This window comes from Balaenoptera musculus, chromosome 17 (assembly GCF_009873245.2).
Source record: "Balaenoptera musculus isolate JJ_BM4_2016_0621 chromosome 17, mBalMus1.pri.v3, whole genome shotgun sequence".
Classification (NCBI taxonomy): Eukaryota; Metazoa; Chordata; class Mammalia; order Artiodactyla; family Balaenopteridae; genus Balaenoptera; species Balaenoptera musculus.
Window position 1 is genome coordinate 1,198,715 of NC_045801.1, and position 271,315 is coordinate 1,470,029.

The window sequence follows — 271,315 nt, forward strand, 5'->3', positions numbered from 1 at the left end:
TTTTGCTTTTATTTCTTTTGCTTTGGGAGACTGACTTAAGAAAACGTTGCTATGATTTATGTCAGAATGTTTTGCCTGTTTTCTTCTAGGAGTTTTATGTTGTCGTGTCTTATATGTCTTTAAGCCATTTTGAGTTTATTTTTGTGTATAGTGTGGGGGAGTGTTCTAACTTCATTGATTTACATGCAGCTGTCCCACTTTCCCAACGCCACTTGCTGAAGAGACTGTCTTTTCTACATTGTATATTTCTGCCTCCTTTGTCGAAGATTAATTGACGGTAGGTGTGTGGGTTTATTCCTGGGCTCTCTGTGCTGGTGATCCGTATGTCTGTTTTTGTGCCAATACCATGTTGTTTGATTACTGTAGCTTTTTAGTATTATCTGAAGTCTGGGAGGGTTATGCCTCTTGCTTTGTTCTTTTTCCTCAGGACTGCTTTGGCAATTCTGGTCTTTCATGGTTCCGTATAAATTTTAGGATTACTTATTCTAGTTCTGCGAAAAAACGTCATGGGTAATTTGATAGGGATCGCATTAAATCTGTAGATTGCTTTGGGTAGTATGGCCATTTTAACAATATTAATTTTTCCAATCCAAAAGCATGTCTTTCCATTTTAAATCACCTTCAGTTTCCTTTATCAATGTTTCATAGTTCTCAGCATATAAGTCTTTCACCTCCTTGGTCAGGTTTATTCCTAAGTTTTTTTTTTTTGATGCCATCTTAAAAGGGATTTTTTTTTTTTTTTTACTTTCCCTTTCCAATATGTCATTGTTAGTGTAAAGAAATGCAACAGGTTTCTGTATGTTGATATTGTATTCTGCTACCCTGCTGAATTTATCAGTTCTAGTAGTTTTTGTGTGGACTCTTTAGGGATTTCTATATACAGTTATCATGTCATCTGCATATAATGACAATTTTCTCTCTTCCCTTGTAATTTGGATACCTTTTATTTCTTTTTCTTGTCTGACTGCTGTGGCTAGGACTTCCAGTACTATCTGTTGAATAGAAATGGTGACAGTGGGCATCCTTGCCTTGTTCCAGATTTTAGTGGGAAGGTGTCTGATTTTTTTAAACAAACACTTCATGCATAACTATTCTCTTGCCTGCATTATCTGGCAATTTCAGTATCTGCAGTTTTTGTGGTTTTATATCTGTTCTTTGCTGATTTTGTTGACCCCCAGTCAATGAGACTCACCTTCCTATGTACTTGATGATTTCTGTAAGCTCATTGCTTTGATCTCATGATCAGGGACACTACAGGGTCTAAGTAGGGAAAGTTTTCCTCCAAAAAGAGCTACCTGGGAGGCACAAACCTGGGTCTTGGCTTAGCATGGGAGTGCCAGGCTTAGCTTTCCACCTTACCTTGGCCCAAGAGTCAGCAGCCCAATAGCTGTGGTGCCACTGAATGCACTCTGAGGGCAACTCTGCCCCTACAGGCTGCACAACCCTGTGGCCTAAGCTCACACCATAAAAGAAATAGGTGCCAACAAGAGCCCTAGAACTGAGCTACTATTTTGGAAGTCCCAGCCAGCTACAGGACCCAAATAATTCAGTCAGTAGTTAAAGTAGAGCAGACAGTTCCCACGAAGTGGCGCCAAACCACAGCTTGACTAGGACGGATTTGGGTGCTGCAGCTGGACCCCCAGGACTTGTGGCCAGGTGACTGCTCATATTTGTCTTAGTCATTACAGTAAACTTTCAATAACATGACCTCACTCAGATTGTTACAGCAGAGTTTTATGATATGTACAGAGTATCATCCCCAACAAAGACACCTCTCCCTTCCTATCTGGCAAATAGCATTTGTAGGTATCTATAACACTACTGTACTGTGATATGAAATATCAGATCATGAGCAGTGAGCTTACCTAGACCACTGTTTTACATACCCTTTTTGTCTAATCTCCCAGCTACGAATTGGAAGGTCCTATGGGTGAGCACATTTCTTATGCTCTTCACATTCCCCTAGTGTGCCCTGACCTTTGCTTTGTACACAACATTTAATCCATCTGCTCAGGAATCCCCTCCCCTGGGTGTTCACCCCAGTTTTCCCCTTGCCCCAGTCTTGTTTACTGCTCTCCTGTGTCACTAGTTTCCTCTATATACTTCTGTTATTGGACTTTTACCTACAAAGTCCTTGAATGCAGCCATCACAGTGGCTTTGTGTTTCCCACAACAGTGGCATAAGAGCCTGGACAGCTAAGTGCTTAGGAAATGTCTGTTGGAAGTACAAACATCTTAAACTTGCTTTATCTTATACTACCTTCCTGAGCCTGAGAAGAGTTCTGTATACTCCGAAATGGCGTGAAAACAAGTGAATCAGTACCTCCTCCTTCCGGCCAAGCCTGTGGTCTTTCCTCTATGCCTGTCTTTCATAAACTCCCCTGCATAGTTCATGTACTTATTTTTTTGTGGAGTGCACATCCTGTATCCGGGGCTGTGCTAAAATAATTCTAGCTACAGGGGCTCATACTTTGATAGAAAGACACAGACGTAAGCATATAGCTTTGATACAGGGTAGAAAGTGATTCTTGACTTTTCAAAAGAGCTATGAAACTGAAAAAAAAACAAAAAAACCCCCAAAACCTACTGATACATGGATAAACCTCAAAAAACATTAAGCAAAGGGAAAAAGACATAAAAGAGTATAAATTATATCACTATTTATATAACGTTCTAGAACAAGCAAAACTATAGTGACAGAAACGAGATCACTGGTTGCCTCTGAGGATAAAGGGCTGACTTGAAGGGGCATAAGGAGACTTTCTGGGGTGATGGAAATAGTCTACATCTTGAGAGTGTGGTGGGCGTAAAGGTCAAAGCACATTGTACTTGTTGAAACTCATAAAACGAAACACTTAAGATCTGTGCGTTCCACTGTATGTAAATTATACTTCAGGAAAAACCCAGTGCTGTGAAAATGAAATAAATTAACTTCCGAGGCACACGTTGCCATCACGTCTCCTTCCCCAAGGCTCCTCTTTCCCTTCTGGTGCTCCTGGCCAGGCGGCGGTAGACAAACTGCAGGCCTCCACGGGCAGGCTTGGAGACCACCAAGACAGTTTTATCCTCTTCCTGTGGGGTGAAGTACACAAAGCTGGGGGCATGGGCAAAAAGTGAAGGGCGTTGTACCCACACTCCAATCTTATTTACTCAATTTTCCACTCCACGTTCACCCCCCAACAGGCTCACTCCGTGCCGTGAACTCGCTGGTGCTGGATGAGATGAAAGCTCAGGCGGAAGGCCCTGCCACACCTGGCACAGTGGAAAGGCTTCTCCCCAGTGTGGATCCTCTGGTGCCGGAAGAAGCCCGACAGGGCCCTGAAGGCACGGCCGCACTCGCCACACTCGTAGGGCTTCTCCCCAGTGTGGATGCGCCGGTGCTCGCTGAGGAAGGAGCTGCGGCTGAAGGCGCGCCCACACTCCTGGCAGGCGTAGGGCTTCTCCCCGGTGTGGACCCGCTGGTGCTGAATGAGGTTGGAGCTCTGGCTGAAGGCTTTCCCACACTCTTTGCATTCGTAAGGATTCTCTCCGTGGTGAATTCTCTGGTGCCGGATGACGTTTGAGCTGTGGATGAAGGTTTTCCCGCACTCGCTGCATTCATACAGCCGCTCACCAGTGTGAATTCTCTGGTGCTTAATGGCGTCTGACCTCTGACTGAAGGACCTGCCACACTCAGCACATTCATAGGGCTTCTCTCCCGTGTGGATTCTCTGGTGTCTAATGAGGTTGAAGCTCTGGCTGAAGGCTTTCCCACACTCCTTACAAACGTAAGGCTTCTCCCCATTATGAATGCGCTGGTGCCTGACGACGTGGGAGCTGTGGATGAAGGCCTTCCCACAGTCGCTGCACTCGTAGGGTTTCTCCCCAGAGTGAATGCTCTGGTGTTTCACCACATCCGAATAGCATTTGAAGCTCCTGTCGCAAGTGCTGCATCGGTAAGGCTGTCCTTTCCAGTGGCTTCTCCTATTGGCCGTGGAGGCTGCATTCAGGGTGACCTCTGACCCGGACACACTGTCCTCATGGCCATTCTGCCCTCCAGTTTCCTCATAAACAACTGGTCCCCGAGGGGAATCTCTGGGCCTCTCTCCAGCTTCCTCATTCCCACAAGGGTCTGGAAACCGCAGTGCCTGGGGAGGCCCCCGTAACAGTCCTGGCACAGCCTGTCCACGGCGTCCCCCTTCTTCTAAGGTTGCCTGCCGTGGCATCAGCCCTGGGCTCTGAGCCCCTTTCTCAGCCACCGAAGCAGCGTAGCAGGAAGCCGGGCCACCACTCGGTGCCTGTGCTAGAAAAGCTGGAAAACAGGGGCAGAGATGCACAATGTAGAACTCTGCTAACGACACACAGATGGCACGGGAGAGCCACATGATGACAGTAAATGGTAAGACGCCAGTGGGCAGCAGACACCCATTATCCCGCCTGTCCTCCTCCTGCCCAGCTCTCCTCCCCGACTTCTAACGCCTGTGGTCACAGGAATGGACAAGGGACTGGGGGAGAGCTAATCAGCAGGCTTCCCTGTGACTCCAGAAAAGGCCCAAGCCTCTAACCTCAGTCTGCCTGGTCTCACGAGTAGGGGGAGACAGACCCCCAGGCTCTGGTGACCCCCTGGTATGGCCTCATGGCCTGGAATGCAGAGAGAAGTGGTTGGCAGCAGAGCAAGCACGTGTGGCCACGTTTGAAAACACTTCCAGTGTCACAGTGGGGAGGGGGCGCTCCTGGCACCTAGTGGGGAAAAGCTAGGGAGGCTGCTCAACATCCTGGAATGCACAGGCTGCCCCCAACAGGCACCTCCAGCCCAAAGTGCCCAGAAGTCTTCCCGGAAGGCAGAACCTGGGCTGCCAGACGTCCTAACCAAGAAGCTCAGTCCCCTGGCACAGATGCTGGTCACCACTCTGACACTGGGACCCCACCCTCAGCCTCACCGCCCTTCAGGCCGTACATCTCATAGTATATGCTCAGGCCAGCAACCCAGACAGGGTGCTTTCTCTTTATTCCTTTTCTGAATGGACTGTTTTTAGTAACCTGTTTTGCTCCACACTCTGTGTATGGTAGCATTTGCTAAAATTTAGCCCCAAGTTGTGAGACTGAAGAGTGCTGTCTGGGCCGGATCTGGTCAGGATTAGGGTCAGACAGGGGAGGGAGACGGTGGTCTGGAAGTACTGGGCCCGAAGGGTGGCTCCATGGCTGCGCCTCTGGGTCATCCCCAACTCACCCCCCAAGGGATGATGTGCAGGGACACAGGGTGGCTGAACCACCTGACACGGGGGTTCTGTGACTTCCCGGGAGAGCAGGTACACGTGTGTTTGGGGGAGCCACGGTCATGTTCTCCCCAAGCTCCCAGTGCTGAACCAGAACCTTAGGGTAGAGTATGATGGGGAAAAGCTTGAAATGGCATGTGTCTTTGCCAAGGGAAGATGGCCTGGTTGTTAGCACAGGTCATGTGACAATTCAACAACAGCAACAACAGGCAACTGAATACGAGCCCTCCCCCAAACGTGGCCTGAACTCTTCAGAACAGAGGGGCCTGGAGCCCAAGAAAGAGGTGGCCAGTGGGTGGGAGGCCAGCCAGATTCTCATCCACCACACACTTCCTGGTCACCAACCCTGAGCCTAGGCCAGTTGACACTGCTGGGCCCTGGTGAGACAAAGCCAAGAATTAATATTCTTGTTCCTCAAAGCTGGAGACATAACCCTCCCAGACTTCAGACAATACTGCAAAGCTACAGTAATCAAAACAGCATGGTACCTACCTAGGGAGACAAAACACCTGTATGCAGAAAACTATAAGACACTGATGAAAGAAATTAAAAATGATACAAACAGATAGAGAGATATACCATATTCTTGGATTGGAAGAATCAATACTGTGAAAATGACTATACTACCCAAAGCAATCTACAGATTGAATGCAATCCCTATCAAATTACCAATGGCATTTTTTACAGAACTAGAACAAAAAATCTTAAAATTTGTATGGAGACACAAAAGACCCCAAATAGCCAAAGCAGTCTTGAGGGAAAAAAACAGCTGGAGGAATCAGACTATACTACAAAGCTGCAATAATCAAGACAATATGGTACTGGCACAGAAACAGAAATATAGATCAGGATAGAAAGCCCAGAGATAAACCCACGCACCTGTGGTCAACTAATCTATGACAAAGGAGGCAAGGACATACAATGGAGAAAAGACAGTCTCTTCAATAAGTTGTGCTGGGAAAACTGGACAGCTACATGTAAAAGAATGAAAGTAGAACACTCTCTAACACCATACACAAAAATAAACTCAAAATGGATTAGAGATCTAAATATAAGACCAGACACTATAAGACTCTTAGAGGAAAACACAGGAAGAACACTCTTTGACATAAATCACAGCAAGATCTTTTTTGATCCACCTCCTGGAGTAATGGAAATAAAAACAAAGATAAACAAATGGGACCTAATGAAACTTACGAGTTTTTGCAAAGCAAAGGAAACTACAAACAAGACGAAAAGACAACTCTCAGAATGGGAGAAAATATTTGCAAATGAATCAACGGACAAAGGATTAATCTCCAAAATATATAAACAGCTCATGCAGCTCAATATTCAAAAAACAACCCAACCAAAAAATGGGCAGAAGACCTAAATAGACGTTTCTCCAAAGAAGAGATACAGATGGCCAAGAAGCACATGAAAAGCTGCTCAACATCGCTAATTATTAGAGAAATGCAAATCAAAACTACAATGAGGTATCACCTCTCACCAGTCTGAATGGCCATCATCAAAAAATCTACAAACAGTAAATGCTGGAGAGGGTGTGGAGAAAAGGGAACCCTTTTGCACTGTTGGTGGGAATGTAAATTGATACAGCCACTATGGAGAACAGTATGGATGGTCCTTAAAAAATTAAAAATAGAACTACCATATGACCCAGCAGTCCCACTACTGGGCATATACCCAGAGAAAACCATAATTCAAAAAGACACATGCACCCCAATGTTCATTGCAGCACTATTTACAATAGTCAGGTCATGGAAGCAACCTAAATGCCCATCGACAGACAAATGGATAAAGAAGATGTGGCACATATATACAATGGAATATTACTCAGCCATAAAAAGGAACGAAATTGGGTCATTTGTAGAGATGTGGATGGATCTAGAGACTGTCATACAGAGTGAAGTAAGTCAGAAAGAGAAAAACAAATATCGTATGTTAATGTGGAACCTAGAAACATGGTACAGATGAACCGGTTTGCAGGGCAGAAATAGAGACACAGATGCAGAGAACAAACGTATGGACCCAAGGGGGGAAAGCGGTGGGGGGTGGTGCGTGGAGGGTTGTGGGATGAATTGGGAGATTGGGATTGACATATATACACTAATATGTATAAAATGGATAATAAGACCCTGCAGTATCAAAAAATAAATAAAATTCAAAAAAAAAACCAAACCCCAGCATGGTATTTGCACAAAAACAGACATATGGATCAATGGAACAGAATAGACAGCCCAGAAATAAACACACACACCTATGGTCAATTAATCTTAGACAAAGGAGGCAAGAATATACAAGGGTGAAAAGACAGTCCCTTCAGCAAGTGGTGCTGGGAAAGCTGGAGAGCCACATATAAATCAATGAAGTTAGAACACTCCCTCCTCACACTATACACAAAAATAAACAAAATGGCTCAAAGACTTAAACGTAAGACAGGACACCATAAAACTCCTAGATGAGAACATAGGCAAAACGTTCTCTGACATAAATTGTAGCAATGTTTTCTTAGGTCAGTCTCCCAAAGCAAAAGAAATAAAAGCAAAAATAAACAAATGGGACCTAATCAAACTTAAAAGCTTTTGCACAGCAAAGGAAACCATAAACAAAAAGACAACCTATGTAATGGGAGAAAATATTCGCAAACATTGCGACTGACAAGGGCTTAATTTCCAAAATATACAAACAGCTTATCCAACTCAATAACAAAAAAAAACTCGATCAAAAAAATGGGCAGAAGACCTAAACAGACATTTTTCCAAAGACATACAGATGGCCAACAGGCACATGAAAAGATGCTCAACATTGCTAATTATTAGAGAAATGCAAATCAAAACTACAATGAGGTACCACCTCACACTGGTCAAAATGACCACCACCAAAAAGTCTGCAAATAATAACTGCTGGAGAGGGTGTGGAGAAAAGGGAACCCTCTTGCACTGTTGGTGGGAATGTAAATTGATACAGCCACTATGGAGAACAGTATGGAAGTTCCTTAAAAAACTAAAAATAGAACTACCATATGACCCAGCAATCCCACTCCTGGGCATATATCCAGAAAAAACTCTATTTTGAAAGGATACATGCACCCCAATGTTCATAGCGGCACTATTCACAGTAGCCAAGACAGGAAGCAATCTACATGTCCATCAATAGATGACTGGATAAAGAAGATATGGTATGTACGTATATATATGTGTATGTGTATATATATATATATAATGGAATACTATTCAGCCATAAAAAGAATGAAATAATGCCATTTGCAACAACATGCAGCAACAGATTATCTTATTAAGTGAAGTCAGTCAGACAAAAACAAATATCATATGATATCACTTATATGTGGAATCTAAAAAAATGATACAGGGACTTCCGTGCTGGCACAGTGGTTAAGAATCCGCCTGCCAAGGCAGGGGACACGGGTTCAAGCCCTGGTCCGGGAAGATCCCACATGCCATGGAGCAACTAAGCCCGTGTGCCACAACTACTGAGCCTGCGCTCTAGAGCCCGCGAGCCACAACTACTGAGCCCGCGTGCCACAACTATTGAAGCCCGCGTGCCTGGAGCCTGTGCTCCGAAACAAAGAGAAGCCACTGCAATGAGAAGCCCGCGCACTGCAACGAAGAGTAGCCCCTGCTTGCCGCAACCAGAGCAAAGCCTGCGTGCAGCAACGAAGACCCAATGCAGCCAAAATAATTTTAAAAATAAAATTTAAAAAAAATTAAAAAATGATACAAATGAACTTATTTACAAAACAGAAACAGACTCACACAGAAAACAAACTTATGTTTACCAAAGGGGAAAGGGATTGGAAGGAGGCATAGATTAGGAGTTTGGGACCAGCAGCTACGCACTGCTACATATAAAACAGGTAGACAGCAAGGTCCTACTGTATAGCACATGGAGCTATACTCATTACCTTGTAATAACCTATAATGGAAAAGAACACAAAAAAGAACATGTCCATATAACTGAATCACTTTGCTGTACCCTTGAAAGTAACACAACATTGTAAATCAACTATAATCTAAAAAATAAAATTCTTGTTCTCAGAGGTCTCCAGGTGGGGGGACCAGAGAAAGGAGAGAGCAGGGTGTAGAGTGTGTCCAGGAGAGCCAAGGAGGGAGGGGCTGAGGGAGCACAGCAGGCGCGGAGGTGGGGAGCTGTGATGGTTAGAAGCTGCCCAAGCCTAGTAACACCTCCAGGGTAGCAGCCAGGCAGATGGACTTGGGAGCCCCGATTCCTAAGCTGTCCCCACGTCCCTGATCCCAGGATGGCCCTCTGGGCCTGGCTGCTTCCCTCACCTGTGCATGTGTCCATCAGGGTAGCCCTCTCTGTGGCGTTCTGCGCACCCAGGCTGGGGCTCTGCTTGCTGCTTCCTGCAGAAACACCAGTAGTGGGACACCTGCCTGGGAGAAAGAGAAAGAAAGGGGAGAAAATGACGGAGAGGGGAGGTGAGGTCAGAGTACCTTCAGAGAAGGGAGGGTCAGAGCCTGCCCAGAGGGCCCTGAAGGAGCCACCTCACTATAAATCAAGGTCTGAATAAGCAGACATCCCAGAAACTAGTGCTCCACGGGACACCCTCTGGGAACTGTCTAGGCCATGCTGGCTCCCCGACCCCTGCCCCCCCAGCAGATCAGGAACAGAGACAGATGTGGCAGCACCTGTTACCTGCCCGCTGTGGTCTCAGCTCCACCAGGAACCAACCAGCACCTTTAGTCAGTCCTCGGATGTCTGGAAAAATTTCTATGTATTTACATTTTTTCTTGATAATGATAAAAGATCTGAATATAAATATATGAAACCAAAAAAGTAACGATCTGAGTGGCGCAATTTTGGAGTGAGGAATGCTTTTGCTAAGCTTGCCACCAAAGGTAAAGTGTGACAGATTTAACTACACAAGGATATTTACTGTCAAAAACAGAAAGAAAAAAAAAAACAAAAAACAAAAAACGGGAGGGATATTTGCAACACAAAGATTCATATCCTCAATATCTAAAACCCACTATATATACATCAAAAAGCACGAAAAACTAGTAAAATTTATGAACAGGTAACCAGCAGAAGAAAATAAACAAGTAGTTGGGACCTCCCTGGTGATCCAGTGGTTAAGAAACCGCCTTCCAGTGCAGGGGACACGGGTTCCATCCCTGATCGGGGAACTAAGATCCCACATGCCACGGAGCAGCTAAGCCCGAGCGCCACAACTACGGAGCCACACACTCTGGACCCCATGCGCCCGCAACTAGAAGAGCCCAGGTGCCACAACGAGGAGCTCGCGTACCTAAGCGGAAGTTCCCCCAAGCCACAACTGAGACCCGACGCAGCCTAAAATAAGTAAAATATTAAAAAAAAAAAAAAAAAAGGGTTAAAAACAGTGGCACCTTATGAGCATATAGACGATTAGGGGAAACTGGCACCTTCATACACCGCTGGAAGAAGAAAAAGTGCACTGGACGGCGGGTAATTCGATGATTTACAAAGGCCTTAAAAATCATACTGTGATTTCACTTCAGGGAACTGTCTGAGGCTGTCCCGGGGCCTTCACACTGGTCGTCACAATGGGCGGGGAAGGCTGTCCCCGGGGCCGTCACACGGCGGGGGTAGGGCCGCCCCCCGCTTCCGCTCTCCTCCCGGATGTGAGCCCTTTCGCAGGGAGAGCCCAGGACAGACAAGGGCCCCGTGCCCCGTAGGGACGGCCCGTCCTTGCGCCCATATTTCTGTTTCCCTCGCGGGCGCGGCCCAGCATCTGCCATCCCCTGCTCAGGCCCCGGTCCGCCGCCACTTACCCGGAGCCCCCGCCGCCCGCCGGAAGCGCCACCTCCCTCCCCCGGGCGGCTCGGGCACTTCCGGTGACGTTCTAGGGCGCCGGAGGACCTGCACTCAGCTGCCCTGGAGGCCGCAGGGGGGGGCGTGAGCTTGCCTTCGCGAGTTATGGGCGGATTCCCTAGCTTCGCGTGCAAGACCCTGGGTTGCTGTCCGGCCACCTTCACACCGACCGCTCCCGCCCCTGCAGGGCTTCACTCCCCGCACCTCTGGGACGCCTCCCGGGCCCCCGCCCTGGGCCGCGTGGCCTCCACCAGGTCCAGGCCTGAGGTCCGGGGAGTAAGCCTGGTTAGGTGACCTTGCTGACTGCGGAATGAGCGAATGCACGGACGGATGAAGTCAGCGCTCTTGGAGAAAGGGGGGAGCACCCCGGGGGAAGAAGCAGGCAGAACCGCAGGGACCGCTTCCCCATGGAGAAGATCCGCCGAGGGGAGGGCGCCCCGAGCCTGCCCGGCCTGGGCGCCAGAGCCTCACAGCGGCTGGTCCTCGGCAGGTGGATTCCCCTCCTAAGCCAGAGGCAGCGCAGAAATCCCCTTCTTCCCGCGCGTCCGGCCGCCGCGCCACATTCTCCGGGGTTCCCTCACCGCTGGTTTTCAATGACCACACACTTAAGGGCTTGAAGCATCATGCGTTTATGATCTCACGGCTTCCTTGGGTTGCACGAGTCCAGGCACAGCCTGGCCGGTCCAGAGCTGGGGTCTCTCCTAGGCTGCAGGCAAGGTGTTGGCCACGACTGGGGTCTCACGTGGCTGTGGGCAGGATTCAGTTCCCGAGGGCGGGAGTTCTTTGGGCTCCACACGTGACGTGGGGCTGCAGGCTTCCCACAGGAACGGCGGCCTTGGGGTCCTCTGCAGAGTGGGTGCTCTTGTGTTTAATCCCGGCTGAGAAACCTTCACAGTGTCTGCCTTAGACACGTGTCGTGGGGCCTAGGCGACGAATGTCTTGTCCCCAGCCCATCACTGAGTTGTCTCTCCGTGCTCTGGGCACTTTCCTGTAGATGACTCCTGTGGTCTCTCCTCAGCCACCTCATTCTAACCTGCTTCCAGAAACCCCACAGCCCAGAGAGCCCTTGAAATGACCCCCTGGTCCCTGACAATGTCCCTCCGCAAGATTCTCCTTCTATGGAAGTCTGCTGCTCTGGCACCCACCCCAGGTTCTTAGCCCAGACAGAAGCACGGGTGGAGACTGGCACCCTCACAGCTGGGCTGGGCCTTCGATGGTGGCCCAGTGCTTGGATGGCAGCAGGCCTTACCTCCATCGGCTTCCACCCACCTGTCCAGTGTCACCGCTTCCTCCAGCTCCCCCCAACTGTGAAACCGGTCACCGCCGCTCCCTGAACACACCAGGCTCATTCCCGCCTCCCTCTGAGCTTTGCCCATTCCCTTCCCTTTCCGCATCACTGGACTCAGGTCACACCTCTCCAGCTGGAATCCTGCAACCACGTGTCCTCTGGGCGTCACGTGGAGGGACATGGTGTCCACGGGCTCTTCACTGGCTAGTGATCATTTTGATCACACAGTTCTCTGGTTTTTTGACTGTGTGGGTACCATTTTCCGCCTTGCAACTAATAAACCACCTCGGGAGAAAAGAAAGGCTGAGGAACTGCTCCCCACTATAGATTCCTCAGGAGACGCAGTGACCACAGGCAGGCTAGGATCCCAGAATGGATGCTGGGTTGGAGGGAAAATGCCGCGAGCACGATGAGAAGCCTCGCTTTGCTGAGCATTGTATCAATGTCCGATTACCTGGATTTGGTACCTGCACTGTGGTTTTGTAAGAGAATATCGTTGAGTATAGGAAATACACACTAAAGGGTTATGGAACCAAGAGACATAATGGATGCAATCCATTCTAAAAAGATTCGGGGAAGAAAGAATTTGTATAGATATAAAAAATTAAAAGGTACATTTCTGCCATGGGGTGTGAACTAGTGTGATTTCTTTCTACTTTTCCCCACTTCCCAAATTTTCTACGCTATATTCTATTTATATAATAGGGAAAATGGGCTTTGTCAAAAGTTTTATCAAAAAGTGAAATCTTGGGCTTCCCTGGTGGCGCAGTGGTTGAGAATCTGCCTGCTAATGCAGGGGACACGGGTTCGAGCCCTGGTCTGGGAAGATCCCACATGCCACGGAGCGGCTGGGCCCGTGAGCCACAACTACTGAGCCTGCGCGTCTGGAGCCTGTGCCCCGCAACGGGAGGGGCCGCGATAGTGAAAGGCCGGCGCACCGCGATGAAGAGCGGTCCCCGCACCGCGATGAAGAGTGGCCCCCACTTGCCGCAACTAGAGAAAGCCCTCGCACGAACCGAAGACCCAGCACAAAATAAATAAAAATAAATAAATAAATAAAAAATAAATAAATAAAAAATAAAAGTAGCTAAAAGGAGGAGGAAATTATTAAAAAAAAAAAAAAAAAAAAAAGTGAAATCTTGACAAACAGCAGTCACTGAAGATCTTGTAAAACATGGAGAAAGCCTGTTTTGTTTTTAAGCCCCAAAGCAGATCATAAATTGCATACTGAGTTTGTTTTCTGATGGTGCAGATGAGGCCGACAACCACACCCCTGGACGCAGGCGGCGAATGGTTTTCTTCTCCACATGTTCCCACATGTCCCAGTTTCCTATCACGCACGTGTCGCTTCTACAACCAGGTGCCCGGAGGGAGCTTTCTTGTTCAGAGGCTACAACAATGGCTCCCTCATGGGACGTGCACTGGCTTTTCTTTTCCAACAGGTTCAGGGGTGCACCTGGGGGCCTGTGCCTTGCTTCTGCTCGGGACCCCTTCCTTCTGGGGAGTGCTCCTCTCCCTTTCTTCCCCTAGATCATTCTGGAACCCCCACCACCCGCTTCTCCAGGAGCTGGGGTGAGAGAGGGCTCTGTACTCTGCAGCCCGGGCTGAGATGGTGTCAGACCTGGGGAAGGCCGGTCAGCGGTTGGAGCCCGAGGCCACATGGGGCCTGCAGAGATGAGAGGCGGGGAGGGGACAGAGACCTCTCTGGCAGGCCAGAAAATCCACATTCCTGGGGCTCCTGAAGCAGCTCCTTAATCCCGCGTGCTGCCCGAGCCAGTGCTGAGGGGTTTCTGTCGCTTGCTTTGTTCATGGGTAGTGGGACCACTCAGCTTCCAGGACCAGGCCCTGGGCACTGGAGAGCTGGCCAGTGCCCAGAGGGGCGGACAGGCTTCAGTGGTGCCAGGGCTGGGCCGGCACGAGGTGGGGAGGGCTGAACTCAGGCTGGCCTGAGGCCCCAAGCGCGCACGTGGTCTGTCCCTCCACTAACAGCCCCAGGGGGACAGTGCAAATAGCACTCAGTCTGCCTGCTCCCAGCCACACCCTCCTTGGACAGCCCTGCACTGTGTTCATCACCTCTTCTGATATTAACCCCCAGAGAGAGACTGTGTTTCCAGAGGAAGGAGCTGGCACGTGGAGAAGGCAAGCACCACACCTCGCTCGGTCAAGCCCGACTGCGCGGTGCTGACAGATGGGCACCGAATCTCCCCGCTGGAAGCCAGAGGTCCCTGTTCACCCCTGTCAGCGGCTCTGCTCTGCCCGTCTTCCTCCATCCAGGGCCAACAAAACACGTGCCACTGGAATGCTGCTGGTCGCTGCGGGTGCAGAACAGAAAGGTGGACGAAGCCCGCCGGGTCTTCCCAGTTCCCTTTTACTGCCCAGAGCAGCTGGGGCCTACAGTCCTGCCACAATGTAGGGGGAGAGATGAGGGGCCGAGCACAGTGGACAGGCCTTCCAGCAGGCGGCTGGGCAGCAGCAGCAGGGCCAGGAGGGGAGGAACCAGGTAGTCTGGACCCCCAACAACAGCCTAAACAGTTACCTCTTTGGGACCAAAACCAGCCTCAGAACGCAAGAGCTGAAGCCAGAGCAGCCCTGAGCCTACTCAGTACGTGCAACCTGCAACCCGCAACCTTCCCACCGCTGGACTCCCCGCCATCCCCGGGGCCCCTCTGGATCCTCTCCCGCAATCCCGCCTAAACGGGGCTCCCCGCACCAGTCTCCTGCCAGCCCACCGTGTGTGCTGAGGCTTTTCACAGCAGAGGCATCAGTAAACGCTGAGTACCCGCCCACCACGCACTGCATTTATTTGTAAAAAATTATAAAAATCATAAAGCACACATAAAAATTAAAACATCTTAAAAAGATGATCTAGGGACTTCCCAGGTAGTCCGGTCGTTAAGACTCCACACTCCCAATGCAAGGGGCCTGGGTTCGATCCTTGGTCAGGTAACTAGATCCCGCATGCCGCAACTAAGAGCCTGCAAGCCGCAACTAAAGATCTGCGGTGCAGAAACTAAAAGATCCCCCACGAGGCAACTAAGATGCCGAGTGCTGCGACTAAGACCTGGAGCAGCCAAATAAGTAAATAAATAAATAAATATTAAAAAGCAAAAAGATGATCTAAAAACTAGAAGTAAGCTTGCCGACGCATCACAAGGGAAAACCTCCAGTATTCTGAGGGCTACTTTTAGCAAAAACAACACTCCGAAAACGCCAGCCCGACTTCCGCTCCTGAACCTTCTATCAAACAAGCCACCAGGCAGTACAGGGGTCTCACCTAGGCGAACGCGTCCGGAGCGCCACTGCGGCCACTTCCCACCAACGTTATACACATCCAGGTCTGTGCTCTACCCTGTTCTCACAGCCCTATAACCGCAGAGAAGACCAACTAAGCTCAACTAAGTTCGCAACCCAAAAGTCTTCAATGGTCACAGGCGCCCCCTGGCGGCGCCCCGCCCCTGGCGGCGCCCCGCCCCTGGCGGCGCCCCGCCCCTGGCGGCGCCCCGCCCCTGGCGGCGCCCCGCCCCTGGCGGCGCCCCGCCCCTGGCGGCGCCCCGCCCCTGGCGGCGCCCCGCCCCTGGCGGCGCCCCGCCCCTGGCGGCGCCCCGCCCCTGGCGGCGCCCCGCCCCTGGCGGCGCCCCGCCCCTGGCGGCGCCCCGCCCCTGGCGGCGCCCCGCCCCTGGCGGCGCCCCGCCCCTGCCGGCGCCCCGCCCCTGCCGGCGCCCCGCCCCTGCGGCGCCCCGCCCCTGCCGGCGCCCCGCCCCTGCCGGCGCCCCGCCCCTGCCGGCGCCCCGCCCCTGCCGGCGCCCCGCCCCTGCCGGCGCCCCGCCCCTGCGGCGCCCCGCCCCTGCCGGCGCCCCGCCCCTGCCGGCGCCCCGCCCCTGCCGGCGCCCCGCCCCTGCCGGCGCCCCGCCCCTGCCGGCGCCCCGCCCCTGCCGGCGCCCCGCCCCTGCCGGCGCCCCGCCCCTGCCGGCGCCCCGCCCCTGCCGGCGCCCCGCCCCTGCCGGCGCCCCGCCCCTGCCGGCGCCCCGCCCCTGCCGGCGCCCCGCCCCTGCCGGCGCCCCGCCCCTGCCGGCGCCCCGCCCCTGCCGGCGCCCCGCCCCTGCCGGCGCCCCGCCCCTGCCGGCGCCCCGCCCCTGCCGGCGCCCCGCCCCTGCCGGCGCCCCGCCCCTGCCGGCGCCCCGCCCCTGCCGGCGCCCCGCCCCTGCCGGCGCCCCGCCCCTGCCGGCGCCCCGCCCCTGCCGGCGCCCCGCCCCTGCCGGCGCCCCGCCCCTGCCGGCGCCCCGCCCCTGCCGGCGCCCCGCCCCTGCCGGCGCCCCGCCCCTGCCGGCGCCCCGCCCCTGCCGGCGCCCCGCCCCTGCCGGCGCCCCGCCCCTGCCGGCGCCCCGCCCCTGCCGGCGCCCCGCCCCTGCCGGCGCCCCGCCCCTGCCGGCGCCCCGCCCCTGCCGGCGCCCCGCCCCTGCCGGCGCCCCGCCCCTGCCGGCGCCCCGCCCCTGCCGGCGCCCCGCCCCTGCCGGCGCCCCGCCCCTGCCGGCGCCCCGCCCCTGCCGGCGCCCCGCCCCTGCCGGCGCCCCGCCCCTGCCGGCGCCCCGCCCCTGCCGGCGCCCCGCCCCTGCCGGCGCCCCGCCCCTGCCGGCGCCCCGCCCCTGCCGGCGCCCCGCCCCTGCCGGCGCCCCGCCCCTGCCGGCGCCCCGCCCCTGCCGGCGCCCCGCCCCTGCCGGCGCCCCGCCCCTGCCGGCGCCCCGCCCCTGCCGGCGCCCCGCCCCTGCCGGCGCCCCGCCCCTGCCGGCGCCCCGCCCCTGCCGGCGCCCCGCCCCTGCCGGCGCCCCGCCCCTGCCGGCGCCCCGCCCCTGCCGGCGCCCCGCCCCTGCCGGCGCCCCGCCCCTGCCGGCGCCCCGCCCCTGCCGGCGCCCCGCCCCTGCCGGCGCCCCGCGTCCATTTCTATGAAAGGGACAAGACTGTTTAGGGTCGGGGATAAGCCCGTAGTACAAGCCCGCAAATATTTCGTTCACTAGTAGGTCGTACATATGTTTTGGGCATATTAATCCTATTTTTTAAATAACCCTTAACATGCAAAGACCGTTGGTCGCCTGATGGCTGTACACAACCAGGCCCCAGTTGCTCTTCCCCAGCGCCTGAGCCCTCGTCTAGGCCTCGGTCAGGGCCGCCATTAGGGGGCCACGGGGCGCTCAGGCCCTACACTTCCCTGCATGTCTGTCAACAGCAAAGCCGCCAGGTCTCCCAAGAAGAGAAAGGGCGTGGCCGCCTTGCCTTGACCTTCTGTTCCGCCCGAGACCTGGACTCTGTTCGCACTTGTTTCACTGGGCGGCCCTGGGGTGGTGAGGTCTGGGGGAGGGTGCGGTCGAGGAGACGAGCGCCGGCATCTTAACTGGGGTGCAGGGACCATCTTCAGCGGGGGTCCGCGTGCTGCTCTCCCCGCGCCCCTAGCAGGGCGCGGCAGGCATCCGTAGCATCCACAGCGCCCTCCAGTGGAAGGTCGGCTTGGCGCGGCACAGGCCCCGGTGGACCCCTGCGGTCCCAATCAGCGGAAATGGTTCTCCCCGGTGAGGACGCGCTGGTGCCACAAGCAGCCCGACAGGGCCCTGAAGGCGCGGCCGCGCTCGCCGCACTGGTAGAGCTTCTCGCCGGTGTGGACCCTCTGGTGCTTCACCAGGTCCGACCTGTGGCGGAAAACCCTCCCGCACTTGCGACAGTAAGGAGGCTTCTCCCCGCTTGGAAGCTGCCACTGCTCCAGAACGTGGGCCCCTCATGGGGAGGCCTCGGGCCGCACGGCCCCGTGCAGTGCTGGGTCGCCCGTTGGGGCTCCCCACGCCTGCTGGATTCTGAGTGGCTCCTCCAGCTGGGGTCGCAGCTACCGGGGTTCCCTCCTGCGCGGTCTTCCTGGCGGGTCACCAGGCTGGCGGTGAGGCAGGCTTTGCTTCTGGGCTCATGGTCATGGTTCCTCTCTTCCTCGAGAACCGCCTGGTGCGCGCAGGCCTTGTGTGGCAGCCCTGCCTGCCCCTGTGAACCCTGATGGCTTCTGCATGGCCCGGCAGGTCCCTGGCCCTGTGGCCCGGGCCTTAGGACCTTTGTCCCCGGGACACCCTGCGGTTCTGCCCCAGAATCTGCTCCTCACTCTAAACTCCGTGCTCATGGTCTGAAACCAGAAAGGGAGGAAGCAAATGACACCAGACTGTGAACCAGAGCATGGAGAGACTTCGGCAAAGGCCGCATCATCTCATTTAAATCAGCGGGGCGGGAACAAAGAAATTAGGCCCTCTGTCTGGGATGGGGTTACGCAGGGATCAAGGTCAGGGAGCGGAAGGTGTTAGAAGGACACAAACTCCCAAAACACTATTAAAGAAAAAGAAATCTGGGAGCACTCCTAACCACTTCCAGTTTGGTGCTGCCTGATTCCAAACGATTTTTGCTCAAATAAACTTTTTTTTTATTTTAAATTTTTATTTATTTATTTATTTTTGGCTGTGTTGGGTCTTCGTTTCTGTGCGAGGGCTTTCTCTAGTTGCGGCGAGCGGGGTCCACTCTTCATCGCGGTGCGCGGGCCTCTCACTATCGCGGCCTCTCTTGTTGCGGAGCACAGGCTCCAGACGCGCAGGGTCAGTAGTTGTGGCTCACGGGCCCAGTTGCTCCGCGGCACGCGGGATCCTCCCAGACCAGGGCTCGAACCCGTGTCCCCTGCATTGGCAGGCAGACTCTCAACCACTGCGCCACCAGGGAAGCCCCAGCTCAAATAAACTCTTAAAGTTAAGACAAAATCACAAAAAAAGAAAAGAATTCTGCTAAAACCTGTCCTCCTTGAGGACTAGCCTTCAATTTCCCCTGAGATCTGGGGCCCGGTCCCTGGGGCAAGGCAGCAGGGCTGGGGGGAGGGCACTGGGAACAGCCCGAGGAGGCTGCACCCTGAATGACAGATGCCAAGGTCAGGACCTGTGGCCCAAGGGACAAAGACCAGGGCTCGAGAGGGGAGTACCATGTCCCTGGGTCCCCGCCTCCGGAAGAGGAGAGCCTGGCCCGGTACCCTCGGCAGGCAGAGTGGGTGACAGCGCTGCCATCGGTGAGATGAGGATTCGTGCTGATCCGTGGGGAGGTCCTGAGGCAAACACACCCCAGCTGTGCAGATGGGGCCGTGCCCAGAGCCAGATGCTCTCCCCAAGGGCACACTGGCCTGGACTTAGCAAGGTCCACCTGGACACTCCAGGATGAGCTTCTCTGAAAGGGAAACCCGGGCTTTCCCGGGATTTTCAAATCTTCCAGCGGACTCCCTTAAATAAGGAGTTGGGAGAAGCATGGTTTGGGAACCTCGCCTGTGGCCGTCCAGGCCCTGGGCCCAGCAGGCCGGGGGCGCCCTCCTCGCGCACGGACGGAGCTCGGGCGCCGGGGGTCGAGCCCGCCGGCCACGGTACCGAGAGCGGCGGGGGGCGCGGTGGCTGGTCGTGCGGACGGCGGGAGGGAAGGCCTGAGGGAGCCGGGCGCGACGCCGCGTCCCCCGCCGGCCCAGCTGCAGGGCCCAGCGACCAGCACCGCGGGGCCTCTCACCCACCGGCCCCCGGGCCCCGGCGGTAGCCGGAGCCGGAAGCGCGCGCCGCGCCCAGAGGGAGCCCCGCCCCGCGCCGCCGGCACTTCCGGGAGCTCTAGGAAGCTGGGGGGACCCTCTCGGGGGACCCGCGGGGGGACCCGCCCAGGGGAGCGGCCGGGGGGAGAGCTCCTGGGGAGGAGTCCCGGGGAGAGGCTCGGGGGACCCGGAGAGCCCCAGGGCCGTGGACCTGCGCCCGGAGGCGTGCGCGCGTCCCTGGAGCTGTCCGAGGTGCTGGGCTGCCCTGGCGATGGGGCCTCGGAGAAGTTGTCGGCGAGGCAGAGACCCTGGGAGGGAAAAAGCAAGGGGACTCGGCGTGTAGGGCCCGGAAGGCCGTAGGAAGGGCTCTGGGGAGGAATGACGCACGCTGGCTTGGACTGAGGTGAGAACATTCCCGTCCATTGCTAAGGCAAGTCCACAAACCCTGCGACCAGCTGAGGGAACTGAGTGCTTAGAAAAGAACCGCAGGGGGGAGGAGATGGACCCTGGCCCTGACCCAGCAGAGCCCTTCCCTGCGATGCTTCCCTTACCCTTCTAGTGGCTAGAAAATCCTGAGGGTTCTTCCTACGAGTGAGTGCAGCCAGGCTACGACTGGCCCAGAGGGCAGAGCTTGGCGCAGCTGGCGGTGAGAGGGCAGATCCTGGCGCGAGCCAGAGCTGTCCAGCACTTCAGCTTGCCTCTCCAGGTGGTGTCTGAGTGGGGCTTGGACCACTGCCTATGCAGATGCACCTGCTTTGAGGGACTAGATGAGACCAGAGGTTCCCAAGCCTGGCAGTGTCAACATCACTGGGGGTGTTGGAACTAAATCCGGATTCCCTGGCTCTACCCCAGGCCTACTGAATCTGTCTTCCCTGGTGTGGAGCCTGGGAATCTGTGTTTTTCAGCAAGCTCTGCCCCCAGGAGGAGCCTCTGATACTCATTCCTCAGGGGTCTGAGACCCCAGTCAGAGACCTCTGAAGAACAGTTTGTCTCACTTTCCCTAGTGGAGTTGGAAAAGTCCTGCCAGATTTGATTTAGCCCGCAGCCTTGGGTTTAAAAGATAAAGTCAGGGGATCTGACCATTGATACACTTGGGTGACTCCAGTGACTGTTTAACCATACAGCAGTGCACAGGCCACCATCGTGCTGCACACCGAGGACAGAGTTGGGTGTGACGTGCTGTGTGGAAAAGCAGCCTCCTAGATGGGGACATGTACAGCCCAGAGCAGGTGCTCAAAAAGGGTTTACTGAATGAATGGGATGGAAATAAATAAGCGTAATAAACTATCATGAGGGAGGATGTATATTTTCCAGGTGGGAAGTGGATGTTAACTTCTGCTTCTGGCCTGTGCTCTGCTGGTTCTTCACATAATGATCTCATTTAGTGCTCACAGAAACCTTGTGATGTATTCAATAGAATCACTATTGCCAACTTACCGATGCAGCTTAGAGAGGATACGGACCTTGCCCAGGTGGCATAGAAGTGAGTGGCAGAGCAGGGCTACAAAGTAGAGTGAAGGTCCTTAGAAGCTGGATGCTGGGAGAGCCTGCCTTCCTGCCCACCTGCTTTGGGGCACACGGCACAGAGCAGATGAGTCCATAGACCACGTCTTAGCTTCCACCTCTGGACCATCATTAATCTGGGGTCTCTCAAAGTCGGAAACCCTTGGGATACTGAGGTAGCCCAATATGGAATGTTGCATAGCAACTGAAAAAGACAAGCGCGTGGACAATACTGGTATTGAAAACGTGTGCAGAGGACCTTATGGTTCTGTTTGCCCATCCCAGCAACCTGCAGCCAGCCATGGGTGTGACCTTGAATCAGGCTGAATGACAATCTCTGGGCCCATCTCCCTGATTACAGCCCTTGGCCCAGGGATGGACAGTGGGTGGCATGAGACCCCAGCAGGACCCAGCAGAGCCCTTCCCTGCGATGCTTCCCTTACCCTTCTAGTGGCTAAAATAGACGCGAATGGGTCTGGGGCCGCTTTGAGCTCTGCTCTGCGTCACGGGGAGAGAGCACATCCAGATCAGGAGGAATGAGGCCAACCCTATGGCATTAAGTACAATCTTATCCTTGCTCGAGATGGTTAATTTTATGTGTCAACTGGACTGGGCCACAGGGTGTCCAGATATTTGATCAAACGTTATTCTGAGTGAGATCAACATCTGAGGCAGCAGACTGAGTAAAGCAGGTTCTCCCTAATGTGGGTGGGTCCCAGCCAATCAGCTGAAAGACTGAATAGGACAAAAAGACAAAGTAATATGGAACTCCTCCTGTCTGACTGTTGAGCTGGGGCGTCAGTCTCACTCTACCTTTGGACTTGGACTGAAACACTGGCTTTTCTTGGGTCCTGGGCCTGCCGGCTTTCAGACTGGACCTATGCCATCGGCGCTCCTGGGTCTCCAGCATCCTGACTGCAGGTCTCAGAACTTCTCAGCCTCCATAATCTCATGAGCCAATTCCTAAGAATACCTACCTACCTATCTACCTATCTCTCCAATTGAGTCTGTTTCTCTGGAGAGCCCTAATACATCTTTTTTTTTTTTCCTAATTAGAAAACAAATTTGGAGACTAATAACTTGTCCAACATTACACTTAAGTGTAGAGTTGGGCTTTAAGTTTCAAAGTCGATTCTCTTAACCATCATGCCACACTGCTTATATTCATGTAAAAATAAAAACCCTTGTATCCAACTGAAAAGCGTCCACATTTAGGCCCAGCTTTGTCGTTATTTCCTGACTCACAGGCACACGCAGCCCGCTCCACACTCTGCACAGAGCCCAAGATGGATTGTCAGCTCCTGGACCCTCTTCCCTGTGCGGGGCCCTGGGAGCTCCTCACAGGACCACCTTTCTTTAGGGCTCAAGCTCCTATAGGGCTTTTATTTACTTCTAGGGCCGAAAGCAGATACTGCCCCTACACAAGTGACCACTTCCTGGGCTCTGAAACGCACAGGGACCGCTTTCCTGGTGCCTCACTCCTTCTCCCTCAATGTTCTTTTACACTTGCCGTGGCCGGCCCTGGCCCCAGGTGGCTTTCTGCTGAGGCTGTCCATTAAGTGTTCCTGACCTGTCCCTGGTTGTCGACAGAGCCTTTCCAGGAGCCCCTTTTATGGGTTTTTGCTGTATGCCTGGTGGCGTGCAAAGGATTCTATAGCCATCCTCCCAATCACCCTATGTGGTGCCAAAAGACGGCTGTCCCTATTTCCAGAGGAGGAAACAGGCTCCGTGAGGGACAGTAAGTGCCTGGGCTGGCATCAGGGCAGGCAGACCCTAACCCTGGTCTCCCGGAGACCAGTGGTTCAGGGAAGAGTGTGAGGCTGGCTGGAGCCGAGGACATGGGCCTGGGTGGGAGGGAGAGCAGCCCATGGGGTTGGAGATAACAGGGTCAGCGGGAGGCGAGGGACAGTGGCCGCTGAGCTAGAGACACTCGCAACCAGGGCTGGATAGAGGCTCCGGAGCAGGCCGGGGCACAGAGCTGGAACTGGAGGATGACAATGGCGGGGGAGGCGGGGCGTGACGCCTGTGCCTGACACGAGGCAGGAGGACAGTGCAGAGACTCCGGGCTGTACCCACGTCCCAGGAGCGGTCAGGGGTCGAGAACTATAACGTCCTGTGCAGCCAGATACTGATAAACCTGGGCAGCCACAACGGGCAGAGAAGATGCCCTGAGGAGTCCTTGTCTGGGTCCTGCTGGGCGTTCCAGGTTCCCGGGAAGTGCTGAATGGATCAGATGGAACCCTCGAGAGAGAACCGGTCCCAAGCCAGCAAACGCAAATGCCATTCAGCCCATCTCAGTGGGCCCCACGCGACAAGGGAGGACACAGAGCCTTTGCTGAGAGTTTACCGCCTGGCACCGAGGAGCTGCAGCTGGGGGTGGTTGATTCCACGCTCCCCTTCTCTGGGCAGCCTTCCTAGCTTGCACGCCTGCTGCTCAGTGGCCTGGGAGCTCTCGCCCTGTCCCGTCACCGAGGGTCTGCCGGGCCACCTCCAGGACAGTCTAGGACAGTGTGGAGGACCGCTGGGCTCTGCTCTGGGGCTGCCCGCTAAGTCCGGTTGTGGTGCAGGTATCCAAGTCCAGCCTTGGTGCCGAGGCTGCAGGATGACCCTTCTGGAGCACAGGCTGAGCCGCCGCTCCCCGGAAAGCCCTGGGGGCTCTGCTCGCCCGCTCCGCGGCCTGGCTGCCCAAGATGGAAGCTTCACGATACCCAGTAGCCGCGTGGTATTAGGGACAGGGGACTGGGGAGAAGGCGGGTGTCCCTCGTCTTCCAGGGCGTCACAGTGCACCAGCAAAGACGACTCAAGGGTGTGTTCTGACCCTCGTGGGGGAGTCCAAAGCACTTGATGGCCTCAGGGCCCTGGGAGTGCAGCCTGGAGAGGCGGGGCAGCCCAACCACAGGGCTCTCCATTGGGGTCACTGGGAAAGAGGATGCGGAGGCGAGGCGGAGTTATACCCTGGAGAGGGGCCGGGCAACTCCTCCGTGTGTGGTGCAGGTGGGGGGGTCCCAAAGCTGTCCAGGAGGGAGCAGGCAGGCAGGCAGGCAGGCAGAAGGCGTCCCCACCCAGCTGGGCTCTCCCCTTTACCTCAGGGGCTGGAGAGCTACCGGGCAGTCATGGCAGATCTGAAGCCGGCTACAGCCAATGCCCAGCTGCAGTTGCCTAGACCTGTCAAGCGGGGAACCCCCTGGGGCCCCCGCTTCCTGGGGCTGGAGGCAGCTATGCAGGCTGGGCAGGGCCACCTTCCACTGAAGCCCGCTGGCCTCAGGCAGCCACCAGTAGGTACAGAGGCAGGGTGAGAAGGCAAACAGAGCAGATCCGAGGGCTTGCTGCAGAGAGAACATGCTACACACATTCTCCCAGATGCATGAGGGAACCAAACCACCAGAGACTACAGCCCAGGGTGACAGCGGGCAGCCCGGCCCCCCCACCCAATCTGGAAACCACCCATCCTGGGGTGCCTGACCCCACCCTGGCTATGGCTCTGGTAAGTCACGATGCCTGCAGGCCTCGGTCGCTAGGGCACACGGTGGGCTCTGCCTTAGGTCCCTCACTCCTCCACCGAGGAGCCCTCAGGGATGGGGGGCAGCCACGTGGCCTTCCTCCCGCGTCCATCAAGTACACAGACTTTATTCGGGACACGCACGAGACGCCGGTTGCGCCAACCAGGAGGCGCGAAGGCAGGAGCCCTCCGCGGGAACTCGCCTCGACCTCAGGCCGCTGACGCGCCCCCTGCGCCCGCTACTCTCGGTAGTGCACCCTCTGGTGCTGGATGAGCTGGGAGCTCTGGCCGAAGGCTTTGCCGCAGGCGCCGCAGGCGAAGGGCTTCTCGCCCGTGTGGGTCCGCAGGTGCCGGAAGAAGTGCGAGCGGCCGCGGAAGGCCTTGCCGCAGTCGGGGCACTCGTAGGGCTTCTCGCCCGTGTGGATGCGCTGGTGCTCGATGAGCACCGAGCTCCAGATGAAGGCCTTGCCGCACTGGCTGCAGGCGTACGGCTTCTCGCCCGTGTGCAGCCGCTGGTGGCGCACCAGGTTGGAGCTCTGGCTGAAGGCCTGGCCGCACTCGCCGCACTCGTACGGCTTCTCGCCGTTGTGGATGCGCAGGTGCTGCGTGAAGTGCGAGCTGTGGCTGAAGGCGCGGCCGCACTGGCCGCACTCGTAGGGCTTCTCGCCCGTGTGGATGCGGCGGTGCTGGACGAAGCCCGACCAGCCGCGGAAGCGCTTGCCGCACTCGGGGCAGGCGTACGGCTTCTCGCCCGTGTGGATGCGCTGGTGCTTCAGCAGCAGCGAGTTGTACTGGAAGCTCTTGCCGCAGGCCTCACACCTGTGCGGCTTCCCGCCCCGCGGGCCACCCCGCCGGGCCCCGAGGCCCGAGCCCCGGCCGAGGCTGCCCGCCAGCTCGGCGGCGCGCCCCGGGCCGCCCTCTGTCCCCGAGGCTCCCTGCAGCCCGAGCGGCCCACGCCAGGTGCCTCTCTTCTGGGCGCGGGGCCCGGGCCCCGGCCGCTCCAGGCTGCACTCCTGCCCAAAGCTGTCCCCACACTTGGGTCTACGGGGAAGGCTGCTCAGAAGGGTCCTGAGCACCCCCGGGTCCTGGTCCGCCTGGTCTTCAGGATTGTGCGGCTGGGGAGACGACGGGGCCTGCTCGCGCTCCAACTCGGGATCTGAAATGGGAAACGGGAGAGGCGGAGAGCGCTCAGCCGCCCACCAGGCTGTCCCTCCGCGGGGACCCCCGTCCCATGCCAGATGACAGGACCGGGGTGAGAGCACACAGGGTGCGTGTGCATGTGGAGGGGGGGAGGCCTGACAGGAGATTCGGACTCAGAGCCAAGCAGAAAAGCCCCTGATCCTGAGGACGCTGCCCACACGGCCCCGAAGCTGCTCCACGGACCCCCAGAGGACACCCCAAGGGCTGCTCTAGGGGAGAGAGGCGGGGGTGGGGTGGGGGGGGAGAGAAACGAGGAGCTGAGGGCCTGGATGAGCGAAGCCCCAGGGGAAGGGGATGGGACCAGAGCCCGACTTAGGGGACAAGTGGAGGCCGAGGGCAGTACACATGGGGGCCAGGACGACTCCCTGATTGCTGGCCAGTGGTGCCAAGTCAGACACTCTAGCCGGACAGGCAGGTGGATATGGGGGTCTGCGCTGCACTCACAGCCCAGAAAGTGTCAGCAACAAGACCGGGACTGAACGGGGGGAGGGGCTGTGGGGGACAGAAGTGAGCGCTGAGCCAGGGACAAGTGGGGCCCCGGGGCCTGGCAGCGGTGGTGGGCGGCCGCAGGTAAACGCGCTTCTGGGCAGGGCCCCGCAGCAGGTTCCGCTCGCTCACCTGGCCAGCAGGTGTCTCTGCCAGTCTGGAGCTCCTCCACGTCCCGGAGATCCTCCTCCTGTGGTGGCTGGGAGAGCACCTCAGGGCTGCAGCCGGGGAAGCCTGGGGGTCACAGTGGGGCTGGGGCTCATCTCCCCCTCCTCTAGAATGGGTCGTACCCCCCAACACACCTCCTTGCCCTCTGGAGGCTCGCTGAGTGGGACAGAACACATCTACCTGGGCCCTCGTCCTGGCTGTCAAGAGCTTATTTGTGTCCTCGACTGTGAGGGGAGTGAGGCCAGGCCTCCTGTGGGACACGGGGCACGGAAGGGACCCCGGACTCCCTGACGGCTGAGTGCGAGCAGGGTCCAGGGGCACCACACACCGCAAGGCTTGGACATCCTCCCCGACCAGTTGTCGGCTATTTCCACACCTGGACACCCCCAGATCCTGCCGGGGGGCAGAGCAAGGCTGGTGGCTCCATCCCTGCAGGTCCCTGGGGGTCCCCACCCAAACCAGCTTGCCCAGAACTCTGGAGACCATTTTCCTGGCGTGGGATCAAAGGCTCGGAGAGGGAGATAAGGTGACTGGCTCCTCTCACACAGGCCTGGCCATCGAGGCTGCTTTTTCTGCACCCCTCATCCCCTAAAGAAACACACTCCAAGGGACTGTCCTCTAGGAAGCCACTGCTCACACAGCTCGGCCCCCAGCCTCAAGCACTGCTGCCCGAGTCCCGACCCGGTGCCAGGGTGCCGGAGCCCCAGCACCCAGTGAGCTGCCTGCCCGCAGTGACGGTGCAGGGAGGCAAGTACCATGTTGATGGCCGTGGAGGTGAAGCTGGGCCTCGTGGTGGTGGTAGGCTCCAGGTGTCTCCGGTGACTCGAAAGTGACAGCGGACAGGACATGAGGGGGTTCCTGACCGTCCCCCAGGGCCGCCATCTTCCCCCAAGGCCTGCTGGAGGAGTGCACACCTGGGAGCCGGGGAGACGAAAACCACGGCGAGATGAGGGGGTCAGAGGGGTGTGCGGGGTGCGGCCGATCAGCCACAGGGGAGCTGGAGGCTCCCCCCCCGGGTGAGGGACTAAACGCCAAGAGGTAACCCGTGGGGCCCACAGTGCGAGGCCAGCGGGGCCCCTGGTGCGTTAGTTCCACCATGTGCACGGCACCAGCGCACCCACACGAACTGAACCCAAGCTCTCCTCCCAGCAATGCCTGCAATGTCCTCCCAACCCAAGGCCTTGCCCACGGAGAGAAGCAAGCTGGTTCTCCCAGAAAAACCTCCCCCATCACAGCTGGGGGCCGCTGGCCCTGGGGAGGGCAAAAAACTGAACCTTGCCTGCCAGAGCAGGAACGTCCTAGGTTAAATCTTAATGAGACATTTCCAGAGAGGAAAACCCCCCTCAGAGGCTGCAGGCTGGGACCCCTCACATCCCAGCCCCGCCCAGGGTGCTCCGAGCCTCCTTTGGGGTCAAAGATACTTTTCTTTAGTCTGGTTAGCAGGAATAGCTTGGTCTAAAATGAGGATTTTTCTTTCACACTTCCATGAGTAGGAGGCCTTATCTGGGAGTGAAAAGGGGCAGGGGAAGGACGAAAGGTAATGTACATCCAATAACGGTGCAGACAGTACCTGCTTCAAGGAAGCAGGGAGGCAGGCGCCACAGGGCTCCTCACCAGTGGGGGCCTCCTGGGTCAGCCCCGACAGACCTGAGCCCCTAATGATGGGAAGGATCACCCGCAGCCAGGTAAGTGGACACACGGTGGGGCTGCAGTCCTGACATCTGGGTATGCCACATCTTAAATATCTGGGAAAGGGCACGGTCACCCCTAGCCGGCCTGTCTGAGGGGAGGTGGCGGTCACAAAGGGACGCCAGTTCAAACGTCCACGCTGCTGCAACAGGCTGAAGGCGGAGGGGACACAAACGGTACCGGCCCAGGAGCAAACCCTCCTCCACCCCCCCTCCCAGCTTGGAGCCTGTGCGCCGCCGGAAAGAACCCGAACTCGGGGCGCTTGGCAGTGGAGAGCAGGGTGCCCCGGCTGAGTCCGGCCACGGACCTCGGGCCAGGGGCAGCTCTGAGCCTCTTTTCCATCTGCAAAGTGGGCATCACCACAGCTCCCGTCCCTGGGGTTCCGGGCGCTTGGGGAGGCGCCCCGCAAACGGACACCCGCGATCGTCAGGGGCCAGTGTGCCCCCTGCGTCCCGCCATCCGCGCCCCCCACGCCCGGCCGAGGCCAAGGTCGCGGCGGCTGCGGGGACAACGCGCGAGCGCGGGCTGGGCCAGGGTCCCCCGCAGCCGCCACCACCGCCGCCCGACGCCCACTCACCTTCCGAACGGGAGGTGGCTGCCCGCCCGCCTGCCGGCCGGAAGTGCTCCCGCGCCCCGCCCGCCCGGCCGCGCGCACTTCCGGGACGCTCTAGGTCCCCGGAGGACCGGTGCCTTGGTGACCTCGGGGGCGGTGGGCGGGGCGCCTCGGGAGCGGCGGGCGTGGGCCCTCGCCAAGCAGGGCCGCCCCACAGGTGTCCGACAGCGTGTCTGCGGCCTTTGACCACCGCAGCCGCGCCGAGAGCCTGGGGCCGGGAAGGTCCCTTCGCGTGCCGCGGACCCGCCTGCGCCCTCTCAGCCCAGAGCCCGGAGCCCGTCGAGGCCGGCCGCCCCTTGTTCGTCTGCGGAGCTCGCGGTCTCCGGTCCACACGCTTCCAGGGCAGCGCGCGTCTGGCACGCATCCCTCCTTGCGGAGCGAGGCTTGGCTCTCACACGTATTCTTTTAGCCCCTGGAATTCTCCCTTCCGCAATATGAAAAGTTCCACCCAAATCATCCTTGGAGAGATCTTTCTTTCCCCAGGATGGACGGCCATCATTTGCTGGGGAACTTGCTGAAGACATTCTTCCCCCCTTTTTTGGGGTGTCTCGAATACCCCCTAAACTGCCCTTTCATTGAAGTGTGCTCCCAAACTCTAGGGCCTGAGGGGTGTGTTACAGATGTTCCCAAAAGCTTTCCGTGGAATTCTTCCTGAAAACAGCTGGAGGAGGATTCCATGAACCTATCCACCAGGGATGGACGTCCAGCAGGGCTGCGTGCCCATGGCTACCCCTGAGCCTGGGCAGGTAGAGGACAGGAAGACAGCAAGGGCGGAGCCACAGCCCCAGGCCTGAGGATCTCATCAGGGAGGAAGAGACATCTGGTCCCAGGGCGGATGCCAAGGCAGCAGAAAAACTGGATGATCAGGGACGTGTGAAGGACCAAGTGTCTGGGGGGCGGCCGTGCTTGGTGGGTGGTGAGACCAAGACAAGAGCTGGGAAAGAGGCTGAAGCATGCCTGGGGCTGGAGAAAAGGTGCCTACACCTGGAGCAGCTGATTCCCACCAAAGACTAGAGGTGGAGATAGTGGAGCTACCTGCTCAACCTGCCCCGCTCCTGGTGGACCCCAGTCCTGTAGGTTCTGTAAGAGTTACCCCCGACCCCCTCTGCCTGACCTGGTACCAGGCCCTGGGCCACAGGCTGGGGTACAGTGTGGAACAGGACAAGTCCCTGCCTCAAAGGGCTAAGGAGGTGACATCAGAGAAGAAAGGGAGGGAGGAGGGCAAGCTAGTCACACAAAGGCTGGAGGTGAGAGCGTTTAAAGCAGAGGAGCATGTGCGAAGGTCCTGAGGCATCGTGGAGTGTCCCTGCGGATTTGGAAGACTAGGCAAGCTGGAGTGTGGTGAGCAAAGGGGGGACAGAACAAGCTGGACAGCGGGCTTGAAGCCAATTTGGAGCCTGGATTTCATTCTTCTTGCACCAGGAGCCACTCAGGTCCCGAGCAGGGGAGTGAGGAGTGCATTTAAGAACAGTTTGGGGCCGTGGGGAGGCAGGAGAGAAGGGGAGAGATGGGCTAGATGGAGAGGAGGCTCGGTGGGGGCCGTGTGGGCGGCAGAACTGACAGTACTCGCTGCCCCCTGGGCTGTGGGGCATGAGGACACCTCGGGGTTCAGGCAGGAGGGAGACGGGGAGATGGCAGGGGAGAGGAGGGGGGTTGTGATGGAAATGCACACAACCTAATTCTCCTTGGATGTGTCCTCCCCGATGGTGGACAGCGGTGGCCGTGGGCTGGACTTTCACCCTTTCTCTTCTTCAGTCTGTCCCGCTGGTTCAGTTTCAGAGGGATGGGGGCAGCCTTCTGTTTCCCATGAGGGTGGGGAGACCTCAGGGGTTCTAATTACTCCCGTGGAGACTTTTAGCCAATCACCCTTTTTCTTACCACCTCTGCCCCACTGTCAGGGTTACCCGGGCCCCCATCCCCAGGCCCTGCCAGCCTTCTCAGCCTGAATGTGCACCTTGTCAAGTGTGTAGGCTTCTGCCGAGAGCTGCTTCTCCTCATTTTCCAGCTTCTGAAACCTCCAGCCGACAGCGCTTACTCTTCTCTCTCCGGCCTCGTGAATCTTCTCTTTAGCCCTTCGCCTGAGTCACGGATCTAACTCGCGTCCCCACCCTCAGCATCCTGGGCTCTTTAGCCCTTCGCCTAAGCCACGGATCTAACTCGCGTCCCCACCCTCAGCATCCTGGGCTCTTTAGGACGCTGAGCAGCTTCCCTGCCCCCCGCAGCTGACAATAGCACCTCCCCTCAGTTGTGACAACCAAAAAAATGTCCCCAGGTGTTGCCAGTGTCCCCTCCTGAGGGCAGAATCGCCCCTCGTGAGAACATCTGCTCTAAGAGAGGCAAAGTGAGCAGGGGCACAGAGGGGAGGACTGACAGAGCACGTCAGAGCTCAGGACCTGAACGGGGTGCTTACAGGGTCTGGGGGCAGGCAAGGGCACGTCACACTGCAGGCATGAAGCAACGACAGGGCCTAACTTTGTTTCCCAGATAAAAATGTCCCCCTGCTTTTTGAAAGTTCGCTTTACACCATTTTGCCTTTACAAGAGACCTATGTTAGTACCTGTTTTCCGACAAATCCAAACAGGATTTTAGCTTTTTTTGAATAAAGCCAAAAAGTGAAAACGGCGCTCAGCATTTGTTCTGCAGCAGCTGCAACCGAGGCAGCGAGAGTGGCCCTGCCAAGCTCCTTTGGAACTACACTCAGCACCAAGCTGCCAGGGCTGCGAACCGTGTCTGGGGGTGTCTGCGCTTCCTCTCGATTTGTCTTGTGTGCCGTGAGCAACATGTGTCCTAACAAGGTAACTAAGTGCCTCTTCGCTTTATGCCATTTCGGCCTTGGAAGGTGTCACAGGAACGCTCTGCTTTTGGATAGCAGGGGAACCTGTATCTAGGCTCAGAGAGGCGGTGTCTATTGAGGGACACGGTATTTTGCTGCAGCAAGGGGTCATGCCCATCCTAAGTTAGCACATTCCTTTTCTTTTCTTTTTTTTAAAATTTTACTTATTTTATTTTTGGCTGCGTTGGGTCTTCGTTGCTGCGGGCGGGCTTTCTCTAGTTGCGGCGAGTGGGGGCTACTCTTCATTGCGGTGCACGGGCTTCCCATTGCGGTGGCTTCTCTTGTTGCGGAGCACGGGCTCTAGGCCCGCAGGCTTCAGCAGTTGTGGCTCACAGGCTTCAGTAGTTGTGCCTCTCGGGCTCTAGAACACAGGCTCAGTAGTTGTGGCGCACCGGCTTAGTTGCTCCGCGGCATGTGGGATCTTCCCGGACCAGGGCTCGAACCCGTGTCCCCTGCATTGGCAGGCGGATTCCTAACCACTGCGCCACCAGGGAAGCCCAGCACATTCCTTTTCTGATTTGTGTGTTGGTCTCTTACAAGTTTGGTTAAGATGAGGCGGCCCCCAAGAGACGCATCCAGAGGCAGTGACCAGCTGGGACTCTGGCTCTGCAGGCCTGGGCCAGACCCTGAGCTGGGAGATGGTCTCTCCCTTGAGGCAGTGGCACCTCCCTGGGGAATCTTGACTGTGGGGAGAGCAGCTGAATGCAGTGAACAGGTCAGAACAGATGTTTATTGTAGGAGAAAACAAGATCCAGAGGCAGCAGGACAAGGAAGCACTGACAGATGCCCAGGGCATCTAGGAAGAAACGTGGGGACCAGCGCAACACCCGTCTGGGTTAAGAGAACACCGCGTGAAAAGCAAGCCCCGGGAAAGCGAGGCGAGAACAAAAGAGAACATCTATCCCAAATGTAGACCACACTTGCTTTCCACGGACTGAAGGATGTGAAAATAAAGTAAAAGTTCAACAAATTTGACTAGTTGGAAAGTTGCATTTCTAGGACTAAAAATAACAGTCGGAAACACTAGACTGGGGAAAGCGTCTGCCCCAGCACAGGCCCAAGGCCACCAGCTGTGCATAGGCGTTTATAGCCCATGGCCACCTCGGTCCACCAGGGGAGCATGAGGAGACCAGCATCCCCAGTGCTGAAGCTCTCCCGGAAACAAACACGCAGTAACACCAAGAGGCAGGACACTAAAGGCAAACAGGACCAGAGTGCTGCGTGGGTGAGGCTGCAGGGACACAGGCCACGCGGGGCCGCAGGGAGCTCGCAGGTGTGTCGGGCGTACCTGACACCGGGGCCGCCCAGTGCCGGGATCGCTGTGGGCACTGGGGCCGGGGCGCCGGCAGCTCACCCCGAGGGACGGCTGTCCTCAGGCCTTGGAAACCCCCGTCCGTGGAGTCTGCAGCGTCAGCCTCGCCCTGTGGCCGGGCCTGGATCCTGCAGGGGCTCTGGTCAAGGGGGGGACCTCCGGCTCCCGGGTTCGCTGACAGGCGGCTGGAGTTTGAGCGGAAGCAGTGAACTCCGAACAGTGAACTCCGAGCTCGGGGCAGGGGTCCTTGAAGGCACCGGCTGCCTCTCAGAGCACAGCCCTGACCCCAGGCAGTGGATCCCGGGTCACTCCCGCCCTGTCCCCCGCCATTTCCCTCCTGGTCCCAACACTGCTTCCTTGGGCCTCGGAGACACCCGCTTTACCCCTCCATCTTTGCTCAGTGAAAACCCCACCCTCACCGTGACCTCTCTCTGTGCTGCTCCAGAGCAAATGCCCAAGTGCCCCAGCACCAGGGGCTTCCATTGCAAGCAGGGCGACTCGGAGCCCTGGCCTTGCCCCCAGGGCCCAGGCCAGCCCAGCGTCACTCTGCAGTGCGTCTTGGTGTCTAGCTCACCGGCAGAAGAAAGGAATGATCACATCTTGGTGCCCAAAACGGGGACAGACATGAGCGGCCATTAGAAATAAAGCCCAGGTGACATGCTGGTGCCCAGAGCCTCCCCAGGGGTGCAATGGACCTGGCGAGGGCGACCTGGGCCGAAGCCCATCAGCCCCGCCTGCTCTGTGGCCCGCACCGCCAGCTTCCCTCAGAGCACAGGATCTGGCACGAAGGACCACAGACGTCACGTCCCCGGGACATCCGCAGGTGTCCCCATGTCCGTTCAAGGTCCTCTGTGCCTTCGCTCTGACGCCAGGTCATGCCGTCCCAGCGCTCTCCGTGCTGGCCCCGGCAGCGGGGAGCCTGCGCGGTGACTCAGGTGCCCTGACGTGTTTCTGCGGTCGCTGCTTTAACAGTTCTCCTGTGTTCAGCGGCGAGGGGACACCCTGAAGGGCATTTGTCGGGACAAGCTCCGAAGCCAAGGAGGTTCTGACTTGGCCGGCAGCTGCTTCCACCTGGAGCCTGTCCTACAGCTGAGGGAGGGGAGCTGAGCGCCTCAGAACCTCCAGAAGGTTCCCTGCAGTTACGTGCCCTTTTCATCTCACTGCTTTCACAGGGCCTCTCAGCCGAAACACTTCCCTCCACCTCCACCTGACCTGATGGCAGGCACTGCCCGAGGGTGGAGTGTCTGCTGCCCGGCCACCTGCCCTGAGGTGACAATGCCTGCCCTGTAGTGACAGCCCTCCGCGCCCCGTGTCCCCGCACGCCCCTCCTGCTGCCTAGCATGTGGACCGCAGGGGTGTCCTTTCTCACCATGGCCTTTCTCTTCCCTTCCTTCTTGATCTCTGTTCCTCCCTGGAGTTCAGGAATGTGGAAGTTTTGCTAGTTTTGAGGTTCCTTTTTATGCATATTTCATCAGGAACTTCTTGCTTTGGGGCTGATCTGCTTTCACAACCGAAAAAGGAGAAATACCTTTTGAATAAATAAAGAAGCGCAATTATCACCTGGTTGATAATTGGGAAATTATCAACAGTTGGGAAATAGCCAACTGTGTGAATAAGGCCATGGCTCTGGGCACATGGACACGCGGACACTGGTATTTGGTGGGGATAACAGCCACGGGAGCTGGAGGAGAGCAAAGTGGGGAAGGGGGCACGGGCTGTGGCTCAACCCGTGTATCCCACCCTGGGTGGCAACAAGATTTCAAGGAAAGTGCTTCAAAACTTGGGACTTCCCTGGTGGCACAGTGGTTAAGAATCTGCCTGCCAATACAGGGGATACGGATTCAAGCCCTGGTCCGGGAAGATCCACGTGAATATTAACAGTGATGGCAGAAACTCTGTACTGCTCTTGTTTTCAAACAGAATGCCGTTTAACATTTAACCTTAAGGTTTAATTTGCTATAGATTTTTTTGTTCTTTGATTTTTATTTTATATTGGAGTATAGTTGATTTACAATATTGTGTTCATTTCAGGTGTACAGCAAAGTGATTCAGTTATACATACATATATGTGTGGGTATATATATATATTCTTTTTCAGTTTCTTTTCCCATATAGGTCATTACAGAGTACTGAGTAGAGTTCCTTGTGCTATACAGTATGTCCTTGTCAATTATCAATTTTTATATATAGTAGTGTGTATATGTTAATTCCAACCTCCTAATTTATTCCTCCCCCCCACCTTTCCCCTTTGGTAACCGTAAGTTTGTTTCCTAAGTCTGTGAGTCTATTTTTCCTTTGTACATAAGTTCATTTGTATCATTTTTTTTTAAGATTCCACAAATAAGTAATATCGTATGATACTTGTCTTTCTCTTTCTGACTTACTTCACTTAGTATGATAACCTCTAGGTCCATCCACGTTGCTGCAAATGGCATTATTTCACTCTTTTTTTATGGCTGAGTAATAGTCCATTGTATATATATACCACATCTCCTTTACCTATTCCTCTGTCAATGGACATTTAGGTTGCTTCCATGTCTTGGCTATTGTAAATAATGCTGCAATGAATACTGGGGTGCATGTATCTTTTGAAATTATGGTTTTCTCTGGATATATGCCCAAGAGTGGGATTGCTGGATCATATGGTAGCTCTATTTTTAGTTTTTTAAGGAGCCTCCATACTGTTCTCCATAGTGGCTGCACTAATTTACACTCCCACCAACAGTGTAGGAGGGTTCCCTTTTCTCCACACCCTCTCCAGCATTAATTATTTGTAGACTTTTTGATGATGGCCATTCTGACCAGTGTGAGGTGATACCTCAGTGTAGTTTTCATTTGCATTTCTCTAATAATTGGCAATGTTAAGCATTTTTCATTTGCTTTTTGGCCATCTGTATGTCTTCTTTGGATAAATGGCTATTTAGGTCTTCTGTCCATTTTTTTGATTGGGTTTTTTGATATTGAGCCACATGAGCTGTTTCTATATTTTGGAGATTAATTCCTTGTCAGTTGCATCGTTTGCAAATATTTTCTCCCATTCTGTGGGTTGTCTTTTTGTTTTGTTTATGGTTTCCTTTGCTGTGCAAAAGCTTCTAAGTTTGATTAGGTCCCATTTGTTTATTCTTGTTTTTATTTTCATTACTCTAGGTGGATGCAAAAACATCTTGCTGCAGTTTATGTCAAAGAGCATTCTGCCTATGTTTTCCTCTAAGAGTTTTAGAGTATCCGGTCTTACATTTAGGTCTTTAATCCATTTTGAGTTTATTTTTGTACATGGTGTTAGAAAATGTTCTAATTACACTCTTTTACATGTAGCTGTCCAGTTTTCCCAGAACCACTTATTGAAGGGACTGTCTTTTCTCCATTGTATGTTCTTGCCTCCTTTGCATTGATTAATTGACCATAGGTGCGTAGGTTTATCTCTAGGCTTTCTATTCTGTTCCATTGATCTATAAGTCTGTCTTTGTGCCAGTACCATACTGTTTTGAGGACTGTAGCTCTGTAGTATAGTCTGAAGTCAGGGAGCCTGATTCCTCCAGCTCTGTTTTTCTTTCTCAAGATTGTTTTGGCTATTCAGGGTCTTTTGTTTCCATACAACTTTTAAGGTTTTTTGTTCTAGATCTGCAAAAAATGCCATTGGTAATTTGATAGGGATTGCCTTGAATTTGTAGATTGCCTTGGGGAGTATAGTCATTTTCACAACATTGATTCTTCCAATCCAAGAACATGGTATATCTTTCCATCTGTTTGTGTCATCTTTGATTTCTTTCATCAGCATCTTGTAGTTTTCGGAGTACAGGTCTTTCACCTCCTTAGGTAGGTTTATTCCTAGGTATTTTATTCTTTTTGATATGGAGGCAAGTGGGACTGTTTCCTTAATTTCGCTTTCTGATCTTTTGTTGTTATAGAAATGCAACAGATTTCTGTGTATTAATTTTTTATCGTGCAACTTTACCGAATTCATTGAGTTCTAGCAGTTTTCTGGTGGCATCTTTAGGATTTTCATGTATAGTATCATGTCATCTGCAGACAGTGACAGTTTTACTTCTTCTTTTACAATTTGGATCCCTTTTATTTCTTTTTCTTCTCTGATTGCTGTGGCTAGGACTTCCAAAATTATGTTGAATAAAAGTAGCCAGCGTGGACATCCTATCTTGTTCCTGATCTTAGAGGCAATGCTTTCAGCTGCTCACCACTGAGTATGATGTTAGCTGTGGGTTTGTCATATATGGCCTCTATTATGTTGAGGTATGTTCCCTCTGTGCCCACTTTCTGGAGAGTTTTCTTTTTCTTTTTTTTATCATAAATGGGTGTTAAATATTATCAAAAGCTTTTTCTGAATCTATTGAGATGACCATATGGTTATTATTCTTCAGTTTGTTAATGTGGTGTATCACACTGATTGATTTGCGAATATTGAAAAATCCTTGCATCCCTGGGATAAATCCCACTTGATCATGGTGTATGACCCTTTTAATGTAGTGTTGGATTCGGTTTGCTAGTTATTTTGTTGAGGATTTTTGCATAATATCAGTGATATTGCCTGTAATTTTCTTTTTTAGTGGTATCTTTGTCTGGTTTTGGTATCAGGGTAATGGTGGCCTCGTAGAATGAATTTGGGAGTGTTCCTTTGTCTGCAATTTATGTCGTCTATGCATCTATGAATTTATGTCATCTATGAATGCAATCTGTCTGGTTAGAGGATTCTTCAGGCTATTTCCTCGAGTTGGCTTCAGTAACTCATCTTTCTTCTATAACCCACTTCATTTGAGTTCTCACATCTCTTGGTTCGACAGTTTATCCTTCTAATCTCTGATGTATCTGCCATTATCCTCCCCTTCTCACTCCTAATAGCTCCTTTGCTCCTTCCTTCTCTCTTTCTGGATCCCACTGCCAAGGAATGTCAATTTTCATAGTCCTGTCAGAGAACCAACTTTTATTAAAAATGCTCTCCATGGGGCTTCCCTGATGGCGCAGTGGTTTAGAATCTGCCTGCTAATGCAGGGGACACGGGTTTGAGCCCTGGTCTGGGAAGATCCCACATGCCACGGAGCAACTAGGCCCGTGAGCCACAACTACTGAGCCTGCGCGTCTGGAGCCTGTGCTCCGCAACAAGAGAGGCCGCGATAGTGAAGAGGCCCGCGCACCGCGATGAAGAGTGGCCCCCACTTGCCGCAACTAGAGGAAGCCCTCGCACAGAAACGAAGACCCAACACAGCCAAAAATAAATATAATAAATAAATAAATAAAAGATTACTATTAAAAAAAATGCTCTCCATGGTATCCATTCCCATTAGTTGTATTAATTTCTATAATTTATTTCCTCCATTCTACTTTGAGTTTATTCTGTTGGCCTTTTTTCACTTTTAAAGTTGGATGCTTAGCTTGTTGATTTTCAGCTCTTCTGCTGGTCACATAAGGCTACAAATTTCCGTTTGGCTTTAGTTGCACCAGAAGTTCTGGCAAGTTGTATTTTCATTATCATCCAGGTTTAAGTATTTTATAACTGTCATTACATTTTTTCTTCTCTCTTTTAAAAAATTTATTTTTTTTGGCTGTGTTGGGTCTTCGTTGCTGTGTGCGGGCTTTCTCTAGCTGCGGTGAGCGGGGGCTACTCTTTGTTGCAGTGCGCGGGCTTCTCATTGCGGTGGCTTCTCTTGTTGCAGAGCACAGGGGGCTTCAGTAGTTGTGGCGTGTGGGCTCAGTAGTTGTGGCTCATGGGCTCTAGAACGCAGGTTCAGCAGTTGTGGTGCACGGACTTAACTGCTCTGTGGCATGTGGGATCTTCCTGGACCAGGGCTTGAACCCGTGTCCCCTGCATTGGCAGGCGGATTCTTAACCACTGCGCCACCAGGGAAGCCCATGTTTTTCTTCTTTGACTCAGGCTACTTAGAAGGTTTTCTTTTTCGGGAATTTGAGTTTCATTTGAAGAGCAATAGCAAAAAAAAAACAAAAAACAAAAACAAACAAACAAAAACCCATCAAAATAGATTTATCTGAAAGATTTGGGTTCAGTGCTTGGTGGTGATGTGGTTTCATAATGGTTAACTCAGAAGAAATGGGAAATGAGCCCGTCTGTCTGCGCCAAAATGACAGGAGGCAAAAAAGACGGTGGACTGATTTTAGTTTGATTGTGTGATTTATTTTCTCATGTCTCTCTTGTTTTCCTGGTTGATTTCATTCTCTTGAGAGAGGGACTGACGGTTGTCTGCTTGCACAGCCACCTCTCATGCCTGTCCCCTCACTAAGGACACTAACACGTGACCAGAGCTGACAGTGGCTGAACTGGGGGTCAGCATGACACTGAGGTCACACACAGTCACTGACCAGGTTGAGCACTGTCAGTGCCTCCGAGTCACCTCTGAGGAACCATAGGCACAAGGAGGTGAAGGACGGGCCCAAGGTCCCACATCTCCAAGGCACGAGGATCGAGTCAGTAACCCCTGGCTTGAGAGACTACGCTCTTTGCCACCTGCTTCCTCTCTAGAAGACACCAGATTAGAATGCTTCTTCTATCAAATTGGCGAGATTAAGACCCATCTGCTGTCTGTGCACTGCTGGGGCACTTATGCAGCACAACCTGGGGGAAGGTATTTGCCAGAATGATCTCCCTGTCAGCTCATTTCTGGCAACTGGTCCTGTTGGCCCTAAATGTGGAAAAGATGTTTACTGCATTGTTTATAATGACCTAAACTGGAAACAGCCTACATGCCTTTGTTAGGAGACGGCTAAGTCAACTTTTAATTTAACGGATCATTATGCAGCCACAAAAAATGCTTCCCATTGGTATTAACGTGGAAACATAATAACATAGAAAACGATAATTTTTCTATAGTACATGTGATGTGTTGTAATTTATGGTACATTTATACAATATTTTATATATAACAATATATCCATCATGGTATATTATAAACCATAATAAATAAAAACCAAACCAAACCGAAGAAGATGCAGACACCCCTGGAACGTGTCACATACCCTTCATCTGGAACCGGCCAAACCCAGCCCACTGTCTGCTTCTGTAAGTAAAGCCTTATTGGCCGTTTCTGTGCTGTGACTGCTATTGCATGTCATGGCTGAGCTGAGTTGTGGCAGAGACCTTATGGCTACAAAGCCAAGAACAGTTATTATCTGTCCCTTAACAGAAATGTTTGTCAACCTGCCAATCTGCATTGTTGTTATTGCTTCTTTGCTCAGCCTTGGAGAGCAAACTGCAGATGTCATGACCCTGTGGCCCTTAAGACCTCAGCAGGCATCTTTCATGACAAGGACGTTGTCTGGGATGGCTGCAGGCCATCAAACCAGGGAGCTTTGACACTGATGTGCCCCCCCTCCCCTGTGGACAGTCTAGACCCAACGTTTGCCAAATGTCCCAGTGACCTCCTGTATAGCAACCTTTCCCCACCCACGATCACAGGTGTGTTTTCCCTAAGCCAGACCCCGGCACCTGTTTGAACAACTTTGCCTCATCACATCTCCAGTTCCGGGGCTGTGAGAGCAGGATCACAGGTCACACCTGGGGCCTGCCTGTCGGGGGAGGAGGAGGGCCTGCCGAGCTGTGAAGCGGAGGTGCCAGCTCAGGCAGAGCTGTTATAACGTCGTAGCTTTTAGAAAGAACAAGAGTAAGAATCTTAACCTGGAGGGATGTTTCCACTGGGAGCACTCTCTCCTGTCTCCTGATGGAGGAGCCCCCAAGACCAAGGCCATTATTAGTTTTCTGGGTCCAAAGAGCTGAAAATGTAGGTATCAACATTTTCCTGATAAAAAGCCCTATTACTTCCTGGATGACAGTCACCTCGCCCCTCTTATACTGTGCTGAAATTCTGGGACAAACCACACCCCCGCCCAGGAGAACGTGGAGGCCCATCCAGACCACTCTTGGAGGGAAGCCAAGGGCAGGCACAGCACGTGGATGTGAAGGGGGTAGGATGGAACCTGGGGGCCAAGCACAGAGAAGTGGAACTAACCTGAACGGAGAGCTGGCCCTGGGGGGCAGGCCCACCGTCTCGTGTCTGAAAGGCCGCACGGCAGGCAAAGGCTGCATCCAAGCTGCCGTCAACATCCCGGGGCCCCACATGGCCAGGGCAGGAAGCTCCCACAGTGGCAGCATTTAGTGTCCTGAGTGGTCCACCTGTTAAGTCAGGCTGCTCAGCTGGGATGATGGCTGATGCGGGAGGACACACAGAGAGCCCAGTTCCTGGGAGCAGGGGCCAAGTTCAAGGAATGGTTCTCCAGAGAGGAGGGAAGGCAGAGGACAAAGCACAGCACCGCCGCCACAGCCAGCCAAGGCGACAGTGGGGTCCCCAGTGCTCACTGCGGAAGCACTGCCATCCAGCTCAGGGCCACAGGCCTCCTGCCAGGCTGCACGGAGGTGGACTTGGGACCCAGTGGGCCAAGGGTCTGCAGCTCAGTCTTCAAAGGAGCCGGTGGGAGGGCCGAAGCCAGCATGGGAGTCACAGGCGGAGGCGGCAGTGGGAGGTGCTGGCCGTGCTCGGGTCTGAAGCCTGTTCCCTGGACGGCAGTTTGTACACTCGCCTCCCTGGTGCCACAGCTGCGAGGAGCTGCCTTGTTATCATGATGTCTTGCCCCGGAGATTCTCTAGACCAGAAAGGTCTCCGGCCACACTGGTGTTTGCTGACCTGGCTGGGGCGGTTTTGCTGGTGACGGCAGGACCCCCAGCCCGATCAGATGCCAGGGGAGGAGGACCCCCAGGCAGGCCTGCCAGGACAGTTCTCGCGGGCACAAAGCTCCGAGTCTGGATGGCTTCCCCACGCTCAGTGCTTCTTCCGTGGGTGACGTTTCCGATGGCGAATAAGACATGAGCTGTAGGCAAAGGTTTTCCCACATTCCTTACATTCGTACGGCTTCTCTCCAGTGTGGGTTTTCTGATGTTTTAGGAGATTCGAACCGCAGTTAAAGGCTTTGCCGCACTCACTGCATTTAAAGGGCTTTTCTCCGGTGTGAATCCTCCGGTGCTTGGTCACGTCGGAGCTGTGCCTGAATGTCTTCCCGCACTGGGCACACTGGAACGGCTTCTCTCCAGTGTGGACTCTCTGGTGGCGAACGTGATCCGTCTTGTGCTTAAAGACGCGCCCACATTCGCTGCATTCGTAGGGCTTCTTCCTCTGGAAGGGAGTGAACACAGGAACCCCCTCAAAGTCATCTTTAAACGAAGCACTGAAGGCCTCAAACATGTGTTCCTCGTCCTCACGACTCAGGCTGGGTTCCTTACTGTGCTTTTTGGCCAAAGTGGATCTCTGGTTTGGCTTCTTTTTCCTAGACGCTTTATCTTCCTTGGGAGAGTCCTTCTGCACACGTACTTCTTCCTCTGGGGTCTGTGCCTTCATTTTTTTGCCTGTGGGCTTTTCCATCCTTCTTGTCCCCAGGAGAGAGGAAGGACCACTGGAAGCCGGCAAGGGCCAAGGAGAATGACCAGCAGCAAAGTTCTCCAGCCTTACGAATTTCCTTGTAACTCCACTTCTTCAGAAAGGTCTTGCTTTAGACACAACACTGTATTTTTCCAAGCTGGTAACTGCAGTTCTGGAACAGAAACTCTGCAACAAAGAGAAGAGCACCAACAACCCTTCTGAGGCTGGAGAGAAACAAGACCATGAACATTAGATTAAACGAGTGTTTGGGAGGAACACAGCCGTGAGGTCTTTGAGCGCTGAGTTATGAAGGGACAGATGGGCAGGGAAGGGGTGGGGGAGGCATGGGAACACGACCCCCTTCCCTTTCCTGCTCACGTATCCCACCTGGACATCTAACGAGTCTCAGGCTGGACATGACCAAATAGAGCACTTATTTCCCAGAAACCCACCCCCGCCAACCTCACTGTTCCCAGTTTTCCTCATCTCAGTAGATGGCATCATCGTTTACTCAGTTGCTAACCAAGGAATTCTTTTTTTAAAAAAATTAATTAATTTATTTATTTTTGGCTGCGTTCGGTCTTCGTTGCTGCGTGCGGGCTTTCTCTAGTTGTGGCGAACGGGGCTACTCTTCGTTGTGGTGCATGGGCTTCTCACTGAAGTGGCTTCTCTTGTTGCGGAGCATGGGCTCTAAGTGCGCGGGCTTCAGTAGTTGTGGAATGCAGGCTCAGTAGTTGTGGCGCATGGGCTTCATTGCTCTGCGGCACGTGGGATCTTCCCGGACCAGGGCTCGAACCCGTGTCCCCTGCATTGGCAGGCAGATTCTTAATCACTGCGCCACCAGGGAAGTCCCAACCAAGGAATTCTTATTCCTCTGCCAGGGGCCGGTGTCTCCACACCTGCGTCCAGTAGGACTCATGTGTACCATGGACCAACGACTGCCGCATGGTCCCCAAATTGGAGTTTTCCCCGCCCTTTACTTCCTCCTTCTCCACTTCTTGTATTTGGGACCAGACAACGTGCTTTTGGAGTTACAGGCTGTGGGAGCCACATGTGACCCTCATGGAAGGTACCTCCCATCACCTGGAGCCTGGATTCTGAGCTGGATCAAACTTGCTCCCACCCTCACGCTGGCCCTCCCTTGGGTCCATCCTCCACAGAGCAGCCAGTGAACCCCCATCACATCTCTGCCCAAATCCCCACTGGCTCCCCTCACACTGCTGCCCCTGTGCTTCCCCACTCCCCCAGCCATCCTTAGGTTTGCCACACATTCCTTCCTGCCTCAGCGCCTGGCTGCTCCTAGAAACAGGTCCTGAGAGGAGGTGTTGGTGGTGCTGGCCCCTCACTCATTCAGAGCTCTGCTCTGAGGGCCCTTCTCAAGCAGTCCTCCCTGACCCCACTCCCTGGTTCCCTTACCCGGCTCCCATTCTCCTTGTGGCACTTAACTGGAGCCAACTCATCCACTGAAGGCCAAAACCCCAGGGAACCATCAACTACGATCTTGCTTGCATTGTCTAAAAAATCTGACATTCTCTGTCTCTAATCCCATCTAAAAGAATCCCAATTTCACCACGAATTCAAACAGGAATCGGTCGGTCCCAGTGATAGGTCAGGTCCAGGTGCTTGTAGAAGCATCACCAGCATGGCTCATGTTTCATTGGTTAAGAACCTTCATCTATTTCTTTTTCGTATTATTTCTGAGCTTCGTTGACCTGCCTCTTTCCTCAGTGCTAACTAGTGCAATTCCAGGATAAAGCCTTGACAAACTTCAGGCTCTTTAACCGCTAGCAAAAGAAATCCTCCTCAAGATTAGGAGAAAGCACTTTCCAAAGAAAGCAGATCGTGTTCTGAGTCCTCAAATCATCCCTGAGAAGACCTCCCACGGCCTGTGCTGGTTACCCGATCTACTGGGAGGTCCATATCCTGACAGGCTTGTCTCACCCTAAAATGTGGTGCTCTGGGTGATAATGTTCCAAGTGACATACATTTTGAGGTACAAATGCTTTGAATTCCCTTTAAGTTAAAGGGGGTACTTGGGCTTTCATCCACTCTCCCATGCATAGAGGCAACGCATAAAATGACTGGACAGGTTTCCCAACTTGACAAGAGTTTGAGAGTCTGGCTTCTTCTAAATGCAAATGTTTAGATACACCTGACTTGGTTTCAGGTAAACGTCCTTCTCTGAAGGCTCTGTTGGAGGGAGCTTCTGGGAGGAGGCTGCTCTCAGCATCAGGTGAGAGCCAGAACTGAGGGTGATGGAAGGCCACCTAGGCTGAGCGAAGCATGCACAAATACGGGAGCATCTCTGCTGGGGAGGTAGGCGGAACCAGGGCAGAGGCTCACGGCCCCAGTCAGCCAGGCTGGAGTTTGAGCTCAGGTGTAGTGTTAGTAGGAAACAGATGAAAACCAAGAACCAACAGGAAAGTGCCATCAACCCTCTAGCCCACGGCTCTCCAGGGAAGGTGTAAACTCAGCTTGGCTCTGTGCTGACCCACTTGATGGAGAGGGGTGGTCCTCGAACCCACTGAGCCTGATAGCTGCCGGCTGTGCTCCAAGAACTGTTCCCCCATCAGGACTCCTGTCACTCCACGTGTGGCTTGTCACTGATGCGGCAGTCTCCCGATGAGGCGAGGGCTCTTCAGGGCAAGGATCGTGTCTTTTTCATCCTTGAATCCCTAGTTACTTGGCTGTAGCCTGCACATACTGCTGCTCAGGAAACATTCTAGATAATCGTCTTGTCTGCCTAACTCAAGCTGGCAGGTGCTTAATGGCAGAGACTGGACGTACTCACTTCTCTAAGTCCCGTGCACACCAAGGAATAAAATATTTAATTATTAACAGCGGCGTAGACCTGAGGTCATTGTCTTGGTCTTTTCATATCACAGGCCTGTAGGCCTGGTGACTGCTACAGCCAGGCAGAAAACTCAATCCACCTTGCCAGAGCAGACGAGAACCCTGGCCTAAAGGCCGGGGTGCTGGTACCTGCTGTGCGACTTCAGTGTAGCTCCCTCACTCTCTGTGCCAGGCCTCTTGTAACATGAAGCTTTGGGTATCCCCCTGCAGCAGGACACTCCGCGGTAACCTCACTTGTCCTCAGAAGCCGGGGTCTCAGGGAGAGACTGGATTACTAGTGGTGGGAGATCCAAGGGCAAATATGCACCCAAGCAGTCTGTGGGCCCCGGGTCCGCCTGCGGGCCCGCAGCGGTGTCGAAGCCGAGGAGAGGGCGCCTGACAGAGCCTCGCCAGCCTTGGGCCCGGGGACTCCACCTCGATCCGCACGGAGCTGGTCTTCGAGCCTCGCCCTCCTCCCCGCGGCGCCCAGGAGCCGAGAGAGGAGTGCCGTTGCTCTGGGCGGGGGGCCCACGCGACGCCAGAGGGACCCAGTGAATTCCTGCATGGAGGTTGGGGCGGGCGCGCCCGTCGCAGCGTTCCCGGGCCGGGAGGGACGCCTCGTCTCCGAGCCCCGCCGCAGCCCAGCTACCCAGTGCCGGGAAGCTGCACAGTCGAGCAACCCCACCCATGCGCCGGCCGGAAGGGCCCGCCTCTGGGCCCGCCCCTTCCTGCGTCGCTCTAGGAGGCGAGGGCTCGGGCCTCTCTGTGGTGCTCCCGGGAGGGCTCCGCCCCTCAGCTGGTTTCCCATTTCAGGCGATCCCCGCTGGCCTGCCCGCCCTCTCGCCTTCGGTGCCCGCAGGAAGAGCCCGCTCCCAGCCGGCCGTTTCCGGTGCCGCTCTAGGTGGCGAGGCCCCAGCATCTCGGTGGTGCGCCACGGAGGACTCCGCCCCCGAGCCACCTCCTCCCGCTCTGCTGGGGTCCCACACGCCCCCTCACGCAGCCACCGCCCCGCATTAGCTGCACCTCAGTCACCTCTGCACCCGCTCCCTTACTCTTGTGCCCCCTTACTCCTGTGCTCCATCACTCACTTCAGCCCCCCTCGCTCTCCCCGCACCCCCTTCCTTCTTCTTGTGGCTCCCCCCACTCCCCCCAGCCCCCTCCCTCACTCGTGCCCTCTCCTCCAGCCACCTGTTTGAGTTTCTTAGAGGCAGCAGGCACGCTATGGCCTGCGTTCAGTTGCACTGGCCACTCCCTCTGCCTGGGACTCTTGTCCCCAGCTGTCTGGTTGGCTCACTCCCACTTCTGCCTGCTGAGAGCTCACCTCCTAGAGGGAACCCCTGACCACTGACTACCCTGTGTGTATTAGTTTCCTGGTTATCACAAGGTTACCAGCTTAAAACAATACGTGTTTGTTATAACACAGTTCCTGTGGGACAGCAGTCCAGCGAGTCTTAGGTGGTCCTCTGCTCAGTCTGTCAAGGCTGCGGTCATGGTGTCCGTGAGCTGTGTTCTCAGCTGGAGGCGAGACTGTGGAAGGATCTGCTTCCACACTCATGTGGTTGTTAGCAGGCTTCCTTTCCTGGTGGCTGTGTGACTGAGGGCCAGCTTTTTCTGGGCTGTTGGGAGGCTGACCTTAGGTCTTAGAGGCTGCCCACAGTTCCCTGCCATGTGGCCCTCTTCATGCTCCTTCAGGGTCAGTGGAGAGCCTCTGGCCCCGGTCTACTGGGGTGGAGTCTCATATGACCTAACGGTAGGAGCAGCCTTCTGTCACCCCTGCTGTAGTCCGCTGGCTAGGAGCACGTCCTGGGTGCTGCCTGCACTGTTGGGGGTCACATTCTGTAATACCACAGCATTCTGCCTCTTTCTCCACCTTCTGGCCCTCACCCTTCCCTGCATTTTTTTCATAGCAGATTCCACTTTCTAACATACTATGTAATTTCCTTATTATTGTGTTTATTATGTTCATCTTCCCTTCCCACGCCAGAAAATCAAGTCTTTGGGGGCGCACGGTTTTGCTTTTTCTGGTGGGGTCTCATGATGTGCAGTGCAACGAATGGGCACTTGACCCTGATGTCACCTAGATACAGCCTTCTCCCACGTATCTCTGTTTCTAGCCCCTGCTGTCCAGCTCTCTCCTGGACTTCACCCTTGCAGGAGCTTTAGGTACCTCGATTTCAAAATATTCAAGACCAAACTCAACTCTGCTTCCTTCTTTGTTGCTACTGTCAACTTCAGTAATATAATAATAGCCAGGTATTTTACCAGCAAAAGCAAGTTTATTTGGGAATAGCCAGAGGAATTGCAATTCAGGAAATGCAAGCTATGGTGGACCATAGGCAAATCTAGAAGGAAGGAAAAGGGGGGAGTTGGGAGGAGCTGGTCCCACAGCACAAGGGATGGGATGCTGGTCCCACACACGCCGGGCGTGAGAGCTCCCCCTACAGGCTTGAGAAGTCCCCTTACCTTGGCCCTCCAGCAACCTGCTGGCCACCCTCTTGCCACCGCTTGCCCTTCCATGAGACCCTAGCAAGTAGTGTACGTTTCTGCAAGGCCCGGGCTTCAGGCCCTGAGCTCTCCAGCACCTGGCATACCCTCCCGCCTTCCTGCACCTGACTGACCTGTCCTCCAAGACTCTGCTCAGTTCAGCCCTCAGTGTGTGCTTCTGTCCTACTTTTGCAACTTTATGTGGAGTTGTTCTGCTTGTGCGTCTGTCTCTACACATTACATACCACCTATGACTTGGATCAGCACCTGCCTTATTCACCTTTGTATCCCCAGGACCCCAAACACGGCCCAGCCCAGAGCTGGTGCAGAATCAATATTATTGAGTGACTGATGGCTGGACAGAGAGAATGCGACTGAGAAGAAGCAGCACAGCGGAAAGAAAGGCGTTCTCCTGTCTCTGAGGAGAGACACAAAGCTTGGCCTCCTGGTGGCCCTGGTGGCTCCCTCCAGCCCCCCTTTGGTGGCCGAGTTGGTCCACCAGGAGCTCCAGGTGATGCCAACAGCATTGGTGTGTAAGGTCTGGTCAGAGGCCATTTCCCCAGCCAGGAAGCCCTGCTGTCACCCAGACGGTCCCCCCCTTCACCACCAGCTGCCCTATAAATATGTACAGCAACATTGGGGGATGAGGGAGGAAGGGAGTCCTCTTTCCATGGGGGCAGCCTCTGTGAGGAGGAGAGCTGGGGGACTTGGAGTTTTTTCTGGGGCATCCTCTGCTCCAGGCCCCTGCCAAGTGCTCAGAATGCTCACCTTCCAGAATATCGGCTTCCTTCTCGGTGGGGCGCTGTAGCCCGGGCACCTGCATACAAGGCGCATGTGTTCTGATGTGGGGGTCATGGGTGGGGGGCCAACAGGGAGAAGAGAATTCTAGGACACGAAATGGCACATGGGAGGCAAGCTTGGCTCAGCAGGAAAGAGCTGTGCTCACCTAGATTGAATGTTATCCTAACTTGTACTGTCGCCGATACACAATCAGGGAGATTTCCCAGCTCCCTCTCTCCCACCTCCTCACATTTTAGAAGTTACGTTATTTCTACTTGGTCAGAAAATACATATAAAGTACGTTCTTCCACTCACTTTTTTTTTTGGCCACGCCACATGGCTTGCGGGATCTTAGTTCCCCAATCGGGGATTGAACCCGGGCCACAGCAGTGGAAGCGTGAAGTCTTAACCACTGGATGGCCAGGGAAGTTCCACCACTCACTTTTTTTTGATGTTAGACCCAAGGTCAGGGCATTAAATGATCACACCGTCCATCTTTTTTTGCTGAAGTTCCTGTCATCTCTTGGTTGGATGAAGCTTCTGGTACATCCCTCATGTTGGGCTCAAAGGTACAGGATCCCTGAGCTCCTGTAAGATCAGAGTGTGAGTGGATACACAACCCTTGGTTCACAGTTTCCTTTCTTGTTTTTTTTGAAACTTCTGCTCCATTGTCGCTTTGCTTACTGTTGTGGATTTTGAGAAATTTGATGCTGGTCCAATTCTTCTGCTCCTGGAAAGTATTTGACCTTTTTGCCTGGGAACCTTGACTTTTTCTTTATCGTCAAAATCTCACAGTTTTTGTAGGCAGTCTCAGACTTGGTCATTGTGGCTTATGTTTTCCTGGTACCTAGTGATCCCTTTCAAGATGTAGATTTAGGTCTTCTTTTATTTCCAGAAACTTTTCTTGGATTATAGTTTTAAGTCTTAGTTCTTTTCCATTGTTTTATTTTCTTCAGGAATTCCAGTTTTCCATACATTATCTCTTCTTTGCCTGTCTTCCATTTTGATCACTTTCTCTCTAACACTTCTTACTTCTTCATTTTTAAATTCTCTTTGTTATTTTCCTGCTTTCCTTATTAATTTCATTCAAATCTGTTCTCCCTTGTGCATCTTGTCATTCAGTCTTCATTTCTGATTGGTTATTGATTTTTCTTCTATGTTTTCCTGAGTTCCCTTATTTCTTCCTGCTTTTTGTTCATTTCTGTTCTGATTCAAGTTTTTTTCCCCCTTTGTTTCCATATCTCCAAATACTTGCAGATATTTGATTCAGTTTGGAGTTACAGTTTCCTTCTATTTTGCTATTGGTTATTTTGGGAATTTTCATGAGCTGAATTGTTTGATCCCCATTTTCTCTCCCTTTGCGTAGTGGTTTTAGAGAGATGGTGAGCTCACCCCTGCGTTTCTGTGTACAGAGGTATGGGTTGTTTTACAAGATTCCTAGCCCAAGAGGGACCTCTTGTGTCAATGTAAAAAAAAACATAGTTTCGTTACCTGATGCCTTTTGTTTGTGGAAGAGGGGTGTCAGTGGGGAAAGGATGTGTGATGTTTGATTTTTGAAAACTTTCTTTTGTCTCACAGGATCTTAAATAATTCCCCTTCTTGCTTCTTGTTTTACAGGTAACTCAAAGTTCGGATGTTTTCTGTCTTATAGTTACGCCCAGGGCATGAGTTTTCTGTCGTTTTATTTGTTCTTTATTGATATTTTGAAGGAAATGTTAGAAGATTCAGATTTATGCTGCTGCTATTACTTCAACTATGCAGAATTTCCTCAATACATATTTTTGAATGAACAATAATAGCTGATGTTTACTAAGAGTTTATTGAATGTTCTAAGCATTTTACTTGTGTTATCTCATCTAATCCTCACAGCAGCCCGATGATTTAGGTACTATAACATCTCCATGACATGGCTGAATAAATTGGGGAACAGAGAAGTCATACAATTTTCCAGAGGTCGTAGAGCTAGTGCATGCAGAGCCAAGCTTCTGACTCCAGAGCTTGCATTCTTAATCATCATACCACACACACACACACACACACACACACACACACGCACAATGACTGTCCTCAAGATATTGTTAAGTAAAAAGAAAGCAAGTTTTATTATAAAAGCAAACAATGGCTAAAACAAAACCTATATTCATGTATTTGTTTCTATACGTCCAGATGAGAATGGAGAAATGTATGGAGGCACACACACCAGTCTAGGGGCCAGCAAACTTTTTCTGTGAAGGGCCATCTAGTAAATATTTTAGGCTTTTCAGGCCAGATGGCTTCTGTTGTAGCTATTCAGTTTTGCCCTGGAAGTGTGAAATTAGCCATAGACAAAATGTAAACAAATAAGGTGGCTGTGTTTCAGTGCATCTTTATTTACAAAAACAGGTAGCTGGCCGGATTTGGCCTGCAGGATGTAGTTTGCTGCTCTATTAACTTTGGCTACCAGATGGGGTATATGGAGATGAGGCAAAATGAGAGGGAAGGTGAATGGAGAAATAAAGTTGTGCCGAAGTGGAAAAAAGACACACTATAATATTAAAATAGAGATGCAGAATTAACTGTGACGATTCAAAACTTAAGTAAGCATATGGATGCATGAAAACGTAATTTGATTAAGCAGTGGGGTTGTGGACATATTTGGTCTTAGATTCCTGTTGTTATTTTAATACTGCTGTGAAATTTAATGAACAGAAACATCATTTAAAATGGAGTCAGGAGGCCAGAACGGGGAGCTCTCACACCCTGTCACTCCACCTCAGTTGCAGACCCAACAGGAGGAAGGAAGATTTTCTCCCCGCCTGGCAACAGCTCAGCCAATGAAAAACCACTAAACTTCAAACTCCCAGTTTCCTCCAATGGACTCTGTTTAGAACAGCCCCTCCCAACTCCCCTTTGGTTATTTTGGGAATTTTCCCAACTCTGAGGCTGTGTTCTGTCCGTACAGCTTCTCTTTCATTGTAGCTGGTGGTTCACAAGCAGTCTGGAGCTGAGGGCTTTCCTGCGGCCGCCGCACTCAGCGGTTTCCTGCCCGAGGCTGTTCTGAGGTTGGGGCTTCACGAGGCTGCTCCTCTCCAGGACGCCTGCTCTGCAGGGCTGAGAGCCCACGTGCCACCGCCCCTGCCACGTACCCTGGGTTTCTTTCTGGGAGGATTATGAGGCTGAGTAAGGGGGCACCCCGAGGGGAGGTTTTTCCACGTTACTCCAGCATAGCCCCCGCCCCAGTTCTCCAACTCTGGGTGCCCAGAGCCACCCTGGTCCCATGGGTGAGGGCGGCTCTGGTCTGGTCAGCATCCTTGACACTGAAACACATTTCTGCATCCCCAAGTGGGCCTCCCCCCAACCCGCTCTCAGGCAGGAGCCCTTGATGTGTGCAGGCCTGACGTCTTCGAGTGACATCGCTGTGACTCCCCTCCCTTCCGGAGAGTTCCTGGTCGGACTGTGTGCCTAGGAGTCGGTGGTCTCGCTCAGCTCCCACTGCTGACCAGTCCCCGAGTCCATCGGCTTCTGCAAACCCCGGTGGTCATTGGAGGGCGCCGCTGGGTCTGTCCAAGGCCGAAGGCCGGGAATCTCTGTCCTCAGGAATGTCCTGCTTTGGGGTCACTGCTTCGTCCTCACCCAGTTCTCATGGTCGCGAACAAGGACAGGAAATGCGACCATGGCCATCTGCTTCCTGCGCTAAGAGAAAGGAAGTCCCAAAGAAAACACCATGTTAAAGGAGCTGGGGCGGGATGCCCAGGACTGCCCACTGGGACAGGACTCCCGCAGCCCCTCGTCCAGCTGGCAGCTCGGGTGAGCCCAGAAAAGAAGGGAACACAGCATTCTGCCTGAGCTTGCTGCCAGCGCCAGGGCTGGGTGGGGACACAGGGCCTGAGGGGATCCCAGGGGGTGCAGAAGGGGTCCCTCTGCCCACTGGGTTCATTTGTTCCCTTCTCAAGGGGGCCAGGGGGTGGGACAGGGGCAGGGGACCTGGAAGGGAGCAGGGCGAGTGGGTCCACCCAATGCTGGGAAGAGAGACGGAAGGCCTGCCTCCAAAGGCCAAAGTGCAGGGCCCAGAGGAACCCTCCCAACCCAAGGGACAGCAGCTCGGAGCTCAGAGCAGCCCCCCAGGGACAGCTCCGGGGTCAGAGCAGTGACCATGGCATTCACCCCTGGCGTTGGTGGTGCACCAGCGCCTGGCAGCCGGCACCCCGCCAGCCTCCACGGGGATGCCAGGAGACGGGCTCCGTGTTTCTGCAGTTTCGTGGGAGAGACAACTGAGCACAGAGAGGCCGAGCCTCTTGCCAAGGCCCCTCAGCCAGTTCAACCTGGAGGCCCGGCAGGCATCTCACGCCTGGTCCCCCACGTCACACTGGAAAAGCCGGGAAGCCTCAAGGGCGTCTGAGCTGCAGGGCAGAGCCCTTACCTCGGGCCACCAGGCTCCGGAAGTTTCCAGCATCAGGCTCTTGAGGGGGGCCCTCTGGGGGGCCGAGCGCCTGCACGTGCCCAGGGGGAAGGGCCTGCTCTGGAGGGTCCCGAGGCCTGAGCACCGAGGCCCAGAGGCTGGCCCACCGCCCGGGGCCCCTCCCGCTCCCGTGCCCTGGCCTCTGGGACAGCCGTGCCCCTCCTTGTCCACGGGCGGGCAGGCCGGGCGCCTGGAGGGGCCCCTCACGCCCCCTGCTCTCGTCCAGAAGGAGGCACCTCACAGAGCCGCTGCCGTCACCGGCTGGGCATCTGAGGAACCGCCGGGTCAGCGGGCGTCCTCTCCTGCCTGGCCAGTGCTGCTAGAGGCCCTTCAGCGCTGTGCCCACGGGAAGCCCACGTCCAGACTCCTAGGAGGACGAGCACCCTCACTGCTTTGGCGGCAGAAAGTTGTGCCAGGCTCGGTCACCCGCAAACGCCACAGGGTCCCCGAGGCGAGGGCAGCGTGCGGGCCGGGGTGAGGGGCTCCGGCGAGGCCCCCAGACGGCCATGTGGGGGGCCCTCAGTGGGGCGGGCGGGGGGGAGCTGCAGGCCGTGACAGCACAACCTCTGGAGGCGAGAGGCAGGCTCAAGGTCACCACAGGTGCGTGCCCTCTGCGGGGCGGGGACAGCCTGGGGCGGGTGTGCGGGCGGGCAGAGCCCTGCCTCTGTCGTGGGGGACACAGGCACCCTGAGGAGCAGAGGGGCCGAGTGCTGAGGAGGCCACCAGCCGTGCTCGTGAGGGCCACAGGCGGGCCCGGGGCTCGTGAGCCAGGCTCGGAGTTGTGAGCCGCGCTCCAGCCCTCCCCCGCCCACCGCGACCCGCCCTCCACCCCGTCTGCCTGCAGCTCCCCCGCCCCTCCTCCCCCATCTCCACCACCCTGGCGAGCACCTCCTTTAAATTCAGTTCAGGGCTGTTGCCCCCCTCTGGGCCCCCCGCAGAGCCCTGTCCCCCTTGCGATGGGCTGAACTGGTGTCCCCCAAATCCATATGCTGAAGTCCTAAGCGCATGACCTCAGAACGGGACTGTGTTTGGAGATGGGGTTTTTAGAGGCGATTTAGATACATGAGGTCACGAGGGTGGCCCCAAGCCAATCCGACTGGTGCCCTTATAAGAAGAGGAGGTCAGGACACAGACACGCACAGAGGACTGATTACAAGAATTGGGTCACGTGGTCCTGGAGGCCGAGGAGCCCCGCAACCTGCTCTCTGGAAGCGGGAGAACAGGAAAGTGGTGTATATTCCCTCTGAGTCCCAAGACCTGAGAACCAGGAGCGCCGGTGTCTGAGGGCAGGAGAGGATGGGCAGCCCAGCTCCAGAAGCGAGAGTGAGTTTGTCCTGCCTGCCTGTTTGTTCCCTCGGGGCCTTGGATGGACTGGGTGACGCCCACTCACCTGGGTGGCGGTCTTCCGTTCTCAGGCCCGCCATTCAGATGTCAAGCTCTTCTGGAGACACTCTCACAGAAACACCAGAAATAATGTTTTGCCAGCTACATGGGCATCCCTTGGCCCAGTCAAGTTGACCCATAAAACTGACCATCACAGCCTCCAAAAGGGACACAGCCCTGTGATACCTTCTGACCTCCAGAACCATAAGATAATTCATGTGTGTGGTTTTAAGCCACTGAGTTTGTGGTCATTTGTTTGGGTAGCCGTGGGGAACAGGGGCAGTGATCTAGATGGACATGCTCCCCGCCAGCCTCCTGGGAAGGCGCAGAGGGGCTGTGACAGGGCCCTGGCTGTGACTGTCCGCTGACACCTCACACTGGACTTGGCCTGGGGACCCAGCTGGGTCTTGGCCGCCATCTAGCCACTTCCAACCTCTGGCTCAGGCGCCCTGGAGCCACTGCCCGCCTGGCCTGTGGCCCCCCGGGAAGGTGGCTGCTGTCGGCGGGAAGCCCCCAGCTGGGTCCTGGACCTGCCACCACCAGCTGCGTGACCTTGCGCAGAAGTGTCACTTCCATCGGAGGGACTGTTGGGTGCCAGGACAGTGAGCTGGCTGGGCGGCGGGGAGGGGCGGTGTTCTGGGACGGGGTGCCCAGCAGGCACGTCAGGTCCCCGCCCACAGCTGGACCTGCCCGCTCAAGGCACCACTTGCTTCTTCCTGTGCCCTCGGGCAGGGGCAGGTTAAAGCCCCAGTGAGGGGTCAGGGCTGTGCTTTCTGCTCTCCAGGGCGGGAATCGGGGGCCCAGCTGCACGCAGGGCGCCCGGAGGCCCGAGAAGAGGCTGTCGCCAAAGCAGGAGCCCAGGGCAGGCCCTTCAGCCAGTGGCTTCAGACTGAGCCCGACCTGGCTCCCTCCTGCTGTCAAGGGCCGTGAAGGAGGTCAGCTCCAGAGGCGCACGGGGGGCGGGGGCGTCTGTGCACTCAGAGCTCTGGGGGCTTCAGGGCGGAGGGTTGAAGGGAATCCTGTGAACGCAGGTGATGGCGCCCAGTGTTTCTACAGCGGGTGGGTGCGGCTAACGAGGCTTCTTGTGATGGTAAAGGACTCGGGTGGGGCGTCTCCCATGAGCTTGCACACGAAGGTGGCACACAGGGGCGGGGCCATAAGGGTTGCCCTGACAACAGTAGCTCGTGTTTGCTGAGCGTTTACTCTCTGCCAGGCATGGGCTACAAGCAGCCCCCTCGGCGCTTCAGTCAATTCTCACTGCAGCCCTACAGGGAGGGGTCTCTTACTTTCCCACTTGGCAGATGAGGAAACCCAGCTGCAGACGAAGGGGCTCACCCGGGGCCTGGAGCTGGAGGGTGTGGGCCTAACATTTGAACCCAGGCAGTGTGACCCCCGAGCTCTGCTCTTATCTGCTATGCTTTTGTAGGGACTGTGTGTGCAGATGTGTGTGTCCATGAGTGTGTGTGCGAGTGGGAGTACATGTGAATATGTGCACATGCATGAGAGCGTGTGAAAATGCAAGAAACAGAGAAACCCAAAATAACTAGCTTCAAGATGGCAGAGGTTTATTTCCCTCCCAGGTAAACGGGTCCTGAGCTAGGCAGTGCAAGGCTGGTATAATGGGTCCAGGCCCCTTCCTCCATGCTGCCCTGCCATTCTCAGTGTGCCGCCTCATGGTGCAAGGTGGCTGCTGTGCTCCAGCCATCATTCCAGCCACCGGAAGGAGAAAGGAGAAGAGAAAGATATGCCATCTCTACCTAAAGGATTTGCCCCCCATCCCCAGCTAGGCCTTGAGGTTTCTATTAGTAAGGAAAGGGGAGAATGGAAAGTGGGAGACTACTCTGCCTGCTGGGATACTTGACAGGCAGGATAGAGTTCTGGGCTTCCCAGCCCAGGGGATGTTGAGCTGGTGGGGATCAGGGGTCCTCTAAGCCTTGTTCTGTACTGCTCTGATGGGGAAACTGAGGCCCAGGCCCAGGCCCAGGCCTCCTCCCTCCCACTCCAGGGCTCTGTCCTGTCACCAGTCAAGAAGGCCAAGTGCCCAGCAGCCAATGACACCAGCCTAGCCAGAGCAGACGCTGGGGAAGCTGAGGTTCTCCTACCTGGCCCCCTCCCACTGCTCCTCTCCTCTTCTCCTCAGAAGCCCAGAGGCCATGTCACCCCTCCCTGATGCTGGTGGCCTGAGCGCCCCGTTCACTGCCCCTATGCCCTCGGCACCCACCAGGCTGAGCGGTCGGCTGCAAAGTCCCATCTTGGCCACCCCTCCTGCCTCCCTCTCTTTTCTCTTCTTCTTCCAGCCCCTCATTAACTCCACCCCTAAACCCCAGCAGCCTCCCGGGGTGGCGGGGTCCTTCCTCCTATAGGCCAAGGAAGCCTTCCTCCCAAAGTCTCCTCCCCCAGATGGGCTGCCCATCACATGGATGGAGGTGTTTTGTTGGTGGAAGTTGGGGAGCAAATTGGGGTGGTCTCCCCCCTGGCACACGGAGAGTGTTTTCTCTGCCAGGGGCGGGAGCTGTGTGGACCCACCCTGTGAGCAGCTGAGGCCTGGACCTAAGGCCCACGTGCTGGCCATCCTGCCACACACAGGCAGGGAGAGGAGGCCAGGGTGCTAGATGGGGAAACGGAGGAAAGGCAGACGTGGCTGTGAGGAACCAGTGCTGGCCGGATCATTACAGACGCTTCCAGTTTATTCTCCAAAGCTGGGGTGGGGCAGGGGAGGGGAAGGGAGGGGAAGACAGTGGACAGAGTGCTGGCCAGCCAGGTGTAAGCCGGGCCGGGGGTGGGGATGGGACGCCCCCCACTCAGACCCCCACTGCCTGAAGGCCGGCGAGGAGGCTGAGCAGGAGGGTGGTGGCCGCGGTTGAGGGTCTACCCTGGGGGCCACCTGCCCCACTCCCCTGGGGGTCCTGCCAGGGCGGGATGTTGCATAGGCTGGCCTGGCAGCAGGATATGGTCGTCAGGGATCCGTCCACCGTCCTGCTGACGGGTTGACATGTGTCTGCACACCACCCCGAGTAGGTGGTCCGGGGACCTGACTCTGGGTGGGAAGGGGGTGGTGGAGAAGGTGCGTCACACTGTGTGGACGGGGCAGGGACGAGGCCCCTCACAGACGTGGGTGGTGGGCTCCTCCTGTCCGGCTGCCCCCGGGTGGCCTACTCACCAGTATTCCAGTGGGAGACGATGGTTTTGCACGTCTTGGGGAGGGCGCAGCTCTGCATCTGTTCGCAGCTCTCATCCCTGTGCAGAGTCTGGCAGGAGTAGCACCGCAGCCGCACTGGGAGGCCAGGCGGGCTCAGTCCCCAGAGCGCCCCGCTCACCCACGCCTCCCACCTCCCACCTCTTCACCTCCGACGTCTCTTCCCAATTCCTGTCCAACTCACCCATTCTCAGCTGGTCCCCACCAACCCTGCCCTGCTGGAGCCTCCCTGCGCCCCTGCCTCAGCACTGGCCCCCTTTCCTTCCCCTCACCCTGCCCCACCAGTGCCAGGATGCTCACGTCTTTCTGAACAGGACTCCACACCCAGGGCCTCTGACTCTCTGGTATCCCCATCCCGGGACTCTGCTGTGCTCCTGTCTGCTTGGTGAACTCCTGTTTAACCTCTCTGCCCCGACACCATTGTCCCTCCCAGGAATGGCTCCTTCTCTAGGCCTCCCTACTCTGGATGGCAGTTGAGGGTCACGGTCAGGGTGAGAGGTGAGGGTCTGCTGAGTGTCAGGGGCCCCTCCTCACCCCTTCCCCCACGAGGGAAGGGAAGCTCACAGGGGGAGGCCTTGGCCTGTCGTGTCCTCGCCGGCAGCCTCGCGGACCCTGGCCCTCGGTGGTACCCATGCCTGTGTTGGAAAAGGGGGACGAGTGCCCCACCTTGGGGTCGGGGTGGGCAGGTACCTGTGCCGCTGCTGCCTGCAGCCACGCTGGCCTCCTCATCCTCCTCGTCATCCTCGTCGTCATAGCCTTCGGGCCCAGAGTCCACGTCGTCATCCTCGACCTCCTGCGCCCGCCCTCTGCCTGGCCGCGCAGGGACGCCTGTAAACCTCCACTACCCGGGCACAGAGGACACATGCTCGGGGTCCAGTGCCACGCCCCCACCCCTCGATCCATCAGCCCCCTTCCCAGTCCCTCTGTCCTCCCTGCCGCCTCCCAAGCTGGTGAGGTCGCTGCCTGGGTCTCCGAGCCCTGGCCCTGCTTCCTTACCTGTGTGTAGCCTGGCATTGTCCTTATCGGCAACAGTAGGGGTTGTGCGCTGGCCCTGTACAGCAGCTGGCCCGTAGCCGTCAGGATGGCCTGTCCATTTCACAGAAGAGGAAGCTGAGGCTGGGAGAGGAGAGGGCACCCCAAAGCCTGCCTCTCTGAGAGGCTGAGCCGGGGTTGGGTGGGGAGGGAGCCCGCACCCCCAGGGCCTGGCTGGGCCGGGGCTGGAGGTTCAGGGAGCCGTGGGGACCCAGGACAGCCCCATCCACCTCCCTCTGGCCTCGGCCTCCAGCTGCACTGCCTCCTTCTTCCCAAGCCATGTCTTGCCCCCAGGCTGGACGATCCTGGGGGCCCTGTGCGCCTGGCCGGTGCTGTCCCCCTCGCTGCAGGCTCTCCCCTCGCCCCGAGTACCTTGCTGCCCGCACAGCAGGAGGGCCAGCAGGACAGCCGCCAGCACCTTCATCCTGTCGGGGCTGCCGCGCGTCTGCTCACTCGGGTCCTCGCTGGGCCTCTGGATTTGTGGGAAGTGGGACAAAGGACATTGCCGGGGGCTTCCCGGAGGCCCTGGACCCCCCAGCTCCAGCCTCAAACAATGGGCCTCACACTGGCCCCCAGGCCAGGCACTGGGCCAGGGATGGTCATTTCCCTCCCTGACTCCAGGGGCTGGGTGGGGGAGGGGAAGTCATTGTGGTTGGCCCCGGGGCGTCCCGTCCACCTGTGTGGCTCTGCCCTGGCCTTGAGGCCTCAGCCCAGTAGTGCGGGCCGGCCAGCCCACTGCCCCATGTCCGGACCCCAAGGACCCCGGCCCAGGCCACACAGCCCCGGGAGCCTGGCCTCACGGGCCCTCCAGCTGCAGACCACTCAGCCGTGAGTCATCATCGACATTCCAGGGGCCTCTTGTTAAGAGGATTTCAAAGGAAAGCACAATCGCAGTCCTCCCACTAGGCCTGCCTGTCACGCCAGCACTGCGCTCGCCTACTGGCCGCCGGCTGCCTTCCCCCCACCTCAGGGCCTCGTCCTGGCTGTTCCCTCTGCCTGGAATGCTGTTCCTGCCGACGTCCATGAGGCTGTCCCACCTGCACAGGTGTTACCTCCTCAGAGAAGCCTTCCCACCATCGCCTCACACCCTATCCGTCCTTTGCGTTTGGCCCCTGCCCTCCAGAGCTCCATGCCTGCCATCCAGGGTGGGGTGGAGGCCTCCTGGGGAGCCGCTGGGAGCCTGCCTTTTCCGGCCACTGCACTGTGTGTGGGCCTGGGCTGCCCCACTCTCCCGTTCCTCCCCTGCGGGCCGCAGACCGAGCACGGGGGCTGCTGAGAAGCCCCTTCCTGGAGGCCATGGGAAGGAGGGGGCGGGGGCAGGAGGCTAGATTGGGGCCTGGAGCCAGGGACGCGAGCCCGCCCACTGTTTGCCTGGCCCACTCCCTGAACTTGCCCAGCCTGAGTTTCCCCAGTGGGTGGAACATTCTCAGGGACCCCCTGCAGCAGAGGTTGAGAGCTGGCTCTGGGGTAAGACCGCCTGGGCCCAGTCCTCTTCTCCCTGGTTCTGTGGGCTTCAGTGCTCTCACAGTGGTCGTGGCCATCAGGAGCCAGTGCCCGCTGGCGTGTACGGCGGCTCCCGGCACAGTCCCCACAGGGCCGGCTGGGATGACATTTCTCCGAAGTCTCAGCCACCAGGCGTCATCGTCCCTCCCCCGTTCCTCTGGACCAGTGCACTCTCGCCTTCCAGCGGGCACTGGGCCGGCCTGGCCACCCTCAGCTTCTGCAGGAAGCTGCCTGGCCTCCGTGTTACCAGCTGCCCCCAGCCCTTCCCCGCCTGGAGGCCAAAATCACTCTCCAGCCAGGGTCTCACTCAGTCTGGTGCTCACGGCCCTGGATCTGCCCTCTTCATTCCTCAGGCCTGTGTCCACGGCCGCCCCACCCAGCTGCCCCCACAGACCCGGCTTCCTCCTGCAGGTGCTTTGATCTGGGGTCACAGGAGCTGCTCCCAGGAAGGGCTCCACAGGGGTTCTCAGAACTGTTAGGGAGCAGGGAGTCTTCACCCACCGCCTGTGCCCCCCAGACAGGCCCAGCTCCTCCTCGGCCGGGGTGCAGATAATACTAGCACATTTAATTCACTAAGTAAAACTAAATGTCATTTTACTTGTTCTCAACAACTCTAGGGCCGGGTAGTGTTACCATCACTGCTTTACCGGCAAGGAATTACTGCAGAGGTTCAGCTCCGCCCTGACTGCCCCCCCCACCTCCCCGCCCTCCCTGCCCCAGGCTGCACCTCACCCCTCCTCCCCCACAGCCAGGGGGTTGGGGGCTGGTCCCGCTCACGGACGCAGTCACGTGGCCAGGCCTGGCCAAGGCTGGTGGCCCACAGGAGTGCATGAGGCCCCCAGCCCTCAGGTCAGAGTGAGTGTGGGCCCCCCCCTCGCCCCCCCGCCCAGACATTCTGGCCTCGGACACGCCTGCTGGTGGCACTCTCTGACCCCAGGCTTCCGTGACAAGGGCCACCCCTGAAGACTTCCCCGGGTGGGGACATGGCTCCCTCAGAACCCAAGGGCCAGGGTTGAGGGCAGGTGGCCCTGTGGGCACCCGAGATCCACTTTAGAGCCTCTGCCCTTCTACGTCAGGGCTTTCTCCCTCAGCCTTGTGCACGCGCACCAGTGCTCTTCTTGGGCAGCCTGGGGCCCAGCTTCCTGCCTGCAGACCCCTGCCTGGTGTGGGCCCGGCCTTGCCTGCTCTGCCCTGCTCGGTCGGGCTGGCTCCCGTGAATGGCCCGTGGGCGCAGCTGGTGTGGGTCCCCTCCCTGCCAGGCCTGGCCTCCCTCTGGCCCAGTGAGTTGAGTGGGTCACCTTGTTCCTCCTGGCGACAGCAGCTTTGTCCTCAGACCTCGGTGCCGGCCGGGGAGAGGGCACACTGGCCGTCCACACCCCGTCCTGCCCGGGCAGAGGGGGAGGTGGTAGGGGCAGCGCATGAGCCCTGCTCTCTGGGGGGCGGCGTGGCCCCGGCCTGCGCTGTGAACCCACACTCTGGGCCTCTGGGGTCAGCAAGGTGAACCGGACCCAGACCTGGGGAGGGATGGACAACGCTTCTGATTGAGGGGTGGAGGTCTGGCGCTTGTGGGTGCGGGAACGGCGTCTGCCCTGCCTGGCAGCACGCAGCCACGGGCCAGTGGGGCCTTTGAGGGCAGATGTGGCTGCAGATGCGCTGGCCCTCCTGCCCCCCCCCTGCTCCGGGCTCCTTCCCACCCTCTCTGCAGCGAGCCGTCTCCACCGCTGGGAGCAGAGGGACGGCCTTCCTTCTTAGATCAGAGTCCAGACCGTCCTCCCGGTGGGCAGGGGGCCATGAGGCGTCTCTCGTGGGCTCTCTCTCTGCTTCTGATGGCCCCCCAGTGACTGGCCAGGCAGGCAGCTCCCAGGGACTGTTTTGAGGCACAGCCTCTTTCCTTCCTGAGATCCATAGCTGAGAAACAGGCAGGTGCACATGGGCCGGCCAGAGGCAGCAGGCTCCGGGTGGTCTCAGGGGGCCGACTCCCCTGTGCCCTGGGACCCCGTGACGAGACACATCAGGGTGTAAGGAGTCATCTGTTGATTCCAGGTCCCCATCCTCCATATGTTCAACCTGCCCCCGTCCCTCCTCCACACGTCCACACCCCAGGTTAATTTCCTCTAACCCTTGGACACTCTTGGCCCATCCACATTAACCTCGGAGAGTCTCACCTCCCCTTGCCCCCCAAGCCCCACCACGGATCCCTGGTGTCCGGCGCCAGCTGCGGGGCTGCCTGTGGTACCCCCCTCAGCCCACGGTGCCTGTCAGCACCCCATGCTCCTGCACCCTCAGATTACCCGCCCCGCCCCCACTTCTATGAGAAGCCAGGCCTCTGCGGGTGAGGGCCCCGAGGTTGCCACCCTGCCCACCCTGTGCCCAGCGTCACCCACCCTCTGGATGTCCCCTCTTCCAGCCTCCCCATCCCCGGCATCCTTCTCCTCTCCTGTCCCTTCAGCTCCCCTCTCTTCTGTCTCCTGGTTCTTCTTTCTTTTTCCTCCCATTTTTTTAAATTGGTAAAATACACATAATATAAAATTTGCCATTTTAACCATTTTTAAGTGTACAGTTCAGTGGCATTAAGGACATTCACATTGTTGTGCAGCCATCACCACCATCCATCTGCAAAACTGAAACTCTGTCCCCATTAAACACTCATTCCCCATCCCCCTCCCCTGCGTAAAGTCCTCGAGGTTCATCCATGTTGTAGCTCGTGTCAGAATTTCCCCCCTTTTAAAGGCCGAATAATATTCTGTTGTATGTAGAGACGACATTGTGTTTACCCTCCATCTGCCGCGGATTGCTGGGCCGCCACCGTGTTTTAGGCACTGCGAATAATGCCGCTGCGGACACGGGTGTGCAGACATCTTTTCCAGTCCTTGCTTCCAATTCCTCGGGGTCTGTGCCCAGAAGTGGGATTGCTGGATTGCATGGTGATTCTGTGTTTAATTTTTGGACTGGTTCCTCTCCTTCTGCATGTAAACACACTCAAGCGTCTCTCATTAAGAAAATAAAAACAAGTCCCTGAAAAGCCCCCCTTTTCCTTAATTCTCCACCCAAACTTCCTCCCATCTCCTTGCTTGTGCAGCTCTCGGACGGCGATGTGGGGCCATCTCCACGTGCCAGGAGCTGCGCTCTCGCCCACGGGTGACCCTCTAACACCACCACGGACCCCTGGCCTCCGCGCCGGCACGAGGGCCTGAGTACCCAGACCCGGGGTGGGGGGGGGGTGGGGGGAGGCTGCTCTGGCCCCGCCCACCGTCGGCCCCGCCCACCCCTGCCGAGGGCTGCAGGCCTTGGTGTTGGCGCCCCCTGGGGAGAATGCGCTGGCGAGGGGCACAGCCTGCACGGCATTCATTTCCTGGCAGTAGGGACCCACCTCCCCTGCACTGAGCTGTTACCGCTGAAAGTAGTTACGCAGGGATTCTCTGCAGCCGGAGGAAGGGATGAAGACGCTCTTCGTGTCCTGCATCGGGGAGCGGTTACGCGGGCCAGGCGGGGCTGCGTGGCAAGAGCGGGGATGGGGGTGCTGGGCACTCTGTGCAAAGACCTCACGTCTGCACTGCGCCCGCCCCGCGCTGCCCGCCCCGCAAGCTTGGACCTAGGACGCCGGGAAGAAAGGAAAGACGCTGATGGCTGAGCTCGGGACGGGGGTCTGCACTTGGCGGGGGGGGCGTCACTTAAGTCAAACTTGGCGGCAAGTTTGGGGCTGCGGCCCCGGGCGAGCAGGCGCCCCTCCCCGGGCCGTGGGCAGGGCCCTCAGGGGTCGCACGGGCCCTCCCGGCCGCAGCGCTTCTCCCGCACAGGGAGAGCAGTGGGACCCGCGTCCCGGGACGTCCCGCCTGGACTCCCGGCAGGTGTGGCGGCAGAACTTCAGGTATAAGGCTTTTGCCAGCAGTCCTGCTGGGGAAGGGGGTGGTGGGAGAGGGGCGAGGTGAGACCCCTGGGGGGAGTGGGGAGGAGGGGATGGGGGAGCCCATGGGGGGGCGTGTGGATGAGGAATCTGAGACTCAGGGATGGCCCGACTGGCCCAGGCCCTGAGCTTGGAGGGGTAGAGGCAGGGAGTGCAGCTGGGGTGCAGGGCCCTGCCCACTGCCTGAGGAGCTCGCTGAGTGGGAGGCTGTGGCTCCAGGATCCCGTGGGGCGGGGATGGGGCAGGGGATTCTGGGTGATGGGGGCCGGGACACAGAGAGCCCTGGGGAAGGTGGAACTCAGGCAGAGCTGCTTGCTCCCAGGGAGCTGGGGGTCCTGTTATGCAGCTGGGCCCCCTGAGCCGCAGGTGTGAGACTCCAGGGCCCAGACTTGGAAGCAGGCCTGGGACGGGAGGGGTCAGTCCCCTTGATCTCCAGCCCAGGTGAGATCCCGCCTCTGTGCTCGTGCTGGAGCTGCCTCCCTCCTGGACTGCTCCTCCTCATCCCCCCAGCCGGTGCCTCTTCTCATTCTGGGCTCACCAGGATCCCCGAGGAATTGGGGGTCTGGGATTCAAACCCAGGCTTGGCTCAAGACTCACATCTCAGTTTAGCGCAGGCACTGGGAGGGCGAAATGAGGAGCCGCAGGTGAAGGCTAGCAGGTGCTGGTCCGGCCGCCCCACAGGTTTCCGTCTGGGCACGTTTGGGGAGGGGCAGTTGAGAAACCTGGCCCCCCCCCATCTCTCCAGGCGCCTCCTGACCCTCCCTACGGTCCTGGCTAGTGAAACAAGGAGGTTCAGAGGGGCTCCCAGCTTGAGCTGGGCAGGCCTCTCCACCTCTCTGCCTTGTTTCTGCATGTGGGTGACGAGGCGGCCGCAGCCTCTTTCCATCTGCCGTTCAGATCGGATTAATGCACGCAAAACAGTTGACCCTGCACCGGAAGGCGCTGTCCTGCCACGGAGCAGGCCCGGCCTGGGTACAGGCACTGGTGAGCACCCTCAGACACAGGCCGGTCAGGACGGACTCCTACCCGCGGTGTCCCTCGTCCCCCTCCCTCAGAGCAGGGCAGCGGGGCCCGCCTCCTTGTAAAGGCAGGAGTGGGCGGGCCTGGGGGAGGCACCTTGTCACGCTGCTCAGAACCTGTGCTCCCACTCTCTGCTTCTAGATCCTTCTCCAGAGCCCTGCCAAGGCCGACTGGGAGGGAGAAATCCATCCTCTGAGTTTTTCAAATGGGCAAACACGTTGCAAGGAAGAATGTGCTCAGGGCCACTCTCAGAGCTGGAACCAGAACTTGACCAGGCCCACTGGGGTCCGAGGAGACCCCACCCCAATCAAGCAGTGAGGTGGGGGGCACCGTGCACCTCTCAGGGCAAGGGGTGGCCTCAAGGCAGAAAAGGGGCTGGTGCTGAGGACAGCAGTGACCACCCCTCCTCTGGGCTGGGGGAACCAGTGTCCAGCCCTCGGTGCTTCTCCACCCATCTGGGTGCAAGGGCAGCACCCACCACTGAAACGCCAGACCTCTTCCCTGTCGTGCTCTGTGGTTCCCCCAGCGGACGCGGGAGGGGGCTGCTTTGGCCAGAAGGCGGGCTCGGGAGGGCGGCATTCAGGACGCTCCTGGAATCCTCCAGGCGCTCTGTTTCCAGCTCCTGATCCATGTTCTAACCTCACTTGGAGCACCTGGTGGGTGAATCGGCTGTTGTAAAGCAGAACCTGCGTGAGCAGCTGCGCCCCTGCTGTTGGCTCGCTCAGCCCCCAGAAGCAGGAAGCCAGATCCCCGCAGCGAAACCCTGGCTCTCAGTCTGCGTCATGAGTCAGAGGTTTGGGACTCAGAACTTGCCGTTCTCCTTCTTCAAGCGTCCAGCGCGTGGAGAGCAGCCACCCCATCCGTGGTCCTCGGTTCCGCGTGCCCCTCGTGGTGGCGCTGCCTCCTCGGCCCCAGCCTCGCCTTCAGCGGGCTCTTCCTGCCAGGTGACCGCTCGGGATCACCGCTCTTCTTCTTTGACCCTCGTGTACCCGTAGGCTGCCGCAGTCTCCACGAGGCAGCTCAAGCATCTCAAGGCTGGGGTCAGGGTCGGTGGCGATCCCACAGAACCGCTTCCACCAGACACTGGATGCTGCAGCTCACGCCCCTGACCCGAGTGGGTGCCTGGCCACCCCAGCCCAGTCACTGCGACCAGGGGGGCCCGAGGCCCTGGTTCTGCAGTCGGAGTCCAGGGTAGACACATTTGTCCTCCCAGCAAGGTCTTGAAGGCCCTGCTGCCCTGCCGGCTGCAGACGGGGGTCACGGGGAGGGTTCTTCCCCTCTTAGTCTCCCAGGGCTGTGGAAACAGCACCACAGACGGACAGCAGCAACTTTATTGTCTCCCAGTTCTGAGGCTGGAAGTCTGAGATGAAGGCTTCGGCAGGGCTGGTTCCTCCTGAGGCCTGTCTCCCTGGCGTGAAGATGGCCGTCTTCTCCCTGTGTCCTTGTGTGTCCATCCCTCTGTGCGTGTATGTCTCAGTTTCTCCTTCTTATAAGGACACCAGTCACACTGGATTAGGGCCCACTCTCGTGACCTCACTTTAACCTGATTACATCTGCAAAGACTCTATTTCCAAATAAGGTCCCATTCTGGGGTTAGGGCTCCAACATCTTTTCTTTGGGGACACGGTTCAGTGCAGGAAGCCCCATGACTGCCGCGGTCCTCCCAGCCTCGGTGCAGGTACACTCCTACCTCTGTCCCCTCCGCATGGTCCCTGAGGCTGGGACGCGGCCCTGGAGAGTGAGGTGTCCAGGCAGCTGTGCAGAGCGAGGAGGCCTGTGGGTTGCGAGGGTGGGCTGTGGGCGACCCCGAAGCTTGTGCCCCAAACTAACAATAAGCCTTCCCCCTTCTCAGTGGCTGTTTTTCTGTCTCCTCCGTCCACTCCCCAAATAAAAGGTTCTGATCACCAGTTCAGATGTGTGTGTGGGGTGGGTTTCCCTATACTCTCAAGCAATTTCTAGACACCAGCTGGCTGTGTTACAATTCAGCTCAGTTCTGACTCTGTCCATCGGGGGTAGCATCAAATCCTACAGGTTAAGGGCTCAGTCCCACAAGACTGCACCTCCACACACTGCAGATGCCAGTCACAGGTCCCGGCTGTCACCTATGCTTCTGACTGACCATCTGCAGATGGGGGGTTCCCAGGGCCCCCGCCTTGGGTGTGATTAATTTACTAGAGTGGCTCACTGAACTCAGGGGAATATTCTACTTACTGGGTCACTGGTGTTGACCAAAAAAAACCTAATCAATAGTTGATCTAAGAGAGAAGTGGAAAATTTGAGCCAACCTGAGGGTGATAACCCGGGAGACGGCCTTTCAGAAAGTTCTGAGGTCCGTTCCAGGACTGTTAGAGGTCAAAGCACAGTTATATACGTTTTTGAGGCAAAAGGTTACACATCAAATGATGTATTATTGACAATTTACATGATCCAGATCTACTTGTACAAAGTAAGCAGGGGGCCATGGGTCATCGTGGCCCCTTACAAAACTAAGAAGGAAGGTTATCTCCTAAGGAGGTCTGGTTCATACAGATGCACAGCACACACTAAAGGTGGCGGAGGAGGCCCTAAAGGGCAAAGAAAAATTTTACGTTTAACTTTTTCTCATCTTGCCGTAAAATATGAATTTTATTTCATCACTGGTTTATTATAGGAACAGTTCCCTCAGAGCTACTGAGAGGCTGTCTCCTGGGCTATAGTCCTCAGCAAGTTCTTCGAATAAAACTTAAATTCACAGCTCTCATGTAGTGTGTTTTTCTTTAAGTCGACAAGAGGCATAGGGCGAGTATAAGGAAGGGCCCATAGCTTCCTGGGTCTCCCTGTGTACGCCACTCTCCTCAGATCTCCTCCAGTGTGGAAGCTCTCCCACCCCATCCTTTTAGGTTTTAATGGAGGCTTCATTACATAGACAAGATTGATTAAATCATTTGCCATTGGCGACTGACTCAACCTCCAGCCCCTCTCCCCTCCCTGGAGGTGGAGGTGGGCCTGAAAGTTTGAACCCTCCAATCACAGGGTTGGTTTCCCTGGCAACCAGCCCCATCCTTAGGTGACAGAAGGGCTTTTCAAAAGTCACCTCCTTAACATAACAAAAGACACATTCATCCCTCTCATCACTTAGGAAATTTGAAGGGTTTGGGGAGCTCTGTGCCAGGACTAAATATATATTTATTACAAATCACAATATCACAGCAGCTGACCATTGTGGACCACCAGGATTAAAGACAGGTGTCCTGCCTGGGGAAGCCCAGGAGCTGGTTCTGGTTCTGCCTGCGATCTCCAGGCTTTCCGCCCTGATTCCCGTCTCCACCGTCAGCTGGTGGTCATAATGTAGGCAGGTAGGGTAGGGGGTCCCTGGAGGAAGAGAACCAGATATAACTTTCTTGCCACAGTGGGGCAGGAGGTAGCGGCCCCAGGCTGAGCAGCTGGAGTTTGTCTCCTGTTGACACTTCAGATAAAGACAATGGCAAGAGCAGCGAGGAGCTGGGCCCTGTTTGCGTAAAAGATAAGGAGGCCACATTTTTCTCAATCTAGGGGTCAAGTAGACCTCCCAGACCACACATGTGCAGAAAAGTTCCTCGGGAGTCAGGGAAGAGAGGGGGCACCAGCCCATAATATGTCCTGCCAACCTCTCAGAGACCCTTGTGCTAGAATCCAGCTTGGCTAAATGATGCGTGTACACATCAGAGAAGGCCCTGATTCAGACCAAGTATGGGCATGAAGCAAGACGCAGCAAGATGATTGGCTAGAGGGATCCTGGAACACTGCCTCCTTGTAAGTGATTTAAACTACCCCTTTGGCACATGACTCTCTCTCTGATCACACTTGTTTGTTCTTTCACACGTACTTTGCTTCTAATAAACGCTTTACCTGCTTTGCTATGTCTGTCTCTTTGCTGAATTCTTTCTTCAAAGAAGACAAGAACCTAGGCCCTGCTTTAAGCCCGCTAGCCCTTTTGGTCTAGTGCTAGGATTCAGCGCTCTCACTGTCATGGCCCTGGATTTGATCCCCAGTCAGGAAACTAAGATCCTACTTCAAGCCACCGTACCCTGCAGCCCCTCAAGATCAATAAGAAAAGCCATTTTAGGCCTAAGCTATTTTGTGATCTAAGCAGGGCCACAGTGCTTGCCCTTGACCAGGCCAGGGATATAACCATAACAGAGACAATAAATCAGTCACCAAGACTCCCAGTTCTGCTTCAAATGTAAAGAATAGCCTGACACACATTCTTGAGCTACATTACAGGGTGTGAACCCTCTCGAACAATCAGCCACCAGACTAACTGGAGCCAGAGAACTGATGATGCTGACCTTTGCTGGCTGTTGTGACTTCAATCAACTAAGACCTGGCCTCTGCCAACCCAGGATGACTCTTGAATTCAATGACTCAACAGCACAAGAGTTTTTGCATCTCTTCACTCTGTAATCATCAGTTTTAGGAATAATGCCCCTCAAGCTCACAAGGTGGTTGCTGCAGTTCCAGACATCACATACTAGCATGACAACCCAGAGAAGGGGACTCATTTTTCATGCCATGATTTTGTTTGTTTTTAGTTATAACCAACATAGAGAAAAGTGCTCCAATCACAAATTCATGTTGATGAATTTTTACAAAGTGAAAATATCCATGTAATCAGCCTCTAGATCAGAAAACAGTTCACTAAGAACACCTCAGGAGGCCCTGTCATGTCCCCTTCAGTCACCCCCAAGGGTGAGCAGTATCCTGATGTCTGATGTCGTGGATTAGTAGCGCCTGTTTATATAATTGGAATCATATTCTTCCCTGTCTGGCTTCTTTTACTCAAGTAGGCTTCTGAGATTCATCTGTATTGTTGTGGTCGGGTATCATTTGCCTCTTTCAAGTGCTACACAGTATTGTGTCATGTGAATATACCACAAGTTATTTATCTACCCTACAGTGGATGAGCTTTGGATAATTTTCCGTTTTTGGCTGTTTCAAATAGTACTGCTATGAACAGTCTTGTATATGTCTTCTTGTTTCCTTCTTGAAAAGAATTGTGATATAATTTACATACGGCTAAGTATATAAACTTTAAGTGTACAGACTGATGAAATTAGAGATATATAACATATATGTAGCACATATATATGCAATGTAGCCACCACTCACACAAGATACAAAGCATTCCAGAAACCCAGAAGGCTCCCTTGTGCCCCTCCTGCCAGAATCTATCCCCTGAAGTTCATCACAAATTGTTTCTTTTTAAACCCTGTATAAACGGCATCAGCTCCTTTGTGTCCCACTTCTTCCATCCAGCCTTGTGCTGTGAATCAGCCACACAGCTGCATGTACTGGTAGCCCATCCACTCTCATTTGTGTGGCTGTGCTGTGTTCCATTGTACGGAAATACCAGGGCCGTTGCCTAGTCTACTGCTGGTGGCATTTGGCCAGTTTTGGCTTTTATGAAGGACACTTCATAAAAGTGGAACATATTTTCCACTGGACATACTTTACACATGTTTTGGTGTAAATAAGCCCTCATTTCCATTGGGCAGGTACCAGAGGTGGAATATATGTATGATTAGCTTCAGTCGGTATTGCCAAACATTTTCCCAAAGTGTTTCCTCCATTATTGCAAGAGGGTTCCGGTTGCTCCACAACCTTGCCAACACTTGGAATTGTCAGGTTTTAAAAATTTTAGCCCTTCTGGTGGGTGTGTAGTGGTGCTTCATTGTGTTTGTAACTTTCTGGGTGTGGAAATTGATGAATGGATTCTAAAATTTGTATGAGACCAACCATACATTAGAGACCTCTCGACTCTCCAGTTTTGTCCTTCCCGCCCTGCATAATTGCCAGAAACTCTGCTTGTTTCCTTTCCCCGTAGGAGTGGCCTCTCCCTTGACCAGAGCCAGATCCACAGGCTCCCGGCAGCCCCAAGACAGCGGGGGAGGTGGTGGTGAATTTTCTGGTCCAGCCTACAGGTTTCCCATCTCGGGAATTTTAGTCCCTCTTGCCCTTATTGCTTCTCCAGCTTTCTAGTGTCTTAAAAAATGGTTTCTGTGATTTATCCGACTTTTCTTGTCTTCCGTGGGAGCATGAACCTGCCACAAACGACTTTGTCCTCCTGAGAGCAGGGTCGGCCCAGTTTCTCCTTTAGGGTGAGGGACCTTTTCCATAAACCCTCCCTTCAGACATCCTCTTTGGCCAGAACTGCTTTCTAAGCCTTTGACTAAACTAATTACCAACCGATGTTTCACCCCACCTGGCTGACACTAGGAAGGATTTACCCCTGGGCAGAGGCCACCTTCACAGAAAGGTGCGCACCTGAACAAAATTTGGATTCTGTCCAGGAAAAGGGTGGATGGACATTAGGGAAGCAACGGGGCCCGGCGGCGTTCACGGTCACTGTGCAATCAGAATGGCTAGCCTTGCACAGCCTCCGCGGCTGGGTTAGGGGCGCAGATGTGGGCGAAGTGTCGGGAGAAATCGTCTGAGCATTTATGCAGCCTGACACTTTACCAAGGTTTCCACCTGCATCCTCTCACTTAGCCCACGTGCCGACCGCATGTACCAGGGATCCCATCTTTACCTGGGAAAACCAGGGGGAGCAGAGAGTTGCCCGAGGTCACACAGCTGGTGAGCAGCCCGGCTGGGACCCCGGTCCTTCTGTGTCTGTTTTATAAGATGCAAAATTTCTTTTGATAGCGGGACCCAGCAGGATGACACCGGGAGAAAGAAAGGCAGAACTCTGTAACTTACGGTGTGACCACACGGGGTTGCACCCAGGGGCGGGGTACTGCAGGCTGGGGTGGCGTGTGTGGCCTGCGGCGGGGGGTCAGCTGGAGCACTGGGCTTTTCCTCACTGCCTGGTACCCGGCCGTGGGGGAGGTTAGGGTGGGTGTACAGTGGCCTGGAGTGTGAGAGCTTTAAGGAAAGAGGTTGGGTGTGCACTTAAGTGGCTGCTCAAGAAGGGGAAATGACCGCCTCTAGCCAAGGCCTCCAAACCTGGTCAAGACAGTGCAGTAAAAACCATATTACGCTGACAATAATGATTGCTTTTGTAATAAGAAAAAAAAAACCCTCTAAAAATAAAAAGATATACAAGCAAAACAAAACAAACCTGTATTACAGCAGAGGTGGGACCTGAACCCAGGTCCTCCTATCCCCAAACTCCCATTTCCCCCTGTGACTGGTTCCAGCATCCCCTTTTGGGACTCCTAGATCCGGACTAACTTAAAGGAAGACAAATCTAGTTAGTGGCACACATTTGGGGAATTTAAAAAATCATTCTCATGCAGTCACTGAGCCATATGGGGACAGGGTCCACCCCCTCGCCACGTGCACATTACGGAAAATGCAAACATCTTATTATAAAACTTTCCAAATGTTCACAACAGTAGAGCCTTGTGATATTGTGATTGATAACAGGAAACATATTGGTCTTCACCTGGTCCTGGCACAAAGCTCCCCAAACTCTTGGAATTTCCTAAGTGACCAGAGTCTTAAAGGTGTTTCTTGTCATATTAATGAGGTGACTTTTGGAAAGCCCCTCGGTCACCTAAGGAGGGGGCTGGTTGCCAGGAGAACCAACTTTGTGGTTAGAGGATTCCAACTTTCAGTCCTACCCCCAGATGTCTGGGGAGGGGAGAGGGGCTGGAGGTTGAATCAATTGTCAATGGCGAATGATTTAATCAATCATGTCTATGTAATGAAGCCTCCATAAAAACCCAAAAGGATGGGGTGGGAGAGCTTGTGGGCTGGTGAACCCGACATACCGCCATGTCAGACCCCAAACTCCATGGGGACAGAAGCTCCTTAGTTTGGGACAGGTGACATCGTGGACTTAAAATTGGCATCTGAAGTGGGGACAGTCTTGTGGGACTGAGCCCTTAACCTGTGGGATCTGATGATATCCCTGGGTAGATGATGTCAGAATGGAGTTGATTTGTAGGCTCCCTGGCTGGTGTCAGGGGTCTCTTGGTGGTGTGCGGAACCCCCCATGCTGGAATTGGTGTCAGAATATTGAGTGTCCAGTGAACCCTGAGTCCCAGCACCCAACCTGTACAACCACACTTGGCTCTCCTCGCTCCACCCCTTCTGTCCTTTCTTGATGGAGTATTTAAAACCAACCCTAACCTTCATTTCACCCCTAATACCACAGCATGAATCTCTTAAATAGGATGTTTTCTTACATAATCACAAAGCCCTACCATACTTAGCAAAATGTAAAATAATCCCTTACTATTATCTAAATCCTGTTTGTGTTTATACTTCCCTGGTTGTGCATCTGTTTAGCTTCATGGAAACGTGGTGCTAACAAGGGCATCTGTGTTTGGCTGTGTGTCTCTCAGAGTTTCTGAAAGTCCGTCTTTATCTAAGACAACTGCCCCAGCTTTTGTTTTGTGTCATCACGTTGGTCTTTTAAGGACACCGGGTCAGTTTTCCTGCAGGATGTTCCACGTTCTAGATGTGGTGTCATCTGACTTACCGCCCTAGCTTCCGTATTTCCCAGACTGGAAGCCAAGGCTACAGGCCTGATTAGATCTGGGCTCCCTTTTCTGGGAAGGACATCTTACAGGAGTGCTTTCTCCCTTTGAATCTCATCCAGGGCATGTAAAGTCTGGTTGTCTCAGTCCGAGGGAGGCTTCGGTGAACCAGCAGCTTCAAGCATCTGATGATTTTACCGTATTCATGATCAATGGCCGACTTGCCCACCTGGGCCCTGAAAGCCGGCCCATCGCTGGAGCTCAGAACCAGCTGGAAGTTACACCCATCCCCTGCGGGGTCACTCGGGCTGTTGTTCCGGCTGCTTTCAGCTCAGCTTCTCCCTCTACCCGTCCTTCTTCTTGCCCCTGCCAAGCACTCCCCAGGGAATGTCCCCCATGCTCCTTGGTCTTGGAACCTGCTTCCAGGAGACCCACCCTGCTGCCCCACAGAAGTCAACTCTGCCCAGGTTTCTGTAATTTCCTTTTAATGTCGTTGTGAACTCATGGCTTTCATATATTCAGTGTGTTTTAATGAATTACAGTCATTATTTTTAAAATAAATTTATTTATTTTATTTATTTATTTTTGGCTGCGTTGGGTCTTCGTTGCTGCACGCAGGCTTTCTCTAGTTGTGGCGAGCGGGGGCTACTCTTCATTGCGGTGCGAGGACTTCTCATTGCGGTGCCTTCTCTTGTTGTGGAGCACGGGCTCTAGGTACGCGGGCTCAGTAGTTGTGGCTCGTGGGCTCTAGAGCACAGGCTCAGTAGTTGTGGCGCACGAGCTTAGATGCTCCGCGTCATGTGGGATCTTCCCAGACCAGGGATTGAACTCGTGTCCCCTGCATTGGCAGGAAGATTCTTAACCACTGCGCCACCAGGGAAGTCCCACAGTCATTATTTTTGATTCTTGAATGTCCCATCTGTAGTGGGCTGAATGGTGACCCTAAAATGATGTGCCCATGTCCCAATACCTGCAACCTGTGAGCATGACCTTATTTGGAAAAAGGGTCTTTGCAGGTGTAATTAGGTTAGGGATCTGTATATGAGACCCTCCTGGGGCAGACATCAGGGTCACAGCAATCAGGACAGTGTTGTTTCTGTTTTTGTTAGTCCTTTAGGGTCAGTCCTGTCAGTCCTGTAGGGTCTGCCTCATCTATTGGGGGTTCTAGCGCTCATCAGGTGTTATATATCTCTATTTGTGGTTCATCTGAGTCTGACGTTTGGTCATATTGGCCACAGGGCCTGGGGTCTGGGGTCCCTGGGGCTGGCCACGGATGAAACCTCCTGAGTGCATATATGAGAACAGACCCCCTAAGGGGCACCCAGGGCAGGGACACCCAGGAGTGTCCACGTGGGGTCAGCTTCCTGTGACTTGGGGTGTTTTTGTGTGCGGATGAGGCCGAGGGGCTCACCATTCGATGCACTGGTCTGGTTGGATCCCGGGGTGGGGGCCAGCTGCCTGCCCCTCCCGGACGATCTGAGTGTGAGCGGGAGAGGAGCGCTCTGCTGTCTGCCCAGCCCAGGCGGCGTCCCCGTCCCTGGGGCCTCGGAGCTCAGGATGGCCAGCGGGGCTGGAGGAGGGGCACCTTCCTCTCTCACAGCGCCTATCACACTCTGTACTGCTTTCCTGCAGCTGCTGCAACAAACCACTAACTTGGGGCTTAAAACAACCAAGAGGTTCCACGGGAGGGCCCTTCCTGCCCCTTCCAGCTTCTGGGGGCTTCAGGTGTCCCTGGCTGTGGCCTCATCCCTGCGGTCTCTGCCTCCATCACGTGGCCTCTCTCTGTGTCTGTCCCTGTTCTCTATCTTATAAGGACACCAGACATTGGAGATGGGCCCTGCCTTCCAAATCCAGGATGGCCTCATCTCGAGATCCTTAACTTAATCCCACCCTCAAAGACCCCTTCTCCAAACAGGGTCACCTTCACAGATGCTGGGGGTTAGGACGTGGACACCTTTTCTGGGGCCACCATTTAGCGCCCAGCGCTCAGCCTGTTGGCTTCTCCCCCTTATTCTGGGGGTCCTGGGGGGCCAGAGACTTTCTCTCTCCCCGAGTTCAGCAGCGCTTCAGGAAGTGTTTGCTGTGTGAATGAATGTCCCTGTCAACCCTTGGCTGGTCCTCTCCGTGAGGCAGGGTGGTCGGGTCACAGCCACACCCACAATCTTGGACGGCTTGGAGGGATTCTGATGGCGTCGGCCAAAATACAAGGCAGAAAACCCTGCAGCACAGCTCAGGTGTGACCCGAACCTTGCCCCTCTCCTGCCGGGGCCTGACCCAGAGGCCAGTCCCCTGCTTCTGTGCGCTTCGGAACTCCAGGTGCGCAGCAGCTGGTGAAGAACGCAAGCCTCTGACGCTGTCCGTGGTTCTGACCACCTGAAACGGCTCTGCTGTGGGGACAGCTGGCCACCAATCATCCCGACCCTGAGGAGAGCATGAGATGGGCCACGGCCACATAGTCACCCCAGGCTGTGGGTACTTGTCAGAGGGTCTCCGGGCAGGGTGAGATCCTGGCGCCGCTTGCCAGCATCTGGGCATCTGGGCCAGGTCAGGCTGGGAGGAGGGAGGTCAAGGCCAGCGGTCACCAGCTCCATGCGGGGGCTGTCCAGACTGAAAGGGCCAGGGCCACACATGGGCACATTCTGCTCTTTCTTCTGCTAATCATGACTGATTGTTATTCTTGTTTGCAAAAATCCTGATAGGGTGACACCATCCCACGTGCATTGGGAGGAAGGCAGAGTAGCTCAGAAACCAGGTTAGGGATCTCTGTCCCCCTGGCAACCAAGCCTAGCATGGGGAGAGCAGGGTCTTTGCTCCCTGAGGAGCAGGCACAGAACTGCACTCCCCAGCGCTGGCCCCAGACTCCTCGGACATTACTCTTTGGACATCTGGCTTCTGCCCCTGTCATGCCCAATCCAGCCCCTACTCACCTGCTACCTTTTGTTGCATAACAAATTACCCCCAAACTTAGGGGCTTAAAACAACACCGTTCATGCTCTCAAAGTGTCTGTGGGTCAGGAACCCAGGTGCTGGGACCTCGGGCTCACATTCTCTCACGAGGTTGTTGTCAAGCTGTCGGCTGGGGCTGTGATCTCATCTGAGGGCCCAACTGGGTGTATGTGTGGGTCCACTTCCAAGCTCCCTTGGGTGGTTGTTCGCAGGCCTCGGTCCCTCTTTACAGGGCTGCCTTCGAACACGGCAGCCGGCTCCCCCCAGGGTGAGCAATCTGAGAGAGCGGGAGGCAGAGCCCGCATCAGAAGCCACGGTCTTAATAATCCAACCTCAGAAGTGACATCCTGTCACCTGTGCCACACTGTTTTCACTACAAGTGAGTCCAGCCATGCTCAAGGAGAGGGGACAATTCTCTGGCGGTCCGGTGGTTAAAACTCCGCGTTCTCACTGCCGAGGCCCCAGGTTTGATCCCTGGTTGGGGAACTAAGATCCCACAAGCTGTGCGGAGTGGCAAAAAAAAAAAAAAAAAAAAAGGGATGCACCAGGACAAGAATACCAGGGGGTCACTGGGGGCTCTGAGAGCCTGCCCCACACACCACCAGTCCCAGATGTTGGGGTGGGCTGCCCTGCCTTAGGTCTGGCAGGGATCTTCCGAGTATCTGGACAGAACTTTGGCAGAGATTCCTAGTCCAGGAGTAAGCTGGCTGTGATCAGCAGGGACCCCCTCCCTGCCACCCAAGTGCCACCCACATCCACCCTATACCTGCACAGGGAGTCGGAATCCAGCTGACCAAAAGGGAGAGAGGCTGGCCTTGTGGCAGGGCACCCAGGATATCTGCCCTGCCTCCAGTCCCGTGGGGAGGGCCGTGTGCTAACTCTGAAATGCATGTGTCAGTTCTGACAAGGATGACTGGCTCTGGACTCTGCCCAGCCTCAAGGCTTGCCTGGCCCCAGAGCTTTTAGGACAAAAGCCAGCCCTTTTCTGTACTGCGGCCTGAGCCATCGCCACCACCCTCCTCCCCTCGCCCCTCCCCCAACACTGCTGCTCGCTCTTATCTTGGAGCGTGCCAGCCCTCCTCCTCCCAGCTCACGGGCTCCATCAGAGAGGGGTTGTCCACAGCCCCAGGGCTCTCCCTTTACCGCTCACCCCACTCTGTGGCCCCGTCAAGCTGCCCAGCTGTCCCCTGCTTGCCTTCCCTCTCGCTGGCACGCGCCTTGGGCCCGGTGCACGGTGAGCTCGCTCCCTGTGGGTCCCGTGTAGCCCTCACGCACTTTCACGTGGTTACTAGCAACACCCTCATTTTACAGACGAAGGAACTGAGGCTCACGGGGCATGCAGCATACCTGAAGCCACACACCAGGGGGTGGTCCCGGGCTGTCTGCATAAATATTTGTTGGACCAGAGCAGGCAGATGAGGGCCTTGAATGCCCAGACCAGGATTCGGGACCCGCCCTCTTGAGTGTGGGCGTGGCTGAAGGCAGCAGTCCCTGGGGCTGCGGCTGCTGGTGGGGTCGTCACGGGTGCTCCGGGGAGGAGAATAGCCTTGAACAATCGAGACCGTGATGGGGCTGGGGGGCGCAGGGCCCAAAGGCTGTGAACAGGGCCCTGTGCTAGCACCTGCCACCCGTATTCCCTCCCTCCCTCTCTGCGTCTTTGTGCCGTGTCGTTTCCTTTCGCAGTAAACGTTCTTCTTCCGAGAAATTCCAAGGGGATCTCAGCCAAGCCGAGGGGGAAGGGATCCTGCCCACGCCTGGGGAGGGGGAGGTAGAGGTGGAGGGAGCGCCCGGGAACGGGCGGAGGGAGCCCGAGCCGGAGAGGGCGGGCGGGCGCGCGCTGGCGAGCGGGGCGCCGGCTGGCCGGGGGGGCCCAGGACGGCCCGGGACGGTGACCCGGCGCTGGCCCTGAGCCCCAGACGCCCCGGTCCGAGAGTCTCCAGCCTCCCCCGCCCCCCGCGCGGCCCCCGCCCCGGCTCCGCCCCGCCCCTCGCGCGGGGTCCGTGTCTGCGGCTGCGTTCCCCGAAACACACGGCTGCACCCGGGTTCCCATCCACAGGGAGACCGAAGGGCACCTCTCCCCGCGCCGCCCGCGCTGCCCGGAGCCCCGGAGTCGCGACACCCCAGGGATGTGAGTGCGCCCCGACCTGAGGCCCGCGCTCCACGCTTAGATCCGCGGTGAGAGCTGAGGCTCGCACGGGGAGACGAGGGGAGGAGGCGAGGCGCCGGGTTCCCGGCCCCCCGCCCGGGGTGGGGTGGGGGCGAAGCGCTCGCCCTTCCCCCCATTGGCAGGTACTGTCCACTCGCATCTTGTCCTGCCCTTTCCCCTCCGGACGCACCTATCGCTCCCCAGGGATAAGACGCGCCTCCCGACCCACCCCCCTATCCACAGGTGCGGAGCGCGGGGTGCGGGCCTTTCGAGCTGTCACCCTGCCGGAGAGGGCAGACCTATTTTCCCCGGAGGGGATGCAGTGATGGTGGATGCTCTGGGGGATGGGCTGGGGGTGGGGCTTTGGGAGCTCCCGGACGACCCCCGGCCCTGGATTCCGGGGAGGAGGTGGCGTTAGGATGCCAGAAAAGGGGAGGGTCCTTCGAGCTGGGCCGGGGCTTGGTCTCCTGATCGAGGCTTCTCCCTGCCAGGCCTGTGCCCCAGACGACCCCAGCCTGCAGCCCCCGCGCCTTCCTGAGGCCCGCCTGGAGCATGTTGCCTGCAGCCATGAAGGGCCTCGGCCTGGCGCTGCTGGCCGCTCTGCTGTGCTCTGCCCCCGGTGAGTCTGGGGGCGGCTGAAGCGGGGGCAGGCCAGGTCGCCTGAGAGCCTGTACGAGGCAGCTCTGGAGAGAACCAGGTGTGGGGCGGCCATTCTCTGACGATGCCCAGCAGACCCGCACCCCCTCCCGAACCCTGCGACCCCAGCCCAGCCCTCGCCTGCGTGGCCCCTGCTGGCGCTGCCCCAGCTCCAGCCACGCGGGTCTCTCCTGGCTCCTGAGGGCGTGGGTCCTTTTCCTCCGGGGCCGTGGTCCAGCGGCTGGTCCTGCACGGATGCTCCCGGCTTAGTGCCGGCTTGCTGGTGCTCCATCTCTTCTCAGAGCCCCACCTGGCCTCCCATCAAGTCCTGTTTGGTTCTTCCTCCACTGGAACCAACTGGATTCTGGGGGGATGTGTGTGAGGGGGTGCGGGAGGGCACCGTAGGTGTGATACTTGTGGCTATGTGTGCACGCACTGTGCATGTGTGTGGGGCCTGGGGGGGGTGCATGGGGGCTTCCGGAGTCCCAGTGGTGGCACCCTCACCCCACCCTGCCCAAAGGCACACAGGTCCTCCCAGCCTGTCCTCCGGGTGCTAGTTTGGCCTGGTCACTCCTGGTCAAGGAGCGCCCGGCCTCCTACAGCTGCATGGTCCTCCTAGGACACGCAGCAAGGCAGGCGGGGGGGAGGCAGGGGGCTGGCTTGCACCCTGGTTCCTCCGGCCATCCTCCTCTCTGTGGCCTGCCCAGCTCATGGCCTGTGGTGCCAGGACTGCACGCTGACCACCAACTCCAGTCATTGCACCCCGAAGCAGTGCCAGCCGTCAGACACGGTGTGTGCCAGTGTCCGGATCACAGATCCCAGTAGCAGTAAGTCAGGCTCCAGCCTGGGGTGGGGAGGGGTCGGCGGTGTCATCAGAGTCCCTCTGGCCTCGGACAAGAGCACGGGTCTGGGGGCAGGGCACTGCCCTGCTGTGTGACAGTCAGCAGGTGCCTGACCCTCTCTGGCCCTTCTGTGGCCCTTTTCATGTAGTTGGGGACAGCGTGGGTGGATTGAAGCCTCAGTTCTGTTGTTCTGGGGTCCTGAAATGACCCGGAGGGTCCCTGGCTTGGGTCCTGGGCACAAGGCAGAAAGGGCCCTGTGGGGCTCGAGTCCCAGGCTCCTCTCCCTGTACCCCAGGCAGGAAGGATCATTCTGTGAACAAGATGTGTGCCTCGTCCTGTGACTTCGTGAAGCGGCACTTTTTCTCAGACTATCTGATGGGCTTCATTAACTCTGGGATCTTGAAAGTAGACGTGGACTGCTGTGAGAAGGATGTGTGCAATGGGGTGGCGCTGGCGGGGCGCGGCTCCTGGGCCCTGGCTGCGGGGCTCCTGCTCAGCCTGGGGCCCACCCTCCTCTGGGCTGGGCCCTGAGGTCCCCTCCCTCCCGCAGAGCTTCCGAACTCGTCCCGCCAGACCTGAGCCTGTGGCTGCCCTCTCCCCAGCCGGGCCTGGCTGAAGCTGGGGGCCGCCTTGGCCTGCTCCACAGCCTGTGGCCCCCGCCCCTCCCTGTCTCTCCACCAGCTCCAAGTCCCAGCCAGCAGGGCATCTCCAGGAATCGGGCGTCCAGCAGGAGGCTGGGACCCCGGGCCTCGGAGGGGAGCCAGGCTGCGCCAGGCCCCGCCCGACAGTGTAGCTGTGAGGGCATCCTCTACGGGGAGATAAAGTCACTTCTGAGTCCAGAGACCCGGGCCCGAGCCTGGGTGGGGATTTTGGTGGGGGGGTTCCTGGCAGAGAAAGAGCAGGGGGCGGAGGCAGGGAGGGCAGCGTTGGTCCCCTGGGGGCTGTGGTGTGGAGCTGCCAGGGGACCGTGGGCCTGGTAAAGTCTGGGAACAGCCTGAGGAGCGGTGAGAGTTGAGATGAGCAAAGTCACAGGGTGGGCCTGAGGGCGAGGCCTTGCGACGGTGTGTGCACACACCAGGGACGGGGCCGTGCCCAGACTCACACCTACGCCCGCAGAGGGCACACACCTCACCCACACCACGCTCTCACGTCACCATGTGCTCGTGCCCACAGGTGCCCCACACGCCTCCACTGACACGTTCGTATCACAGCAGCCCCTGAACCGTTGTGCCCCAGCGCAGGCGGGTCCACACAGGCCCACATGTGCGTGTGCACGGGGACATACAGACACGCCCGTGTGTAGATCTGCAGTGCTCTCTCCCCGCTGGGTGGTGATCAGCTCCCCGAGAGCTGTCGGGGCCCCTTCAGGCTCACGCACAGACCTCGAGGGCCCGGACCCAGAAGCAAGCACGCCCCCACCTCCACCCTGAGCTGGTGCCGCGTGGGTAGGGTCTTGAAGGCCAGTCCCCTGACCAGGGAATGGGATGGCACAGATGGACTGGGTGCTTCCCGTGGGAGGAGGTGGACCTGAGGCTGCTGCTGCTTTTCCTGGCCCTTCCCGCTCCAGCAGTGGGCCCTCGGTTAGTCCCTGCACCCCTGAGTCCAGCCCAGCCTCCGCACCCACTGGCCGCGGCTCGTCTTGTGGCCTAGGCTCACCACGGGACGCTGGGCGGCCACTCCAGGCTTTCTTGGCCAGTTCCTCTTCATCCCTCTGTGGGTGACCCAGCCCGAGGTCACTCCTGGGTCCTGGACTCCCTGGAATGAACGATAGTTCCTCTCAGAGCCGGCCTTGGCATTCCTCCCCGGGCTCCTCTTCTGGAGTGATGGAGGGGGGTCTGGAGGTCCTGGGCGAGTGAACCAGCGGGGAGAGTGGGGTCACTGGAGGCTGGTATCAACTTCCTGCTGGTGGAAATGGCCGAGGGACTTGTCGGAGGGTCGTCTCCCACTCCGTTTTAAGTTTGCTCTGCTGCTCTGCGCTGTACCCCCCCCACCCCGCCCAAACCTCAGTAAAGCGTGCTATCCACAGTGTGTGTCTGCTGCTTTTGGACTGTGGGGACCGGGTGCTGCTGGCGGGTGACCTGGAAGACCCGTGCAGAGAAGCTTGGGGATGCGGAGGAGGCCGGGAGCCAGGAGATCTGGAGCAATGGGAGGCCTGGAGGTGCTGGGAGGATGTGGACGGGCCACCCCAGGGGCATGGGGTTCAAACCAACTTTTACGTCAGTCTTTGCTAAATTTGTTATTTGAGGGAAGTGTTTAAAACACAAAAAGGCGTGAAGTTCTCCCAGGTCTTTTAAGATACACGATTAGGATTGGACGGAGGGGCTTCCGGGGAGGGCAGCATGGCCCAGATAACCCGGCCTCGACACCTCAGCTCCCGTTTCCAAGCAGCCAGAGCTGAGTGTGTGCCCCGACCTTCGCGAGCTGTTGCAGAAGGATCGAAGCCCAGAGTCCGTGTGACGTGCTCGGCACCTGGGCACACACATAGCGCTGATAGGCCAGGGTGCCACGGCCTCCTTTTCTGAACCATTCATCAAGGACACTCTCCTGGGTCAGGGCGTCTAGACGGACCTTTCAGTGTCAGCTGCTGAGTATCTTTTGGACCAGGACTCATTCAGCTTCCCCTTGTCAGTGGGCGCAGGGGTCCCTTCAGTGGTTTTTGTCAGCAGTACTGCCATGACCGTCCTAGTCCTCATATCGTTTTGGGGTCAGGCAATTATTTGTCACATCGATTCTGAGACAGGGGCAGCTGAGCCAGAGAGGACATAGACTTAACAACGAAATAGGTGCTCAGAAAAGGCCGTGGCGCAGTGGTTAAGAATCTGCCTGCCAATGCAAGGGACACGGGTTCGAGCCCTGGTCTGGGAAGATCCCACATGCCGCGGAGCAACTAAACCCGTGAGCCACAACTACTGAGCTTGTGCTCTAGAGCCCGTGCTCCGCAACAAGAGAAGCCACCGCAGTAAAAAGCCCGTGCACTGCAATGAAGAGTACCCCCCGCTCACCGCAAGTAGAGAAAGCCCGTGCAGCAACAAAGACCCAACGCAGCCAAAAATAAATAAATAAAAAAAAAAAAAAAAAAAAAAGGCCGTGTCAAGTTGCAGTCACATCAGCTCCATCCAAATCACTCCCAGTGGGTGTTATTCAGCTTTAGGACTTTTTGCCAGTCTGGCCAGTAGAATCTTACTCAGAGTGCTACTTAAGAAGTGATTAATGAGGTTGGATGTCCCAAGTGTTTGTCAGCCACTTGTGTTTCTTCTGTGATTGTCCAATGGCATCCTTAACCCATCCTTCTATTGTGACGTTTGTCTTTCCTTATGATTTGCAAGACCCCTTTGTGTGTTACAGAAACAGTCTTTCCCATGGTGTATGTTTTGCAAATATTTCCTTGCATCTTTGTTTTTGGTGTGTCACTGTACATATGTATGTTCTCGAGTTTCATGTGGTCAAATCTAATTGTTCGTTTATGGTTTCTGGGTTTCAGGTCTTAGGAGAACGTCCTCCACTCTTATCTGAGGAAAATAGTCTCTGTATTTTCTTCTAATATTGTTACAGATTTGGCCACTACATTCAGGTATCCAGTCCACCTGGAGTTCATTATGTGGCAGAAGGCAGGGACCTCTTCCAAACACGTGGCCAGTTTTTCTCAATGCCATTTGTTAAACAACCCGTCTTTCCCTGGTGACTTAAGCACCACCTTGATAACAAGAGGCATTTCTACACATGTGTGTGTGTTTCAGGCCTGCCACCCTTGGGGACACCCTCCCCGCTTTGGGCCCCACCCAGCTGCTTGACTCCAGCCAAGTTTCAGCAGCTGATGAGGTGAGAGCCCGTCTTGCTCTTCGTTCAATTTTTAAAATTTTTTTTTAATTATTTATTTATTTATGGCTGCATTGGGTCTTTGTTGCCGGGCGCGGGCTTTCTCTAGTTGCGGCGAGTGAGGGCTACTCTTCATTGCGGTGCACAGGCTTCTCATTGCAGTGGCATCTCTTCTTGCGGAGCACGGGCTCTAGGCACGTGGGCTTCAGTAGTTGCAGCACACAGACTCAGTAGTTGTGGCGCACGAGCTTAGTTGCTCTGCGGTATGTGGGATCCTCTGGGACCAGGGATTGAACTCGTGTCCCCTGCAATGGCAGGTGGATTCTCAACCACTGTGCCACCAGGGAAGCCCTGCTCTTCTTTTTAAAAGACTCTTGCCACTTCTCACAGCTTTTTCTTACCAATGAATTTTAGAACCCACTTGTCTAGTTCCAGAACAACACTCTCAGGGTTTTGACTGGACTTTCACTCATTTGGGTATGAAGTTGGGGAAGGAAGAGGTCTTCACTGTTGGAAGTCTTCCCACTCAGAAACTCCATGGATCTCACCATTTGTTTTGTCCCTCCATACAAGTTCATCATTTTCTTGTGTGTGGCTCTTGTATCTTCCTTGGTATATTTATTGCTAAGTAATCTATAGTTTCTGTGGTGTCGTAAGTGGGATTTGATCCCCTCCCCTTTTCATTTACGGTCATTTTTGGTGTGGTGAGCTGATGTTTTTCATTTTCTTTGTGACGTTCGTTCCAGAAGTACCTGCCCCCACTGGGGCCCCATTTCAGTAGGATGACGAGGGAAGGGGTTGAGCAGTCCATAGGGGCTCTCCGATGGTTGGCCTCCATGTTTCCAAAATCCTCAACCCCTTGTGCCGTGGGCCTCTGAGACAGATGTCAAGACGGAGCGAGTCTAAGGAGAAGCCCTTCAAAACACTTCCAGATGCGGTGTTGGGGGAAACTCCCAAAGATGAAGAAGTGGTGCCCCTGGGCGGAGGGGCTTGGAAGGAGCGGAGGGTGGGGTGGGTCCCCGAGAGAAGCTCCTGAAGGGTGATGCCTCAGAGCGGGATGGGCGAGAGCGGCTGCAGGTGGGCCACAGACAGCCCCACGCCTGCCAGTTGGGCGAGTGGTGGGACTGAAGCCCGCAGACAAGGTGGGGGTGACTTGTGCAGCTGTGTGCCTTGGTGGGTACGTGAGGACCAGATTGGCTGAGGGGCATTGTAGCAGATGCATTCACCACCCCTGACCGGACACAGCCCTGGGAAAGAAGACGTGGCCAAGACAGTTGGGTCTCCGCCAACTGGTAGAATGGATCTCAAGAGAGAAATTGTTACAGAAAGATTAAAGTTATGCCCCTTGTTTGCCTGAGGTTGGGGCTGTGTTCACACACTCGAGTGTATCAGCAAGAGCCCCCCTGAGTCCGAGGGGCCTCAGAAGGGACTCTGTTGGGACGATGTGGGGAGCTGCTCCTGGCGGCAGAGCTGGTGGGCTGGGCATTGCCCCTCGCCCCTATGGCGCTCTCTGGGGGGTGTCACCTGGATGCATCTCCCTGGCAGAACCAAGGTCATACAGAGACACCCTAGGGGCCTGGAGGCTGCAGAATGAGGTTTCTGAATCCCAGCAAAGTGGGGTTCACAATGCAGGGACTGTCAGCTTGGCGCAGAGGGTGTTGGGATGATTTGGGGCAGCCACGTACAGCATGGCAACTAGAGCAGCGAAGGCTACTCGTTTTCCAATGCGTATGTCCCTAAATTCTATTACCATCAGAATCTCTTAAATTTTCAAGGCATACTATCAGATAATCTGCAAGTGAAGATCATTTTGACTGTGCTTTCCCAATATTTTTATTGCTTATTTAATTTTGGTTTCTATTGCTTTAGCTGGGACCTGCAAAGCATGGTTGAATAACGACAGTGATCCAGGGCCTCTGTGTTAATGGAAGGTCCTTCCTGTTGTACCTTGAATTGATGTTTGCTTTTGGATTTGAAAATCAGTCTTTATTCAGCTCAGATTCTTTTATTTATTCATATTTCAATTAGATTTTTTTATTAGGAATGGCTGATGAATTTAAAAGAAATACCCTTCACCATCTGTTGATGGAACCGCATGTTCCCTCATTTAATTAGTAGTTAATACAGTGGGTTCTCTCGCTCCATGTCCTGATGGTGCTTGTGACACAAACAAACCCCAGTAGGTCACGGCGTAGTGTTCTTTTAAACCACTGCCAGATTGAAATCGCCAACATTTGCGTCGTGTGACAGTTGCCTCAGATTCAGGATTGAGATTTGTCACTGGTTTGCCTTTGAACCTCTTTGTCGGATGTGAGCTCAGGATTTTGGCAGCCTCACAGAACAGACAGGCCATTTCCCACCACCCACGCTCTGCAGCAATCTGCTACTGGGGGTCTGTGGGGTTCGTCTTCTCCAGCGCCCCCTCGCTGGAGCTGGGGGGCCTCTGGCACTGGCCCAGGGGAGTTGCAGGATGGCCGGTGCTCTGAGCCCCTCCCTCACTCCCTGCCTGCTGGGCCTGTCCCTCTCAGAGCATCTGTCCATCTCCTCCCCACTTGCACCTGACAGCGGTCTTATTATGCCCACTCGACATCTAGGAAGCAGACTTGGAAGAGGTAAGATGCTGACATACCAAAACCTTCACTGGATCCACGGGAAATGCCTGGATTCAGGTGTCTCTTCTGACACCTACTTGCTGTGTGATTTTGGCCAAGTTCTGCTTCCCCTCTGAGCCTGTTTCTGTGTCTGTGAGGGGGGGACACACCCAGCTCACAGGGGGGTTGCACGTGGAGGAGGGGCTGAGCCTAGGAGCCAGGCCTATGGTCCCTTTTGTTCGGCTGGCAGAGCGCTAGGGGTGGAAGTGTGGGGACGTGGGAGGATGAGCACCCCCCCTCAGTTCCCTCCTTGGGGCTTGAGACTTCCCCGACCCCTCCCCGGTTCCGTCCAAGCCCCTTCCAGACTTCAGGGCTCTTAGGCAAGGCCCTCCTGGTACACCTTCCCTGACGGCGTCTCCCCCACCCTCCCTCCTGGCCTGTTCTCCCAGTCCCCTGAGGATGCCCCTGATCCCGTTTCAATCTCGTCTCTCTCCCACCCCTCCTGCCCCCTGCCTGTGTCTCCTCCTCCTTCCTGGGGTCCCAGGGGACAGCTGGCAGTGCAGCCCCGCACACGGCAGGTGTTGGTAACTGTCGGTGAATAGCGCTGAGCTGGACAGAACCCCCAGCTCCCCCTGCTTCTTCATGCTCTACAGCAGAGACTTTTATGTGTGATGTTTCCAGGTACCTCCTACCTTCACCCCACAGTGCAAAGGTCCAAAGGTCCTTGAGTTTTAGGTAGCTGGTGGGAGGAGAGTGGTAACTCCCCCTCCCCCCCCCGCCCCCCAGGCAGGTAAGGAAGCAAGGTAGGTGCAGGAAACCCCTCTCCAACCTGTGAGCTTCCCAGGCCGTGGCTCTGGGCACCAGTTCTGAAACCCCAGCAGAATTCCTTCAGGTGAGGGCTCCAATGCGGACGCCCAGGCCCTGTGCACAGAAAGCCCTATTTCAAGTGCCCCAGGAATGTGCACCATCCACAGCCCCGCGGTAAGGAGCTGGCACCCACTGGAAGCGCTAGGAGAGGAGCTGAGCGTTTCGTGTGCTTACTTATTCATTGCACTACTTCTGGGGAGCCAGGTGCTAGGCTCTAGGCCTTGGGGATGGAGCAGGGAGGAAGATAAGTGAGATGGCCTGGGGCCTGCCTCTGCGGACGGTGTCAGGGGCGTCCTGAGAGTGAGGCCCAGGGCTTCCTTACCCTTCCCGGAGGGGCAGCACGGGGCAGGGAGGAGCGATGGGGCCCCAGTCCTGGGATCAGGTGAGGGACTCCTCCACAGCTAACACATTCACGTCAGTAACACAGGTGAGAAATGTGCCCCCTCCCCTGCCCGTCTGCCCAGCGCTCCTCTGGGTCCATTCAAGGTGTCTTTATGCAAATACAGGGCCTTCTTCTCCTTGTGTTTTCGTGCCTCTGATATGTCACCCCGAGGAGCCGTGCAGGTGCCTCCGGGGGAGAAGGAGCCCCCCGTTCCTTCTCACAGGGCACTGCGTCCCGGACAGACCCCAGCTCCGTGCTGTGCCCTCGGCCTCCACTCACGCTCGAGGAGGCTGCCCTTCGTGTGCTCCTGTCCCAACGCCATGAAGTGTCGCCAGCAAGTGTCTCTGGGGAACCAACCCCAGGGTTGGCCTTGCTGGGCCTTTGTCACTGACGGGTGTGGCCGTCCTTCCTGCCTGAGGGATGGTGCCAGCCCCACTCCCATCAGCTGGACTCTATAGTCGAGGGCAGAGTTCATACTTCCAGAGAGTCCGTCGCTCATCCATTCTCTCTGCTGGTGGTTTACGCATTTGTCCCCAAGACGTACAGAGAGGACCGGTCACGGTGAAGTGACCCGAGTGAGGAGAAGGAGCCAGAGCTGGATCTGGATCTTTCTCGATTCACCACCAGCCGAGACCGCCTTTGAGAGCTGGTAGTTTTGCTGAATGAATGAGTAAAATAAAAAATGAGTGAATGAGGGATGAAGAGTGAGAGTCGGATAAGTCCAGAATCGTGAACTGATGAGAAGAGGGCTTCTCGAATGTGCCTGTGGAGCCGCCGTGCGTGGCAGGGCGAGTCTCTCCCGGGGCTGCGGCCCCCAGGGTCAGCCTCCCTGCCAGTCCCGCTGCCCTGATCTCCCTGGGCTGAGAGGAAAAGCTGGGGGTCCCTGCTCCATCCCTCCAGAGCACAGGGGCCTCATCCCCTAACTTGGGACCCTGGGCTAGCGTATGGCTTCAGCTAGGCAACAAGACAGACAGACTTCAAGATGGACAGAAAGACAGGCATTTGCCTTCCTGAGTTGGCATGGGATCTTGATCCAGGGGAGGCCTCAAAGGGGAGGGCTGGTCCATCCGAGGGAACACAGCTGGGAAGAAGACTTAAAGATTAGCTAATCAGAAATCAAGTGGTTCTTTGGTGACTGTCCCCCAGTGTTCCCTGCAGTAATCACCATGGTTACCATGCCTCCAAATCCCCCGAGTCTTTTTGCAGAGCCCTCCTGATGAAGCCAAGCATTCCATTTCTACTTTGCCGAGGTTTGCCAGGGCCAAGGAGAGTCCTCAGACCTGCAAAGACACGCACCAACATCAGGGAGCCTGCACATGGGGGAGAGGTCCAGCTTCCGCAGTTACCAGGGAGATGCGGATCTCAGACGCAGAGTTGTAGCCCTCAGAGTAGCAGACGTTCAGTCTGACAACGTCCCTGAGGAAGCCCACGTGCACCTCCCGGGTCTCGTGCACCTCCTGGGTCTCTTGCATCTCGCAGGTTGGGGACTCTCTAGAACAGCTGCCAGGAAAAACAGCCTGTCGTATTCTTGGAGTTGAATATTCTGCTTCCCATAACCAGGCCATCTCCTTCCGGCACATCACCCAGTGAAACATCTCGAGTGTGTGTACCAGGAGAATGTGTATGGTCGCACTGTTCACAAGAGCAGAAATCCTGAAGCACCCCAAATGCCCACCAACAGGAAAGTGGGTTGATGAGGTGTGATGGGGTATTATACAGCGGCTGCTACAAATGAGCGAGTGTCACAAAATGACATGGACCCACGTTAGCAACGTGAGTTCGAGTAGATAAGTCCCAGTAGATCACATAAAGCTGATATGCATACCTACATTACTTTATACTGTTGTTTTATATAGATGTGATAGAAAATATTGCTTTATAGATAATAAAACTCTATATCATCTATCATTTATCCATCTTTATCATCATCATTATTTTCTATCTATCTATGTATCCATCATCATCATTATCTATCTACCTATCATCTATCTATCTATCTATCTATCTATCTAACTATCTATCTAACATCCATCTGGAGATGGAGAGCATAAGAAGAGTCAACTCAAGATTCCAGAATCTGACGCTGCTGCCCTAGGATGGGGAGGTGGGGGCACATAGGGGGTCTTAGGGGATTGAGAAGGGTCCCACAGGGCGCAGTAAGTTATCATCAAAGTGTTAGTCTTCCTATTGGTTGGTGAGTTCATGGAAGGTTGTTATATTATTAAGAAGAAAGGAACCAGGGCCGTGTAAGGGACCAACGATGAGTGGGTACCACAGACCAAAGACCACGAGTAAAATTCGATTTTATGCACCTGAAGTATCAGAAATACCCCCAAATGGGAGAAAACAGAGCACCCCCCTCAACACTTGTGTCTGTGCCCTGCACCTCACACTTTGAACACGTGAACCCAAGAACAGCTACAGGAAGGCTCCTCTGGACTTGCCTGCTCTGGGCAGGAGGAGGGCAGGGTTTGAGGGGCCCTGGGCCTGCCAAGGTTCAGGGGTAGAGGCAGGGATGGGAGAAGGGGTCCTGAACTGAGGCAGCAGGGACCACCGATATGAGGGCAGCTGGCCTCGGGGATGGGCTCTAGGGACATAGATGCCCGAGTTTCCCCTGAGGTGATGCTTGCTGTAGGAGTTTCCAGGGGCTGCCGTAAAAAAGCACCACAAATGAGGTGGTTTGAAGCAACAGAAATCCCCCCACAGTTCTGGAGGCCAGAATCTGAAATCAAGGTGTGCCAGGGCCGTGTTCCCTTTGAGGCTTTCAGGGAGGATCCTTCCTGCCTCTTCTAGCTTCTGGGGGGCTCCTGGTTGTCCTTGGTTTGTGGCCACGTCACTGCGATCTCTGCTCCATCTTCACATGGCCCCCCGTGTCTGTGTGCCCTTCCTCTGTCTCTTATAAAGACACTCTCGTCAGATTTAGGATCTGCCCTAAAGCAGTCTGGGCCCACCTCAATCTTTACCTTAATTGCACCTGCAAAGACCCTGTTTCCAAATTAGGTCACATTCTGAGGTTCCTTTTGGGGACCCCATGTGCCGGTTCTGAGCTGTGTCCTGTGCACTCTGAGTCAACCCTCGACTTCACACCTGGAATCAGGCTGCGTGTGCCCCTGCTAATCCAGGGGGCTGGGCACCTGCTGCGGGGACCAGGAGGGCGGGCAGCGAGGAGAGGGTGGCCATCGGGCGTAGCCGAGGGCTCTGGGGAACTGCAGGAAGCTCAGGTTTCTGTGGCTGCGAGCACTTGGTGGTTGAAGGGAACGTGTCCTGGAGACACGCCTGGCGCTGAAGCCACAAAGCGAGTTTTACACTGTCCTGTGTTTCTGTGATGCGGACGGAGCGGCCTTCGTACAGTGAGTCCAGCGGGCTGCACCCGCAGGATGCGCCTTGTTTGTGAAACTGACGTGTGGCGAGTGTCCTGCTGTCCGTCTTGTGTTCTCTGCCCTCCTACCGGGGTCCCATCAGAGTACTCAAACCAACGTTACTTATTGGTTGTAATAATTCTTTTTTTTGTAAATTTAAAAGCCATCTCTATCACCCCCATAACTCCCAACCTCAAAGTTATCCCTAATCCCTTTCTTTCTCATACCTTACTTTCGGCTGTGCCCAATCCCAGATATTCCCTCTTAAATGTCTCCTAATCTGTTATTTCCTTCTTTCTACTAACTTTGGGCTTCATTTGTTTTTCTTTTTATAATAATTCTTGAAAGCTAAACAATAAACAGTCAATTTAAAAAAATCTAGATAATTGATTTTTGTTTCATTTTCATCACATCAAGAAATCCGTAGTATGAATTACAGGCTTCAAATCCAGGAGTTGCTGATGGGGACAGGCTGGCGTCACGTTCACAAGACCAGATCACTTAAAAATTGTGTTTTGAGCCTAGCATTCTCCCCTGCTGCACCCGCGTTCAAGCCGAGGTGGATACGTTCTGTCCTTTGTCAGCCTCCTGACAAAGTCGGTGTTTCCAGATTTCCCCTTTCCACGAGGAGCTCTTTAAATACTCCGAGGTCACTGATGACCATCAGTGACCACTGATGGCCACTGAGAGACCACCTTGGCTCTCGTGGCACGGGCAGAAGTGAGGCAGAATGAGGGTTAGGTGTGGAAGCTTTTGCAGGTTTTTCTGGCCTGGCTAAAACAATGAGATGAATCAGGATTAAAAAGATGTTTTTGTGAACCCAAGTTCCATGAAACATCCTGGCGGGGGTGGGGTGGAGCTTCAGCTCAGTCTACAAGCTTCTATTCCGTGGAACCAAAAGGTGGTTCTGAGTCGGTGACTGCAGCGAGCTTACAGTTAGTCAACAGATATTTATTGATTGTTGCTTCTGTGGTTTATTGCTCGGTAACAAACTATTCTAAAGCTTTAAAGGAACAGCCGTCTTATTTCTCACTTCCGTGGGTGGTGCGCTGGGAGAGCTCGTCTCTGTGCTGCATCACGCCAGTGGGTTTCTCTCAAGGCTACAGTCTGGGCTGGAGCAACCTCCCTCCTGGGGAGGAAAGGATAGGTTGGCTGGATACAAGATCCTAGATTCACTCCTTCTTTCCTTGAATTTCTTTTTTTTTAAAATTAATTAATTAATTATTTAAAATTTATTTTTGGCTGTGTTGGGTCTTCGTTTCTGCGCGAGGGCTTTCTCCAGTTGCGGAGAGCGGGCCTCTCACTGTCGCGGCCTCTCCTGCTGTGGAGCACAGGCTCCAGACGCGCAGGCTCAGTAGTTGTGGCTCATGGGCCCAGTTGCCCCGCGGCATGTGGGATCCTCCCAGACCAGGGCTTGAACCCGTGTCCCCTGCATTGGCGGACAGACTCTCAACCACTGCGCCACCAGGGAAGCCCTTTCCTTGAATTTCTTGAAAAGGATGTTCCCTATTTGCTTTGCTTCATATGGTCCCTACGAGAAATTTGACGCCAGTCTAGTTCTCACATATTGTAAGTTATTCATTCATTTTGCCTGAGGCCCTGAGGATTTAACAATAAGTCTAACCTTTAGTACGTTCACTAGGCTATGTCCCAGAATCGATCATTTGAGGTCAATTTCCCAGGTAATTAATTGGCCCTTTTAATAGATACATTCAGTTCTTCTTGTAGTTTCAAAATTATTATAATTATTAGTTCTTCCTTTCTTTTCTCTTCTCTGTTTTTGGTTTTTCTCCTTTAAAAACTCCAGTTTTCTGTGTATCAGGTTTTCTTTGCCCATCTTCTATTTTAACCACCTTTTCTCTGACCCATTTTTACTTCTTTTGCTGTCTCAAATTCTCAGGCTGTTCCTATCTCCTTTTTTACATTTCCTGCACCAAACCTAGACTCAACCATTTCTCTGAGAAGTTCTGGCTTCTTTTAGTTTGAAGTGGTATTTCTGGACCACAGTCTGAGTTCTAGAGATGTTAAAACTTCATGATTTTACACTGATTCCTCCAATTCAAATTCAGGACTAAACAGTTTTCTTTTCTTATATTTTAAAATAGTTCATCCTCCACAGTGAGAATTCTGGGACACAGGGGAAAATAAAATTGTTTGAGGTTTTTAGAATTAATATATTTCATAATTACTCATTAATTTTATCCCATATCACCACACAACAGTCTCAGAATAACAATACTGAAACCATCACCAGCAACTTAATTACTGGGAACATTCGAAATTCATTTTTGCAATCCCTTTACATCTTTTATGGTGTGCTATATCCACATTGTCCGGGCACATAATCATTAAGTGTTTCACTAACTCCCTCTGATGATCACTTGGCTGCAGGTCTACGTGTGCTTTATGTTTAATCACCCACAGTCTTCACCTCACTGTCTCTGTAGTCGATCTGATCGTCTGTAGCTTTTTTCTGGTAGATTCCTCAGGAAAGGCTCATGAAAACAAGATTCCCTGAGTTCTTCGAGGTTGCTGTATATAAAACCCTTGAACCACATGTTCTCTCCTTGAGTATGCCAAGTACGTCCTTCCACCTTCCTGTGGCTCAAGGCACTGCCCTACTAATAATGTGCCGCTCGCCTTGGAGAGAGGTGGGCAGGTGTCCCTGACTGTCTCCCAACCCCCTCCCCATCCTGGCTGGCCCTCCACCACCCCAGAATCTCTCCTTTGGCTTGAGAAAACCCTGCCTCACAAGATTGCTTACACCTTTGCTCTGCTGACAAAGGCAACTACTTTAAAGAACTGGGACATAAACGGATGGGAAAAGGGAGGCCAAACTTGGATCCCCAGGATGCATCTTTCAGGGGCAAATGGGAGGAAAGGTGGGTGAAGGGGGAGCAGACGAGACTCTGAAATGAGGGCGTGGGGACCCCTCTGAGCTCACCAGGTGCTGTGTGTGTGTCTGTGTGTTGGTGATGGGGCAGAGGGCCTGGGGCAGGGCAGTGTGGGTGTGGCCTTCACCCTGCACTTTGGGCCTGAGGTCCATGGCCTGGATCCATCTGCCCTAGAACCAGCCTCTTCTCCCACCTTCCCAACCCTGCTTGGAGCCTTACCCCTCGTCTATCTGTGGAAAGCACACTTCAGCCCGTGCCCCCAAACCCTGCTCAATCTTGAGAGTGGAGGGGTCGCTTGGTGCAGTAAGGAGAGGGGGCTCAAGAGCACCTGTGTCACACAGGGGACATGCCACTCCCAAGGGTGATAAACGGCCTCACGTGTCCTATGATGACTATATGACGTGCAGGCTGAGCTTGTGCTGCACCACCACGCACACAGCACCTGCAGGTGGGCAGCAGCTCTCAGGGGGCTGCTTCCCGGGCCTGCTCAGCCCTCAACCTCCTGTGTCCTGCCCACCCTGCCCCGTGGCCTCACCTGGTTCCAGGCACCCGGCACGGCCGCAGGGTCAGAACACAGCCCTTCTCATGGGAGTGGGGGACACAGGCACCCAGCCCTCCTGCCCCTCCCTCCCTGGACCCCTGTTCTCCTCCCGCTCAGTCTCCTCTGCCCGCTCACCCATCGGGTGTTTTGACCCCACCTGACCCTGTCCCATTGTCTCCCTCTTGGACCAACCCACTTGGGATCTGGAATGGAGTGTGCAGTGGAGGGGCTAACACGGTGGAAGAGAGCCCCCTGGGAGCCACTGCCAGCGTCCAGGTGGGAGCAGGTGCTGACCGGGGCGGGGGTTGGCAGGGGTGACCCGGGGGAGGGTGTGAGAAGCACTTTGGAGCTGGACATGAAAATAAAGGGTTGGTATCTTGATTCAGGAAAAGTCTCAGCTGGGGACAGATGGTGTCACTGAGTGCTTACGACTAGACCAGAAAGAAGGGTTACATATGAAATGATCAAGAATTAGGATTTTAATTTTGGTATTTGTTCCTAATCTTTTCCTAGATTTTGATTATTCCAAACATCAATTCTCTTAGCTCCTTTGGCGTCCGGTGGTTGTTTTTCGTGGAGAGCACTTTGGGTACCAAGGGACCACCGTTCGTGCCCACTGAGATTTACTTACAGCCGATGCTCATTATTCGGATTCCGTGTTTGTGACTTTGCCTACTGGCTAACATCTATTTGTAACCCAAATCAAAACCCATGGCACTTTCTCAGCTGTTTGAGGAGGCGAGCAGAGCGGCAAAAGATTTGAGTCACCAGCACGCCTGTTCCCAGCTGAATCTGAACAAGGGGAGGCTCTGCCTTCTTGTTTCCTGGTTTATCTGATGGCAAGTTGTTTTGCACTTTTGTGCTTCTTGTTGGTCATCATGCTGTTTAAAATGGGCCCCAGGGATGGAGCTGAAGTGCCGTCTAGTGTCCTGAGCACAAGAAGGCCGGGACGTGCCTTACAGAGAAAGCACGTGTGTTAGACGGGCTTTGCTCAGGCATGAGTCGCAGTGCTGATGGCCATGGGTCAATGTTCATGAATCAATGTTATATGTTAAATATGGTGTCTTTAAACAGGAACACACGTAAAACAAGGCTATGTTTCTTTCCTAGTTTTATAGAGATATAATTGACACACAGCATTGAGTTTAAGGTGCACGGCATAACGATTTGATATATCTACATATTGTGAACTGGTCACCACGGTAAGTTTCGTTAACATCCATCGCCTCACATCATTACAAATTATTTTTTTCTAATGATGAGAAATCATTAGGAAAATGCTAAGGAGATGCTAAGCTCTACTCTCCTAGCAACTGTCAAACACACCGTGCAGTGTTGTTAACTCTAATCGCCGTGCTGTGCATTACAACCCGGGACTTATTTATCCTATACCTGGAAGTTTGTACCTTTTGCCCATGTTCTTCCATTCCTCCAGCCTCCATGGTCCACCTCTGGCAACCACCGATCCGTTCTCTGTATCTATGAGTTTGGTTTTTTTTCGTTCCACATATAAATGAGATCATATGGTATTTATCTTTCTCTGTCTGACTTATTTCACTTTGCACAAAGCTCTCAAGGTCCATCCATGTTGTCAGATCTTCTTTATCTATTTGTCTATGCTTACGTTGTTACCATGTCTTGGCCATTATAAGTAATGCTGCTATGAACATGGGGTGCAGATATCTCTTCCACATAGTGTTTTTGCTCCTTTAGATAAATGCCCAGAAGTGGAATTTCTGGATCATAGGGTAGCCCTATTTTTAATTTTTTGAGGAAACTCCGTACTGTTTTCCATAGTGGCTGCACCAATTTACATTCCCTCTAACAGTGCACCAGAGTTCCCCTTTCTCCACATCCTTGTTAACACTTGTTATTTTCTATCTTTTTGATGATGGGCATTCTGACAGGTGAAAGGTGATAACTCATTGTGTTTTTTTTTTTTTTCGAGAACCCTTAAGAAAATTATTTATTTATTTGGCTGCGCCGGGTCTTGGTTGTGGTGTGCAGGATCTTTTTTTATTTTTATTTTTAATATTTATTTATTTATTTGGTTGCACCGGGTCTCAGTTGCAGCTCCAGGCCTCCTTATTTGCAGCTCACCAGCTCCTTAGTTGTGGCATGCACATGGCATCTAGTTCCCTGACCAGGGATCAAACTCCGGGCCCCCTGCATTGGGAGTGTGAGATCTTTTTTTAAAAATAAATTTATTTATTTATTTTTGGCTGCCTTGGGTCTCCGTTGCTGTGCGCGGGCTTTCTCTAGTTGCGGCGAGCCAGGGCTACTCTTCGTTGCGGTGCGCAGGCTTCTCATTGCGGTGGCTTCTCTTATTGCAGAGCACTGGCTCTAGGTGCTCGGGCTTCAGTAGTTGTGGCACACAGGCTTAGTTGCTCCGCGGCATGTGGGATCTTCCTGGACCAGGGCTCAAACCCATATCCCCTGCACTGGCTGGCCGATTCTTAACTGCTGTGCCACCAGGGAAGTCCCGAGAATGCGGAGTCTTAGCCATTGGACCACCAGGGACGTCCCTCTTATTGTGGTTCGGATTTGCATTTCCCTGATGGTTAGTGATGTTGAGCATCTTTTCATGTATCTGTTAGCCAACTGCATGTCTCCTTTGGAAAAATATCCGTTCGTGTCCTCTGCTCATTTTTAAATTGGATTATTTGTTTTTTGCTTTTGAATTGTATGAGTTCTCTCTCTATTCTGGATATTAACCCCTAATCAGATGTGTGGTTTGTAGATATTTAGGTGTTGATCGGCTGGTGGAAAGGTAGCCCTGCGTTTCCCTGGGAGCAGTGGTTCTGGACTCTGTGTTCTCCCTCAATTCATAGAACAGAACCACTGTGAATAATGAGAATCACCGTGTTTGCAGCCCAGGAGGGTCCCTTGAAATATTTGCCTCAAATGATGAACTAGAGAACCGGGGTGGAGAGTTCCGTTAGTCCTTGGGGCCTCCCCTGCCAGCCCCTGCATTGGGGCATTGAGCAGCTGAATGGTTGGTTTCTTCTTGATCGCTCAGTTTTCTTAATAGTTGCCCAAAGATGATCAAAACTTCCAGTGAGAAACGGCGTGTTTAATTGGGAAGAGTCCCAGCTCCCGGCGCTGATGGTCAGTGTGTGCACAGGGTCCCTTCCAGCCCGGGCTCCGTGGGATGTGCTTGATTCCCCAAGGGCAGAGTGAACTCACTCCTGCACGCCCAGGGGAGGGAGTGCTGCCAGGACTCAGGTCAGCCTGTCCTCCAGCTTCATTACACTTTTATCCTCAGCCCCAAAGATTTTTTGAAGATTTTATGTGTGTCAGTGGGAGCATTTCATTCTGTGTGATTTTCAAAGGCCATATACACTTCTTTTCCTGTCTAATCAGTTTTCAAAGGTAGTCAACCCGGGTTTCAAATCAGCCTCCCCAGGTATCTTCTCATCCTGGGGTCACTGTCAGTATCAGCCTGTTTTTTTTTTTTTCTCATTTAATTCTATTAATAAATTTATAAACACTTTGTTACACCATGCAACTGTGGCAGAGAGATGAAAATAATGTTTGTTATGTGACACTTAAAGTGACAGCCTCATTTCCTTCCTTTGCAGCTGAAATGACCTTCATGTACGTTCCCCACGATCCCGGTAGCTTGGTGCTGACGGGAGGCTGTTGTTCACCTCATTCTGCACTCCTTCTGGCTGGTGGACATAACCGTTTCCCAGGTGGCAGCACAGATATTTGCAGATTCGGGCTCCAGATGTCCTTACGTAACGCTGGTCACTGACACCTGCCCTCCCGCAGGTGGGAATGTTCAGCCCGGCTGGTCCAGTGACAGCGGAGTAGAGGTTCCTTTATACGTGGTTCTCGGGTCATCAGAGAACAACGGTAGAGCCCACACTGACCAGTGATGTCCAGTAAATACCCCCACCCAACCCTGCCTGGCCACTGACCTTTAAAGCCACAAGATGCCACGGTGACAAGAATGCCAAGAGCCCTCCTGGGTGGGGGGAGGTGGCCCTCCCCCGTGTTGTTGGCAGTGTGACCTCTTGACTACATCATTCATTGGCTTTTGTTGGCCTCCCAAGCTAATTTCCAGCCGAGGCCAGTCTCCTGGAAGGGATCTCCCTCTGGTGTCTCTAGTGGGGACAGCAAGTCCTTTTCTTCATGATGCTGAGCCTCCAGGAACATTACCTCCGCCTGACTCAGTACCCCCAAGACCAAGTCCTAAAGCCCCCTGAACTTACGGCAGGGTAGGGCCAGTCCTACCCAGGCCAGTGCACCTGTTTCCGTCACTGACTATGGGTGGGGTTAGTTCACTCTGGGAAGATGTACTTCCAAAAATGTGGTGTGTCCCTGAGGATAGGCACTTTACCCTGACTTCCGCTCAGCCTGGCTGTGTCGAAGCCTCCGGTGAACCTCCCGGCTGGGCCTGCGGGAGGGGAGGGCGTCCATGCTCTCAGGCCACTTAGTCACCCACGCTGAGTGCCCTCCCCTCCACACCTGTCACGTCTGGAGGCAGAGCAAATCAAGCTCTGACGCTCCAGGGGGGCAGCCACCTGCCCCCACCTCCCGCGGGCAGGGGCTCGGCCGGCTCCCGGCCACACAGAGAGCGAGGCCGTGCCGCTCGGCATTCCCCGGCCTCCGGCTTCACTGGCGTTATTTCCTGCAGGGCGTCGGGAAGTAAGCAGATGGCAAATGCAGCCGCGGACGGTGCACTGAACAGCACCAGCTGGTGCCAGTTACCAGAGGACAAGGGCTGCTGTTTCACTAACGCGTTCAGATTGTCCAGGTGATGTTCCGAGGCAAGCGCGTAAGTCAGCAGGAATCCCATCCTGTGACCCAGGCAAGCACTCGGCTTGGTGCCGTGAAGGGTTTTGCAGACATGGCGCTCACCCCAAGATACACAGTTGTAGGTGGGCCCGTTGGACCTCATGCGCCCTGCAGAAGGGGAAGTCAGGGCGATAGACACACGAGGACCACTCGGGAGAAGGAATGGGTCTCAAGGGACAGAGCAGGTCTGCTGACCCCCAACAAGGGAAAGGGGGCCTCAGCCCCACAAGGAAAAGAGTTCTGCCACCAAACTGATGAGGAAGAAGAGCCCAGCTTGGCTGATACCTTGATTTCAGTCTGTGAGAACTGAGCAGAGAACCTAGCCAAATCCACCCAACCTCTGATGCAGGAGACCCCTGGGGCACAGGACCTCTGGGCCAAAGCACCCTCCTCTTTCATGGAACACCTGTGGGATTCCATGGTTACCTGGCATGGTCGTCGACCACAGCATGGGTTTTTGAGTAATCAGTGTTCTTAACTGAGCTACTCTTCACCAGAGTGTGGCATCTGTTTAATTGGTCACAAGAGAAAAGACTTTCCGTTGACTAGAAAACTGGTCGGCTTCTTTCTGATTATCCCAGCTCCTCTAAAGGTCTAGCTTTTACCTACTAACAGCAGCCAGAGAATAAACTCTTCTTCCTAATGTCCCTCTGCCTGTCCCCTGGGCAGCTCCATGGGATCCAGGTCTATCTCCTCCGTTTGCCACTGGTAGGACCTGTTCTCTGTAGCTGCCTCAAGACTTCCACTGTTCTGTATCAAGGATGGGTTTTCAGGAATCCTGGCTCCCAGTGCCTTGGTTTTCCCACTCCTTTTTCTTGTCATCATTAAAAAAGCAATCCTATTCACAGCACCAGCCAGAGGTAGCACAGGAGTTGGATTGTCCAGTTCACTGTGAGATGCAGGGCAGCACGAGGACCTAGCCATCCTCCCCGTGACGCCTCCCTCGCTGGGGTCCAGGTTGAGGAGTGCTTGGCGGTGTGTGAGGCCGACACCAACACTGGGTGTTTCCATTGTGAAACATTGCCCTTCAAACGCCAATAACCTCAGGGGAGAATCTGACCCTTCCCAGGGCCGTGGCCCACAGATCCAGATGTGTTTATCACAAGCTGAGGCAGGCCAAGGTAAGGACACTCCTCTGTCTGCTAGTAAGAACACCAGGAGCTCTGAGCAGCAAGTCCACAGGAAATTTGCCTGGTGGTTTCCTTTTCCTCTCTTTATATTTTTCTCCTTCTCCAAGGCATCCCCAGGGGAGGGAGGGAGGGTTGCAACTAGCTGTTAACCCTTCCTTTCCATGTATATATGAGTGTGTGTTACAATTATGCATATCTGTGTGTGTGCATGTATGTGTGAATGTGTATGTGTGTGTATATTTGTATGTATATGTGTGTGTATTTATGTGAGTGTGTATATGTGTATGGGTGTATGCACGTGGGTAGGTGTGTGTATACGTGTGTATTCATGTGAGTGTGAGGATGTGTGTGTGTGTATGTGTGTACACTCACATGCCATGTTTCTGGATATGGGTCATGGTCAGAAAAGTTCCATGGCCACTGGCTTAAAGGACTGAACTCCACCTGTTTCCTGAGTTACCCCTGATTCAATCCGGATCATGGGAGGGGGCGTACCATGACCCCACTGTTGCCAAGCGCCAGCCCGCAGCATAGCCGTGCAAAGAACGGTGGGCACTGCTTCCCTGAATTGACTCCAGTATGATGTCAAGAGGTCTGTCCCACATGGAGTTACAAGGGAGCCCCTGGTTCCCCTTGTCTCCTCTGAGGGGACGTAGGGTTGTAATTTGGCATCTAGGGCCCTAGCTCTGCTTTGGCTCCTGGGCACAAGGAGGTGCACCTGTCCCGTTTCCTTCACACGGGATTCCAACCTCGGCGCTGACCGCCTCACGCCCTGCACCTTCCCCAGGCGGCGGCTCGGCCTTCGTGACTGCCCCAGGCCCAGCTTTGCTTCTGTTCCTTCCCCTCTCCCTCCCATTCATGGAGTCTCTGATCATCGGCTTCTGTGGTCCTTTACTCTTTGGCTATAAATGGGGGCAGTTTGGCTCCTCTGACCCTCCTCCTATTTTCTGGTCCCTGCACAGAGCGACGCCCACAAAGTCCACCCTTGCTCTGCCTTCTATTCCGACTCCACTGTACAAGCTGCGGCGTCTCACTCAGACTCCCTCCAGCGGTCTGGGGACAAGGCAAAGCGTACAGTTAGGTACGTATGGACCTCGGGGTTCATGCGAGTCGGGCGGGGGTGCGTTGATCAGATGCTGCAGGAGCATCACAAGTGCTCCATGAGCACAGGCCACACCCTGAACATTTAACCAGATCTCGGGGCTCCAGGGCTGCCAGCCGTCTCCTCTTGACTCATGAAGAACACAGTTTAGTATTTCAATTTCCCATCTAACAAAAAGACAGGCTCGGTGGTCTTCCTCAGGCCATTTCTCCTCCTGCTTCCCCACCTCCACCCCTGCTCTGCAAAATTAATGAATCTCACACCAAGAACAGGTGGGTATTTGCTATGGAACCTTGAATAGTACATTCAAGAACTTTAATTTCATTCTAAAGTTCCAAATTTCTCCTAAATGAATTGTTTATTATGATGGCCACACTCTCTGATCATCACCCATTTAATTTAAATGTTGATACAAATAGATAAATAAAAATTAATTTATACCAGTAAATTAAAATATTCTTCTGCTATATCTAAGGATGAAAAATGAAATCACAATGGAAATGGGGAATTCCCTGGTGGTCCAGTGGTTAGGACTCTGCACCTCCACTGCAGGGGGCATGGATTCGATCTGTGGTCAGGGAACTAAGACCCTGCATGCTGTGCACGGCGTGGCCAAAAAAAAAAAAAAAAATCACAATCACAATGGAAATGTAAAACAATCTCTAACTGAAAAATAAGGAAAAAACAACATATCAAAATTATTGGGATGCATGAAATTGGGCATTTTTATCCTTAACTACTTATACTAGAAAATAAGAGAAGCTGAAAGTGTCCAATTTTGAACTTAAAAAATGAACAACAGATTAGATCCAAAAAAAAAGAGATAATAAAGGAAAAAGTGGAAATAAATGAAAAATAAAAAAGAGATGATAGGATGATCAAGCGAGCCAAAATTATCTCAAGACCAGCAGAAGAAATTCCTGACATGATTGAACAAGGAAATTAAAAAGAGGTAAGGCATATATAGATAATATAAGATAAAAAGAGAGCACATCCACAGACAAAGCACAGCTGATATGGCAATTTGAAAAACCAGATGAAGCAGAAAAATTCATAGAAAAGAATACCTTGAAAAATGGACTCGCAATTAGATAGCATGAACTGTGCTATAGCTGACATAAATTAAAGCAAAAATCTCCCTAAGGGAAACATTAGGCCCAGATGATTTTACAAGTGGGTTTAACAGCCCTTCAGAGCCCCTCAACCTCATGCACTTTCCTGAGAATAGGAGGAGAGAATACTCCCCAGCTCATCCAAAAGGCACTGCAGTACAATGTGAAGGCCTGAAAATCATGGCAAGAACATTTCTGGCCCATTTACTCAAAAACCTAGAAACAAAACTACAAGCAAAATTTTAACAAATTAAATCCAAAAAATGTATAAAAAGATAATTCAAGATGACCAAGGTAGATTTAATCCAGGAATTCAAGGAAGGCTTGAAATTAGAAAATCTATAAATGAATTTTAACCACAGAGGCAGACTAAATGATAAAAGTCACCTGGTCATTCAATGAAAAAGTTTTTGGAAAAAACTTAACACAAATTCATGAGAAACTTCTTATAAATAGGACCAGAAGAGTATTACCCTAACTTGGTGATGGCTATCTGTAAAAAACTTACCACCAATTGTAAACAGGGAAACATTATTAGCATTTTTGGTAACATCACGAATGATACATAAATATTCACTCTCACCATTTCTATTCAATGATAGAATAAGATAGTGTAACAAAATAAGAAAATAAAAATAAAGACATAAAGATTGGAAAGGAAGAAACTGAACTGTCATTATTTATAGATTATAGAAGTGGCTGGCAAACTACAGCCTGCAGGAAAAATCTGACCCACCATGTCGGATCTGGCCATGCCTGTTTGTCTCTGACTACGTTCTCTCTGAGTGACCAAAAACAGGCAGGTACCCAAGGGCAGTCAACACTTGGGCAGGGGAACCACTGGTAAGTTTACTATTGTTATGGATTTTAGCCTGAGGACATCTTCCAGTCTGTGCCAGATGGGGAGACTAAAAATCAGATAGAAAATCCACATTCTTGCTGACTTGAAGAACTAGAGGGCAAAGTGCATGACCACAACAGCAGCTGGAATATGAGGGAGAAAATCCGAAAAAGATAGATCCAGAGAAGGGGAGTCCAAAATTCCATGTAGAAAGTCTCCTCAAATCTCTGGTTGACCTCTGAACCATGCATGGGCAGGGAAGACTCCAAGTAGCCCAGTTAAGAGTAATAGAATGGAACTGAAGCTTTAGTTGTCAGCCTCTGTAGAGGAGACAGTTGAGTTCAGCCAAGTTAATGGCCTGATTTTAAAAATTAATACCCTTCAGAGGAACATAACAAATTCAGACTTTCTATGCATATCATTCTTAATGTCCAGGAAGCAATCTAAAATTACTTACACATGACCAAACAGGAAAATATGACCCACACTCTGAAGAAGAGATAATGAATGGAGATCAACTCTGAGATAACCCAGATTTTGTGATTACCGCATAAAGACTTTAGAGCTGACATTATAACTATGTACAAGGGTATAAAGGAAAATATGCTTGTAATGAATGAAGGGATAGGAAACCTGAATGGAGAAATAGAAACTATAACAGGATTGAAAGAACTAAAAAGAGAAAAATATTTGAACTAAAATTTCACAAGCTGGGCTTACCAGAAGATTGGAAGTGATAGAAGAAAGAGTTAGTAACTTGAAGAAAAAACAATAGATATTAACCTATGTGAAAAATACACAGAAAAAGATAGAAAAAAATGTACAAAGCCTCAAGGAACTGTGGAACAATATTTAAAAAAGCTCACATAAGTGTAACAGGAGTTCCTGAAAAAGAAGAAGAGAGAGAATCGTTTGAAGAAATAATGGTGAAAAATTTTCCATATTTGATGTAAGTCATAAAATTACAGATTTAAGAATCTCAACAAATCCCAAGTAGTATAAATATGAAAAAACTACATTTAGGCACAACACAGTCAAACTGTTGACAACCAAAGATAAGAGAATTTTGAAAGCAGCCAGAGGAAAACACCCTTGACTAAGCAGAGAGACAACAACGCAATTATCAGTTGACTTCCCATCAAAACAATTGAGGCTGGAAGACAGTGGAACAATATCTTTAAAGTGCTGAGATAAAAAATGATTTGCCCAGAATTCCATATCCAGTGAAAGTATTCTTCAAGAAGGAAGGTGAAATAAATACTTTTTTGATACAATAAAAGTATGAGAATTCATTGCCAGCATATCTGCACTGAAAGAAATGAAAAATTTAAACTATGAGCCTCTCGACAGAATAGTTTTATTGTTCTTTCATATAAGTACAGAAGGATATAAACTTTGCCCAAACTATCACCCTTCACTGCATCCCAAACATTTTGGGGAGTGGTATTTTCCTCATTCATCTGTTCTGGGTATTAAAAAATATATATTTCAGATGCTCTTTTTTTAAAGTCTGTGTTAATTTGAAATGTGTTTTTTAGATTTTTACATGTGTTAAAATTGTATTTATCTTTTTGTTATTAATTTCTAACTTAATTTTCCCTAAGTTGGAGACTATGATCCTGAGATATGAGATAAAGAAGACTTTTGAGAAATGATAAAATCTGGACACTGAACAAAACCAAAGCACTGGAAGGTCTTGTTCAAGTCTCAGTTCCAACATCTGAGTGCCAGGGGCGGGGATGTTTAATTACTGCCACAGAGAGAGTGCCTGAGGGAGCCCGTTGGGCCATTAGTTTTATGGAACATGAACTTAATACAATGAACTGTCCTCTCTTATTTCAATGAATTGACAAAAGCAAACTCTCCTACAAAACGAGATATTGCACATGGGGCAGCCCTAAATTCTAGAGGATTTGGTCAATTTCTCAGGGCATGAAAAGTGGGCAAGGAATATTTTTGATGCCCCAATTGTTTGCCATCTAATTCTAGTTCCACTCATATCCTCTGGTTGATTTTTACCTTTTCAGCAAGTGGCAGGGGAAAGTCAGAGATGGGCTGCCCATCGCAGGCTATGGCATCTACCTGGGGAGGAACTAAAATAGGCCCTCTTTCCAGACTGAGCTTTACACAGAGAACTAAGCAGGGCCAGGAGGGGATGAAGACATCACAGATCTGAGAACAAGAGACTTGGAGAGTCTTAGAAGGAGAGGGAAAAAGAAAGTTGACAGGGGGACTTCCCTGGTGGCGCAGTGGTTAAGACTCTGGCTCCCAGTGCAGGGGGCCGGGGTTTGATCCCTGGTCCGGGAACTAGATCCCGCATGCATGCCGCAACTAAGAGTTCGCATGCCACAACTAAGGAGCCCGTCTGCTGCAACTAAGACCCAATGCAACCAAATAAATAAATTAATTAATTTTTAAAAAAAGAAAAAGAAAGAAAGTTAACTGGTGTGTGACAATGAAACATGCAAACATGAATAGCCTAGAGATTTACATGCTTGCTGGGGGTGGTGCAAATGGGGATCTGAGCTTCCTGGCACTCGAAGTGAAAAAGAAAGATAAGCACGTATGTAGTCATATATACAGACAGACAGGAAAACACCCCACCCCCTGCCAACATGTACATAAACGCAACATTTATAGACGAAAACCCAAAGTACACACATTCAATACCCTTTCATATATGTGTCTGTGCAGGACTTTCATAAACGCTCATGTGACATTTTTATGTGCATGCGTGTTGTTTTCTGCAGTGGTTGCTACCTCTAAACCGGCTTCGTGACCCACACAGCCTTTCGCAAACAGGGCTCCCTCCTGAGCCCCGGACCCCAGGCGGTGCTTGCCGGCTATTTTCTTGGTTCTCTCAAGGACCGCACATGACTCGCCATGAGGGTGCCTCAGGATGCGAGGGCCACCTTCTGGGAAGCGGACAGACCCAAGCTGATGGGGCTCAGGTGCGCCTGGGGGACAAATGTGACCTGTGACCTTGCAGACGCCCCTGTAGCTCTGGGAACCAGCTCTTTTGCCTGTGAGAATCTTCCACCTGGTGTAAGCCAATTCTGGGCTCTGGCTGTGTCCTGCTCATGGGACTCAGCCATGGAGACCTGGCCGGTGCCCAGATGTGGCCCTCGTGGTGGGGGAAGGGCTGCAGTGCCCAGGAGAGACCCCAGGTTCCCCTCTCAGTGTGTGTGGCAGGTGAGGAGGCAGGGAGTGCCCAGGGCCTTCTGCGGCTGAGAGGGGGTGGGGGGAGGTCTGGCCACAGTGGATGGGGGAGGGGAGGGCCTCAGCACCTGGGGGAACGGGGACTGGAGGGCCACTCCCCTCCTCCACACTCGTCTGTGACTCATCTGAACCCAGAGCTCCACATGGGACACAGGAGGCCCCGGGAGGACAACCCGGACCGTGGGCACCAATAGATCTGGGGCCTCCACATGAGGGTGACCGGGGGCTTCATCTGCTGGGAGGTAACCCGGGACACCCGGGGCTGGGGGCAGCTGTGGTGTGCGGGAGGGGTCGCCAGGCCCAGGACTCTCTGCTGGACCGAGAGGTGAATGTGAGAGTAATTGGAGGAATGCGGGGCGGTGGCTCCACGGTCTCCGGCCCCTGGATCGCAAAAGGTTCTGACCTTAGCAAGAATCAGAGACACTTGGCCTTACAGCTCATGCTTATATACACACACACACACACGTGTGCGAGTACACAACCTCCTCGACAGAACTGACAGACCACTCACGCTGCAACGCTGACCGGACAGTGCCCGGTGCCCTCTGACCTGTCCTATCCTGCTCTCTTGCACTGAACAAAAAGCTGTGACTTCGGACCTGCCGCAGGCCACTTGCAAACACTGCTCCCACACTTCAGGCTCCGGCTGGGCCATGGGGACAGCCTGCAGGGGAGAGCCCCGGGACATCTGAGCAGCTGCTGTAAACCAGGGGCTACAGCAGTGAATGTGGGGTGCCCTTCCCAATCTAGAAGAGAAGTCGGAACACATCACTCAAGATGAGCGATTCCGCTACGTGTATGAGGTAAACCGAACCGTCTTTTCTAGCTGTATTTGTCCACGGGTCAGCTGTCGCCAGAGCCCAGGTTGTTAAGACTCAGCCCCTGTGAGTGGATGGGTGCCTGCTCACCTCCCACCGTGTGGCTGGAGCCCAAGATTCCGGCAGTGCCTCACGGTGGCCACGTCGGCTCAAGTCGCCTCATTGGGAGAGCACCCAGGGCCCACGATTGGTCAGGACCGTGACCTGGGTGCTCTGAGGTCACGGAGACTTGGGGTGGGGTGTGGTTAGGGGTTGGGGGGAGGGATGAGGGGCTTGGTTCAGAGGGCGCCAGCTAAGTGAGAGGCCCCCCTTCGCTGCTGTCACATCTTCCCTGAGGGCTCTCCCACAGCTTTGTCACTCACGCCTTGTTTCCCTACCACTCAAGGCCTCCTTCCTCATTAACTTATTCAGTGTGCTTCAGCCCTCGCCCATCTCCACCCGACCTCCACTCATCACTCAGTTCCTTGCTTGCTTTTGCTTTATCGATCCATGTTCCCATTGCCAGCCAGGCTTCCCTGGGGGACGTGAACTGCAGGGTTCGTGTGGGGGACAACTGTCCCCACCCATGTCACTGGCACAGAAGGGACAGGGTTGGCGCTTGCCGGGGAGAGGCCCTCTTAGAGTGGACGGCGGAATGCCGGGGCCAGGAGGACAGGTGCGCCTGGGCCGGATCTCAGACTTGCCAGGCTAGGGCGGCAGTGAGTCTGCCCTTCCCCCATCGGGGACCCTCATCTCAGAGGGTTGGCCCTGTCACCCCGTCCACAGAGAGGGAGGGGTTGCAGTGGGGACCATCATCGAGGGGCCCTGGAGACGGGGGCAGGGCAGGAAGGGAGGGTCCTCACAGCAGGGCCTGGCAGAGGCCGAGCCCCGGGCTGAGCGGGAGCCCACTTGGCGGGGCCCAGGAGCTGGCTCTGGCAGTCGTGTCACCCAGGCTGCGAGGGCAGCACACGGCCTCGCCGTGGCTCACGTTTTCCGCGGCGTCGGCTCCAGCTCAGGAGGGCTGTTGATGACGCAGGAGCCCGGGCAGCTGTTGGCGATCAGCCTCTTCTCTCCTGAGCCTGAGAGCGAGGACAGCAGCTGCTCCCAGCCGGGCCTCCGGGCAGCGAGGAAGGCCGGGCCTCGCTGACGGCGCACAGATTCCGGGGGTCCCCGGGCCTGAGCCTTCGGGGCAGCCCCTGCAGCCCCCATTCCTGCGCGTGCTGTGGGAGCGGGCGTGTGCGGAGCTTAGGGGAGCAGGGCATTTCCCCGCCCCTGCGGGCACCTGGACCCCGGCTCAGCCCAGTCCTCACCTGTACGCGATGGAGACGTTTAGACGCGTGTCTGCCTGGGCCTGTCTGCAGGGCTCCCTTCTGACAACCCACAAAGGGAAAGAAAATCACCAAACAGCCCCCAAGTAGGAGAAAGGGTCACTGGGTGTGGTAAGAGAGACCCAACCTCAGAAGGAGGCTTTCCAGCTGGAGCACAGCTTAGAACCCCTGAGGGTCCGTCTCCCAGGAAGGCTGGGCAGGTGGGAGCAGGAAGCCGGGGCCTAAAGGCCCAGCAGCTCCTGGCAGCCTGCCCCCTCCTCCTGGGCTCACCCTGAGGGGTCCTTGTCACCCCCAAACCCACCCCCCAGGAGAGTAGAGATGGAAGGACAGGTGAGGGCGAGGGGAAGAACGTAGGCCGGGACCAGCCTCTCCAAGGGGCACGTGCTCCCCAGGGTCACTTCCTTCAGAGCAGAGGCAGGGAGGGGACCCCGAGGGGGAGCTGCAGGGAGGAGGGGACAGGGGGGCGGGGAGGGTAGTGCAGTGACAGCCCCCTGAGCCCAATAAAAATGGAGAGGGCTCGGTGTGGCTCTGAAGGCCTCCTGGCCCCCTGACCTGATGCCCCCTCCAGAGCACCCCCTCCTGAGGTCACTCAGGTCACTCCCTCCTTCGTCCTGGGATGTCCCCGTGAGCTTTACATGGAGGGAAGCAGCCAAACGTCGGGTCCACGGAGGGGGAGACGCCCGACCCAGCTCACGGGGCGGAGTCCCCTTGGAGCGAGAAGCCCAGGGACCGCCGGGCCGGGCAGCTGAGCTCGGCCTTGGACTCACCCATCTGGAAGACCACCTCGTAGGAGTGACAAAACAAGTGCACGATCGGGGTGCAGGCAGATTTTATTCAGCGAGAGGTGGTGTTGACCTGCAAGCAGTGGTAGCAGCGCAGGCCGGGGTCTGGGGGGAGGTGGGGACAGAGCAGAGTTCGCTCAGGGCGCACCCGGGGACAGCCACAGCACCGCCCGCTGAAGACCCTTGGCGACCGTGGGCTCACAGAGCCCCAAGTGACAACCCCTGCCCCCCACCCCCAGACAAGGGCCTCCTGGGACCCAGGTCAGACACTCACACCTGCAGGCTGACGTCATCATCCCCAGCTCCCTGCAGGCCCCGGGGATCGTGCGCGTGCACGTGCACACACACACACACACACACACACACACACACACACACACACGAGCAAACGCCCCACGAAGCCCTCCCCTCACTGAAGAACCCACCAGGCCTTCCCTTCTGCCACTGTTGGCCTCACCCCTATCTGCGCACACCAGAACCCACCGCAGGACCAGGGGGACCCCTCTCGTGGTGCGGTCAGTCAGGCCTGAGTCGGGGGAGGCAGAGAAAGAGCCTGATCCAGAGCCCCACCCCCCAAACCTGGCCTGGGCACCTCCGATTCCCGCTCGGCTCCCCTCTCCCTCGGTCTCACACCCCACACACACCCTTGATTCCCATTTGCATACGTCCTCCTAGCTTCTCTGCTCCTCTGTCCGGATGTGGGTCCTGATCCCGGGACCCTCACCTGACCCCCCTCTCCTACACCTTCCAAGTCAGAATCAACCCTGCTCTTGGGAAGGCTTCCTGGGGTTCTTAAGTAGGCAGCCCCTGAGGCCCAGGGAGGGGGAGGAAGCTGAGTCACAGCTGGGTGTTGGGGGAGAAGGGGGTGGGGACCTGGTCTCCCCACCTGGGGGTCCACCCACCTGGGCCAGCCTCAGACTGAGCCCGCAGCTCTGATGCAGCTTTTTTGGTGTAACAGACCCCATGGAGCAGGGAGGGAGTTCCACACTGTGGAGGATACGGGGGAGAGATTGTAGGGGTCCGCAGATGGCTGAGGGGGAGACCCAGAAACCCCTGAGCGCCTGAAAGAGGGCGGCCAAGGGATGGGGTGAGAAACGACAGTTCATCATGTTCAGTTCATGGTCCATAAAACAAATGGCCCAATGGGCTCCCTCAGGCACTCTCTCTGTGGCAGTAATTAAACACCCCTGCCCCTGGCACTCAGATGTTGGAACTGAGACTTGAACAAGACCTTCCAGTACTTTGAATTTGTTTAAAGTGTCCAGATTTTATCATTTCTTAAAACTCTTTATGTCATATCTCAGGACTGTATTCTCTGACTTAGATGCAATTAAGTTAGAAGTCAATAACAAAAAAGATAAATACAATCTTTTCACATGTAGAAATGAAGAAGAAACACATTTCAAATTAGCACAGTTTTTTTTTTTAATCTGTTTATTTATTTATTTACTGGCTTCGTCGGGTCTTAGCTGCGGCACCCAGGATCTTCGTTGAGGCATGTGGGATTCGTTGTGGCGTGCCAGTTTTCTCTTCTCTTGTTGAGGTGCGCAAGCTTGAGGGCTTAGTTGCCCTGAGGCATGTGGGATCTTAGTTCCCTGACCAGGGATGAACCCGCGTCCCCTGCATTGGAAGGTGGATTCTTTACCACTGGACCACCAGGGAAGTCCCTAGCACAGTTTTTTAGAAGAGGATGTCTTAAATATTTTTTTAAAGACCCAGAATTGATGAATGAGGAAAATACTACTCAAAATGTTTGGGATGCAGTGAAGGGTGATAGTTTGGGCAAAATTTATATCCTTCTCTACGTATATGAAAGAACAATAAAGACTAATATTCTGTGAAGAGGCTCATAGCTTAAACTTTTCATTTGGGAATAATTTCAGATTTATAAAAAAGTTGCAAACAACTTTGCAACTTTTTAAAGAATTATACTAAGTATAAAATTATATTACACAACGCTATACACAGATTTTCCAAATTTTAACATCACACATAACCATAGTACAACGATCAAAATGACAAAGTTAGGGCTTCCCTGGTGGCTCAGTGGTTAGAAATCCTCCTGCCAATGCATGGGACACGGGTTCGTGCCCCTGTCCGGGAAGATCCCACATGCCACGGAGCGGCTAGGCCCGTGAGCCACAACTACTGAGCCTGCGCGTCTGGAGCCTGTGCTCCGCAACGGGAGAGGCCGCGACAGTGAGAAGCCCGCGCACCGCGATGAAGAGTGGCCCCCGCTCGCCGCAACTGGAGAAAGCCCTTGCACAGAAACTAAGACCCAACACATCCACAAATAAATAAATAAATAAATTTATTAAAAAAAAAATGACAAAGTTAACACTGACGCAAAACTTTAATCTAGTCCACAGACCTTATGAGATTCTGCCTGGTGCCCCTCTCCCTTCTCCTGCCCACCGTCGACCCAACCTCATGCATCACCTGCTGGTCTTGCCTCCTGAGGTCCCTTTGATTTGGAACAGGCCTCCGTCTTGATTTCTTTCAGGACCTCGACACTTTTGAAGAGTGATGGCCAACTGTTTTGTAGAAAGTCTGTTCATTTGGGCTTGTTTATTCACGATTAAATTCAGCTGAAGCATTTTAGCAACAATATCTTGGAAAAGTGGTTGTGTCCTTCTCAGCGCATCGTATGAGGAGGGCATGGGGTGCTGACTCACTGGTGATGCTGGCTTTGGTCCCTTGTAGCCACGGTGGCACCTGCCAGGTATTTGCCCTGTAGTTACACACACTCACACTGCAAGTCACATACATGCTCTCTGACACACGCATTCACTCTCTCTCACACACACAGAGCCCGCTCTGGTGCCTAAAACACCCCCCAGGACCCCCATAGTCATGGCCAGGCCTTTTGGGAAGGACCACCAGAGACCCCACCCCAGGGCCGTGTCCCCACTGTGGACTCCTGACAGGAGCTCAAAGTTCGGGGGGGGGCGTTGATGGCTGCAGCCTCCATCCCCTGCCAAGCCTCTGGGTCAGGACCCTGTAGGCCCCCCTTTTCCGGGTGGAGGACCCCCGCAAACAATGGTCACTGTGGCTTTTTGCCAAATGGCGATTATGTATTTCCATCGATCTCTCTACATTGATTAGTTGGAATTCTACTGCATTTTACTTTCTTTCTCCTACCCACACTCTGGGATTACCTATTTATTAAAACGGTTCAGAGTCCATTGAGAAGGAAATGTCATTTTTATTGTATTTAAAAACCAAGATCTGGACCAATGTATGCTTATTCCTACTAGGATGTTTCACGCAGATGATATATATTCATGCTAATACCTCTCCAGTCACCACTGTATTTCCTATTTCCTCCCGCCCGCCCCGCCCCGTACTTTTTGTTTCTGCTACAGAGAGAATCCTGTCTTGTGACAACATCAATGTATTAAGCAGTTCATTATGATAGGTCCAAGTGTGTATTTCTTTGGATTCTTCCTATTTGGAATTCACTGGGCTTCTTGAATCTATAGTTTTATGTCTTTCTTCAAAACTAGAAAATTAGCAGTCATTATTTCTTCAAGTATTTTTCCTGCACTCCAGTCTTTGTCCTCTCCTTCTAGGGCAGCAATTACACAGATATTGGACTTTCTGGTATTTCCCCTAGGCTCCGTTCATTAAAAAAAAAAATCTTTTATTTATGTTGTTCAGATTCTATGATGTATCCTCAAGTTCGGTCTTTCTGTTTTCATCTCCATTCTGCTATTGAGCCCAGTGGAAAGTATTTTATTTTTGTTATTGTATTTTTCAGTTCTACAATTCCCATTTTGTTATTCTTTATATGTTTTACTTCCTTGCTGAGACTTATCTTTCCATTTATCCCAAGAGTGTTTGCTCTTAGTTCTTGGAATATTTTTAAAATAAGTGCTTTAAAGACTCTGTGTGATAATTCCCACTTGAGGTTTTCCCTGATCTTCTGTACAAAGAGTAATTTTGGATTATATCCTGGATATTTTGAATTTTGCATTATGAGAGGCTGAATCTTATTTCCATCTTATGGAGAATGTTAATCTCTTTGTTTTAGCAGGCAATCTACCTGGTTGGGTTTATGCTTCAAGTGAAGATCAACCTTATGTGGGTTGTGGCTTCTGTGTCAGTTCAGTTTTCAAAAGCTTTGCAGTGTTTTGGACACAGTGGCCAATCTGATCCCTGGGTGGAGGTCAGTCCCATAGATCAGTTCTCATAGTTTATGTTTTTCAGGGCCAACTCCATGTATGCACAGCTCAGAATGAGCCTGGGTTTTCATAAACATCTTCATGGGATTTCTTTCCCAAGCTTCTCAATCCCTGCGGTCTCTCTGGCACTTTCTAGTAACTTGCAGTTCCTCTTTTCGGTCATCTAGTCAGAAAGCTGGAGCTTAGTTATTCCATAGTGCTGCACAGTTCCCACCCCTATAACCACATCTGGGGTCATGAGGTGGGAAGATGTAGAGAGAAGAAGGTCAATGGGTTTTACCCCATCATCTTGGGATCACAGATCCTCTGACTGGAGGGACCAGTTCCCTTCTCTCAGAACTTTAGGTACCTGCAGGCTCTGTTGGGAGCTGCTGAAGTTGCTGCTTTTCCCACTCATTAAGTGAGACCAAGAGGGGTTCTAATGGACCTCTTCTGTCCATGTTCTGGTATTCACTTTCAGAATGTGGGCTGTTTTGGGAATTCTCTGGTGGTCCAGTGGTTAGTACCCGGGTGCTTTCACTGCCAGGGCCAGGTTCAATCCCTGGTCAGGGAACTAAGATCCTGCAAGCTGTGCAGTGTGGTAAAAAAAAAATAAAATAAAATAAAAGGGGGGGGGCTTCCCTGGTGGCGCAGTGGTTGAGAGTCTGCCTGCCAATGCAGGGGACACGGGTTCGAGCCCTGGTCTGGGAAGATCCCACATGCTGCAGAGCAACTAAGCCCGTGTGCCACAACTACTGAGCTTGCGCGTCTGGAGCCTGTGCTCTGCAACGAGAGGCTGCGATAGTGAGAGGCCCGCGCACCGCGATGAAGAGTGGCCCCCGCTTGCCGCAACTGGAGAAAGCCTTCGCACAGAAACGAAGACCCAACACAGCCAAAAAATAAATAAATAAAGTGAAATTCTTAAAAAAAAAAAAGGATGTGGGCTGTCTTGAGTCAAATCTAGAGAATACCAGAGGAAATGAAAAGGGGAAACTTACCACACATTTGGTGGCACTTCAAAGTTTTGTCTTATTCCCCAATCTTTCTGCTACTATTTTCTGTTTGGAGTCCTCATATAGCTTCTCCGTGTATTTCATTCTGGGTTTATAGCTGCATTCTGTGGGAGAGGTGGCTGGGCAAAGGACAGCGTCTAGCCATCTCACTCTGAGCCAGGACTGGCCCTGATGGTGTAGCCCCCTACACTCTGAACAGCACACTCTACAGCAGGGGCTGCACCATCTTCCCTGTTTAATTTGAATTTCCTTCACAAGTGAAGGCAAACGTATTTTCTTATGTTTAAGTGGTATTTCATATCATTTTTGTTAATTTTTTTCATGTATCACTCATATTTGCTTTAGCCCTGTTCCCCCACCCTCAATGTTTACAGAGTTATATATATCCCCTGGGGAGTGTGTGTGTGTGGAAAATCTTTATATTTGTATAGAGTCAAATTAGTCTATCTTTTCTTTTCTTGCATTTGGATTTTGAATTATACATAGGAAAACGTTTTCCACACCCAGGTTATAAAGATATTCACATGTAATTTCTTTGGGTATTTGTATAGTTTTGGTTGTTTAATATTTAGTTTATTCTCATGTATGATGTATGGATGCATGTGTATAGATCCAATTCTGACTTTTTCTAAATAGTCATTTATTTGTTCACAGACCAATTATTTATTTAATTATTTATTTTTACTGGAGTAAAATTGCTTTACAATGTTCTGTTAGTTTCTGCTGTACAATGAAGTGAATCAGCTATACGTATACCTATATCCCCTCCCTCTTGGACCTCCCTCCCACCCACCCCCATCCCATCTAGCTCGTCACAGAGCACAGAGCTGAGCTCCCTGTGCTATACAGCAGGTTCCCACTAGCTATCTATTTTACACATGGTAGTGTATTTATGTCAAACTTAATCTCCCAATTCGTCCCACCCTCCTGGGATGGGCTCCAGGCATGTGGGCTTCAGTAATTGCAGCACATGGACTTAGTAGTTGTGGCATGCGGGCTCAGTAGTTGTGGCCCACAGGCTTAATTGCTCCGTGACGTGTGGGATCTTCCCGGACCAGGGCTCGAACCTGTGTCCCCTGCATTGGCAGGTGGATTCTTAACCACTCTGCCACCAGGGAAGCCCCTAAACTTTTTTTTAAAATTATGTTTTAACCTGTGCTAGTACTTATTACTCCCACAACTTAATTTTTTCCTAACTGATCTTGAATGTTTTTGTTTACATATCTTTCAACTTGCCCATTTCAAGAAAAAAAACCCAGTTATTTTTATGGTAATCACATTAAATTAAAAATCTTATAAATTAGAGAGAACTGACATTTATTTATTTGTTTATTTAGGCTGTGCTGGGTCTTCGTTGCAGCACACAGGCTTCTCTAGCTATGGTGTGAGGGCTTAGTTGTGGCATGTGGGATCTTAGTGCCCCGACCAGGGATCGAACCCAGGCCCCCTGCATTGGGAGTGCAGAGTCTTCCACTGGGCCACCAGGGAAGTCCTGAGAGAACTGCCATTCTAATGATATTTAGAGTTGTCCAAGAATAAGGAGTGTCTTTACAATTGTTCGAGGCTACTGTTGCATCTCTTGGAAGTTGGTTGAATTTTCCTCCTTTAGACTTTGCATATTTTTAGTCAGATTTATTTTCTTATTTTATTTTTTAAAATTAATTAAATTAATTAATTTATTTTTGGCTGCACTGGGTCTTTGTTGCTGCGCGCGGGCTTTCTCTAGTTGCGGCGAGTGCGGGCTACTCTTTGTTGTGGTGCGCGGGCTTCTCATTGCAGTGGCTTGTCTTGTTGTGGAGCACGGGCTCTAGGCGCCTGGGCTTCAGTAGTTGTGGCACGTGGGCTCAGTAGTTGTGGCTCACGGACTCTAGAGCGCAGGCTCAGTAGTTGTGGCACACAGGCTTAGTTGCTCCGTGGCATGTGGGATCTTCCCGGACCAGGGCTCGAACCCGTGTCCCCTGCATTGGCAGGTGGATTCTTAACCACTGCGCCACCAGGGAAGCCCAGTCAGATTTATTTTTAAGCATTAGCTCTCTATTCCCCAACTGTAAATAAAAACTTCTCTTCCACTATAGCCTCTAGGTGGCTATTGCTCATGTAAAAAAGGCTATTAATTTTCATTTTAGTTTCATATTCTACTACCTTATTGAATGATTTTATTGGCTTTGCTAGTTTTATCATTGATCTTTTAGGGTTTTTGAAACATACTATTAAGTTAGTTAAAAATAGAGATTGTACTTTCCCTAACTCTCATGCCTCTGATTGTTTTCTCTTGTTTATTTTCATTTGCTTATGTCTCACATACAGTGTTAGAAAGTACTGATCCTTTAGTTCAGCACCATCATAAGACTGCATCCAGCACTTCCTCATACAGTTAAGTTCCTGGCTTCAGGGCTGATACATACACACAATCACGTTATTGTATAATATGCTATTGAATTTGGTTTGTTAATATTTTATTTTATTTAAGATTGTTGCATTGATCCACAAAAATGCTGTAATTTCCTTTTTAGTATCATCATCAGGTTTAGCTATCAGTATTATGCTTGCTTTGTAAAAGGAACTTGGAAATTTTACTTCTTGGGTCGAGTTTGGTAATCTGTAGTTTTCACTAGGAAATACTTCATTGCATCTAAATTTTCAAACCTATCCCATAGAGGTATGCAATGACTCTCTTGTGATAGTTCAGTCAACTTTCCTGAAGTGTGATTTACACACAGTAAAAAGCACCCCTTTGAAGTGGACAGTTCGGTGAGTTTGACAAATGTAAACACTTATAGAACCACCAACACAGTCAAGACATAGAGCATTTACCTTAACCCAGGGATGCCCTGCTACCTCCTTGTGTGGCCCGCAAGACTGCTTTCATTGTTAACATGTCCCTTTGCTAGAATTTTGCGTGAATGGGTGATTAGCATTATGTGGCCCTTTCATCCATTTTTGTCATTTATTTGTATTTCCTCTTTCTTCCCATTTTCAATCTTGCCAATGTCACCATCTTGTTAGTCTGTTGGCTTTGTAGATCTTCTGTATTTTATTTTGGTTTCCTATTTCACAAAATCACATTTTTGGCTTAATTTTGTTTTTTGGTTTTTTGGGGGGTTTAATTTGTTTTTCTTTCTCCAGGTTCTAGATTTAAACACATGGTTTATTGATGTTTCAGCCCCTCTTCTTTTGTAACATAAGGATCTAACCTATCCATTTTCCTCACAGTGCCGTTTTCTTTTTAAAATAAATGTTTGTCCTGATTTTATTACTGTTCAGATCAAGGAATTAAAAAAATTCCTATTATAATTCCTTGTTCAACAGATGAACTAATCAAAGTGTAATAATTTAGTTTAGAAATATTTGGGATTTAAAAGTGTATCTGCTTTGTTATAGATGTTTAATTTAAATGCTTATGGACAGAGAACATTGTCTATGGGGTAATTTATTGTTCAATGATAAAAATCTGGACATTTGGAACAAAATGAGAGTACCGGACGGCTCCATTCAAGGTTGAACAGACCTTGGGAGGGGGTACTTGTACCCTCGGGGGTGGGGTGGAGGCGGGGGAACAGAACCTGCGGGAGAACACAGGCCGTTCTGGACTCCGCTGTGTGTGGAGTTCACACACGACCTGACTCACGACTCTGTACCACAGACGTGGCAGACTTGGGTCTCTTTTTTAGGGCAAGGGGAGTGGAAGCAGCATCTGGTACGCCCTCACTGCTGGCTTTCCCTTCTAGGTCTTCACGATCCCAACACACGCTGCCATAGGGCTGTCCTGTGGTGCCTCCCGAGTGCCCCGCCCTCACGTGGGCCGTCTGGGGAGACACCCAGGCTCCATCCGTGGAATCAGGACCCACAGCAGGACGAGCACAGGGAGTACCCTGCAGGCAGAGCCAGTGAACAGAGGTCAAGGGATGGGAAAATCATGCACGTTGACTCACCAAATCCATTTTATAGTTAAAAGAGTTAAGGTAGTACAAACTAGGAGAATCAGAAACTCAAATAATTTTGAAGGAGGTGGGGTAGAAGAAAGGAAAGGCAAGGCGTGGCCAGGATGGAGACGGGATTGGGTACATCTGAGTGTCAGCATGAAGCTGGAAGCCTGCTGGAGCACAGGTTGTAGCCGGATCTGAGCTTCCCAGCAGAGACTGTGAAAAAGAACCTAGTCTTCAAAGAATCCACGGCAAAAATCCTGAAACTAATGGTGGCTATAGCAGTGCCCGCACGTTGGCGGTCCTGAGGCCGGCTCAGACCAGCTTTGGGTTGCTCCGTGGCGGCCACGTGTTCCTCAGGGCCCTGGGGAATGGGGGAGGGCCGTGGTGCCCAGGAAGGATGTGACCTGCCATTGTCTTAGGTCAGAGGGACTTGGGGAAGCTGAACGGCTGAGGGCGGGCTCCATCTTCTCCTCACCTCACGTGCTCAGCCCTCATGAAGCATCTATTCACGTCTCAAGAATACCTTTCTCATTCGGTTGTCAATCATCTTCATCTTTCCTTCACTCATTCTTTACTCATTTCTCCATTCATTCAGCAAAGTTTCTGATTTCTAGCTGAGAGGTTTCCCAGAAGGGCCTCCAATCCTGGGTCCCCTGTCCAGAGGTAGGACCAGGATGCCCAGCTCCAAAGGTGGTCATGTTCATGGAGAGGGAAGCAGGGAGTGGCTAGTACAGCAGTCGTGGGGAGACAGGGTGTGGTGGCCCCTGACCCGGATCACATACACGTATTTCCTAGGAGAAGGCAGCTTGGAGAGAAGACCACGGCCCTACCGGGTGATTGTTTCCCCTCTGCACTGGCCTTGTGGACTGGCCTCGACTCAGGAAGTCAGAGATTCCTGATGCCTCAATGGGCCAGGAACCTCGTGTGGGGAGTTGGAAGCAGTAGATGGTGACCAGCCTGCTTGGCCAGCCTAGGGGTTTAAATTCAGCTTGAAAATTCACAACTGCATTGAAGGGGAGTGAGGTCCCGCTTTAAGCTGGGCATTCTGGGACTCTCATCCAGAGAGCTCCTGGCCACTCCATCGGTCTCCTCGGCACAGAGCGGAGCCCAGCCCAGGACTGGGAATGCACGAAGGCCCCAGAGCACGAGGCGCAGCCAGGCCCATCCTGGTCCACGGGGGAAATGACCAGGAGTTGGAGATTGGGGTCAGGTGTGCGATGGGGGAGGCAGGTGTAAGGAACCAGAGCTGGGCAGACCCTGGGGGGTGCAGACCCTGGGCAGGGGGGTGTGCAGACCTTGGAGGGGGGAGGTGTGCGGACTCCGGGGTGGGGTAAGCCTGAGGAACCAGGACTGGGGAACAGGTGTGTGGACCCAGCGTTCTTCTGGGTTCTGGGGACCTGCTGCCTGGTGACGCTGCCCCCACCCACAGATTCTTGGCCGCTGTCCTCTATCTCCCCGTCCTCCAGGATGTCTCCCTGGATGTTCCCCTGGATGTGTCTATGAGCTTGTCATCAGTTCCACTTGTTCCAACCTGCTCCCCCCCTGTGCCCCTCTCCTGGGTGACCCTCCCCCAAGCCAGGCATGGGGCCATCCTGGGCACCTCCAGGCCTTCCATCAGCCCCTACTCTATCCAGCCCCGCTGTGCACCAAACATGGGTCCCATCCACCCCGCCGCCCAGCCGTCCCCTCCCAGCATCTCTCCACCCCACTCTCCTAGGCAGGCACCACTGACCCCTGTCCTGTGCCCCAGACTCCGACCCTCCACCCCACCATTGGCCAGCTGGCCCTCCCGAGGACCCGACCCTGAGCCTGTGACTCCTGCTTGCCCAGTGCTGGTCCTGTCCCCAGCTTGGTTGGCTGTAGCCCAGCTGGACAGTTTTGTCCACCATTCCAACCATGGACAGCGCACAACCACAGAGTCGGGGGAGAGCAGGCCAGAGGGCTGTAGTCTGGGCCCAGTGGGTAGAGACGAGGAAGAAGCAAGAGGGGGTGTGGTCAAGCAACGACGTTACTGTCTCTGGAAGGAGTGAAGGTCGTGGTCCCCCTGCAGGACTCTGCGTGGGCCCGGGACAAAGGTGGCCAGAACAGCGGACGTGGAGGGGCCGAGGCCACAGAGCCGGTCAGAGCCAGAGCCGGGGCTGAGCCACCCTCTGGCCTTGCCGGGCTCTTCTTGCCCAACACAGGGGCCTGGAGCTTCTGTTCAGGGCAGGGGCTGTTACCCCAAACTGAGAAATGCCCATTACATGCCCCCATCCCTGACCCCCACGGAGTGGGGCTACAGTCCCAGGCTGTGTGAGCGAAGGGCCCGTGCTGGGGACAGGAGAGGCAGCCGGGCCCAGGGCGAGGTGATGGCACCTCCTACCATCTCAGGAGTGAACGTCCCACCCACGGTCTTGAGAGCGATGGGGGCAGGAGAGAGGTGGGAGGACAGCGTGGGCTTTGGGGCCGAGGGGAAGGTGCTCACAGCAGGACCCAGAGGAGGCCAAGGCCCGCCTGGAGCAGGAACCCCCTTGGAAGGGCCCAGGGACCCTCCTGCGGGGCGGGCGCCCTGTTGCAGAGAGATCTGGAACAGCACTGCCTGACGATCTTGGCCAGCATCCCGGGGCCCGACGACCATTCAGACTTCATGTTGGCGTTGGGACACCTCGGAGCACAGCGCTTGCTGAGCAAAATCCCCACCCGTAATCCTGCAGAAAAGAGGAGACAGCGTTCAGGAAGAGGAAGAGCCTTGGGAAGGGTGCTTTCCTGTGGGCAGGGAAGGCCGGAACCAAACCTCAGGGTCAGAGAATGTTGGTCCTGAAACGTCTACCAGATACCTTCTCCTGACCCTTTCACAGGCCAGGCCCTACACAGCAGTGGGAGCACAGCTGCCCAGGGTCACCCTCAAGGTCACAGCAAAGACAGGGTTCAGGACTGCTGGCCATGGTCGGGGCTCTTCCCTGAAACCACACATGGCCTGGACAGCCGGGTAGCCAGGGGTCTGGGAGTCCCGGGGAGACGGGGGAAGCAGAGCAGAGAGAAAAGCGATGGTGACCAGAGGACCTGCTGCACCCGGCCTGGGCTCCCGTCCACCCCCTCCCTCCTTCACTTAGAGACACGCAGAGACCTCTGAACGAAGCACCGGAGGGAAGCAGGACACTCAAAACAACCCAAGCTATAGAAGAAGAGATATTCTTGGGTGGCGTCCACCTTCCTTGTGTCGTGCTGTGCTGTGTTGTGTTTGTTTTGCTGTATCTATTGTGTGCATGGTATCTCACTACACTGAACCTTATTATATTTATTATATGACAATTGTATGCGTTGCATTACATCATATCACAGGCTACTCAGTGGCACTTGGTTTAGGGTAACCGAAAAGAAGGAAAGAGACGGCCAGTCTCCTCCGGAAGCCCCCAGGGCTCAACCTTGAGCGGCTGCCTCCTTCTTCCGCGTGCTCAGGACCGGGATCAGGCAAAGGTCGGCGCCGGCGAGGGGGCCCCTGAAGGGACCCTTCCTCAGCTCCCCGCAGAGACCCCAAAGGATCCAGCGCAGAGTCCCCGACAGGCCCCTTCCGCGCTGGCCAGGTACTCACTCAGGGTGATGAGCACCGCGTGGGAGACGCAGACCCGGTCGGTGGGGGCGCACGCGGCGGGCGCGCAAAACTCCCGGCTCGTGGCTTTGAAGCACTGGTAACAGCTCAGGGTCTCACCTGCGGGGCAGCAGCAGGCGGCGGTGGAGCGCGCTGCGCACCTGCCCGGGGCGCAAAGGCCTTCCGCTGCCGAGAGATGCGCCCGCCGCGCCCCGGAGCTCCCGCGGCCCCCGCAGCCCCCCGCAACCCAGAGGGCTGCCCTTACCTGGCTCTGTGGCTCCGCCAGCACAGCCCAAAGACGCCAGCAGAGCCCACAGGACTAGAACCGCCACCCCCATGACGCCAGACGGCTCAGCCTGCAGGGGGGCGGGAGGGGGCGGTGGAGCAGAGAAGGAGGCTTTGTCCGGACCTTCCCCGTCGCCCCCGCCCATCCCCTCGGTCTCTCCGCCCTGGACCCTCCTCATTCGAGGCCACTCAGATCCTGGTTCTCGCGGCACCCCTCTCCCAGCCGGACGCCTCCTCCTGAACCTTCCCTCCCCTGCTTCAGGGCGCGGGGCCCTTCGAGGAGAGGCAGCTGAAGGAGGGGCCGGCTGTGGAGGCCTGTCAGCCCCTGCTCACAGCTCGGGCTCGTGGGAGGGTCTCCTGGGGGCCGTGAGGATGACCACTTCCTGCTGGAGCGGAGAAGGCGGGTAGGGAGCGCGTCTCCCCTGTGGGTTCATCCCCTCCGCCAGCCTCCACCCCGCGCCAGCTCTGATGCATCCCTCTCGTCCTGTAACAAACCCCTGCGGAACAGGGCCCGGTTCACACCCTGGGGACACAGGACCACACTGAGTCCCTGCCTCAGAGGCTCAGGAGAGCTGAAACTCCCTGCAGGTGTGGTGGCAAGTGGTCTGGTGTTGGAGGTGGAGGAGAGAGATGGAGGACTTCAAGGGGGAGGAGGGATCATTGGGGCTGGAGAACGGGAGGCCGGTTGGGCAATCAGAGATGAAGTGCAGGGCCGTCCAGAGGGAAAGCATCAAGAGCCAGGCCCAGAGCAGGAAACAGGGAAATTAAGTGTCAAGGGCAAGTGGGGGAGGGAGGGGAAAGGGGAGAAAGGGGAGGAGGAGGAGGGGGAGGAGGGAGAGGAGGGGAGGAGGAAGAGGGGAGGATGGGGAGGAGGGGGAGGAGGAGGAGGGGGAGGAGGAGGAGGGGGAGAAGGGGGAGGGAGAGAAAGGAGAGGAGGAGGAGGAGAAGGGGAGGGGAAGGAGGGGGAAGGAGGGGCAGGACAGGCAGTCAGGAGAGCAGCAAGAAGGGGTCAGATGACAGGCTTGAATCTTTTCTTTCTTTCTCGTGACTCCCTGTGTGAGGCGGGGCCTGGGACCCCAGGAGAAGGGAGGAGAGCGTCAGGAGCTCCCGGAACAAGGCTGCAGAGATGCTGTTTCCACGGGTCCCCCAGCTCTGTCCCCCCTCGTCAGTGCTCCCCGGGGCTGGAGCCTGAGTCAGCCCGAGCGGCAGGCAGGGCCTTCAGCCAGACGCCCCTCAGCTCCTTCCGTCTCGCCAGGCGCCAGGCGAGGCACGTGTCCTCAGCAGCCTCCTCAGCTCCGGCCAGGGCATCCTCCTCCCGCACCTGAGTCTCCTGGGCCCCTTGGCTGTCCCTGTGATGGGCCCACTGGGTCTGTCAGGTAGTTTAGTTGTGCTTGGGCCCCATCAAGCTTCTTTTCCAAAATCTCCCCCTGCCTGGCAGAGACCTGGACACAGAGTGTGGAGGGCAGCTCTTCCCATCACGGTGCAGACCAGACCCCACCTGCTTCCCACCCAGGTCACCTTCGCAGTCCCCTGCAAGTTCTTCCCTTTGTCCTGTCCTTTATTCTTGTTTTTCAGCACCTAGTGAACTGAACCACTCTCCATCGGCCCCAGGGTTCCCAGGAACCTGTCCTCACCAGAAAGAAAGAAAATTCCATGACACCTGTTAAAGCTCAGTAAGACTGAATAATCTTAGCGGGGTTCTCGAGACCGGCGCAGGGACCACTGTGATGGGGTCGTGCAGGGAGAGATTGGGGGCAACTCCAAATACAGCAGAGGCAGTGGGGATTTACAGCCAAGGAGCCGGTGTGGTCAATGGATGGAAAAACACTAACAGGAGACCTCAGGGGTAGGGGGATTCTGGCTAAACAAACCTGCCAGGATCTCCCTGAAGGCAGGGCCGGTGCTCAGTCCTCACCTGGGGGGTGGGAGGGGATGGAACCCCATCGGATACTGAGTTGGGGAAGGTTCTTGTTAAAACTGGATTTTACAAGGAAGTGCCCAGATGGGCCCAGGAGAAGGTTTGGGAGCCTGACTAAAGTTTGGTCAAGCAAAGAATCTTTGTCACCAAACAACACGGCACAGATGAAGCAGCACAGAGTCCACTGAGGGCAGGGGCGGTGGTCCGGAGTGGGACCCCGTCCCCTCTGGAGGCACCATCACCCCAGCCACAACCTCACCTGGAGACCGGGCAGGTCTAAGGGCCCTGCGTGAGTCCAGGTGTGGGCAGGAAAGGCTGCCCTCTTTTCTGACCCCCAGGGACCCCTGCCTCCCAAGGCTGCCCCCTAAAGGCAGCGCCCATGGCCAGGTGCCCGCACCTGCGTGTCAGGTGGCTTCACAGTTTTTCACGCCATGTCCTGCCAGCATCTTTCCCCAGGTTCTTTCTTTTTTTCCCTTCCTGCCTTTATTTCCTTGATCACGCCCGTTTGAGCTCCCCTGAGGAGCAGGCAAGGTGTGGGCCCTGGATCTGGACTTGCAGTGGGTGACCCTGCCCCCAGGGGCCTCGCAGGAGGAGAGCAGGCCGAAGGATAAAAGGGGCAACTAGTAGGCAAAGGGCGATTGGATGGGCTGCCTCTGGCCCCCGGGTGACTGCTGCCGGTCACCTCCACTCGCAGCCACCGGGCCTCTGGGGGCCTCGGCACGCCCTGCAGGCCCAGCTTCCCGTTGCCACAGGAAGAAGAAGTGCTGGCTATGAAGGAGGGTGTGCAGCTGGTTGGGGTCATTTCCCCTCCAGTTCACCCAGTGGTCCAACCAGCAGGACTGTCCCCCGGCCCCTCTTGCCTGGCACGTCCTAGGGACCATGCCTGGCCAGGTGCAGCCTCCGCCTTGGTGCTGGTGCACCCAGAGCCTCCCTTTATTGGGTGCCACTCCAGCCCTCCCTGCTGTCCAGCCTCTGCCCGGGCATGGGTCTGGCTTGGAGGTGGGCACAGAAGGGGTGGAACTGGAGATGCCCGGGGGGAGGATCTGGGCTTACGTTGTGCGTTTGTTCATGTGTCATTTCATGCTGTAATGGAGTTGAATGTGAATCTGTGAAAAATTCGAAAACCCCAAATCGCATGGTGCTGTTGGATGTGGGCGTGATGAAGCAGCCCGGGTGGGCGTGGGGCGGGCGGCGGGAGGACTCTGTGGGAGAGAAGCCCCACCTGGAGCGGGGCCGAAGGCACGCGGTCCCGGCCACGGCGGGTCTCCCCGATGTCAGCCCCTGTGGGCAGGAATGGGCCATCCTCAAAGGTGACCCTGTTTCTCTGGCACTGGACTAGGGGTGTCAGAGGGCACAGTGGGCAGTGGTCGCTAAATGTCCAGATGCCCTCCTGGCCTCCTTTCTGATCTCATTCGGTCCTGGGTGCTGGGAGAGGCTGGGAGGAGAGGCGGGAGGAGACTCAGAGGCAGACAGGGCGGGGCCTGGGATCAGCCTGTGGCGGCAGGAGGGGTGGGGACAGGGGCTGTTCTCGAATCCTCTGTCGGATCACAAATTACCTTGGTCACTAGTCACCCCAGCTCCCCCAGCAGACAAAGCCCGCTGTTTTCACAAGGAGCTGTGGGCTGGGGACAGGCAGGGGGCCCTGATGGTCCTCTGGGCTTCCAGAAACAGACACGACTGGGGGCGAGGGGAGCCCATGCCCCTCGGTGACCACAGGCCTGTGCCTGAAATCCCCAGCACCAAGACCAGGCCACCACGACCCAGACACTTACCCGAGCCTGGCGGTGGGTGGGTCCCTTCCATCCCTATGAATCCCCACTGTCATGGCGCTGACACAACGGCTGCAGTTAGGGTCATTCTGGGGATGGGGGTGTCCTGGGGAGGGAAGCAAGCCTTCCTGACTCCTGGCCTGTGATTGGGCCGCTGGCCAGCCTCAGACTGGCCCCCTGTGAGGACGGGGCCTTCGGATAAAATCAGTTCTGCTCTTGATGAACGTTTTTGTTACCCACGAGACTGCCCACTTGCCCACTGGACTCTGCCGTCCATCCCGGAGCAAGCAGGTGCACTGCCTGTCACCTCCTGATCCCCTGCCCCCAAGGATGGCCCCTGGAAATCCAGACCCCACCCCTGCCCGGGCCTGTGCGTGGACAGCCTGTCATCCGGAAGCGCGGAAGCAGCAGGACAAAGCTGGCCTGCTAGGCGCTGCCACTGCCAGCCACGCCGGACAGGCTCCAGAGCTGGCGGAGGCCGATCCTGAGGGGCTTCTTGTCCGGTCCAGTGGGTCTGCTGGGTCCCGGCTGCACTGACAGGCTCCCCAGGGGTGGCCCTGTGTGTCCCACTGACCCAGGCCACACCATCCGGGCCCTGCATGCCCTCGCGGTTCCCGAGCTCAGTTGCCTGATAACAGCACTGGGTTTGCAGCCCAGGCTGCACAGCGTGGCCCCATCCTGGGGCGCGAGGAGCCCCCGGGTCCTGTGTCACCTCCCGCCGCAGGGCGACTGAGTGCGACTGTGCTTGGAGGCCTTCCTCCCTGGCTTGGAACCAGCTGAGACCCCCAGTTCCCACCCTCCAGGCCCCGTCATCCATCGTGCTGGGAGTGACCTTGATGGTGGCCTCGGTCCACCACTGCCTCAGACCCCTTACCTGGCTCTGGGCCCCACCCCTCAGAGTTCCACCCATTCGGATCCAGACAGGAGCCTGTGATTCTCATTCAGATCCTGAAAAATTGGGGTGCAGCTGAGATGTGGGCTCCCTGCCAGCCTCGTGGGAGAAGTGCCCCCCACACCCGACTCAGGGCGCTGCCAGCAAGGACTCACGCCCTCTGGCTGTGCTCTTGGCCCACCTGCAGGCCAGCCCAGGGGCCCTCCGGATGCTTCCCCCTGCTCAGCCCTCAGCACTCTCCCACGCCTCGCCCTCCGCCCCAAACCCCGCTCTCTCCCCACCTGTGGGTCGGAAAAATGCAGAAGCTTCAGCAGTGAGATCAGGGAGAAAGTGGAACGTGTTGTGCTGGCGTTTCCTTCTGCGTTGGCTGCTGTCACACTGTTGCAGGAAGTGATGGGCAGCTGCTCCAGTGCCTCCATGGTGGCTCTTGTTTAATCACCTCTTCTGACTCCTCCACAGCTCCTGGAGCTCCTGGAGCGCCCGCTCTGCTGCTCTAACGGGGGACGGGGGACGTCGGGCACGATGCTCCGGCCTCTGGGCGTGGCCGTCCGCTCACATCCCGCATCTCACAGCTCTTGAAACGTCCGGGGGTCCCCGTGCCTAGGGTACAGTCCCGAGTTAAAGCTGTGGGCACCTTTCAGGAAGGGCGGGCTCACCACCTGTAACGTGTGTGTGGCAGTTGCTTTCTTCTGGGGGCCCAGGGTTCCAGGTCTGAAAACTGGCTGGCAGGTCTCTGCTTGCTGCCCGTTGATTTGCCCCAGGGGTTTTGCTCCCTACAGCTGCCACCTCCACAGCCCCGTCACAGGTTCCCTGGTACTGCAGGCTGACGCGATGATGACCACATCCCGGCCTGGTTGTGGAGCCGTGCCGTCCGGGGGCCAGCTGTGCCGGTGGGCTCATGAGTGGAGCAGTGACGGAGGCAGGGACGGGGGCTGCACATGGGTCTGGGGGCACGGGTGCCCTGCCCTGGCCACTGCTGACGCTGAAGCCGCCACGTCTCAGCAGGAGGGACAGAGCCCTCCGTCCGGCTCCATCCCTCCTGAGACCATCCAGCCTCCTGCGGGGAGGGGGGGGGCTGACCCTTTTGTGCCATTTCTACACTGCAGGGTGTGATTTTTCACCCTGCTGGGATTGTTACAGAGATCAGGAATGGGTTTGGTGTTTTTGCCCCAAGTGCCTCGATCAGCAGCATTATCTGAGAACTCGCAGAGTGATTTACTCCGTGGAGCCTTGTATGACATCACCGCAGACAAAGGGACATACTTTACACCAACAGAGGTATATGTTTCCTAGGCCTGCTGTAACAAAGTTCCACAAATTTGGATGACTTAAAACAAAAGAAATTTATGATTTCACCATTCTGGACGCTAGAGGTCCGATACTAAACAGCAGACAGGGCCGTGTTCTCTCTGAGGGCTCTAGGGAAGCTTGGTTGGGATTACATGGAATATATGATCAGTTTGGGGAGAATAATAAACCCCCAAAGTACCGAGTCTTCCAATCCATTTGCAAACGGTAACTATTAGTACACACTGGGTAGAGTATACACAGATCTCTCCATGACTTCTTAAAGCTCTATGTGAATCTACCTTATCTCAATTAAAAAATTTTAAATTAAATTACAAAAAAATGAAAAATCAATGTCATTTAGAGTATCATCAAAAATGTGACATACTGGGACTTCCCTGGTGGTCCAGTGGTAAAGAATCCGCCTTCCAATGCAGGGGACACGGGTTCGATCCCTGGTCCGGGAAGATTCCACATGCCGTGGAGCAACTAAGCCCGTGCACCACAACTACTGAGCCCGAATGCCACAACTAGAGAGTGAAAACCCACATGCCGCAACTAGAGAGAAGCCCGAGCGCCACAACAGAGACCGAGCGCCATAACGAAAGATCCCGCATGCCTCAATGAAGATCCCATGTGCCACAACTAAGACCCAGCACAGCCAACATTAAATAAATAAATAGATAATTTAAAAAAATGTGCCAAAGGAATTAAAGAAGACTTAAATGTATGGAGAGATATAGCATGTTCATGGATTGGAAGACAATATTATTTATAGTCTCCCCAAACTGACCTATATATTCCATGTAATCTCAATCAACCCACCAGCTGGCGTTTGTGAAGAGGTTAATAAGGTCACTCAAAAACTTATATGAAAATGCAAAGCAGTTAAAACAGCCAAAACAGTTTTTCAAAACTCATGAAACTATACTTAATATTCATAAAGTTTACTTTTTACAAATAATACCTCAAAAAGCTGATTTAAAAGAAACTTTCTGCAAATGAAAATTCTAGATTTAGATGCTCTCACTGGTTAATTCTTCCAAACATTCAAAGAAAAGATAATATCAATCTTCCAAGCTTCTTTCAGAGGAAAGAAAGAAATGAACACTTCCTAATTAATTTTAAGAAGCTAGCATAGTCTTGATTTTTTAACAAAAATGGATAAGGTATTACAAAAAGTGAACATTCCAGAGCAATATCCCATGAAAATTAATGAAAACGTATCTTAAACATAATATTGGAAAATCACCAATGGCCCACAAAAAGGAAAACATACTATATAATCCAATATATACAGAAAATTATTTGTTAAATTCAACACAATTTGTGATTACAACTCTCTCAGCAAACTAAGAATAGAAGGGATCTTTCTAATCTGATAAAGGTCACTATAAAACCGGCTCTAACTTGCATCATCTTTATGGTGAACTCTTGAACACTTCCCCCCTTGTTATCACACCTTCTACTCACTCTGTCCTGGATAGAGAAACAAGGGGATCATCATTTTAGATGAGAAATCAGGGACTTCCCTGGTGGTCCAGTGGTTAAGAATCCACCTTCCAATGCAGGGTACGTGGATTCGATTTCTGGTCTGGGAACTAAGATCCCACATGCTGCAGGGCAACTAAGCCCGCGTGTGCAACTACAGAGCACGCGAGCCACAACTAGAGAGAAGCCTGTGTGCCCCAACGAAAAGATCCTGCATGCCACAGCAAAGATCCCATGCAACTAAGCCCCGATGCAGCCAAAAATATAAATAAATAAAGATTTTTTAAAAAGATGAGAAATCAACTTCTTATCATTTGGACATCATGTGATTTTGAGTTTAGAGCATAATGTACAGAGAAAATATTGGAATTAATCCATGAATTTAGAAGGGTCATTGGTTATAAGATTAAAACCAATTGTATTTCTATATATTTGCAATAATAAATTTGGAATCTTAAGTTTTAAAAACCCCACTGAATTCTGGCCCTAGGATCATTTCAGCTGCCTACATCCAACTCTATTTACTCTTTCTAGCAAGAAAAGGAATTCAGATCAACAGAGCAAGGGAACAAGACCCCACGCTCCTCATAACCTCAGCATGCATAGGAGATGGAGAGACCACAGATGTCATTCACTTTCATGTAGAAAAACGAACACAAACTTCTGGCAGAGCCGTCTTTGGACCTGGGGCACCTGCTGTGCAGTGTGGGTATCGCTGGAGAGAGCGGACGGAAACGGGAGAAAGGAACCAAGGGTCTGAGAGTGATGGGCTGGATAAAAGCCATCCTCAGAAAGAGAAGGTCCAGCTCCCCTCGTGGGGATGCTGGGAGCCAGACTGAGAGCTGCTGGCCAGCGGCCTGGCTACAGGTGATGGGCTTGAGAAGATGCAGGGATGCAGGGGCAATGGGAGATGCATCCTTTCTTGGGGAGCAGACCAGTAGGAGGGGCGAAACCCCTGCAGGCTTGGCGGCAAATGGAAAGAAGGAAGGAAGAAGGGGAAATTAAGTGCTGCAGCAACCAGAGAGACTCCTGATGTTGGCCGGCACCCGCCCCTCCCACCACCAGACCACGGACGCAGGAACAGCTGCACTTCATCGCGCAGCCGGAAGAGGGCGGCCTCGCGCCAGGAGGCCGCGTCCTACTGCGCACCCATCTGTGGGAAGACGCTGCAGGGAGAATTAAAACGAGAATAAAACTTTTCTCTTGAAAAATGTCTCAGAAAACGAACCAGGAAGCAGAATAAATCTCTCATGCCTGAGTCAAAACATTTGAAAATATGAAGGAACACCTTGCATCAGAAGTTCAGAACCTCAAAACAACAGTAGGCAATAAAAAGAAGACATGAGATGAAAAACGATGAAAGTGAGGAAACAAATGGAGGAAAACGTAAAGACCAGCTTAGAAATAAAGTCTCACAAAGTTCCAAGGGAGCAGGCATTTGAGATCGTTAAGTCGGAAGCTGTAGCAGAGGCACTGAGGCAGGAAGGCAGGCAAACAAGAGGACAAAGCAACCTAAATCCGAACTAAAAGGGCTCACCTGTTCCTGTAAAAACTACCTAGAATGGTGAGCGCTAAGACTATGCTAGTAGAAAATGCAAACGACACAGGGCTTCCCTGCTGGCACAGGGATTGAGAATCTGCCTGCCAATGCAGGGGACACGGGTTCGAGCCCTGGTCAGGGAAGATTGCACACGCCGCAGAGCAACTAAGCCTCTGCGCCACAACTACTGAGCCTATGCTCTAGAGCCCGCAAGCCACAACTACTGAGCCCATGTGCCACAACTACTGAAGCCCACGTGCCACAACTACTGAAGCCCGTGTGCCTAGAGTCTGTGCTCCGCAACAAGAGAAGCCACCGTAATGAGAAGCCCGCACACCACAACAAAGTGTAGCCCCCACTCGCCGCGACTAGAGAAAGCCCGTGCGCAGCAACGAAGACCCAACGCAGCCAAAAATAAATAAATAAAATAAAAATAATATTAAAAAATGTAAAAGATACAGAAGCGCCCCTTAGTGCCTACAACCCACAACATATATGTAAGGGGAAAAAAATAGGTTGGTATCAGACTCCTCAAGACGCAGTGAAGCAGAAATGATTAAAAAAAAAAAAATCACCCTCAAGTTTGGGGACTTCCCTGGTGGTCCAGTGGTTAAGTGGTCCAGTGGGCCCCCAATGCAGGGGGCCCGGGTTCAATCCTTGGTCAGGGAACTAGATCCCTCATGTCGCAACTAAAGATCCTGCGTGCCACAACTAAAAGATCCTACGTGCCACAACTAAGACCCGGCGCAGTCAAATAAATAAATAAATATTAAAAAATAAAGAAAATAAAGTTTGAACCAAGGATTTTATATATAGTCAAGAGTATAACCAAGCATCAGTGCTACAGAAAAAAGTTTCTAAAGCCCTAAACTTCGATTTTAGTAAAAAAGGAAAAGAAATGACAATACACGAATCAAATTCCCAATTCAAAAAAACTGGAGGGGGGGAACCAAAGCGAACAGAAGAAAGCATGGAGAAGAAAATCATAAGCCTAGAAGCAGAAGTAAATGGTGCAGAGAACAAACCCAGATGTGATTAATAAAGCAAAAGCTTGGTTTTCTGAAAAATTAAAAGAACTAGATGAGGAACTAACTAACCTAATCAATAAAAGAGGGACAGTACAAATATACAAATAATAAATACTAAGAGTGAAGTAATTATTGAAAGAGAGAAAAAATTTTTAAATGATAACAGACTATTTCATATACCCTTCTACAAATACAGGACCTCAGATGAAGGGGATAACTACCTAGGAAAATACACTTAAGCAAAATTTATCCCAGTTGAGAGAGAAAGCTTAAAGAGATCAATTTCAGTAGAAAATAAAGAAACATAATAAGAAACTAACCCAGCACAAACAACCAGGATCAGATGATTTCACACAAAAAATTCTACAAAATCTTCAAAGACCAGATTTTCCTAATGACACATAGATTGTGTGAGAACATAAAAAAGAAGACTTCCAAATTCTTTTAATGAAGCCAGTATAATATTGATAACCAACCTAATAAAAACTGTAAAAAGAAAATTACAGACCAACATCTCTTAGATATATCAGTGCAAAAATCTTAAAGAAATATTAACAAACATAATCCAACAGCACATTAAGAAAATAATACAGTATGACAAAGTAGGATATATTCCTAGGATTCAGTGATAATTAAATATCAGGGAATTTGTTAATGTAATTCATCCTATTAATAGATATGAAAATAAATGTCATAGAAGTAAATCTATAGACTTTGAAGTACCTTTGAATAGACTAACTATCCTTTCTTAATTAAAAATATTCAAGAGGAATATAATCTCTTAAAGTTGTCATCTTACAGGACTTCCCTGGTGGTCCAGTTGTTAAGAATCTCCCTTCCAATGCAGGGGACTTGGGTTCCATCCCTGGTCAGGGAACTAAGATCCCACATGCCGCAACTAAGACCCAACACAGCCAAAAATAAATAAATAAACAAAATAAAATGTAACATTTATTTTTTTTTAAAAAGTTATCATCTTACATTAGAAGAAAAATACCCATTATAAGAAAAGCATTCCCATCACTATTTGAAATTCAGTCAGAAGTATTCACTGATACAGTTAGAAAACATTAAACAATTAGAGGCTTTAGAATGGAAAAAGAAGTAAAACCAGGTCCATTTGTAGATGATACGGCAGTATACCTGGAAATCCTAGAGAATAAGGAATAAAAGTAACAAATTTGGAAAACAATCAGTAATGAATCAGGATGCAAAGTAAGCATATAAAATTCAGTAGCCATCAGAGGGCGTCCGGGATTTGCGAGGATGAAGTAGACTGGCGGTCACATGCTCCCACTGGACCAAGAAGAAAAAAACAGGCAGGTTGCAGGTGTCGTAAGTAAACGAGTTGGGGAGCTGAGAGGGACAAGGACCAACCGGACTGGCTTCCAGAGGTGGGGAAATCCCCCGAGCTGAGCCGACGCTGCCAGCCTGCCCTGTCTTTCCTTCCTGGGGATTTGCCAACCACCAGCGGGACTGTATCCACAAACCAGGGAGGAGGGGCGAGCACGCTCAGCTCCGGGAAAGCGAAACCTACGAGAAATCAGAATGCGCGCTGAGTCCCGGATGCAGGCGGTGGTACCCAGGGCGGGGCGTGTATAGGGAAGAGTGACGTCCGCGGCAGTCCCACGGCTCTCAGGAGCCAAGTTCCTACCCGAGGAAAGAGGCCTGCTCCAAGCACACATCTGATCTTGCTCTGAAGAGACTTGCCAGAGTCTAAAGCGGCCGCAGGAGTTGGGAGTGGGAGGCTTAAAAGCAGGGCGCACAGACGTGAAGGGCATCTGCCACGCTTTCCAGGACCAGGAGATAGGACTGCCCGAGTCTCCACCGGAAGCCTAGGAGGAGAGGGACAGGAGGGGGTATGAGTTTCCTAAAGCTGCTGCGGTCCAGCCCAACCCAGCTCAACTTGTGATGGAGTTGACCTGGTGAATGAGGAAACGAGGGACCCGCTACCCGCATACAGAGGTATGCGTGGCCTCTGGCTCTTATTTATACAAGGCCCCAAGGTGACCAATAGCAATAGGGGAGAAAAGCCGTAGACACAGACCAACGGATGATCCAGACAATGGAGTTAGCAGAAAAGGACTTTAAAATAACAAGTATGACAAGTATGTTCAATAATAGACTTTAAAAACTGAGAGTTTTGACAGAGAATAGGACTTTATGAAACAAATCAAATAAATATTCTCTGTATTGGCCAGGATTCTACAACCAATAGAATGTGTGTAGAAACAAAAAGAGATTTACTTTAAGGAACTGGCTGCAGGGCCAAAATCTTCAGGATGGGCTGTGCTGGGGGGGAAGAAGTCTTCCTGTACCCTTCTGGCTGGTCTAAGGATGAAATTGACATGAGACAGATTAACAGGAGAGAATCACGCAGAAGTTTAACAACATGTCTACATGGGAGAGACCCAGGAAAACTGAGTAACTCACTAAAGGGGCCGCAGCCCTCACCTTAAATACATCCTCAGCTAAAGACAAAACAGGTTGTTGAAGGTGGGGAGAGTCATTTATGGCAGGTGACCAGGATTGTGAGGCAGATTTAAGTCACTGCCTTCTCCAATGATAAGAGTTTCTAGAGATTTGGTCATCCCAAATGGAGATTTCCCTTATAAATGTAAATGTTTCTTACAAAAGGTCAACTCCTACTTGGTTGTCAGAGCCCTTCCCATGTCTTTCTCAGAAAATAACCAGCTGAAAACAATGAATGCGCCAAAGAGACGTATTTTAGGGTGGCAAATTCTGCTCCCCTGCAGCCAGAAGGCCGGAGAGCTGATGCTGCAGTTAAAGTCCAAAGACTGTTTGCTGCAGAATTCCCTCTTGCTAGGAGGAGGTCAGTCTTTTGTTCTATTCAGGCCTTCAGCTGATTAGATGAGACCCACCCATATTATGGAGAGCAGTCTGCCTCACGCAAATGTCACCAATTTAAATGGCAATCTCATCCAAAAACATCCCCACAGAAGCATCCAGAATAGTGTTTGACCACATATGGGAGTACTGTGGCCCAGCCGAGTTAACACATACAATTAACCATCGCATTCTGGAATTAAAAAATAAAATATCTGAAATTAAGAACTCGTTTGGATGAATTAGGAGCAGAAGATGATATGAACGTAGGTAGACACAGGACAGTATAAAATAGCCCAAGGGAAGCTTAGAGAGAATAAAAACAATAGAAAAAAATTAATCGGAGCATAAGGGCCTGTGAGACTCAGTCAAATGGTCTAACTTTACATGAGATTGGAGTACCACAGGGAAGAAAGAGGGAATAAATAAATACTTGAAGAGATAACATTGTTCAAAATCCATGAAAGATAATTCACAGATCCATGGATTGCAGAAAACTCTAAGCAGGATAAATGCAAAGAATGTCATCCCAACTAGTGACACTGCAATAAAAATGCTGAAAACCAAAAAACAATACTCTTAGCAGCCAGGGGAAAGAGACACAGTATCTACAAAACAACAACAATTAAGAGCTAAAGCTGACTTTTCACAAAAAAGCCAGAAGAAACTGAAACTGTATCTTGAAAGTGATGAATGACAAAGTCTGGCAACCCTGAATTCTATGCCAACCAAAAATAATATTCAGAGATATAGAAAACAAAAGAGTTTGATTTGTACACAAGTTGCGATAATTCATTGCCAGCAGACTCAAACCACAAGAAATAAAAAAGGAAGCTCTTCAAGGTAAAGTGAAATGATTACAAATGGGAACTTGGAACTCTAGGAAGAAGGGCAGAGAAGCAGGAGTGATAACTCCGTGTAACTGAGCAGGACCCTCTGGGGTCTTCCCGGGACAGACCCTCCTCCCATATCCTCTGCTGTAGCTCCTCTCTGAAGTACCCAGATAACATTATCTGATGCACATTTCCTGAGTTGCTTTATGGATGCTAAAACCACCACCAAATGGAAGAAATAAACTCCTTGATGATCATGAGGCCCCAGACCTACAAGCACCTAAGGATTGATAATGTTAACCACCCTCTTACCTCACCATCAACCAATCAGAGAATTGTACCTGAGCTGATCACAGACCCTGAGGCATACCTGGAGGCACAATGTGAGGTCTTGGGGAGAGAGAGCTAGCACTAGCCTGGGGTTCTGTTTTTATGAGGTTGAGGGTGGGGGCCTAGGGTTTGGTGGGCTCACTCTTTATTGGTGACTTTAAAACAGAAGAGTGGGGATTTAAAGCATGGGTAGAGGAAAAACTAGAGCCCAGGATGGTGAGTTATAGAAACCAACTAAGAGCTCTAAAAAAAAGGAGCCTGGGGGTGGGCATGTCTGGCTCCTACCTAGTCCTGTGGCTGGCAATGTGTTTATTCTAGAGAGTCATTTGGGAGTGGATGCCTGGCAAGCAGAGCTGAGGTCAGGCCCTTGCATTAGAAAAAGAGAAACCGGGACTTCCCTGGTGGTGCAGTGGTTAAGAATCCGCCTGCCAATGCAGGGGACGTGGGTTCGAGCCCTGGTCTGGGAAGATCCCACATGCCACAGAGCAACTAAGCCCGTGCGCCACAACTACTGAGCCTGCGCTCTGGATCCCACGAGCCACAACTACTGAGCCCACGTGCCGCAACTACTGAAGCCCGGGCGCCTAGAGCCCGTGCTCCGCAACAAGAGAAGCCACCGCAATGAGAAGCCTGTGCACCGCAACGAAGAGTAGCCCCCGCTGGCCAAAACTAGAGAAAGCCCACGTGCAGCAACGAAGACCCAACGCAGCCAAAAATCGATAAATAAAATAAAATAAATTTATAAAAAAAAAAAAAGAAAAAGAAAAAGAAAAAAAGAAACCAAGTGTCAGGGCTGCACTACATTAACCCAACTATGTTAGTTCTCATGTTAAATGTAAATGGACTTAACATTCCAAAGTAAAAGCAAAATTGTTTAGACTGGATACAAAATAACACTAAACTGGTTACAACTCTGACTTTAAAAATCAGGACACAGAATAGCTGAAAAGAAAAAGAGTGGGAAAAACATCATGCTGACAGTAATCCAAAGAAATCTTATTTCACCCTATTAATGCCATATAAAGTATACTTTAAGGCAAGAAATATTACTAAAAGATATTTCATAGTGCTAAAAAGTCAATATAACACAAAGATATGTCAATCCTACCTCTGTATACAACTAGTAACAGCTTCAAAATGTTTAAGCAAGATATGGCAGAAGTGAAAGTTGAGGCAAATCTACAGTGACACAAATATTTTAACATAAATCCTTTAAGTAACTGATAGTGTTGCAGGAAGGGGGACCCCTTCCAGGGCCCGAGAGTGGGCTCTTGTCTAACGCTCAGAAATGAATTGTCCGAGGAGACATACGTGCTGACAGAGCAAGAGACTTTATTGGGAAGGGGCGCCGGGCGGAGAGCAGGAGGGTAAGGGGCCCCAGGAGGACTGGTCTGCCACGTGGCTCGCAGTCTCGGGTTTTATGGTGATGGGGTTACTTTCTGGGTTGTCTCTGGCCAATTATCCTACTTGTGCCCATATTTGGTCTGACTCAGGGCGCTTCCTGGTGGTGCGTGCATCTCTGAGTTAAGATGGATTCCAGTCGGAGGGTTTCTGGGAGGTTGGCAGGATGTATTATGGGCTGGCGTCTCCTCTCTCCTTTTGGCCCCTCCCAAATTCTCCTGGTTAGTTTTCTGCGGCAGCATCATGTTCCTTATTGGGACCTCCTTTTGTGTGAAAGTGGTTATTATCATGCCTGGCCAAGGCGGGCAGTTTTGGTCAATGGTTCCCTAACAATAGAACAAGCAGACAAGAACGTCACTTAGAATACATAAATTTGTACAAGATTGCAAACAATTAACATAATGGACATATATGGAACATCATACCAAACAAGTGAATCCATATTTAAGTGCATGTAGAACACTTACCAAATATGTCATATACTCAATCGTGCAGTTAATCTAGGAAAACAAAATATAGGAAAGTTGGAGAGGAAGAAATCCAAACAAGAATGGGTAGTATAACAAGTACTGAAAATAACCCGGAGCTGTGCAGGATGTGGAGCAGCTGGAGAGCTTACACTTTACCAGTCTCAGTATAAACTGGCACAATCTGCTAAGGTTCCTGTGGATGGAAAATGTTGCTGCCATCAACCACCACCGCCCCCGGAAGGTGAGCCCTGAGGGAACGCAGGATGGAGACGAGGAGGGTGCCCGCTGCCAAGCCCTCAGCTGCCGCAGCTGCCCCACTTGTGCAACCCGAGGGGACTCATGATGGGAAAGAACGGGATACTGGCCCTAGAAGCTGAGATGCCTATCAAAGGAGTGATTTCAATGAGCCCAGGCTCTTACATCCTCCTATTCATAGAAAAGCGCTACATTCCTTAACTTGAGATGTCTGGTTTTCTTTAATTAACAATAATCTTTTGGGACTTCCCTGGTGGTCCAGTGGTTAGGAGTCTGGCTTCCACTGTAGGGGGCATGGGTTTGATCCCTGGTCAGGGAATTAAGATCCTGCATGCTGTGCGGTGCGGCCAAAGATAAATAAATAAAATCGGCCCTTAAAACAAAACAAACAAATAACTCCAATAGTCTTTTGATGCTCCGACTACCTGTCTTTGCTGCAAAACTTCTGTATATCCTCACTCCTCCCTGACCTCTTCCGAGCAGAAACTCAGAGCTATTCTGAGAGGCTGCCTCCCAGGCTTGAGGTCCTCAGAAAGGCCGCCAAATAAAACATGATTCTCAACTTTTAGGTTGTGCTTTTTTTCAGTCGACATTAAACATACACATACCCTGTGACCCAGCATTTCCACTCCCAGGTACATACTCAAGAGAAAAAAGTTCACCAAGATAAATGCCCACGAATGTTTAGAGCTGTATTATTCATGAGCATCAAACCTGTCAACAACCTTAACGCCCATTAAGGGCAGAATAAATACATAAATGCTGGCATGGGCACACAATAGAATACTACATGGAAATGAAAAAGAATCCTCTACTGCTACACTCAGCAACATAGGAATCTCACAGAGTGATGAGTTTAAAAAGCAGCAGAGTTCATTTCCTGGCAGCGCCACACCAGCAGAGAGCCTGTGCTGCTGGGGGCACTTCAGAGGACTCGTGAGGCCACCAAAAACAGCTCCCTTCTGAGTCACGGAAAGTCAACTGATCAGGAACTTTAACTGTATCTGTACAGTCCCTTCCCTTGTGCACTTTCTATGGTGAATACAAGTTACAGGTCTCACTCACACTCACACAAAGATTTCAGAGAGGAGACACAGAGGTCAAGAAAGTAAAGTGAGGATTTACGAAGCGACAGCGCGCTCTCAGTGCGACAGCGGGCAGACTCACGTGAGTAGCTGTGCGGAGTTTCTTTGGCAAGCTGCTCACGTGGGGTGCAGAAGTGAAGGGGTGGAATATTCATTGGGGAGGGAGGGGTTTGGGGTCGTATTCCCTGATTTTCTTCCCAGCTCCACCTTCCCAAGAGGCGGAGGCATTTTTTCTTTATTTAGCCTTGATCATGAGTGTCATGGCTTCGGTGCCCGATGGGTATTTCTTATCTGGGAGGCTAATTTTATTGTAATCAGAGTATAATGAGCAAAAGGTTATTTTTGGACTCTGGAGATTCCAGCCTCTTCTCATCTTTCTTTGTCTGTCTCCAGGGCACTTGCCATCCCAAAATGTGTGGTTTCCTGTCAGTCCAGAGGTTCCTGCTTTTCTCTGTCTGTCCAAGGGCCACCGTTGTTTACAAGATGTATGGTTTCCTGCCATCTGGCCCGTTCCCCCCTTCCTCTGCTCGTATCTAGCTACCTGCCTGCTGTAACACCATGACCCACTACTCGCTTTGTACATGTAGATCTGGATTGTGTAAACTGTCAATAATACACCATCTGGCGTATAACCCTTTGTCTCAGAAACATGTAACCTTGCCTTGACCTTTAGCGGGTGGAAGAGTCCTCAGAGTTTTCTGAAAGACTGTCTCCCGGCTTATAATCCTCAGGTTGGCGCCACTAAAATTCTCTTTTCTTAGAATGACTGTTGATTACTTTTTTGTGGACAGGAGGACCCTCGGGGTGGAGGCGGGGCTGGGGGCTTGCCCTCACACTGTGGCCCGGGTCATCCCTGGCCTGTCCACCCTGCTGGGGACCACAGCGTCCCTCCCACAGGGACCACAGCTCTCACCAGGCCCCGGGGGAGGAGGGCTGGGGCCTGAGGACGAGTAGACCACTGAGGAAACCGAGTCACAAATCTGAGACACCACGGGAGGGAGAGCGAGGCCGCCTTCCCAGGGGAGCTCGGGCGCCAGCAAGTGAGGGGACCTGGGAGGTCTGTTCCTAGCAGGGGGCTCAGCAAGGAGAGCCTCGGGGGGCAGGACGCTGTAGTCCCCTCGGGACTGGCCCAGAGCCGGGAGCTCCTCCATCCCCTTCTCTGACAGGTGCTCTTGGTGATCCTGGGGGAAGGGACGCAAATTACAAGGACCTGCAGGAAAGGCTGGGGTCACTGGGAGCCCGGGGTTGCTGGTCTGACCCTCACCGGCTCCAGATCCCAGGCTATGAGGGTCTCAGGCCCAGTGCAGCAGAAGCTGTGGGAACGGGGAGGGGGACGGGGGTGGAGCGGCGGGTGAACCCATCTCCGTGACACCCTCAGGATGGCAAGACTCTGCTCACTCCTCTGGGCAGAACTGGCCAGGGTGCCCATGAGCGGCCGAGAGCTGCCTCCCTGCCCCCAGCCCCACCCCAGGCATTAATGTGAGGAGGGAGCCAGACGCCCCTGGGTTCAGTAGGGTGAGAGCCACTGGAACCCACCCTTCCAGCCTCTGAGCCCCTCTCCTGCCCACCCCCAGTCCAGGCCTGGGGTGCTATCAGTGTCCCAAGTCCTGACCCTGGGACCGTGTGTGTGTGTGTGTGTGTGTGTGTGTGTGTGTGTGAGAGAGAGAGAGAGGGGTGGACAGGGCATCTTGTGAAAGCTGGGCCTGGGGGGCAGAGCTCAGGGACATCTGGCTAATCCCAGACTCAGGTGAGCCGGGAGCGGGTGCCTGTGTCCCCACAGGCTTCTCCAGTTCCCTGGGGGAGTCCTCAGGCTGGGGGAGCTGTCAGCAGGGGGGCTGTCAGCAGAGGAGCTGAGGGTTGGGGGAGGGACGGGGGCTGGGGACCCTCAGCCTGGCGTCCCCTCTAGCCCTCAGGAGGAGGCCAGCTGTTAGAAGAGGTAGCTCCGCCCAGCCTGGGCCCACCCCCCCCCGGGCCCGCGGAGAGCCCCGCCCTGCTCTGCCCCGGAGGCTAAACAGAAGGGCTGAGGGCGGAGGGCAGACGCCCCCTCGAGCGGCCTGGCGCTCCTGTCGTCCGTGTTCCGCTCGCGGCCGCCAGGGGACGGCGCCTCGCCGGCTAACTCAGTCTCCAAGTCCCAGCAGCTCGGGCACCTAGAGCAGCGCTCCTCCTGCACTTTCCACTCCGACCTTAAATGTTTTCCTTCCCAGGACTTCATCGTGTCACTCAGATTTCTCCAGGGAGCTGTCCTCCCAGAATACACCCTCTGCTGAGGTTATTAACCTTCCATTCAAGGGGTCCCAGAAAGCACCCGTGGGCGGGGCTCAGAGAAGGGAGGTCCATCTGTGCTGTGGGTCCGTCACCAGCCCTGGGGATGGTCTGGTGCCCGCACCTCCCACCCCCCCGCCAACGGCACCAGACCGGGGGGAGCCAGGGGACCAGAGGAACTCTGAAAGCTCCGGCAGGGCAAACCCAGGCCGGGCCGTGAGGTAGCCTTTGCGAGGGGCCCCCGCCAGCAGGTTGGGTCCTGGGTCACAGGAGGGCAGGAGCGGGGCAATGAAGGTGATGCCAAGGACTGGGGAGGAGGGGGCGCAGGGCCCTCCCGGGCCGGGCCATGGGCATCACAGGAGCGTTGTGGGAGAGGGCAGACCCTGGGCAGGACCCCCTCGTCCCGGAGGCCAGCTGGGTCAGGCGGCAGACCGAGCAGCCTGGGAGGGGCAGGCGAGGGGGCAGGGGCCAGACCGGACGGAGCTGAATTTGCCTACAGAGAAATGGCAGGCATCACTCCGGCCCCTGGGCACTGAGACTAGAGTCCAGACTCCCGGCCAGAGTGTGCCCGGGACAGACAGTGCTGCGCCTGGCACCTCACTGCAGCCCGGGCAGATGCCAGGGGGAGCGAGAGTCCGGGCGGAGCCCGAGAAAAGCTTTCCTTTCCCTCCCCTCTGTCGCTTCGTTCCCCTTCCTGCCCTCTCCTGGGGTTTCACCTCCCTCCCCTCCCTCCCTGCCCTCCCTCAGGCTGTAGGAAATGGAAACTCAGAGCCCTGGGCTCCTCCCCCGCCCAGCCCCACCCAGCCCCACCCAGCCTCCCTCTGCTTTTGCACAGCTTGTGCCTTCCAGCCTCCCCCCACCACAGGGAGGGAGGCGCAGCCGGAACCGGCCACACCCAGGAGGTCCAGCTGCCTCTGAACCCAGCCCTCAAGGGACTTTGCCCTCCAACCCGGAGCAGAGGAAATGCTGGGTACCCCCAGGGTCATAGACCCAGTAGGACAAGTGGCTTCAACCCTGAGCCCTGGTTTTCACTTCTGAAACCTGGAGGTAACCATCTCATTGTAGTTGTGGGAAGAGTATAACAGATCAATATCACCTGCAAAATAGTCGGTACACAGAGATGGAAGTTGAGGTTAGCATTAGCGGGAACAGAGCGTTTGTTACATACCTGTCCTGCCACTGCCCCCCCCCCACGCCGCCCCCTGGCTCCCAGTGTCCCCAGAGTCAAATCCAAACTTCCGACTGTGATGGTCAAGTCCACCTGTGCATCTTCCTCTGGCCTGGCCCCGCTGAAACGACAGAACGCGTTTTGGGACTCAGTAGAGCATAGGTTCTTCAGTGCAGAAAGACTTCAGCGAGAGGCAGTGACAGGTAAGGAAAAGGTTTATTAGTATATGATGCTTGTGAGAGATGCAAGCGGGCAGGCAAGGGAGCGCCGTGATGAAAGCTGGGTGGCTACATTTTTATAATGTAGAAAAAGTGAGGGGAAGAAGACCACCTTCCTCCTCATTCTTGAGTAGACGTCAAACTTCCATCATCAGCTCCTCCCCCACGTCAGGCAGGGAAGTTTTCTCGTCCCTACATGGTCAAACCAGGACTGTCATGGTGCTATGGAAATGGGCAAAAAGGTGGTAACATATACTGAAACGAGGTAAATCATCTCAGGTTGCAGCAGAACGTCACCTTTGCCTATAGTTTTGTTTTTAGTGTGCGCAGACGAGCATGTGCTAGGAATCACTACCTTACTGACCTCACTGGGCAGGATGTGGGTCTTGCCCCACCATTGTTTGGGGCATGTCTTGTGCTTCTGTTGCATGGTTTTGTTGCTAGGCAAGCCTGCTTAATTTCGATGCTAAGCAAGCCTGCTTTCTGGCGTGATCATTAACTTACAGGGTTCTCCCATACTTTTTTCTTTACTTATGATCCTTTAGTGGGAGTAACTATTTAATCGCCTACTTTGTCCCTTCACTCTGTCCCTAGCACCACCACTGCCCCACCCTGCTGGTCTCAGTCCTTTTAGCAATGCTGCTTGTGATTTGTTTTGAGTGAACAACACAGTGGATGCATTCTATGTGGGGACTGTCAACAGTAAACAAAGCAAACAAAATGCACAATGTGAAAGCAGTTGTTACCTGAAAACTGCGCTCACCTCTTGGTAGGTGTGGAGCCAAAAGCCACAACCATGCCAAAGAGCAGGAGAAGGAAGGATGTATTACGGGCAGCAAGTAAGGAGAACACCAGGGATCTCACCCAAAGCAGAGTCTCCCCAACGTCGACACTGGGGAAGTTTTAAGCTAAGGGTCCATGCATATTCAGGAAGGGGCTTGAGCAGAGGATTATTCAGTATAGAATCGGGGCAAAGGTTGGCAGAGTCCAGGCTTGGGTTGACTGAAGTCAGAAGGGACATCATCATCCCCCACCCACCACCTGGGTGGGGGCCTTAGTTCCTCACAGAACTCAAAGATAGATTATGTCTATCCCTTGAGGAGGCGCTAGGACTCTGCTTCATCACTGCACTATTGTTTGACTGCTTTTCCTCTGTTCCTGTATTCTTTTGTTCCCTTAAGATCATTGATCACCGAGACCTGTTCAAGGGCAAGCATTGCGGCCAGGCTTGGATCACAAAATGGCTTAGGCCAAAATGGCTTCTCTTATGTCAAGAAAGCCATGCCTGGTTCTCTTTCTCTGGGGACCCCCTAACCTATCTGCTTACACAGTTTCAGTTTTTTGCGGGGACTTTACCGAGGACTCTAGCCTGGGAGACAGCCTCTCAGTAGCTCCGAAGAGGTAGGGGAGCCAGGATATATATGAATTTTTTGATTGGGAAATACAGGCGGTCAAGCATACATCTTGGTAAAAGATTACTACTAATCACAAAAGACAGACATCTCAAGTTAATGATTTTAGTGCTTTCTATGTATGGGAAGATGCAAGAATCGGGGGTCATTGAAATTCTCCCTCAGATCCACATCTTAACTAGGGGCCCACATCCAAAGCACAGCACGCTTCCTCTTGTTTTTCCCTATCATGAATTCGCCTCAGGGCACACTGCTGGTGGGCGACTGCAGTGGGTTGCAATTTAATCCTTGTGGGACTGGAATGGTGGGCAGCATTTCTGTTGTTTTTTGGGTTTTTTTGGCTGCACCACACAGCAGACTAGGGATTGAACCCGTGCCCCCTGCAGTGGAAGCGCAGATTCCTAACCACTGGACCGCCAGGGAAGTCCCTGCAACATTCTGTTTACAGGACTCTGAACTTCAGGGGTAACCAGCATTCCTGGGGGACATTCTGATTTCATCCCCTTGAATTCTTTTCCTTGCTTTGGTTTTTAATGCTGGTCTGATCCACTCAAGTGAATCTCAACATTTCTACCACCCCGTGAGTCTCAACCAGACTGCCGTGATGTGCTTCTGGACCCTTCCACAAGATGTTGGCTGGGCCTGGGTCTCCTTCCCCTTGTCGTCCTGATCTCCTGGGGCAGACCGCTCCTCCCGTCCCTCCCTTGAGCTCTATCACCGCATTGGCGCTCAACCCCAAGGGCTGGCTGGCATCCCCCTTGGTGGCAGTGACGCCGAGGACGCTGTATTCATGTGTGTCACGGGGCCCATTCTGCGCAGAGCTGCTCACCTGCTCCTGTGACCCGGGCCCGGGATGTGGGCCACAACCCGAGCCCTCGCAGGGACCACTGTCCCGCCCTGCTGCACAGCGATGCCTGGACCCTGGACCCAGGCACATCGGAGCTTCTGGCCAGCCTGGACCCAGCCCTGCTGTGTTCCCTCCCACCACCCAGGAGACATGACAGCATCCTGAAGGATAAACGTATCACTCTCTGCAAGGCGCCCAGCTGCAGCCCTTGGTTCATTGCTCCTCGGGCACCAGCCCAATCAAAGAATCCCCTTGGCTTAGAACTCAGACACTCCCCCAGTGCAGACGCTGGGAACCCCTGGCTTAGCCACAGACCACAGTCGGGCTTGCCGGGGGAGTAGGCCTGTAGCAGCGAGGGCTGCCGGCTCGGGGAGCAGCACCCCTGCCCTCCAGCCAGGGTCCAGGCCTTCTCCAGGGGAGTCCCCCCCCGACTCCTCCCATAGGTCCTTGGGATGGACATCTCACTCACCCACTTACTGAGCTCCTGCCCCCCTCCCCACCATGCTTTGTGTCCTCCTCAGTCTGACTGGCCCAGGCACCCCGTACCCAAGTCCCGGAACCCCAGCTGGGGGGTCCCCTCCCCTCCCGCCCAACTCCATCCCTCCCTCTGTAGGGTCCTGCCTTCCACCCAGAAGCAGGCTGACCTCTGCTAGTTTCTCTGTCCAGTCCAGTCCTGTCCGGAGGATAAACTTCCCAACCCTGCCCGGCCGAGGGCAGCTAGCTGTGGTCTCCCGCGACCCTCTTCCCCACTGCCTCCCAGTGGGCCTCAGGGTGGGGGACCCTCAGACCCTCTACACCTGTGGCTCTGCATCTCTGCTGCCCCCTCCCCCTCAGTAGGACCCTGATGGGAGGGGCGGTCTCAGGCTGTGGGCCACACCTAGAGCGGGAAAGGGTGGGAACATCTGTGTTTATTTGAGGCACGAAGCAGCAGGAGGGCTCCGGTGTGGCGGTGGAGGGAGGGGCCGAGAGCAGCTGGATTTCGGGCTGGGAGCAGATTCCTGGGTCAGCAGCCTAGACCTGGGGACAGTGGAAGGCCTGTCTTCCTAAAGGCTGCCCTCGAAGTGAGTGAAATGAGGCGTGCAGAGACGCCAGGGGAAAGGGGTTCTGTGCTGGCGCTTGGGGCTCTAGGGGCTGCGGATGCCGGGCTCCTGACGCTTTTACTCCCATCCTCCCCCCACTCAGGCCGAGACCTGGCCACACACTCACCCGTGCCCGGCAGGGCACACAGACCACACGCCTGCCCACACAGCACATCTTCCGCACCTGCGGGCGGACAGGGCCTGGACAGGCGCAGGCCTGGGACCAGGTGCCCCTGCCAGCATGTCCCTGGGACGTGGTTCTGACTCTGGGGCCCTCAGGCTCCGTTCCCAGGTTCCCCCTGGAAGGCTGACTGGGAAGTAAGGGCAGCCGGCAGGTGTGTGGGTGCAGGGGGCAGGCCTGCCTGTGGGGACCCAGGGCCTAGAGGGTGGGCTCAGCAGGGTGAGGAGTCTAGGGGAGGGGGCTTCGAGATCCTCTTGGGTCTGGGAGGAGCTGGGCTTTCCTTCCTTCCTGAGCTTTGGGAGTCTGGGCCGGGCACAGGGTCCCGGGGGTCAGGGGCCAAATCGTAGCAGAGCCGACAGCAGGCTGAGCAGGAGCCCGAGGCCCAGCACAGTGGCGCTGGCCCGCAGCCCACCGTCGGCCGCACTGATGTTGCACAGGAAGCTCTGGCAGCAGTGGGTGCCCACGGACGCCACGCCGAGATTGACGCTCGGGATGGGGCAGATCGGGGAGCAGCCCTTGTTCAGGGTGTAGCCAAAGTCCACCACGTTCCCTGCACAGGAAAACGAGGTTGTGAGTGGAGGGGCAGAGAGGACAGGACGGGTGGGGGAAGCCTGGCCGGCCTGCGTCTGCACTCACCGATGCCCGCGGATGCAGAGATGGTCACACAGTAGTTGTCTGTATCGGAGCAGACGGTGGGCTTCAGGCAGTACCAGTTGCTGTTCTTATTCACGCAAGAGAAGCACACCAGGGAGTGGGCTGCAGAAGGAGGGATGCCTGTCTCATGCCCAGGAGTCTTCCTGTGTCCCCTCCCAGCCCGGACCCAGAGGCATGAGGACACCCCATCTTGTGCAGGCATTGACTGAGCAACTACGGTATCCTGGGCCCGGGCTGGAGACCCAGAAGACAAGGACATCAGACCCTGGCTCTGGAGGAGCTCCAGTGATGCCCCAAGTGTCCAGGCAGGGCTGAGCCGCCAGTGGGGGCGGGGGTAGGAGGGACCGCTTCGCCGTGGGAGAGGAAGCTGTGAGGTGGCACAGAGTAGGTGACATGGGCACCGCTCAGGAGAGAAAGGGGAGAGGGAGTCCAGGAGGAGGGCACAGCCCGCTCAGAGGCCTGGGGCCCCAGGGCAGCTCACCTCGCTCCACACCCAGGAGGGCAGCCAGCAGCACCGGCAGGAAGACCTTCATTCTGGAGGGGACTGGCGTCCCGGCTGGGGTCTCACGAAGCCAAAGAAGTCAGCCCTGCGCTAAAGAGACAGCTCGCTGGAGGGCGGGGCTCACCACCCCTTGCGCAGGGCCCTGGGGCAGGGGCAGTGCCTTGATCTTCCCAGTGGGGTCCGGGACACTGGCCCTGGGGGCAGCCTGGTGTCCCCACTTCGCAGATGGGGGGAGCTGCCAGCTTCCAGCAGCAGGGCCAGAGCACAGAGGGTCTTTCTGCTCCGCTCCCAACCTTCCCCTCGCTCAGTGCAGACTCCTAGCTGAGACCCTTCCCCAAGTCTGCGGCACTTGCTGCTGGGGGAGGGGGGACTAGAGGCCAGATGAGGGAAATCATTAAGGTTCTCAGAATCACCCAGAAAGGGAGGTCAAGGGAGTGGCCCCTGCCCACGGTCCTGGGGGTGAGGGTGAGACAGGCTGGGACCTGGGATCCTCTATCAGAGTGCTTGCACCTGGACAAACGTCCCCTAGAGCAACAAGATACGAAGAAACTATAAGTGACTAAAAATAACTGCGCCCACGCACAGTGGGGCGACAGGGTACAAGAAGCCACAGACTACGTTTTTGAGGTGCTGGGAGCAAAAGCAGGGCACTGCACATCATTCCTGCCCAGTACCCCCAAGGGGGGGACAGGCCACCTAAGCTCTGCCTCCTGCCTGACCCACAGATCTGCCCCGTTGTCACCCCATTTAAGGACTCAAGTAGCTCCTCTCGGGAGCTGTTCCTTGTTTTTGCTTCCTTGTGCTGCAGCTCGAGCCCCAGTAAAGCCTTGCCTGGAATTCTCATCTGGCCTCTTAGCAATTTCTTGAGTCCAAGGGCCCTAGGGGGGGATGGCGACCAGTAATATTAGCTGACCTGCGTCCAGAACTTTCCAGGGGCCAGCTCCGTGCCTGACATGGGGACCTAGAGATGGGCTGGGGGCATGAGGCATATCTAGCTGAGTATCCACCTGGGCAGCTTCTGTGCTGGGGCAGGGGCGAGGGGCTCTCCCATTCTGTGTTATTTAACGCTGAAGACAATGACCCCATACGTATCTGCTACTCCCCCCACTTCGTGGCTGGGGGAGGCTCAGGGAGACCCAGCAGTGTGCCACCAGTCACCCCAGCGGGAACAGGCACAGGCTCGGGCAGGTGGCTGTGAGTCCCTGGGGGCTGTCCTGCACCAGGACCCTCCCTTGGGCAGAGGTCCTTGGCAGTGGGTGGAGAAAGCACTTTGAATGCGACCAGCTGGGGTTCTGGTTCTCCGTTTTGCAGGAGGCGCCGTGTGGGAGGAGCAGTCTGGTACCTTCTGCTGGGGACAGCCGTGGGTGGGCGGGGGAAGGGCTAGTCCCCAGGCACCGGGAGGAAGAAGAATGCCAGGGAGAGGACAGATTTTGGGAGGGGCTGGTGGAGACCCTGAGAATGGGCTTCAGGTCTGGGCAGGGGCTGACGTCTTGGGGTTGGGAGCAGGAGCTGCAGAGGTCCAAGAACAGCGCCAAGTCCAGCCGGGGCCTCTTCCGGGATCCCGGCAGTTAGGGAGGAAGGAGCCTCGGTTTCCTCCTCCACAAAGTGAAGTTCCGGCGGGAGGAGCTCTGAGCTGTCCTGAAGGAAGCTCTGGGGCGCACCTCCGCGGTCACGGCCAGCATCCCCACTGCCTGCTGCCAGGCACCCCACCAAGTGCGCCCTGCTGGGCTGAGTCCAGGCACTGGATACTAATGTGTCCACATTAGCAGGGCCAGGCGGAAGGGAGCCCGGAGGGGAGCCCGTGGGTTTGCGGGCAGGGCCATTCGGGACCCAGACTGTGCACTCCTCCCCCAGGCTCACAGGGCTGATCTCCGGGAGAGCCTGGCATTCAGTGACGCTGGGCCAGCAAGAGAGGTAGGAGCACGTCCTGGACCCCAGGGATGGAAGGGGTCAGGTGGCCCAGCGCAGGGGGCTGGGCTCCTAGGCACCTCATATACTTGCGTAATCTATGCCAAACAAGGTGCTTCCACTTCTTCCCAAGGCAGGCTCCCGTCCCCATGGTGACCCACCAGGGCAGTTAACTCTCTCCTTCCTGCCAGCGCGCCAAGATCCCAGCCCCTTCAAGTCAGGAAGGCTGGCCCCTCCCCAGTCCCCATGTGAGGGGTCAGGGGATGGGCCCTAGAGTTGGGCGATGGGCCCCCGGCGCCTGCGCAGCCCTAGGCTACCCAGCCCGGGAGGGCGCCCGGCTGCAGTCTCCGCCCGCTCCCGCCCTCGTCCTTTGGAAATACTGGGGAGGGCCGGGAGGCTTGGGGGCCGGGAGTGGAGGTGAGGCGCCCAGGGGCCGGGGCCGCTCGCAACCCCGACCCCCTGCCTCACGCAGGCCTCTCCCGCCTCCCTGGCGCCCCACTCGCCCGCTCCCCCTTCTCGCTGGGCAGGGCCCGGTCCCCGCGTCCCCGCCCGCCCGGCCCGGGCCCTCACTCACCGCAGGCGGACGCAGATCCCCGGCCCGGCCGCGCACTCAAGCCTGCCCCCGAGCCCGAGACCGCGGAACCCCGCTCTCCCGGGCGGCCAGGCGGCGCGCGAGCGCAGGGGGCGTGCGGGAGGCGGGACTTGGCGCCCAGGCCCCGCCCACCAGCCTCACCCCTGCGCAGGGCCCGTCGCAGCCGGTCCGTCTGGTCCGCTTGGGCGGGGACGTATCGCGACAGCCCGGCCAGGCTGGGCAGGGGTGGGGGAGGCCCCCAGGTGGCCGGACACTTTTGAGGTGGAGCTCGGGGGAGGGGATGCGTCCGGGGAGGCCGAGGGGGCAGTACTCGGAACCCCTTCTGCAGAGTGGGATGGGGGCTGCGAAGAGGCCTTCAGCACGCCGCGCCCGGGCCCCGGGCTCGCCTGGCGCCCGGCTGTTAGCCGTCCCGTGGTTGCGGGGGGGGGGGGGGGGGGGGGGGGGGGAGGTGACAGGACGAGGGGGCTTCCGGGGCAGTGATTGCGGGCCACAGTGCCTTCCAGCAGGAGATCCGGGCCGCACCAGCGTCTTGACCCTCAGCCCAGGAGCACTCAAGAGCCCCCTGGGTGCTCCCCTGCATCCGGGGCTGGGTGCGGGGCGCGTCCTCACAAAGCCAGCCTGACCTGACCCTCTCAGCGCGGAACCTAGCGGCCCCTGTTAGAGTGAAGCGGGCCGTGCTCAGTCTGACGCCAGTGCGTTTCCTGCGTTCTGTCTCCAGGTGCCATTAATTGCCTTTCAGCAAACGTTCACAGAGCACCCACTGTGTGCGGCCCTGCGTCCCCCAACCCGGGCTTGTGAGCCAGGCTCAGGGACCAGGCTCTGCAGCACCCCAGGCCCTGCTCCTGCTTCTCCCTGGCGGGGGTGGAAGAGCCTCGCAGCCGGCGGGAGCTGGAGGTGCCAAGGCCTGCCCGTGGGCGGGGGCTGCCAGGCAGAGCGCCCTTCCTGTACGTGTCACCGTCTGCTGGTTCCTTTCTCTTCGTGCAGAGTCCTCTCAGCGCCTGATGGGTCCCTGCAGATTCGCACTTCTTACTTTCACAGCACATTTCCTGTTGGAGCTGTTTTTTGCACGTGACCTTTTCTTGCAGCCTTTCTGGGTGTCATCTGCTGGTGGCATCAGCGGTGACAGTGGGGGAGGGCCCCAGGAGAAGTGGCCTCTTAACTATACAAGGGAGAGGGACTGAGGCAGGATGGCGGGGTGGCCAGGATGGAGCAGGGTGGGAAGAGGGATCCTGTAACAGGAGAAGAGTCCCATGGGCAAGGTAGGGGTACACGAGGCACCATGTGATTATGCATGGATACGAGTGATTGTGTGATTGTCTGCTGAGTGGGTTTGTGTGTTCAGAGTTCTGGGTCGGGTCAGCTTCTCCTATGGTCTTCTTTGATGACCAGATGACAGGAGAGTGGGATAGATCGACTTGGAGAGGCTTTCGGGGCTTTTTCCTTGGAGGCTGACGGTGGGACTCTGTCTGTCATGAGATGTCCCAGCTGAGGAGTGATGACATCCTCGGGGTTACACAGCCCTGGGGCCCAGGGACATGCAGTAGGCTGTGGCCTTTGGTTAGCCCCCTTCTGGGTCTCACCTCTGGGGAGGAACTGCCTCACCTCCGCCCCCTCCCCCTCAACATAATCTGAAAACTGTGGCCAGGAGGACGGACGGCTGGTTCCCTTGAGCTTGATGCTTGCTCTCAGCATACGGTCCAGTCAGATTTGTCTGATGGGGGTGAGGGTGGGGTGTGTGTTGAGGGGGCGGCCAGATTAGCCTGCTGCACTCAGAAGGCCACGCCCTCGAACACATGGCAGCCCTGGGAGGTGTGACTTCCTGGTCTATATCCATGAGCTTGACGTAGTAGCCAGGCTCATCAGCCAGGGGCGTTTCCTGGGACCAAAGTGATGCCACGGGGGCTTTCCTAAAAGGCCTACCCACCCTTGGGGGGCCCACTCAGTCTCCCTCCTTCAACCTTGGGCTCTGGGAACTTGCCTCTCACCCACTGGACACCTGCTGGAATGGCCAGGTGTGTATCTCCCCACTCTCGGGTCTAGTCATTCTGCAGATACCTCTGCCTCTGTCTCTGCTTCCCTTCCTTCCGGCCTGACCCCCTCAGAGATGCCCACGCCCCCTGTGACCCTGCGGCTTCTCCTTTCCACACAGACCTTAAAATCTGACCTTGTGCTGCCAGTCCCACATGTCACAAATCCCAGGAGGCCCAAATGCCCAGGCCAGCCCCCTGCAGTGCACTTGGGGCTTGTGACGGGGCGGTTCAGGGGAAGCGTGGTGGCCAGGGGAGCAGGCACACAGTGAGTCCAATGAGCTATCTCTAACTAAGCCCCCCTATGCTGGGAAAGCAGGTCCGAACTCGCCAGGTGTGTCATCTCTGCCACCTGGGCCTCGCATACACATCCTTCCAGGGCAGACATGACGTAGGACCGCCAGCAGGGGAAATTCGGTTACCTGGATCTCTCCGGCTGGGTGCCACGTGATGACAGTGGCCATCCACAGTGTGCCTGCGGCGGGAGCCGCTCGTCTCATCATGGCCCAGAGTCCCGCGGCCACCGTGAGGTGGGTGCCTTTGGGTCACTCTGAACCTCTCCTCTCGGAAGCACCTCAGACACGTGGCAGTGGGTGGGATTTCTGGGCGAGCTTGGCTCAGAGCTGCAACTTTCTCTCTATCTCCCCTGGGCACGGAATCGCCCACCTCATAGGGTCTCAGGGGACCTGGCAGGCAATGGCCTGGAGGGGCACAGGCACCCTGGGGCCTGGACACTTTGGCCAGGACTGGGGCATCCTGGCCAACCACCTTGTTCCCTGCTCCGTTTTACTGATTTTCCCTGCCTTGAGGTTGGGATTAGGTTTATACGGCCCCTCAGCATCCAGTGCTTTTAGTCTTTTTTTAAAAATATATTTATTTATTTATTTGGCTGCACCAGGTCTTAGTTGCAGCACATAGGAAACTGCGGCATGCGGGATCTTTAGTTGTGGCATGTGGGATCTAGTTCCCTGACCAGGGATCGAACCTGGGTCCCCTGCATTGAGGGCACAGGGTCTTAGCCACTGGGCCACCAGGGAAATCCCCAGTGCTTTTAGTCTTCTCTCATCTGGGCCAGTTCCTGTCCGAGGATATGTCCTCTAAGGACTTCTTGTCCCCAAGAGTGACCTTTTACAGACAGAGTGTAATTTCCTCAGAATGTCCAGAAGGTGGCCAGCCCCCGTGATCTGTCCTGATTTCTGGATTCTAACAGTCCACGGTTCTGACCAGGAGGAATTCTACATAAAGCTGCCTGCACCCATATGTCTGGCTTTCTGGTGTGGTCATACCAGCATTGGCTGGGACCTCGCCCCATGCACACCCAGGGCGGGGCTGGGCAGGTTGGGAAGGCCACAGGCTCCATCCCGACTATCAGAGGGCCTGGTTGGAGTGAGGCCCCTGCAGTGGGGGCACATGGACACCCCCCCACCAAGTTCTGGCGCCTCTCCCAGCACTCCCCTGGTCTCTGGTGAGAAATGGAATATTTCCTGCCATATCAGTAAACAAAGGATGTCACAGTCATCAGCGATTGCAGCCCTCCCACAGGAGCCGGTTAGCCCTGAGGAAACTCAGGGCTGCTGAAAGGAATACCTGCCATCACGCAGCCATCAGACTGCAGCCACTCCCTGCGGTGAGCCCTGAGGAAACTCAGGACGTGAAAACACAGGATACTGGCCCCAGACAGCTGAGGTGCATATCAACTGGCTCCCGCCTCGCCTCCTCAGAGCAGTTCTCTTGGGATTACTTGAGGTGCTGCCTCCCAGGCTTGAAGTCCTAAAACATCCGGCCGAGTAAAACATAATTCTCAACTTTTAGGTTGTGAAAAAATTTTTAAGTCCTCACTGGGGTCACTCTGTACACTCTCCATGCTGCCTTGCTCCCTCTTCTAAGGCTGCCTGAAAGCTCTGAGCTTGCCAAGTTCTTTGAGCTTTTTGCAAACTGCCGATCTCCAAGGCTGCTTGCTTTTCCGATCCAGTTTGCCTCACAGCTTCTTGGGCAGCCCCTGTCCTGAGCACTGCCCAATGGGTAGAGGTGGATGCAGCCTTGGCCAAGTGTCCTCCTGCATGGCCCCCCTCACTGGCCTGCTTGCTCCCAGGTCCCCATGCTAGCCAGGCTGGTCCAGGAAACCAGGGAACGACCCCTTCGGCCCGTCAATCCTTATCCCCCCTTTAGAAGTCACTAGGCCTCCCTCCTGCTCGCCCGTCCCTTCTCCTGGCTGTCCTGAAGGAGGTCTGGGCACCCCTTGGGCCTGGAGTGCCCTCTGGTGCCAGGTGCTGGTGCCCCAGAGCCCTGCAAGGTTGGCAGGTGAGGCAGGAAGTGAAGAGGCCCAGATCTTCCAGCGCGGAGGCTGAGCAGCATCTGTGCTGGTGGTCCAGCCCTCCCACCCTCAGCCACGCTTCATTCCTCAAGGCTTTGCTCCAGCTGCCCCTTTAGTCCAGGGCGATGTCAGACGGGTACAGGGCTCAGATGGGGGAATCCTTCCTTCTTGGTATGTGCCATGGGGTGGTGACACTCCCTCTAAAGAGAGAGAGCCTGCTGGGGGAGTGGGGGAGGGAAGCCCAGCAGGGCAAAGGCGGAAGGTGGCAGGTCCCTCCACCCCGCAGGATGTGTGTAAAATTTATCCGGACTGTACTCCTAACTCATGATTCCTGGGGAACGTTCTGCTGGCAGAGACTACTGAGGTTTGGGTGACACACACTTTGAATTATGGGGGGCACATTTGCTGCTGGATGGCCCCTAGTCCTGTCCTGGGTCTGTATCAGGCGTCACCGGGCGAGGCGGTGGTGTCTGAGCAGGGAGCCTGGAGCCACTGCCCTCGCGTCTGCGGAGGATGGGGGCTGACGGCGCCAAGGGGGAGCGGCGGCTGGGGTGCAGATGGGGCAATCGTCGCTCTCGGGCATTTTGGTTTCATCCTGCGAAGGGAAGGACATCCACCCGCGCCGGGTGTCAGCTGCTGTCTGCCTTTGCACGGTGCTCAGGCTCAGCCTGCGGTGGCGGCCGGGCCCAGGGCGGGGCCTCGGGAGGCGGAACGTGTCCCTGTCCCTGGTGCTCGCCGGGGCCGGGCTGGCACGCGGCAGAACGCACGGGTGAGGGCGCCGCCCGCCTCCCCAGTCGGCTCCACTGGCGTCCTGCACCCCACCTCGCTCCACAAGTCCCCAGTTCCGGCTCCCCCGCCCCTCTCCAGCCAGTCCCCAGTCCCCTGTTCCCGACCCCCGTCCGCAGTCTCCTCCCCCCGCCCCTCTCCAGCCAGTCCCCAGTCCCCGCCCCTCGCGCGCCCTTCTGCCCTCGTTCGCCCTCTGGTGACCGGAGCGTGCAGTGCACCCTGCACAGGCTTCAAGGCCGCGGCCGGTTTCCCCCTGAAGCTGTTCGCTGTTCTCTGCTCTCCTTTCTCCCGGACACGGTGGATTCACTCACACGGTCCCGGGGACAGGCCGGCTTCATCCTTTCCCTGCCGCTGCTTTTATCTCAGAGGCCTCCAGGCGGCTCCTGCCCTGGGCCCTGGTCAGGTGCCCCTGTAGTTCTCCCCAGCTTGAGTCTTGGGGTTTTACTCTCACAAGCATCTCTGCTTCAAGCTCCACAAGGTGTCCTGGGGGTGGGGAAGAGCCCCTCCGTGGGGACACTCTGATGTCCTGCCTGGGAGTGGGCTCCGGATGTCCAGGGGGGCGCTGGCACCAGGACCCTGCGGGCCCTCCCGGCAGCTCTGCCCGGCGGGCCGGGTGGGCCGGCTCTGAGCTCTTCCAACAGCGCAGCCGGGAGGCCGGGCCTGGCCCCTGTGCCGCCTGAGGGGCAGCGATCAGCCACCCCTGGCCACTGGGAGCCCAGACGGCCGGAGGCTGGACGTGCCTCTCACACCCACCGCTGCTTCACCAGCGTCACTCCAGACTCGGACTTCAGCGCAGTTCTCACAAGCCTCAGCCTGGCCAGCGGGTTGCCCATCAGAGGAGGCTCCCTTTGGGCTGAGGCAGCGCGGCTCAAGTGCCCGTCCATGCCCTGTCGCTGTCCTAACTGGCTCCTCTGGGGGAGATGGGATGTGTTCCCTGCGGCGGCCGCGCCGAGCCAGCGAGCGGCAGCAGAAGTCGGGGAGCGCGCAGGAGGCTCCCTGTGCTTCTCGTCTCTTGCTGCTGTCATGAGACCTTTTGCAAACCAGCTTGTTTGTAAAATTTCTACTAGGAAATGCAGAAAAGCCGGCCCTCAGCACCCCCCGGGGAAGGAGGTGGTCAGCGGGTCGTCCCCAGCCCCCGCCCCTGGGCGATAAGCTGCACTGGAGTGTGCCCCACCCCGGGGCTGCCCGCGTCCCGAGAAGCGCAAACCCACCTCCTCTCTGCTCCGCCCACACCCTTTGCCCCAGGTCAAGGGCCCGCCCGTGTCTCCCTACACCCGCCTCACTACCCCGTGTCCATGACTCCTCCATGCCGGGGAGGGGAGGCGAGGGGCGGGGAGGGGGGTGTCAGTTTGGGTGCTCTGAGAAGCAGACCCCCAGGGAGAGAGAGAAGGGCAGGATCTGGACGGAAGCCTGTGAAGGGCAAGGGAGGAGGGGCAGGGTCAGATGGGAGAACCTTCAGGACGTTGCAGGCCAGCCCTGTGGAAGGAGGGAGGGGAGAAGGCAGGGATGGAGGGGGGACCCCGCCAGGAGATGGGGGTCCCTGGAAGAGCAGGTGGGTGTTGGCGGGGCCCCCGCTCAGCGCTGCCATGAAGGCCTGGGCTCCTGGAAACGCTCCTCACGCAGGCTCTCTCTAGAAGGGACTTCCCTGGATACTGGGGAAGGGAAGGGGGGGGGGGGAGGGAAATTGTTTAAAAACGGGCTTTGTCCTGACAACATTTACTTTACTGTATGTCTCATGGCTTTAGGGTCTGGCAAAAGAAGGGAGCGTTCACTGTTCCTGGCCCCCAAGAGCCAGGCCTCAGCCTGCGTCCCCGGAGAGAATTCTCTCTGGGCCCTGGGTGGGACTCAGGCTATGGGTGAGGCCCAGCCTTGGTCAAGCACAGGGCATGTGGCTGGCGCCCAGGCACAGTCCTTCTCCTACCTGGGGCGGTCCCCAGCCCCTCCCACCCCTCCAGGAGGCTCAGCCTGAGCGAGCACACACTCACATGGTTGTTTTTTTTAAAATAAATTTATTTATTTAATTTATTTTTGGCTGCGTTGGGTCTTTGTTGCTGCACGTGGGCTTTCTCTAGTTGCGGCGAGCGGGGGCTACTCTTCGTCCCGGGGCGCGGGCTTCTCATTGCGGTGGCTTCTCTTCTTGCGGAGCACAGGCTCCAGACGCGCGGGCTTCAGTAGCTGTGGCTCACGGGCTTAGTTGCTCCGCGGCATGTGGCATGTGGGATCTTCCCGGACCAGGGCTCGAACCCATGTCCCCTGAATTGGCAGGCGGATTCTTAACCACTGCGCCACCAGGAAAGCCCCTCTTACATGTTTTTGACCAACATCTGCCATGAGAAATATATTTCTCATTATGACCAACACATATAAATTCTTGCTGTGTGGAGGCACTAGGTATTTTTGATTCTGTCCATTTCTACCTTAGGGACAAAGCCCCTAGTTGATGACATTTATTTTTCAGATGGCTTATTAGAGCTCTCTATAGGAAACAGAGTAATTTATGTAATAAAAGCATTGAGTTGGAGAAAGAAATGGAATGTAAAATGGAAATGAACTTGATTTGAGCCACATTAGATGGGAGCTTGGCCACCCTTTACTGAGAGGCAGTGAGCAGCAGAACAAACACAGACGCCGGCACAGGGTCATCATTCATCCTGCACGTGCGGGGCACACATTAAACATAAGGCAAAAAATTATCCTCCCTGGAGCAAGAAAGGAAGGAAATTTCCTGCCTCTCTCTTCTTGGAGCAATCACTTTTGAAAACTGGTCGTGATGAATTCTCTCTCTTGAGAACTGAGCTAACTTGAGATGGAGTTAAATCCTTTTAAAAGGTGAGTTTGGGGTGAGCCGTGTGTCAGTGCTGCAGTGCCCCGAGGACCAGTCACGGTAGACCTGGAGAACTGGCGTGCAGCAGGGGAGCTGACCGTCTTTGCCATCTCTCAGCTTAGCGACCGCCCGTGACATGCACAGCGCTCTGTTTAATGCTGATTCAGTAACACAATTCACGTGCAGAGGTTTTCTGGGTTTGCAGGAGATTTGTTTCTAATTCTACTTCCCAACGCGCCTGTTATCACCAGCATAGTTAGGGCACTAACTTCAGTTCCTGGGGGTCCTGGTCCTTCAGGACCACCTCTGCACGCCCAGCTCCCTCCCCTGCAGCCCCTGTCCTGGCTGAGCTTGGCAGCCCCTTTCTGGGGGAGGCTGCACAGTCACAGTGGAGTCCCTGGTCCCCCTCCCTTCCCCAGTAGATGGAGGGTCCTGGGGGAGTGCTGTCTGGCTCGCAGTGGGTCTCCACCAGCTGGCCGTCACTCTCTAAGGGAGGGGAGGCTGTGGACGGGTCAGCAGAAGCCAGGCCGTGTGGCCCTGAGGGCCGACTTTTGCACTGTTTCTGGGAATTGGCTCTCCCCTCATGGCACAGGTTTCACCTCTGCCTCACTCAGAATCCCCCACTGCAGGAGTGGCCAGGGAAGTGGGGTAGAGGGATCTGCCCCAGACCCTCTTGTCCTGGCTGGGCAGGGGCGGCCCCTCCCCCACTGGGTCCCCAGCCCCCTGGCTTGCTTCCTTGGGGCCAAAGGAGCCACCCGCCCGTCTTGGTGCCCCTCACCTCTCCTCTGTTGCCCAGGCTGGGCCAGGAAAAGGAAACTGGAGGGCTGCCCTGGCCACGCTCTGGTGGGATGCCCAGCTCTGCATCTTCCCTGAGCACACAGCGTGCACACATGCCAACACCAGCCCTGTGCACACGACACCAACACCAAACACACAACACAGGTGCAGGGACTTCCCTAGTGGTCCAGTGGGTAAGACTCCGCGCTCTCAATGCAGGGGGCCCAGGTTCGATCACTGGTCGGGGAACTAGATCCCGCATGCATGCCGCAACTAAGAAGCCTGCATGCTGCAACGAAGATCCCGCGTGCTGCAACTAAGACCCGGCGCAGAGAGAATAAATAGTAAATAAATAAATAAACAAATAAATATTAAAAAAATTTAATTTAGAACACACGTGCACACAGCGCACACATGCACACACAGGCACACGCACACTGCTCCCTCTGGTACCCTGTATTCCGGGAGGCCTCCCTCCGAGGGTGACCAGCGTCTGGGCCACGGAGGGAAGTGAGGCACCTGCCCCCCGACAGAAGAGCCAGAGGAGAGGGCCGGGGGCTCTTGTTCCTGGTTGGGCAGCGGGGCCAGTGGGACAGACAGACTCGAGTCAGCCAGCTTTCCCAAGGTGGCCACTGTGCAGGTCTGTGCCCACGGGCCTTGCAGATTCGGATGTTCCCAGGAGGTGCTCTGGGGGCTGGGGGGTGAAGGGCTGGGACCTGGGAAACACCTGGGGGGTGTTTCTAGCTCACAGACCGCTGGGCAAACCTGTGAGCGTCAGCTGCCAAAAACACGGACGGCTATGATTGACTAGGGGGTCTTAGAACGAGGCGAAGTGAAAGCCCTGGAATGTCAGCCATGGGCATTGGGAGGCAGGCAGTGGCCGGGGCCTCTGGGGGCGGTGTCGGGGTGAGAAGACCAGGGCACAGTGTGGAGGTGCGGTGCCGGACTGGGCTGTGGACCCAAGGGAAGAACTGATGGACGGCGGGGGATTCCAAAAGGGCCTGAGGGTCTGGCACCGGTGCTGAGTTCCTGTTTTTGGCAGCAGTGCTACGGTTATGTAAGAAGTTAACATTTGGGGAAGATGAGGGAAGCAATTCTAGAAACGCTGCATTATTTTTGAAACATCTTTGTACGTGTGAACTGATTTAAAAATGAAAAGTTAAAAATGTTTTAAAACCAGCACGGAGTGCGCTTGGCGGGAGCTGAGTGATTTTGGGGCTTCTCATAGGAGGCCGGGGTGGGGGGGCCCCGGCCTGCAGCTCAGAGGAGGGAAGATGAACCGTGTTGGGACTTGGGTAGGGGCGTCACGGAGAAAACATTTCAGGTGGATCAAAACTCAGACTGCAAGTGGAAAACTTAGAGGTCTTTAGAAGAAACGTAAGACCACCTCTTCACGTAGTAACAGAAAACATTTTTAAGTAATCCACCGATACGTTCAAGAATACGAACGGTGAAAAAACTTTGCCTGTTATCATGATACAGCAATCAAAAAGAAAAGAAGAGATGGCAGGCTGAAAGAAGATTCTTTCAATAATTAGTAGCCACTCATCACGATGGAAGATTAAAAAGCCCAAGAAATTGCCTGGCGGAGGAATCCAGGCTGATGGTTGTGCCTCAGGCCTCTGCAGGAGGACGGGGCCTGGCTCCCGCCCCTTGGGACACGTGGGCCCCTTGCGTCCTGCAGGGAGCGGTCAGTCCTCCCGCAGAGGGGCTCATACTCCCCTGCGTGGTGAGACTGCTGGAGGCCATGGTGCCCGAGGCCCAGAGGCCTCGTGCATTTCTCTGGCTCCCTCAGCGTGTGGTTTCCGTGATCGTGGCCGCCGCCTGGTCCCAGGACGGTGAATCAGCCTCCAGCTGCCATCTGCACTCCAGGCAGAGTGGTGGCAAGGAGGTGGCCAGGAGGGAGGGGTGGTTCCTGTACTAGGAAAACGAAGGTTATGGAATATCCCAGGAGACCAATGCCAGCAGTGAGTCCCAGATAGGACAGACGTGCATGCGTGTGTGCGTGTGTGTAGGTATATGTGTGAATCTCCACGTGTGTGTGTATGTGTGCGTGTGCCTGTGTATGGGCATCTGGTGTGTGTGTGTGTGCTGTGTGTGTGTATGTGTGTTACCAAACTCAGGCCCGGCTGCTCACTGCTCGAAAATCATTACCTGGTCATTGGTTACTTAGTCTTCATTTCTACTTCTTCGATCCACGGAAAGAACCAGCAGTTTAGCAAGGTATCGTGTGATCAAAACATTTGAAGGGTGTGCTTGAGCCAGAGATGAGTAGAGCATGGGGGGAGCCCGGTTTCAAGTCAGTGATAAGACAAAGGGGACCTCCTGCAGAGAACTCTTTCCTGACAAAAGCTGCTTACACGTGTGTGTGTGTGTGTGGGTGTGTGTGTGTCTGTAGGGGAAGAAGTGCTTTAAAGCTCCTTCCCAGGAGAGAACTGCTCTCCTGGATGGCCTCACCCTAGGGCCCCTTCTGCTCTGGTGGGCAGAGTTTGGTACTGGGGACCTGGGTCCTCAGCAGACTGTGCCTCTACCTCCCCAGGTGGCGCCACCCACAGCAGGTGCCCAGCCTTATCCCACCCCTCCTGTTAAGTACTCACTGTCCAGAGAGGAGGTGGCTTCCAGAAGCTTCCTGGGGAGGGGTCTTATGACCTCCCTCTCGCTATGCTTTACTCAATCATGCCAATTCTGCCCCTTCCGACCTGCCCCCGGCTGCACAGGGAGCAGGGAGGTGACGTTGGTTCCTGAGCTCCTCACGCCCGGCAAAACCACAGGCATGCGCAGTGTGGGTGGGGCTCCTGCGTCGGCAGCCAGCACTGCCTGCCCTGCGTGTGCCAGAAACCTGTCCGGACCAGTGGCTTCCCTCACATCAGTGGTCCTAGAAACACACAGCAAAGAAGGCTGATCTGGAAAAGCTAGATGCCACATCTGTTGTCATGTTAATCTACCAAGGACACCTCTGTAACTAGCTTGCCAACCTTCATACGTGGAGGAATGGCCCTCTGACCTGGGAAGCACATGCCTGGTTCTCATACTGGTCTGTCTAATTCTATGTAGAGGAGCAACTTTGTATCTGGTGGTTAATTAGACACAAGTTTGGTGGCAGAAACCAGCTCCTCTGAGAAATGTGATTGAGAACATGGAAATATAAGTGAGAAAACCACTCACCACGGTACAGTGTCTGTGATGGACATTCTCAGTCTTCAAATTACAGACCTGCTGAAACTGCTAGGTGGTGTTTTGGCGGGGGTGGGGGTGGGTGGTGGTGGTGGGGGTGGTGGTGGTGGTGGTCCGAGGAGCTCCAGTTCTTTATGTCTCAGCACAGAAAGAATTCAGCGAGAGGCAAAGTGGTGGACAGAATTGATTTATTAGAATAGGATGTTTGTGAGGCTTACAAGCAGGCAGGCGAGCATTGCGCTGCCCTGAGTACTTAGGGGGTTATATTTTTCTAATCAAAGGAAAAGAGGGGAGGGGGAGAAGACCACCTTCTTCCTCGTTCTTCGAGTCTTCCAACGTCAACTCCTCCTACATGTCGAGCAGGGGAGTTTTTGACCCTATATGGTGCATCCGGGACTTTCATGGCACCATGGAAAAATTATTTCAGGTCTCAGTATAATGAGGGTGTTTCATTTTGAAATGTCACCTTTCCCTAAATTACTGTGTTTGTGTGTGCAGAGAGCATGTCCTAGGGGTCATTAACTTGTTGATATCACTGGGCAGGATGTATGACTTATTTTCCCACTATTGTTTTATTGCCTTGAGGCATGACTTGCACTTCCATTGCATGGCTTTTTTGGTAAGCAAGTTAGCTTGGTTTTGTTGTTAGGCAGGCCTGTCTGGCTTTGATGCGAAGCGACTTGCTCTGCCTTATGAGTCAAGCAAGCCCACATTGTTTCAGGATTTTCTCATTACTTTCTCAAGTGATCACGAACTGACTGCGGTCTCCCAAAGCCACCTAAAATTTCCTCTCTATTTACGATCCCCTGGCGGGATTTTCGAGCTGACCCTGATTATCCTTCTCTATCCCTATCACTATGCTCTTCTCAATCACTGAAACAAACTCTTGATATTTTGGAAAAACTACTTGCCCCTTTTGAAAACTATTTTAAGAACTCATCTTTGGGGTCAGGAGCATTTGCCAGACTGCTTTCTGTCCCCAGAGCAAGGGCAAATGGCGAGCTCAAGGTTTTAATTCCCACAGATCGTATCATAGATGTTTACCGACGTTTTCATTAAGTATGGCTAAAATGCTGACGAAGATTTCCTCTGTAACAATTAATGAAGAATCACAAATGTGGGGGACTATATTGTATTTCCATAAACCGAAGTGCCCAGCCAACAGGGTACCCGTGACCAGAAGGTCTCCGGGCCTAACCCTCTGTGTCTGCAGACGTTGCCGTTGTCTTAGACGTGATTGATCTGGGTGGCGGGGGAGTGTCTCGGTGGCCCTGGGTCCTCATGGGGTGGGGCTCTGGCTGGGCGCTGGACCCTCTGAGGCCTGGCTTTCTCACAGGTGCATTTCTCGGCAAGGGCCGTTCCTGGGGTTCTTGGGACCCACGACCTGGCCAATGGGAGAGTTTTTTGAAACATCTTTCTTAAAAGTGTCAGGGGATGACTGGAAGCTCCTTGTCGAGAAGGAGTACCCTGCCTGGGACGTCCCTCAGGCTCCGCTGCCTCTCCTCAGGGGCCACCAGGGGCTCTCCTGGGGGCTCCTCACCTGCCACGCCCCAGGCACTCCCTACACAGATGGGTCTGCCCACATTGTCACCCCCCCCAAGGCCCCTCCTCCAACACCCTTACATTCGAGGTCCCTGGTTACCCCGCAGGCCAGAGGGGACAGCCCTTGCCCGGGGTCACCCAGGGGGACAGGACCACGAGATCAGGAGGAGGGAGACTGGCCCACCAGGCTGGGGGGGAGGGTACCTGTGCAGGCCCGCTGGAGGCCAGCAAGGTATGCATGGGGTCTTCAGACCCCTCTTCCCGAGAAGCAGCTCCTACCCCGTACACGCCCACCCCCGGACCGCCCCACTGTGTGCCTGTGTGGTGTCACCGCCCACCCGAAGCCGGCTGCCCTGTTGAGGCTGGGGAGATGCGGGAAGGCAGGGTGCTGAGGGAGAGGCTTCTGGATTTCCAGGCCTCAGAGGCCCTGCCCAGTCCCGCCCCCAGGCCCATCCCAGTGGGGAGAGGCCCCCGCCCCACCCCCTTCAAGTCTGGGGTGGCCGCGCCATGTTCACGGCTTGAGGCTGAGTCTCCCTTGTTTTCAGCTGAGGGAGTGAAGAAGGCGGGAGGAGTTTGGTCCGCTCCCACTCTGCTTGGCGCTGACGCGCAGGGGCGCGCGGAGGAGGAAATGCTTCACGGGGAAGAGCGGGGACCCCCACCGCTGTGCAGAGCTGGCCCCTCCGGGACAGGCGCCCCTATTCCCAGCCCCCGGCCATCGGAGCTCGCCCGGCCCAGGGAAAACGGGCTTGAAGCAAAGTCTCCCTTCGAGGGGGGGGGGTCACAGGGGACCCCACCCTCTCCCTGATGGGGCTGAACAGCACGCAAAGATCAGGAGGATGTGGAAAGCGTTTATTTTCGCTGTGAGTCGAACCCCGCCGGATGGGCTGTGGCCTTCGGTCTCCTACAGGCCCCAGTCCAGCCAGCGCCCCTCAGTTTCTGCATCTTGAGTCAGTGGTTAATTGACGGCGTTTGCAAAACGTGTCAGGCTTGCTGGCACAGCAGGGCGCTGGGCGCCTGGGGCTGGGCTGGCCGGGTGGGTGGGGCCCCTGCGCCGGGCCCTGCGAGGGGACGAGTCCCGGCACAGCCTGTGTTTGCTGAGCACGCGCGGGTCTGAGCGCACACGTCTGCGCGGGCGTGCTGCTCTGGGACCGCCGTGCCGCCCCCGCGGAGCCGCGATCGAGAACGATGCCCCTCCCCATCTGAGTCCTCGCCGCAGGCGACCTCGCCGCAGGGGTCGTCACAGCAGGGCCCAGAGGAAGGTAGGGCCCGGGCTGAGCAGGAGCCGCCCACCCCACCCCGGCCAGGGCCCAGAGGCTGCGCCCCGCCGGGGCCACTCCATCACACAGGTCCTTTGCATAGCAGGTCCCGCCCCGCGCTTCAGACTCAGGGGTTATCGGCGCCGCCAGCACCCGCGTGGCTGTGGAAGCTATCTCGCAGGAAACGGCACAGTCCGCGCAATGTGACTCCGCCTTCCCTGCGGGCACGGAAGGAGCCGTCCGGGGTGGGAGACCCCCTCTGACCCTCCTGGGGTCGTCCCTCCTCACCCTCTCCCCAGACCCGCTGGGCCCTCCATTCCTCTGCTGGGAGGCTGTCCTGTTCCACCAGGCACACCCCAGCCCCGCTCCCTCCAGGAGGCTTCTGGGAGCTAGCCCCTCTCTGTACAGATGGGGACACTGAGGCAGGCCGGTGAGGGGCAGGGCTGTGCCCCAGGTGATACTGATGTTGGCCCCCTGCCATTCCCAGAGCCCCCCTCAACCCATCCCCACGCTCTGGGTGCTGGGAACTCACCACTGCCTATGGCTGTGGTCAGGTCGCCCCTAAAGCAAACAGCAGGACTCCAGTTGCATTGGGTGGGCTGGCACTGGCTGAGATTGCCGACATTGCTGATGCCATAACAGGTGTAGCACCACAGGCTCAGGGCTGGGGCTGGGCAGGGACACAGGCCCAAGCTCAGAGGGCTGGAAGGCTGGGTTCAGACTCCCACACAACAGGACCACAGCTGTGTGGGAGCATGGCCTCTGGACGGCTGCCTCTGGGCCCCTCTGAAGGAACTGTGGCCCCTTTCCACACTCTCAGGTTCTGGAAGGCAGACCCCTCACATGCGCACAAGCACAGCTTCTCACAGGGCATTGCCACCCATGCCCTTGGGCCAGGTCCCTCGGGTGTCCTGGCACTCACAGAGCTCCGAGCACAGCAGGAGGACCAAAAGGACGAGATGGGGGCCTTTCATGACGCCTGGAAACGGCACGATTCCGTGGGCCCCTTTGGGGTGCCCCAGGTTTAGGCTCCTGCCTCCCCTCCCTGGCTGACCCCCCAGCACACCTCCCTCCTGTGTCAACTCACCACTAGCTTCAGACTCCTTTTCAGCAAGCCAGCATCTGGAGCCACTTCCCTGGTGGCCCACTGCTATATCCCCCAGAACCCTTGTGCCCCACCCATAGGAATGCAGGGCTGGGCTCACCTGCCTCCACCTGCATCCACCTGTCAGACCTCATCCAGGACCTTGAGTCCCAGACCAGCAGGATGGGTGTCACCTGGGCCCTGGTGGGAAGGAGTGATTGGCAGACATCCAACCTCTTTCTTCCTCAGAAGCCCTCGCTTTGGGTAAATCCCAGGAGGAAGGAAGCTGGGCGGCTCCCCCTTCCTCAGAACTGCAAAATTGAGACCTTTCAGAATCATCCGTCTCCCGGCCCCCCTCCTTCTCCGGGCCCCCAGCCCCGAGTGCCACAGGCCACCTCCAGTCCTCTGTGCATTCCCCACACAGCTGCGGGGGAGCCCCCTCCTGGGTATTCCTTGTCCTCAGCTTCCCCGGGCACTTACAGTCTTCCCAGCAAGCCCCTTCCTGGCAGCTCGGCCGGCAAAGTGCCTGCTGTTGGTGCCCGCCTGATGAAGGATTTGGACCAGGAGGATCCTGTCCTTCCTGTGGGATAAAACGGACCTGTGAGGATGCCACCGGGGGCTGCTCCCTGCAATGTGGGGGGGCAGTGTTTGTCCACCCATCTCCTGAATTAGCTGTGCCCCCAAAGCCCTGCTGTCCCTACAGGCTCCATTTCCGGAGATCTCTCTGGGGCAGACCCTGCCTGTCCATCCTGCTGCTGTCCTATTAGAAATGTTGGATGGGCAAGGCAAAGACTTGGAAGGAAGAAGTGTATTATACTCCAGGTCCCAGAGAGGGGGCTACGGTGTGCGTGGGGGCCACAGAGGAGCATAGCCAGCAAGGTACCCCACAGAACAGGTGGGGAGCAGAGAGAGAAAGGATCTGTGGGCAGAGCCTTTCCCGGGGTCAAGGGTTAGGTTGTTCCAAAGCAAGCCAAGCAAGCAGGAAAAAGCAGGAAGCGAATTCCCGGGGCTGACCTGGTTATCGAGCTTCAGCTAGTTTTGAGTGTGAGCTCAGATTAGGACGGGGAGACAGGTGTTAAACACTGGAGCAAGAACTCACAATGGAGGATATTTTTTTCCTTTCAGTTCTATTGAGGCATAATTGGACATTCGGCACTGGATAAGTTTAAGGTGTGCAGCCTGATGATGTGACTTACACACATCATGAAATGATGACCACGGTACATTTAGTGACATCCATCATCGCACATAGATGAAAAACAGAAATAGAAACAAATTTTTTCCTTGTGATGAGAACTCAGGATTCACTCTCCTGACAAGTTTCATATATAACCTGCAGCAGCACTCATTCTATTTATCATGTTGTACATTACATCCCTAGTACTTCTTTATCTTGTAACTGGAAGTTTGTACATTTTGACTACCTCCATCCAATTCCCCCTCCCTTCACCCCGCCTCTGGTAACCACAAACCTCTTCTCTTTTTCTATGAATTTGTATTTGAAGTATAATTGACCTATAACTCTAGGTTAGTTCCCATTATACAACGTAGTGATTTGATATTGCCATACATTTTGAAATGATCACCACAGTAAGTCTAGTTACCATCTGTCACCATACAAAGGAATTATATAATTACTGACTCTATTCCCCACAGTGTACATTCCATCCCCATGACTTAGTTATTTTATGAGTGGAAGTTTGGCCCTCTTAATCTCCCTCATCTATTTCTCTCCTCCCCTCAACCCCTCCCCTCTGGCAACCACCTGTCTGTTCTCTGTATCTGTGACTCTGTTTCTGTTTAGTTATATTTGTTCATTTGTTTTGTTTTTTAGATTCCACATATAAGTGAAATCATATAGCATTTGTCTTTGTCTGGCTTATTTCACTTAGCAAAATACCCTCTAGGTCCATCCATTTTGTCACAAATGGCAAGATTTCATTCTTTTTTATGGCTGAGTAATACTCCATTGTGTATATACCACATCTTCTTTATCCACTCATCTACTGATGAGTGCTTAGGTTGCTTCCATAACTTGACTACTGTGATTAATGCTGCAATAAACATTGGGGATACATGTTACTTTTCTAATTACTGTTTTCCTTTTCTTTGTATAAATACCCAGGAGTGGAATCAATGGATCATGTGGTAGTTCTTTTTTTTTTTTGTCATTTAAAAAAAATTGGAGTATAATTGCTTTACAATGTTGTGTTAGTTTCTGCTGTAGAACAAAGTGAATCAGCTATATGTATACATATATCCCCTCCCTCTTGAGCCCCCCTCCCCCCATCCCCCCCTCAGGTCATCACAGAGCGCTGAGCTGAGCTCCCTGTGCTATACAGCAGCTTCCCACTAGCTATCTATTTTACACATGGTAGTGTATATATGTCAGTGCTACTCTCAATTCGTCCCAACAAGTAACACTTGTTACTTGTTGTCTTTTTGATAATAGCCATTGTGACAGGTGTGAGGTGACATCTCATTGTGGTTTTGATTTACATTTCCCTGATGAGTGATGTTGAGTATCTTTTCATGTGCCTGTTGGCCATATATATGTCTTGGGAAAAATGTCTATTCAGGTTCTCTGCCCATTTTTTAATCTGGATGTTTGTTTTTTGATGTTTAGTTGTATGAGTTCTTTGTATATTTTGGATGTTAACCCCTTGTTGGATATATCATTTGCAAATATCTTCTACCATTCCGTAGTTGGCCTTTTTGTTTTGCTGATGGTTTCCTTTGCTGTGCAAAAGCTTTTAAGTTTGATTTAGTCCCCTTTATTTTTGCTTCTGTTTCCCTTGTTTGAGGAGACATATCCAAAGTAATATTGCTAAGACTGATGTCAAAGAGTGTACTGCCTATGTTTTCTTCTAGAAGTTTTATGGTTTCAAGTCTTACATTTAAGACTTTAATCAATTTTAGTTTATTTTTGTATATGGTGTGAGGAAGTAGTCCATTTTGATTCTTTTGCATGTACCTGTCCAGTTTTCCCAACCCCATTTATAGAAGAGGCTGTCTTTTCACCATTGTATATTCTTGCCTCCTTTGTTGTAGATTATGACCCATATAAGCATGGATTCATTTCTAGGCTCTCTGTTCTGCTCCACTGATCTATTTGTCTGTTTTTGTGACAGTACTATACTCTTTTGATGGCTGTACCTTTGCAGTATAGGTTGAAATAAGGAAATGTTATTTTTGTTTTGTTTCTCAAGATTGTTTTGGCTATTCAAGGTCTTTTGTGTTTCCATACTGATTTTAGAATTATTTGTTCTAATTCTGTGAAAAAGGCCATTGGTGTTTTGATAGAGATTGCATTGAATCAATAGATTGCCTTGGGTAGTATGTTCATTTTAATGATATCAATTCTTCAATCCATGGGCACAATATCTTTCTATCTGTTTGTGTCATCTTCAATTTCTTTCATCAGTATCTTATAGTTTTCCAAGTGCAGGTCTTTTACCTCCTTAGTTAGATTTATTCCCAGGTATTTTATTCTTTTTGATGTGAATGTAAATGTGATTGTTTTCTTAATTTCTCTTCCAGATAGGTCATTGGTAGTGCATAGAAATGTAACAGATTTCTATATATTAATTTTGTATCCTGCAACTTTATGAAATTCATTGATGAGCTTTAGTAGTTTTTTGATGGTGTCTTTAGGAATTTCTATATGTAGTATCATGTCATCTGCAAACAGTGACAGTTTTGCTTCTTCCTTTCCAATTTGGATTCTTTTAATTTCTTTTTCTTGCCTAATTGCTGTGGCTAAGATTTCCAATGCTATGTTGAATACAAGTGTCAAGAATGGGCATCCTTGTCTTATTCCTGATCTTAGAGGAAATGCTTTTAGTTTTTCACTGTTGAGTATGATATTAGCTGTGAGCTTGTCATATATGGCCTTTATTATGTTGAGGTATGTTCCCTCTATACCCACATTGTTGAGAGTTTATTTTTATCATAAACAGATGTTGAATTTCGTCAAAGCTTTTTCTGCATCTATTGAGATGATTATATGGTTTTTATTCTTCAGTTTGTTAATGTGCTGTATCACATTGATTGATTTGTGGATATTGAACCATCCTTGCATCCCTGGGATAAGTCCCACTTGATCATGGTGTATGATCCTTTTATTGTATTGTTGGATTCAGTTTGCTAATATTTTGTTGAGGATTTTTGCATCTATGTTCATCAGTGATATTGGCCTATAATTTTCTTATTTATGTGATATCTTTGTCTGGTTTTGGTATCAGGGTCATGCTAACCTTGTAGAATGAGTTCAGAAGTGTTCTTTCCCCTGCAATGTTCTGGAATAGTTTGAGAAGGATAGCTGTTAACTCTTCCCTAAATGTTTGATAAAAGTCACCTGTGAAGCCATCTGGTCTTGGACTTTTGTTTGTTGGGAGTTTTAAAATTACTGATTCAATTTCAATACTGGTAATTGTTCTGTTCATATTTTCTATTTCTTCCTGACTCAGTCTTGGGGGATTGTACATTTTCTATTTCTTCCTGACTCAGTCTTGGGGGATTGTACACTTACAGGAATGTGTCCATTTCTTCTGGGTTGTCCATTTTATTGACTTATAATTGTTCATAGTAATCTCTTATGATCCTTTGTATTTCCGTGTTGTCAGTTGGATAGTTGCTACTGAGCACATGACATGTGGCTAGTAGAAATTCAGGTGCTTTTTATTTATTTATTTACTATATGCTACCTGGTCTTTGTTGCAAAAACTATATATCCTGGCCCCTCCCTGATCGCTTCGGAGCAGACCTTCAGAGCTATCTGTGAAGCTGTCTTTTGGGCCTGAAGTCCTCAGAAAGTCCACCAAATAAAACATGATTCTCAGCTTTTAGGTTGTGCATTTTTTTTAGTTGTCAGTGCATACATGCTATGTCTTCCTGATAAATTGCTACCTTATCATTATGAAAAGTCTGACTTTATCTCTAGTTATACTCTTTGCTTGGGAGTCTAATTGCATTAACAGCTTTCTTAGGCTTACAGTTTGCATTGTATATCTTTTCTCATCATTTACCTTCAATCTATTTACTACTGCATCTCAGTTCTCTGACACCAGCTGTGGGTCCCACAACCCAAGTCAGTTCCTGCACTAACTGTCTGGAGTTGACACAGATCCCACAGCTTAAAGGGCAAGGTCCCCAGCTGCAAGTGGGGTCCCCAGGCTACCTGCACATCTGTCCTACTTGGCTACAAATTGGGACTTCCCGTGACCTCCATCCCCATTTTAGTTTTAATGAATTGGTAGAACAACTCAAAGAACTCACTAAAAGCTCTGTACTTAGACTACTGTTTTATTATAAAGGATACAACTGAGGAACAGCCAACAGGAGGAGACGGATAGGACAAGGTTCTCACGTTGAGAGTCGCGGCACATCACTCTCCCAGCACATCAGTGGGTTCGAAAACCAGGAAGGTCTCCCAGCTTCACTGTCCAGAGATGTTATTGAGCTTTCATTACACAGACGTGATTGATTAACTTGTTGTCATCAATTGAGCTCAGTCTCCAGTCCCTCTCCTCTCCCCAGAGGTCAGGAGTCAGGCTAAAAGTTCTGACCCTTTAATCATGTGCTTGGCCTTTTGGGGGTGTCCAGCCCCTTGCTGGAAGCTATCTAAGGGCCCACCATAAGTCATCACATTAGCATAAACTCAAGTGTGGTTGAAAAGAGTTCATTATGGGGCTTCCCTGGTGGCGCAGTAGTTGAGAATCTGCCTGCCAATACAGGGGACATGGGTTTGAGCCCTGGTTCAGGAAGATCCCACATGCCGCGGGGCAACTAAGCCCGTGCGTCACAACGACTGAGCCTGTGCTCTAGAGCCTGCGAGCCACAACTACTGAAACCCGTGTGCCACAACTACCGAAGCCCGCACGCCTAGAGCCTGTGCTCTGCAAGAAGAGAAGCCACTGCAATGAGAAGCCCGTGCACCACAACGAAGAGTAGCCCCCTCTCACCACAACTACAGAAAGTCCACGCGCAGCAACGAGGACCCAACACAGCCCAAAAAAAAGAAAACAAAGAACAGTTCATTATGAATAAGAAGGCACTCCTATCACTCAGCAAATTCCCAAGATTTTGAAGCTCTGTGCCCGGAACTGGAGACAGAGACCAGATATGCTCTTTACTTTATCACGGCCGCCCCCATCTTTGACCATGGACCCTATGGTAACAGGGGCACACGTGTGGGAGCATAAGGGACACAGCGATATTTGGTGGAGGCAGGGGGGGAAGGGGTAGGAAGCCTTTAACTCAATTTCCTAAACGTTTGACTATCAGTATTTGTGTTATAATTTTACAACAGTGCCAGTGTAATACTATATTGTATTATGGTAGATGTGTTAAAGAAAAATGATTCTGACCCTTGTTAAAATGGTAAGGAAGATTTTCTTTAAGACTATTGCAGTAGGGGTAAGAGATTGAACTCAACTCCAAATATAGCCAAGATAGCAGAGGATTTATAGCCAGTGAGCTGAGTGAGGGGGTCAGTGGATGGGAAATTACTAAGAGAGATATCGAGGGTAGGGGGGTTCTTGCTAAATGAACTTAGCATGATGTTTTGCTAAAACTGGACTTGGAAGGCCAAAGACAGGACTGGGGTCAAGGTTGAGGCCTGGTCTAGAATTTGGTCCAGGCAGGAGTCTTTCTGAGTTCCTCCTCTTGTTCAAGGAAAGAAGAGACATTCTTCTTGCCTCTGCACAGTGTACATCCATTTCTCATTCGATCGTCTTTTGTTTGTTAAGGACCAGCTGAGACTGGCATGTTGAGACTTGGTAGTAGAGAATATCTGATGGATTGCATGAGCCATCAGGTATTTAATGAGGAGGATCTCTATGAAAACATGAGAAAAAAAGGGTTAATGGTTTGAGCAGACTACAAACTCAGTGTTCCAGAGAACACTTAGTAGAGAAGATTTCTAGACGCTGGGCTCAAAGGCTCTTTAGATGGTGGAATAAGTGTGACAGTGGCAATCTGGCAGATTCACTTGTTTGCAGTTTGAACGTTTTTGGTGATGGCATAGACATCAGAGAGGTTTTGGTATAATTGCCACAGTCATGGTTTTTTCCTGGAGCAGAACCTAGAAGATGTGGGAGTTCTGGTGCACTTCCTAGAGGCCTGCACAGTGGGAGCTGAGGATGAAAAGTGCCCATCCATGACCGGCTGTGGTGATGAGCTTTTAAGGTTGAGTTGTCTGGCCTCCTTCACAGGGCTTCTTTAGATTTTGAGGGAAAAGTCCAGCTCTGAGACAATCTAGAGTCTCAATAAGTATCTGGGCAGTAGGCTTTTAGTTCTCAGTGATGAGAGTGGGAGAAAATTTGGAAATGTTTGAAGAACTGTAGTCAGATATTGAAGGAAACTAGAAAAATCGAGACTCTTGTAGGGTCTGACAAACCCGGCAGGGTCCCATCCAGTTAGCAGATAAGTGACAAAGTCTCAAAGACATTGATCAGGACCAGAATCTGTTAACCCATGGGGTGTGCCATAGTTTTCTATTGAAATATAAAATTTCTCTCCACAGTCACTCCCCTTCTCGATCAAGGATAATCAAAGTAAGATTATTCTCATTTACAAAATAAGTCTGCTCTCATTAGGTTTGGCCTGATTATTTATATAAGTGCAGCAAGAATGGTAATTGACCACATGGGCCTTTTGCGGGTTTGCTTTGCTTGAACTTTCCACGTGGAATCTCAGGTTGAACTTTTAAAAGCTTCTTGAGGCTAGGAAGTCAAGCAAAGAACTTGACACCAGACTTTGCCTGCAGTACCTGTAGAACTGGGTGAATTCCTCTCTCTTTGAGATCCCCCTAAATATCCTGTTTCCCGGGCCTCCCAGGAAGTGACCTTCCCTCTCACCTGTAACGCTGGGAACCCTGTAAGTGGGGTACCAGGGGGGTTTTCCCAAGAGGGCTTTGTGAAGACTGGTTCATAAAGTCAACCTCACTTCCTTAAAATTGGTCACATATAATTCTGTGCACATCATTCCATATGACATTCCAGTCAAATGTCTTGACTTGGTTATGTAATCAGTGTTTCCAATTATGCCCTGTTACAAGGAGGACAGATTCTTTTTTTTTTTTTTTTTGCCACACTGCACAGCATGTGGGATCTTAGTTCTCCAACCAGGGACTGAACCCATGCCCTCTGCACTGGAAGCATGGAGTCTTAATCACTGGACAGCCAGGGAAGTCCCAAGGAAGACAGATTCTTATTGAACCTATGTAAATAATTATATTGCCTTGAAGAGAAGAATACCCAATAGGAGTTTTTGAATTCTGGGAAGACCAGGCAGGAAGAAAAAGATAAATGTTTCATTTCTGTTTATGAAAGTACAGTCTACTAAATTGTTACTAGTCATAGATAACAAGAACATAGAAAGGAGTTCCTTATGTCTAGAAACAAAAGCATAATCATCTTTTGTTTGTCTACTCAGTCCCATGTCATGATTTTTTGTTCTGTTTGCTCCTGGCTTAGAAGTTTTATAAAGCCACCTGCTTCTCCACTAGAGTTCTGGAAAGCTCCACTCAGTCCAGTGGTACCATCTCCAAGTTACGTAACCAATGCCTTCAGACGATTGTGCCCAGAGCAGCTGTCAGAGTCCTTTCCGTGGTTTTCTGAGATCATTGCTTTTACTGAGGACAAGGCACTTTCGCCTGTAGCTGGTTGCAAATGCTTTCAGGGAAGAATCAGAGTGAAACAAAAACTATCTATGGAAGACAAAAGACTTAAAGATCTGATGAGAGTGCATTAAAAAAATTGACACAATTGACAGGAAATATGGCTATTTTTGTGGCATAAAACGTTAAAAATAATAACTGGAATTATGACTGATAACATTATATCGTAGTTGTCTAATAGACAAAGAAGTCCTGGAACATTTGATGGACAGGGAAGTAATAGATACTGACAAATTTCTAGGAATATCAGACAATTTCTAAATTATTTATATTGCTAACATTTTATCCATACAAATATAACCTAGGGAAGGTTAAGCATCTCTTCTTATTTGGCAATGCTTCCCATGCAACTCAACATATCAAATAAATCTCATTATTTTTGATGTCTCTCTTTTTACAAGGTGAAAGAATCAACCCATTCTGATTTTCCAGGGACCCTCTGGGAAATCGTTTTTAAATTTATTTTTTATTTTATTTATTTATTTGGTTGCACCGGGTCTTAGTTGCAGCACGCAGGCTCCTTAGCTGTGGCATGTGAACTCTTAGTTGCAGCATGCATGTGGAATCTAGTTCCCTGACCAAGGATTGAACCCAGGCCCCCTGCATTGGGAGTGCAGAATCTTATCCACTGCGCCACCAAGGAAGTCCCCCTCTGGGAAATCTTAATGTCTGTTTGAGATTCTCAAGATTTCTTTAGGATTTGATTTGGGAAGGCAACGTTACCAGAAATGTCAAAAGGTTTGAACACTTGACTAAATAGGATCATAGGTCTGTGAAACAAAACTTAGTTACCTATTTAACCAAAGTGACAATGCAAGACTTTAAAAGTAAATATAGGAGGTAACACAACTGTAAGGAAAAAAAACCCAACAATACTCTAGCTCTTTTAAAATGAGAAGACTTCATTCTCTTAATCAAGAACATGATAAAGTCAACACCCAGCACAGGAAATTATTCTGATAAAACACAGAAGTTTTGTTTTCTGGGCAGATTACAGATTACTCACAAGGTAAAGAGGGTTCTTTTACAATCTCTTACTAAGAGCAGACCAGTAAACTGAGAAAATGTCATCTTTTTAACAGAGAGAGAAAACCAAACTCTAGTTTTACATTAGTGTACTCTCGATACTAAAGTTCATTTAAAAAATGTTATAAATAAACCCATCCAACCTTAGCCAGCTTTGACCATGCAACATAAGATTCCTTTTGTTATATGCAGACAACTGTGCATAGTATTGTTTTATAATAGTCTGTTCAAATTCTCTTATAGTTAAAAAAATTTAAATCTATCTGTATCTATATTTACATCTATATGACTCCTTTTCTACAAACCTGACACGTTCAACACTGATCTGGGTTTTGTTCTACATTTTCCTTCTCCATCTGGAACAACCGGGCTTTTTACTGTGGGGCAAGTTGCTTTTTACCTTCTATAAAAGCATCTTACTTTCCTTGTGTACTTTTCCTTTTCAAACTCATCCTACTTTCCATGAATACATTGTATAGAAAATTATTTCCTTTCACCCTTTTTGTTTCTAATAGTTTCATTTATATATATTGAACATAATTTTTAACCTAGCAAATTTATTTTACAGAGAAAACTAGGGAGTAGATAACTGTGAACTGTTTGTCATATACTAGCATTCTGTAGCAGGCTAGCAAATTTCATGACTATACTATCTCACAACTTTTATAGGCCTATGCTTCCTCATAGTACAATTTTTCAATGAAGCAAAAAAAAAAGTTTATTAACAGAATAAAATATATTTAGAACTTCTGTAATATTTAGAAACAAGAAGCCAAAGTATATAAAAGTAAACTTATGTTTAGTCATTAATATTTCAGTAGTTTCTACTTAAAAATGATCTGGGTATTTAATGAATATCTATTACTTAATGGAGCGTAAGTCTGAAGTTACAAAGTGCCAAGAAGATTTTGGAAACTTTTTAAAGCAGACATATTATAAAACATAGTAATTGTTGAAATGTCCATTCATAAAACTTTTGTTTCGTTTACATCAACTTAATACATGTGGTATTAACAAATATGTTTGGATTAATCATGAAAATTTCATAAGATATTAAACTAAGCTAGCCATCATCTCAAGTTATTTTCCTGTTAACTATTTTTATAGCATGTGCATGTTAGGCAAGTACCTCCAAAATCACAAAAGCAGAAAAAAATTTAAATGTAAAATATATATATATTGTTTTACTGCTGCATTTGATGTACATGAACTAATGGACATCAAGTAATTCATTTCCAGTACATCTTTACTTCTACTTTTGTTGCATTTATAATTTTTATAACCTTAAACATCTAGTAGGTATAACATTAGCTTATTTGACTAGTAAATCTAAATAGAATAAAAATGTTTGCTCATGTGACTCAATGCTGATAACTCAGAAGACACAGCTTTTAATTTTTTTTAAATTAAATCTTATTAAATCTGATCTTATTTACCAAAGATTTAGCCAAATCACATGAACTAGAACAGCATTTGGGTTAGTTTCTATATTTATGAGAGTTTTAGAAATATTTCATTTATGTAAGAACTTGTTTATGTCTAAGTCAATTATACTAGAACAAGCTTCTTTATGGGATTTTATAAATTAATTTGATAATATCTGGAGGTAGGAAAATATCATATATATGTAGCATAGTACATACATACATAAGCATACAGGAAGATACGAACAGGGTCTTAGAGCTTTCATTCTGAAATCCTAGCCATGAGTCAGGCATAAACATAGGGATGCAAACGTCACTGGTTTATAAAAAGAGTTGGCTCTTGTCTTTGCCCCACTTTCTATCTTTACGTGCATTGTGTTTCTGGCAGATGAGGCAATCTGAGGTCACCTGCTCCACCTGCAGGTTAGAGCGTCCCACCAACGCCGTGGAAGAGACTCTCAAGATTTTCTTTCGCTGTGACATGTAGTCTTACAGGAGCTGTGGACTAAATTTCAGTTGAGGTGCTGAGGGGATACCAAGCAGTTTCTGGGCGTCCCCAAAGCTCATCTAAGGGGATAAAGCATTCAATCTGTTTCCGTTCAGGCTTCTCAGCCTGAGGTGGTTGCTTTTAGGGTCTCTGGTCCCTTGAGAGCCCCCCATTGGAGGTGGGCAGCCTAAAATTTGAGTGACTATAGGGATCTGAGGGCTGGAGTGGGAAGGGGAAGGTCCAACAGATGAACAGAGGGATGGGGGGAGATTGGGGTTTGAAGAGGGACGTATCAGAGGATTCAAGGAGCCTGGGGGGAAGGAAGAAGGAGAGGAGGTGATGGGAAGGGAGAAGACTTAGATGAACCACTTGGGGATCTTGTTTCCCTATGAGGCCATTGAGCCTCCAAACTATCCTTAGTAAAATCAAGGATTTTTACTAATGAAGGATTTGACAACAAGGAGGGAAGTGGACATGGTTGGCGCCATAGTGGTTGCCGCCATAGTGGCCAACCATATAGCCAGTGGGAGTCTTCAGAGGAGGTCAAAAGAGTGAGAACTTCCCATGGGGAAGAGAAGTGTGAAAGTAACGGCGACAAAGGAAGACAATCCGAACAGGGTGTCTACAAAGAAAACATGCCCCAAATAACAAAGAGCTGAATTCCAACCAAATGATATCCCAGTGAGGATTTCCCATGTTCTAAACCAATGATGCCTGTTATGGACTAAATAATGCCCCTCAGTTCATAACCTTCAGTACCTAATAATGTGACTATTTGGAGAGAGGGTCTTTAAAGAAGTAATTAAGGTTAAATGAGGTCATATGGATGGGTCCTAATCCAGTCAGAATGATGTCCTCCTAAGAAGAGGCAATTTGAACTGACAGAGAGAGACCAGAGGTGCACAGGCACAGAGGGACGACCATGTGAAGGGGTAGCAAGAGTGTGGCCATCTGCCAGCCAAGGAGAGGGGCCTCAGGGGAAAATAACCCTGCCAACACCTTGATCTTGGACTTCCAGGCTCCAGGACTATGAGAAAATAAATTTCTGTTATTTAAGCCACCTAGCCTGTGTGTGGTATTTTGTTATGATACCCCTAGAAAATGAATACAGTACCTTTCAAAAAACCTTGGGACTCTGACACAGCCTCAAGAGAATACTGAGAACCTTAAAAACCAGAATCTGTCTCTACCGTGCTTCATCCAGAGCACCAGCTCTCCATTTTTATGGACTCACTGTTGGACCCACCATCAGCCAGCCAGGAGTGAAGGCAAAGGCTCCCCAGGTGCACACGTGGGCTTGGGGTCCAATGATGAGTCACATCCTTTCGAGTCGTGGTACCAGACTGTTAAAGACAAAGTATTCTGACAGTTGTTTAACTGGCAAGAAAGACTTTTTTCAAGACTATTGCAATAGGGGTCAAAAATGATTGCAAGAGGGCAGAGGGGTTGACCTCAACTCCTAATACAGTAGAGACGGCTGGGGATTTATATCCAATGAGCAGAGTGAGGGCTCAGTGGATGGAACTTTGCTGAGAGGAGACATCAAGGGTGGGGGATTCCTGCTGATGGCAGGCCGAGGACTTGGACATTGAGGGTGGAACTTGATCAGATATCAAAGGTGGGAGCAGTCTCACTGAACTGATGTAGCAGGATTCTTTGCTAAAACGAGGAGACACAGGCCAAAGACAGGACTGGGGTCAATGTCGAGGCCCAGTTGAGAAGAGGGCTCAGAGGAGACCGCTTTGAGTTTGGCCAAGGAGGGAGTCTTTGTCAGGTGTAGACTGAAAATAAGGGAATCGATGCTGGCACGTAACTAGAGTCCCACTCAAACACTAACAATCAGTCCAGCCCATCTTGACACTGTCGGAAACGTCTCCCAGGGCGAGCTCACTCGGGTCCGTAGGCTTCTCCTTGATCTTGTCCGCGTTTCAAGATCAGAGGTGGTCTCAGCAAAGTGTGGCTTCACCCCTCCAGGCATCTAGTGGAGCTAAAAGATGGTTTCGTAAGGGCGCCCCTTTTGAAGCATGCATGTAATCTTGGATTTCTTTCATTGTGTTTATCTTTTTACCCTCAGCTATTATTTTTCCTCTCCATTTATACCCAAACTTTCCCACCTTTGGAAGGGACAGTAGGGTAGGGCCACTGCGCTGGTCTAGACTGCAGGCAGCGATTCTACTCTGAGTCCCGCCTGCTCCATCCACTCCTGGCCATTTAGGGCAGGGTTACACGGGTGCAGAACCAGTGGGCTGTTTCTGCCATTAGGCAATATGGCAGCGTTCACTGTGAGCCCCAATTGTGCCAGATGAAGTGAAAGTACAACCTACGCTATTATGCCCTTAGGGATTCTGACGTAAGGGTTTAAAAATAATTACAGTTTCCTGCCTCTGGGGCTTGTGGTTGCAGGCCTCGTCCTGCAAGCTCCGCATGAGCTGTTGGGGAGAGACAGGTGGGGCGATGTGGGCCAGAAAGACAGTTTACTCATCATACCAGCGTCCCCTCGCCTTGGCAAGACTGAGGCTCAAAAGGTATAAAGGAAGGCCAAGGAAACCTGTTCATGGCTCCTGTGAAACTGGGAACTGAGACCAATGCCCTGCCCCAGCCATCTGGGGCCCCTCCAGACAGGGAAATGGGTCACTGTCCTAGCTGGGCGATCTTCCTGATTACTATGGGATAGAAGGTTGCAGCTTCACAAAAGGGGCAGGAATGACTGCGTCTGTGCTCTTGAGTCACTGGGTCCCTACCCCCTGCTGTCCTTTGCCCAGTAGCCCAGGCCAATAGGAAATTGAGAAATCCTATGAAGAGAGGGCCACTCAGGACTCTGGACCTCAGGAATGAGGGTGAGGTGCGGGCAGACAGTGAGGGAACGGGGACAGAGCAGAGGGGCTCTGGTTATCGACCTAATCCCGGGTCGGCGACAGAGGTGGGGGCCGAGGAAGCTCCCGTTCCCGTTGCTTCCGTTCCTTCTGTCCTGCGGCAGGGGATGTCTCAGCTCTGGCACTGGGTGGTCATCACGCTGCGGCAGATGATGAGACCTGGGTCCCCTCTGCCATTTGGCGCTCCAGACCCACGTCCTGCCTCCGCCGCGCTGCTGCGAGCCCCGGGGGGTGGCGGGTGGCATCTGGGTGCCTTGAAGGGCATCCTTGTCTTCCGGCCTCCTGCTGGGCTCAGCGCAACGGAAATAGCTGCCTGGCGGCTGGAGGTGGGAGAGCATTCATCGCCACCCCCTGCTGCGGTTTTGCAGAGCCTGTGTCCCTCCTGAAGGCCGTGGCTCGCCCTGGTTCGGGATCTCCCTCGCGGTATTTATTTCACCCTCAGCGCTCGGGGCTCCAGCGCACGTTGGCTTTCGGTGCTTCGGCGACACGCGTCGGACTCTCTCAAGCCTCCCGCACCGGCCCCGGGTGCCCACCTGTTTCCAGCTGCAGCCTGGAAATCCGCCCCTGCCCCGTCCTCACCAGCTCCTCGGAGCTCTTAAAATGCCTGACCTTCAGCTACAGGCTTATTCGCTTACAACTACCTACCGGCAAGGCGAGCTCGGCGCGGCGGGGCGGGGCTGGCTGGGGGGCTCCCCGCGCGCTCTGCGGGGCCTGGCGCGGCCACCGCTGCGTAACGGCGCGCGGGGGACGCGGGAGAGCGCGCCAGGTGACCGCCCCGGAGCCCGCAGCAGCCTCGCGCGGCCTCCGGGGGGCCTGCTCCCGGGAGGTAAATGAAAGGAGACAGTTCATTTCAAGGCGGTCACCAGCTGGCCTTCGGGCGCTCGCCCTTCTCAAATGCCAGCATCTGAGGAAACGTTCCGTCCCTTGTAGGCAGCCTGGCGCCACCTTGAGAGGCAGCTCGAGTCGCGTGGGGCGCGTCTGCCTGAGCCACGCGGGGCGCTGGACACAGTCTCTATGGCAGGCCCCGACAGTCCACATACCACCGCATCTCCAGGACCCTGTCTGCTTCCGTCGTCCCCACCTGAAAACTGGGAGGATGCAGGCTCAGGTGCCTCGGGTACCCGGGGTCTGAGCAGACCTGGCACCATTCTCTCAGGGGGCACGTAGACTCTGCCCTGTGACTGTTTTGCTTTTATTAAAATGCCCCATCTCTGCTCCCTAAAGTGGCAAGATATTTTTGTCTATGTGTGAGATGATGCCTAATGAGGGAAAAAGGGTCAAATGCTAAAACCACAAAGAAGTCTCTGAGTCCACAGTACCCAAACAATAATGCTGTTTATTTCTCACTTGCAACAAGCCCTCAATGGGTAACTCGCCAAGGGGGGCCCTGGGGGGTCCGTGTCTCTGGCTCACAAGAAAGCAAAGGACCACCAATTCGTTCTGCGAAACAGGGAGACGATCGGTCCCTCCACAGGGGCTTCTCACGCCAGTGTTTTGCTGACTAGGATGGAGACAAAGCTCAGGAACAAGGTTGACCCCCCCGGTCGCACAGTTCCTTCCAGTTCCTCCTCAACTGTATAATCGGGTAAGATGTCCCTCTCAAGATTAGTAGGTCCTCCATAATTGCAAGTCATAGAACTACAACAACTAACCCAGTAGAAACTGTTAGTAAGAAAATATCTTTTTCTGGGGGCTTCAGGAGGCTGATGGGCTGCATACACAAACGTGCAGTTGTCTGTACAGTTCTTGTAAACGAGCAGTTCCCGAGGACTCAAACCTAAAAATGAAGTAGAGATGCAAATCTTAGATTCCACGATTTCTACTTGCAAATATCAAAGCACGTTTATCTTAACTAGCTCCATCCCCCAAATGTTGTCACGCTGCCTAAAATTCTTGACTGAGCAAGAATATTCAAGCCCACTAGAGGTTTTGGTTATTCCATGAAGAACTTCCCCTGGAGATGTCTTTCAACCTACACTGCCACCTCATCTAGGCATCTGGCCTCCTTAAGTAGTTTTATGGTCCCTTGGCCCGTAGCTATACCAATGAGTCGTCCTGTTCGTTGTTTGTCATAAGGATTCCAGGGACCCAGAAATAAAATGGAGACCTGGACACATGTTTTGTTTGGATCCCAAAGATCACACAGACCCTCAAGCAGAGAGCCCCTATACTAGGGCCTTCAGCTGATTTTCTGCAGTTGGCATGGCCCCTCTAGATGAGCTCCTGCTGAGCCCCTCTGCCTGCTGTTCCCAGCTGCTGGCCCAACATAGAAACGCTGATGCCCCAGGGCAGACCTGACGCACCATCCCAGGCAGAGCCCCACGAATACTGTGATGACCTTCGCTGGAGGGCTCACCAATGGCCTGGACCAACCAATGCTATCTGATCAGGGCTCCCCCTGAGACCTGCCTCGTGAATCCCTGTGTTAAATTCCACAGGCCTCATTCACCTGTCTATTCCCCTTGTGTCTCACAGCCTTTGCACAAATACTTCCTTCCTTCCTGGAGCTAGCCAGGATGGATGTACCCACTCGTGCATCTGATGTCACCTCTTCAAACACATCAGAAGGAACTAACGGCTACACTCCAGTCACTTGCTTTTCTTTATGTTCCATATGTGATAAAGGGCTCATTAAAGTACAACATTCTACAGAAAAGTGCATAATCGTAGGCCAACATCTTAATGGATTTTCACCAAGTGCATATAACCATGTGACAGCACCCAGCTCAAGAAACAGAAGTGGGTGGAAAGCCCCGAATTCCTCCCTCCGTTCCTCCATTCAGGCACTAGAAGCACCAAGGCCAAAGATAAGAAGGAAGTGTCTGCATTTCTGAGCCTATACATGAGTTTGCCTGCTTCTGAATCAATGACCATGAAATCCTTCTTTGTTTTTGTGGCTACCTTCTCTTCTCTGCTGGTGTTTGTGAAACGCATCCCTGCCTTTGTACATGGTCGTATGTTCTTCACTCTCGTAGTTGTATACTTGCCGTTGATGAATATAAACCACAGTTTACTGTTGATGGACATTAAGGCCGTTTCTGGTTGTAACTACGCCAGGTGGTAATGCAGTGAATATTCCTGTCCTTGTCTTGAGGTGGGGCATTGCGAGTGTTTCAGGAGCTCCGTACCCAGAAGTAGTAATGCTGGGTCTTTGACGTGCTTGAGTACAGCTTTGGCAGAGGCTGTTGAAGAGATTTCCGCAGAGTGTACCTGCTTATACTCCACACGATCCTGCACACTTCAAAATCTCGCCAACACATGGTGTGGTCGTCTTTGAACGTTTAGTCATTCCCATTGGGGTCATTGTATTCTTGTTTCACGTTGCATTTCCACCAAGAGGAATCGTGTTCAATAACTTTTCTTATACTTATTACCCATACACATTTCACATCTGGTAAACTGCCTTCATGCACTTTGCTCAAATTTCTATTAGATGATCTACTATTTTAGTTACTGATGGGTAGGAAGTTCATTCTATATTCTGAATACGAGTCGTTTAGCAGACATGTGTTTGAAGTGCTTTCTCCTCATCTATGGTGTGCATTTTTACTGTCTTATCAGTACCTTCTCAGGGGCAGACGTTGTGAATTTTTACATAATGCCAGTTATCATTTTTTCTTATGTGACCAGCAGTATTTTGTTCAGTTTTGAAAATTCTTAATTTTCCAAAGGACGTAAAGATAGCCTTCTACATTTTCTGTTTTAACAACTTCATTTTTGAGTATTTATTGAGATACACAAATGTCCCGAACCTGCTTCTTTTGCGTGGTGTGAATACCGAGTATGTTATCTTGTGTATCCACCACTCGTCAAGGCAATCAAGAGTCTATCCCCACTCCAGGGCAGGGTCGGCTTCATCAGAAAGCCTGTAACTGGATATGTGTTTTCTGACTTTGCTTTTCTCCTCTGTTGGTCTATTTTTCAATCCTGAGCCCACCCCACACTGTCTTCATAAATGAGACGATATAAATGCTCTTGGTAGTTGAGTGTGCAAGTCCTCCAGGGTTTTTCTTCTCCCACTACCTTGCCTTGGCTAATCCTAGCCCTTTCCATTTCCATAAACACTTGAATATTTGGAATCAACTTCACACGCACACACTCACACACACACACACACCACCTGCTGAGACTCTGACTGCAATTTCACTGAACTTGTCGATTAATTTTTACTCCATTGGGACTCACCACCATAAGCTTGCTGTATCCTTCTATTGGTTTAAGGCTTTAACTTCCATAGTGTTTTTGCAGTTGCAGTGTGGAAATCTTTCACAAATCTAGTTGGATTTCTTCCTAGGTAGTGATATTTTTGTGTTTTTTGTAAATTTCACTTTCAGTTGGTCAGTCGTTGGTGTATAGAAACACAATTGATTTTTAAGATTGATTGCTGAATACTGACCTTGTACCCAGAGCCCGTGCTAAATTCACTTGTTGTTTCCAAAGCCTATGGTCTTTGGTGACTTGTAGCAGTGTAACTCCTGTCTTTCCAATCACCATGTGTTTTGTTTGTTCCTCTGGCCTAACTGAACCGACCATGAACTTGGTTCCATGGGGAGCAGAGGTGGTGATGGCAGGCATCCGCACCCCATTTTGACTCAGGAAAATCCTCCCACCCTTCTATTGAAATATCATAATTTCTATGAGATAAAATTCCCTTCTGCTTCCATTTCCTTACACTTTTCTTCTTAACTGGGAAAGGGTGTTGGATTTTACCATAAAAATTTCTGCATGTTGATCAACATTCTATGACGTTACCTATTTTCTTTGTTAATGTGGGGAATTGAACTAGTAGGTTTCAAACTGTAAGTCACAATGCAATTCTGTAATCACTCCCCTCTTGTCTGTCATCACACTTCCATGGTACATTAGTCCCAGATGATGAATGAATATTAATAAATTCTTATTAACTCAACTCCACACTTATTCAGAGTTCATTCATTTCCCCTTATTGTTCTCCTATTCCAGGATCCCATCCAGGGTAGGCATGCATTGGGCGTCCAGCAGGTCCCGTAGACAAGGGTTTTTTGGCAAATGTTTGGTTAGTACCTTTGCATCTCTAGTCATAAGAGATGATGGTCAGAGATTTCCCACTCTTCCACTGTCTTTCTCGGGTTTTGCGTTAGGCTTAAGCTGCTATGGTAAATGTGCTGGGGAGCAGCCCCTCCCTGTTTGTTATCTGGAGAGGTCTGTGGAAGATTGGGGTGATTTCTCCCATGAAACTAGTGCGGTATTTGCCAGGGAAGCAAGCTCTGGTTCGCAGGTTTTTTGGAAAGTATGATGGACACTTCAGCCTCCCAATCTCATTGGGAGGCAGTTACGGTTAACAGTGTTTTTCAAGTTTTCCCCCATTTCATCAGGAATCTCACATTTACCACAGGGAGCCTACACATAACAGCCCCTTATTTTCTTTATAAGGTCAGTGAGGGCTGATTGATGCCTCCCTTTCCATTTTGATATTGGCAATGAGAATTTTATTTTTCTTCTTTGTGATCTCTTCTTCTGTTTTACCAGTACTGTGCATCCTTCCAAAAAACCAACTTTGGCTTTGTGAATTTACCTTGTGTTCATTTCTGCTATCCTCTTTATACTTCCTTCCTCATTTCTTTGGGTGGATCATCTATTCTTTTCTTAACATCTTGAATGGAAGCTGAGAAAACTTTCACCCTGTTCTCTCTTCTACTAGATGCCTGTGATGTGATATATTTTGCACTAAGCACTTTTTCAGCTGCTTTCCCCACACTTTTAACTTGTCATAACTTCATAATCGTTTAGACCTTACTATTTCCCAATTTCTGTTGGGGCTTGTCTTCTGTGTAATTGGTTTAGAAATGCCCTGAATAATTACTAATCAGTTGGGGATCTCCTGGTTCTCTTTTGAGTAATGATTTCTAGCTTAATTTCACTGTAATAGAGAAGGACCTCTAGGTAATGTCAATCATTTGAGACTTGTTGATGCTGGGTTATATCGTGGCATGAACTCAACCAAGTAGAGTCATGTGTGACCCTGTAAAAAGCTGTGTTTGGTCATCATTGGGTCTGCTGTTTTATGTGCTGATTGTTCCTAGTCTGTTAACGGAGCTGTTCAGACCTTCTATAGCAGCGGTCGGCAAACAGGAGCCTTGGGACAAACCCCATCCACCAGCCGTGTCTGTAAATAAAGCTTGGTTGGAACACGGGGACGATCATATGTTTACTTATCCTGTATGCCTGCCTCCACCCCGCCAAAGACAGTGTTTTGTAGTAGCGACAGAGACTAGAAGGCCTACAAAGCTGAAAACATTTGCTGTCTGGTCCTTCCAGGAAAAGATTACTGACCTGAGTCTACCACTGTGGTAAGTTTGTCTCCTTATTCCAGCATCCAAAAGCTGGGGAGAATCTTTTGTGTGGTAGGTGTTGTCCCAAGGAGTCCAAGGTGCATCTACTTCTTGGGCCTGCTTTGCTGGAAGGCCTCGCCAGAGGACCACAATCCAAAGGGCGACAAGGAATTGCCCAGGCCACACTGGGGCATCGACCCACGTGACCAGGGACTGCCAAGGCGTGGAGGCCTTGAGGTGCAGCTGTCCTCCCAGCCCCTGGAGACATCGCAGGTCACGTGTGCACAGGAGGCCCCACCTGGCAGGGTTTGTGTCTCTGTAAGAGGCTGCTACTGCCCGTTCCTGGGGCTGAGCCTAGTTCTGGGAACATGCTCTCAGGATGGGGACAGAGGAGGCCAAGGCCAAGGGGCTGGGCACAGAGAAAGGACAGAGTGGCCCTGTCCCTGAAGCTGCTCAGGTGGGGTGACTAGTTCACAGGTGTAAGAAAGATAATCAGGTACTTACGAGTGGAGACAGTCAGGCAGCGCCTGAATTCATAAGGACACTCTCTAACATTTGGACAGGTGAAGCTGTTTATGGCCCAACAGTCATGGCATTTCAAATTATAGGTCCCTAGATAACAGAGGGCAGTGTCAGGCTCCTGCTGCGACGTGCCTTTTCCTCGTGACCACCCGCTGCACCCCTCCGGCAGCTGTCCCCTTCCCTCAGCACCAAGGGCTCCCCGGGTCTGCAAAGCTGAGCCGTCCGTGGGCCCTGAGCCAGGGCAGGACGGGCTCCCTGGACAGAAGCCGGCTATACCCGGGCGTTTTTCCTGTTCTCAGAGACAGCTTCCCAGGAACACCTCTGGGCGGCCAGGTGTGTGAAGCCTCTGCTCTGTTGATTGGACCCACCTTTTCAAGGAAGCCTGGTGGTCATAAGGGGCCAAAGCCCCCCTGAATTCCCTGCACTCAGCCACTCCTGCCTGTTCCAGATGAGGAAGGGCCACAGCTGGAGGCTCCCCCGCCCCCTCAGGCCCCAGGGTCCACTGGTCTTTGGAGGAAGCCTTCCTCCTCCCTGACCCTCCCCTTGCTCACGGACACCCGTGCCCACCAACGGCACTGACGATGGAGATCTCAGCTGGCTGAGATGATGAAAGTTCCATTCACACCCTTAAAATGACCCCAATTAAGAGAAGTCTCATCCCCTCCAAGACACAGAAGGACTGATACTCACAGGCTGAGTCAGCGAAGCCCAGGGGCCAGCCCGGGAGGAGCAGTAAGGCCAAGAGGAGCATCGTCCCTGTGGGGCTTCAACCTGCAGGTGAGGAGACCCGGGGCGCAAGTCAGCGGGGGCGTGGCTCCCCCCGGGGGCTTCTGGCTCCCAGCTGGACCAGCACGCGAGTCCCGGCCCCCTTCCCGCCTTCCAGCGCCTCTCGCTCCGGGCTGGGCGCTCCTCCGCAGGGACCGGGCAGCAGCCCTTCCCACACACGATGGCTGCGCCCAGCTCAAGCCTTCACCCTGGACGAAGGCATCCTGCCTGCTCTCCACCGGCAGGGCGCAGGCGGGTCAGCGAGGCCCTGGGGCTGTCTCCACGTGGCCACACGGCCACACGTGTCCGCTTATCTGCTCGCTGTCTCCCGACCTCAAGGGCGCCTCGTGCAACGAGCTTGAACATCGCCCACGGAGCTGTATCTCCCGCTTGCACAAGCACCGCGACAAACGCAGGGGGCGGTGACTAGAGCAGGGGAACGAGTGCAGAGGCGCCGGGTGCCTAACGTGCCCTGTGGCTACGAAGCGTGGACCCCGTGCAATCATGTCTCCCGGGCCTGGGCATCACAGAGCCACGAATTCCCAGCACGGGAGGGTCTGGGGCTCGTCACACCCGAGTCCAGACGCCAGCACCTGCTCTAGGGGACGCCCGCCAGGCGCCAGGCAGGGCCCGCATCTGAAACACTTCCGTGCAGGGACCCATGTGCACCCCGACTGCTGCCAATGCCCATGGTCCTCCTGGAAACTGCCCCCCCCGGCCCCAGGCAGCCGTCTCCCTGGGGCGCCCCCTCTCCCTTCTCAGGAGCAGGACGTGCCCTCAGTGCCCAGTGGGGCTCCTCTCTGAGGGACGCTGCCTCGCCTGCTGCCGCCCGTCACCCCGAGGAGACCCACCCAGCTGCTGGCAGCCCCTGACGTGCACCTGCCACGGCACCAGCTGAGGGGCTCGGGACGGGGGCTGACGGTGCAGAGCCAGCCGTGCCCCTGAGGTGGGGACCATAAGGGTTCCTCCCCGGCCCCCCTGCCTTCCCAAGTCCAGCTCTCTCAGGGAAGGCTAGGCCTCGACCCTGCTTGTAGCCAAAGGCCCTCCCGCTTGGGATGAACGCGGGCTGAAGCACCCGGGTGCGGAGGGCCGGGGTGGAGGGGCTCAGCGGCAGTGCCCGGCGGGGCTGCTGATTCGCTCAGCCAGTCGGCCGCCCACGTGGATGCCCCCCACGCCCAGGCCCTGCTTCCCCACTGCCCCTTCCCACGCGGTGCTGCCCGCTGTCCCTCATCTGTCCCCTCGCTCATGCCACCCTTGCTCCCAGGGCTGGTCTCACCAGCGGCTCGTGACCCAGAGCCAACGCCCAGAGGCCCTCTTCCTCTACTTGCCACGCTAGACACTCTGAACCCTTCTGCACTGCAGATACCCGAGCAGATGCTGACCAATTCCTACCAGATGTCTTCACTGACGCCCCGCTGAGACCTTTAGGCTGATGGGAAAATACTCAAGAGCTAGGATGAAGTACACAGCAGAAATCAGACCGGAAAGTGTCCACAAGCAGGACAATTTCCTGCACCATTTGTTACCCCCCAGTGCTCAGAGATTCGGGGTTTGACAGCTGAACAGGTCCTGGAGACGAAGCCAGGGCCCCTGAAAGGCGGAGAGTGGGGACTGAGATTCTCACACCGAGCAAACAGGATCCCCCAGGAGTGAAACAGGAGCAAAGTGTCAGAGAGCGAGGTGGGCCGGCGAGTGTGGCCTGCGGGCACAGAGATGCCTGGCGAACTCACGTGGGCCAGCGCTTCAAGGAAAAGCACGGAAGGAGCGCGCGTTTCTCCACAGCAGGCCTCGGGTCAGGAGGGACGTGACTGTGGGACTGTAAACTTCGGGCAGGAAAGTCGCTTTGCAAAGGTCATGAACGTCCTCGTCCTGGGAAATGTGGCAAAAGCATGAGAAACCCCCACTGAGGGACATGCCTTCCACTCGGTCACTCGGCCTCCAGGCAGAGTCGTGATGACCAGTGCAAGCTGACCTCGACGACAGAGAGGCAGGGTGCTACTCGGGCTGCCACAACCAGGAAACCCGGCTAGGTTTAAGTCCCATTTTTTGAGCTTTAGGATAGATGTGAAGGCACCAAGGCCCAGATGAACTGAAATTGCAAAGAGGGACAAGCCCTTCCCAGGGGAGTCACTGTCATCCCAGGTCCTTTGGCCTGTCTGGCCACTGGCTGAAGACCAGGCTGGCCTCAGGCAGAGGGAATCTGGTAGGGAAGGCCAACCAGAAGGGCTGTCTGGGCTCACGGGGGCTGGCGAGGCCCACAGTCTCCAGGACCCATAAAGACCAAGCAGATTTTCCCACGGTAGAGCCTCCAAGAGCTCTCGGTGGATCCTGGGAGACCAAGTGCTCTGGAAGTGGAGCCTGTGCCCATCACCCCACCAGCATCTGCCATCAGCCTCTGGTCCACGTGTGACAGGTGTCGGGGAGGAGGTGAATGAGCTAAAGTCAGAAGGCAGACAGGGAAAACCCTTGGAACTGAAGATTCCAAGTGCTTAGAGGTGAACCTCACTCTCTAAGCACTACCTCTAAGGTCAGGAACAAGAAAAGGATGTCCACTCTCGCCACTTTTTTTCAGGATAGTTTTGGAAGTTCTAGCCACAGCAATCAGAGAAGAAAAAGAAATAAAAGGGATGCAGATTGAAAAAAGAAGTCAAACTGCCACTGTTTGCAGAGAACATGATCCTATACATAGAAAATCCTAAAGATGCTACCAGAAAACTACGAGAGCTCATCAATGAATCGGTAAAATTGTAGGATACATAAGTAATACACAGAAATCTCTTGCATTTCTATACACTAACAATGAAACATCAGAAAGAGAAATTGAGGAAACAATCCCATTTACCATCACGTGAAAAGAATAAAATACCTAGGAATAAACCTACCTAAGGAGACAAAAGACCTGTACTCTGAAAACTATAAGACGCTGACGAAAGAAATTGAACATGACACAAACAAATGGAAAGATATACTGTGTTCTTGGATTGGAAGAATCAGTATTGTCAAATTGACTATAATACCCAAAGCAATCTACAGATTCAATGCAATCCCTATCAAATCACCAATGGCATTTTTCAGAGAACTAGAACAAAAATTTAAAAAATCTGTATGGAAACATAAAAGACCCTCAATAGCTAAAGCAATCTTGAGAAAGACAAATGGAGCTGGAGGAATCGCACACCCAGACTTCAGACTATATTACAAAGCTACAGTCATCAATACAGTAACGTACTGGTAGAAAAACAGAAATATAGATCAATGGAACAGGATAGAAATCCCAAAATAAACCCACCCACCTACGGTCAATTAATGTACAACAAAGGAGGCAAGAATATAAAATGGAGAAAAGACAGTCTCTTCAATAAGTTGTGCTGGGAAAACTGGACAGCTACATGTAAAAGAATGAAATTAGAACATTTTCTAACACCATATACAAAAATAAATTCAAAGTGGCTTAAAGACCTCAATGTAAGACCAGGTACTGGACTTCCCTGGTGGCGCAGTGGTTAAGAATCTGTCTGCCAATGCAGGGGACACGTGTTTGAGCCCTGGTCTGGAGAGATCCCAAATGCCGCGGAGCAGCTAAGCCCGTGCACCACAACTACTGAGCCCGCGCTCTAGAGCCCGCGAGCCACAACTACTGAGGCCCGCGCACCTACACCCCGTGCTCCGCAACAAGAGAAGCCACCGCAATGAGAAGCTCGCACACTGCATCGAAGAGTAGCCCCTGCTCACCACAACTAGAGAAAAGCCTGCCCGCAGCAATGAAGACCCAATGCAGCCAAAAATAAATTAACCAATTAATTAAAAAAACAAACAAACAAAAAACCAACCAGGTACTATAAAACTCCTAGAGGAAAACATACGCAAAACACTCTTTGACATAAATCACAGGTCCATTTACTAGAGTAATGGACATAAAAACAAAAATAAACAAATGGGACCTAATCAAACTTAAAAGCTTTAGCATAGCAAAGGAAACCATACACAAAATGAAAAGACAACCTACACAATGGGAGAAAATATTTGCAAACCATGAGAGAGACAAGGGATTAATCTCCAAAATATACAAACAGCATATACAGCTTCAATATAAAAAACAAACAAAAACAATAAAAACATGGGCAGAAGACCTAAATAGACATTTATCCAAAGCAGAGATACAGATGGCCAAAAGGCAAATGAAAAAGAGGCTCAACATCGCTAATTATTAGAGAAATGCAGATCAAAACTACAATGAGATATTATATTATACCAGTCAGAATGGCCATCATCAAATAATCTACAAATAATAAATGCTGGAGAAGGTGTGGAGAAAATGGAACCCCCCTACACTGTTGGTTGGAATGTAAAGTGGTGCACCCAGTATGGAGAACAGAATGGAGGTTCCTTAAAAAACTAAAAATAGAGCTACCATATGATCTTGCAATCCCACTCCTGGGCATAAATCTGGAAACAACCATAATTCAAAAAGATACATGCACCCCAATGTTCATTGCAGCACTATTTACAATAGCTAAGACATGGAAGCAACCTAAATGTCCATCGACAAATGAATGGATAAAGAAGATGTGCTATATATATAAACTGGAATATCAGTCATAAAAAGAATGAAATAATGCCATTGGCAGCAACATAGACGGACCTAGAGATTTTCATACTAAGGTAAGTTAGCCAGACACAGAAAGATAAATATCATAGGATATCGCTTATATTTGGAATCTAAAAAAAAAAATACCAATGAACTTATTTCCAAGTCAGAAAGACATTTACAGGCATAGAAAACAAATGTATGGTTACCAAAGGGGAAAGGGGGGTGGGCGAGAGACAAATTAGGAGGTTGGGATTAACAAATGCACACTACTGTATATAAAATAGATAACCAACAAGGACCAACTGTATAGCACAGGGAACTGTACTCAGTAGTCTGTAATACCATATAAGGGAGGAGAATCTGAAGAGGTATATATATGTATATCTTCATATATATATTTATATATGAATCTCTGTGCTGTACACCTGAAACTAACACAATACTGTAAATCAACTATACTTCAATTAAAAAAGAGATATGTTAATTGCTTGGGAAGCATTGTCAAACAAGTGATGCGAAGACACCCTTAGATTATGTTTTTGTGGATATATGTTATTAATATAAGTATTCCAGCAATTATATTAAATTCTTAGACATCTGATATGTTATCACTTGTAAGTCTACTTATTATCTTGAGGTGTTATCTGTCACAGAAATAACCCAATTTCTTTGACAGTTGTAACTCTCATCGGATCTTTACCTCTGGCCATTTTTTAAGTCTTCTGGCACTTACAGTTATTGTTGTACTCTGACGCTTTTATGAAAGTGTTCCTGCAAAAGTGCTTCATCTTCAGGAGATTCATGGAAAGGACTCTGACAAGCACTCTAGAGAACACCTTTCTGATAACCCTTCAAATCATACCACTGAACTAGGGAAGAGTTTACTGAACTCTAAGGGAAACACCGATGGCTTCAAAAAACCTCTCACAAAAGATCAAGAGCAACAAGAAAACTCACACAAGGAAGTCCAATCTCAGACGTACCACAGCTGAACGGTGGAAAGCGATTTTTAGTAAGTGAAAATCTGCACATCAGCCAGAGGAAACCCAGGCCGTACCTTTAGGCAGCCAGATCCCAGCCATGTCTGGTCTTTCCACAAAACCAGGAGAAACGGAAAACCTCACGGACAATCACTTCCAAACGCTGTAGAAAGAAGACACCGATCACCAGGACTTCTATTCTAAGGAAGGGAAAATATGCTCCAAAAAGGAAGGTAAAATGAATATGATATGGTTCGACACAAAAACAGTTCGGCTGTCGCCTTACCAGCAGATCCCACTACAAGGCATGTTTACTGCACATCGCATTTAGAAATAAAGCATTTGACAACAAGAGCCCCACGCAGAGGGGGTAACAGAATTGAGATGTGGAAACAGCTCCATTAGTATCAGCCAGGGTAGACTTCAAGGCAAAAAGTAGCGTGAGAGTTAAAGGCAGATGGAGATTTCACATCCATAAGGGATTTTTGAAACTCACTCAGATACCTTTCCTGACTACAGTGGCGTTAAGCAAAAACCAGTTGCTTCACGTGTTCGGACATTAAGAACAATTCCAACTAATAAAGCCTCCACACCCCCATCACTCCCAGGAGAAAACAAAAACTATTTTGGGCAGCACGATAATTAAAATATTACACAACAAAACCAGACCTAATCAGCCTCAAGGCCTGGCAGGAAAGGAAGGGAGGCCAAGCACACATCAGAAAGGCAGAAAGGCTGAAGCCCAAGGATCTCATTTTCCATCTCAAAAGCCAGGAAAGTGACAGCAAATTCTGCCCAGAACAAAGGGCCTGAAAAAAGACACAACGGAAGCTGGAATGGGGAGGGGCCGCTTCCTGGGAGGTTGGAGGTTCCTGTACCCAGGGGAGGGGCAGATAGGGGGGTAGGGGAAGACCAGAGACCCCATGGGTGGGCCTGCTTTGGGGTTCGGTTGGCTGACTGGCGTCCGCGGGATCCCGGAACCTTGCTCGAGGGGGTTGGGCCGAACCTCAGGACCGGCAAACGCTGACCGGAGGCCGAGTCCGAGCCTGTTACACGGCGCCAACCGCCCGTGACCTGCCGAACCTTCTGGAACCTTCTTCCCCATCCCCGTGTCCTGCCCGGACCTTCTGGAACCTTCTTCCCCATCCCCATGTCCTGCCCGGACCGTCTGGAACCTTCCCCGCCCCTGCCATCCCCGTGTCCTGCCCAGAGCTTTTGGAACCATCCTCGGGACCCCGTGTCCGGCGAACACCTTCTGGAACCTTCCCAGCCTGTGTTCTGCTCAGACCTTCAGACCCTCCCTGTGGCCACGTTTCCTGCCCAGACCTTATAGGACGTTTTCCGCCCCCCCCCCGCCCCCCCCAACCAACGTCCGACCTTTTGGAACCTTCCCCGTGACCCCGTGTCCTGCGAAGACCTTCTGGAACCTTCCCTGATGCCCGCGTCCTGCCAAGACCTCTGGAACCTTCCCTGTGGTCCCGGGTCCTAGCGAGACTTTGGAACTTCCGCCGCAATCCCCGCCCCCTCGCCCCGCCCCGCCCGTCTTGCCCAGACCTTCTGTAAACTTCCGGGCACGCAGGACTCAACCAAGCTGTAACCTAGGCGGTAACCTCCAGGTCCCCAGCGAGCCTGCTTTCCTGTTTCCCCCATACTAGGCATCATCACCGGATCTTGTCGCTCCTCCGCCTTTGATCCTATTTGAAACAGTTATTCGGTGCATGTAATTGTCTAGTTCAGTTCAGATGCAAAGTGTATCATGATGCTGCAGACTTTTGATATGTGTTCTCACTCATTCAATGTTGTCTTCGTAGCTCGTCCTTCTATAGTTGGTCATCCTTCTTAGTGTGTGTCCTGTAGCAAATCCTTCCACCGTTGTTAGCAATTCAGTCGTGTGACTGTAAGAGAAGGGCTCACGGTCTGTGCTTGTTCATGCTTATTAAGATAAGTATGTAGGTGAAAGGTAAACCTCCTTTACATCACTCGTAGAATTCAATTGTGTGAATGTGCCACTTTTAATTTTTATTTATTTATTATTAAAAAAAAATTTTTTTTAAGTTTATTTATTTATTTATTGCTGCGTCGGGGCTTTGTTGCTGCGGTGTGGGCTTTCTCTAGTTGCAGCGAGCGGGGGCTACTCTTCGTTGCATTGCGCGGGCTTTTCATTGCGGTGGCTTCTCTTGTTGCGGAGCACGGGCTCTAGGCGTGCGGGCTTCAGTAGTTGTGGCACTCAGGCTCAGTAGTTGTGGCGCACGGGCTTAGTTGCTCTGCGGCATGTGGGATCTTCCCAGACCAGGGCTTGAACCCGTGTCCCCGGCATTGGCAGGCGGATTCTTAACCACTGTGCCACCAGGGAAGTCCCTGTGCCACTTTTTAAAAATTGAAGTAGAGTTGAGGTCCAATACCATACAAGTTACAGGTGTAGAATATAGTGATTCACAATTTTAAATCCTATACTCCACTTAACTTATTAGAAAATATTGGCTACATCCCCTGTGCTGTACGATATATCCTTGTAGCTTATTTTATGCATAATAGTTTGTACCTCTTGATCCCCTACCCCTGTACTGTCCCTCCCTCCCTCCCCCTCCCCACTGGTAACTGCTAGCTGGTTCTCTATATCTGTGAGCCGGTTTCTTTTTTGCTACAGTCACGAGTTTTTATTTCTTAGATTCTGCGGATGCGTGATAACATACAGGATGTGTCTTACTCTGTCTGACTTACTGCACTTAGCATAACGCCCTCCAAGTGCATCCATGCTGTTGCACGTGGCAAAATTTCATCCTTTTTATGGCTGAGTAGCAAGTTCATTCGGGGTTTTCCGTAAGATGGCATGGAAAGTAGCTAACTAACTTTTTGGACACCCAATATGTGCCACATTGTCCTTATCCATTCATCTGTGGATGGACACTTAGGTTGCTTCCATGTCGCGGCTATTGTAAACAGTGGTTCTAACATCGTTTTGCATTAGCGTGTTTAGTTTTTCGGGTATGTACCCAGGAGTGGAACCGCTGGGTCATTCTCCGTCTTTTTCTGTTGGACACAGACTGTTAGTAACAGCATGGACCAGGGAGCAGGCGTCCCGGGTCGCGGGGCCTGTGAAGTCCAGGCTTCAAGGAGAGGGCGGGCCCTTGCCTCCTCCAGGCGGTCCTGGCTGGCCTCACGCTGCAGTTGGCATTCCCGCCCCCAGGCGGCGGCCAGGAGGGCAGACATCCCGGCCAGCGGGTCCTGGGGCTCTGCGTGGGCGGGCAGGTGGGGCAGGGGCTGGGTCGCTGCTGGGGCTCCGGTTGCCTCCCCCAGCGCAGAGCACAGGGAACGAGTCTGGGAACCTTCCTGGGGCTCAGGCTCCGTGCCTGGAGTGGAGATAGGAAGGACCGGGGATGAAGTGTGGAGAAGCCGGGACCCAGCACCTGGGGGAGGACGCAGGTTCTGCTTGGGAACGTCCTCCATATTTAGGGCCACCGTGCGCTGGCCTTGCCCGGTGACGCCTCTGACCCGCGTTCCTCTCCAGCCAACACCGGCGTGCCCTCACCAGGGTAGGAGAACATCAGGGAGGCGCTTCCCTCTCAGGTCCCTGGGCCTTTTGGGGCTGGGCTGGGCCCTTGCCCACAGCTGTGCCTCCAGGGAGACCTCCCGGCTTGCTGGGCCTCAGCACAGGAGGAAGTCTGCAGGGAGGGGCTGCCAGGCCCACGGGGCGGTGACATGGGCAGCAGGGCCCTGAGAAGCCTCTGGTGTCTTCATCAGTGAGGAGCCATTGCAAGAAGGCTCTCCTGGCACCTGCACCTTCGATTCAGGGCTGGGCGGTCTGGGAGGCACCAGGACTTCAGCGCAAGTACCGGAGCCTGTGGTGCCGGCGCCTCGGGGTGCAGCCGCCTCTGCAGTTCCTCGCGGCAGGGGGTCGGCTTTGGGCTGAGCTGTATCTCCAGCACCCTGCGGCAGAATGTGTAAGGACGGGGAAAGCTGGCACACGGCAAAGCCCCGACAGCCCCAAGGGCAGACCAGGAGAGGCCGGGAGGGGGCGCGGGGTGGAGGGCGCACAGGCAGGAACGGGCAGCAGGAGGCTGGGCAGAGTGGCCTGGGCCGATGCGCCAGCACACCAAGGGCAGGCTGCGTCTTCTCGGCCCAAGGACGGCTCTTACACCATTTGGGGCTGAGGCACGTCGTACATCTCAGCTTGACGAGGGGCCTTGGCGGTCCTGACTCATCACCCCAGCCGAATATTCGGCAAGGAAGCGTCAGGAGCGGGGAACGGGTTAAAGTAGAATGACCAGTAACCCTCAGGTCATCAGCCACCCTGCTAAACCCACACGTACCCTCCGTCCTGCCTCCAGAGCCTGCGCTGCGCTGGCCTCACCGTCCCACCCCCAAGTCAGGGTCAGGGCGCTGGGGCCCCTCTGGCACACGGGGCGGAACTGGGGACCTTGGGAGATGACAGAAGCCCCGGGCGTCAGTCGCCTGTTGAGAAAATGGGAATGGCGATGGAGCTACCCAGCTCACGGGAAAGCTGCCAGGCATGGGTGAGACGAGTCGGGGCCCCAAACCGTGGACCCCCTCCTAGGGTTGGCTCTTAGGCTTGGCTCCGGCTGCGTGCTTGCTGGCCAGGGTCCCCGGGAGAGGGCGGAGTCCATGACCACACCCCCATCATCGACTCTGCCCACCCCGGGAGCACAGGTTCCAGCGGAAAGGAGGGTGTGGGTCCCGAGCACAGGCCCCGTGGGGAGGCGGGGACCTCCACCCTCCTGCCTGAGGAGGGGCTTGAACGCCACCCCCCAGTGACCCCTTCTTCTAGGTGTTCTCTGCTCCTCAGCTGGACCAGCAAGTCCAGGCAGACAGGGCCTGGGCCGCATCAGCGCCCTGGCAGTCCCAGTGCCCCCGCCTGTGGTGTCTTTGGAGCCCCTCTCCGCCCCCGTGAGACTGAAAGCCCCCCTTGGGGACCCCCTTGCTGGCTCCTGCCTCCACTCCCTGGACCCAGCACAGGCCCGGGGAAGAGTGGACAAAACACACGCGGCCTCAAGAAATTAGAGCAAAGCCCTCACCCCTGCTTCCCACTCTGGTCCTTGTAGAAAAGGGCTGAAAACACCCAAGCTCCCCTTTCATCCCTTGCTAAGATAAGGCACCTATCCATCTTGCTTCTTTCCCTCACTGGAGGGGGAGGGAGGCCTCTCGCCCTCACCCCCACCCCATCGGGTCCCCGCTCCAGACCCTGCCCCTGCTCTCAACAGCCACCCCCCAGCAGGCCTGCGTCACTGCCGGACTAGGCGCCCGTCCATCTCTTTCCTCCCCCCGCTGGAGGCCTCCAGCCCTGACCGCTGCCCCGGGTTTCCTGGTCTGGCCCAGGGACAGTTTCTCCTCTGACGTGATCCAGTCGGCCGGTCCAGCGAGCCAGGCGAGATAAAAGGATGGGGCTGAAGGGGGCGGGGGCGCAGCAGGATGGCGCTGTGGGCAAAGGCCAGAGTGTGGGTGGCAGGGCCCTGGCTGTCCCTGCACAGGGCACGCACACTGGGCACCAGAGCCACTCCGGCCCCCAAGGCGGTGCTGCCCTTCGAAGCCATGCCCCGGTGTCCTGGCCACCAGTGGATGCGAGTGCTGCAGATCTGGAGGGAGCAGGGCTCTGAGAACATACACCTGGACATGCATCAGACCTTCCAGGAGCTGGGGCCCATTTTCAGGTAAAGCTCTCCCTGCCCACCTGGCGAGAACACCCTAACTTTCTGTCCCTATTGGCAGCTGAGTCCCTGCTGGGCACCCGGGGAGTTGGGGGGAGGGGCAGGGAGGGGCTTCTGCGGGGCAGGCCTGTGCCTTTGATGCTGCAGACTGGGGCCTTCGTGAGCACGGAGCCCTGCGTGGCTCGCGGCTGGGAGCACAGAACGCAGACCCCAGAGGAGGGGAGGCTTCAGTGAGGCGGTGGGAGGGACCGCCCACTCCGGGCCAGCGGCGGACTGGCTCTGCAGATGGGGCCCCGGGGAGGACCCGGCACCACGGCAGGGCTGGGAGCTTGTCCCACAGGTACGACGTGGGAGGGAGACACATGGTGTTTGTGATGCTGCCCGAGGACGTGGAGCGGCTGCAGCAGGTGGAGAGCCCTCACCCCCGGCGGATGTTCCTGGAGCCCTGGCTGGCCTACCGACAGGATCGTGGGCTCACGTGCGGCGTGTTCTTACTGTGAGGGCGAGTGGGGATGCGGACGGAGAGGGCGGGCAGCCTGGGCGCAGAGAGGAGGCGAGCCAGGGAAGACCCTGAAGGACGCCTGCCCAGGAACCATCTGGGTGGGTGGAGAGAGGGTGACCACTGGCTCCGGATGCAGATCGTGCCCATGCCCTGGGGGTCGTGTGTGCCCTGGGGCCGCGGAGGGGAGCCCGGCCCCTTCCTGCAGGGCCAGAGGATAAAGGATGGCGCCTGCCGTCAGGGACCCCGCACCTGCACAGGCCTCCGAGGGGCTTGCGTGTGGCTTGGACTTCTCCCCTGGTCCATCAGGGCCCCGTGGAGGCCCTGCAGGCAGCCCCCCGTCGGCACCGGGCTCTGTGTGGACATTAGGAGAGACACGACTTGGTTCCTGCCACGGAGCAGCAGAGGCTCTGCAGGGAGGGGGCAGGTGGGGCTGGCACCGAGGCAGCATCGCAGGAGCCGGGAGGTGAAGGTCTCCAGGGGCCTCGCCCGCTCTGGGGTGTGACGAGAGCAAAGCTGGGCCAGGCCTGCCTGGGGGCTCAGCCCCCTTCCTCACAGCAAAAGCCTCAGCCCCAGAGAGGGCCCGGGTGGGAGACGGTGTGGCAGGCACGGGGCCTGCCAGTTTGCACAAACCCCCGCAGCAGGCTCAGGCAGAGGCGCCCGTCTCCCCTGGGCGAAGCGCAGGAGGGCGCCCTGAGGAAGAGGTGCCACCGAGGCCCAAACGCGGACAGCCTGCCCCCTAGGAACCAACAGGCGGCTCCCCGCCTCGCCCGCTTCCCTCTGGGTTAAGGAAGGTGGAGTACAGGGCCGCGGCCAGCTGCTGACTCTGGACGCCCTGATGCCCCGCTCCCTGCTCGACAGAAACGGGCCCCAGTGGCGTTTGGACCGGCTGCGGCTGAACCCAGATGTGCTGTCGCTGCAGGCTGTGCAGAAGTACGCGCCCCTGGTGGATCGGGCGGCCAGGGACTTCTCCCGGGCCCTGAAGGCGAGGGTGCTGCAGAATGCCCGGGGCAGTCTGACCCTGGACATCAGGCCCAGCATCTTCCACTACGCCATCGAAGGTGTGGGCTCGCGACCGGGGCGGGCCGGGGGAGGTGGTCGTGGGGCCCTGGGCGGCCTCAGGCTCAGGAACCCCCTCCTCCCCGCAGCCAGCCACTTAGTCCTTTATGGAGAGCAGCTGGGCCTCTTTGCCCAGCACCCGAATCCTGACAGCCTGAACTTTATCCACGCTCTGGAGGCCATGTTCAAGTCCACCGTGCAGCTCATGTTCGTGCCCAGGAGGCTGTCTCGCTGGACGAGCGGCAGCATGTGGCAGGAGCACTTTGAGGCCTGGGACTACATCTTCCAGTACGGTGAGGGCGGCGGTCGGGCAGCGCTGCGACCAGGGGCCCCAGGGCCCCCTCCACGCACCACAGTCTGGGGAGAACGGAGGCCACAGGAGGGACCTGTGGCTTCTTCATGGTCCCCAAGAGAGTTGGCAGTGAGGCTGGCCTGGGCCAATCCAAGAATGGGGGCCGGACATGGAGACCTGGGGGTATTGGGGGCTGAAGGGCAGGAGGATGACAAAAAAGTGCTTCCCAGCACCAGACCCAGGGCCTCTGTCTCTGTGTGTCCCGCAGCCAACAGAGCCATCCGGAGAATATATCAGGAGCTGGCCCTCGGCCACCCGTGGCACTACAGCGGCATCGTGGCAGAGCTGCTGATGCGTGCGGACATGACCCTGGACACCATCAAGGCCAACTCTATCGACCTCACTGCTGGGAGCGTGGACACGGTCAGGCCAGCGCCCAGCCCTTCCCAGGGAACAGGGAGCCCTCCTGCCTCCAGGCTGCCCCCTCCCATGGCAAACGTCTCGTCCGAGCCCCTCCCCAGTCTACGGCTCCAGCTTCCGAACTGAGAAGGGGGAGCACGGGAGCCAAGCCTCAAAGGCAGGGGTTTGTGGTTACTCTGGTGGGAAACCACGCTCCAGGCAGCGTGCAGAGTGGACGAGGCCCAGGGGCATGCAGGAGCAGAGACCCCGGGGACCATCTAGGTCCTGGGCGGGGGGGGGGGAGGGGGGGAAGGGCCGAGGCGCGGCTGGAGGCCCACACAGGGACCTTTCCCAGGGACAGAGTACCTTTGGCTCTCACTCAAGATCCTTTGGCAGTGACAGACTGATGGGAAGGACAGCAAGGGGCTCCAGTGTGTGGGCGGGAGAGCAGGTGTCTGGCAACACGGCACAGTGGGCAGGGTGGGCCCCGGGGCGTGAGTGCAGCCGAAGCTGCCTGCCTCTGGACCGCACCTGCGTCCGCCAGCATCTCTGAGGGCCTGCTCTGGGCCAGGCACCCAGGATCCTGAGCAGAGGCACAGACCCCTGGTGCAGACACTCCCTGAGCAGGGGCTGTGATGCAACCACAAGGTGAGAGCCCAGGGCAGGGCCTGTGCCTCAGGAGGTAGCTCTGGGAAGGCTTCCTGGAGAAGGAGGCCTTTGTGCTGGATGTGGAAGGACCACACAGAAGTTAGGCCAAGAAGAGGAGGCTGGGAGGGCAGCAGGCCAGGGCCTGCAAGAGCGGACAGCGAGGAAGGGCTGTGAGGCTGAGTGGGGGGAACAGGGCAAGTGGGCAGAGGAGGGCAGGCGGGGTCAGGGCCCCTGGCAGGAGGGGCCTTGGGCACCAGGCCTGTATCCAAGGCCAGAGGAAGCCAGTGTAGGGAGTGTCTCGCTCAGACTTCTGCACCCTCTCGGGCCACAGGGCAGAGCACGGACTAAAGCTGAGGAGCAGCAGGGAGCCGTATCTGCATATCCGGAGATGCCAGGGCCGCGCAGCCTTGGGGATGGCATTTAGGAGATATTGAGCCTCCCAGATCTCAGGCTGGGCTGGTGGACACCTCTCCCTGCACATGGAGATGATCCAGGAGGAGGAAACGGTTGGGGCCCGGGGTGGCTGGTTCATGTTAGGACCCCGTGTTCGGACCTGCCTGTGGCTGGCCAGGGAGGTGACCCACTGGCAGCAGATGGACCCGGGGCCCCTGAACCCTCCCCGCTGAGTAGATGGCAAGAGTGAGCGCCTCCTGGGCCCAGAGGAGGGTGAGAGCCGGGCTCTGACGTGGCTGGAGGAGGCCTGGGTCTTCACGGAGGTTGGGGACACCTTCCCCGAGGGATTCAGGGGAAGTAGACAAGGTGGCTTTAGGATCTTGGGGTTCAGGTCTCTGGGCTTTGTCATCTCCGGGCACACAGGTCCCTGCCCCAGGGGACGGCGGCCATCTTTCTGGGAGGGGTGCCCTGGGGGTGGAGGGGCACGGCCTGTGCCCAGGTCTGAGCCCTGGTCCCATGGCTCCTGCAGACGGCCTTCCCCTTGCTGATGACTCTCTTTGAACTGGCTCGGAACCCGGAAGTGCAGCAGGCCCTGCGCCAGGAGAGCCAGGGGGCCGAGGCCAGGATCTCAGAAGATCCCCAGAGGGCAACCACGGAGCTGCCCCTGCTGCGGGCGGCCCTCAAGGAGACCTTGAGGTAGGCGCGGTAGACCTGGGCTACCCCCGCTGCCCTGGCCCCGCCGTCGGGACAGCCCGCTCGCCGGGGCTTGCAGGCAGACGCCGGGGCTGCTGATCGGCAGCTTGGCCCAAGGCCACGTCCCCCTGCACCTCCTCTTCCTCTCCCTAGAGGGATGGGGGTGCTTCTCCCTCTGGGATCCCACCTCAGTGTGCCGGGACCATCGTCGGCCCTCATTGGCCCGGGGCTGCTCAGGCCGGGGCAGCTTTGGCTGACTCAGGAGATGCAAGGAAGCAGCCCCTCGGGATTTGGGCTTCCCGGTGCCAGGAGCGGCCTGTGAGGGCGCTGGGGGAGCTGCCCTCGGGCCGGGGGCGCTGGGCTAGGAAGGCTGCAGAAGGGAAGCGAGGGCCCTGTCCCAGCTGAGGGCCCTGTCGGCCGCCCCTGTGCGCAGGCTGTACCCCGTGGGTGTCTTCTTGGAGCGACAGGTGAGCTCAGACTTGGTGCTGCAGAACTACCACGTCCCGGCTGGGGTGAGTGAGGTCGCAGGGCTCCTCTGTCAGACACCCCGCCTTCTGACCTTCACCCACAGGGCTTCTGACCCTGCCCCTCCCCACCTGTCTGCAGACGTTGGTGAAGGTGCTACTGTACTCCCTGGGTCGAAACCCCGCCATGTTCGCCAGGCCCGAGCGCTATCATCCCCAGCGCTGGCTGGACAGCCGGGCCTCTGGTACCAGGTTCCCACACCTGGCCTTTGGCTTTGGCGTGCGCCAGTGCCTGGGGCGGCGCCTGGCAGAGGCGGAGATGCTGCTTCTGCTGCACCACGTGAGTGCGCTTGGGCGGGGCCTGGGCGGGGCCTGGACGGGGCCTGGGTGGGGCCTGGGCGGGGCCTGGATGGGGCCTGGGCGGGGCCTGGATGGGGCCTGGACGGGGCCTGGGCGGGGCCTGGGCGGGCAGCCTGGATGGGGCCTGGGCGGGGCCTGGGCGGGCAGCCTGGATGGGAACCTCAGGCTTCTGCTCCTGGGGCACCCACCCTCCGGGCCCTGGAAGGCAGGGGAGGCCGGGCCAGGCAGAACCCGCGCCTCTGTCCTAGGTGCTGAAAAACTTCCTGGTGGAGACGCTGGTGCAAGAGGACGTAAAGATGATCTACCGCTTCGTATTGATGCCCTCTACCCTCCCCCTCCTCACCTTCAGGGCCATCAGCTAGTCACGTCGCCACTCGGTCGGGCTAGTCACACCACACGCTCCCTCTGCCTGAGCCCAGGCCACCCCTCTTTTCTCCCATGGGCCCTGCTTCCTGAGCCACACCACCGTCCAGGCCGCGCGTTGCACAAATGCAACAGCCCAGCCCTCCGAGGGTCAGGGCTTGCCAGCCTGTGCAGCGAGGCCTGGGCAGAGCTGGGGATGAAACTTGGTCTCAGGTCCTGGTCATGTGCCCGGTCCCACCAGGGCCCTGTCCTGCAAGGGGCACCATCTGAGGGCCTTGGAGCCCCTGTCGCCCCAGCACTAGCTCCAGGCTCCCCGTGAGTCCATCCAAGCAAAGGGACCTCAGACGCCGCCCTCTGCCTCCCTGTCCAGTCTCTATGCCCTCTGTGCTAAACTCTGCCCCCCTGCAGGAGCTGACAACTTGGGCGTCCCCTGCCCTGCTCGTTGCCATTTCAAATGCCGCCCTTTTGTCTGCAGTGCTCTGGCGTGGACTCGCCCTTCAAGCTGGGTTGTTAGTTGTCCATCTACCTGTTCCACTCAGGCCGCGTGGGCTCCTCCTGGCAGAGCCGGTCCTCTGGGACTGTGGCCGAAGCGCCCAGCCAAGGGCCTGCATAGGCAGGTCAGCAGTCATGTTTACTAGAAGAGTAGCTACCAAAGAGCCAACTTGGACATCTGGGTCAATGGTACACATCTGACAGCAGGAGGGATGTTGACTGCCTCCGGCAGGAGCTCGGGGGCCGCAGAGAAGCCTCTAGAGGAGGTTGTGGGGCCATCTCGTGCTCCCTTTAGCGGAGCCGGTCTGGATGGCCCCGCGGCCCTCGTGCAGTGCCCCATGCCCCAGAGCAGAGCGGCCACCCTGACCTCATGGGTGGAAGAGGCTTTGAACAACTGAGAACCAGCTGGGGTCCCCAAGTTGGCAGGAGCATGTCTGTCCCATGCCACCTGGGGTCAGGTGACACCCCCAGGTAGAAAGGGGGCCCAGAGGCAAGAGGGGGTGGTGGGGCCTCTCCACTCTCCCTCCCTCCCCACTCCCACCTCGTCTGGTGAGAAGCAGGTACTCAGTCATGGCGAGGCAGTAGGGCAGGAGGAGTTGTGTTTCTGGCTGCGCCGCCCCTGCTGGCACTGAGCCACCTCGATGGCATCTGTTCGGTGCCAAGATCCCTGGAGGAGAACAAGAGCTTGCACACCCCTGGCCACTCCGCTCCACCCGCAGCGGAAGAGGCCTGCTGCCACCAGTGTGGTCTTCGCTTGCCCCAGTCCGGCACTGTGGAGGGAGACTTGGAGAATCACGGAGAAGAGAGGAGTTTCCAGAATCTGTGGTCGCACAGGCACAAGCTGGAGCCCTGGCTTAGCACGTGGGCCCAGCCCTCAATCCCTCTGAGCCGCAAGCTCTTCCTCTGGGGATTCTGTATAACTACGATTTCACCAGGCCTCAAGGCCACGCAGGGAGACTGGTGCTCGGGAAGTGCCCAGCTTTCTGGCTCGACCGGCACTGAATAAACGGGGATTTCTTCTCCCACTGCTCAGAAGTTGTCTCCTTGTTTGTGGCCCTGTTCTGTGGAGAGTGGAGGGTGTGTGATGGCAGGAATGGAATGAAAACCTCGTTACCCTGGGGTGAAGGTGTGTCATTCTGTGAAGCTTGGCACGTGTGTTTGCTTGATCTTCACAGCAGCCCTAAGAGGCAACCACTGTGCTCATCCCCATTTTGCAGGCGAGGAAACTGAGTTCATTCACCTGCTAGAGTCTCACAGCGCATCCTTGGCAGGGGTACCACCGAAGCCAGGATGCCAATCCCATCTCTAAGGCCCTCAGTGCATCTCCTTCCCGTTGAAGGACCTTGGCTTGGGAGTGATCGTGCACATCTTGGAGACAACCTCCAATTTAAAGCATCTCTGGATGCTTTCAAGATCGTCTCTTCGTTTTCCGTGTTTCTCCAGTTTTCCCGTATCAAGCCTATGTAGGAGTCTCTTTTTCTTTATCCTGCTTGGAATTTCCCATGCCTTTCCAGTGTGAGTGTCCATCTGGCTCTTTGTAAAAGTCTTCCAGGTTATCTCAACAGTCTACTGTGTAATCGACATAATTCTTATGCCTCTTCACATCTTTCAAGGTAGAAATAGTATTGCCTTTAAGAAGCCCGATGCCAAGACCTGGAACATCTTCCATGGTCCGTGTGCCACTGGGGCCTGGTTTGAGGCTGTGTCCTCCAGTCGCCCAAGGGTTATCGCTTTCCCAGGGCCACTGTTTGTATTAATTACGCAGCCTGGGGTTTCCTCTGAGGCATGAGTAACATAAATCCTAAACCAGCGTGGGGGCCTTTTCTCAGTTCTCGGGGGGAGCACGTACCGTCCTCCATCCCAGCCTTAGGAAGCTAGGCTTCTTCCTCGCCTCCCCATAGTGCTGGACGGCAGGTTTCCAGGCTGCATTTTCAGTGTTGTTGTAGTGTTTTAAAAGTCTTGCCTTTCCGTGGGGTTCTGATCACAGTTTCTAATCTTACTTGTGTCCTACGCCTCTCGTCCTTTCCCCCCTCTAACTGGGGCCACCAGATCACTAGACTTGGTGACTTGTGCCCAGCCCTCCCCTGCTGGCTGCTGTACTGGTTTCTGTGCTCCCTCCTCCCTGGCCCAGGTCCCTCCTTGTTTCAGGATCCTGAAGAGGTCCTGTCCTTTCTGCCAGCCCAGAAATGCACTCTTGACATGTTTTTGATTCTGTAGAGCTGCTGGAGTGGGAGGATTTTCAGAGTATCAGCTCCATCCCTTTGCTCTAACCTGAAGACATTCAGTGGCACATTTAAATAGGCAGTCGGTGTCTGGAGGCTCTCCGTCTGCGGCTGCCCCGGGGGAGGACCGGGCATCCCCATAATTGTCAATTCAAATCTCTGCAAAATGTTTTTCAGCTTCCTTGTGGAACGAGTTGCCTGCCTTGCAGGAGAGGTCCTAGAATTACTGGTTGGTGGTTGTATGTGCTTGGTAGAATGTGGGACAATGGTAGGATTGCTAGCCAAAGTTTAAAATGGCTGTACCCCCTTTCATTCACCACTTAACACATACTTACTGGGACCTTCTACGTGTCAGGCACTGTGCTATATGGTAGTGAGAAAGACAAGACCTCAGTGGGATTATATCCTATGAGTCAAAACTATAGAAATGGATATTTATTTCAATAATTTTCATAATGTCAAAAATGGACACAATGTAATTTTCTTTCAGTAAAAGGATGGCTAACTTTCGGTGTGTCTGTTCATTAGAAGCCTAACCAGCAGTGAAATGAAAAAGTGAGGTCCATGTGCAAGCATTTGTATAGGATGGTGTTCACCAGGTGTTAACGAAAAAGGCGAGTCCCAGAGTTACACCAGGATGCGGATGGGCTCACACATTCTTGCAGATACACCCACAGCCCCAGACAGACACACAACCACAGTATAAACCTATATTCTACTGTGTTTTAAGCAGCACATTAACAGTGAGGAGAACTATCAGAAAGCCTCTGGAAATCAAAGACAAGCGTCCAGTAGATTTGTCACGACAACACCGTTAGATGTCAGAAAACATCAGAACAATACACTCGCGGGTGTAGGGAAAATGGCCATCCACAGCGGATTTAAATCCGCTCACTGTCCATTCAGGAATACTGGCTAAGGGAAACATTTTCAAAGAAAAGGCGAGTGACAAAAGCAGATCGCTAGTCACACCTTCACCAAAAGAGCTACCCGGAATTTGCTTCAACGGAAGGAACGCGGACCCTAGAGAGAAGATGCGGGATTTAAAGTGGGAGTGTGAGCCCAGCAGCTGACAATGCACGGCTACATTCGATTAATCCCTGACTGTGGAGAGGCCCAAGGGCACAGATCTTGTGGGCGCGGGTGTATGTGCCCCCCAGGACTTAGCACTGAAGTACTTAGAGCATTCCGGAGTCGCTTCCCTGCTGTGATGTGCGCTCTTCCTCAGCTTTCAGAACCAGCCCCTCTGAACCCTCAGCATGTGCCGAGGCCCTTTATCTCCAGCACCGGACGCTCCTGGACAGGGCCAGGCGCCCTCAGCCTCGGGCTTCCCTGCTGGGGAGACTCAGGAGCCTGAGTGGCCGTTTTAGCGACAGCTGTGTGAGCTTGGAAAAGCCGTGGAACTCCTTCTAATCCTCCAGATCACTCCTAAATCTGCAAGGACGCTACAGGAATAATGATGGCATAGTCACACTAGTATGGCTTTAACGTATCAGCCACTAGCAATCTGGAGCTCTTATGTGTTACCGGATCCACATTTTGTATCCGTCCCATCCAGACGCGGCTGTGAGTGAGGATCTGTCACTGTCCCATCTCGTCCATCAGAAAATGGGGCCCAGAGAACAAGGGTCTTTGTCCGAGGGTTCAGGGCTAATCCACGGGTCGGTGGGGATGGGAACCCTCATCCCTGTGACTGCAGGGCCTGAGCTCCGCCCGGGCTCGCCCAAAACGCCAGGCAAGGGGAGAGGACTCCTGCCAGGGGAGCGAGGGTCAGAGGTCAGGGGGCGTGAGGAGGAACAGCCCTGGGGAAGCCGACCCCAGCTAGACAGCCTGAAGGATTCCAGGCCCCAGCTGGGACGGACTCTGGAGTTCGGTGGGGAAGAGGCCGAGCGGCCAGCATTCCGCCAGGGCCTCAGTAGCTGAAGTAACAAGCATCCGGGCACCCCAGGCCCCCAGCAAACGGGCTGCTGCCAACAGGACTAACACCCCCCCCCACCAAAGGCTGCCCCCGGCTAGCACCCACCCACGCGAGGAGAGCCCCGCACGCACGCCCCGCACGACACTCAGGGCGCCGTGCTGTGCTCATGCCCGGCGACCACCGGTAACAGAGTCTCGGGTGACAGAGACAGTCACCGCCCGCAGCGCCTCCATCCAGGCACCTGCGCCTGTGGCTCCTCGCGCCGCGTGGGGCCTCCCGATGGTCCCTGTCACGGGTCTGGTGCTCCTCCTTCCAACACCCGCTGCACAGCCATCGCCTCCAATCCTCAGGCCCTCCTTCCCGTGAGGTCTGCGGGAGCAGCCAGGGCCGAAGCCCAGAGCTGCCTGGAAAGAGGGCGCCCGCACCCCGCGGGACGCCGGGCAGCACGCCTCGTGTGACACAGGTGCCTGGGAGCCTGACCAAACCCCTCGTGGCCGACCTCGTCGGGTCGAAGCCACAGAGGTGGGCAGCCACTGACCTGGTCTCTGCTGAGGTGAGGCGCCTGGCAGGGCCTTGGCTAGTCACCAGAGAAGATTCCAGAGGGAGTAAGGCTGATTCTTGTGGCAGGAGGGAAAGGCACTCATGAATCAGCTGCCATCCGAGAGCCGCTCCGAGGGGGAGCAGTGAACCCCAATCACAGGAAGCCACATGAGCACAAGGGGCCCTGGGGTTCCGGAACGGTCCAGACAGGGCACTGGCCTCAGTCCAGAAGAAGAACAGGGTGTCCTCACAGTCCCTCAGGAAGTGACCCCCATCTGGGGAGGCAAGAAGGGCCTGTCCGCACGGGGGCAGTGGTCAGGGTGTGGCAGCAGAGGTGACACAGACACCCTCTGGGGACCTCACCGTGTGGCCACCACTCTGTCTGCATTGGGGTAGGTTTCAACCAGGGTGACCAGCCTCTGTTCTAGAGACCAGAGCCCTGGCGCCCACCTAGCTCTGATATGGAACTCAGAATCCAGTGCAGCAAAGAGATGAAAAGTACTAAGTAAGAAATGTCCCTCTCACCCCACCCAGGCATTTGTTGGGAGTGCCTTCCCGAGCTGGAGAACAGTTTCTTGCCCACTTACTGGTAAACACATGGCACGTGCTCTGTGCCAGAAACAGCTCTGAGCGCTTTGCAAACACTGACTTGTCTGGTCCCCTTCACAGGCACCACGATTCTCTCCACTTTATGGGAGGCGGCTGGGGCACGGAGTCAAAGGCTCACCACGGCCGCACAGGCAGGGATCCAGGGAGCTGTCACCCGAGGAGGGAGCCCTGGGTCATGGCCTTAGCCACTAGAGAAAGTACTCGTCCTCTGCCCCAGACCAGGCCTGGCGGGGCTGGGCCAGCAAAGTGGAGGGCGTGCCAGGCAGGACGATGAGTGGGCAGACACAGAGTGGATGCGAAAGCCGCCGTTGCAGGGGAGCTCCACTGCAAGGACGTCCCCCAGTTAGCTGACACCTTGGGGATGGAGAAGGACCCAGAGCCCCTCGCCTGGCGTTTTGCATGTCCCCTGCATTCTCCAGGGCCCACTCAGGCTCACCCGCTTCCCCACCTCCTTCAGGAATCTTCATCAAATGACCAGCAAACCAAATTCAGCAACATATAGAAAGAAGTAGACATTCTGAACCAGGGGGATTCATCCCAGGAATAAAAGGTTGGTTTCATATCCAAAGGTCAATTAATTGTAAGAGGACAATAGCCCCATCAGTAGAATAGAAAAGAAAATTCACATTCTCCCCAACTCAAGAGACACAGAAAGAGCATTTAGTGAAATTCAACACCATCATCGTGGTAAGAAATACGGAACAAACTAGGAGTAGATAAAGGGCACCTATGGAAAACCCACAGCTAACATCATGCTTCATGGTGAAACACTGGCTGCTTTCCTCCTAAGATCAGGGAGAAGGATGTCTGCTCTCACCACTCCTACTCAACGTGGTCCTGGAGGTTCTAGCCAGAGCAGTTAGGCAGTAAGCAGAAGTCATCCAGATTGCAGAGGACGAAGGAAAACTATCTCGATTCACAGGTCATATGATCTTGTATATAGACTATCCTAAGGAAATCATCTTAAAACTATTATATCTAATAAAGTAGTTCAGCAATACTTCAAGATACACGTGCATGATACAAAAATCTATCGTATCTCTCTTCATTTGTAAGGGCGAATCTGAAAATAAAATTAAGAAACCCATTCCATTTGCAGGAACGTGAAACACCTAGGAATGAGTTCAGCAAAAGATGTTCAAACTCTATACTTGGAAAACTACAAAGCACCGTCAAAGAAATGAATGAAGATCTGTAGAGTTGGAAAGCATCCTGCATCCATGGGTCAGAAGCTTGTATATTGCTATGATGACAATACTCCTCATATTGGTCTCCAGATGTGATGCAACCCCTATGAAAATTCCAGCTGACTTTGTAGAAAGTGCCGAGCTGATTCTAAAATTCACATGGAATGCAAGGAACCTATGTAGCCAATGTAATCTTTAAAAAGAAGGACAAGGTAGGACTCAAGCTTCCCGATTTCTAACCTTACTACAAAGCCACAATCATCAAGACAGGGTGGTACTGGCACAAGGACAGACAGACAGACCAATGGAGGAGAACTGAGTGTTCAAAAATGAAGTGATACATCTGTGGTCACTTGATTTTTTACAAAGGTGCCAAGATTATCCACTGGGGAGCATATATTTTCAAGGAATGATGTTGGGACAACTTTATAGCCACGTGGGAGAAAATGAAATTGGACCTTTACCTCACTCAGACCTTACACAAAAACTAATTCAAATGCACAAAAGACCTAATCATACGAGCTAACACTGTAAAAATCTTAGAAGAAAACATAAAAGTAATTCTTCATGGTCCTGGTTTTGGCAAAATATTCTTAAATATGACAGCAAGGGCACGAGCGCCAAAAGAAAAGCTAGATAATTTGGACTTCATCAAAGTTAAAAATGTTTGGTCTTCAAAGGACACTTCCAAGAGAGTGAAAAGACAAGCCACAAAATGGGAGAAAGTATTTCCAAATCATATGTCTGATAAGATACTTGTTTTCTGAATGTATAAAGAACACTCAAAACTCTGTCATAAAAGGACAATCCACGGGACTTCCCTGGTGGTCCAGTGGTTAAGACTCTGCGCTTCCACAGCAGGGGGCGAGGGTTCGATCCCTGGTCAGGGAGCTAAGATCGCACATGCTGCTCGGGGGGGGAAAAAAAAAAGACAACTCAATTTAAAGTTGGGCAAATCAGTTGAATGGACATTTCTGCAAGGAAGATGCACTCACAGATGACCCACACACACATGAAAAGATCCTCAACCTCATGAGCCGTCAGGGAAACGCAAATGAAACCACAGAGGGGTACTACTGCATACCCACTGGGATGGCTAGAATCAAAAAATCAGAAAATAACAAGTGCTGCTGAGGATGTGGAGAAACCAGAACCCTCATGCACTGCTGGTGGGGACGTAAAATGGTGCAGCCACTGTGGGAATAGCCTGATAGATCTTCCAATGGTTAGAGAGTGATCACAGGACCCAACAACTCCACTACTAGGCATACACCCAAGAGAATTAAAAACCTATGTCCACATAAAAGATGTTCACATGTATGCTGGTAGCAGCATTGTCCATAATGACCAAAGGTGGAAACAAGCCAAATGTCTTTCAGCTGATCAACGGATAAACAAAATGAGGCATAACCACACAATGGAATATTATTTAGCCAGGAAAAGGAAGTACTGAAACACACCACAACATGGATGAACCTTGAAAGCTCTAAGGCAAGTTAAAGAAGCCAATCACAATCGACTCTGGGTTATATGATTCCATTCACAGAAAATGTCCAGAACAGGGAAGTCTATAGGGACAGAAAGTACATTTGTGGTTGCCTAGTGATGGGAGGTTGAGCCTGGGCAGTGTAAAGGGATAATCACGAATAGGTATGGGATTTCTTTTCAAAGTGAGGTAAATATTCTAAAATGGACTATGGTGATGGTTGACATAGCTATGAATATACTAACAATTATTGAATTCTATACATTACATGAGTGAATGGCATGGTATGTGAATTACATCTCAGTAAAGCTATCTAAATAAACAAACAAACAAGGTAACAACACATATTACAACAGGGATGAACCTTCAAATATTATGCCCAGTGAAAGAAGCCAGACACAAAAGGCCATATATTGTATGATACCTTTTGTGTGGAATATCCAGAGTGATGGGTGATTTCACGTGTCAGCTTAGCTAAGCTATGGTGTTCAGTTCACTGGCCAAACACCAATCTCGATGTTGCTCTGAAGATATATATATATTTTTTTAAACAGTCTTGAATCCTTTGGTCTTTTTTTTTTAAATTTATTTATTTATGGCTGTGTTGGGTCTTCGTTTCTGTGCGAGGGCTTTCTCTAGTTGTGGCAAGTGGGGGCCACTCTTCATTGTGGTGCGCGGGCCTCTCACTATTGCGGTGCGTGGGCCTCTCACTATTGTGGCCTCTCTTGTTGCGGAGCACAGGCTCCAGACGCGCAGGCTCAGTAATTGTGGCACACGGGCCTAGTTGCTCCGTGGCATGTGGGATCCTCCCAGACCAGGGCTCGAACCCGTGTCCCTTGCATTGGCAGGCAGACTCTCAACCACTGCGCCACCAGGGAAGCCCCTCTGAAGATATTTTTTAATGCGATTAGCTCTTTCATCAGGAGATTTTGAGTACAGCAGATTATCCCCCATAATATGGGTGGGCCTCATCCAATCCGTGGAAGGCCTTAAGAGCAAAGACCCAGGTTCCCCAAGTAGAAGAAATTCTCCTTGAAAGACTACAGCACAGACACCCTGCCTGAGTTTCTTGCCCACAGCCTTGCGGAATTCAGACTCAAGGCTGCAACATAGTTCTTAGCTGAATTTCTAACGTGGCAGCCTGCCCTACAGATTTTAGACCTGCCAGCACCTACAAGTGTGTGAACCAATTCCTGAAAATAGTTATCTCTTTCCAATGTCTTCTCTTTCTCTGTCCGCTGATCCCTCCCTCCGTCCCCTCCTCTCTCACGACGTCGACTTATGTCTCCTGCGGGTTCTGTTTCTCTGGAGAACCCTGCTGGAGAGACCCAGCACAGGCAAATCCACAGAGACCGAAGGCAGATGAGTGGTTGCCAAGGCCTGTGGAGATGGGCAGGAGCTGCTTGCTTGACGTGGGGCTTCTTTGGGTGTGAAATATTCTGGCATTACACAGTGGTGATGGTTACACGACACTGGGAAGGTGCTAAAACACCCTGAAGTACACACTTTTAAAATGATGAATTTGATGTTCTGTGAATTTTGTCTCAGTCCCTTCAATTCAGGTATTGAGTTACAGGAGAAGGAGGAGGAGGAGAGCAACGACGGTCTGATTTTCTGTTCCGTCCACACCTTCTCCCGATACCGGCCATGGGGGCATGGAGAGTGACAGCAGCACCCCGGACCTCTCTCCCTGCCATTTCAAGGCAGTCACCAGCTGGCCTTCAGGTCCCTCGCCCTTCTCAGATGCCAGCATCTGGGGAAACGTTCCGTCCCTTGTAGGCAGCCTGGCGCCACCTTGAGAGGCGGCTCCAGTCGCGCGGGGCATGTCTGACTGAGCCACGTGGGGCGCTGGACACAGTCTCTATGGCAGGCCCCGACAGTCCACATACCACCGCATCTCCAGGACCCTGTCTGCTTCCGTCGTCCCCACCTGAAAACTGGGAGGATGCAGGCTCAGGTGCCTCGGGTACCCGGGGTCTGAGCAGACCTGGCGCCACTCTCTCAGGGGGCACGTAGACTCTACCCTGTGACTGTTTTGCTTTTATTAAAATACCCCATCTCTGCTCCCTAAAGTGGCGAGATATTTTTGTCTATGTGTGAGATGATGCCTAATGAGGGAAAAAGGATCAAATGCTAAAACCACAAAGAAGTCTCTGGGTCCACAGTACCCAAACAATAATGCTGTTTATTTCTCACTTGAAACAAGCCCTCAATGGGTAACTCGCCAAGGTGGGACCCTGGGGGGTCCGTGTCTCTGGCTCACAAGAAAGCAAAGGACCACCAACTCGTTCTGCGAAACAGGGAGACGATCGGTCCCTCCACAGGGGCTTCTCACGCCAGTGTTTTGCTGACTAGGACGGAGACAAAGCTCAGGAACAAGGTTGACCGCCCCCGGTCCTTCCAGTTCCTCCTCAACTGTTTACCGTGTATGAGGTCCTTCTCAATGTCGGTAGGTTCTCCTTCATTTCAAAATATACCGTTACAGCAACGAGTCCAAAAGAAACTGTTAGTTCTTAACTGTCTGGGGGTTTCAGGGGTCTGTAGGGCTACATACACAAACGTGCAGTTGTCTGCACAGCTCTTGTAAACATATAGCTCATGAACTCTGGGACCTAAAAAGAAGTAGACATGAAAATCTTAGATTTCATGATTTCTACTTGCAAATATCAAAGCACGTTTATCTTAACTAGCTCCATCCCCCAAGTGTTGTCACACTGCCTAAAATTCTTGACTAAGCAAGAATATTCAAGCCCACTAGAGGTTTTGGTTATTCCATGAAGAACTTCCCCTGGAGATGTTTTTCAACCTACACTGCCACCTCATCTAGGCATCTGGCCTCCCTAAGTAGTTTTATGGTCCCTTGTCCCGTAGCTATACCAATGAGTGGTCCTGTTCATTGTTTGTCATAAGGATTCCAGGGACCCAGAAATAAAATGGAGACCTGGACACATGTTTTGTTTGGATCCCAAAGATCACACAGACCCTCAAGCAGAGAGCCCCTATACTAGGGCCTTCAGCTGATTTTCTGCAGTTGGCATGGCCCCTCTAGATGAGCTCCTGCTGAGCCCCTCTGCCTCCTGTTCCCAGCTCCTGGCCCAACATAGAAACGCTGATGCCCCAGGGCAGACCTGACGCACCATCCCAGGCAGAGCCCCACGAACACTGTGATGACCTTCGCTGGAGGGCTCACCAATGGCCTGGACCAACCAATGCTACCTGATCAGGGCTCCCCCTGAGACCTGCCTCGTGAATCCCTGCATTAAATTCCACAGGCCCCATTCACCTGTCTGTTCCCCTTGTGTCTCACAGCCTTTGCACAAATACTTCCTTACCTCCTGGAACTAGCCAGGATGGAGGTACCCACTCGTGCATCTGATGTCACCTCTTCAAACACATCAGAAGGAACCAACGACTACACTCCAGTCACTTGCTTTTTACACTCCAGTCACTTGCTTTTCTTTATGTTCCATATGTGATAAAGAGCTCATTAAAGTACAACATTCAAAAGAAAAGTGCATAATCGTAGGCCAACATCTTAATGGATTTTCACCAAGTGCATATCACCATGTGACAGCACCCAGCTCAAGAAACAGAAGTGGGTGGAAAGCCCCGAATTCCTCCCACCGACCGTTCCTCCATTCAGGCACTAGAAGCGCCAAGGCCAAAGATAAGAAGTGTCTGCATTTCTGAGCCTATACATGAGTTTGCCTACTTCTGAATCAATGACCATGAAATCCTTCTTTGTTTTTGTGGCTGCCTCCTCTTCTCTGCTGGTGTTTGTGAAATGCATCCCTGCCTTTGTACATGGTTGTATGTTCTTCACTCTCGTAGTTGTATACTTGCCATTGATGAATATACCACAGTTTACTGTGGATGGACATTAAGGCCGTTTCTGGTTGTAACTACCCCAGGTGGTGCTGCAGTGAATATTCCTGTCCTTGTCTTGAGGTGGGGCATTGCGAGTGCTTCAGGAGCTCCGTACCCAGAAGTGGTAATGCCGGGTCTTTGACGTGCTCAAGTACAGCTTTGGCAGAGGCTGTTGAAGAGATTTCCACAGAGTGTACCTGCTTATACTCCACACGATCCTGCACACTTCAAAATCTCGCCAACACATGGTGTGGTCGTCTTTGAACGTTTAGTCATTCCCGTTGGGGTCATCGTATTCTTGTTTCACGTTGCATTTCCACCAAGAGGAATCGTGTTCAACAACTTTTCTTATACTTATTACCCATACACATTTCATATCTGGTAAACTGCCTTCATGCCTTTTGCTCCAATTTCTATTGGATGATCTACTATTTTAGTTACTGATTGGTAGGAAGAAGTTCATTCTATATTCTGAATACGAGTCGTTTAGCAGATATGTGTTTGAAGTGCTTTCCCCTCATCTATGGTGTGCATTTTTACTGTCTTATCAGTACCTTCTCAGGGGCAGACATTGTAAATTTTTACATAATACCAGTTATTTTTCTTATGTGACCAGCAGTATTTTGTTCAGTTTTGAAAATTCTTAATTTTCCAAAGGACATAAAGATAGCCTTCTACATTTTCTGTTTTAACAACTTCATTTTTGAGTATTTATTGAGATCCACAAATGTCCCGAACCTGCTTCTTTTGCGTGCTGTGAATACCGAGTATGTTATCTCGTGTATCCACCACTCGTCAAGGCAATGAAGAGTCTATCCCCACTCCAGGGCAGGGTCGGCTTCGTCAGAAAGCCTGTCACTGGATATATGTGCTTTCTGACTTTGCTTTTCTTCTCTGTTGGTCTATTTTTCAAACCTGAGCCCAACCCCACACTGTCTTCATAAATGAGATGATACAAATTCTCTTGGTAGTTGAGAGTGCAAGTCCTCTAGCATTTTTCTTCTCCCACTAGCTTGCCTTGGCTAATCCTAGCCCTTTCCATTTCCATAAGCACTTGAACATTTGGAATCAGCTACACACACACACACACACACACACACACACATACACACACACAAACCACCTCCTAAGACTCTGACTGCAATTTCATTGATTTTGTAGATTAATCTTTACTATATTGGGACTCACCATCCATAAGCTTGGTGTATCCTTCTATTGATTTAACTTCAAAAGTGTTTTTGTAGTTGCAGTGTGGAAATCTTTCACAAATCTAGTTGGATTTCTTCCTAGGTAGTGATATTTTTGTGCTCTTTGTAAATTTCACTTTCAGTTGGTCAGTCGTTGGTGTATAGAAATACAATTGATTTTTATTTTATTATTTTTATTTATTTATTTATTTATTTATTTATATCATTTTTTTTCGCTGCCTTGGGTGTTCGTTGCTGCGTGCAGGGTTTTTCTAGTTGCAGCAAGCGGGAGCTACTCTTCCTTGCGGTGCATGGGCTTCACATGGGGTGACTTCTCTTGTTATGGAGCACGGGCTCTAGGCACACTGGCTTCAGTAGTTGCGGTGTGTGGGCTCAGTAGTTAAGTCACGAGGGCTCTAGGGCATGTGGGCTCAGTAGTTGTGGTGCACAGGCTTAGTTGCTCCACAGCATGTGGGATCTCCCTGGACCAGGGATCAAACCCATGTTCCTTGCACTGGCAGGTGGATTCTTAACCCCTGCACCACCAGGGAAGTCCCCACAATTGATTTTTTAAATTCATTGTTGAATACTGACCTTGTATCCAGGGCCCATGCTAAATTCACTTGTTTTTTCCAAAGCCTATGGTCTTTGGTGACTTGTAGCAGTGTAATTCCTGTCTTTCCAATCACCATGTGTTTTGTTTCTTCCTCTGGCCTAACTGAACCGACCATGAACTTGGTTCCATGGGGAGCAGAGGTGGTGATGGCAGGCATCGGCACCCCATTTTGACTCAGGAAAATCCTCCCACCCTTCTATTGAGCTATCATAGTTTCTTTGAGATAAAATTCCCTTCTGTTTCCATTTCCTTACAGTTTTCTTCTTAACTGGGAAAGGGTGTTGGATTTTACCATAAAAATTTCTGCATGTTGATCAACATTCTATGATATTACCTATTTTCTTTGTTAATGTGGTGAATTGAACTAGTAGGTTTCAAACTGTAAGCCACAATGCAATTCTGTAATCACTCCCCTCTTGTCTGTCATCACACTTCCATGGTACATTAGTCCCAAATGATGAATATTAATAAATTCTTATTAACTCAACTCCACACTTCTATTCAGAGTTCATTCATTTCCCCTCAATGTTCGTGTCCAGTTCCAGGATCCCATCCAGCATACACATGCATTGGAGGTCCTGCAGCTCACATAGATAAGGATTTTATTGGCTAAGGTTTGGTTAGTACCTTTGCATCTCTAGTCATAAGAGATGATGGTCAGAGATTTCCCACTCTTCCACTGTCTTTCTCGGGTTTTGCATTAGGCTTAAGCTGCTACGGTAAATGTGCTGGGGAGCAGCCTCTCCCTGTTTGTTATCTGGAGAGGTTTTTGCAATATTGGGGTGATTTTTCCCATGAAACTAGTGAGGTATTTGCCAGGGAAGCAATCTCTGGTTTGTAGGTTTTTTGGAAAGTATGATGGACACTTCAGCCTCCCAATCTCATTGGGAGGCAGTTACGGTTAACAGTGTTTTTTAAGTTTTTGCCCATTTCATCAGGAATCTCACATTTTTCACAGGAGCCTACTCATAACAGCCCCTATTTTCTTTATAAGGTCTGTGAGGGCTGATTGATGCCTCCCTTTCCATTTCTGATATTGGCAATGAGAATTTTATTTTTCTTCTTTGTGATCTCTTCTTCTGTTTTACCAATACCATAAATCCTTCCAAAAAACCAACTTTGGCTTTGTGAATTTACCTTGTGTTCATTTCTGCTATCCTCTTTATATTTCCTTCCTCATTTCTTTTTTTTTTTTTTTTAAATTTATTTATTTATGGTTGTGTTGGGTCTTCGTTTCTGTGCGAGGGCTCTCTCTAGTTGCGGCAAGCGGGGGCCACTCTTCATCGCAGTGCACGGGCCTCTCACTATCGCGGCCTCTCTTGCTGCGGAGCACAGGCTCCAGACGCACAGGCTCAGTAATTATGGCTCACGGGACCAGTTGCTCCGCGGCATGTGGGATCTTCCCAGACCAGGGCTCGAACCCGTGTCCCCTGAATTGGCAGGCAGACTCTCAACCACCGCGCCACCAGGGAAGCCCCCTTCCTCATTTCTCTGGGTGGATCATCTATTCTTTTTCTAACATCTTAAATGGAAGCTGAGAAAATTTTCACCCTGTTCTCTCTTCTACTAGATGCCTGTGATGCGATATATTTTGCACTAAGTACTTTTTCAGCTGCTTTCCCCACACTTTTAACTTGTCATAACGTCATAATCGTTTAGACCTTACTATTTCCCAATTTCTGTTGGGGCTTGCCTTCTGTGTAATTGGTTTAGAAATACCCTGAATAATTACTAAGCAATTGGGGATCTCCTGGTTCTCTTTTGAGTAATGATTTCTAGCTTAATTTCACTGTAATAGAGAAGGACCTCTAGGTAATGTCAATCATTTGAGACTTGTTGATGCTGAGTTATATCATGGCATGAACTCAACCAAGTAGAGTCATATGTGACCCTGTAAAAAGCTGTATCTGGTCATCTCTGGGTCTGCTGTTTTATGTGCTGATTGTTCCTAGTTTGTTAATGAGGCTGCTCAGACCTTCTATAGCAGCGGTTGGCAAACTGGAGCGTGTGGGACAAACCCCATCCACCAGCCGTGTCTGTAAATAAAGCTTGGTTGGAACACGGGGACGATCATATGTTTACTTATCCTGTATGCCTGCCTCCACCCCGCCAAAGACAGTGTTTTGTAGTAGCGACAGAGACTAGAAGGCCTACAAAGCTGAAAACATTTGCTCTCTGGTCCTTTGAGGAAACGATTGTTGATCTGGGTCTATAGCTGTGACAAGTTTTTTCTCCTTGCTCCAGCATCTAGAAGCTATGGAGAGGGAACTGTTGATGAGAAGTAATTTGGGATCATGGAGTTGTCTACAGTACAGAGCCCGGTGCCGACGGGGAGCTGCCTGCAGGGCCTCCACGGGGCCCTGATGGACCAGGGGAGAAGTCCAAGCCACACGCAAGCCCCTGGGAGGCCTGTGCAGGTGCCGGGCTCCCTGACGGCAGGCGCCATCCTTTATCCTCTGGCCCTGCAGGAAGGGGCCGGGCTCCCCTCCGCGGCCCCAGGGCACACACGACCCCCAGGGCATGGGCACGATCTGCATCCGGAGCCAGTGGTCACCCTCTCTCCACCCACCCAGATGGTTCCCGGGCAGGCGTGCTTCGGGGTCTTCCCTGGCTCGCCTCCTCTCTGCGCCCAGGCTGCCCGCCCTCTCCGTCCGCATCCCCACTCGCCCTCACAGCAAGAACACGCCACACGTGAGCCCACGATCCTGTCGGTAGGCCAGCCAGGGCTCCAGGAACATCCGCCGGGGGTGAGGGCTCTCCACCTGCTGCAGCCGCTCCACGTCCTCGGGCAGCATCACAAACACCATGTGTCTCCCTCCCACGTCGTACCTGTGGGACAAGCTCCCAGCCCTGCCGTGGTGCCGTGTCCTCCCCGGGGCCCCATCTGCAGAACCAGTCCGCCGCTGGCCCGGAGCGGGTGGTCCCTCCCGCCGCCTCACTGAAGCCTTCCTTCCTCTGGGGTCTGCGTTCTGTGCTCCCAGCCGCGAGCCACGCAGGGCTCCGTGCTCACGAAGGCCCCAGTCTGCAGCATCAAAGGCACAGACCTGCCCCGCTGAGCCCCCTTCCTGCTCCTTCCCCCCACTCCCCAGGCGCCCAGCAGGGACTCAGCTGCCAGTAGGGACAGAAAGTTAGGGTGTTCTCGCCAGGTGGGCAGGGAGAGCTTTACCTGAAAATGGGCCCCAGCTCCTGGAAGGTCTGATGCATGTCCAGGTGTATGTTCTCAGAGCCCTGCTCCCTCCAGATCTGCAGCACTCGCATCCACTGGTGGCCAGGACACCGGGGCATGGCTTCGAAGGGCAGCACCGCCTTGGGGGCCGGAGTGGCTCTGGTGCCCAGTGTGCGTGCCCTGTGCAGGGACAGCCAGGGCCCTGCCACCCACACTCTGGCCTTTGCCCACAGCGCCATCCTGCTGCGCCCCCGCCCCCTTCAGCCCCATCCTTTTATCTCGCCTGGCTCGCTGGACCGGCCGACTGGATCACGTCAGAGGAGAAACTGTCCCTGGGCCAGACCAGGAAACCCGGGGCAGCGGTCAGGGCTGGAGGCCTCCAGCGGGGGGAGGAAAGAGATGGACGGGCGCCTAGTCCGGCAGTGACGCAGGCCTGCTGGGGGGTGGCTGTTGAGAGCAGGGGCAGGGTCTGGAGCGGGGACCCGATGGGGTGGGGGTGAGGGCGAGAGGCCTCCCTCCCCCTCCAGTGAGGGAAAGAAGCAAGATGGATAGGTGCCTTATCTTAGCAAGGGATGAAAGGGGAGCTTGGGTGTTTTCAGCCCTTTTCTACAAGGACCAGAGTGGGAAGCAGGGGTGAGGGCTTTGCTCTAATTTCTTGAGGCCGCGTGTGTTTTGTCCACTCTTCCCCGGGCCTGTGCTGGGTCCAGGGAGTGGAGGCAGGAGCCAGCAAGGGGGGCCCCAAGGGGGGCTTTCAGTCTCACGGGGGCGGAGAGGGGCTCCAAAGACACCACAGGCGGGGGCACTGGGACTGCCAGGGCGCTGATGCGGCCCAGGCCCTGTCTGCCTGGCCTTGCTGGTCCAGCTGAGGAGCAGAGAACACCTAGAAGAAGGGGTCACTGGGGGGTGGCGTTCAAGCCCCTCCTCAGGCAGGAGGGTGGAGGTCCCCGCCTCCCCACGGGGCCTGTGCTCGGGACCCACACCCTCCTTTCCGCTGGAACCTGTGCTCCCGGGGTGGGCAGAGTCGATGACGGGGGTGTGGTTGTGGCCTTCCCCCTCTCCCGGGGACCCTGGCCAGCAAGCACGCAGCCGGAGCCAAGCCTAAGAGCCAACCCTAGGAGGGGGTCCACGGTTTGGGGCCCCGACTCGTCTCACCCATGCCTGGCAGCTTTCCCCTGAGCTGGGTAGTACCGTCGCCCTTCCCATTTTCTCAACAGGCGACTGACGCCCGGGGCTTCTGTCATCTCCCAAGGTCCCCCGTCCCGCGCCGTGTGCCAGAGGGGCCCCAGCGCCCTGACCCTGACTTGGGGGTGGGACGGTGAGGCCAGCGCAGCGCAGGCTCTGGAGGCAGGACGGAGGGTACGTGTGGGTTTAGCAGGGTGGCTGATGACCTGAGGGTTACTGGTCATTCTACTTTGATCCGTTCCCCGCTCCTGACGCTTCCTTGCCGAATATTCGGCTGGGGTGATGAGTCAGGACCGCCAAGGCCCCTCGTCAAGCTGAGATGTACGACGTGCCTCAGCCCCAAATGGTGTAAGAGCCGTCCTTGGGCCGAGAAGACGCAGCCTGCCCTTGGTGTGCTGGCGCATCGGCCCAGGCCACTCTGGCCAGCCTCCTGCTGCCCGTTCCTGCCTGTGCGCCCTCCACCCCGCGCCCCCTCCCGGCCTCTCCTGGTCTGCCCTTGGGGCTGTCGGGGCTTTGCCGTGTGCCAGCTTTCCCCGTCCTTACACATTCTGCCGCAGGGTGCTGGAGATACAGCTCAGCCGAAAGCCGACCCCCTGCCGCGAGCATCTGCAGAGGCGGCTGCACCCTGAGGCGCCGGCACCACAGGCTCCGGTACTTGCGCTGAAGTCCTGGTGCCTCCCAGACCGCCCGGCCCTGAATCGAAGGTGCAGGTGCCAGGAGAGCCTTCTTGCAATGGCTCCTCACTGATGAGGACACCAGAGGCTTCTCAGGGCCCTGCTCCCCATGTCACCGCCCCGTGGGCCTGGCAGCCCCTCCCTGCAGACTTCCTCCTGTGCTGAGGCCCAGCAAGCCGGGAGGTCTCCCTGGAGGCACAGCTGTGGGCAAGGGCCCAGCCCAGCCCCACAAGGCCCAGGGACCTGAGAGGGAAGCGCCTCCCTGATGTTCTCCTACCCTGGTGACGGCGCGCCGGTGTTGGCTGGAGAGGAACGCGGGTCAGAGGCGTCACCGGGCAAGGCCAGCGCACGGTGGCCCTAAATATGGAGGACGTTCCCAAGCAGAACCTGCGTCCTCCCCCAGGTGCTGGGTCCCGGCTTCTCCACACTTCATCCCCGGTCCTTCCTATCTCCACTCCAGGCACGGAGCCTGAGCCCCAGGAAGGTTCCCAGACTCGTTCCCTGTGCTCTGCGCTGGGGGAGGCAACCGGAGCCCCAGCAGCGACCCAGCCCCTGCCCCACCTGCCCGCCCACGCAGAGCCCCAGGCCCCGCTGGCCGGGATGTCTGCCCTCCTGGCCGCCGCCTGGGGGCGGGAATGCCAACTGCAGCGTGAGGCCAGCCAGGACCGCCTGGAGGAGGCAAGGGCCCGCCCTCTCCTTGAAGCCTGGACTTCACAGGCCCCGAGACCCGGGACGCCTGCTCCCAGGTCCATGCTGTTACTAACAGTCTTTGTCCAAGAGAAAAAGACGGAGAATGACCCAGCGGTTCCACTCCTGGGTACATACCCGAAAAACTAAACACGCTAATGCAAAACGATGTTAGAACCACTGTTTACAATAGCCGCGACATGGAAGCAACCTAAGTGTCCATCCACAGATGAATGGATAAGGACAATGTGGCACATATTGGGTGTCCAAAAAGTTAGTTAGCTACTTTCCATGCCATCTTACGGAAAACCCCGAATGAACTTGCTACTCGGCCATAAAAAGAATGAAATTTTGCCATGTGCAACAACATGGATGCACTTGGAGGGCGTTATGCTAAGTGCAGTAAGTCAGACAGAGTAAGACACATCCTGTATGTTATCACGCATCCGCAGAATCTAAGAAATAAAAACTCGTGACTGTAGCAAAAAAGAAACCAGCTCACAGATATAGAGAACCAGCTAGCAGTTACCAGTGGGGAGGGGGAGGGAGGGAGGGACAGTATAGGGGTAGGGGATCAAGAGGTACAAACTATTATGCATAAAATAAGCTACAAGGATATATTGTACAGCACAGGGGATGTAGCCAATATTTTCTAATAAGTTAAGTGGAGTATAAGATTTAAAATTGTGAATCACTATATTCTACACCTGTAACTTGTATGGTATTGGACCTCAACTCTACTTCAATTTTTAAAAAGTGGCACAGGGACTTCCCTGGTGGCACAGTGGTTAAGAATCCGCCTGCCAATGCCGGGGACACGGGTTCAAGCCCTGGTCTGGGAAGATCCCACATGCTGCAGAGCAACTAAGCCCGTGCGCCACAACTACTGAGCCTGAGTGCCACAACTACTGAAGCCCGCACACCTAGAGCCAGTGCTCTGCAACAAGAGAAGCCACCGCAATGAGAAGCCCGCGCACCACAACGAAGAGTAGCCCCCGCTCACCCCAACTAGAGAAAGCCCGCACCGCAGCAACGAAGCCCCGACGAAGCAAAAAATAAATAATTAAACTTTTTAAAAAAATTAAAATTAAAAATAAATAAATAAAAATTAAAAGTGGCACGTTCACACAATTGAATTGTACGAGTGATGTAAACGAGGTTTACCTTTCACTTACATACTTTTTTTTTTTAAATGGCAGTAATCTATGCCAACTTGATTTTCTTAAAAAAAATTAATTAATTAATTTATTTTTGGCTGTGTTGGGTCTTCGTCTCTGTGTGAGGGCTTTCTCTAGTTGTGGCAAGCAGGGGCCACTCTTCATCGCGGTGCGCGGGCCTCTCACTATCGTGGCCTCTCTTGTCGTGGAGCACAGGCTCCAGACGCACAGGCTCAGTAGTTGTGGCTCACGGGCCTAGTTGCTCCGCAGCATGTGGGATCTTCCCAGACCAGGGCTTGAACCCATGTCCCCTGCATTAGCAGGCAGATTCTCAACCACTGCGCCACCAGGGAAGCCCATACTTATCTTAATAAGCATGAACAAGCACAGACCGTGAGCCCTTCTCTTACAGTCACACGACTGAATTGCTAACAACGGTGGAAGGATTTGCTACAGGACACACACTAAGAAGGATGACCAACTATAGAAGGACGAGCTACCAAGACAACATTGAATGAGTGAGAACACATATCAAAAGTCTGCAACATCATGATACACTTTGCATCTGAACTGAACTAGACAATTACATGCACCGAATAACTGTTTCAAATAGGATCAAAGGCGGAGGAGCGACAAGATCCGGTGATGACGCCTCGTATGGCGGAAACAGGAAAGCAGGCTCGCTGGGGACGTGGAGGTTACCGCCTAGGTTACAGCTTGGTTGAGTCCTGCGTGCCCGGAAGTTTACAGAAGGTCTGGGCAAGACGGGCGGGGCGGGGCGGGGATTGCGGCGGAAGTTCCAAAGTCTCGCTAGGACCCGGGACCACAGGGAAGGTTCCAGAGGTCTTGGCAGGACGCGGGCATCAGGGAAGGTTCCAGAAGGTCTTCGCAGGACACGGGGTCACGGGGAAGGTTCCAAAAGGTCGGACGTTGGTGGGGGGGTCGTGGGGGGGCGGAAAACGTCCCATAAGGTCTGGGCAGGAAATGCGGCCACAGGGAGGGTCTGAAGGTCTGAGCAGAACACAGGCTGGGAAGGTTCCAGAAGGTCTTCGCAGGACACGGGGTCCCGAAGAAGGTTCCAAAAGGTCTGGGCAAGACACGGGGATGGTAGGGAGGGGAAGGTTCCAGAGGGTCCGGGCAGGACACGGGGATGGGGAGAAGGTTCCAGAAGGTCCGGGCAGGACACGGGGAGCGTTGACGTTTCTAGAAGGTTGGGCAGGTCACGGGCGGTGGGCGCCGTGTAGCAGGCTCGGACTCGGCCTCCGGTCAGCGTTTGCCGGTCCTGAGGTTCGGCCCTACCCCCTCGAGCAAGGTTCCGGGATCCCGCGGACGCCAGTCAGCCAACCGAACCCCAAAGCAGGCCCACCCATGGGGTCTCTGGTCTTCCCCTACCCCCCTAGCCGCCCCTCCCCTGGGTACAGGAACCTCCAACCTCCCAGGAAGCGGCCCCTCCCCATTCCAGCTTCCGTTGTGTCTTTTTTCAGGCCCTTTGTTCTGGGCAGAATTTGCTGTCACTTTCCTGGCTTTTGAGATGGAAAATGAGATCCTTGGGCTTCAGCCTTTCTGCCTTTCTGATGTGTGCTTGGCCTCCCTTCCTTTCCTGCCAGGCCTTGGGGCTGATTAGGTCTGGTTTTGTTGTGTAATATTTTAATTATCGTGCTGCCCAAAATAGTTTTTGTTTTCTCCTGGGAGTGATGGGGGTGTGGAGGCTTTATTAGTTGGAATTGTTCTTAATGTCCGAACACGTGAAGCAACTGGTTTTTGCTTAACGCCACTGTAGTCAGGAAAGGTATCTGAGTGAGTTTCAAAAATCCCTTATGGATGTGAAATCTCCATCTGCCTTTAACTCTCACGCTACTTTTTGCCTTGAAGTCTACACTGGCTGATACTAATGGAGCTGTTTCCACATCTCAATTCTGTTACCCCCTCTGCGTGGGGCTCTTGTTGTCAAATGCTTTATTTCTAAATGCGATGTGCAGTAAACATGCCTTGTAGTGGGATCTGCTGGTAAGGCGACAGCCGAACTGTTTTTGTGTCGAACCATATTCATTTTACCTTCCTTTTTGGAGCATATTTTCCCTTCCTTAGAATAGAAGTCCTGGTGATCGGTGTCTTCTTTCTACAGCGTTTGGAAGTGATTGTCCGTGAGGTTTTCCGTTTCTCCTGGTTTTGTGGAAAGACCAGACATGGCTGGGATCTGGCTGCCTAAAGGTACGGCCTGGGTTTCCTCTGGCTGATGTGCAGATTTTCACTTACTAAAAATCGCTTTCCACCGTTCAGCTGTGGTACGTCTGAGATTGGACTTCCTTGTGTGAGTTTTCTTGTTGCTCTTGATCTTTTGTGAGAGGTTTTCTGAAGCCATCCGTGTTTCCCTTAGAGTTCTGTAAACTCTTCCCTAGCTCAGTGGTATGATCTGAAGTGTTATCAGAAAGGTGTTTTCTAGAGTGCTTGTCCGAGTCCTTTCCGTGAATCTCCCTGAAGATGAAGCACTTTTGCAGGAACACTTTCATAAAAGCGTCAGAGTACAACAATAACTGTAAGTGACAGAAGACTTAAAAAATGGCCAGAGGTAAAGATCTGATGAGAGTTACAACTGTCAAAGAAATTGGGTTATTTCTGTGACAGATAACACCTCAAGATAATAAGTAGACTTACAAGTGATAACATATCAGATGTCTAAGAATTTAATATAATTGCTGGAATACTTATATTAATAACATATATCCACAAAAACATAATCTAAGGGTGTTTTCGCATCACTTGTTTGACAATGCTTCCCAAGCAATTAACATATCTCTTTTTTAATTGAAGTATAGTTGATTTACAGTATTGTGTTAGTTTCAGGTGTACAGCACAGAGATTCATATATAAATATATATATGAAGATATACATATATATACCTCTTCAGATTCTCCTCCCTTATGTGGTATTACAGACTACTGAGTACAGTTCCCTGTGCTATACAGTTGGTCCTTGTTGGTTATCTATTTTATATACAGTAGTGTATATTTGTTAATCCCAACCTCCTAATTTGTCTCTCTCCCACCCCCCTTTCCCCTTTGGTAACCATACATTTGTTTTCTATGCCTGTAAATGTCTTTCTGACTTGGAAATAAGTTCATTGGTATTTTTTTTTTTAGATTCCAAATATAAGCGATATCCTATGATATTTATCTTTCTGTGTCTGGCTAACTTACCTTAGTATGAAAATCTCTAGGTCCATCTATGTTGCTGCCAATGGCATTATTTCATTCTTTTTATGACTGATATTCCAGTTTATATATATAGCACATCTTCTTTATCCATTCATTTGTCGATGGACATTTAGGTTGTTTCCATGTCTTAGCTATTGTAAATAGTGCTGCAATGAACATTGGGGTGCATGTATCTTTTTGAATTATGGTTGTTTCCAGATTTATGCCCAGGAGTGGGATTGCAAGATCATATGGTAGCTCTATTTTTAGTTTTTTAAGGAACCTCCATTCTGTTCTCCATAGTGGGTGCACCACTTTACATTCCAACCAACAGTGTAAGGGGGTTCCATTTTTTCCACACCTTCTCCAGCATTTATTATTTGTAGATTATTTGATGATGGCCATTCTGACTGGTATAATATCTCATTGTAGTTTTGATCTGCATTTCTCTAATAATTAGCGATGTTGAGCCTCTTTTTCATTTGCCTTTTGGCCATCTGTATGTCTGCTTTGGATAAATGTCTATTTAGGTCTTCTGCCCATGATTTGATTGTTTTTGTTGTTTTTTATATTGAAACTGTATGTGCTGTTTGTATATTTTGGAGATTAATCCCTTGTCTCTCTCATGGGTTGCAAATATTTTCTCTCATTGTGTAGGTTGTCTTTTCATTTTGTGTATGGTTTCCTTTGCTATGCTAAAGCTTTTAAGTTTGATTAGGTCCCATTTGTTTACTTCTGTTTTTATTTCCATTACTCTAGTAGATGGACCCCAAAAGGGATTGCTGAGATTTATGTCAAAGAGTGTTTTGCCTATGTTTTCCTCTAGGAGTTTTATAGTACCTGGTTGGGTTTTTTTCTTTGTTTTTTTAATTAATTAGTTAATTTATTTTTGGCTGCATTGGGTCTTCGTTGCTGCGCGCAGGCTTTTCTCTAGTTGTGGTGAGCAGGAGCTACTCTTTGTTGCAGTCTGCGAGCTTCTCATTGCGGTGACTTCTCTTGTTGCGGAGCACGGGGTCTAGGTGCGCGGGCCTCAGTAGTTGTGGCTCGTGGGCTCTAGAGCGCAGGCTCAGTAGTTGCGGTGCACGGGCTTAGTTGCTCCGCGGCATGTGGGATCTTTCCGGACCAGGGCTCAAACACATGTCTGGCAGGCGGATTCTCAACCACTGCGCCACCAGGGAAGTCCAGTACATGGTCTTACATTGAGGTCTTTAAGCCACTTTGAATTTATTTTTGTATATGGTGTTAGAAAATGTTCTAATTTCATTCTTTTACATGTAGCTGTCCAGTTTTCCCAGCACAACTTATTGAAGAGACTGTCTTTTCTCCATTTTATATTCTTGCATCCTTCGTTGTACATTAATTGACCATAGGTGGGTGGGCTTTTTTTTGGATTTCTATCCTGTTCCATTGATCTATATTTCTGTTTTTCTACCAGTACGTTACTGTTTTGATGACTGTAGCTTTGTAATATAGTCTGAAGTCTGGGTGTGCGATTCCTCCAGCTCCATTTGTCTTTCTCAAGATTGCTTTAGCTCTTCAGGGTCTTTTGTGTTTCCATACAGATTTTTTAAATTTTTGTTCTAGTTCTCTGAAAAATGCCATTGGTGATTTGATAGGGATTGCATTGAATCTGTAGATTGCTTTGGGTATTATAGTCAATTTGACAATACTGATTCTTCCAATCCAAGAACACAGTATATCTTTCCATTTGTTTGTGTCGTGTTCAATTTCTTTCGTCAGCGTCTTATAGTTTTCAGAGTACAGGTCTTTTGTCTCCTTAGGTAGGTTTATTCCTAGGTATTTTATTCTTTTCACGTGATGGTAAATGGGATTGTTTCCTCAATTTCTCTTTCTGATCTTTCATTGTTAGTGTATAGAAATGCAAGAGATTTCTGTGTATTACTTATGTATCCTACAATTTTACCGATTCATTGATGAGCTCTAGTAGTTTTCTGGTAGCGTCTTTAGGATTTTCTATGTATAGGATCATGTCCTCTGCAAATAGAGACAGTTTGACGTCTTTCTTCAGTTTACATCTCTTATATTTCTTTTTCTTCTCTGATTGCTGTGGCTAGAACTTCCAAAACTATCCTGTATAAAAGTGGTGAGAGTGGACATCCTTTTCTTATTCCTGACCTTAGAGAAAGTGCTTAGAGAGTGAGGTTCACCTCTAAGCACTTGGAATCTTCAGTTCCAAGGGTTTTCCCTGTCAGCCTTCTGACGTTAGCTCATTCACCTCCTCCCCAACACCTGTCACACGTGGATCAGAGGCTGATGGCAGATGCCGGTGGGGTGATGGGCACAGGCTCCACTTCCAGGAGCACTTGGTCTCCCAGGATCCACCGAGAGCTCTTGGAGGCTCTGCCGTGGGAAAATCTGCTTGGTCTTTATGGGTCCTGGAGACTGCGGGCCTCGCCAGCCCCCGTGAGCCCAGACAGCCCTTCTGGTTGGCCTTCCCTACCAGATTCCCTCTGCCTGAGGCCAGCCTGGTCTTCAGCCAGTGGTCAGACAGGCCAAAGGATCTGGGATGACAGTGACTCCCCTGGGAAGGGCTCGTCCCTCTTTGCAGTTTCAGTTCATCTGGGCCTTGGTGCCTCCACATCTGTCCTAAAGCTCAAAAAATGGGACTTAAACCTAGCCGGGTTTCCTGGTTGTGGCAGCCCGAGTAGCACCCTGCCTCTCTCTCGTCGAGGTCAGCTTGCACTGGTCATCACGACTCTGCCTGGAGGCCGAGTGACCGAGTGGAAGGCATGTCCCTCCAGTGGGGGTTTCTCATGCTTTTGCCACATTTCCCAGGACGAGGACGTTCATGACCTTTGCAAAGCGATTTTCCTGCCCGAAGTTTACAGTCCCACAGTCACGTCCCTCCTGACCCCAGGCCTGCTGTGGAGAAACGCGCGCTCCTTCCGTGCTTTTCCTTGAAGCGCTGGCCCACGTGAGTTCGCCAGGCATCTCTGTGCCCGCAGGCCACACTCGCCGGCCCACCTCGCTCTCTGACACTTTGCTCCTGTTTCACTCCTGGGGGATCCTGTTTGCTCGGTGTGAGAATCTCAGTCCCCACTCTCCGCCTTTCAGGGGCCCTGGCTTCGTCTCCAGGACCTGTTCAGCTGTCAAACCCCGAATCTCTGAGCACTGGGGGGTAACAAACGGTGCAGGAAATTGTCCTGCTCGTGGACACTTTCCGGTCTGATTTCTGCTGTGTACTTCATCCTAGCTCTTGAGTATTTTCCCATCAGCCTAAAGGTCTCAGCGGGGCGTCAGTGAAGACATCTGGTAGGAATTGGTCAGCATCCGCTCGGGTATCTGCAGTGCAGAAGGGTTCAGAGTGTCTAGCGTGGCAAGTAGAGGAAGAGGGCCTCTGGGCGTTGGCTCTGGGTCACGAGCCGCTGGTGAGACCAGCCCTGGGAGCAAGGGTGGCATGAGCGAGGGGACAGATGAGGGACAGCAGGCAGCACCGCGTGGGAAGGGGCAGTGGGGAAGCAGGGCCTGGGCGTGGGGGGCATCCACGTGGGCGGCCGACTGGCTGAGCGAATCAGCAGCCCCGCCGGGCACTGCCGCTGAGCCCCTCCACCCCGGCCCTCCGCACCCGGGTGCTTCAGCCCGCGTTCATCCCGAGCGGGAGGGCCTTTGGCTACAAGCAGGGTCGAGGCCTAGCCTTCCCTGAGAGAGCTGGACTTGGGAAGGCAGGGGGGCCGGGGAGGAACCCGTATGGTCCCCACCTCAGGGGCACGGCTGGCTCTGCACCGTCAGCCCCCGTCCCGAGCCCCTCAGCTGGTGCCGTGGCAGGTGCACGTCAGGGGCTGCCAGCAGCTGGGTGGGTCTCCTCGGGGTGACAGGCGGCAGCAGGCGAGGCAGCGTCCCTCAGAGAGGAGCCCCACTGGGCACTGAGGGCACGTCCTGCTCCTGAGAAGGGAGAGGGGGCGCCCCAGGGAGACGGCTGCCTAGGGCCGGGGGGGGCAGTTTCCAGGAGAACCATGGGCATTGGCAGCGGTCGGGGTGCACATGGGTCCCTGCACGGAAGTGTTTCAGATGCGGGCCCTGCCTGGCGCCTGGCGGTCGTCCCCTGGAGCAGGTGCTGGCGTCTGGACTCGGGTGTGACGAGCCCCAGACCCTCCCCTGCTGGGAATTCGTGGCTCTGTGATGCCCAGGCCCGGGAGACATGATTGCACGGGGTCCACACTTCGTAGCCACAGGGCACGTTAGGCTCCCGGCGCCTCTGCACTCGTTCCCCTGCTCTAGTCACCGCCCCCTGCGTTTGTCGCGGTGCTTGTGCAAGCGGGAGATATAGCTCCGTGGGCGATGTTCAGGCTCGTTGCACGAGGCGCCCTTGAGGTCGGGAGACAGCGAGCAGATAAGCGGACACGTGTGGCCGTGTGGCCACGTGGAGACAGCCCCAGGGCCTCGCTGACCCGGCTGCGCCCTGCCGGTGGAGAGCAGGCAGGATGCCTTCGTCCAGGATGAAGGCTTGAGCTGGGCGCAGCCATCGTGTGTGGGAAGGGCTGCTGCCCGGTCCCTGCGGAGGAGCGCCCAGCCCGGAGCGAGAGGCGCTGGAAGGCGGGAAGGGGGCCGGCACTCGCGTGCTGGTCCAGCTGGGAGCCGGAAGCCCCCGGGGGGAGCCACGCCCCCGCTGACTTGTGCCCCGGGTCTCCTCACCTGCAGGTTGAAGCCCCACAGGGACGATGCTCCTCTTGGCCTTACTGCTCCTCCTGGGCTGGCCCCTGGGCTTCGCTGACTCAGCATGTGAGTATCAGTCCTTCTGTGTCTTGGAGGGGATGAGACTTCTCTTAATTGGGGTCATTTTAAGGGTATGAATGGAACTTTCATCATCTCAGCCAGCTGAGATCTCCATCATCGGTGCCATTGGGGGGCACGGGTGTCCGTGAGCAAGGGGAGGGTCAGGGTGGAGGAAGGCTTCCTCCAAAGATCAGTGGACCCTGGGGCCTGAGGGGGCGGGGGAGCCTCCAGCTGTGGCCCTTCCTCACCTGGAACAGGCAGGAGTGGCTGAGTGCAGGGAATTCAGGGGGGCTTTGGCCTCTTATGACCACCAGGCCTTCCTTGAAAAGGTGGGTCCAATCAACAGAGCAGAGGCTTCACACACCTGGCCGCCTGGAGGTGTTCCTGGGAATCTGTCTCTGAGAACAGGAAAAACGCCCGGGTATAGCCGGCTTCTGTCCAGGGAGCCCGTCCTGCCCTGGTTCAGAGCCCACGGACAGCTCAGCTGTGCAGCCTCGGGGAGCCCTTGGTGCTGAGGGAAGGGGACAGCTGCCGGAGGGGTGCAGCGGGTGGTCACGAGGAAAAGGCACGTCGCAGCAGGAGCCTGACACTGCCCTCTGTTATCTAGGGACCTATAATTTGAAATGCCATGACTGTTGGGCCATAAACAGCTTCACCTGTCCAAATGTTAGAGAGTGTCCTTATGAATTCAGGCGCTGCCTGACTGTCTCCACTCGTAAGTACCTGATTATCTTTCTTACACCTGTGAACTAGTCACCCCACCTGAGCAGCTTCAGGGACAGGGCCACTCTGTCCTTTCTCTGTGCCCAGCCCCTTGGCCTTGGCCTCCTCTGTCCCCAGGAACGGGCAGTAGCAGCCTCTTACAGAGACACAAACCCTGCCAGGTGGGGCCTCCTGTGCACACGTGACCTGCGATGTCTCCAGGGGCTGGGAGGACAGCTGCACCTCAAGGCCTCCGCGCCTTGGCAGTCCCTGGTCATGTGGGTCGATGCCCCAGTGCGGCCTGGGCAATTCCTTGTCGCCCTTTGGATTGTGGTCCTCTGGCGAGGCCTTCCAGCAAAGCAGGCCCAAGAAGTAGATGCACCTTGGACTCCTTGGGACAACACCTACCACACAAAAGATTCTCCCCAGCTTTTGGATGCTGGAATAAGGAGACAAACTTACCACAGTGGTAGACTCAGGTCAGTAATCGTTTCCTGGAAGGACCAGACAGCAAATGTTTTCAGCTTTGTAGGCCTTCTAGTCTCTGTCGCTACTACAAAACACTGTCTTTGGCGGGGTGGAGGCAGGCATACAGGATAAGTAAACATATGATCGTCCCCGTGTTCCAACCAAGCTTTATTTACAGACACGGCTGGTGGATGGGGTTTGTCCCACACGCTCCTGTTTGCCGACCGCTGCTACAGAAGGTCTGAACAGCTCCGTTAACAAACTAGGAACAATCAGCACATAAAACAGCAGACCCAATGATGACCAAACACAGCTTTTTACAGGGTCACACATGACTCTACTTGGTTGAGTTCATGCCACGATATAACCCAGCATCAACAAGTCTCAAATGATTGACATTACCTAGAGGTCCTTCTCTATTACAGTGAAATTAAGCTAGAAATCATTACTCCAAAGAGAACCAGGAGATCCCCAACTGCTTAGTGATCATTCAGGGCATTTCTAAACCAATTTCACAGAAGACAAGCCCCAACAGAAATTGGGAAATAGTAAGGTCTAAACGATTATGAAGTTATGACAAGTTAAAAGTGTGGGGAAAGCAGCTGAAAAAGTGCTTAGTGCAAAATATATCCCATCACAGGCATCTAGTAGAAGAGAGAACAGGGTGAAAGTTTTCTCAGCTTCCATTCAAGATGTTAGAAAAAGAATAGATGATCCACCCAAAGAAATGAGAAGGAAATATAAAGAGGATAGCAGAAATGAACACAAGGTAAATTCACAAAGCCAGCGTTGGTTTTCTGGAAGGATTTATGGTATTGATAAAACAGAAGAAGAGATCACAAAGAAGAAAAATAAAATTCTCATTGCCAATATCAGAAATGGAAAGGGAGGCATCAATCAGCCCTCACAGACCTTATAAAGAAAATAAGGGGCTGTTATGTGTAGGCTCCCTGTGGTAAATGTGAGATTCCTAATGAAATGGGGAAAAACTTGAAAAACACTGTTAAGCATAACTGCCTCCCAATGAGATTGGGAGGCTGAAGTGTCCATCATACTTTCCAAAAAACCTATGAACCACAGATTGCTTCCCTGGCAAATACCTCACTAGTTTCATGGGAGAAATCACTCCAATCTTCCACAATCCTCTCCAGATAGCAAACAGGGAGGGGCTGCTCCCCAGCACATTTACCGTAGCAGCTTAAGCCTAACGCAAAACCCGAGAAAGACAGTGGAAGAGTGGGAAATCTCTGACCATCATCTCTTATGACTAGAGATGCAAAGGTACTAACCAAACATTTGCCAAAAAACCCTTGTCTACGGGACCTGCTGGATGCCCAATGCATGCCTACCCTGGATGGGATCCTGGAATAGGAGAACAATAAGGGGAAATGAATGAGCTCTGAATAAGTGTGGAGTTGAGTTAATAAGAATTTATTGATATTCATTCATCATTTGGGACTAATGTACCATGGAAGTGTGATGAGAGACAAGAGGGGAGTGATTACAGAATTGCATTGTGGCTTACAGTTTGAAACCTACTAGTTCAATTCCCCACATTAACAAAGAAAATAGGAAACATCATAGAGTGTTGATCAACATGCAGAAATTTTTATGTTAAAATCCAATACCCTTTCCCAGTTAAGAAGAAAAGTGTAAGGAAATGGAAGCAGAAGGGAATTTTATCTCATAGAAATTATGATATTTCAATAGAAGGGTGGGAGGATTTTCCTGAGTCAAAATGGGGTGCGGATGCCTTCCATCACGACCTCTGCTCCCCATGGAACCAAGTTCATGGTCGGTTCAGTTAGGCCAGAGGAAGAAACAAAACACATGGTGATTGGAAAGACAGGAATTACACTGCTACAAGTCACCAAAGACCATAGGCTTTGGAAACAACAAGTGAATTTAGCACAGGCCCTGGATACAAGGTCAGTATTCAGCAATCAATCTTAAAAATCGATTGTGTTTCTATACACCAACGACTGACCAACTGAAAGTGAAATTTACAAAAAACACAAAAGTATCACTACCTAGGAAGAAATCCAACTAGATTTGTGCAAGATTTCTACACTGCAACTACAAAAACACTATGGAAGTTAAAGCCTTAAACCAATAGAAGGATACAACAAGCTTATGGTGGTGAGTCCCAATGGAGTAAAAATTAATCGACAAGTTCAATGAAATTGCAGTCAGAGTCTCAGCAGGTGCTGTGTGTGTGTGTGTGTGTGTGTGTGTGTGTGTGCATGCGCGCGCGTGAAGTTGATTCCAAATGTTCAAGTGTTTATGGAACTGGAAAGGGCTAGGATTAGCCAAGGCAAGCTAGTGGGAGAAGAAAAACGCTGGAGGACTTGCACACTCAACTACCAAGAGCATTTATATCGTTTCATTTATGAAGACAGTGTGGAGTGGGCTCAGGATTGAAAAATAGACCAACAGAGGAGAAAAGCAAAGTCAGAAAACACATATATCTAGTTACGGGCTTCCTGACGAAGCCGACCCTGCCCTTGAGTGGGGATAGCCTCTTGACTGCCTTGATGAGTGGTGGATACATGAGATAAGGTACACGGTATTCACACCACGCAAAAGAAGCAGGTGCGGGAAATTAGTGGATCTCAATAAATACTCAAAAATGAAGTTGTTAAAACAGAAAATGTAGAAGGCTATCTTTATGTCCTTTGGAAAATTAAGAATTTTCAAAACTGAACAAAATTCTGCTGGTCACATAAGAAAAAATGATAACTGGCATTATCTAAAACTTTACAACGTCTGCCCCTGAGAAGGTACTGATAAGACAGTAAAAATGCACACCATAGATGAGGAGAAAGCACTTCAAACACATATTTGCTAAACGACTCGTATTCAGAATATAGAATGAACTTCTTCTTACCAATCAGTAACTAAAATAGTAGATCATCCAATAGAAATTGGAGCAAAAGGCATGAAGGCAGTTTACCAGATGTGAAATGTTTATGGGTAATAAGTATAAGAAAAGTTGTTGAACACGATTCCTCTTGGTGGAAATGCAACTTGAAACCACAATACGATGACCCCAATGGGAATGACTAAACATTCAATGACGACCACACCATGTGTTGGCGAGATTTTGAAGTGTGCGGGATCTTGTGGAGTATAAGCAGGTACACTCTGCGGAAATCTCTTCAACAGCCTCTGCCAAAGCTGTACTCAAGCACGTCAAAGACCCGGCATTACCACTTCTGGGTACGGAGCTCCTGAAACACTCGCAATGCCCCACCTCAAGACAAGGACAGGAATATTCACTGCAGCACCACCTGGGGTAGTTACAACCAGAAACGGCCTTAATGTCCATCAACAGTAAACTGTGGTTTATATTCATCAATGGCAAGTATACAACTACGAGAGTGAAGAACATACAACCATGTACAAAGGCAAGGACGCATTTCACAAACACCAGCAGAGAAGAGAAGGTAGCCGCAAAAACAAAGTAGGATTTCATGGGCATTGATTCAGAAGCAGGCAAACTCATGTATAGGCTCAGAAATGCAGACACTTCCTTCTTATCTTTGGCCATGGCACTTCTAGTGCCTGAATGGAGGAACGGAGGGAGGAATTCGGGGCTTTCCACCCAGTTCTGTTTCTTGAGCTGGGTGCTGTCCACATGGTGATATGCACTTGGTGAAAATCCGTTAAAGATGTTGGCCTACGATTATGCACTTTTCTTTTGAATGTTGGACTTTAATGAGCTCTTTATCACATATGAAACATAAAGAAAAGCAAGTGACTGGAGTGTAGCCGTTAGTTCGTTCTGATGTGTTTGAAGAGGTGACATCAGATGCACGAGTGGGTACATCCATCCTGGCTAGCTCCAGGAGGAAAGGAAGTATTTGTGCAAAGGCTGTGAGACACAAGGGGAACAGAACAGGTGAATGAGGCCTGTGGAATTTAACACAGGGATTCACGAGGCAGGTCTCAGGGGGAGCCCTGATCAGATAGCATTGGTTGGTCCAGGCCATTGGTGAGCCCTCCAGCGAAGGTCATCACAGTGTTCGTGGGGCTCTGCCTGGGATGGTGCGTCAGGTCTGCCCTGGGGCATCAGCGTTTCTATATTGGGCCAGGAGCTGGGAACAGCAGGCAGAGGGGCTCAGCAGGAGCTCATCTAGAGGGGCCATGCCAACTGCAGAAAATCAGCTGAAGGCCCTACTGTAGGGGCTCTCTGCTTGAGGGTCTGTGTGATCTTTGGGATCCAAACAAAACATGTGTCCACGTCTCCATTTTATTTCTGGGTCCCTGGAATCCTTATGACAAACAACGAACAGGACGACTCATTGGTATAGCTACGGGCCAAGGGACCATAAAACTACTTAGGGAGGCCAGATGCCTAGATGAGGTGGCAGTGTAGGTTGAAAGACATCTCCAGGGGAAGTTCTTCATGGAATAACCAAAACCTCTAGTGGGCTTGGATATTCTTGCTCACTCAAGAATTTTAGGCAGTGTAACAACATTTGGGGGATGGAGCTAGTTAAGATAACGTGCTTTGATATTTGCAAGTAGAAATCGTGGAATCTAAGATTTGCATCTCTACTTCATTTTTAGGTTTGAGTCCTCGGGAACTGCTCGTTTACAAGAACTGTACAGACAACTGCACGTTTGTGTATGCAGCCCATCAGCCTCCTGAAGCCCCCAGAAAAAGATATTTTCTTACTAACAGTTTCTACTGGGTTAGTTGTTGTAGTTCTATGACTTGCAATTATGGAGGACCTACTAATCTTGAGAGGGACATCCTACCCGATTATACAGTTGAGGAGGAACTGGAAGGAACTGTGCGACCGGGGGGGTCAACCTTGTTCCTGAGCTTTGTCTCCATCCTAGTCAGCAAAACACTGGCGTGAGAAGCCCCTGTGGAGGGACCGATCGTCTCCCTGTTTTGCAGAACGAGTTGGTGGTCCTTTGCTTTCTTGTGAGCCAGAGACACGGACCCCCCAGGGCCCCCCTTGGCGAGTTACCCATTGAGGGCTTGTTGCAAGTGAGAAATAAACAGCATTATTGTTTGGGTACTGTGGACTCAGAGACTTCTTTGTGGTTTTAGCATTTGACCCTTTTTCCCTCGTTAGGCATCATCTCACACATAGACAAAAATATCTTGCCACTTTAGGGAGCAGAGATGGGGTATTTTAATAAAAGCAAAACAGTCACAGGGCAGAGTCTACGCGCCCCCTGAGAGAGTGGCGCCAGGTCTGCTCAGACCCCGGGTACCCGAGGCACCTGAGCCTGCATCCTCCCAGTTTTCAGGTGGGGACGACGGAAGCAGACCAGGGTCCTGGAGATGCGGTGGTATGTGGACTGTCGGGGCCTGCCATAGAGACTGTGTCCAGCGCCCCGCGTGGCTCAGATAGACACGCCCCGCATGACTCGAGCCGCCTCTCAAGGTGGGTCTTTGCTCTTAAGGCCTTCCACGGATTGGATGAGGCCCACCCGTGTTATGGAGGATAATTGGCTGTACTCAGAGTCTCCTGATGAAAGAGATAATCGCATTTAAAAATATCTTCAGGGCAACATCAAGATTGGTGTTTGGCCAGTGAACTGAACACCATAGCTTAGCTAAGCTGACACGTGAAATCACCCATCACTCTGAATATTTCACACAAAAGGTATCGTACAGTATATGGCCTTTTGTGTCTGGCTTCTTTCACTTGGTGTAATATTTCAAGGTTCATCCAAGTTGTAACATGTGTCGTTAGTTAGTACATTTCTTACTTAGTTCTTTTCATTTCTTTGCTGCCCTGGATTCAAGAGTTCCATATCAAAGCTAGGTGGGCACCAGGTCACCAGTCTCTAGAAGAGTGTTTTGGTCATGGCGGGGTTTCGACCCAGGGAGTACAGTAGCACCTTCACCAACGTCTGCAGACAGGTGGGGAGGGGCAGGGTCAGAAGCCCTGTGGGTGAAGGTCAGAGGGCGGGGTGTCTGACAGAGGAGCCCTGCGGCCTCACTCACCCCGGCCGGGACGTGGTAGTTCTGCAGCACCAAGTCTGAGCTCACCTGTCGCTCCAAGAAGACACCCACGGGGTACAGCCTGCGCACAGGGGCGGCCGACAGGGTCCTCAGCTGCGACAGGGCCCTCGCTTCCCTTGTGCAGCCTTCCTAGCCCAGCGCCCCCGGCCCGAGGGCAGCTCCCCCAGCGCCCTCACAGGCCGCTCCTGGCACCGGGAAGCCCAAATCCCGAGGGGCTGCTTCCTTGCATCTCCTGAGTCAGCCAAAGCTGCCCCGGCCTGAGCAGCCCCGGGCCAATGAGGACACGGCCGACGATGGTCCCGGCACACTGAGGTGGGATCCCAGAGGGAGAAGCACCCCCATCCCTCTAGGGAGAGGAAGAGGAGGTGCAGGGGGACGTGGCCTTGGGCCAAGCTGCCGATCAGCAGCCCCGGCGTCTGCCTGCAAGCCCCGGCGAGCGGGCTGTCCCGACGGCGGGGCCAGGGCAGCGGGGGTAGCCCAGGTCTACCGCGCCTACCTCAAGGTCTCCTTGAGGGCCGCCCGCAGCAGGGGCAGCTCCGTGGTTGCCCTCTGGGGATCTTCTGAGATCCTGGCCTCGGCCCCCTGGCTCTCCTGGCGCAGGGCCTGCTGCACTTCCGGGTTCCGAGCCAGTTCAAAGAGAGTCATCAGCAAGGGGAAGGCCGTCTGCAGGAGCCATGGGACCAGGGCTCAGACCTGGGCACAGGCCGTGCCCCTCCACCCCCAGGGCACCCCTCCCCGAATTCCTCCCTCCATTCCTCCATTCAGGCACTAGAAGCGCCAAGGCCAAAGATAAGAAGGAAGTGTCTGCATTTCTGAGCCTGTACATGAGTTTGCCTGCTTCTGAATCAATGACAGTGAAATCCTACTTTGTTTGTTTCTGCGGCTGCCTCCTCTTCTCTGCTGGTGTTTGTGAAATGCGTCCCTGCCTTTGTGCATGGTTGTATCTTCTTCACTCTCGTAGTTGTAAACTTGCCATTGATGAATATAAACCACAGTTTACTGTTGATGGACATTAAGGCCGTTTCTGGTTGTACCTACCCCAGGTGGTGCTGCAGTGAATATTCCTGTCCTTGTCTTGAGGTGGGGCATTGCGAGTGTTTCAGGAGCTCCGTACCCAGAAGTGGTAATGCCGGGTCTTTGACGTGCTTGAGTACAGCTTTGGCAGAGGCTGTTGAAGAGATTTCCGCAGAGTGTACCTGCTTATACTCCACAAGATCCCGCACACTTCAAAATCTCGCCAACACATGGTGTGGTCGTCATTGAATGTTTAGTCATTCCCATTGGGGTCATCGTATTGTGGTTTCAAGTTGCATTTCCACCAAGAGGAATCGTGTTCAACAACTTTTCTTATACTTATTACCCATACACATTTCATATCTGGTAAACTGCCTTCATGCCTTTTGCTCCAATTTCTATTAGATGATCTACTATTTTAGTTACTGATTGGTAGGAAGAAGTTCATTCTATTTTCTGAATATGAGTCGTTTAGCAGATATGTGTTTGAAGTGCTTTCTCCTCATCTATGGCGTGCATTTTTACTGTCTTATCAGTACCTTCTCAGGGACAGACGTTGTGAAGTTTTACATAATGCCAGTTATCATTTTTTTCTTATGTGACCAGCAGAGTTTTGTTCAGTTTTGAAAATTCTTAATTTTCCAAAGGACATAAAGATAGCCTTCTACATTTTCCATTTTAACAACTTCATTTTTGAGTATTCATTGAGATCCACAAACATCCTGCACCTGCTTCTTTTGCGTGGTGTGAATACTGTGTACCTTATCTCATGTATCCACCACTCATCAAGGCAATCAAGAGTCTATCCCCACTCCAGGGCAGGGTCGGCTTCGTCAGAAAGCCTGTAACTGGATATATGTGCTTTCTGACTTTGCTTTTCTCCTCTGTTGGTCTATTTTTCGATCCTGAGCCCACCCCACACTGTCTTCATAAATGAGACGATATAAATGCTCTTGGTAGTTGAGAGTGCAAGTCCTCCAGCGTTTTTCTTCTCCCACTAGCTTGCCTTGGCTAATCCTAGCCCTTTCCATTTCCATAAACACTTGAACATTTGGAATCAACTTCATGCGCACACACTCACACACACACACACACACCACCTACTGAGACTGACTGCAATTTCATTGAATTTGTAGATTAACCTTTACTCTATTGGGACTCACCATCAATAAGCTTTGCTTTAAGGCTTTAACTTCAATAGAATCTCTGGTTCATAGGGTTTTTGAAAACTATTAAGGACATTTCAGCCTCCCTCTCTCATTGTGTTATGGTTAACAGTGTTTTCCAAGTTTTCGTCCATGTCATCAGAAATCTCACATTTATCACAGGGAGCCTACTCGTAACAGCCCCTTATTTTCTTTATAAGGTCTGTGAGGGCTGATTGATGCCTCCCTTTCCATTTCTGATATTGGCAATGAGAATTTTATTTTTCTTCTTTGTGATCTCCTTCTGTGTTACCAATACCCTGAATCCTTGCAAAATACCAACCTTGGTTTTGTGAATTTACCTCGTGTTCATTCTGCTATCCTCTTTATACTTCATTTCTCTGGGTGGATCATCTATTCTTTTTCTAGCATCTTGAATGGAAGCTGAGAAAACTTTCACCCTGTTCTCTCTTCTACTAGATGCCTGTGATGTGATATATTTTGCACTTTTTCAGCTGCTTTCCCCACACTTTCAACTTGTCATAACTTCATAATCATTTAGACCTTACTATTTCCCATCAACTTGTCATAACTTCATAATCATTTAGACCTTACTATTTCCCAATTTCTGTTGGGGCGTGTCTTCTGTGTAATTGGTTTAGAAATGCCCTGAATAATTAGTAAGCAGTTGGGGATTTCCTGGTTCTCTTTTGACTAATCATTTCTAGCTTAATTTCACTGAAGTACAGAAGGAACTCTAAGTAACATCAATCATTTGAGATTTGTTGATGCTGGGTTATGTCATGGCACTAACTCAACCTTGTAGAGTCATATGCGACCCTGTAAAAAGCTGTATCTGGTCATCTCTGGGTCTGTTGTTATGTATACTGATTTTTCGTAGTTTGTTAATGAGGCTGCTCAGACCTTCTATAGCAGCGGTCGGCAAACAGGAGCGTGTGGGACAAACCCCATCGACCAGCCGTGTCTGTAAATAAAGCTTGGTTGGAACACGGGGACGATCATATGTTTACTTATCCTGTATGCCTGCCTCCACCCCGCCAAAGACAGTGTTTTGTAGTAGCGACAGAGACTAGAAGGCCTACACAGCTGAAAACATTTGCTGTCTGGTCCTTCCAGGAAACGATTATTGATTGATCCGGGTCTGTCGCTGTGATAAGTTTTTTTCTCCTTGCTCCAGCATCTAGAAGCTATGGAGAGAGAAGTGTTGATGAGAACTAAATTTAGGATAATAGAGTTGTCTGCAGGACCTAAATTCCACCAAGGTATCTTCTGTACGTATTTTGACCCCGTGTTAGGGGGTACATATGATTGTAATGTCTTTCTGATATTTTGTCCCTTCGCCTCTACACAATGTGGCTCTTCACATAAGTAACGCTCTTGTCTTAATATTTACTCAGCCTGTGTGTGTGTATAAGGGGTCCTTTGGGGGGCAATCAAATTGTAGACCATTTTCTATATTTCATTTTCAATCTTTTCATGTCCTTGTTTTAAAGCATGTCTCTAATAAAGAGCATATGTTATTTTTTGTTTACCCCAGAAGTCTTGAGTTCCTAATTGTAGCCATGTAAATAATGTAATTAATGATATGTTTGTTTAAACATTTCATTTCCATTAAACATTTGAGATAATTGTGTATTCAAATGCACTTGCAGGAAATATAGAAAGATCCTGCGAGTCCTTTACTCAGTTACTTGTTAATATCTTGCAAAATATAGTACAGTATTAAGACTAATAGGGTAGTGCCATTCACAATAGTGAGGAAAAAGATTGGTTTGATCACTGCAGTTATCCCTTATATGGACACACGAACCTCTTTTCCACCCATATCTGGAAACAGTGTCCCCTGCAGTACTAATTTCATGTCCATTTATAAAAGTTTGTCACCTGTATAATGGCATATAAAAGAAACAGTGTGGTATGTAACCTTGGGAGATCGTCTTTTTTCACTGAGCTTAAGTCCCTGGATATTCATTTAAGTCAGTGCATCTATCACATTTTCCTCTCTTTACTGCTGAGTAATTTCCCAGGTGAGAAAGTTACATGGTTTGTTTACCCACTGCAGGACATCTGGGCTGTTTCTGGTCGTGGGATATTACAAATAAAGCTGTCATATACAGCCATGCGTATGTTTTCTATGGACACGTTTCAATTTGGGGAAAACAGAGAGGTAAAGTTGGGGATCTTATGGTAGTTGCTTGTTTAGCGTTTAAAGCAACTGCCACCCTGCCCTGCACGTTGGCTGCACCATTTTTCTGGGTCTCCAGCAATGTGTGAACGATCTGGTTTCTTTGTATCCTCCCCAGCATTTGGTGTGGTCCCTCTGGAGACCTCCACGCCGCCCCCGTCCTGCCCAGACCTTCTGGAACCATCACCCCTTTCCGTGTCCTCCGAGACCTTCAGTCACCGACCCGCGGCCAGGCGCTCTGAGGAAACCGCCGCTGGGGACGCACTTCCGCCCCGAGGCCAGGCCAAACCTTCTAGAGGCCTCGCGCGAAGCCTGACGGGAAACGCCCTTCAGTCCTTCCTGGGTGGGGTCTGGGCTCTGAGCCTGACCGGCCTCTCCTCACTCGCCTGCGGCGGCTGCGCTCTCTACGGCCTGCGGGAGCCTGTCTTGAGGTCGTATCCCTGAAGGTTCCATAAGGTCTGGACAGAATGCGGGCTGGGAGGGGGGAGGGGAAGGTTCCAGAAGGTCCGGGCGGGACACGGGCTGGGAGGGGAAGGTTCCAGAAAGTCTGGGCAGAACGCGGGCCTGGAGGGGGGAGGGGAAGGTTCCAGAAGGTCCGGGCAGAATGCAGGCTGGGAGGGGGGAGGGGAAGGTTCCAGAAGGTCCGGGCAGGACACGGGCTGGGAGGGGAAGGTTCCAGAAAGTCTGGGCAGAACGCGGGCTGGGAGGGGGGAGGGGAAGTTTCCAGAAAGTCTGGGCAGAATGTGGGCTGGGAGGAGGGGAGGGGAAGGTTCCAGAAGGTCCGGGCAGAACGCAGGCTGGGAGGGGGGAGGGGAAGTTTCCAGAAGGTCTGGGCAGAACGCGGGCTGGGAGGGGGGAGGGAAAGGTTCCAGAAAGTCTGGGGAGAATGTGGGCTGGGAGGGGGGGAGGGGAAGGTTCCAGAAGGTCCGGGCAGGACACAGGGATGGGGCAGATTCCAGAAGGTCTGGGTAGGAGATGGGGGGAGGGGGATGGATGGGGGGGCGGGGGGGTGACGGATGGTGGGGCGGGAAGGTGCCAAAAGTTCTGGGCAGGATGCAGGGTGGTGGGGGCAGTGCTGCAGGCTTGGACTGGGTCTCAGGTCAGTGTCTGCAGATCCTGGGGTTTGGCCCTGCCCTCCTGGAGCAGGGGTCGCAGATCCCATTACCACCACCCATCCGTTCTGACCACACGGCATCCCTCCCCTGGGGTCCCATGGCCTCTCTACCCACCTAGCAGCCCTTCCTGTGGGTGTCCCTTTCACCACCCCCTGTGCCATATAAAATATGATGACATATGGCATATATTATCACCTTTCTGGGTACGGATGGCCCACTGAACCCACACGGCATCTTCACCACTGAAATCCCTGTCCTACCCGGACCCCACCTAACATCCCCTCCCCTGAGTCCCAAGGCTCCCGGACTCATATACCCGTGCCTTGTAGATTCCAGGTTTATTTAAATTAAGCCCCTAGGAGGATCAGGTATTTCCTGCTAAAAGCAATTCACAGATATGACACTCTGTTATCTTTCTGTTAGCCGACACCCTCAGTGGAGGACCAGCACAGAGATTTGACCAGGTCATCATTTTCCTTCCCAAACTAGTGGCCCCAACAGAGAGGAAAAATGAGGTTACAGGCTGCTGCTGAACTTTGCCTTCTACAACCTTTTGTAACCTCTGGAGCTAAAATTGGGGGGGTGGGCTCAAAATAATCCAGGGTCCAGAGTAATCCCCAGGATCTTCTTTCCAGAGATCTCTTCAGGTGATTTCTTTCCAGTTGGCACTGAATAAGGTTACCTATCACACATTTCTTTGAGGGACGTCATCCACATGGTATTATCAATGTAGCTACTTGCTGATTCATGATGGTTATTGGTCTGAGACCCACCACACTGGATTTTCACATATGCTGGCAAATTCAAACTCCTCTGTGGCAAAACTATAGATGTATGATGAGTTTCATTTCCAAAGAATACACCTTTTGCCTGAACTGGGAGAAGAAGGCCTTAGCTAAGTTGTCCTCGATACACCAATTCTCCCATCAGCTGTTTTTCTTCTTGCGCAGTCTTTGCCATATCAGGGACAACTGAAGCAGTGCAAAGGGCCACCTGTTTTAATTCTCATTCATTTAATGGTGTTCTTATTCCTTTTTCTATCCCCACAGAAGTCACTGTAGCTTGTAAGACTGTGACTAGCAATCCTAAAACATTCTAAATACCACCCCCAGCCCGTTTAACCTATACGCTGCAAAAGCCTTAGATTCCTACACTCAGCGTTATGCAATCAAATTCTGGACCTTCAGTCTTCAACTGAGGAGGTGAATTCAGCCTCTTGTTGAGATATTTTCTGCTCTGTGTCACGATTCTTATAATGGATTGAATCTGGGCTAAATCACGTAGAGCCCATTTTTTTTTAATTAAAAACTTTTTTTTTGGCCACGCCACTCATCTCACGAGATCTTAGTTCCCTGACCAGGGGTCGAACCAGGCCCATGGCAGTGAATGCATGGAGTCCAGGGAATTCTCTGTAGAGCACATTTTTAATCCCTGGCACTTTATATAAATTATTTGAAACAGTAACGTTGAAAGAATTTACAGCAAATACAAGGATACCCACCACCTAAAGTCCACCCTTAACATTTGACTAGTTTTTCCATGTATCCATCCATCTCTCCAACCAGGCTTTAATTCATCTTATCTTTTGGTTCATTTCAAAAGGAACTACAGGCATTAGCATTCTTTCCCCTACAAACTGTAGCAGTTTTGCCTTGCATGATTCATGCTTTGTGTGTCTTATCTAAAAATTCTTTGACTAACCCAAGATTGAAAAAATTGTTTCTGTTTCCTTCTAGAAGTCTTCTAGCTTTGTAGTTAGATACGTTTTATAGCTTATAGTTATACCTGTGATCCATTTCCAATGGATTTTTGTATATGATGTGAGGTAAGGGGAAAGCCACGTTTATGTTTTTGCTTTTCTTTTTTACAAGTTTTTTTCATTTGGGGGCATATCTTTTGCATTTGGTTGCTCAAAGGTCCCAGCACCATTTGTCACAGAGGTGGCCCTTTCTTCATTGCATTATCTTGCTTGGCACTTTTGTCTAAAATCAATTAATCACACATGGGTAGGTCTGTTTCTTGACTCTTTAGTCCATTCTGTTGATTGTATGTCTAAGCTTTCTGCAGCTGCAGCCTCACACTGTCTTGGTTACTGTAGCTTTTTTCTAACTACCATTCAAAATCCAGAACCATAAAATAAAAGATGGTGATAAAGCTCCTCTCCTGACCAAACTCCAGCCAGGCTCCTCTGGGCCTTTTATCAACTAGGCCTCAAGCTTGGCCTGTAAAGACTAGAGCAAACGCTAAGGTCGCTTCTAACAGCTGAAGGCCACATCCCTAGGATGACCCAAATCCCCCCACCCCCGCCTCAGAGTACCTGCCTGAAGAACTGTGTTCCAGCGGCCACCTGGAAATGGGCCCCTTCTCCCAGCCTCCGTGGGAGGGCGGGAGCTTAACTTAGACAAGTGCCAGTTAGCAAACCCAAGTGGGTTTCACAGGGACCAACCGTGCCTTCCTGCTTTTGTAATTTTCACCTCCCTGACTCCACTGAGCCCCTCGCGCCACCTCCCTACTCCCTCACTCTCCCTTTGAAATGCCCAGTCACCCCTGTGCAAATCCAAGTGGAGTTCCCTTCACGCAGACTCTTTTCCCCACTGAAATAGAATGTTCCTGATCAAAATCCATCCTTACCACTTTAATGTCTGGCTTTGTTTATCTTTGACCATGAAAAGCAAGCACTTCTGCTTGGCAAAAATACCAAGACCTGTATCAGATAGGAAAAAAGTTTTTTTGACCTTTTATGGCAGACAATGGACTGCTGTCACAGTGCATTTAGACAACAGACTCGAATAGAGAGCACAGAAAAAGGAATACACGTACCTACCTGAATGCAAAAGCTTGCTCAACGTCACTCATAATTAAAGAAATGCAAATTCATGCCACGGGATACTATTTTTACCTACTGGATTGGTGAAAACCCAAAGGATGGATAAGCATGCATTCTTTCTTACGATACTGTGGGAACCGGCACTCACACTTCTCAAAGACGGGAGGAGAAAACTGATGTAGCTGTTGGGCAAGTGCATCTAGATTGCAACTACATTGAACCTGAGACTGTCAGTCGAATTTCTGGGAAACCGTCCTTCCGGTGTACCTGCACTCGTAAGAAATAACATTACGGACAGTTGCAGCTCTATTTCTAGTATGACACGCTGTAAACAACACAAAGGCTCATGGAAGGAGGCTCTGTAAATACACTATCCTGCATCCAGGCCGTGGATGCTCCGCCTTGTAAAAAAACAGGAGAATTCCTGCGAAGGTGCTGCCAGCGCTAACACAGGCACGTCTGCAGGAGAGGGCGCGGGAAGGACGCAGGTGGGGAACAGCCACGTTCTTCCTGCGGCGCCACGCTCCTCCGGGGCCACGACGTGGGAGAAACCAGAACGCGATCCCGTGCGGCCCGGGAAGCGACAGGGTGCGAGCGCCAGGGGCACCCGGAGCAGCCTCTCCCCGAGCGCCAGGCGCCGGTTGCGCGTGCGCGGCCCGCCCACAGGGGGCAGGGCCCTGCGGGGTGGGAGGGGCGGTGGGTGTCCGCTCCCCCGGCGGGAGGGCCCTGGCGCCCCCAGACGCGTGGCCAGTGTCTCTCCTCCTCTACCTGCCACCCGCCAGATAGCAGGGCGAAGGCGGGTGTGGAACTTGGGGAACATTCCAGAAGGAGCAGGAGAGGGGAGCCCGGAAGGGAGCGGGCGGGAGTGCACGGGGGGCGTGAGGCCTGCAGGCTTGGTGAGAGGAGAGCCGGCCTCAGCATCAGGGGTGGCAAGGCCAGCCTGGGCTGGGCTGGGCGCTGCAGGGGTACCCAAGCCTTCCTGTGCCCTGGGGTCAGGATGCACTGGTGATGACCTGGCCACAGATGGAGAGGGAGATGGAGGAGGGAGGCCGGTGGTGCTGGGTGGGAGGGTGCCCCATGCGGGCTCTTGAGAGAACAGGAGTTCAGATCAGATCAGGAGTTCAGATCAGCGGTGGGTGAAACCTGGTGCAGCCTTCAGGGAGCAGCGGCAGGCACACCTGCCGAGCGGGTTTGCTGGGGCACATGGGTGAGTGAATGCGGAGCTCCAGGGAGTGGTGACGCCCTTGGGGACAGAGGGGACTTAGTGGCGGTGACAGGCCGCCCGGCACCGAGAGGCCACACCGAGCCCCAGGCCCATGGCTGAGGAGGAGAGCGGCTGCCCCAGTGTCCAGTGGGGAAGGGCTCCGAATGGTGGTGGACACACGGGGGCCTCATCTAACCCTGGAGCCACAGGGCTGACCAAGTGGCCCTGCTCGCTCCTCACGTCCAGGGCCAGACATCGCGGGAAATGACGGGCCTCCTTGCTTTGCTGCTGGTCATGAGCCTGCCGTGGGTGGAGACCAATGTCACCGTGTCTGGAAGGCAAAGTAAGTTCCAGGCCCTCGGCCTCCTGGGCTGGGGGGAGGAGGTGGGCTGGAACGTCTGTGCGGACTCGGGGGTGGCCGTCCACGTTTGGACGCCGCCCTGGCCCCAGGTGGGTTTGGACAGTTGTCGCACAGAGGACTCGGTGGGCAAAAGAGCGTGAGGAGGGTGGTCAGCTGGCCTGGACGCCGAGTGGGGGAGCCTCTTGATGCGGAGCCCCCCAGGAGCAGGGCGGGATGGCTGCTTTCATTCCCCAGCGCCCAGCTCTCCCTGCCATGGCCCTGCCTTCCTGGGGGAGGTCAGGCTGGAGCCCAGCCGTCACTGGGCCTTCTGGGGCTGCCTTTGAGAACAGAGAGCTGCAGGAGCGTGACGCAGAGCTGACCGTGGGCCGCCGCTCCGGGGTCAGGAGGGACTCCGGGTCTCGGGAGGGGACGGGGGAGCCCGGTGCTGAAGGAGGTGGGGCGGGCCAGGAAGGGGGGTGGAAAGGGTGTGTGGGAGCAGACTCCAAAGCTGTGGGGTTTCTTTTTCTAGAGAAGTCAGAGGTGAGATGCCAGAGTCGTGTGTGGATGGGGCGCGTCCCTGAGCCTGGGCGGGGTGGGGGGAGGCGAGCCTTGGATGCTGCCATATGAACGTGGGAGCTTGCATGTCTCTGGGGCGAGTGTCTGTGCGTGTCGGTGTTCGTGCGGTGGGTCTTGGTGTGGACGTGTGAGACACACTCTGTGCGTGGATGAGGGAAGCCCAGAGAGGAGAGAAGGAGCTCCGGGGATGGGGCGGGCTGTGGGGAGCTGGAAAGACAGAGGGACCCCAGGCTGTTTTCATTTGGAGGAAGGAGAGGATGGCGGGTGTTGGTCTGACAGGACCTGAGAGCTGCCACATTCCATTTTCTTTTTATACCTCATTTCAGACGTACTGAGGTGTCACGTTTGCGAGGAGGAGAACAGTTTCGATTGTGAAAGACCAACGGACTGTAAAGCGGACACTCCGTATTGTACTTCTGTTGCCGTGAGTAAGTATCTCAGTTAGTACTGGGGTTCCACAGGCAGGTCAGTAGAATACTTTCAGGGTTTAGGGTCTGTCTAGTTTTCCTCAATAGAGAATAACTAGTATGAAAGCAACCCTTTTGTTAAATTTGAAGAGCAAAGTCCTGTGAAGCCAGGAGGGCAGGTGGGCCATGCAGGAGACCCAGCTTATGTAAGTCACAGCAGGGCCGATGTAGGGCAACACGCATTGACCGCTGGTCAGGGTGAAATACTGAGGTGTAGGAAGAAAGTAACGGAGAGTTCTTTTCATTCACTTCTAAGTGAAAAATTAAGCTTTAAGGACTTCAAATGTCCCACCAAGAGTAGCTTTTACAAGAGATGTACATAATTAGGGGCGTGGGCTTAAAATATGTTCTGAAAGGAGTGTTCATGCTTTAAAACGTCTGGAGACCACTGCTGTGTCATCTGAAATTCGCCCGAGGACTTCTGGCCTCATGAAGAGCTCTCTCCCGAGGGTGAGTCTGAAGGCCCCAGCATGACCCAGCAGTGGCTTCGTCAGGGCTGGAGAATTCACTTTCCGTTCGTCAGCCGCTTCTGGAGGCTTCCATGTTCCCAGAAGTGTGCGGGGTACTGAGTCGGTCGAGGTGTAAGCCCCACTGTAGCCTCACGTGGACCTGATAACTTAGCATGGAAAGGTGACTGCACAGTGAAATATGAGATGAGGTGCAGTCGGAAGACTGGCCGTGTCCCCCAGCGCTGACCTGTGCCCTTGCAGCAGGCTCCCTGGCACAGCACTCACACCCAGGCCCTGGGCAGCGGCTCCTCAAGAGGCCAGCTCCAAGCTCCGGGCAGTGGCTCGGACAGCCGGGAGCCCCTTGCTCTCGTGTGTCTGTCCGTGGTCACAAAGGCCTGAGCGACCCTGCGTTTGAGAAGTTGAGGCTGAAGGAGCCTGTACGTTCCCAAAGGGAGACCGCAAGGCCCAGGTTCCCGGTGTGCGCGGACAGGCCGAGGCTGGGGCATCCGATGCCACACCGACTCCCAGAAGCAAATCTGAACACAAAGCCCTGATCCTCTTCCTTTGTGGTGATGGCTCCTGACTCCCCATCAGGTGCCCTCTTTGAGCGGGGCTTCTGAGAGGCGGCACCGGAAGGGTCAGTGTTGGGCAGATTTCAGACAGAAATGGTGTCGGTGTCGTTTTCAATTCACGTGACTCCTTTCTGTCTCTCTGTCCTCATTTCCCATTAGGAATATTTCCACGGTTCTTCTATGTCTCCAAGCAGTGCGTAAAGTATTGTGGGATAACCAGTCCGCCTCCGCAGATGGCCAAGTCGTTCGTGCTCGTAAAGCCCATGCCCTTCCTGTTCATGGCGTGCTGTAAGCAGAACCTGTGCAACAACCAGAAACCAATCATCAAAGAAAACATAGAAGATAGATACAAAGAGGGGGGCGGGGAGGACGGCAGCAGCGGGCAGGGCAGCAGGGGCAGCAGTGCGGGGCTGGTGACTTTCCTGACACTGGCCTCTGGGCTCCTGGGCCTCAGGCTGCCGTGATGAAGCCGACTGGCTGCAGATGGTTGGAACCTGTTGCATTAAACTTGTTTTCCATTGATTAGCTCACTGGTGGTCTGACTTTCCAGGGACCTCGAAATGGGGAAGGAGTGGGGAGATCGAATCTATTTGGCTCTAGCCGGCAGGTCAGCAGGTCGAATTAGAGCAAGGCCAAACCTTCCCCATAGTGATTCTGTCTACAAGTTGTTTCTCTTTGAAATCAAGACTTGTAACTCTTGACTCCCCTTCACCTTGGAGGGCCTCAGTATTGATGTAAGCGAGGGCCTGAGGCCCACCCATGAGCAGTAGTGCTCGGATGCTTCTGACCTTTGGGGGGGCCCAGGGTCAGTGGGGGAGACAGAATGATTTGGGCGTAAGACATCCCTGAAGCGAAAGAAGTACTGCTCAGCGTGGAGAGTGGGACATCATCCTGGGGACAGCCGTCTTCTGACGGGGGAGGCCCCATGGCCGCTCTCCTTCAGCTCTTGCTACCAGCTCCCAGGAGACAGAAGACAAGGAATTCTGCTGAATAAGCATGGACGTCACCCACCAGCTGGCACAGGTGGGTGGACTCACAAATTCTTTCACGTGCGTTTGTCCAGCATCTGAAACTTGAGCAGGTAGACAGCAGCAGGGTCAGCCTTTTCTCAGTTTTCAGTTGAGACGCAGCTGTCCAAAGACAGCTGAAAAGTCAGAGTCATAGTTGTGCACAAAACAAAGGCTTTCTCCCCCGTGGCGTTGACTCGGTGTTAGGATGGGTGCAGCGCCATCTGCAGCTCACCTTCCTACCCCGTCTGCCCACACTCCAGCCCGCCCCAACCTGGTCTGACTCAGGGAGACTGCTGGTTGGGGCAGCCTGGGAACCTTCCAAAGAGTCTCGGTGGCCACAGAAGGAGGCACTGCGGGGCAGGCAGGGAGGAGGGCCCTCTCTGTCACATCTGGACCCTCTAAACCAGAGGTCTAGGTGGGCCAGAAGGCCCCTGAGGGTTGGCCGGCAACTCCAGGACTGAAGATTTCCAGCATCTGTTAGGCTCCTACTGCGTGCGTGTCCCTTGTCCAAGCACAGGCTTTGCGCTCACACCTGGGTCCAGGAACTGCGTCCCCCAGCTGCTCCCGACTCACATCCTAGGATGGAGCTTGGGGAGCATCCCTTTTGTTAGGGCAGGCAAGAGAGGCAAGAGGTCAACTACGCGAGAGTTACCATGGCCCTGACATTGGAGTCTCTTCACCAGGAGGACGGTTAGGTGCAGTGTAAGATAACTGGGAAGTCAAGACGTGTGAATATGGAGAATCTCTAAGTTTGGATCTGGTGGGTCTTTGGTGATTTGATGAGGATCACTTTCGATGACAGATGATGGGAGATACCAGCGTATTGCAGGATGAGGAGTTCAAGTGAATTGGGAAACATGTTGTCACCAGTGTGACAGATACTGTTTCTAGAAGTCACTGTGGAAGGAAGGAGCTGTAAGAGGGTAGCGTTTAGAAAAAACAGATCAAGGGTCAACATCGGTGCCACAGTAAGAATGTAAAGACTTGGGAGCCTTTATCTGCGAAGAGTGGGGAGCCAGTCGGTGAAGGACAGAAGCAGGAGGCGGGGGCCCAGCTGGTGCAGGCAGAATGGAACGGGATCCAGAGCAGAGGCCGCAGCCCGGCAGGGAGAGGGGACGCTTCTCCCGTGAGCCAGCAGGGCGACGGGCAGGAGTGCACAGAGAGCGCACGTGTGGGAAGGAGCCGGGAAGTTGAAAGACTTCATTCCCCACAGTCACGCTTGCTCCGTGAAGCGGCAGGCGGGGGCATCTGCTGAAGAGAGTGGGCGAACAGACGCGGTGGGGCATGATGGCAGCTTGGGACCGTCCCTGCAGGCAGGAGAGATTGGAGGTCGTGGCGGAGACCATGCAGAGACCCAGAAGAGCTTGCTGGCAAGAGGACGCAGGAGCAGTCGAGGCACAGGAGCGGAAATGGTGGGGGCTCTCGGAAGCCTGCTGTGAGCTAATCCCCTAGGTCACCAGGGCAAGAGGGAACTGCACTTGGTTTCAGGAGAGCAACTGAGTGACGACCTGTCGAAACTTGGCCAGATAGAGAAGGAGGTCCAGCCAAGGTAAATAGGACCGGGCCAGGCCTGCAAGGCCACGTGGAGGTAGAGGGCAGAGTGCTGGCTAGAGCCGAGGGAAGAGCGTGAAGGGAAGGGGCCTACAGTCGCCCGGACCCCTCAGAACTCCGTGCAGGGTAAGGGAGAGCTCACGTGCTGGGGAAGGACGCGTGATTCCGCGAGTGGCGTGGCTAAGGTGGGCCACCGTGTTCCTTAAGAGCCGGTGTGGTGCAAGTGACAGAAAACCCCAAACCATGGTGACCTCAGCAAGGACAGAAAGTGTTTGTTTCCGGCTCACGTACACGAAGCTCAGCGCTCAGCAGCCCAGAGCGGCGCGGCGTGGCGGGAAGCACGCTCCACCTTGCAGAGCGCTGCTGCAGCTCGGGGCACACGCTTCGGGGAGCGGAGTGTGGGGGGCCGCAAAAGCAGGATCTCTTTCAAAGTGACAAGTTCTCCAAAATATATATGCATGCCCAAGTCGTCACCTGTACGTAGGCTTTAAAAAGCAAGAAAACTGAGAATGTGAGGGTCCACTCTGAGTATAGGAAGCGGTCTTCTAGGGGGAACAGGCATCTCAGACGCTCTGAGCTGCCAGTGCCTTGGACGGTTGGACTCAACGGGCCACGTGAAGACACGCAGAGGAGCCAGAGACTGCAGCCTTCAAACGCTGCTCCGCATCCACAGCAAAGGCCCCCCCTCCTGATACACATGGAGCAGCTCACAAGATGCTGGACACACAGGCTCGCCAAAGCCTCTGCATCTCTGAACAAGCACGTCCACCTGAAACGTCATCCTCCGTCTCAAGCACTTGGAACGCTCCTACCAACTCACTCCCTTCATAGGCCAAGCGCAGAACCGATACTACCACAAAACAAAAACAGTACAAGAAAGGAACACGAGAGGTCCACGTAACTGTGAACTAACAACAGAAACTGGCTAATTGGCTGTATTAAAATAATAACAGGTTATGACCAAGTACAATTTGCTCCAGAAACATTAAGAATGAGTCAGTCTTAGAAAAAGATGTCAACCAAGGAGATAAAAGATAATAACCACAGGATCATCAACATTCACTTACATGATTTTGTAAAAATCCTGGATCACTAGGAGCAGGAAGAAATGTCAGTAATTTAATAAAAGTCACCCACCAGAAACCTAAAACAAACACCATACTTAGTGGTGAAGCATTCCAAGTTCTCCCATGTAACCCCAGAACGTAATGCACACACACACTGTCCCGGCGATAGTCAGATGCTCAAGTGCAGGCTTAGACATGTCACAAAGGAAGGAGAATAAAGGAAGGACTATAGAAATGCTTTCCCCCAGCAACAAGTCTAACTGCGCAGCTAAAAACCCTCCTATTGCAAAACACTTTAAAATGCTGCATGAAAAAACATTCTAAATACTTTTCAACTGTATGCCAAGCTAATGTGAACATTTCAGAAGAGGAAGAAAGGAAAGAAGAGAGGGAGGGAGGGAGGGAGAAAGGGAGGGAGGGAGAAAGGGAGGGAGGGAGAAAGGAAGGAAGGGAAAAGAAAAGAAAAAAAAGGAAAAAGAAAAGGAAACAATCTTGACAATATACGGACAGCAAGTAGTGAAGCTGGCAGCTGCCTTCAGGATACTTGCTTCTTTCCAGTCACCTCGAGCCACAGGTTGGGTGGCAGACAAGGCACTGGTCTCCATAAGAGAGGAAGTGAAGGTAAAAAAACACAAATGAGGGGCTTCCCTGGTGGCGCAGTGGTTGAGAGTCTGCCTGCCAATGCAGGGGACACGGGTTCGAGCCCTGGTCTGGGAAGATCCCACATGCCGCGGAGCAACTAGGCCCGTGAGCCACAATTACTGAGCCTGCGCGTCTGGAGCCTGTGCTCCGCAACAAGAGAGGCCGCGACAGTGAGAGGCCCACGCACCGTGATGAAGAGTGGCCCCCGCTTGCCACAACTGGAGAAAGCCCTCGCACAGAAACGAAGACCCAGCACAGCCAAAAATAAATAATAAATAAATAAATAAATAAATTTATTAAAAAAAAAAAAAAGAAATAAAAGAGCATAGAAAACATGAGGAAAGAACGAGATACCATCAAAAAATATTAGGCAAAAAAATAAAGGAAACTGCTGGAAGCGAATGATGTAATCTTTGAATATAAAAACTTAAGGGAGATGGTGGTGGGATGAATTGGGAGATTGAGATTGACATGTATACACTAATATGTATCAAATAGATAACTAATAAGAACCTGCTGCATAAAAAAAATAAAATTCAGAAAAAAAGACTTAAGGGAGAAATTACAGATTACACATAGATGAAGAGAGAACAATAATCTGGAATTTGAGCTGAACAAATTATTCCACTGCAACCTAGAGATTAAAAGAAATGGAAAACACAGAGAAGATTAGAAGACATGAAGAACAGGAGAGAGGCTAATACAGAAACAAGCAGAATTCCAGAAGAAGAGAACACAGAAAATGGAGTACAGGCAATGTTCAAAGAAAAGAGCAATGGATGATTTTCCAAAAGTGATGAAAGGCATGAATACTCAGGTCAAGCAATCACAACAGACCTGTACTGAGACACACTCAGAGTAAAACGTCCAGATTTCAAACCAAGAGAAAATCCTAAAAGCTGCCAGAGAGAAAAGACACGTCTCGGATGCAACAGCAGTTACACCCTGTGCAGACCTCAGCTCAACATGGGAGACAGAGGACAAGGCAGTGATATCTCCAAAGCATTGAAAGAAAATAACTAGAAATTAACCTGGATTTGAATACTTGAAGGCTTTTTCCAATAAGTAAAAAGCTGAAATGGTTTACCACTGATTAGTTGTTACTAAAGGAACTCCCCAAAAGCATTCTTTATGAGGAGTGAAAATAATCCCAAACAGAAAGATGGAATGCAAGAAGGATCAGTTTTTTAAAAAATGTGTTACTTTGTGGTGCTACGGACTGCACCGTGTCCCCCCAAACTCGTGTGCTGAAGTCCTAATCCCCAGTGTGACCGTATGTGGACTAAGGAAGTAATTCAGGTTAAATGAGGGCATAATGGTGGGGCCCTGCTCCAAAGAATGAGTATCCTTAGAAGACGAGAGTCCAGAGAGCTCTCTCTCTCTGCCATGTGAGGACACAGCAAGAAGGTGGCCATCCGCAAGCCAGGGAGTGGGCCCTCACCAGAAAATGAACCAGCCGGCACAGCTCAACACGGGAGGCAGAGGACAAGGCAGTGATCTTGGACTTGCAGCCTACACAACTGTGAGAAATAAGTGTCTGCTGTTTAAGCCCCCCAGTCTATGATGTTTTGTTGTAGCAGCCCGAGCAGACTAAGACATGTGGATAAAGCAAAACAAACACTGACTAGAGAGCACAAAAATAATAATTTCTTATTTGGGAGGTTAAAGAAAATAAGACAGAATACGGGATACAAACAGCATGAAAAGGCAGGAGGAACGTGCTTAATGATGAAGTGTTCTCTGGTTTCTACGTGGTTCACAGAGAGGTTAGAGATGCCATAGGCATAAAGGGTCAATGCCAAAGGGTCACAGAAATGGCGTTTGTTACCTTCTGCATAGGTACAGAAAAAAGAAGTCATAATTGAGAAAAAACGGATAGAAAAAATTAAAAGTACTACATAACTGATGATAGAAATACATCTGCCTGCCTTAGCAAACACAAAAAATAAAATCACCAGCTCAGAGACAGATTATTAGACTGAAGTTTTTGTTTTCATCCAGGAAAAGACTCAAAACAAAAGACCACAGAAAAATTCATCATAAAAGATGGAAGAAGATATTGTGGACTTATACTATTAATGTTAGACAAATAGACTTTAAGGCAAAAATCACTAAGAGATGTAAATGGGGCTTCCCTGGTGGCGCAGTGGTTAAGAATCTGCCTGCCAATGCAGGGGAAACGGGTTTGTGCCCTGGTCTGGGAAGATCCCACATGCCGCGGAGCAGCTAGGCCCGTGAGCCACAACTACTGAGCCTGCGCGTCTGGAGCCTGTGCTCCGCAACGGGAGAGGCCGCAACAGTGAGAGGCCCGCGCACCGCGATGAAGAGTGGCCCCCACTTGCCGCAACTGGAGAAAGCCCTCGCACAGCAACGAAGACCCAACACAGCCAAAAATAAATAAATAAATAATTTTTAAAAAAAAGAGAGATGTAAATGACAAAATATTCAACTCACCGGAAAAAAATTTTTTTTAACAACTTAAAACTTATGTGTATCTATCTAACAGAAGTGCTCCAAAATACATAAAGTAAAAAGTGCTAGAACAACAAGGAGAAATGGACAAAACCAGCAACACTGTGGAATGTTTAAACACACCTCTCCCAACAACTGACAGACCTGAGGGCAGAAGTTTAGTAAAAACACTGAACAACACAGCTAACATATCTTGTACCCTGCACCCAACAATTACAACATAGGCACTCTGCTCAAAAACAAGACATCATGATGAAAATTTTCAAGTACTTTAAATTGGACAGTTAACAAAGTCTACAGAAAACGAAACAATACACAGCAAAACATTGGGATAAAGCTAGAGCAGCTTCCAGGGGAAAACTGATAAGCATTTTAAAACTCAAATGCTTATAACAGAAAAGAAGAACATCGGAAAATTAAGGAATTAGACATTCCATTTCAAAAGTTAGAAATTTGTAATGAGAAATAATGAAGTGGCAGAAATTAATGAAATAAAAATCTAGGGTATGATAGAAAGGACCAAGAGTTGGATTAGCAGCATTTGAGACAAAACCAAAGAGAGAGATTTTAGTAATCGAGAAGAGTAGTAGGTAGAAAACATCAGACTAAACACAGTACCACTTTTAAAAGACTAGAAAACAGCAAAGAGCTGGATATCTGGGACATGGTGAAGGGTCTAACATACTTGAATGCAGATGTAAATATGGACCCCATTTCTTAACCAACCCTTTGCCATATAACTCTGCAGTCCCTTCAACCAAAGGCTGGATTTATTTCCTTGACCTTTACTTGGGGCTCAATCTTGCAACTTGCCAGGGGCTGCTTTCTTATGCCGTTATCACCATCATGAGAGAAAATGCTCATTAGTGCCCTTGTAGCAGGAGGATGAGACACACATGTGGCTGAACATCTCAGCTGACCCCAGATCTGCAGTGAGAAGCACTGAACCCAGCCTGCCCTCAGATGCATGGATGATAATGTCAATGCTTTAACCCTGAGAGCTTGGGAGCCACTGGTTATGCAGCAGCAGCAGCAGCTAACTGAGACAATGTGGATCCACCAAGAGGAAAAGAAAGAGAATGGGTCAGACACAACATTTCAAGATACAGGAGCTAATACGATTCCAAAACTGATTAAAGATACCATCCCACAGATTTAAGAAATTCTTAAGGAACTGAAGCAGGATCAAGAAAAATCATACCCACGTACATCACAGTAAAACTGCTGAACACCAAGGATAAAGAGAAAATCTTAAGAGCAGCCAGAGAAAATAGCCACCACACTTAAAGGGGCAACATCAAGACTAACAACTGAGTTCCAAAAGAGAAAATAATCAGTGAAAGACAGGAGACAATGGAATGACATCGTCAAACCACTGGCAGAAAATAACTACCAATCTAGAAGTTAATACAAAGCACAAATATCCTTCAAAATCCAAAGGTAACAGGGACTTCCCTGGTGGTCCGGTGGGTAAGACTGCGCTTCCAATGCAGGGGGTGCAGGTTCAATCCCTGGTGGTGGAACTAAGATCCCACATGCCTCGCGGCACAGCCAGAAAAAACAAAAAACAAAAAACACCCCTAAATAAACAAAAAGAAAAAAAATCAAAGGTAACAACAAATTCGAAGAAATAAAATCTAAGAGAACTTACCCCCAGCGGACCACACTAAAAAAAATTGTAAGAGGTAGAAGAAAAATGATCTCAAACATAAGCACAGAAATGCAGAGTGTAAATGAATGCAGTGTAAATGAATATCACTATCTGAAGCAATAACAACGAGGTCTTGGGGTTTCACTACATAGAGTTAAAGAATTACATAGCATATTTAACCCAACGATATCAATAGTGTAAAGAGTTGCCTGCGACAGGAGTGGCACAGGTGGTAGCGAGATACACGGAGCCAAAGGCGGTAAACATGGAAATGGACAACGTGGCTACGTTCCAAAAGAACTTTACTTATGACAGACGAAACCTGAATTTCATATATTTCACAAAAGTTGCTTCCCCCCGCTCCCCCCTACCCCCACCGTTTAAGCGTACAAAAGATATTCTCGTGCATCTATTAACATGGCCACAAAATATAAAGCAAACATTAACAGAAATAAAAATAGAATTGGTAGATTTCAGTATATTTTTCTCTGTGTACAATAGAACAAGTCAGGACATTAATAAAGGTATAGAATATTTGCGCATCATGACTAACAATCTTGACTTAGTAACTGTCAACTTCAATAATATAACAGCCAGGTATTTTACCAGCAAAAATAAACTATTTCTGAGTTTATTCAGGAATAGTGAGAGGAATTCAGACTCGATAGAAGCCAGCTAGGGCCAACCATAGGCAAACCCAGAGAATGAGGCAGGGGAACTTGCTTTTATAGGGAAACGGGGGAGTTGGGCGGGGCTGTCATGATAATCAAAGAGCCCATTGGAGGAGCTGGGAGGCCGATGGATGGAGGCTTCCCATTGGTTCGGCTGCTGCTGTTTCTGACTGGCTGAGCTGCGGGTTGCAGAGAGCAGTGTCTTCCTTCTGCTAGAGAGGAAGTAGGGGTTCCTTCCTGTGGCAATGTATGTAGCCCCTTGTGTGTTCCCCTTGGGGTAATTGACTATGCATATGGGGGGAGCACTCCCCACTCCAGGCCTGTCCCAACTACAACTTTAGCTGAGATTTCTTTAATTAATTCCACGTAACATATATAGAGTATTACATACAACTGAACAATCTTTTCAAGGACACGGAATATTCACCAAACGTTTGTCCATATGCTGGGTGTAAAGCAATTCTCAACAATTTCAATGGATTGAAATCATCTGGAGTGTGTTTTTTGACCACAGTGACATTCAATAAGAAACTAAGAACAAAAATTAAAATACTCCCAAATATTTGGAAATTAAACAATACATTCCTGAATAGCCTAAGACTCAAAAAAATCACAATGGAAATTAGAAAATATTTATATTAAATTACAACGTGTCTATGACATATTATTACCTGTGGCATAGTGCTAAAGCCATGCTTATAAAGAGAAATTTGTGATCTGAAATCATATATTAATGGGGAAAACCTGAAAGTCAGAGATCTGAGTATCTATTTCAAGGAATTAGAAGAAGAATAACAAACCCAAAAGAAGTAGAAACAGGCTAGTAAAATAGAAATGCACAAAATAATAAAAAAATCAAAAGTTATTTCTTTGAAAAAAATAGTAAAACTGATAAATCCCTAGAAAGAATGATTGTGACTAAGAGAAGACACAAATTATCAATATCAGGATTGAAAAGGATGACATGTCTACAGGTCCTATAACCATTAAAAAGATATGTTAAAAGATACCATCTAGGGCTAAGCAAAGAGTTCTTAGAGTTGATACCAAAAGCACAATCCATAAAAGGAAAAATTGATAAAGTGGGTTTCATCAAAATTAAAAACTTATGCCCTGCTAAAGACTCTGATAAGAAGATGAAAAGACAAACTACAGACTGGGGGGAAATATTTGCAAGGCAGGTATCCAACAAAGTATCATCTAAAATTCTAAGGAACTCTCAAAACTCAACAATTAAAAAAAAGAAAATCCAATTAGAAAATGGGCCAGGGGACTTCCCTGGTGGTCCAGTGGTAAGGAATCCACCTTCCAATGCAGGGGATGCGGGTTCGATCCCTAGCCAGGGAATTAAGATCCCACATGCCTCGGAGCAACTAAGCCTGCATGCTGCAGCTACTGAGCTCACGTGCCTCAACTAGAGAGAAGCCCGCGCTCCCCAACTAGAGAGAAGTCCGCGCGCCGCAATGAAAGATCCTGCATGCCTCTACGAAGATCCCGTGTGCCACCACTAAGACCTGATGCAGCCAAAAAAATAAAGAAAATAAATATTAAAAAAAAAGAAAATGGATCAGAACGCATGAACAGACATTTCACCAATAAGCAGAGGTAGGTGGCAAATAAGCACATGAAAAGGTTTTCAACAGCATTATCCTTTATGAAAATGCAAAGTAAAGTCACAATGAGATATCACTATACACCTATCAAAGTGTTAAAGTAAAAATAGTGACCAAATGCTGATGAGGATGCATAGAAACAGGATCGTCCATACACTGCTGGTGAGAGTGTAAAACTATATCCACAATGGCAAACAGTTGGACAGTTTTTTATAAAACTCAACATGCGACTACCATATGACCTAGCAATTGCACTCTTGAGTGCGTATTCCAGAGAAATGAAGATGTATGTTCACAAGAAAACCCTGTGGATAAATGTGTATAGCAGCTTCATTTAAAAGAGCCAAAAACTGGAAACAACCCAGATGTCCTTCAATGGGCCAGTGGTTAAACCAGCTGTGGTCCAACCATGTCATGGAATACTTCTCAGCAATAAAAAGCAACAAACTATTGAAACAGGCAACAACCTGGGTGAATCTGAAGGGGATTATGCTGAGTGAAAAAAGCAACCAGTCTCCCCCTACCTACTATGGGGATCCATCTGCATAATGATACAGGCTTTCTCAAACCATCCAGAAACCCAGGACCTGTTATGGGGAAGCCTCATAGTAGAACCCCCTGAGGATGAGAAGGCAGCCGAGTCTATGCAGCCGGTGATCAATAAATGAATGAACAGTATGTGGCGAGAGGTCGTCCTAAGCTCGGTACGCACAGGTCCACCCAGTGAGAAGGGCACTCACACCTTCTCCAGCCTACAGGTGACAAAATGAAGGCTCAGTTGAACACGTGTTTCAAGCTCACCACGGGGTAAAGCCCCAAGGCAAGCCAAGTCAGAGACCTTCCTCCTCTTTGGGACACTTTATGGAAGGAAAGTGGTTAGATGGGCCCTGATCCACGGGCTCTGGTGGCTCCCCGCTGGGACGCTCCTTATCTTGTTAGGTCTTTGGGAAGCGTGTGCAGGGCTTCGGGAGGAGCGGCAGAACGCACGCACAAGGGCTGGCCTGCAAAGCTCTGAGGCAGGGCTGCCTCCCCGCAAACTGTCAGTGCCTCTGGCCGGCTCTTCGTTTCCTTACGGCAAATAGTGAAAGACGGGGTTGTACTCGCCCCACAGGGTCACTGGGACGAGTGGAACTTGAGAGACATGTTTGTTTTGCCAGCAAAAGAGCCGTTGATGCAGCGGTAGCGTTGGCTTGTGTGGAGCTGGGGATGTGGGAAGCAGGAGGAAGGCCCTGTGACCACGGCTGCAGGTTCCCCAGCAGCCAGCACTGCCTTTCCCCCGGGGCTGCTTCCACGCCAGTAGCCGCCCGCCCGCAGCTGCCTAGTGCGTGAAGCGTTGCCCCGTGTGATAGAGGAACCGATTTTACGTTGTTTAATTTGAATTTAAATAGTCATACTGGCTCCAGGTGATGTCAGAACACGATCCATCGTAATAGATCTTAAATGTCTATGTCTTGCTGTTCCTTGTATTTTTAAAACTGAATCAAGAAAATACATTCCTGGGCTTCCCTGGTGGCGCAGTGGTTGAGAGTCTGCCTGCTAATGCAGGGGACACGGGTTCGAGCCCTGGTCTGGGAAGATCCCACATGCCACGGAGCAACTGGGCCCATGAGCCACAACTACTGAGCCTGCGCGTCTGGAGCCTGTGCTCCGCAACAAGAGAGGCCGTGATAGTGAGAGGCCTGCGCACCGCGATGAAGAGTGGCCCCCGCTTGCCGCAACTAGAGGAAGCCTTTGCACAGAAACGAAGACCCAACACAGCCAAATACATAAAAAAAAAAAAAAAAAAGAAAAAGAAAATACATTCCTCGTGTCCTAACAGTTGCAACAGCGAGTTAAGTGCACAACTTTTCCTGCTCTGTGTGATCTCAGCAGCCTCAGTGTGGTCTGGGGGGCGCACCTGGCTCAGCTTCCACTTGGGAAGGTTTCTGCGGACTCAGCAGCCCAGGGCAGATCCAGCCGCAGTTTCCAGGACCCTCGGCCGTGGGCAGACAGACAGACATCTGGTCTACTGTCCAGGTGTTTGCAGCCGTCCCGGGAGCCCCGTATCCCCTGAGATAATCATTAGCATCACGACCGTAGCTGCTGGTTGTTGATCAGCTCTGTGCCAGGCGCTGAAGGCACTAAGCTCCCGGCCTCCCAGAAGCAGCCCTGAGACAAGGGCTGGAGTGGCTTATTCCAGAGGTGAAGCACATCTCCAGGGGAGACGGGGAAGGGAGGGCACCATCCAGCTGCCACTGCAGACCACACCCTCTGTCCCCTGGGACTCTCTGAAGCCCATGTAGAGCCCTCACCTCAGAATCGTCCCACCTGGGCGAGGAAGTGCGGATACAGACTCCCCGACCCCAGTTGTCAGTGCTGGGGCCTCAGGGACCGAGGGGGGTATCGATTCCCTACCTTGCTGGGGGGAAGTGGGATCCAGGCCAGGAAGTGCAGCGCCGGTGCCGGGAACGGGACACAGGCGCGAGGCGGCCAGGCCTACGGCGGCGTCTGCATAGGTGCCTTCCAGGGCTGGCCACACCGGGGCCCATGGTAAGGCGGAGAGTGAAGCAGGCGGCTTGCCTAAGCTCTCACTGCTGGAGGCCAGAGGCTACAGTCAGGTGTCTGAACTACCAGCCCGCCGCCCCCGCCTGAGGACCTCCCGGAAAGGTCTTCCCCGCTCCCTGGGACTGTGGGAAGCGTGTGCAGAGACCGTTCCCTTCACTCTTCTCACGCCCAGGGCCCCCTTCCTGTGGAGCCACTGTTCTTTCCAATCCAGCCGAGGCCAGCGTGAGCCAGTACTGTACACAGCGCCCAGCATGAGGAGGTACGTAAACATTTGTGGATGAGTGAATAAATGAAAAAGATCAGTGCATAGGGGCCCTCACTGTCTCCAACTCAACAGTCCTCCCTCACCTGTCTCCCGTTTGCAGACTGAGGACATCTGCCAGAGTCCTGGTGGCCAAGATGCCAAGGCCCAGCCTGCCCACCGGCCAGGCCTCTGCAGCAGAACCAGCAAGGTGGTGCTGCCCTCGGGGCGTTCCAGCCTCCAGGAGGCCAGCTGACTTCTCCAGGCCCGGGCACGGTCCTGCAGGAGCCACAGGCCCTACAGCGACACAGGCCCTCCAGGTGGCAGGCCCCAAGCTGGGCACTGCAGGCACGGGCAGGCAGAGGGGACCCAGTGGTGGTATAAACAGCGTGGAGTGGAGTGTGGGGAGGAGACGGGACCCTGAGGCCTGGGTCCCTGCCCACAGACCAGCAACCCGGCTTTTCCCTCACCAGCCAAGAGGGCGCCTGAACTTTGGGGATGGAGAACCTCAGGGCAGCACTGGGGACACAAGGTTCTCTTTCAAAACCATCCCTGCTGGCATCCTCCAAGCTGGGGAAAGATGGGCGGCAATCCTGCGCCCACTCAGCCACTTCAGTGCCTGTTCAAGACTCTTCCCCACCTGGCAAGGGGCACGAACTCAAGGTCTGAACCTGGCAGAGAAAGCTCCACTGCCCGAGCAAGCGTAGCCTCCGCTGAGCCCTGCTTCCTCGTCCAGGTGGGGAGTGTGGCCCTGGAGCCACCCTGCTCCAGCCCCTACCGGTGGCCTCGCTCTCTGGAGCCCTAGGAGGGTAACAGGAGGGCGTAGGAGCAACCAGACCTCTCCACGGCGCGGGGAGGCGGGAGGGAGTGCGCACTGGGCCAGGCCCAGGCTGCCCATTAGAGGCGTCTTCCAGTCCTGGGCTGGAGCGAGGTTTGAAAGAGCCCTGAGGGGCGCGTGGTCTCGGCCACGGGCGGGGGTTACTCACCTGAAACAGTATAACAGCCAGTTATTCTACCAGCAAAACGTGTTTATTCTGGAATAGCAAAGGACTGCAATTTGGAATTTGCAAAGAATGCAGCTGTGGTGAACTGTATGCAAGTCTGGTAAAGCAAAGAAGAGGAGACTCTTTTGCAGAGGAGAAGGGGAGCTGGGAGGGGCTGTTACAAACAGAGTCCCTTGGAGGAAACAGGGAGTTGACGGAGTGGTGGCTTTTCACTGGCTGGGCTGTTGTCGGGCGGGGAGAAAAATCTTCCTTCCTCCTGCTGGTCTTAGTGTCACTTCCTGCCAGAGATGCAAGGTAGGTCTCTTCCTGTTGGGATCTGTATTGACCTTGAGGGGTAGGTGCATGAGAGCGCCCTCTTCTGGCATCCCGACTCCACTTTAGTGACTTTCCCTTTATTAATTTTCACAGGGTGCTGGTGGTGAAATGGGCTCAGGTCCACACCCACCCTCTGTGCCCAGCTTCTGGCAGCAACGCTGCCCGCCACACTCCTGCTTTGCCAGCAGAGGGTGCTAGAGGGAGATGGACACTGGAGGGCAGGAGCTGTGCCCGTGACATGGCTGTCCCTTGGCACCGCATTAAACAGGATAACGGCTCTGCCCAGGGTGCGCCGAAGTTTCCGTGACGTGTTGCTGGAACAGAACCCAAGGGCACCATCTCAGAGAGGGAGCCTCTCCCACGCGGACATCCCCTGAGATGGTGTACCTGTTCACCTTGGCCCCTGCTCTGGCTGGTGAGCTCCTATTCACCCTTCCTGGCCCATCGCTAGTGCCCCTCACTGGGGAGCCGGCAGTGCCACTCCCCCCCCCCCGACAACGTGGCTCAGCCCCAACCTGCAAGGAGGGCGTGCCGGGCTGTCCCAGGTGTGCCCTGCCAGATGCTGGCTGCTGGGACTCCCTTGTTTATCCAGTTTGCCACCTTCTCGCTCCTGGAAAATACCAGCTGCCCACGCTCAGGAGCACGGGCGCCCCTGCATCCTGGCTCCTCGCTGCCCAGACCAGCCCGAACAGGAGCAGCCCGCCCACCCGGGGACCCAGAGTGAATTATCCCCGTCCTCCACCTCTCTCTCTGTCCCTCCTCTGCAGGAGCCAGGGAGGCTCAAGGAGGGGCTCGCTGGGATACTCCTGGGCCAGGTGGACCCTCAGAGACCCCCACCCCGAGACTGGGTCCTTCAGGATGGGTATGGAGGAGCTGGTGTTCTCCCTGCTGCAGGGAAACAGAAGGCTGCAGTGCCGGGGGTAGGGGCCAGGCTCTGCGTGAGCAGGAAGGGAAGGAAGAGGGGAGACTGGCCCAGGGCAGGTGCCAGAGCAACTCAGGACGCCAAGCCTTCTACTCAGGACACTCGGAGTCCCACCAGCCTGAGCTCTCCGGTGGCTGCTTAAGCCCTGTGCGAGGCACCCTGTGCCCGTGAGCAAACCAGCCTTTCTTTCCTTCCCCAGCACTCTGGTCATGGGTCCTAAGACTAGAACAGCTTCCATTCTTTATGGCCAGGACTAAGGGTCAGCATGTGACCAAAGCCCAGGCTCAGAGTGGGACCAGGATCGGGGCTCAGAAGGTGACCAGGATCGGGGCTCAGAGTGTGACCAGGATCAGGGCTCTGGAGCCCCCTTGGTGAAATAGGCATGGGAACATCCCTTTTCCAGACCTGCCTGACAGCGTGGGGCCTGAGTTCACATCCTGGGTCCCCACCACTCTGTCCCCAGCACAGGGCGGGAGGAAGGGTCAGAAGCAGGGAGGGGAGGGAGGAAGGGGGAGGCAGGAGCAGGACTCAGCCTCTTGCTCATGTGGCGGTCCTGGGGTTCATAACTGGGGTCAAGGTCTTTTCCCAGAGGGTGGGATCGAGCTCCTCTGGGCAGGTGTCCAGTCCAGGGCCTCACTGGGATCTTAGTTTTCTCGCCTGCCCTGCACACCTGTGGGGCAGGGAGCTCCATGTCTCCTCTCAGCCACTCTGGGGAGTGGAGGCCAATGCCAGGCTTAGGAGGCCATGCGTTCATTGTGACCTGGGGTGGGAGCCTGGGCCTTAATTGGAGAATGTCCAGCTCGTAAAAGAGTGAGTTTCAAATGCCTGGTTAGTTTAATGAGGGGCGGCTCCACCCCCGCCCCCAGCCCCTGGGCAGGCTGCTACCTGGGACACATTTCTCTGCCCATCGCCAGGCCAGGGCAGCCTCTGCCCTCCTGGTGCGGAGGATCCCCCGCTTCCCTGAGCGCGTCTCTGCAGACAGCTGGGCCCTCTCAGGCCCCTGCCGCACAGGACTGCAGAATCTTTGCTGCGAAAGGCCCTTTGAGAGTCCTTACGTTCAGTATCTCCCACACTGCCCTATCAGGGGAACAAAAGCTCTTACAGATCCCCGGGAATATAGACCTCAGGTTGAGAAATGCTGTGCCCCTGGGTGAGATCCAGCCGACTTTGCCTGTGGGAGAGCTTCGGGAACCCGCCCCCTTGCCTATTGCGCTGCACTGGCTCCTCCTCTTCTTTCAAGCCCTGCCCTTCGTCGTCCCTACTTCACATGCAGCCCACCTTCTCCAGGCTGCGCGCAGGGCTCCCGTGTGTTACCCGACCGATCACTGAATGCGGGTCCCCCAATTCCTCACATTCAGCCCCTTGTCCCTGCACCCCAGGACCAAGGGGTTACGGAGTAGAAATCAGCAACACCCGGAGCAGGGGGAGCCCAGAGCCCCCGGTGCTCTCTCCCTCCCACAGCCTGTCTGTTGCACCCACAGACCCGAGGCCTGGCCTCCGCCTGCTGGCCTCTGAGCTGGGTCTAGGGCCGGCCCACTGCCTGGTGCGCCAAACAAAACTCTCACGGCACCAGTCTGGGCTCCATCTTGCCCTTCCCAGCCACATGCCCCTCGAAGCAAGATCAAAGAACTTCCTCAGGCCTGGGCTGAGGGCTGCGGTGGAGTCTGGAAAGGCACCCAGGCTTCAGAGTCCAGTCCTTATCTCAGGACAGCTCCAGGCAAGGCTGGGCTTCAGGCCAGGGAAGCCAGGGGCTGGTGGGCAAGGCCTGGCCACTGCCATGGGCCATGGGTGCAGGAGGTCACCAAGCTCGGAGGGATGATGGAGTGGGAGGAGTAGAATGGAGTGAATGGTGTGGGTGGGGTGGGTGGTGTGGACGGAGTGGACGGTGTGGGCGGAGTGGGCGGTGTGGACGGAGTGGATGGAGTGGACACCAGGATTGCTTGGCCCGTGTCCGTCCCATCTCAGTACACAGACGTGCACAATTTTAGGGGAAGTGATCAGAACTTTGGTTCCCTGCCCACCCTTATCTTTTGGGGCCTGGGGCAAATGGGAGCCCACATACCATATAGCCAAAAATATGACAGTTCTAAAAGAAGCTTTAAAAGAGTTAAACTAAAATATCATTGACAAATATACCATCGAAACAAACTGGACAGGGACTTCCCTGGCAGTCCAGTGGTTAAGACTCTGTGCTTCCAATGCAGGGGGTGCGGGTTCAATCCCTGGTCGGGGAACTAAGATCCCACGTGCTGCATGGCGTGGAAAAAACAAAAACCCAAACAAACAAACAGACAAAAACTGGACCATCTAGTGCGACTCTAGGTTCCCGGCTCCTTGGCTGCACAGAGCGCGGCTGGCCCCAGCCCGAGACCTGAGCTGCCCTGCGCTGCAAGGCCGGCCCTGCGTGCGTGTGGGCCCAGCCTGTGCGCCAGCTCCGCCTCCCACCCCCACCTCCAGCCGCCCTGCGCCACGCCTGGGCCTGGGGACGAGCACCCAGCAGCTCGGCCCATCCTCTGCGGGCGGGTGGAGGAGCGGTCCCCCCACAGGGGTCCTGGGGAAGGGTGCAAGCTCCAGGCGGGCACCTCTAGGACACAGGCCAGGGCGGGGCGTCTGACAGCGTTCTAGACAGAGGTGATTCTGCCGGGGAGGG

The 271,315-nt window shown here is 53.0% G+C and overlaps 10 protein-coding genes across 21 annotated transcripts; 3 read left to right on the forward strand and 7 right to left on the reverse strand.

The window, feature by feature from the left end:
* Nucleotides 1–1,462: 1,462 nt before the first annotated feature.
* Nucleotides 1,463–46,119, reverse strand: LOC118883323 (zinc finger protein 260-like). The gene is given in 5 exon segments (XM_036830053.1): nt 1,463–3,941; nt 22,799–22,802; nt 25,191–25,766; nt 42,024–42,805; nt 44,561–46,119. Coding segments are annotated over 4 exon segments (1,935 nt in total). The 5' UTR covers nt 42,623–42,805; nt 44,561–46,119; the 3' UTR covers nt 1,463–3,185.
* LOC118883322 lies at nt 32,451–42,017 on the reverse strand. Its single transcript, XM_036830052.1, has 3 exons — nt 41,219–42,017; nt 34,618–34,776; nt 32,451–33,433 (listed from the first exon to the last, which is right to left on the reverse strand). Exons 1-3 carry the CDS (start codon nt 41,359–41,361, stop codon nt 33,130–33,132), a joined length of 606 nt encoding a protein of 201 aa, XP_036685947.1. The 5' UTR covers nt 41,362–42,017; the 3' UTR covers nt 32,451–33,129.
* An 11,025-nt stretch (nt 46,120–57,144) lies between the features above and the next one.
* GPIHBP1 (glycosylphosphatidylinositol anchored high density lipoprotein binding protein 1) lies at nt 57,145–59,222 on the reverse strand. Of its 6 annotated transcripts, none has more exons than XM_036830469.1 (5): nt 59,137–59,222; nt 58,756–58,818; nt 58,423–58,542; nt 57,697–57,810; nt 57,145–57,573 (listed from the first exon to the last, which is right to left on the reverse strand). In XM_036830469.1, exons 1-5 carry the CDS (start codon nt 59,186–59,188, stop codon nt 57,338–57,340), a joined length of 585 nt encoding a protein of 194 aa, XP_036686364.1. In that variant the 5' UTR covers nt 59,189–59,222; the 3' UTR covers nt 57,145–57,337. The 6 variants fall into 6 exon arrangements, with proteins under 6 accessions (XP_036686364.1, XP_036686361.1, XP_036686360.1 ...); XM_036830466.1 differs by having other exon boundaries at nt 58,756–58,848; XM_036830465.1 differs by having other exon boundaries at nt 58,729–58,848.
* Nucleotides 59,223–78,589: 19,367 nt separating this feature from the next.
* Nucleotides 78,590–82,201, forward strand: LY6H (lymphocyte antigen 6 family member H). Of its 4 annotated transcripts, none has more exons than XM_036830463.1 (4): nt 78,590–78,756; nt 79,219–79,346; nt 80,071–80,190; nt 80,501–81,040. In XM_036830463.1, exons 2-4 carry the CDS (start codon nt 79,280–79,282, stop codon nt 80,734–80,736), a joined length of 423 nt encoding a protein of 140 aa, XP_036686358.1. In that variant the 5' UTR covers nt 78,590–78,756; nt 79,219–79,279; the 3' UTR covers nt 80,737–81,040. The 4 variants fall into 4 exon arrangements, with proteins under 4 accessions (XP_036686358.1, XP_036686355.1, XP_036686356.1 ...); XM_036830460.1 differs by having other exon boundaries at nt 78,626–78,709; nt 80,501–82,201; XM_036830461.1 differs by lacking the exon at nt 78,590–78,756 and adding an exon at nt 78,947–78,970 and having other exon boundaries at nt 80,501–82,201.
* A 39,130-nt stretch (nt 82,202–121,331) lies between these two features.
* On the reverse strand, nt 121,332–122,870 carry LY6L (lymphocyte antigen 6 family member L). The gene is made up of 3 exons (XM_036830923.1): nt 122,705–122,870; nt 122,443–122,559; nt 121,332–121,558 (listed from the first exon to the last, which is right to left on the reverse strand). Exons 1-3 carry the CDS (start codon nt 122,868–122,870, stop codon nt 121,332–121,334), a joined length of 510 nt encoding a protein of 169 aa, XP_036686818.1.
* Nucleotides 122,871–133,692: 10,822 nt separating this feature from the next.
* Nucleotides 133,693–140,020, reverse strand: LOC118883517. Its single transcript, XM_036830438.1, has 5 exons — nt 139,911–140,020; nt 138,528–138,560; nt 138,127–138,386; nt 134,897–134,980; nt 133,693–134,484 (listed from the first exon to the last, which is right to left on the reverse strand). Exons 2-5 carry the CDS (start codon nt 138,537–138,539, stop codon nt 134,193–134,195), a joined length of 648 nt encoding a protein of 215 aa, XP_036686333.1. The 5' UTR covers nt 138,540–138,560; nt 139,911–140,020; the 3' UTR covers nt 133,693–134,192.
* A 6,645-nt stretch (nt 140,021–146,665) lies between these two features.
* On the reverse strand, nt 146,666–150,827 carry LY6E (lymphocyte antigen 6 family member E). Of its 4 annotated transcripts, none has more exons than XM_036830589.1 (4): nt 150,676–150,827; nt 148,173–148,278; nt 147,674–147,793; nt 146,666–147,587 (listed from the first exon to the last, which is right to left on the reverse strand). In XM_036830589.1, exons 2-4 carry the CDS (start codon nt 148,222–148,224, stop codon nt 147,367–147,369), a joined length of 393 nt encoding a protein of 130 aa, XP_036686484.1. In that variant the 5' UTR covers nt 148,225–148,278; nt 150,676–150,827; the 3' UTR covers nt 146,666–147,366. The 4 variants fall into 4 exon arrangements, with proteins under 4 accessions (XP_036686484.1, XP_036686483.1, XP_036686485.1 ...); XM_036830588.1 differs by having other exon boundaries at nt 148,173–148,283; nt 150,676–150,819; XM_036830590.1 differs by having other exon boundaries at nt 148,173–148,299; nt 150,676–150,800.
* A 14,099-nt stretch (nt 150,828–164,926) lies between these two features.
* On the reverse strand, nt 164,927–199,317 carry GML (glycosylphosphatidylinositol anchored molecule like). Its single transcript, XM_036830924.1, has 9 exons — nt 199,313–199,317; nt 198,447–198,588; nt 197,970–198,063; nt 197,298–197,486; nt 187,783–187,890; nt 182,453–182,744; nt 166,481–166,560; nt 165,926–166,063; nt 164,927–165,611 (listed from the first exon to the last, which is right to left on the reverse strand). Exons 1-9 carry the CDS (start codon nt 199,315–199,317, stop codon nt 165,067–165,069), a joined length of 1,593 nt encoding a protein of 530 aa, XP_036686819.1. The 3' UTR covers nt 164,927–165,066.
* A 246-nt stretch (nt 199,318–199,563) lies between these two features.
* LOC118883237 (cytochrome P450 11B1, mitochondrial) lies at nt 199,564–205,423 on the forward strand. Its single transcript, XM_036829805.1, has 9 exons — nt 199,564–199,802; nt 200,140–200,295; nt 201,160–201,359; nt 201,447–201,659; nt 201,927–202,072; nt 203,619–203,785; nt 204,216–204,294; nt 204,389–204,586; nt 204,855–205,423. Exons 1-9 carry the CDS (start codon nt 199,564–199,566, stop codon nt 204,966–204,968), a joined length of 1,512 nt encoding a protein of 503 aa, XP_036685700.1. The 3' UTR covers nt 204,969–205,423.
* A 40,373-nt stretch (nt 205,424–245,796) lies between these two features.
* LY6K (lymphocyte antigen 6 family member K) lies at nt 245,797–253,482 on the forward strand. Its single transcript, XM_036830812.1, has 4 exons — nt 245,797–245,868; nt 250,805–250,901; nt 251,801–251,902; nt 253,122–253,482. Exons 2-4 carry the CDS (start codon nt 250,823–250,825, stop codon nt 253,424–253,426), a joined length of 486 nt encoding a protein of 161 aa, XP_036686707.1. The 5' UTR covers nt 245,797–245,868; nt 250,805–250,822; the 3' UTR covers nt 253,427–253,482.
* Nucleotides 253,483–271,315: the final 17,833 nt, after the last annotated feature.

What these genes read in the sequence shown, in the direction of transcription:
- LOC118883322 (XM_036830052.1), bottom strand. Translation starts at nt 41,361, where the DNA reads ATGCTGCCACTGTGGGAGCTTCCTGCCCTGGCCATGTGGGGCCCCGGG. An exon ending in AGGGCCAGCTCTCCGTTCAG is followed by an intron (nt 34,777 to 41,218) that starts GTTAGTTCCACT and finishes TTTATTCAAAAG; the next exon opens with GTATTTCTCCTTTTTCGGTT. An exon ending in AAGGGAAGAGAAAGGCCATG is followed by an intron (nt 33,434 to 34,617) that starts GTGAGAAAGGAC and finishes CTCAAACTCCAG; the next exon opens with CCGCCTGTCAGCGAACCCGG.
- GPIHBP1 (XM_036830465.1), bottom strand. Translation starts at nt 59,188, where the DNA reads ATGAAGGTGCTGGCGGCTGTCCTGCTGGCCCTCCTGCTGTGCGGGCAG. An exon ending in CCTGCTGTGCGGGCAGCAAG is followed by an intron (nt 58,849 to 59,136) that starts GTACTCGGGGCG and finishes CTCCTCTCCCAG; the next exon opens with CCTCAGCTTCCTCTTCTGTG. An exon ending in CGTCTCCCACTGGAATACTG is followed by an intron (nt 57,574 to 57,696) that starts GTGAGTAGGCCA and finishes CTTCCCACCCAG; the next exon opens with AGTCAGGTCCCCGGACCACC.
- LY6H (XM_036830460.1), top strand. An exon ending in TCTGCTGTGCTCTGCCCCCG is followed by an intron (nt 79,347 to 80,070) that starts GTGAGTCTGGGG and finishes TGGCCTGCCCAG; the next exon opens with CTCATGGCCTGTGGTGCCAG. An exon ending in GATCACAGATCCCAGTAGCA is followed by an intron (nt 80,191 to 80,500) that starts GTAAGTCAGGCT and finishes CCTGTACCCCAG; the next exon opens with GCAGGAAGGATCATTCTGTG.
- LY6L (XM_036830923.1), bottom strand. Translation starts at nt 122,870, where the DNA reads ATGGGCGGGGGCGACGGGGAAGGTCCGGACAAAGCCTCCTTCTCTGCT. An exon ending in TGGCGGAGCCACAGAGCCAG is followed by an intron (nt 122,560 to 122,704) that starts GTAAGGGCAGCC and finishes GCTGCCCCGCAG; the next exon opens with GTGAGACCCTGAGCTGTTAC. An exon ending in CGCGGTGCTCATCACCCTGA is followed by an intron (nt 121,559 to 122,442) that starts GTGAGTACCTGG and finishes TCTTTTCTGCAG; the next exon opens with GATTACGGGTGGGGATTTTG.
- LOC118883517 (XM_036830438.1), bottom strand. An exon ending in CAGACCAAATATGGGCACAA is followed by an intron (nt 134,981 to 138,126) that starts GTAGGATAATTG and finishes TTTCATCCTTAG; the next exon opens with ACCAGCCAGAAGGGTACAGG. An exon ending in CCTGCAGCCAGTTCCTTAAA is followed by an intron (nt 134,485 to 134,896) that starts GTAAATCTCTTT and finishes CTCTCCTCCTAG; the next exon opens with GCTTCCGGTGGAGACTCGGG.
- LY6E (XM_036830589.1), bottom strand. Translation starts at nt 148,224, where the DNA reads ATGAAGGTCTTCCTGCCGGTGCTGCTGGCTGCCCTCCTGGGTGTGGAG. An exon ending in CCTCCTGGGTGTGGAGCGAG is followed by an intron (nt 147,794 to 148,172) that starts GTGAGCTGCCCT and finishes CTCCTTCTGCAG; the next exon opens with CCCACTCCCTGGTGTGCTTC. An exon ending in CTCTGCATCCGCGGGCATCG is followed by an intron (nt 147,588 to 147,673) that starts GTGAGTGCAGAC and finishes TTTCCTGTGCAG; the next exon opens with GGAACGTGGTGGACTTTGGC.
- GML (XM_036830924.1), bottom strand. An exon ending in CTCTGGAGGCAGGACGGAGG is followed by an intron (nt 198,064 to 198,446) that starts GTACGTGTGGGT and finishes ATTCTGCCGCAG; the next exon opens with GGTGCTGGAGATACAGCTCA. An exon ending in GACCACAGCCATAGGCAGTG is followed by an intron (nt 165,612 to 165,925) that starts GTGAGTTCCCAG and finishes CCGTGCCCGCAG; the next exon opens with GGAAGGCGGAGTCACATTGC.
- LOC118883237 (XM_036829805.1), top strand. Translation starts at nt 199,564, where the DNA reads ATGGCGCTGTGGGCAAAGGCCAGAGTGTGGGTGGCAGGGCCCTGGCTG. An exon ending in ACTACCACGTCCCGGCTGGG is followed by an intron (nt 204,295 to 204,388) that starts GTGAGTGAGGTC and finishes ACCTGTCTGCAG; the next exon opens with ACGTTGGTGAAGGTGCTACT. An exon ending in TGCTGCTTCTGCTGCACCAC is followed by an intron (nt 204,587 to 204,854) that starts GTGAGTGCGCTT and finishes CCTCTGTCCTAG; the next exon opens with GTGCTGAAAAACTTCCTGGT.
- LY6K (XM_036830812.1), top strand. Translation starts at nt 250,823, where the DNA reads ATGACGGGCCTCCTTGCTTTGCTGCTGGTCATGAGCCTGCCGTGGGTG. An exon ending in CACCGTGTCTGGAAGGCAAA is followed by an intron (nt 250,902 to 251,800) that starts GTAAGTTCCAGG and finishes ACCTCATTTCAG; the next exon opens with ACGTACTGAGGTGTCACGTT. An exon ending in TTGTACTTCTGTTGCCGTGA is followed by an intron (nt 251,903 to 253,121) that starts GTAAGTATCTCA and finishes ATTTCCCATTAG; the next exon opens with GAATATTTCCACGGTTCTTC.